The sequence below is a fragment of the Delphinus delphis genome, chromosome 16 (assembly GCF_949987515.2).
Source record: "Delphinus delphis chromosome 16, mDelDel1.2, whole genome shotgun sequence".
NCBI lineage: Eukaryota > Metazoa > Chordata > Mammalia > Artiodactyla > Delphinidae > Delphinus > Delphinus delphis.
This window is the reverse complement of record NC_082698.1, coordinates 45,273,928-45,532,237: the sequence shown is the minus strand read 5'-3', so window position 1 is coordinate 45,532,237 and position 258,310 is coordinate 45,273,928. Positions and strand designations below refer to the sequence as shown.

General features: G+C 41.4%; 3 protein-coding genes and 1 pseudogene across 9 annotated transcripts; 3 read left to right on the top strand and 1 right to left on the bottom strand.

Moving 5' to 3' along the window:
- Window positions 1-860: 860 nt before the first annotated feature.
- On the top strand, window positions 861-72,935 carry ZFAND4 (zinc finger AN1-type containing 4). Of its 3 annotated transcripts, none has more exons than XM_060033676.1 (9): window positions 861-1,232; window positions 40,097-40,172; window positions 41,098-41,165; window positions 45,365-45,551; window positions 53,744-53,891; window positions 64,191-65,366; window positions 65,883-65,937; window positions 71,197-71,314; window positions 72,434-72,935. In XM_060033676.1, exons 1-9 carry the CDS (start codon window positions 1,184-1,186, stop codon window positions 72,567-72,569), a joined length of 2,013 nt encoding a protein of 670 aa, XP_059889659.1. In that variant the 5' UTR covers window positions 861-1,183; the 3' UTR covers window positions 72,570-72,935. The 3 variants fall into 3 exon arrangements, with proteins under 3 accessions (XP_059889659.1, XP_059889656.1, XP_059889657.1); XM_060033673.1 differs by lacking the exon at window positions 861-1,232 and adding an exon at window positions 15,104-15,390; XM_060033674.1 differs by lacking the exon at window positions 861-1,232 and adding an exon at window positions 15,104-15,390 and having other exon boundaries at window positions 71,197-71,318.
- An 11,307-nt stretch (window positions 72,936-84,242) lies between these two features.
- Window positions 84,243-191,188, top strand: MARCHF8 (membrane associated ring-CH-type finger 8). Of its 5 annotated transcripts, XM_060034622.1 has the most exons (9): window positions 84,372-84,879; window positions 131,766-131,945; window positions 170,555-170,605; window positions 184,500-184,521; window positions 185,338-185,404; window positions 185,636-186,481; window positions 187,904-188,084; window positions 190,057-190,204; window positions 190,620-191,188. In XM_060034622.1, the coding sequence occupies exons 2-9, from the start codon at window positions 131,844-131,846 to the stop codon at window positions 190,922-190,924; spliced, it is 1,722 nt and encodes a 573-aa protein (XP_059890605.1). In that variant the 5' UTR covers window positions 84,372-84,879; window positions 131,766-131,843; the 3' UTR covers window positions 190,925-191,188. The 5 variants fall into 5 exon arrangements, with proteins under 5 accessions (XP_059890601.1, XP_059890605.1, XP_059890603.1 ...); XM_060034620.1 differs by lacking the exons at window positions 184,500-184,521; window positions 185,636-186,481 and having other exon boundaries at window positions 185,322-185,404; window positions 190,620-190,935; window positions 191,078-191,183; XM_060034618.1 differs by lacking the exons at window positions 84,372-84,879; window positions 184,500-184,521; window positions 185,636-186,481 and adding an exon at window positions 84,243-84,359 and having other exon boundaries at window positions 185,322-185,404.
- An 8,022-nt stretch (window positions 191,189-199,210) lies between these two features.
- ALOX5 (arachidonate 5-lipoxygenase) lies at window positions 199,211-253,656 on the bottom strand. Its single transcript, XM_060033672.1, has 14 exons — window positions 253,507-253,656; window positions 245,988-246,186; window positions 241,437-241,518; window positions 224,744-224,866; window positions 217,303-217,409; window positions 215,159-215,331; window positions 211,217-211,363; window positions 205,100-205,303; window positions 204,259-204,345; window positions 202,447-202,625; window positions 202,021-202,142; window positions 201,549-201,649; window positions 201,069-201,239; window positions 199,211-199,906 (listed from the first exon to the last, which is right to left on the bottom strand). Exons 1-14 carry the CDS (start codon window positions 253,654-253,656, stop codon window positions 199,727-199,729), a joined length of 2,025 nt encoding a protein of 674 aa, XP_059889655.1. The 3' UTR covers window positions 199,211-199,726.
- Window positions 207,255-207,971, top strand: LOC132439625 (zinc finger MYND domain-containing protein 19 pseudogene; annotated as a pseudogene).
- Window positions 253,657-258,310: the final 4,654 nt, after the last annotated feature.

Below are 258,310 nucleotides of genomic sequence, written 5' to 3'. Positions count from 1 at the left end.
GCCAGGAGGGCTGGAAAATCTGTAAACCTTGGATTTAGAATACCTACAGGAAATGAAGATAAAAAGAAGCAGTGGGGGTCCATGTCAGGCTGGAAGGTTTGTGTTGTCTGTTATGTTGTGCACCTGAGCTCAACAGCTTGGGAATTAGAACTGGAGGGAAAAAAAAGGGTGGCTGGGCATAGCCGACGCTGCGATTTGACAACCCAAGGTACCCACTCAATTTCAACTCTACAATTCTCAGTAAATTGGGTGAGGAATAAATGGATAGGATCTACAGAGCTTGTTTGCTTTCGCCCTTGCTTTCAACCAGGCATGGCAATGTCCCCATGTTTCAGATGAGGTACGTGAGACCAGAAACGTTAGAGGTCAGTAAAGCGCAGGAAGGGTGATTTGTTTAAGCCAGGCCGGCCTGGACCGCACTGGAAGTGCACAGGCTCTGGGAAGGCCATCGACGGGGACTATCCCCGCAGCACGTCGGGCACCTCTAAGAGCGCCTTAATTTGGTGTCAGGGAGGGTGTTGTCCATACTCTCCTTAGGCCACAGGCCAACCCCACCGTTCCCAGAAGCCTGTGCGACTGGTCTCCAGCCCGCCCGCTTCGGCCGGAGTCAGCAGGCCACTGTTAGTAATATAGGATTAACATCCGGGCCTCTCCTAACCAACAACCTCCACCGAACGCAAAAGAAGCACCGGCTCCCGAGCACCCGCAGGCGTCCGGCGGACAGGTCCCGCCCCTGCCCCCGCTGATTGGAGGGCGACGCGAGCACCGGCGAGCGATTGGTACGCGGTGTCACAAAGGGGCGGGGGCGCGGCGACCACTGAGCGTTGCTCTTCGGTTCTTGCCGCGGCGGCGCTCGCGGGGCCGCACCTCCTTACTGGCCTGCGGGTGGGCGAGGGAGTGGACGAGAGCCGGTGAGGGCAAGCGGGCCGGATGGGGAGGGCGCCCAGGGCCGCGGGCCGCTGAGCCGGGCCGCGCTGCCGTCGCTGGCCTCCTGGCCTCGCCCCCTCCGTCGCCGCCGCTGCCCCGATACCGGCGCGGTGGGCCGCCTTCGCGGAGGAGACAGCCTCCACTTTCCGTCCTTCCGCGAGCGCGACGCGGGGTGCCCCGCCCCGTCCGACAGGTGCTGCCCTCCGAGTCGCGGATTCTGACGCGGAGCCTAACCGCTGCCCTCCTGATCTGGCCCATGCGTCTGGGTAGCCGGAGTTTATCCTGGAGGAGCACGGGCTGCGCAGGTGACTCCGTTCTCTTCAAGTGCCTAACACTGAAGGCTCGAGGAGGCGTTGGCTTTGAAGGATTTCACAGTCCCGCTAGGAAATTGATTTCAGAGTTTAGGGTACATGATGTGGTGGATATAATTCTGAAGCTTGTATTTAAAACTTAGGTATATTTCCAGGCTTTAGTAAAAACGGTTCATTAAGAGTCGGTATTTTTAAGGACTGCATAACATGCTGGCTCCCTTTATGTCGGAGGAAGAGTTTAAAAGAAATGCTCTTATATGGCTGTTCTTTACAACAGAGTTTATCGATAAAGCTGATTCCGAGTTACTGAAATTAGTTATTCAGCACTGTTATCGCATTACCTTCTTTAACTTCCCTTTCATCTTTGATGGTTGTGTTTTAAGAACTTTTTCAGAAGGGAGGAGAGAAATGTTTTGGAAATTGATTTAGAAACGTCTTTTGATGCCATTACTTTTTTCCCATGATTTTTTTTAACATCTTTATTGGAGTATAATTGCTTTACAATGGTGTGTTAGTTTCTGCTTTATAACAAAGTGAATCAGCTATACATATACATATATCCCCATATCCCCTCCCTCTTGCGTCTCCCTCCCACCCTCCCTATCCCACCCCTCTAGGTGGTCACAAAGCACCGAGCTGATCTCCCTGTGCTATGCAGCTGCTTCCCACTGCTATCTGTTTTACATTTGGTAGCGTATATATATCCATGCCACTCTCTCACTTCGTCCCAGCTTCCCCTACCCCCTCTCCGTGTCCTCAAGTCCATTCTCTACGTCTGCGTCTTTATTCCTGTCCTGCCCCTAGGATCTTCAGAACCTTTTTTTTTAAAAATTCCATATATATGTTTAGCATACGGTATTTGTTTTTCTTTCTGACTTCACTCTGTATGACAGTCTCTAGGTCCATCCACCTCACTACAAATAACTTAATATTGTTTCTTTTTATGGCTGAGTAATATTCCATTGTATATATGTGCCACATCTTCTTTATCCATTCATCTGTTGATGGACACTTAGGTTGCTTCCATGTCCTGGCTATTGTAAATAGAGCTGCAATGAACATTGTGGTACATGACTTTTTGAATTATGGTTTTCTCAGGGTATATGCCCAGTAGTGGGATTGCTGGGTTGTATGGTAGCTCTGTTTTTAGTTTTTTTAAGTAACCTCCGTACTGTTCTCCATAGTGGCTGTATCAATTTACATTCCCACCAACAGTGCAAGAGGGTTCCCTTTTCTCCACACCCTCTCCAACATTTATTGTTTGTAGATTTTTTGGTGGTGGCCATTCTGACTGGTGTGAGGTGATACCTCATTGTAGTTTTTTTTTTTTTTTTCTTTTTTTTGCGGTACGCGGGCCTCTCACGGTTGTGGCCTCTCCTGTTGCGGAGCACAGGCTCCGGACGCGCAGGCTCAGCGGCCATGGCTCACGGGCCCAGCCGCTCCGCGGCATGTGGGATCTTCCCCCACCGGGACACGAACCTGTGTCCCCTGCATCGGCAGGCGGACTCTCAACCACTGCGCCACCAGGGAAGCCCCTCATTGTAGTTTTGATTTGCATTTCTCTAATGATTAGTGATGTTGAGCATCCTTTCATGTGTTCGTTGGCTATCTGTATATCTTCTTTGGAGAAATGTGTACTTAGGTCTTCTGACCAGTTTTGGATTGGGTTGTTTCTATTTTGATATTGAGCTGCATGAGCTGCTTGGAAATTTTGGAGATTAATCCTTTGTCTGTTGCTTCATTTGCAAATATCTTCTTCCATTCTGAGGGTTGTCTTTTCGTCTTGTTTATGGTTTCCTTTGCTGTGCAAAAGCTTTTAAGTTTCATTAGGTCCCACATGTTTATTTTTGTTTTTATTTCCATTCCTCTAGGAGGTGAGTCAAAAAGGATCTTGCTGTGATTTATGTCATAGAGTGTTCTGCCTGTGTTTTCCTCTAAGAGTTTTATAGTGTCTAGTCTTACATTTAGGTCTTTAATCCATTTTGAGTTTATTTTTGTGTATGGTGTTCTTCAGTGATCTCTTGGTTATTTAACAGTGTATTGTTTAGCCTCCATATGTTTGTATTTTTTAGTTTTTTTCCTGTAGTAGATATCTAGTCTTATAGCATTGTGGTCAGAAAAGATACTTGATACGATTTCAATTTTCTTAAATTTACCAAGGCTGATTTGTGACCCAAGATATGATCTATCCTGGAGAATGTTCCATGAGCACTTGAGAAGAAAGTGTATTCTGTTGTTTTTGGATGGAATGTCCTATAAGTATCAATTAAGTCCATCTTGTATAATGTATCATTTAAAGCTTGTGTTTCCTTATTTATTTTCATTTTGGATGATCTGTCCAGTGGTGGAAGTGGGGTGTTAAAGTCCCCTACTATGATTGTGTTACTGTTGATTTCCCCTTTTATGGCAGTTAACATTTGCCTTATGTATTGGGGTGCTCCTCATCTATGTTGGGTGCATAAATATTTACAATTGTTATATCTTCTTCTTGGATTGATTCCTGATCATTATGTACTGTCCTTCTTTGTCTCTTGTAATAGTCTTTATTTTACAGTCTATTTTGTCTGATATGAGAATTGCTACTCCAGCTTTCTTTTTTTTTTTTTTTGCGGTATGCAGGGCCTCTCACCATTGTGGCCTCTCCCGTTGCGGAGCACAGGCTCTGGACGCGCAGGCTCAGCGGCCATGGCTCACGGGCCGAGCCACTCCGCAGCATGTGGGATCCTCCCAGACCGGGGCACAAACCTGTATCCCCTGCATCGGCAGGCGGACTCTCAACCACTGCACCACCAGGGAAGCCCCTCCAGCTTTCTTTTGATTTCCATTTTCATGGAATATCTTTTTCCATCCACTCACTTTCAGTCTGTATGTGTCCCTAGGTCTGAAGTGGGTCACTTGTAGACAGCATATATAGAGGTCTTGTTTTTGTATCCATTCAGCCAGTCTGTGTCCTTTGGTTGGCGCATTTAATACATTTACATTTAAGGTAGTTATCGATATGTATGTTCCTATTACCATTTTTTAAATTGTTTTGGGTTTGTTATTGTGGGTCTTTTCCTTCTCTTGTGTTTCCTGCCTAGAGAAGTTCCTTTAGCATTTGTTGTAAAGCTCGTTTGGTGGTGCTGAATTCTCTTAGCTTTTGCTTGTCTGTAAAGGTTTTAATTTCTCTGTCGAATCTGAATGAGATTCTTACTGGGTAGAGTAATCTTGGTTGTAGGTTTTTCCCTTTCATCACTTTAAATATGTTCTGCCACTCCCTTCTGGCTTGCAGTTTCTGCTGAAAGATCAGCTGTTAACCTTATGGGGATTCCCTTGTATATTATTTGTTGTTTTTCCCTTGCTGCTTTTAATATTTTTTTGTATTTAATTTTTGATAGTTTGATTAATATGTGTCTTAGTGTGTTTCTCCTTGGCTTTATCCTGTATGGGACTCTCTGTGCTTCCTGGACTTGATTGACTATTCCTTTCCCGTATTAGGGAAGTTTTCAACTATAATCTCTTCAAATATTTTCTCAGTCCCTTTCTTTTTCTCTTCTTCTTCTGAAACCCCTATAATTTGAATGTTGTTGCATTTAATGTTGTCCCAGAGGTCTCTGAGACTGTTCTCAATTCTTTTCATTCTTTTGACTCCATTACTCTTAATAGCTAAGCATGTTTTTTAAATTATTGGTAAAAATTCTGACGTACTTTTTTCTCTGCCTTCTTCTTTCCTCTTCCTCTTCTATTTTTTAGCTGTCCTTGTATCATTTTCCATCCTGTTTTTGAGTCTCCATTGCCCCTCATTTACCAACATCATAGGGTTCCATAATCTGCTCAGTCAAGCATGCTCTAACACAACTTTCATAAGTTGTCCATGGGGCTTCCTTGGTGGCACAGTGGTTAAGAATCTGCCTGCCAATGCAGGGGACATGGGTCGAGCCCTGGTCCAGGAAGATCCCACATGCTGTGGGGCAACTAAGCCTGTGCGCCACAGCTACTGAGCCTGCACTCTAGAGCCCATGAGGCACAACTACTGAAGCCTGTGCGCCTAGAGCCCGTGCTCTGCAACAAGAGAAGCCACCGCAGTGAGAAGCCCGCACACCACAACGAAGAGTAGCCCCAGCTTTCCGCAACTAGAGAAAAACCCGCACGCAGCAACGAAGACCAAACACAGCCAAAAATAAATAAAATAAAATAAATAAATTTATTAAAAAAAAAAAAAGCCCAGGGCTGATTCAGACTTGCCACATCAGTGAGTTCATCCAAGTGTAAAGTGATATGTTTAAAAAAAAAAAAAAAAGGTGTCCACGGACCCCGCCCTTAGTACTGGCTAGGTCTTTGGCCTACTGGAGCTTCCGTTTGCCCCTCTGCTATCATCTAGTCCTCCAGTCTGGCTTAACTAGATTTCCTAGACTTACTTTGCTCTCTGTTACAGTGATTTCTACTGCTGAGGAGAAGTATAATTATTTCCTAGAGGCACACATTTCAGCTTTGAATTTGGTTACCAATCTTGCTTCTTTTTGGATTTTGGAAATTACTGCATTGATTAGGGCCCAAATTTGTGGTGGTGTTCCAGTGCAATTAGTGCTGTTCTAGGTTGCAAGTTTTCTTTACGCCCATAATTACTCTGTACATTCTTGTTGCAGATGAAGGACTTCCAAATCTGTCTTTATGTTACCTTCTCCCACCATTTGTTTATTATATTTGGGGTATTGTTGTGGAAGACTACTGTGGTGAAAAAAATGATCTTTATATCTTATGTCTCTAAATTCCTTGGACAGGCACTGGTCACCCATGTCTTTATTTCTGTAATATTCAGTTCGGCATTCCTGACCCCTGACCTCTGTTGCTAGATCTTTTACTGTGTAGATAGGAGTGCTCTTGGCTTTGGGGGAATGGACACTGATAATTCTGTAGTGCATTCTTATTTGATATAGGATGATAAGTATGTTAAGAATCCACATATTATCCAAAATTGTATTATAAAAGCAGTCATTTCAGTGAGGTAGGAAAAGGGGTTAGGTTCCGTCATTATTCCTACAGACATGTCAATGTATTAAGGATATAAGAGACACAGCCTGAGCAATACAGCCACTTATTTGGCTTTTACTTGAAAGTAGTGGTCTTTTACCACTGTCACCAGCATTATTATTATTATTATTTAATAGATCTTTATCGGAGTATAATTGCTTCACAATACTATGTTAGTTTCTGCTGTACACCAAAGTGAATCAGCCATATGCATGCATATGTCCCCACATCCCCTCCCTCTTGAGCCTCCCTCCCACCCTCCCTGGTCATTGCAAAGCAACGAGCTGATATCCCTGTGCTATGCTGCTGCTTCCCACTAGCTAACTATTTTACATTCGGTAGTGTATATATGTCAATGCTACTCTCACTTCGCCCCAGCTTCCCCCTCCCACCCCATGTCCTTAAGTCCATTCTCTATTTCTACATCTTTATTTCTGCCCTGCAACTAGGTTCATCAGTACCAATTGTTTTCTTTTTTTAGATTCCATATATATGCATTAGCATACGGTATTTGTTTTTCTCTTTCTGATTTACTTCACTCTGTGACAGACTCTAAGTCCATCCACTTTACAACAAATAACTCAGTTTCACTTTTTTATGGCTGAATAATATTCCATTGTATATATGTGCCACATCCTCTTTATCCATTCATCTGTTGATGGACCTTTAGGTTGGTTCCATGTCCTGGCTATTGTAAATAGTGCTGCAGTGAACATTGTGGTACATGTCTCTTTTTTTGCGGTACACGGGCCTCTCACTGTTGTGGCCTCTCCCGTTGCGGAGCACAGGCTCTGGACGCGCAGGCTCAGTGGCCATGGCTCACGTGCCTAGCTGCTCCACGGCATGTGGGATCTTCCCGGACCAGGGCACAAACCCGTGTCCCCTGCATCGGCAGGCAGACTCTCAACCACTGCGCCACCAGGGAAGCCCCATGTCTCTTTTTGAATTATGGTTTTCTCAGAGTATATGCCCAGTAGTCGGATTGCTGGGTCATATGGTAGTTCTATTTTTAGTTTTTTAAGGAAGCTCCATACTGTTTTCCATAGTGGTTGTATACAACCACTATGCGGGATACACACCAACAGTGTGAGAGGGTTCCCTTTTAACCACACCCTTTCCAGCATTTATTGTTTCTAGATTTTTTGATGATGGCCATTCTGACCAGCATGAGGTCATTGTAGTTTTGATTTGCATTTCTCTAATAATTAGTGACATTGAGAATCTTTTCATGTGCCTCTTGACCATCTGTATGTCTTCCTTGGTGAAATGTCTGTTTAGGTCTTCTGTCCATCTTTTAATTGGATTGTTTGTTTTTTTGATATTGAGCTCCATGGGTTGTTTGTATATTTTGGAGATTAATCCTTTGTCTGTTGTTTCATTTGCAAATATTTTCTCTCATTCTGAGGGTTGTCTTTTTGTCTTGTTTATGGTTTCCTTTGCTGTGCAAAAGCTTTTAAGTTTAATTAAGTCCCATTTGTTTGTTTTTATTTCCGTTACTCTAGAAGGTGGGTCAAAAAATATCTTGCTGTGGTTTATGTCAAAGAGTATTTTTCCTATGTTCTCCTGTAAGAGTTTTATAGTGTCTGGTCTTATATTTAGGTCTCTAATCCATTTGGAGTTTATTTTTGTGTATAGTGTTAGGTGGTGTTCTAATTTCATTCTTTTACATGTAGCTGTCCAGTTTTCCCAGCACCACTTATTAAAGAGGCTGTCTTTTCTCCATTGTGTGTTCTTACCTCCTTTGTCGTGAATTTGGTGACCATATGTGAGTGTGTTTATCTCTTGGCATTCTATCCTGTACCATTGATCTATATTTCTGTTTTTGTGCCAGTACCATACTGTCTTGATTACTGTAGCTTTGTAGTTTAGTTTGAAGTCAGGGAGCCTGTTTCCTCCAACCTCATTTTCCTTTCTCAAGATTGCTTTGGCTTTTCAGGGTCTTTTGTGTTTCTATACGAACTGTAAAATTTTTTGTTCTAATTCACCAGCAGTATTATTAGCATATTACTTTGTGTTATTATATTTATTACTCATTATTTTGATAAAAAGTATAACAGCACTCAGAGCAGCTGTGCTGCCAGCAATAGCTTTTCTTCCTATGGTGCCGTATCTTCAGGAACATTAGCAGTCTGCACAATGCAATTCAGGTTCCCTATTTAATTAATTATATTCATTATGCTTAATTATATTAAATATACTCCCTAGTTAATTGATGAATTTTATATATTGGTTTTATATATTGAGCTATGGTGAATTTTTATAACTCAGCATAATTAATATAATTAATATAATTAACTATATTGAGTTATAAAAATTCACTGTAGCAGAAATCCCTGTACGTTATGAGTTGTGTAAATATTGGTGGAGTTAGTTTGGAATGAGTAATGATTCCTATGGGAAACCAACATTTCTCCAAACAAACTTTTATAGCATAACCAAACACTTCTTCATGTCTAAAGCAGGGATAATACCTTACCTATATTACAGGTTTGCTCTAAAACTCAGTTGAGAGGATGAATATTTATTTACTCTTTCATTGAACAAACCTTTAATGAGTACCAATATGTACAAAACACTGTGCTAGGTGATGGGGTGGTAAATCAGATGCCCTTCCCTTAAGGAGCCTACAATTTAGTAGAATAAGGAAGTCATGTAAAAAATGAAATTGATTGTAATGGGTGCCATATATGATGGAGGTCAGGGTGTGAAGGGGAGGAACTGTAAACGGCTTTGTGGAATAGTTTCTATTCGACTTGAGTCTTGAAAGATCACAGGTGCCTGTCAGGTAGCCAAGTGTGGGAATGGTGGTAAGTAGAGGAAAGCAGGAGCAACGATATAGAGACCAGTGTTTTCTGAAGCCGCAGTTACAAATGATTAGAGGATAGAAGTACCAGATATATTGCAGGATGGGATGAGGTATGTGTATAAATAAAATAGGGCTGGAAGGTGAGATGCATGATCTTAGGAGCCTTTCTAAGGAGTCTGAATTCTGTAGACAGTGGGAAGCCATCGTGGGACCTTGAGCTAAGAAATAACATGATCAATTCTACATTTTAAAAAGATAACTGTGCTTCACATCATATGTCATTAGGGAAATGCAAATTAAAACAATGAGATACTATTATATGCCTATTAGAATGGTCAAAATCCAGAACACTGACAACATCAAATGCTGGTGAGGATGTGGAGCAGTAGGAGCTCTTATTCCTTCCTGGTGGGAACGCAATATAGAACAGCCACTTTTGAAGACACTTTGGCAGTTTCTTACAAAACTAAACATACCCTTACTGTAAGATCTAGCAGTTGTACTCACTGGTGTTTACCCCGGTAAGTTGAAAACTTATACGTCTACACAAAAACCTGCACATGGATGTTTATAGTGGCTTTACTCATAAACTATTCTGTGTGATACTATAATGATGGGTACATTACTATACATTTGTGGAAATCAATAGAATTTGCAACACCAAGAATGAACCCTAATGTGAACTATGGCCTTTGAGTGATAATGATGTGTCAATGTAGGTTCATCTGTTGTAACAAATACACCACTCTGGTGTAGGTTGTTGATGGTGGGAGAGGCTGTGCATGTGTGGGGGCAGGGAGTGTGTGGGAACTGTCTGTACTTCTGCCTAATTTTGCAGCGAACCTAAAACTGCTCTAAACAATAGTTTATTTAAAAGGAAAAAAAATTCAGGCTTTAGGCCAACTTAGATTCATTTCCCTCATTTAGTCTGAATTGATGGTTTCACCCCAGTGCATTCTAAAGTCAAATATTAAAAAATTTTAGAACTTTGAGTGACCTTTCCCCCTATTATCTATAGATAATTAAGAGTAAAGTAATTTCTGAACTATGTGATGTGATACCCTAATCCAGTTTTTATTAAACTTTCTTTTTTTAAAAAAGGTAACTGTTGACATCCTAGAGAATGGATCAGAAGAGTGAAGGGCAGGTGTCAAGGATTATAGCTAGGCTATCAAAGTTGCTCAGTTAAGAGCTAATGAAGACCTGAACTAAGTCCTAATCAGTGTGGCTGGAGAAGGTCACAGATTATAGAAATGTTAAGTTGTACTGTTAGGATTAGATACCTTGAGGCTAGCAGAAAAATCTAAAATGATTCCTAGCTTTCTGGCTTAAGTGATTAGGTTAATGGTGGTACCCTTTACCAAGATGGAGACTGTAGGACAAGAAGGAGGTTTGTAGGAAAGATGATTAGTTTTGGACGTGTTGGATTTCAGGTGTCTGTCTTGTATCCAGATTTTACTTGATTTTAAAGATTTATTTATTATTTATTTATTTTGTTTATTTTTGGCTGCATCAGGTCTTAGTTGTGGCACTTGGGATCTTCGTTGAGGCATGTGGGATCTTTTGTTGTGGTGCACGGGCTTCTCTCTAGTTGTGGCATGCGGGTTTTCTCCTCTCCAGTTGTGGCGTGCAGGCTCCAGGGTACATAGGCTCTGTAGTTTGCAGCACGTGGGCTGTAGCTGAGGTGCGTGAGCTCAGTAGTTGTGGTGTGCGGGCTTAGTTGCCCCATGGCATGTGGGATCTTAGTCCCCTGACCAGGGATCGAACCCACGTCCCATGCTTTGTAAGGCAGATTCTTTACCACTGGACCACCAGGCAAGTACCTATTTTTATTTTTTTAAAAATGTTTATTTATTTATTTATGTGGCTGCATCAGGTCTTGGTTGTGGCACGTGAGCTCTTTGTTGTGGCGTGTAGGCTTCTCTCTAGTTGTGGCATGTGGGTTCCAGAGTGTGCGGGCTCAGTAGTTGCGGCACATGGGCTTTCTAGTTGTGGCACGTGGGCTCTAGAGCATGTGGGCTTAGTTGCCCCGTGGTATGTGGGATCTTAGTTCCCCAACCAGGGATTAAACCGGTGTCCCCTGCATTGGAAGGTGGATTCTTTTTTTTTTAAAATAAATTTATTTATTTATTTATTTATTTTTGGCTGCGTTGGGTCTTCGTTGCTGTGCACAGGCTTTCTCTAGTTGTGGCGAGTGGGGGCTACTCTTCGTTGCGGTGCACCGGCTTCTCACTCTGGTGGCTTCTCTTGCTGTGGAGCACGGGCTCTAGGCGTGTGGACTTCAGTAGTTGTGGCATGCGGGCTCAGTAGTTGTGGCTCATGGGCTCTAGAGCGCAGGCTCAGTAGTTGTGGCGCACGGGCTTAGTTGTTCTGCGGCATGTGGGATCTTCCTGGGCCAGGGCTTGAACCCGTGTCCCCTGCATTGGCAGGTGGATTCTTAACCACTACGCCACGAGGGAAGTCCCCTGGAAGGTGGATTCTTAACCACTGGACCACCAGGGAAGTTCCTAGTATCCAGATTTTAGATACCTGTGAAAATCATGTCTATAGAATGGAGATGTAGGTTATTAATCAAACCACAAGTTTTAAAAAATAACTTCTCCTTAATCACATTGTTATGAAAATTGCGGTGACTTCAGTGATATATCCTTTGGCAAAAAAAAGTAAAAAATTTATCACCCATTTTTCTTCTTCATTCCTGCACTGCCCTAGTGTTCACATTCTGTTCACCTAGTCTTACAAATATTCTTCCCCCACTCTGAGGCTTTACCCATTCTGAAATACATTCAAGAGTCTACCTACCTTTAGGGAATACTTCTCAACTTATTTTATGAGGGCAGTATTACCTTGATATCAAACCAGACACTAGATCAATAACTTGTATGGATATAGACACAAAAATCTTCAAAAAATACTAACAAACTAAATCTAGTAACATATATAAATGATTACAGACCATATACAAATGGATTTATCCCACTGATTCAAGGTTGGTTCAATATATCAAAAAGCAGTCAATGTAATACACCATATTAATAGAATATGAGACAAAAACCACATGATCATCTGAGACACTAAAGAAAAGTATTTGACAAAATCTAACACTGTGATTTAAAAAAGACAACTGACACCTAAACTAAGTAGGAATAGAAGGGAACGTTCTCCATCTGATAAAGATTACCTATGAAAACCCCACAGCTAAAATCATAACTCGTGGTGAGAGGCTGAATGATTTTCCCTACAACAGGAAAAAGACAAGAATGTTTGCTCTTACCACTTCTATTCAACCTGTATTGGAGATTCCAGGCAGGGCAATTAGGTAAGAAAAGGAAATAAAGGTCATCTAGATGGGAAAGGAAGAAGTTAAAATTTCTGTTTGTAGTTGACATTATCTTGTATGTAGAAAATCCTAAGGAATCCACTTAGAAAAATACTAGAACTACTGAGTTCAGCAAGGTTGCAGTGAACAAGACCAATATATTAAAATCAATTGTATTTTTATACACTAGCAATGAGCAATCTGACAATGGAACTAAGAACAATTTCATTGATAGTGACATCAAAAAGAACAAAATTCTTAGAAACACGTTTTTAAAATACAAAACGTATAATCTGAAAGCTATAAAACATTGTTGAAAGCAATTAAAGAAGTTATAAATAAACTGAAAGATATTGCATGTTGATGGATTATAAGACTTAATATTGTTAAGATGGTAATACTATCCAAATTAATCTGTAGACTGAACACAGTCCTTATCAAAATCCCAACTGGTGTTTCTGCAAAATACACAAGCTGATCCTATAATTCCTATGGAAATTCAGATGACCCAGAATAGCCAACAATCTTGAAAGAGAAGAACAAGTTAGAAGACTCACACTTCCCGATCTCAAAACTTACTACAAAGCTACAAAGACAGTATGCTACTGGCATAAGGATAGACATATAGATCAATGGAACAGAATTGAGGTTATGGTCAGCTGGTTTTCAACAAGGGTGCCAAGACAATTCAATGAATTTAGAATAGTCTTTCTAACAAATGGTGCTGAGACAACTGGTTATTTGTCTGCAAAAGAATAGATCTGTACCCCTATTGTACAACAACCACAAAAATAAATTCAAAATGGACTATAGACCTAAATGTAAGGGCTACACTATACAATTCTTAGAAAAATATGTACTGGTCAATTGTTATTACCTTGCATTAGGCAAAGCTTTTAAAATATGACACCCAAAGTATAAGCAACAGAAGAAAAATAGTCAAATTGGGCTTCATTAAAATTAAAAACTTTTGTGCTTCAAAGGAAACTATCAAGAAAGTTAAAAGACAACCCATGAAATTGGAGAAAATATTTGTGAATCATATATCCGTTAAACAGCTTGTATCTGGAAAGTGTTAGACATAAATAACTCAATGGACAGGATCTGTATGGACTTTCTGAATAGACATTTCTGTAAAGAATATGTGCAAATGGGTACTAAGCACATAAAAAGATTCTTAACATCATTAGTCATTAAGGCAAATCACAACCACAGTGAGACACTACTTCATACACACTACGATGGCTTTAATCAAAAGACAATAAAATGTATTGGCAAGGATGTGAAGAAATCCAAACCCTTGTTCATTGTTGGTGGGGATGTAAAATGGTTTAGACCACTTTTGAAAACAGTATGGTAGTCCCACAAATTGCTAAACACAGGGTTACCACACAACCCATCAGTTCCACTTCTAGATATATACGGAAGAGAAAGGAAAAAACATGTCTATCACAGACTTGTAATTGAGTGTTCTCATAGCATTATTCATAATAGGCAAAAATTGGAAACAACCCAGAATGCCCATCAACTGATGGCTGGATAAGTAACGTGGTACATCCTTATAATGGACTATTATTCAGAAATAAAAAAGAATGAAGTACTGATACATCTTAGAACATGGATGAACTTTGAAAACATTATGCTAAGTGAAAGAAGCTGGTCACAAAAGTTTACATATTGTATGATTCTATTTATGTGAAATGTCCAGAATAGGCAAAATTTTAAAAACAAAGTAGATTAGTGATTGCCTAGGGCTGAGAGAGACAGAATTTAGGAGTGTGTCTAAAGAATAAGAGGTTCCTTTTAGGTTTGATGAGAATGTTCTAAAAATGATTATGGTGATGGTTGTACAATTTTGTAACCATACTAAAGCCCAGTAAATTTTAGGCTTTAAATGGGTGAATTTTATGGTATATAAATTATATCGCCATAAAGGTACTGAAAAGGTTTACCTACTTCTCCAGAAAGAATATGTATCATTTGTCCTTTTAGTTTAAGTTCAAGCCCCCTCCGCCTTTTCAAAGTTTTCACTGATTAATAGCAATTTATCAATTTGATTATTCCTATTCTCCTAATTATACACTTATAATTTATTTTAGTATTTCTGTTGGTTGTGTTTGCCTTTCATATTCATTAGCCATTGTATGTTTGTGTGTAGAGATTATGTCTAATGTCTGTTACCAGTATTAACCTCATCTCAGTGCTATACTGGTGGACAACCTTTGGAAACCCAAATTCTTATTGATTATTTAGTGAATCCTACTTTTAAGATGGTTACTATTCCTTTTATTCAGTGTGATTCAGATGTACAATGGCTATAACATACTTTGTATGGGTTATAAAATGTAACTTACGTGTTTTAGGAAAGGATGTGCATAAGTTATTCAAAGTTTTGCAAATATATACCTACATGTGGAGTTCATTGGTTTAAATATCATTAACAAAAAAACATATTTGTTGAGCATGTAGTGTAAGTAACTGCTGAGCTCTAGTAAGATAAAGTGTAGCAAATATACCTGTTCTTAATAATCTTACACTCTAATTGGGAGAGTGAGTTCAAAGACAATTGTGTAAAGTTCAGGATTAGGCCTAGTAAGCACTAAAATGAATTCCGGGCTCTCTGGAAGGCTGATATGGGCCAGAGTTGAGAAAATCTTTGTGGAGGAATGAGACTTTCACATAGGCTTGTTAAAAAAACATTATTCTTGTTTTTTAGGTACAAAACTCAAAACATGAACAACGATATATATTACCAATGTTCAAAGCTGATTTGGTTAGAACTGGAATACAGTTGCCTACAACATATTCCAGAGGAATTAGAAAAGTCAAAGTAATGGATAACAGAAAAGATCCTCCATTCTTCAATGAAGATAACATGGGACCATTTTACTACAGACTTCCTTTCTATGATACCATGGAGCTCTTCATTGAAACACTGACTGGAACATGTTTTGAGCTGAGAGTTTCACGCTTTGAAGCTGTTATTTCTGTGAAAGCAAAAATTCGAAGATTGGAAGGTACTAGTCTTTCTTGTTTTGTAGGATATGAGGATTAAATTTGTTCTTCAAGAGTGTATAATAACTTTTTAGCTTTTGTTATGGAGAAATGTCAAACATACATGGAATTAGAAAGAAATGGAGAATGAATCCTTATATACGTCCTACTCAGCTTCAACGGTTATCAATTCATGAACTGTTTTTTCCATTCCTGCATTTCCCCCACTCTGTTCCCTTTCTACCAGATTCTTTTGAATCAAAGCAAATCCCTGGCATTATGTTAATGGTGTGAAATAATATTTTAAAATAGTTTTTCAACAGGTTATGATGATGTGAAGATTCTGCAATAACTACCTTACAGTGATAATTGAATTCCCTTTTATTGACCCTGTTTACTTTTTTAGAGTGCTTTGTGAATTCTTTTTTTTTTTTTTTTTTTTGCGGTACGCGGGCCTTTCACTGTTATGGCCTCTCCCGTTGCGGAGCACAGGCTCCGGACGCGCAGGCGGCTACGACTCACGGGCCCAGCCGCTCCACGGCATGTGGAATCTTCCCGGACTGGGGCACGAACACGCGTCCCCTGCAACGACAGGCGGACTCCCAACCACTGCGCCACCAGGGAAGCCCTACTTTTTCTTTTTTTAATGTGGAGATTTTCTGGGAAGAGTTTTTGGTTTACATTTACATAGATTTGAAGTTTCCTCAGTATAGCAGGGATACTGAATATTGTATAATGTCTCTTTTGTGGTTAGCGTATTTGTGAAAAGTGTTATAAATTACTTTGTGTTAAAATTAGTCTTTTTCTTTGTACTTGGCAGATTTCTGAAATAAGTGGTATTTGCCATTTATAGTTGTTAAAATCCAGTAAAGACTAGAAAATTTTCCATATAACACTAAATGGATCTTTGCTTTTTGAGCCAGCTGGAACTTGCTTGTAATATAAAGGTAGAAACTAGCATGCCCTCCAGCTCAGTTTAAGTTCAGAATTATAGAAGGATGAGGAGGATTGGAATTTTTTATCTTTGTAAAGTCAGGGATCCTGGTATCTGAGTTTCTGAAATTTGGTATTCCTCTAGTAACTAAGTTCTATTGAAGTTAGTGACCAGCTGAGTCCAATGACCACATCAGTACACCCATTAATGGCACATGAAGCTTTTCTGTCCCCAAATGATTTGGTGAAATACAGAGTCAGAATAGTTTATTTTGACTTTTCCTGCTCTTTTATTTATATGATGGTGTAATGATGTCTTTTTAGGAGCGGTAAGATTTAAAAAAAACCCTCTTGTGTTCTAAGTAATCTCTGCATTTTTTCCTGCTTTCAGGCATTTTGAATAATCTCCGTGCAGCAGAAGCACTCTAGAGGGCATCCTGTTTAGTTCTCTTAATGGCAGAAGAGTAGATTTGGGCTTAGGAAAGATTAGGGGCTCATCCCAGGGAAATATTTACTGACAGAGTTGGACCAGAGCCAAGATATAGGCTACTTGTCCCCTGTAGGAGGAGACATAGGGTAAGAGCAATGACTTTGTAGTTATTAGACAGTTGAAACCTAGTTTAGACATTTATAAAACGAATATACTTATTGGGAGATTAAATGAGGTAATATGTAAAATCTCTACAGTCTTTGTCTGCTTGGGCTGTCACAATAAAATAGCATAGACTGGGAGGCTTAAACAACAGAAATTTATTTTCTCACAGTTCCAGAGCCTGAAACTCTGAGATCAGGGTACCAGCATGATTAGATTCTGGTGAGGCTTTCTTCCTGACTTGTAGACAGGTTTGTTTTCACTGTGTCCTCACATGGGCATCTCTTCTTATAAGGGCTTGGATCCAACCATAAGGGCCTTACCCTCATGACCTCATCTAAACCTAATTATCTCCCAAAGGCCCCATCTCCGAATACCATCACTTTGAGGGTTAGGACTTCAAGATATAAATTTTGGGGGGATACAGTTCAGTCCATAGCACTTACCACTAGTGGCCAATAGATCTTAATTCCTGTTCCCATTCCCCATCCTTCTAGCCCTCACCCCTTCTTTCCCTCCTATTCTCTAAACTTTTGTAACTTCTTGCAGCCCGTGGGCAGGGATAGTCACTCTGCTCTTCAGGAGGCTTTAAGAGGGCATCCTTCATGTAAAATTAATTTTAATCCTTTTCTAGGTGATATTTCTATTTCTACCCAGGATGACATTTGAGGATAACATGGTGGGTAAGACTCTCCAAGATAAAAGGATATGGAGTAGGTAGGATAGGAAGGCAGAGGTGACACTGTTCAGTTTAATCCTTCAGGGAAATGGTTGCCCTGCCAGACTGCTTTTCCTTTTGGGCAACTTTTGGGAAGCTGGGAACTAGAGCATAGTGGGAGATAGGAGGGTAGATGGAGGGGACTGCAGAGAAAGGGTTGAAGGAGTGTGCTGGATTAGGAATGATGAGGCTGTAGTACCTACAAGGGGACTTTAAATGGGTCTTGAAGGGACAGGAGCAACTGAAGCCAGACTGCCTGATTTCAGATTACCAACTGAGTAAATTACTTAACCTCTCTTTACCTCAGTTGTGCTAATTTAAAATGGGACTAATAATAGTACCTAGTTCAGAGTTGTCCTCAGGATTAAATGAATTCAATGAAAAGCATTTAGCAGAGCATCTGTGCTCTTTATGAGGGGAAAATGGTTAGTCTGTGGAGATAGTGCAATATGTACCAAAGGATATAAGAGCCATGCCCTTGGGAGGAGATGTAATTTAGTTCTCTTGAGTTTCCAGAGAAGGAAAATTCTTTGGAGCTTATCATTACCTAAAGTAGTGTTCTGCAAAGAAGAGTACATGGTACTCAGAGGATAGGAATTTGGAAAGAAAAAAATGTTCCAAGAAATGTAAGGGATTATTGTCAGCTGGTTTTTTATTGCCGTGGGCAGTGGATTCCCTGTACTTGCCATCAAATCATTGGCATTACCGCTCCCTAATAAAGATTTCTCTTCCGTACATGGGATAGGATTGTTTCCCTGGCCAACTTTATGAGTTGGTGGGACCATGTTAATAGTTCTGGCCAGTGAGCTATGAATGGAAGTCTCCATCAGCCTGGGTCCCTGAGTGACTATAGTGAGCAGAGCCCTCCTGACATGCATTAGACATGTAACTTGAGCAAAAAATAAATCTTTGTCTTAAGCCATTGACGTTTTGGGGATGGTTTGGGGTAAGTTCAATATAACCTACTTTATTTTGCCTGATACAGTATCAACTAGGGATCCATTTTTTTCACTTTATAAATAATTGGCTATATAAATACCACTTATTGAATTAGTCTAGTCTTTTCTCACTAAAGTAATTTCATACCTGTCATGTTTTACATTTTTATATGCACACAACTCTTAATCACCTGATGTGTCCCCCCGTGCCAAAATTATACTGTCTTACTTATTGTAATACAATTTATAAGTTTTGATAGCTGATTGTATCCATACATATTAAGCATTATGTCATCTCGGAGAACTGACCCCTTTATCACTAGGTAATGCCCCTCTTTATCTCGGATATTTTTCCTTGGTCTGTAGCCTGTTCTGTCTGCAATTAATATAGCTACTCTAGCTTTTTTTTTTGATTAGCATTAGCATAATATATCGTTTTCCATCCCTTTACTTCTTTTTCCCTCAGTTTTATTGAGGTATAATTGACAAATAAAATTGTATCCGTCCCTGTACTTTTTTTATATCCAGCTATATTACTATTTATTTTATTTTATTTTATTTTTTTAACATCTTTATTGCAGTATAATTGCTTTACAATGGTGTGTTAGTTTCTGCTTTATAACAAAGTGAATCAGCTATACATATACATATATCCCCATATCTCGTCCCTCTTGCATCTCCCTCCCTCCCACCCTCCCTATCCCACCCCTCTAGGTGGTCACAAAGCACCGAGCTGATCTCCCTGTGCTATGCGGCTGCTTCCCACTAGCTATTGGTTTTACATTTGGTATTATATATATATCCGATGTGGCACATACATACAATGGAATATTACTCAGCCATAAAAAGAAACGAAATTGAGTTATTTGTAGTGAGGTGGATGGACCTAGAGTCTGTCATACAGAGTGAAGTAAGTCAGAAAGAGAAAAGCAAATACCGTATGCTAACACATATATATGGAATCCAAAAAAAAAAAATGGTCATGAAGAACGTAGCGACAGGATGGGAATAAAGACAGGACGGGAATAAAGACGCAGACCTACTAGAGAATAGACTTGAGGACATGGGGAGGGGGAAGGGTAAGCTGGGACAAAGTGAGAGAGTGGCATGGACATATATACATCCCTCTACTTTTAATCTATATATATCTTTATATTTAAAGTGGATTTCTTATAGACAACATGTAGTTGGGTCTTGTTTTTTGATCCACTCTGACAATCTCTGTCTTTTAATTGGTTTATTGAGGCAATTGATGTTTAAAATGATTACTGATATAGTTGAATTAACAACTACCATATCTGTTTCTATTTTCTACTCATTGCCCTTATTCTTTGTTCCTTCTTTAATGCTCTTTCTTTCTTTATGTAGATCTATATCATTTTCCTTTTCTCTGAAGAACTTCATTTCCTGCAAGGCAGTTGTACTAGCAACAAATTATCTCAAATTTTTTTTATCTGAGAAACTCTATTTCTCCTTCACTTTTGAAGGATAATTTCATAGGGTACAGAATTCTAGGTTGGTGGTCTTTTTCTTTCAACATTTTAAATATTTTACTCCACTCTCTTCTTGCTTATAGGATTTTGGATAAGAAGGTTCCTGTAATTATTATCCATATGGTTTTTCCTCTGTCTTCTTTGAAGACTTTCTCTTTGTCTTTGCTTTTCTGCAGTTTGATATAACATGCCTAGGTGTAGATTTTAAAATTTTTATCCTATTTATCCTATTTATCCATCACAATCCTTCTGATGTGCAGCTATCCTATATGGTGTTCTCTGAGCTTCCTAATCTGTGCTTTGGTGTATCTCATTAATTTTGGAAAATTCTGGGTCATTATTACTTAAACTATTTCTTCTGTTCCAATTTTCTCTTTCTTCTAGTATTCCAGTTACACGTTTTGAAAAATTTCAATAGTTCTTTGATGTTCCTTTTTTTAAAAATTCTTTTTTCTCTTTACATTTTGATTTGAGAAGTTCCTGTTGACATTTCTTTCAGTTCACTGATTCTTTCCTTGCCTTACCCAGTCTGCTGATGAGTGAGCCTGTCAAAGGCACATCTTTTTCCATCCCTTTACTTCTTTTTTCCCCAGCTTTATTGAGCTTCCTTTTGCTTATATGTAATACACATGCATTTGAGATTTATTCATATTGTTCCATATATCAATAGTTCATTCCGTTTATGGTTGAGTAGTTTTCCATTGTATGGATATACTACACTTACTCATTCCCAAGTTGAGGACACTTCAGTTTTTGGTGATTTTGAATAAGGCCATTTCAACTTTCATGTACAGTTTTGGTTGGTTTTTTTTTGCGGTACGCGGGCCTCTCACTGTTGTGGCCTCTCCCGTTGCGGAGCACAGGCTCCGGACGCGCAGGCTCAGCGGCCATGGCTCACAGGCCCAGCCGCTCTGCAGCATGTGGGATCTTCCCGGACCGGGGAACGAACCCGCGTCCCCTGCATCGGCAGGCAGACTCTCAACCACTGCGCCACCAGGGAAGCCCTGAGATTGGGTTTTTTTGGTGGATTCTATAGGGTTTTCCATGTTCTTAGATCATGTCATCAGTGAATATAGTTTTACTTCTTCCTTTCCAATCTCAATACTTTTTATTTTTGTTTCTTGCCTAATTGTCCTGACTAGAACCGTCAGTAAAATGTTAAATAGAAATGGTGAAAGTGAACATCCGTGTCTTATTTCTTATCTTAGGGGGACAGCTTTCATCCTTTTACGGTTAGATATGGTGGTTACTGATTGTTGTTTTATAGAGACTGTATACCAGCTTGAGGAAATTTCCTTCAATTCCTATTTGTTCAATGTTTTCTCATGAAATAATTGGATTTTGTCACATGCACTTTCTGTATCTATTGAGATGATCATGTGGTTTGTGTGCACTCCTGGGATGAATCCCACTTGGTCGTGGTAGATAATCCTTCTGATGTGCAGCTAGATTCTGTTTGCTAGTATTTTGTTGAGGATATTTGCAACTATATTCACAAGGGATATTAGTCTGTTGTTTTATTTTCCTGTAATATCTTTGGTGTTTACTAGTAACCCAGTAATACTGCCCTGACAGAAGGAGTTGGTAAGTTTTCTGTCCTCTTTTACTTTTTGTGAGAGTTTGTGAAAGATTATGTTAATCCTTTAAATCAGGGGTCCCCATCCCACGGGCTGCAGACTGATACCAGTCCGCAGCCTGTTAGGAACCAGGCCGCACAGCAAGAGGTGAGCAGCAGGTGAGTGAGCGAACAAAGCTTCATCTTTGTGGACCACCTGGAGGGGTGGGATAGGGAGGGTGGGAGGGAGGGAGACGCAAGAGGGAAGAGATATGGGAACATATGTATATGTATAACTGATTCACTTTGATATAAAGCAGAAACTAACACACCATTGTAAAGCAATTATACCCCAATAAAGATGTAAAAAAAAAAAAAAAAGCTTCATCTGCTGCTTCCGATAGCTCGCATTACCACCTGAACCATCTCCCCGCCCACCGCCCCCCATCCGTGGAAGAATTGTCTTCCATGAAACCCATCCCTGGTGCCAAAAAGGTTGGGGACCAATGCTTTAAATTAAATGTTTGGCAGAATTTAGCATTAATGTCTGGTCCTGAGCTCTTTTTGTTGGATGTTCTTTGATTACTGACTCAATCTCTACTTTTTAGGTTTATTCAGATATTCTGTTTCTTCTTGATTCAGTTTTCATAGTTTGTGAGTTTCTAGGAATTATTCCATTTCATGCAGCTTGTTTAATTTTTGTAAGGTCAGTAGCAATGTGTCCACTTTCATTCTTGATTTTTGTGATTTGAGTCTCCCTTTTCTTAGTCTAGCTAAAGTTTTGTCAATTTTGTTACTTTTTTGAAATTACTGATTTCCTTAGTTTTCTCTATTGTTTATTTTGTTTACTCTACTTTATTATTTCTTTCTCCTCCTTGCTTTGAGTTTAGTTTGGTGTTCTGTTTTAGTTTCTTAAGGTGGAAGTTTAAATTATTGATTTGAGATCTTTTCTTCTTTAATGTAGGTGTTTATAGCTATAAATTATAAATATATTAATATTGTCTTTTGTATTTACCTATGTATTTTTTTTTTACCAATGTTCTTTATTTCTTTGTGTGGATTCAAGGTAGCCTCTAGTGTTCCTTCATTGTAGCCTGAAGGACTCCTTTTAACATTTTTTGTATGACAGGCTGCTAGTGACAAACTCTTTCAATTTTTGTTTGTCTGAATTGTCTTAATTCTTGTCCATTTTTGAAGGTTAATTTCATTATATATAGAATTATTGGTTGACAGGTTTTTTTTTCTTTTGGCACTTTGAATATGTCATCTTTTTGCCTTCTGTCTTCCATGGTTTCCGATTAGGAATCAGCTGTTAATCTTATTGACCATGCCTTTGTTTGAAAAGTAACTCTTCTCTTGCTGCTTTCAAGATTCTCTCTTTGTCTCTGTTTGTCAGTCCCCTGTTCAAAACCTTCCAGTGGCTTCCCATCACAATCAAAGTAAAATCCAAATGCACTACTGTTGCATTTAAAGTTTTTCTTACATGTATCTTTTTTTTTTTTTTTGCGGTACGCAGGCCTCTCACTGTTGTGGCCTCTCCCGTTGCGGAGCACAGGCTCCGGACGCGCAGGCTCAGTGGCCATGGCTCACGGGCCCAGCCGCTCCACGTCATGTGGGATACTCCCGTACCGGGGCACGAACCCGCGTCCCCTGCATCGACAGGCTGACTCTCAACAACTGCACCATCAGGGAAGCCCCCTACATGTATCTTTAACCCTGTTTTATTACTTTCCATTTTAGTAATTCTACTTGAGGCACACCACCTTTTTACTCTTTCTTCAATAAGACCAGCATCTTCCTGCTTGAAGGTATCTCCTCCTCCAGATACAGTTATTGTTCATTCTCTCACTTTATTAAAATTCTCAAAGGGAATTCCCTGGTGTTCTGGTGGTTAGGACTGTGTACTGTTACTGCAGAGGGCCTGGGTTCAATCCCTGGTCAGGGAACTAAAGATCCCACAAGCTGTGTGGCATGGCCAAAAAAAATTCTCACATGTCATTTCCTCATGCCTTTCTTAACCACTCTTATTAAAAATATACTTCCCACTCCTACATGTGCCAGTCGCTCTTTATCTTTACCCTGCTGTACTGGTTTTCATTACATTGAATAACCTGGCATTATATTATAGGTGAATGTATGGATGAATGGTTGGATTTATTAGTAGTATTATTTTTAAGTAAAATCTAAGCATCATGAGGTCGTGGTCTTTTTCTTATTCACCAGTGTATTTTTAACCCAGAGACTAATGTCTGACATAGAATAAGCATTCAAATATTTGAGTGAAGGAAATCCAGAGTGATGTTTAATAGTTCTTAACTGTATCTAACTGAAATATGGTCATCTAGTATAGATTATTTTTCCATTTGAGACATTAAAATATGTAGTCTCTTTGTATATGCCATTCCTTCTCTAGTTTATTCTCATAAAGCTCTTTCTACCATTACTTTTTGCATTTTCTGAAGTGACTACAACCCTACAATGTTTTCAAAAGTACTTTAACGTCTTTGTTTTGACAGTATGTATGTACTACATGTACTTACCACATAATGTTAATCTTAAGAATTAAAGTGGAAATTGGCAATGTTGAGTAGAAATATATGTATTCAGTTTAATAAGAAACCAGGAATGGAAATAATTTTCAGTTTATTGGTTTTCTCAATTTCTTTCTTTTAGATAAGCATTTTAAAAATTAATGAATTTTGTTAGAGCAATTTTCAGATCACAATAAAACTGAACAAAAACTAGAGATTTCCTGTAGACTGCATGCCCTCCACCCTCCCTTGTACAACCTCTCCCACTATCAACATCTCACACTAGAGTGAGGCATTTGTTATAGTTGATGAACCTACATTGGCATACCATTTTCACCTAAAGTCCATAGTTTACATTACATAGTTTACATAATGATATATTTACCATTATAGTACTATAGAAGATAATTTCATTGCCCTAAAAGTTCTCTGTGCTGTCCCTATTCATTCCTCCCTCTTCTCAACCCCTGGAAGCCATATTCTTTTTACTGTCTATTCCATAGTTTTGTATTTTCCAGAATGTCATATAGTTGAAATCATAGAGTATGTAGCCTTTTCAGATTGGCTTCTTCCCATTAGCAATATGCATTTATGTTTCCTCCATGCCTTCTAATGGCTTGATAGTTTATTTCTTTATAACACTGAACACTGCTTAGATCTTTATAACACTCCCATTGTCTTCATGTACCCCAGTTTAATTACCCATTCATCTACTGAAGGACATCTTGGTTGCTTCAAGTTTTGGCGATTATGAATAAAGATGCTATAAACATCCATGTGCAGGTTTTTGTGTGGGCATAAGTTTTCAGCTCTTTTAGGAAAATACCAAGGAGTGTGATTGCTGGATTGTATGGTAAGAGTATGTTTAGTTTTGTACAAAACTGCCAAGGTGACTGTACCATTTTGCATTCCCACCAGCGTTGAATGAGGGTTCCTATTGCTGTACATCCTTGCCAGCATTTGATGATGTCAGTGTTCTGGATTTTGGCCATTCTAATAGGTGTGTAGTGGTATTTCATTGTCATTTTAATTTGCATTTCACTAATGACATATGATGTTGAACATCTTTTCAAATGCTTACTTGTTATCTGTATATCTTCTTGGGTAAAGTGTCTGTTCAGGTCTTTAACCCATTTTTAAATTTTAAGTTGTTTCTTTTCTTATTGTTGTTTGTTTTCTCCCAGTCTGTGGCATGTCTTCTCATTCTCTTGACATTGTCTTTTGCAGAGCAGTAGTGTATAATTTTAATGAAGTCTAGCTTATCGATTATTTCTTTCATGTATCATGCTTTTGGTGTTGTATCTAAAAAGTCATCACCATACCCAAGGTCATCTAGGTTTTTCTGCTTGTTATCATCTAGGAGTTTTATAGTTTTGCATTTTACATTTAGGACTCTGATCCATTTTGAGTTTATTTCTGTGAAGCATATAAGGTCTGAGACCAGATTATTTTTAATTTTTTTTGCATGTGGATGTCCAGTTGTTCCAGCACTATTTGTGGAAAAGACTATCTTTGCTCCATTATATTACCTTCACTCTCTTGTCAAAGATCACTTGACTATATTTTTGTGGGTGTATTTCTGTGCTCTCTATTCTATTGATTATATTTGTTTATTCTTTCATCATTACCACGCTGTCTTGATTGCTGTAACTTTATAGTAAGTCTTGAAGTTGCATAGTGTCAGTCTTCAAACTCTGTTCTTCAGTATTGGAATCACTATTCTGGGTCTTTTGCCTTTCCATATAAACTTTACAATAAGTTTATTGATAGCCACAAAACATGCTAAGATCTTGATGGGATTGTGTTGTATCTACAGATCAAGATGGGAAGAACTGACATCTTGACAATATTGAGTCTTCCAGTCCATGAATGTGGAATCTCTCTCTAGTTATTTGGTTATTATTTGATATCTTTCATTACTATTTTATAGTTTTCCTCATATAGCTCTCATACATATTTATTAGATTCATACCTAAGTTTTAAAATTATATTTGGTGCTAACATAAATGATAATGTATTTTCAATTTCAAATTCCACTTGACCATTGCTGGTATATAAAAAAGTGATAGACTTTAGTATATTAATCTGGTATCCTGCGACCTTGCTATAATCTAATTGCTTATCAGTTCCAGGAGTTTTTTTGTTGACTCTTCTTGGATTTTTCTACATAGACAATCATGTCATATGCAAACAAAGACAGTTTTGTAACTTCTTCCCAATCTGTATACTTTTCATTTCCTTTTCTTGTTTTATTGCATTAGCTAGGACTTCCAGTACAATATTCAAAAGCAGTAGTGAGGGGAGACATCCTTGCCTTGTTACTGATCTTAGCAGGAAATCTTTGAATTTCGAACAATTAAGTATGTAGGGTTTTTGTTTTTGTTTTGGTTTTTTTTTGGTCAAATTGAGGAAGTTCCCCTCTATTCCTAATTTGCTGGGAACTTTTATGAAGAATGAATGTTAGATTTCATCAAATACTTTTTTTGCATCTATTGATGTGATCATGTGATTTTTCTTTTTTAACCTGATGACGTGACGGACTACATTGCCTTGCATACTTGGGATAAATCTAACTTGGTCATGGTGTATAATTCTTTTTATTCATGTTGTTGGATTTTATTTGCTAATATTTTATTGAGAATTTTTTCATCTGTGTTCATGAGATATATTGGTCTGTAGTTTTCTTGTAGTGTCTTTGTCTGGTTTTGGTATTAGGGTAATGTTGGCCTCACAGAATGAGTTAGGAAGTATTCCTCTGCTTTTGTCTTCAGGAATCAATTATAGAAAACTGGTGTAATTTCTTTCTTAAATATTTGGTAGAATTCCCCAGTGAAACAATTTGGCCACAGTGCTTTTTGTTTTGGAAGGTTATAAATTATTGATTCAATTTCTTTAATAGATAAAACCCTATTCAGATTGTCTGTTTCTTGTGTGAGTTGTGGCAGCTTGTGTCTTTAAGGAATTGGTTCATTTCATCTAGATTATCAAATTTGTGGGCATAGGATTGTTCATAGTATTCCTTTATTATACTCAAGCTCAGAGATTCTTTTCTTAGCTGTGTTCAGCCTACTAATGAGCCCACTAAAGGCATTCTTCCTTTCTGTTACAGTATTATTAATCTTTTAGCATTTCCTTTTACTTCTTTCTTAGGATTCCATCTCTCTGCTTACATTGCCCATCTGTTCTTGCATGCTGTCTCCTTTATCCATTAGAGCCCTTATCATATTAATCGACTAATCATAGATTTGTTGTTTTACATTCCTGGTCTGGTAATTCCAACTTTGCTGCCCTATATGAGTCTGGTTCTGATGCTTGCTGTGTCTCTTCAAACTGTTTTTTGCCTCGTAGTATGCCTTGTTATTCTTTCTTGATAGACAGACATGATGTACTTGGTAAAAGGAACTGCTGTTACTAGGCCTTTAGTAATGTGGTGGTGAGGTGTAGAGTAAGGTGGAGGATGGGGAAGCTTTCTGCAGCCTGAAAATTAGGTGAGGTCTCAGTCTTCTATTGAGCCTGTGTCCCTGGTCTGAGAACTTCATCAGTGCTTCTCATCCTTTCCCTCCCCTTTCCTTACTCTTAGGTAGCACAGGATGGCTGGAGAGAGCTGAAGTTAAGTATTGCATATTACCTTTTCTCCATGTGGAATGCTAGAATTAGCGGGAGTTGAGTATTTCCCTTCCCTCATGGGGCTAGAGTGGATTGGACTTAGATATTTCCTTTCCCTCAGGTGAGCTAGGCTCTGATAAAACCCCAGCAGACTAGGTGCTGGTAAAATAGTTTCTCTTGAGGGCAGGCCTTGTTAAGAACAGAATGCTCTAGTATATTTCAAACTCATTACTTCCCCCCCTCCCTCTGCTGGAAACACTAGGGGGTTTTTCTCTGATATTCACTGTGAGAACATGGGCAAACTCCTGGAGGTAAAATTCACAAAGTGTGTGTGTGGGGCCGAATGAGTAGGTTCCCTGGAATTTTTAGCTCTCAGATTTGTCCATACTGAGACTCCTGTAGTTCATCAATTATAGGTTAGGTTTTCCTACCCACTGGTTCCAGGTAGAGGTTTCTGCTCTGGTTTGTTGTGATTTTCTATATTCACTTGTCTGTCTCTCCAATATTGGGGGTAGACTTGTCTGTCTCTCCAATATTGGGGGTAGTGATTTGCCCTGTGACCTCATTTCTTTGATGGATTCAAGAAGAGTTGTTGACTTTTTAGTTTGTTCAGGTTTTACTTGTTAGGATTCAGTGGTGACTTCCAAGCTCCTTACATGCTTACCTGGAGATCAGAAGTTTTGACTATATTTTAGGAGGGTCATTCTTGCTGGTGTGCTGAGGATAGTCAGAGAAAGGGGAAGCAGAGGTAGAGGCTGTTACACAAACACAGGTGAGAAATGTGCTGTGTTGGACTATAGAATTGTAGTTGGAAAGATAAATATTTCTATTTGGATGTTTGGATATCTTAGAGCCAGCAAGACTTGCTGACAGATTGAATGGTAGGGTGTGAGAGAAAGAGAGGTGTTGGGGGTAACTCCTTGGTATTTGACCTGAGCAACTTGGATGAATGGAGTTGCTGTTAATTGTGATGGCTACTTCTGGAGCAGAACCAGGTTTGGAGAGAAGAGATCCAAGGGTGCTCCAAAATTAAGAGGCCAGGAAGTTGAGACCGACCAGCCAAGGAGGTTTAGGGGGAGTGGCCAAAGAGGTAATAACAAAACCAAGAGAATGTGTTAGTCATCTTGTGAATAAAATGTATTCCAGGAGGAGGAAGTGATCAGATGCTGGGTAGGCTGCGTAGGAAAAGAATTGAGAATTGGCCATTGGATTTAGCAAATGGAATTAATTGGTGACTTTGACTGCATGACTAAGTTGGTATCAGCCAGATTTCTACACTGTAAAGTTACTATTTTTATCTTTGTAATTAATATCTTGTGATGTGAGGAGCTACCTTGACACTATGCAAACATCCTATTTTTTCTTATCATTTTGGTCAGTAATTTTAGCACCCGTTGATAGGCTTGTCAGTAACAGTTGTTACCATAGTATTTGACCAATGATGATTTTTCTGTTTCTTTTATATTCTGTCTGCATTTATTGGCACTTTACTATAAGGAAGTACTGTCATTTATTTCTCATTATCCCTTTTCCTAATTAGTTATATCAGAATGGACTCATGAATATTTATTCTATGGGTTATAATCTATTACTATTGTATTGTATTGCTGAGATTGTCCCAAATTTGACTATCAGGAGTACCTTCAAATTGGTTCATATTTCCTTTTGAAATGCCACCATCATTTTTTAGGCATATTTTTGCCTTCCCTGGCACCACAAGATATTCCAGGTTCATCTTGTACTTTCCCTGCCACAGTGTTCACATCAGCTGTTTCTCTAAGGTTACTTTTATTGCCGTGGTATTTAGAAACCAAGATCCAGGTGCTAAGTGTACTCCTTGCTTTTGGGGTGTCATTGCTTCTAGGCTTCATAATGGGCAGAGATAGGGAATATGTGTATTTGCACTCATATACCCACACTTCTGTATCTATCTAAATTGATATATGTTAAAAAGCATGAATTCAAACAGATATCTCCAATTCCAATTTATCATTACAGTGCTCATTTTAGCCTTTTCCTTTCCCTATTTTCCCATTTTCTCGCACAGTGAGAAACTTAGTTCACATTATCCATAGCATATCTACTTATTTGCTCAAACTTATACATATACATAAACTATATACATAAATTAATTTAGAATCACTAACCCATGGATCTCTAAGAAACAAATGTACTAACTAGAGTATAATATTTGTGTGCATTTCTTTTTGTTCTTTGCCTATTGTATAGGCAAAATACTGTTTTCTAAAGTTACCTAGTTTTTTCTTCCCCACACCTTCATTTGTAATATAATTATATTTATGTGTTAGTCTTTATATTCTATTTTGAAGTTTCCCCACATCCTGAATGATTTGTTCATTTGGTGGTAGGGGACGTGAGTTGATGTGAAACATCAACGTGATTCCCAATGTCAGAGCTATATAAACATTTTAGAAGTTGCTACCCTTCATTCCTACTACTTGTTCCCTTTCCCACATTCTTTCTACACCATCCAACCCATCCCCTGTTGGGTAACCAATCTCATTAGTTAATTTTTTTAAATTTATTTATTATTTATTTATTTTTGGCTGCATTGGGTCTTCGTTGCTGCGTGTGGGCTTTCTCTAGTTGCGGCGAATGGGGACTACTCTTTGTTGCGGTGCTCAGGCTTCTCATTGTGGTGGCTTCTCTTTGTTGTGGAGCATGGGCTCTAGGCACACGGGCTTCAGTGGTTTTGGCACGTGGGCTCAGTAGTTGTGGCTTGCTGGCTCTAAAGCTCAGGCTCAGTAATTGTGGCCCACAGGTTTATTTGCTCCACAGCATGTGGGATCTTCCCAGACCAGGACTCGAACCCGTGTCCCCTGCATTGGCAGGTGGATTCTTAACCACTGCGCCACCAGGGAAACCCTCATTAGTTTCTGATTTATCCTCCCTGTTTTTATTTTGCCCAAATGGGCAGATACATGTATATTTTCATATATCCTCTTGTTTCTAATATGAATAGTAGCATACTATATAGTCTTTTGTATTGTGCTTTTTATACTTAATAATATATCCTGGATGTCACTCTAAATCAGTTCATAGAGAACTTTCTCATGCAGTTTTCATATTCTTTTCTTTTCATTTTTATAGTATTCCATTGTGTGAAAAAAATATATCAGTTTACTCAACCACTTTTTTGTATATGGCACTTAGGTTGTTTCCAGTATTTTGCATATTTACATGGTGCAACAGTGGATAACCTTGTGCATATGTATTTTTGTATGTTGTAGACATATCTTCAAGGTGGAGTACTAAAATTGTGATTGCTGGTCCAAAAGGTTTAAGTGCATATGTAGTTTTGTTAGGTACCATCAAATTTCACTTCAGATGGTTGAACTAGTTCGTATTCCCACTGCAACATACGTACACCCATGACCTCCCAACAAAAGTGTTGTAATACTTTAAAATTTTTGCCAATATAATATGGTGTTTTTAATGTATTTATTTATTTGGGTGCATTGGGTCTTCGTTGCTGTGCACGGGCTTTCTCTAGCTGCAGCGAGCAGGGGCTACTCTTCCATGTGGTGCGAGGGCTTCCCATTGCAGTGGCTTCTCTTGTTGTGGAGCACAGGCTGTAGGCGTGAGGACTTCAGTAGTTGTGGCACGTGGCTCAGTAGTTGTGGCTTGCAGGCTCTGAAGCACAGGCTCAGTAGTTGTGGTGCACAGGCTTAGTTGCTCTGCAGCATGTGGGATCGTCCCGGACCAGGGATTGAACCCGTGTCCCCTGCATTGGCAGGCGGATTCTTAACCACTGTGCCACCAGGGAATTCCTAATGTGTTGTTTTAATTTGCTATTTTATTACGAGTGAATTGGAACATTTTATTCATTTGTTTAAGGGCTATTTTTCCATCTTTCTTTTGGAATGCTTGTTCCTGTCTTTTGCTTATTTTTCTATTGGGTTTTTGGTCTTTGTCTCAATTTTTAATAGGTCATTATACGTTAGGGACATTAGTCTTTTGTCTCTGGTATATGTTACATGTATTTTCTCCTGGTTGTCTTTTGACTTTGTCCATAGTGGTTTCTTTCTTATGCAATTAAAATTTTTTTCTCATGTAAAAAAGTTTTTTTAAAAGAAATTTATCAATTTTACTGTCTCTGCATTTTGAGTCATAGTTAGAATAAGCCATTTTTTGCACCAGAGTTAAAGATGAATTCATCCATGTTTTCTTTTAGTACTTAGCTTCATTTTTTCACATTTAGATCTTTAATCCATTTGGAGTTTATTCTTATGTATGGCACTAGGTATGAATCTAATTTTATCTTTTCCCAAGTGACTACCCATTTATTCCTGCACTGTTTATTTTTAAAGTCCATTTTTGGCTCAGTAGTTTGAGATCCCACCTTTATCATCTGTCTATTTCTGGACTTTTTATATGTCAGTATCACACTTTTAATTATAGAGGCTTTAATAGTATGTTTTTCATGTCTGGTAGGGCTAGTACTCATCAATTCTCTTTTTTGGTGTTTTTCTAGCTATTTTTGCATATTTGATTTAACTTTATTGCCTTGTCTCACTCTTTTAAAAAGATTAGTATTTTTAGAGTGATTGCATTGAATTTATAAATTAACATAAGTAGAACAAACATCTTATAAGGTTGAATCATTCTATCCAAAAACAGAGTTGTTTTTTGGTTTTGTTTATCCACTTTTACAGCTTTTAGGATGTTTTAAAATTTTCTTTGTAGAGGTTTGCACCTTCCTTGTTAAGTATATTTCTAAGTACAGTAGTTAATAATATTTAAATATTTATTGTTATTATAAAAGACATTTTCTCTACTGGTATATCCTATAATGGTTTATTGCTTGCTTATTTGAAGGCTATGGGTATTTGTATGTTAATTTTATATACTGCTAATTTACTCCATTGTCTTTCTTTTGGTCTTCTCATAAATTCTCCAGGGTTTTTCAGGTATATTTGTCATATCATCTGCAACAGAGATAGTTTCACTACTTCTTTAACCATTCTTTGGCCTTTAATTGATTTCTCTTGTCTAATTAAATTGACTAATACCTCTCTTACTATGTCAAATAGTGGCAGAGTTGGTGGACATCTTGCCTTGTTCCTGATCTTACTGGATAATGTTTCTAGTATTTCCTCATTAAATAAGATAATGTCTTTAAGACTAGTAGTATTTTAACATATTAAAAGAATATCTCTCAATTCCTATTTTCTTGAGACTTTTAAAATATCATGAATGGATGTTGAATTTTGTCAAAGATTTTCTTAGCACCTATGGAGATTTTTTTTTCCTTAGAGCTGTTAATGTGTTGGATAATAATACTACTAAATACTACTAATAATAGATTTCTTAGTCTTGAACCAATCTACAATCCTGGAATACATTCCTCTTGGTTACAGCAAATTCTGTTCTTGGTGTACTAGAGGATTCTGTTTGCCTGTATTTAGATTTTTATATCAGTTTGAGTGAATGATATTGGTCTGTAGTTTTCGTTTTTTGTAATGTCTTTATTAGGTTTAGGAGTTGATGCTATCCTTACTTCTTTTTAAAAAAAATTTATTTACTTATTTTTGGCTGCATTGGGTGTTCGTTGCTGTGTGCAGGATTTCTCTAGTTGCGGTGCGTGGGCTTCTCATTGCGGTGGCTTCTCTTGTTGCGGAGCACGGGCTGTAGGTGTGCGGGCTTCAGTAGTTGTGGCACGTGGGCTCTAGGTTGCAGGCTCAGTAGTTGTGGTGCACGGGCTTAGTTGCTCTGTGGCATGTGGGATCTACCCGGACCAGGGCTCAAACCCGTGCCCCTGTGTTGGCAGGCAGATTCTTAACCACTGCGCCACCAGGGAAGTCCTATCCTTACTTCTTAAAAGAAATTAGCATATTTTCATTTATTTTAAGAAATTAGGATGTTTTTATTCCTTTCAGTGCTCTGGAAAAATATGTAGATCATAGGGTTTATTTTGCCTTTAAAGGTTTCATAAATTCCTGTAAATCCATTTGGCTTGGTGCTTTTTATTGTGTGTGTGTGTGTGGTGGCGGATTCCTGAACAGCATTCTCTAGTTCTTCTACGGAAATTGATCTGTTCAAGCTTTCTAACTTTCATGGCATCAATTTTGTTAATCTGTTGTTCCTTAGGAAGTTATCCCCTTGCTATTTCTTATTTTTGTATATTTGTGATTCCCTTCCCTTTTTTTCCTTTTAATACGTTTAGCTTGTAGTTTGTCTACTTTGTCAACATTTTTTAAAAACTAGGATTTTGATTTATTAATTGCCTTTATGGTTTTTTTTGATTTTTTAGTAGTCTTTAGTTTTATTGCATTGCAAAGAGTGGTGTTTGTAATATTTCCATTTTATGGAAAGCATTGTTTTCTTTTTGACCTAATATATGATCAGTTTTTGTGTATGTGCCGTGGACCCTTGAGTATGTGTATTATTATCATCTAGGAACAATAAACATGTCTCACTGATTATTTTGTTCAGTTGGCTTATCTTTATGTGTTTTTTCATGCTTGATCTGTCTTGTACTAAAAGGTATATTAACGTCTCTTATTATTGTGTTTTTCTTTATGTCCCTCTGCATCTTCTATAGTTTTTGTTTTATAAAGGTGGTTACTTGTGTTATTTGATACATAAGAATATCCATAACTGTTACATCTTCATTATGAACTTTAACATTAAAAAATATCCCTCATTGTCACATTTGATGCTTTGGGTTGTGAATTCTCCTTTGGTAATCAGGATCGCCACACTCCCTCCTTTTCTGGTTTATTTCACTTAGCATAGTGTCTTCAAGGTTCATTCATGTTGTAGCATGTGGCAGGATTTCCTTCTTTTTTAAGGTTGAATAATACTCCATTATATGTTTATGACACATTTTCTTTATCCATTCATCTGTCAATAAATATTTTAGGTTACTTCAATTTCTTGGCTATTATGAATAAAGCTGTAATGAACATGAACATGCAGATATCTCTTCCAGATCCTGATTTCTTTTGAATAAACACCCAGAAGTAGAATTACTGGATCATATGGTAATTCTATTTTTAATGTTTTGAGGAGACTTCATGCTGTTTTCCATTTTGGCTGCACAGTTTTATATTCCCACCAATAGGGCACAGTGTTCCAATTGCTCTACATCCTCACCAACACTTGTTATTTTCTGAGTTTGATAGTGGACAGCCTCTTGGGTGTGGTATCTTATGGTGGTTTTGATTTGTATTTCCCTGATGATTAGTGATGTTGACCATCTTTTCATATTCTTATTGGTCATCTGTATGTCTTCATTGGAGAAATGTCTATTCAAAAGACATTTAAAAATCAGATTATTTGTTTTCTTTTTGTTGAGTCTGGTCTAATTATTTTGCCTTATAAGTTATTTGATTTTTTTTTTCAGGTAACTGTTGGGGATTTTATCTTTGTCATTGAAATAAAATAGTTTTTTATTACTCAGATATGTCTTGGGCACAATAGTTCTGGGTTAATTTTCCCAGGTACCTAGCGGGTCCTTTCAATGTATAGATTCAGGTCTTCGATTTCTGGAAGTTTTCCAGGATTATATTTCTAAGTATTAGTTCTGTTCCACTATTTTATTTTTTAGGGGCTTTGATAATATGAATATTACTCTTGGCCTGTCTTCCATTTCCGCTACTTTCACTCTAACCCTTCTTACTTCTTTCTTTATGTCATTTTCATACTCTTGCTTGTTTTCCTGGCTTGTCCTTTACTGAGTATGTGGTTGAGTATATTATCTCTTGGTATCTTGCAGTTTATTCTTTATTTTTGTGGTAATTTTTTCTTTTTCCTCCATTTCTTTTCTGAGTTCAGTCAGCAGTCTTTTTCATCCTCCCCCACCTTTTTGGACTTTTTCTGTTCTTAATTTTTGAATTTCTGATTCAGACTGTTGAATACTTCAAATGCTTGAGTATGTTTAACTCTGTTTAGGGTGTGACCTTATAGTTTTCTTTTGCTTCATGGTTATTTTTCTGGGTAAAATTTGCCTTGGTTGATAGGTGTGGGATTTTGTTTTTTAATTTTTACTATTAACTCTCTATGGGTTTGTTATTGTTTTCCTCCTGTTGATTTTTGTGGTGTTCGGGTGTTTTACGGATTCTGTTTAATGGTGCTATGCCAGTTTAGTAATGTCCAGATATTTTCACATATGTTTTCTGTCTGTTTTGTGGTGATGGTGGGGAGTGGGGCAGTCGTGATTCCTCCAATTTTGTTATCTTTTGTCTTGCAGGACTCTTAAGTTTTTACCCCTTGTTCCTTTTCCCCCTGAACACTGAATTACTATGGATGCTCTTCATCTTTCACTTTTTGCCTCCTACAGAAGTTCCTTCAAATTGCTTGGCTTTAGAGTCCATTACTTGTAGTCAGTATTCTGGTCTGAGTTCTTTCTGTAGACTTTTGAGACTTAGAATTGCCTTCTTCCTTGTGATGGTTTTATATTGAACTTGTATACTGCACTACCTTCCCTCTCCAAACTTCTCCAGAGTTTTTCTTGATCAGCCCTGCAGGGACAGGAGCATGAGATTTCCCACGCTAGGATAGAGCAATTGCCCCTTTTTATTCCCAGTTCTTTTGAAGTTCAGACATTCTCTGTCTTCAAGTTATGAGGGCTGAGGGCATAGTTTCTGTGTAGATTCATTTCCCTTCTTACTGTTCTGTATTGTTTTGGGAGGAAATATTGGGAGATGGGAGCTATGGCCCACCATTGTCTTTAATTATCCATCAGTCCTGTCGATTCTGTTTTATTTTCTAAATGTAGATATGAACATGGTCTCAAACATACATGTATCTGTGTGAAAATTCTAAAAAAAGACACAGGAAACATGTTTGAGTCATTATTAGGGTTAGATGAGGTTGTAAGTGCCCTTTGAAGAAGAGACACCCGGGAATTCTTCTTTTTTCTCTGCACACTCATAAAGAAAAAATCATGTGAGCACACAGGAAAATGCTGGTCGTCTATAAGCTAAGAGAAGAGGTCTCAGAATGAAACTGGTGCTTTGATCTTGGATTTACCAGCCTCCAGAACTGTGAAAAAAATAAATTTCTGTTGTTTAAGCCACCCAATCTGTGGTGTTTCTGTTATGGCAGCCCAGGCAGACTAAGATACACCGACAACACACACACACACACACACACACACACACACACACACACACACACACATGTATTTTCGCAAATACACGTACACTCATATATCACTTATCACGGCTTTGTTTGTAGTAGTAAAAAATTGGATAGCTGAAAATATATCTTAGTAGGGGACTGGGTAAATAAATTATGACAAAAACATATATTGGAGCACTGTTCAGTCATTGCATACAATGTATATTTTCATTTATTGATGTGAAAGATGTATACAATATATTAAGTGAAACAGTTTATAAAACAGCTTAAAGTATGTTCCCATTTTATTAAAAAAATAAGTTTTTAAAGGAAGTGTACCCCAAATATTGAAAATAGATTTTACTGGACTTAGGATTACATGTAGTTTTAATTTTCTTTTGTATATTTCTGTGTTGTCTTTTTTCATAAGTTGCTATTTTTATAATAAATATTTGAATTTGTAAAAAGTTTTAAAAACACTGAATAGAAAAATCTGTATGTATGTAATATATCCTTTGGGAAGACATGTTTGTTTAATAGGAATTAATTTTTCTGGATGTAGTTGTAAGAAATAAGCATTGAGGTTTAAAGGCAAAGGACCACTCTTAAATAGGGTTGCCAGATTTCTATTTGCTAAATCTGGCAACCCTATCTTAAAGGAAAGTTGATTTGCTTTGTATATTTGAGATTCCAAAAGTATTCTTGGTAGAAAGAACCCTAGTCTTTTTTATTGTGCAAGTGAGGATGCTAAGGCTCACAGAGGTGATGACTTCCTTAAGGTCATCCAGCAACTCAGGTGGGCATCAGGACCACAGCTCAGTCTTGGATGATTCTTGCCACCCTGTTTTGCCTGTCAACCTTCTGTTGTTTTAGCCTGCTAACTGATTGCTAAGTCTATTAAAAGTGATTACAGGAGTTAATCTAAGCAGTGTTGTTATGTTGTCTTTAATCCAGTTCTAAAGGTTTTTTTTTTAATGCAATAAGACTGTACAATGTTGGTTGAATGTAAATAATGGTATTACCTGCCCAAATTGCTTTATTTAGTTATCCTGGTGAAATCCTGTAATTTTGATTGAAAATATGACCAGAGCATATTAAAATTTTTTAATATTAAAATACTTTTAATGTGAAATAATTTCTAGGTTAAAAGCCTTTCCTTACTGGCATTCTTTTTTAACTGGAAGCAAAAAAAGTGAACTGTTCCCATTTGGGAGATATATGTATATCCACCTCCTCAGCCCATGTGGGCTGTATTCCATGATGATCTTTTGGAACATTTGGTGAACGTTTAGTAGACATTCAGGTCTACTAACAGGCAACACTACTTAAACATACACCTAGACAGCTACTTTTGCCTTATGGAGACTGATTTTCTAGCGACTGATTAGCATAAAGGTTGAGTGCAGTCTCTGGAGTTAGCCTGCTGGGGCTTTACATTTCTAATCCACATACTCTCTGGGTGTCACTTAATCTCTCAGTGCTTCAGTTTTATCATCTGTGAAATAAGCATAATGGTAATGCCTGCTTCACAAGATTATTGTTGTTGCAGTTAAATTATGGTAATACAGGTCAAGCATTTATAATGGTGCCTGGCTTATAATAATAAACACTAACACATATAGCACTTACTGCTATTATTCTAGTCAACTTATTTTATAGTATCACAAGCAAAAGTAATTTGAGAAGGCAGTATGTGAGATATTTGAAAAAGATATTCATCAACATCAGTATCTGTAGCCATTAAATGTTCTATTGAGTAGATAATGCTCACTCTCTGGCTAGTAGTCTTTGGGCATTCAAATGCGCAGTTTGCAAAAAAAAAAAAAAGTTTATGCTGCAGTATGGAATCTGCCTTAACATTCCTTTAACATCACAGAAATGCAAAGAAACTGTCTTGTAGACCATAATTTTCAGTATTGAAAATTGCCCATAATATACTTTTTATTAAAGATTGAATTATTCTTTTGTGTTCAGACTCTGCAAAAAAGTATGTCAATATGCAGTTATGGACTATAATCACATTCAAACATTAGGGTGGGAGGAATTTTCTAATATATTAATGTTTTATGGGAAATTATATTCTGTGCCCTGTTTCAGGATTATTGACCTTTCCATTTGGAAGAATATGAAAGATGCTATCTGAATCACTAAATAAACTCACATATAAACAATCATTATTCCCTGTGGACATGTTATTCTGGGAACAGACTTTTAGAATACAAAATTTTAGGGGCAAATAAGCTAAATTAAATGTTCCATATATTTTAAAATTTAGATTTAATTGACATATTAGTTCTGGGGTACAACATAATGATTTGATATTTGTATATAAAGTTGGCCCTATGTATCCTCTGGTTCTGCATCTGAGGATTTAACCAACTGTAGATCGAAATTGTTGGGGAAAAAAAATCCAGAAAGTTCCAAAAAGCAAAACTTGAATTTGCATCACGCTGGCAAATATTTACATAGTGTTTACTTTGTATTAAGTATTACAAGTAATCTAGAGATGATTTAAAGTATACAGGAGGGTGAGTATAGGTTATGTGCAAATAAATACTATGTCATTTTGTATAAGGTACTTGAGCATCCATGGATTTTGGTATTTGCAGGGGACCTGGAACCAATACCCCTCGGATACCAAGGGACTACTGTATTGCAAAATGATCAATGCAGTAAGTCTAGTTAATAGTCAACATCCATCACCATACATAGTTACAAAATTTTGTTTTCTTATGATGAAAACTTTTAAGATCTACTCTTTTAGCAACTTTCAGATATACAACACAATATTATTAACTATAGTCTCCATGTTGTACATTATATCCCCATGACTTGCTTACTTTATAGCTGGGAGTTTGTACATTTTTAACCCCTTGCACCCATTTTGCTCACCCTCCACTCATAATACACTTTTAATGCTGAATATAACTGAATGAAGGCTGTACTTTGCAGTATTGAGAACTGTCTTCTAGGTGTTAGATCTTAAACTCTTCAGGGCTCATTTCAAAGTATCTTTTTAAAGGACTGCCTAATTTTATACTTTGTTTCAAGGCCAGAGAGTTACTGAAACATACTGTTCTTTTCTAGTGAGTGGATTGGATCATATCTACTTTTAGCCATGCCTTTTACCTATGATTCTGTATAGTTAAACATCTAGCATTCAATTTAGAATTGTGTTTAATTTATTATTATTTCTTTGATAAAATTGATTTGTATCATACTCTTTCCAAAATACTATTGAATTTTTAACCAATTTTTTTATAACCTTCCCCTAAGGTATTCCCATCTGTCAGCAGCACTTAATTTGGAATAACATGGAACTTGAAGATGATTATTGCTTGAATGATTACAAGTGAGTGTAACTGCGTATCAGATATCTTATAGACGCTCAGAATTATGACTCCATATACCAGTGTTTTTCTTCTGAATCCTTGAATCATGTCTCTTCTTCTTCTGAATAGTTTTTATCCCTAGATTTTAGTGTAAATCCTGAACTTTAAGATGTGCTGGCTCAGTACCCATGCTACCTGATCTTTGTCCTCTGATTCTTTGTTTTACCTTTTCATTATTCACACCAAGCTACTTACCCCTGCCTTTTTAGACTTCCTCTTCTTATCTTGCCTTCTTTGCTCCTTTCTTTGAATATCGACTCATTTCCATCTGGCTACCTTCCTTTTCTTTCCATTTTCACAAGGGTACTGGGTAAGAGAGTATTGCTCTTCACCAAGTCTTTCATTTTTCTTAGGCCCTCCTAATGCGATACTAAGTGACACTGTGTGCATCAGTGATTGTAGATACACCATCAGACCTTTTGTCTTTCTCCCTTCTCTCACATAGTTCTTCATTCTTTCCTTAAAAAAAAGGGTCAGAGGCCATGTGGAATAGCTGGGAGCACACTGGGAGTTGGGAGATCTTGTAGATTTGTTATTCTTCTATTGTTTTATTTTATTAAATAGATCTGATATTTCTAACACTTTGGGTCTTGAACAAGCTTCTTTTCTTCTTAGGGCCTGACATGTGAAATGAAGAGGCTAAACCACAGAGGTCCTTTTCATACTTTTATTCATGTCATATTTAAGGCTTATGAGAACTTCTTCATGTTTTCATTATTTATGCAAGTAAATAAGTTAACATTTTATATTTATGCACATTGCTATATCATTTTTATTATCTTTTAGAGAGTAGGCACTGTGATAAACCAGCACATAATTATGTGTATATTTAACACTGAATGTATTTTGATGATTGTGGTTTATTTTTGTGTTAATTATCCACAGCATTTCAGAAGGTTGTACCTTGAAGCTGGTTTTGGCTATGCGTGGTGGACCTATAAATACTAGAAGAGGTAGGCATATGTTAAAATTATGTATATTAAAGCAATTTGACAATAATAATCTTCAAGCCAGGTGGTGTTTTTATAGCCTCAGGTTTTATCCAGGTTCTCTTTCTGCTATTAGGTCTTAGAAGAACCTCGTTGTTTCTCTCAGCATTGTTCTTTTCTTATTTTATTTTTTAAATTTTTATTTTTATTGAAGTATAGTTGATTTACAATGTTGTGTTAGTTTCAGGTTTACAGCAAAGTGATTCAGTTATACATACATATGAATATATATATTTATTTCAGATTCTTTTCCCTTATAGGTTATTACAAAATATTGAGTATAGTTCCCTGTGCTATATAGTAGGTCCTCCTGCATTTTTTGTTTGTTTGTTTTTGCGATACGCGGGCCTCTCACTGTTGTGGCCTCTCCCATTGCGGAGCACAGGTTCCGGACGCGCAGCCTCAACGGCCGTGGCTCATGGGCCCAGCCGCTCCGCAGCATGTGGGATCTTCCTGGACCGGGGCACGAACCCGTGTCCCCTGCATCGGCAGGCGGACTCTCAACCACTGTGCCACCAGGGGAGCCCTAGCATTGTTTTTTAAAGCCTAAATGAGGGGCAGGAGCTCATATTCCAGAAAAATCTCATGATTCCTGATTCAGTCCAAAGAGATTTAAATATAAACCTCACCAGTATAGGGAAGGGCAGTGGGATGGCATAGTACAAGTATTACGTTGTTATCATTGTGTTTAGGTTCATTTTACTGGTCTTGTTGCTTTTTTAATCCACTGCGTCTTCAACTCCTGGGGTAATGATTGCTGTAGGAAATTCCAAAGATACCTCTTAGCCTGGTTTGTGATGCATTTGGCTTTTATAGATATTATCATAGTCCTGTTGAAGCCTTTTTTTCAGAATGTGGGTGGTCTCTGAGAGAGACATTCAGCAAACACATTTTGAACATCTACTAGATGTTCAGTGCAGTATTTCATGGGAGAAGAAGTTCCTGCTTCATCACAGTGTCCACAATAAACATGTGAAGAATTGATGTTACTTCAAGCAGCTGTAAGTGCTGGAGGGAATAGGGTAGCATGACAGTGTCCGTGGAAGTAGGGTAGTAGGAGGACAATTGTGGAAGAGCCCTTGGAGATGATGATGTGAACAGAGACTTGATTAACAAGGAAGTTCTAAGCATGGGAAGAACTGGGCATGTTCACGTTTGTCCCTGATTCAGGTCTATCAGATGGATCCCCACAGAGCAGAGGCATGCTTAGATTTCTCAGAGTAGTCCTGCTCTGTGGGCCTCGTCTGGGGAAGGCCTTTGTATTTGTTTGATCCTTCACTAACCAGAAAATTGAATGTTGAGTACTGATTCCACTCATGGCTTATACTTCTTCCACAAGTCAGATTTCATCTCCATGCTTCATAATTTTGATTAGAAAATAGGGTTATCACCATCTATTTCCTAGCTATTTCAAGAGGATTTTGTGAGATATGGTACTTTGGCTGTTGAACTGTTTTGGATAAGTTAGAAAAAAACAAAGATAATAATGTTAGAGCTGATTAACTAGATTCGGGACTTTCTATTAGTTGGACCTATGAAATTGCCCCACGTAACATTAAATGATGTTTATAGTAGCCATTCTGAGGGTAGTAGAAGAACCCTAGTGTGTTTACTGAGCCGTTATAAGACGCTAATTTAATGACATGTGAATTCCATTGTATTATAGTTTTCAAAGTTTGTTATTTGTGTATAGTATTGTCTTTAAACAGAATGTTTTATCAGACACCTACTTTTCTTACTAGGACTAAAAATATGTTTATGAGGATAAGTACACAGATTCTGAGTTAAAAATACATGTATTTTTTTAACTTAAAACAAAATGAAAGTGGAAGGCATCATTACCCGTCGGTAGTTGAAGCTTTGTAATACTTTTTTCCCTACAACTTCTTGTGCCTCGTTTGTAAATTGAAGAATCAGTACCTAGAACTTGTCTTTTTTTATATTTTAGACTAAGTTCTTAATAATTATGCCTTTATTGAATCAACTTTTAAAATGAAAATGTAGCTGTTGTCTACCTTACATCAATGAAAACTTTGTGAAAAAGAAAAACTGTACCCAGATCTAGAAATTCTCCATAATGTATTTCAGAAACCTTATTTTTTAGCTATTGGGTTGGCCTAAAAGTTCGTTTCACAGAAAAATCCGAACGAACTTTTTGGCCAACCCAATATTTAGTCTTACTTGAAAATTATGGTTTAGAAAATATCTTTATTGTGTGAACTCCAGTAATATTTAGCTTTTAAAATTGTTTTTGAATTAACCATTATCAGAACAACGTGGAAAATACTTTCCTGGGAATTCCCTGGTGGTCCAGTGTTTAGGACTCTGCACTTCGACTGCATCAGGCACAAGTTCCATCCCTGGCCAGGGAACTAAGATCCCGCAAGCTGTGTGGCATGGCCAAAAAGAAAAAAAAAAAAAAAGCTTTCCTTTCTAAAATTAAATTTTATCCTAAACTATATACATAATGCTTTATACCTGATGAAATCTAAATGATTGTTCTATTATGAAAAGGGGTGTTGCATACATACACATAGGTGCATACATATATTCAATGCCAGTGCCTCCCTAAGTAAGGCACACTCTCTTGGTTTAAACAAGACTTTCATGTGGTTTTAGTAATGCTGGTAGCATAGTTTTTGTTTCTTATTAATGTAATTTGGAAAATGTAGCATAAACTTAAAATGGCAAGGACCTGTTTTAAAAATGTCCTTTAATATTTACACATCTTGTGCCTATGAAAGAGCCTATCAAAACATCCAACTATTTTTGTAAAACAAGGTAAATCTTATTATGTTTCTGAAGTTTTTGTGTTTTAGTACTGATGGAATTGAATTTAGGATATGGGAACATCTTCAGTGTTTTTACCTCATTACTTTCAGAGTTTAACATTTATTATTGCTGTAACTTTTTGACAGGTTCAGATAACAGTTCAGCACTGTTATTCTGTTAATAAGTAAGCTACTTGAATGAAAGTTATAGAGTTTGAGAAATTGTTGCCTCTTTTAAGAAAGAACAAATGTTTCTGCAGCTTGACATGAAAACGTCTTTGGGAGCGAACTTTTTTTCCTTCAGCCATTGCTTAGACTCCCTGATCTGAGGTTCAGGGGCGTTTAGAACATTCAGGCTGTGAGCTAGCAGTCTCTTGAGGCTTGTCCCCACCACAGGAGCGGAATCTGTCTGTGGCTGCTATGGATGAGAGTGGGTTGAGGTGATGGCTGTGCAGTGTCATTCAAACCTGACGACAGCGCCAGGCCGCTAGAGCCACGTGCTCTGACTAGACACATAGATACATACCAGGACAAGTGGGGTCCTGGGAGGATGCTTTCAAGAAACAACATACTGATCATTACAGACCTAGCAGTTTTAGCACACTAAGGGACCCCCTTGTGTCCTGGGTTACCGTGTACTTTTTTTTTTTTTGCTGTATGCGGGCCTCTCACTGTTGTGGCCTCTCCCGTTGCGGAGCACAGGCTCCGGACGCGCAGGCTCAGCGGCCATGGCTCACGGGCCCAGCCGCTCCGCGGCATATGGGATCTTCCCAGACCGGGGCACGAACCCATGTCCCCTGCATCAGCAGGCGGACTCTCAACTACTGCGCCACCAGGGAAGCCCTACCGTGTACTTTTAATTGCCTATCTTCACGTCAAGAAACAATTCTAAGAAGAATCAGCCTTTATATAAAACCAGAAAGAAAAAAAGGGATTCACTTCTAATTTCTAACATATGTTCCCCAATTGTGTGTGTGTTTGTTTTTTTAATCTAAAGTAAGTGGAATTTACATTGCTTTTTAATTATTGATTGTTAGAACCAATATTGGAAAATATAGGGAGTGGAAGGTGTAAAGTGAAAATAGTTATAGATAATTATGTCATACAGTCAACAAATATACTCTCCAGTGTCACAGGAAAAACCTCATGTATTTGGTTAAACCCTGCCTTTGTACATAACAACATAATCATTTCATTTCTTTCATATTAATACAACATAGAAAATGCTGTATTAACTAAAAAGACCAGAAACTTATCTGAAGAATGTAATATATATGTATTGTATGCATAGGATTGTTGTTCAAATTCAGCACCTTATATCCTGACAGTGTACCAAGATGCATTAAACTTGATATAAATTGAAAGCTTGTTTATCAATTTTTCCATTTGTAGTTCCTATGGAAGATCCACTTAGGGAGATGGCTGAGTACATGGATTCCAGTCGAGATGAGGTCTGGGAGAAGACCTCCTGCAACAAACAAGTTACATTTCTGGTATACCGAGAAGGAGATCAGTTGAATTTCTTTCGTGTAGTAGACAGGGGAGATGGCACTTTAACACCATTATCTGAATCTTTAAGGTAAATAGGTTTTCATTTGCATGTCTCACTTAGAAAAGGAGAACATTGTATGATACACCCATAAACCTTATGTTTACCTTGTGTTGTCAAAATAGTCTTATGATATTCACAAGACTAACTAAATTTTATTCATTCTCCCCTTTTCCACCACCCCACCTCAATTATATAATTCTGAAATTGTCCTTCGTATGATTGATACGAATAATTTCTAAAACTGAAATTTCTTTATGGAGTAGGATTTTTTGTAAAAAATATTTATTTCTGTCACTTTATGAAAGTCTAAGATGCCTACTAGATTATAGAGTCTTGTTACAATAGTGTGTTATTATACAACTGTGGCATAATAGAAAGGGTTAAGCCTAAAGTTGCTCTTTTTTTCCAAAATTTAACTCTGCTGCTTAAAGATGGATAAATCTCTTTACTTCTCTAGTCTTGTTTTCCTACTGTATAAAAGGAGGAGGGGAAATTCCCTGGCGGTCCAGTGGTTAGGACTCCGCGCTCTCACTGCCAAGGGGCTGGATTCAGTCCCTGGTCGAGAAACTAAGATCCCACAAGCTGCACAGTGAGGGCCCCCCCCCCAAATAAATAAATAAAAAATAACAAGACATATAATCCTTAAAAGAAAAGAGGAAGAGGAGTTGTTATATTCTAAAATCAGAAGGAAACAACTTAAAGGTACTTAGCTAGGCAATAGAACACTTAGTAAATTGGACAAGGTAACCTTCAAGTTTCTGTGCACTCTGCCTTACTATGATTCTTTACCTCCTTTCACTTTAAAACATTTACTGAAAATTTACTGAACTTTTATAGTCAGTCTTTACACTAGGCACTAGGTTATAAAGATTATATTCCTTCCCTTCATGGAGCATGCAATCTGCTATAAATAGTATCTATAATATAATTTTGGCAGTTGTTATAAAAAGACATCAACATCTCTGGAAAAGCAGATAAGAAGGCCTTCATTTTGCCTGAAAGGTGGGGAGTTAGGGACAACCTCTGAGAAAAAGTGACCTTAAAAGAGGAGTAGGACAGGCAGACAAAGGAAGGAAAGGTATTACAGATAACTAAATTTAATTCCACAGCATAAAAACCTAGTTGTAATACCGTTCATACAAAAAGTAACTTGTAGTCTGGAAATCAGTTTCTATGCGTTGGGAGTCTAGGCACGGTTTAGCCAGGTGCTCTGCTCAGGTTCCCACAAAGCTGCAGTCAAGGTGTTGGCAAAGTTGTACTCTTGCCTGGAGGCTTGATTGGGGAAGAGAATCTACTTTTAAGCTCATTCACTTTGCTGGCATAATTCATTTCCTGACAGTCATATGACTGAGGGCCCTGGTTCTTTTACTGGCTATTGGGTAGAAGCTTCCCTCAGTTCTCTTTTGATTAACTCAAAATCAACTGATTTGGGGCCTAATTTACATCTGAAAATCCCTTTACTTTTGCCATATTCTGTTGGATAGAAGCAAGTCATAGGTCATGCCCAAACTCAAGGCTAGGAGAGTATACAGGGAGTGAGCTCCAGGAATTGGGAATCCTGGGGATTCCTTTAGGATTATGCCTCACCTCAGAGTGTTATGTGGAAGAGAGATTATACTCATTCTTTGGGGCCAGAGAGCAGATGTCACAAATGGACGTTGACTGTTGACTCTACGTGTCAGGCTCTGGTTAGCATTGCTAACATGCCTTAAACATATGGGCTAAAAGTAGAGAAGAGGGACCAGTGAGGGCTGCAGCTTTAATCCAGGGTCTCTCACTTAGACCATGAGTAGAATTTCTTTATACCAGTCTCTCCATGTGCTAGTTAGCTGTTGTTTTGGTTTTCTTCCTTAGGAAATCCTCTTTTGGCTCTCCTTTCCTAAGGGAGAAAATCTAAGCTCCGTAGCTTAGCATGGAAGGCCCTTCAAAACCTGTTATCATCATTTTTACAGGTCTCTTTAATTATGCCATGTATTTTTACATCTTTTTTCCTTTGCTTAAAACATCATTTACTCCTTTTACCTCAGTTTTTCCCCAGTCAACTTCTATTTGTGTTTAAGACATAATCCAAATGTTGTTATGGATTTCAGTTAAAATTGTATTATTATTGTTCCTCTTAAGCTATTTTTTATTTTTCTTTTCCTTTCTATTCACTTACCAGAAGGGATAGGGTGGATGAGGAAGCAGAGCAGAAAACCTTTTCTGGTCGTACCTTATCCTGCCTATTCTAGGAGAGGCTTTCTCACTCCACAATAGAGGGCAGCAAACTTTTTCTGTAAAGGGCCAGATAGTAACTATTTTAGGGTTTCCAGGCCAAGAGATACAACTAAGGATATAACAAGAGGAAACAAATTTTCACAAAATTTTTACAGACAAAATTCAAAATATAAGAAGAATAGTGTGTGTGTGTGTGTGTGTGTGTGTGTGTGTGTGTGTGTAATTCAGGTCTACTGACGAGAAGAATGGAATTCTTTTGTGTGGGAGTAATAGTTTAGTTAAGGTGTTGAAAGCTAGTGTTGCCTATCAAATTTGCAGAATCAGTTGTAAAAGTTCACTTGTTAATATTGATCTGGAATGAGATTTTATGTACGTTATCTTTGAAAATTTCATTTCACACAGATAGGTACTTGCCAAATAATGAGAGCAGTCCATGAGCATATGATTTTAATTGAGCATATTCATCACTTGGAAGGCATTTATAGAATTCTGTTAGAGTCTTCCCTTGCTGTTTGCCTTTAGCATTTCATTATGTTGCAGATCAGTCACTTCCAATTGAACATAGGTGGAGCTTCTCAATTGCACATTTAAATAGATTTTGAAATACACAGATTTCATTTAACTTGCAGTGAGGTATGAAAACGCTGCTGGGAGTGTAATTTGAGTTTGGAAAGTATGACTGCTGCAAATTTGTGTGGGAATGGAGATCTTGCTTTGTTTTTAACTTTTGAAAGCATGATATTACATGTGGTTCCAAGTAATGCTAGTTGTCAGTATGACATTACTGCAGTGTAAGTTTCTCATGTAAGTACTGTTTTGGCTTGTAATTTTAGGTGGAATTCACTAAGGAACATTATCAAGTACACAGCACAAACTAATTTCCAAAGGCATTCTGCATTGGATGTTTGCGGTTGCGAGTGGTTCTTCTCATTCAGAAAAATTCAGTGTCAGCCCTGAGCTGAAAAAAATCACAATAAAGCTGCTACTGCCAAGCCATTGAACTAACGGTTAAGTCCATGAGACAAATGAAGTCTACCATTGACACTGTTAGTTCAGTAATACATGATAGATTGAAATATTTACTGCAGGATTACCTGCTGATGAATAACACGATGAGTAACCATAGGTTTTAAACACCTTACATTTCATTAGCTTTGTAAATTTGTCCTAAAAATCTTGTTTTTTCTGTTCCACACATATTTTTGCTTCATCACGTGTAGATTTTTTTTTTTTTTTTGCGTTACGCGGGCCTCTCACTGTTGTGGCCTCTCCCGCTGCGGAGCACAGGCTCCGGACGCGCAGGCTCAGCGGCCATGGCTCACGGGCCCAGCCGCTCCGCGGCATGTGGGATCCTCCCGGACCGGGGCACGAACCCGTGTCCCCTGCATCGGCAGGCGGACTCTCAACGACTGCGCCACCAGGGAAGCCCCCCACTTGTAGATTTTGCTTCAAGTTGTACTGTTAGTGTTTTAGCAATTTCTTTGAAAATATTCTTAAATGTAGTTGTTTCATGCAGACAATACATGGGGGCTAGTTCTTCAGTCACTTCAAATTTGGTTTTGATACCCTGAATAAGCAAAAACAACTGAATAGTATCTAGCTTGTCTTGACTTGTCAAAAGCCAAGGAAAATGACTCCAAATCATTTGCCTGATTTTTAAATTAACTATTGATGTTGCTTCCAGTGTTTTCAACTTTTCTAGAAATTGTTCTTGCCAAAGAAGTAGTCTTTAAACAAGTTTATTTTCTTTGGATACATTTTTTCAACTGCTGTGATCAAAAATGGCTTAATTAATTCACAATTGGTAAACATTTCCTTGTTTGGCTAGTAAATAAGCCACTCGGAAACTTCTTTTGGTTGCACTCTCATTTTCATTTATTTTTGTGAAGAAATTATACTGTGATGAGATATTCCATTTTAAATTTTCTGATTTTTCTGACCATTGCTTTCCTGCAAGTTGGGAATGTTGTGATGAGTCCTTAGTCTGATAATGTCCAAATATGTTGTTTTTCTGTAGCATAGCTATAGTGTCATTGTATAATAAACATCATATTTTGCTATTTAGTTGATAGCAAAATGATCCACTCTCTACTGTGTTTTAAAACTGCAGCATTTGAAGTCCACTCTTCTCTTCATTTTGACATGTTGGGTACATACTGGTAATAAAATGTCATTGTACAGTGATACACATGGTAATCGAAGTGTTGTTGATTATGACTGTGCCACTGTGATTTACAGTGTGCTAAACCACAGTACGAAGCAATGAGAGAGCCACATACAATTTCTTATGCATCTATTCAACTCTGCCATTGTAGTGTAAGAGCAGTATGCAGTGCATGCAATATGTGATCAAGTGAGTGTGGCTGTGTTCCAGCAAAACTTTATTGGACACAAATGTGAATTTCACATAATTTTCACATTATGAAATATTATTATTTTGATTTTTTCAACTATCTAAAAACCATTCTTAGCTTGTGGGCCAATCAAAAATAAGTGGTGGGGGCTTCCCTGGTGGCACAGTGGTTAAGAACCCGCCTGCCAATGCAGGGGACACGGGTTTGAGCCCTGGTCCGGGAAGATTCCACATGCCGTGGAGCAACTAAGCCCATGCGCCACAACTACTGAGCCTGCGCTCTAGAGCCCATGAGCCACAACTACTGAGCCCGTGAGCCACAACTACTGAAGCGTGCATGGCCAGAGCCCGTGCTCTGCAACAAGAGAAGCCACCACAATGAGAAGCCTGCGCACCACAACGAAGAGTAGCCCCCGCTCGCTACAACTAGAGAAAGCCTGTGCACAGCAACAAAGACCCTACTCAGCCAAAAATAAATAAATAAAATAAATAAATTTATTAAGAAAAAAAAGTGATGGACTGAATTTGACCTTGGTCATAGTTTGCTGACTCTTGCTCTAAGAAAAAACAGAATTATTTGATTCATTCTGATACAAAATCTAGTATCAGTCATCATTTTTAGTCTCAAATCTTTTTAGTTAATTGTGCTACCTTACTGCTTTTTTAAGTGGGAAGAAATAAAAAGAAGCATTGCAACACTTAATTAAATGGTAACTTAATCTGTGAAAGTCACATAAGGAGTTGGCTTCAGGGTGAATAATATTCTTGTTAGAAAAAATATTACATTTGCCCATCTCTTATTCTTTTTTTTTTTTTTTTGCGGTACTCGGGCCTCTCACTGTGTGGCCTCTCCCATTGTGGAGCACAGGCTCTGGACACGCAGGCTCAGTGGCCGTGGCTCACGGGCCTAGCCACTTCGCGGTATGTGGGATCTTCCCGGACTGGGGCACAAACCCGTGTCCCCTGCATCGGCAGGTGGACTCTCAACCACTGCGCCACCAGGGAAGCCCCACACCTCTTATTCTTTAATCCTATTATTAGGTTAAAAGATTTAGGAAAAGTTAAATATAGCATTCAAGAAAATATTTAGAATATTTAAAAATAAAGAAAGGTATTCTTGGATTAAGTTTATAAATTGCTGTGTTATCCTGGTCTAGTTACATTTTTCCATTTAGAAAAAAATTGGGATTGGCTTCTAACTGATCCCATGAATCTATGCTTTGTGAGAGGAAACAGAATAATGTGGTATTTTGAAAAAATTAGGTGAATTTTTTTTAAACATATATATTTTTAATGTTTATTTATTTATTTATTTGGTTGCACTGAGTCTTAGTTGCGGCATGGGAACTCTTAGTTGTGGCATGCGTGTGGGATTTAGTTCCCTGACCAGGGATTGAACCTGGGCCCCCTGCATTGGGAGCGCAGAGTCTTAACCACTGTGCCACCAGGGAAGTCCCCGAATTAGGTGAATTTAAAAATGTTTTTTTATCCTCTAAAATGCAGCCCATGAAATATTTATCATGATTGTACTTTTTAACGTACAAATACACACACACACACACACACACACACACACACACACACACACACACACACACACGGGTCTCTATGGGAAAATAGTAAAGGACCAGTTTTTTATGACAGGAAGGTTAAGTCAGAAACCTCTTTTAGTATTCAATATGGATAAATTTAAAATTCCACGGGACATAACAGAGAAGTAGTTGAAGTTAAAGTATTATAAGGTGACCAAGAATAGAATATACTTGAGTCATTCCTTCCAACTCCAAGGGTGAACTGGCAAAAATCTTCACCTCAACCTTCCTTTTCAGGTATAGTTAAGTTCAAGATGAGAGCCTTCACATACTATAAATTCTGTTAATTAATTTGGATACATAAGTATGACTCAGTAAGGTCTACTGTTTGGTGCCTGGGGAAGCAACAGGAAGTAGTATAAAGAATAGATTTTGGAACCAGACAGAGGATTTGAATCTTAGGTGCACCATTTACTAGCTCTCTGGTCTTGAACAAAATCATTTAACCTCTCCCAACTGCAGGTTCCTCATTTATAAAATGGGATATAATATCATCTTATGTAGTTTTTGTGAGGATTAGAAATAATATGCGGAAAGTGCCTGGCAGAGTAGGCATTCAGTAAATGGTAGCAGTGTCAATTTAGTGTTGTGTCCATTGTGTCAATTTTCATATTATACTGGGAATCTATAATAGATCGAAATGATAGTCACGAGTCAAACACTAGGGACTGAATTGGCTATGGAGACCAATTTCCGCCATTCTTCCTCCTGATACCTGTGGCTGCTGTGCAGTGTAATTAACCCATGATTTCAGAATGTCACCAGTTTCACCATGTAAAGTTTAGGAATGGGGCTATCCACTCTCTACTTTACCTTTGTGTGGTGGTAGTATGTCCTTCAGAAGTGTTATGAAATATGCCTTATTAAGGTTATCTTAAATTGTTTCCATTTCTTACAACCATATAGAACAGGAAATCTTACTAATTCTCATACTACTTTAGCATAGATACAGTAAATTGGGCACGGTGACCAGTGCACATGTTTCTTATGCTCAATTGAAAATTTCAGTCATTCTTCAAATATGCTGAGGTTGTGTATGATTTTAATTTTCCCATTACTGAAAAAGCTGAATGAAATTTTAATTATGTTTGTGTTCAGTTCAGCAAACGTTTGTTAAATGTGTGCCAAGCATTGTGCCAGGTGCTAAGACTAGGAAGATGAACACAGCCTAATATATATTTTTTAAATTTAATTTTGGCTGTGTTAGGTCTTCACTGCTGCCTGCGGGCTTTCTCTAGTTGTGGTGAGCAGGGGCTACTCTTCACTGCGGTGCACAGGCTTCTCATTGCAGTGGCTTATCTTGTTGTGGAGCACGGGCTCTAGGAGCATGGGCTTCAGTAGTTGTGGCACGCAGCCTCAGTAGTTGTGGTGCACAGGCTTAGTTGCTCCGCAGCATGTGGGATCTTCCCAGATCAGGGATCGAACCTGTGTCCCCTGCATTGGCAGGCGGATTCTTAACCACTGAGCCATCAGGGAAGTCCCAGGCCTAATATTAATATCTGCTTTCAACTTGCTTACATATGGGGGAATAAGGGGGAAAGATAGACGTATAAGAATAAATATGAGGATAGTATGATAGTGCCATTATATTATGGCATTATATTGTGGCATTATGTAGTCAAAGAGAAGGGGCTCCAAATAATAAATGTTAAGTTATGAATAAATGTTACTGTGATTGATCAGTAATTGGAATGTTTTACATGTTTAATAATTTGTGTCATGACTTGACCAAGGTGTCTTTTTTCATTTTAAAATCTGTGCTATTCTGTCTGGTTACATTTCCAAACATAAAAGATCTTCACTTATGGTATACTGACTTCAGAAAAGCTCAGCTGTACTAGATTTTCAGTAATGCTAGATCATGATATTTATCCCATTTACTTTTTTTCTCATAAGAAATATATTTTTGAAATACATTTGCCTTGAATTTACATTGACAAGATGGATTTATCGTTTTATCATTAGCAACATCTATAGTTTATACTGCATTTAAAATATTTTTAGTCATTGGGCAGGTATACGGTACATTTCAATAGTAATTATTATTTTCTTTGCAGTGGTGGTTCTGTGTATAATTTGCATACTGATGAAGATGAGGAAATTGAGCCTTCTCCTTCTGGGCAACAGATAATTGAAAATTCAATAACTATGAATAAGATGAAACTGCTGAAGGCTAAGATGGAGAACATGAATCTCAGCAAAAAGGTGAAGCTTGGCCAGGTCTTTCTCTAGTATATCCTTGCAGGGCTCACAGCATTGAGTCTGTTGGTAATTGTGGAAAAAAGATTTATAAACTATTATTCATTTCAAGTTTCTGGCCTCAGTTATTTATTGAGATATTAAATGTAGTGAATTGATTTTTTTAGGCCAGCAATGTAGTTAATGTGATAATACTGCACTCAAAATAATTCATGATTTAAAAAAATTTCATAGTTCTAGAGCTAAGAAAGATAATAAAAGATAGCCTAACCTTAATTTTGCAATAGTTACTTTTTAAAATGCTGTTAATATTTACTTATTATGGATATCTCCACTACCTGGATGTTGATAAGGAATGTTTAGCTTTACTAGATACTGTCAGTTTTCTAAAGTAATTGAATGAATTCTGTCCAATAGTGAATGAGAGTTGCAGTTTTCATGCATTCTTACCAGTATTTGATATGGTCCTTCTTTTTTATTTTTGTCGTTCTGGTTGGTGTGTAGTGGCATTACATTATGTTTTTTTTCTTAATAAATAAATAAATAAATTTATTTATTTTTGGCTGCGTTGGGTTTGGGTCTTCGTTGTTGCACGCGGGCTTTCTCTAGTTGTGGCGAGCGGGGGCTACTCGTCATTGAGGTGTGCGGGCTTCTTGTTGCGTGGCTTCTCTTGCTGCGGAGCACGGGCTCTAGGCGTGCAGGCTTCAGTAGTTGTGACGTGCAGGCTCAGTAGTTGTGGCTCGTGGGCTCTAGAGCACAGGCTCAGTAGTTGTGGCGCACGGGCTTAGTTGCTCTGCGGCATGTGGGATCTTCCTGGACCAGGGCTCCAACCCGTGTCCCCTGCGTTGGCAGGCAGATTCTTAACCACTGCGCCACCAGGGAAGCCCTACATTATGGCTTTAATTTGCATTTCTCTGATCAATGAAGTTGAGCACCTTTCATGTATTTATTGGGTATTTGGATATCCTTTTTTGTAAAATGCCTGTTCAGATCTTTGGCCCATTTTTAAAATTGGGCTGTATGTGTTTTGCTTATTGACTTTTTTGGAGATCTTTAATATTCTGGATATGTTTTTTGTCATATATATGTATCACCACTCTATTATTTTGCTTTTCACTCCATTAATAACTTTTTCTTTATTGAAATGTAATATGTACATAAAATAAAATTCACAAGTCTTTAATAGAGCTTGATGAATTTTTACATTTCTATACAGTCATGTAGGTGTAACTCAAATTAAAATAGGTATAACTCAAAATTAAAATTTCTCTCCAGATTTCCTTATAACCTTTCCCATCAATACCTGCCTTTTCCTACTCCCAGAAATAACTACTATTCTTACGTGTGTCACCATGAATTAGTTTTTACTGTTCTTGAGCTTTGTATAAATTATATCATATATAATATACCTTTTTTTGGTCTGGTTTCTTTTGCTCAGCATAATACTTTTGCAGTTCATCCATGTTGTTGCATGTATCATTTCATTCTCTTTTACTGCTGTGTACTAATCCATTGTATGACTATACAGGCATACCTCGGAGATATTGCAGATTCAGTTCCAGACCACCACAGTAAAGCGAATATCGCAATAAAGTGAGTCACACGAATTTTTTTGGTTTCCCAGTGCATATAAAATTTATGTTTACACTATACTGTAGTCCATTAAGTGTGCAATAGCATTATGTCTAAAAAACAATATGCATACCTTAATTAAAAATGCTTTATTGCTAAAAAATGTTAACCATAATCTGAGCCTTCCATGAGTTGTAGTAGTAACATCAAAGATCACTGATCACGGATCACCATACAAATAAAATAATAATGAAAAAGTCTGAAGTATTGCAAGAATTACCAGCATGTGACCCAGAGACCCAAAGTGAGCAAATGCTGTTGGAAAAATGGCATCAATATAGACTTGCTCAACACAGGGTTGCAACAAACTTTCAATTTGTAAAAAATGCGGTTATCTGCAAAGTGCAATAAAATGAGGTATGCCTGTACTTCCTTTCTTCCTTCTTCTTTTGACATTTAGGTTGTTTCTAGTTTTTGGCTTTCATCAACAAAGCTGCTTTGAACATTCTTATACATGACTTTGGTGGACCCATGCACTCTTTTCTTTGGGGCATATAGCTAGGAATAGACTTGTAGAGTCATAGGGTAGGTATATGTGTAGCTTTAATTGTTTTGCTGAACAGTTTTGTGAAGTGTCTGAACCAGTTTACACTCGCATCAGAAACAGGAGAGTTCCCGTTTGTGTCACATCCTCACCAACACTTGACATTGTGCGTCTTTTTTATTTTATCGATTCTGGTGGATGTGTAGTGGTTTTAATTTACATTTCTCTGATGGAGAATAATGTTAAGCTTTTCATATGCTTATTCGCCATTAAGATATTGACTTTTGTACCAACAGTCTTTATATCATGTGAATCACACTGTCTAAATACATCCGTTTTTTTTTTTAAGATACTGACTTTGTCTAGTGCTTGTTCAAATATTTTGCTCATTTTTTAAATTGGGTTGTCTGCCTTTTGCTTACTGATTTGAAGGAATTTTTATATACTATGGATACAAGTTCTTTGACAGATACATGATTTATAGATATTCTAGCAGCTGCTATTTCACTTTCTTATTTTTTTAATGAATAAATATTCTTTATTTTAATGTATTTTAACTTAATAGTATTCCTTTTATGATTACTAGTTTTTATAAACTTTTAATGAAGTTTTTTCCTACCACACGGTTTTGAAGACACGCTCCTGTGTTTTTTATCCAAAAGCCGTATGATTTTTCTTTCTCATTTAGATTTACAATCCATCTGAAAAAAAAAAACCTCACAACTTTAAAAAACATGTATAATGTAAAGTAGGATGAAGACAAGTTTTTTCCAGATGGAGTACAGTTGACCTAACTCTATTAAAAATAAAATCCTTTCCCCACAATCTTAAATGTTTATGTACCTAATAACAGAACATCAAAATGCATGAAGCAAAAGCTACAAAGAGGGGCTTCCCTGGGGGCGCAGTGGTTGAGAGTCCGCCTGCCGATTCAGGGAACACGGGTTCGTGCCCCAGTCCAGGAAGATCCCACATGCCGCGGAGCGGCTGGGCCCGTGAGCCATGGCCGCTGAGCCTGCGCGTCCGGAGCCTGTGCTCCGCAACGGGAGGCCCAAACAGTGAGAGGCCCGCGTACCGCAAAAAAAAAAAAAAAAAAAAAAGCTACAAAGAGAAATAGATAAATTCATAGTTATATTAGATTTCTAATATAACTCGCATTGTCAAAAATTGATAGGAAAGATAGAAAATCAGAAAGGATATAAGAAGACTTGAACAACTGTAAACCTATTTGTCCCTATTGACGTTTAAAGAAAGCTCCACCTAACAACAGCAGAATACACATTCTTTTTAAGTGCACCCAGAGCATTTACTAAGATAAAGTGTATCGTATGCTATCAATCAAGTCCCAATAAGTTTTAAAAGACTCAAATCATACAAAAAATGCTCTCTTCATAGTATGAGTGTGTTTCGTGTTTGGTAATTGCAATCATTGTTGCTTTTGTTGTGGTCATCCATTTACAATGCTTGGTGTCAGTTTATTTATCTCTTGTAAAAATAAAATACAGTGTGTGTGTGTGTGTGTGTGTGTGTGTGTGTGTGTGTGTGTAAAAAAATGCTCTCTTACTACAATGGATAAAATTAGGAGTCAACAAAGATATCTGGAAAATCTAATATTTTGGAAATAACACACTTCTAAGTAACTGATGGGTCGAAGAAGAAATCCAAAGGGAAATTAAAAAGTATTTTACACTGAATAAAATTATTCTAATAATGTGGTGAATTTATTTTTTTTAAATATGAAATCAGTCTTAGAATGAACCATTTTTGGTTGTGGTGAATTTTACTTTTTATGTCTTTAATTAAATTTCCTAATATTTTATTTAGGATTTTTGTTCATCAGAGAAATTGGTCTTTAATTTTCCTTTCTTTTCCAACATACAGCAAGGTTGAAAGAATTTTACAGTGAACACCTGTTTATCCACCACCTAGATTCTATAATTAACATTACTAAATTTTTAATTATAGTAAAATAAATATAACAAAATTTACCATCTTAATAATTTTTAAGTGTACATATGGTTCAGTAGTGTTAAGTACATTCACACTGTTGAGCAACCAATCTCCAGACTTTTTCATCTTGCAAATGGAAACTCTATACTCATTAAACAATTCCCTATTTCTCTACTCCCCCGGCCCCTGGCAACCACAATTCTACTCTCTGTTTTCTATGAATTTGACTTTCTTGAACCTCATATGAGTGAAATCCTACAGTATTTGTCTTTTTGTGACTTATTTCACTTAGCAATGTCCTCAAGGTTCATCCATGTTGTAGCTTATGTCACAATTTCAATACTTTTTAAGGTTGAGTAAATATGTATATACAACATTTTACTTAACCGTGCATCTGTCAATGGAGACATGTGTTGCTTACACCTTTTAGCTATTGTGAATAATGCTGTTATGAACAAGGGTATGCAAATATCTCTTTGAGACCCCACTTTAAATTCTTTCGGAAATTTACCCAGAATTTTAAGATCATATGGTAATTCTATTTTTAATTTTCGGGGGAACTGCCATACTGTTTTCCATAGCTTCCAATTTCATCATATCCTCACCAATACTTGTATTTTTTTGTTGTTTTTTTTGCGGTACGCGGGCCTCTCACCGTTGTGGCCTCTCCCGTTGCGGGGCACAGGCTCCGGACGCGCAGGCTCAGCGGCCATGGCTCACGGGCCCAGCCGCTCCGCGGCATGTGGGATCTTCCCAGACTGGGGCACGAACCCGTGTCCCCTGCATTGGCAGGCGGACTCTCAACCACTGTGCCACCAGGGAAGCCCCTGTTTTTTTTTTTTAATAGTAGTCATCCTAATGGACATGAGGTCATAGTTGTACTTTTGATTTACAGTTTCCTAATAATTAATGATGTTGAGCATCTTTTCATGTTCTAGTTGGCCATTTGTATATCTTCTTTGGAGAAATATCCATTCAAGTGCTTTACCCATTTTTGAATCAGGTTATTGTTTTTGTTGTTGAGGTTTAAGAATTCTTTATATATTCTGGATATTAGCCCTTTATGATATATATGATTTTCAAATATTTTCTCTTATTCTGTGTGTTGCCTTTTTACTCTGATGGTAGTATCCTTTGATACACAGAAGCTTTAAATTTTGACGTAGTCCAGTTTATCTGTTTTCTCTTTTGTTCCCCCTGCTTTTGATGTCATATCCAAGAAACCATTGCCAAATCCAATGTCATGAAGCTTTTCCTCCTGTTTTCGTCTAAGAATTTTATAGTTTTAGGTCTTTGATACATTTTTAAGTTAATTTTTGTATATGGTGCAAGGTAAGGGTCCAACTTCGTTCTTTTGTATGAAGATATCCAATTTTCCCAACTCCATTTGTTGAAGAAATTGTTCATTCCCCATTGAGTAGTCTTGGCATCTTGTTGAAAGTCATTTGACCATATATGTGAGGGTTTATTTCTGGGCTCTCTGTTGTAGTCCATTGGTCAATATGTTTGTCTTTATGTCAGTACCACACTATTTTGATTAGTGTGGTACTGACATAAAGACAGTACCACACCAACAGCTTTGTAATAAGCTTTGCAATAAGTTTTAGCTTTGCAGTAAGTTTTGAAATCAGGAAGTGTGAGACCTGCAACTTTGTTCTTATGTGTCAATATTATTTTGAGTATTTGGGGTCCCTTGAGATCACTTACGAATTTTAGGATGGATTATTCTATTTCTTCAAAAATGCTATTGGGATTTTCACAGGGATTACATTAAATCTTTATATCAGCGTGACTCATGGCTTACTTAGAAGCAAACCTCTAGTTTTCAAACGTGGAATATTAGGTACCTTTTCTTAAGATATAAATTTCTTTATTTGTTTATTTTTGGCTGTGTTCGGTCTTCATTGCTGCCTGCAGGCTTTCTCTAGTTGCGGCGAGCGGGGGTTACTCTTCGCTGCACCACGCGGTCTTCTTATTGCGGTGGCTTCTCTTGTTGCAGAGCACGGGCACTAGACTTGAGGGCTTCAGTAGTTGTGGCCCGTAGGCTCGGTAGTTATAGCTCTCGGGCTCTAGAGCACAGGCTCAGTAGGTGGGGCGCATGGGCTTAGTTGTTCCGCGGCATGTGGGATCTTCCCAGACCAGGGCTTGAACCTGTGTCCCCGGCATTGGCAGGCAGATTCTTAACCACCGCGCCACCAAGGAAGTCCCATTATGTACCTTTTTATTACTGATTTGTAGTTCAATATCACTGTGGTCATGGAACATACTCTAAATGATTTCAAGCCTTTGAAATTAGTTGAGGTTTGACTTGTGACTAAGCATATTAATAAATGCCACTTACACACTTGGAAAGACTGTGTAATCTGTCCATATATATAGTGTTCTGTATATATCAATTAGATAAGTTATTTGTGTTGTTCTGGTTTTCTAATTTTTGTGTGTGTCTGTTTTCCATCAGTTATTCAGAAAAGTGTATTAAATATCTCCCTTTCTGGTAGTGGATTTGTGTGTTTCTCCTTTTAAGAAGTTTATTTTTGCTTTATGTATTTTGAAACTCTGTCAAACTAGATCAAATGATCTAGTACAGATTTTATGATATCCAAGGAATTGTGATATCTTTCTTGTAGTTTATATTATTATAAAAATTATTATTTATTATCATTATAGAAATGTTTTTATTTATGCCTTGTAATGCACTTGTCTTATTAGTATAAGCTACTTTGTTATTAGTATAGCTGAGCTAGCTTTATTTTGGTTTATGTTTCTATTATATTTCCACTCTGTTACTTTCACTCTATGTTCCTATATTTAAGAATTGTCTCTTGTAGTCAGTACATGGTTAGTTTTATTATTTTTTAATCTAAACTGACAAGCTTAAGATTTTCATCTATTACATTTAGTATAATTACCGATACATGTGGATTTTTATCATCTTACTATTTTCTATTTAACCACCTGTTTTATGTTTCTTTTTCTCTCCTTTTTTGTCCTTTTTTAGATTAGTCTATTTTTTGTTATTCAGTTGTTTTTTTTTTTTTTTTTTGCGGTACGCGGGCCTCTCACTGTTGTGGCCTCTCCCGTTGCAGAGCACAGGCTCTGGATGAGCAGGCTCAGCGGCCATGGCTCACGGGCCCAGCCGCTCCGCGGCATGTGGAATCTTCCTGGACTGGGGCACGAACCCGTGTCCCCTGCATTGGCAGGCGGACTCTCAACCACTGCGCCATCAGGGAAGCCCTGTTATTCAGTTTTTATCCTTTACTACTTTGTTAGCAATTTACTATTATACTAGCTTTGTCAAGTGATTACTCTAGAGATTATTTGTACATTCTTGACTACTTATAGTCTAATAAAAATGATTTTTACCACTTTGCTTTTAATGCCAGAATCTTAGAACACTAACTCCATTTATACATCCAAACACCTTTTGTGTCATTGTCATGCATTTTAATTTCACATATATTTTGAGCCCCTCAAATTGTTTTATATTGCTAATATTATTTATATTTACCCATATATTTACCTTTTCTGTTGCTCTTTATTCTTTCCTGCAATTACTTGCTTCCTTTAAAGATTATTTACCTGCCATCTGAATCTTTTAGTATTTCTTTTAATTTAGGTCTCCTGGCAATTAAGTCTCTTAGCTTTTGTCTGAACACTTATTTTACCTTTTTTACTTTGAAAAATGTTCAGTCCTTCAGAAATGTTATACCTGTGAACAACCATGAAAATTTTACCTAGATTCACCAGTTAGCATTTTTCCACATTTGTTTTCTTTCCCTGTTCTTTTACCTGATCCATTTGGGAGTTAGTTGCAGATATAGTAACATTTCCCCCTAAATATTTAATTCAGTATATAACTCCTAAGAACAGAGCCTTCTCCTACATAACCACAATGTAGTTATCACACACATAATTTATCACTGATACACATTACTTCATCCATATTCACATTTCTCCATGTCTCAATAATGTATTTGATAGCATTTTGTTTTATTTTGATTTTTCTTTCTGTTTTCAATCTGGAATCCAATCAAGAATCATGCATTGTTGTATTTAGTTGTAATGTTTTCTTGGTCTGCTTTTATACAGAACTATTTCTTAGCCTTTTTTGGACATTCATGTCAGATATTTTTGAGGTATAGGCCAATTTTGTAGAATATCCTCAGTTTGAGTTTGTCTTATTGCTTCATCATGATTAGATGCAGGTCAAACATTTTTGGCAGGATATTGTGTAGATGACATATTCTTTTCAGTTCAGCTCATCAGGGAGAACTTAATGTCAATTTGTAGTATTTTCATTAATTTTTAAAAGAAATTTTGCATTTTTAGTTGATAGTTTATCCAAGAGTAGTTTGAGTTTGAAAAACTCCTGGCAAGAGAGGCTTTTTAATTTTTTAAAATTTCTCTTTTTATTGCATAGAAATCAGAGAATGTTATTTCCATATCTGCTTAATAGAATTTGATTATTTGTGATCTAATATCACTCTTTATGACTGTCCTGTGTATACTTAAGAAAATGGCTCATTCTCTGTTATCAGGGTAAAAGTTTGATATCTGTCTGAAAGATTTGACATTATTAAATCGTCCTCTATTTCCTTATTTTTTTTTCAGCTTGCTCTCTCTTAGAATGAGAATAGTGATATGTAAAAGTCTGTAATTATTAGTGGGTTTCTGTGTATTTTTCTTTTCATCTCCCATAGTTTTTGCTTTAAGAAGGTGGTTGTGTGATTTAGTGCATAAATATTAATAACTGTTGTATTTTCATTATACTGCTAATTCTAGATGTTATAAAATGTTTCATCTCTGACCTTCAGCTTGAATTTTCCTTGCCTGATATCAGGCCCATAATCCTTGATATCTTATTGTTTTAATTTGCTTTGTGTACTCTTTCTCATGTCTTTTTTTTTATTAACTTTTGATTTACTTTGTTTTAGGAAGATGTTTTATATACAGCATAGAGTTGTTTTTTGCTTTGTGAACCAATTTGAAATTTAAAAAAATATACTACTTAATCACATTCACATTTATTGGTATGACTTTTATATTTGGTCTTTTTTTAAAAAATAAATTTATTTATTTATTTATTTACTTATGGCTGTGTCGGGTCTTCGTTACTGCGTGTGGGCTTCCTCTAGTTGTGGCAAGTGGGTGCTACTCTTCGTTGCGGTGCGCGGGCTTCTCATTGTGGTGTGCGGGCTTCTCATTGCGGTGGCTTCTCTTGTGGAGCACAGGCTCTAGGTGTGTGGGCTTCAGTAGTTGTGGCACGTGGGCTCAGTAGTTGTGGCACGTGGGCTGTAGAGCACAGGCTCAGTAGTTGTGGCTCACGGGCTTCGCTGCTCTGAGGCATGTGGGATCTTCCCAGGCCAGGACTTGAACCCGTGTCCCCTGCATTGGCAGGCAGATTCTTAACCACTGAGCCACCAGGGACGTCCCTATATTTGGTCCTTAATGTCTTATTATTTTGTTATATTTACAGTTTCTTTGTGGCCTGTTTTGTGTGTGTATGGGTATGTGAGTGTGTGCTTTTTGGTACTTCAGAAGGCTTTTATTTTTTATTCTATTGTTTAACTTTATAGTAATATCTTTTATCATGTCCTTATTCTGCCTTTTCCATACTTAATTGTCTTCTCTTTTATTTTTAAAAGATATCTTTTGACTCCTACTTATTAAGTTATAATCAATGAACTTATTTTACTTTCTCTCATCTTTCTTCTTCCATTTTTAATATTTGCATTATTTCTGCTTTTTAAGGTAGTATAACATTTACAAATCATTTTTCTAATCTTGTCCCCACTCTTAGTTTTAGGTCTTTAATTAAATATATTACATGCTTACTATCAGTCTTTTTACTGAAGTTTACCCGTGCTGCTGCTGCTGCTGCTGCTGCTTTTTTTTTTTTGTGGTACGCGGGCCTCTCACTGTTGCGGCCTCTCCCGCTGCGGAGCACAAGCTCCAGACGCGCAGGCTCAGCGGCCACAACTCATGGGCCTAACCGCTCCGCGGCATGTGGAATCTTCCCGGACCGGGGCACGAACCCGTGTCCCCTGCATCGGCAGGCGGACTCTCAACCACTGCGCCACCAGGGAAGCCCCAGATTTTAATCTTTTTAAACATTTTAGATTGAGGTAATCCAAATGCCAGTATGTTAACAGAAGTAACCTTTTCTTCCTTCGTTAATTTTTGTTATGGGCAGAGAAAATGACCGTGTAAAGAATTATATATTCCCTCTTTTCTTTTAGCCTAAGAAACCTGTCAAGGTAAAACCTCGTCCACCTGTGGTTCCTCGACCTTCCAGTAGTTCCACGGGAGCTGCTCGCCACAGATTGTTAAGGGTTCTCCCCCACATTGGGCAGTCTTGTTTACCTTCTTCTGGGAACACATATCTGCCTGACTCAGCCAGCAATGCCATTTCAAGTTTGCCAGCTCTGCCCCCTGCTGATATATCCATATCATCTATCGCTAGTGATTTTATTAAGGAAGACAATAACTGGGAGAGTAACACACAGTCTCATTCCAATAGTGGCTTCAAACTACCACCTCAGATACCCCCTATGGAGTTTGAAAATGACAAAGAGCTTGCTGATTCTGTTCTCCATCTTGGATCATCCCTACCTAGGCAGACAAAAAACTTTTCAGGAAATTTGCCATCTAATAATGAGGATGACACTGTTTTATTTCCAACTTCAGAAGAGTGTGTAACTGAAGAATCGCTTCTACCTGAAGTGGGTTCGTTTGCTTCCTTTACCGAAGGAAATGCTGATGAAAAGAGCAGTGGCTTAGAAGGCACACAGAAGGTAAATCCAGAATTCTCACTCACTAATGGTGATAAAGGGTTGAAAGCTACAGAGCAGCATCTTAAACATGTTGCAAGAGTGTTGAGTGGTGAATCAGTAGAAACTGCAGTTCTTGACCACCGTGAATTAAGTCCTCACAAGAATAGACTCTTATCACCTCTTCACTGTTCTGCACCAATGTCACTACATAACTCTCTGGTGAAACCACAGAGACAGTCCAAATGTTTTGAGTCTGGGAACCTCCAGTCTTCTGCTTCACAAAATGTGCTTCGGTCGCTGGACATTCGAAATATAACTGATTCTTCTTTCTCTAGGACTACTTGCTTTCGAGCTGTTAAAGTCGATTCACCTGGGAAAAGATCTGATATTATTTCTAAAGTTGAGGCTCGGGATATCACAGAAATGGCTAACAAGGCATCCAAAGAGCCTGTTGGTTGTGTAAATAATATAGGTTTTCTTGCTTCGCTGGCCCAGAGCGCAAGCAGAGACAGCTTGCAGAGCACACATGGGGCAGGCAGGCTTCGAACCTCTGGAATTGGGCTGTTTACAAACCTCCAGCATTTTCAGGAAGAAAGCCTTAGGAAAAGTTCTCCCCAGTTAGAACCTACAGAATTTTTTTTAGTAAGTATTTGCCTTTCAATATGTTCTACTAGTTATCCATGTAGTGATTCAACATATAGTTTGTTTTTTGTTTACACATTAAATAAAGAGGCCTAAGGTTGAATTCTTTTCATAACTTTCTCTTAAAATGTTTATCTAGTTTGTAGAAAATTTTTTTGACAGTTGAATTTTAAATAATGTTTTGGTCCTAAATTGAGAACTGTAATTTGAAAGTAGCTTTGTGTAAACAGTTTATCATGTATTTTTAAATACTAAATATTTTTATTAATGTTTTTCCTCAATAAGAACTTTTATTTGAGCCATCGAATTTTACTTTCTTATAGATAAAGAGTAAGTACAATATTGATGGATGGGACAATCAGGTTCCAAGTTAATTTAATTAAAAATAGATTAAATAATTTTAAATGAAAGCTCAGCAGCATTTTTACAATAAAATATAATTATTTCATGTTTGGTGATCTTCCCTTCTATTTTCCATTAACTCACCTCTATAGATGTTTTGTGTTTTAATTGTAGTCTGCCCGTGGTATTGGAATGAATGGAAATAATACAGCAGCAGGGAAAAGAGTAGGTAAGCAACAGATAATTTTGAAAACAATATAAGGCTAATAATCATAGCATTATGCATACTATGAATTTGAATTTTCAAAGAGAAATGAGAACATTCTCTGTGGTATGTACAGAGTAAACTTTCCCTAAACTTTGTTCCACTTAAGAAAATGATTATGAGAACTGACTGTAGGACATATTTGAAGAATCAAACAAAAATTGAAATTGAGGTCTCTGTTGTCTGGGAAAAGATACGGTCTATGCGAAAAGATAAGTTGCATGAAAAATTAACATGTAGTTCGCAACCCTCCCAGTCCCTGGCCACTCTAGAGCCATGCTGGGTGCTGGATGGGTTTTGAGGAAATACCCTAGAAAGGTGTTTCTTAAAGTCATGGTCCAATATCAAGGACAGTAGTAAGAGCTCCATTTGATGAACTGTTTTTTTCTGGATGAAAGAAAGGGACAGTCTCTTTGACTAGGCCTTTCCAAGGCATAGTAGCAGAAATGACTATATTCTTAGCACTCACTTATATCAATAACACCTTAAAGGTGCACTGGCCAGCCATAATTTCCTAAGAAGCCATTACTATCATCATTTTTTGTGTTTTAATACCCAGACTAGAGATGGAAACTCTACCAAAGATGTACCACCTTTGTAGCCCCGAAGTTCTAAAGAATACATTATATATTATGGTTGCCATGTTACTTTCATATCTTTAAAGAGATACCTAGCATTTGTTTCCACTACCCAAGGTTCTAAAGGTATAAGGCCCAAGGTTCTAAAGTCTTAATGTATCCATTTTTAAATTTTTTTATTGTGATAAAACCCACATAACAAAATTTAATATCTTAACCATTTTTAAGTGTACAATTGAATGACATTAAGTAATTAACATTTTTGGCCAACCAACACCACCATACATCTCCAGAACTCTTTTCATCTTGAAAAACAGAAACTCTGTACCCATTAAACATTAACTCCTCATGCCTCCCTCTCCCCAGGCCTTGGCAACCACTGTTCTATTTTCTGTCTCTATAATTTTAACTACTCTAAGTACCTCATATAAGTGAAATCATTCAGTGTTTGTCTTTTCATGCCTGGCTTACTTAGCATAGTGTTCTCAAGGTTCATCTATGTTTTAGCATGTGTCAAAATTCCCATACTTTTTAAAGCTGAATAATATTCCATTGTATGTATATACAACACTCTGCATACCTCTGCATCTATGGATGGAGACTTGTGTTGCTTCCACATTTTACCTGTTGTGAATAATGTTATTACAGACACGAGTATACAAATATCTCTTTGAGACTCTGATTACAATTCTTTTGGGTATATACCCAGAAGTGGAATTGCTGGTTCATATGGTAATTCTATTTTTAATTTTTTGAGGAACTGCCATACTGTTTTCCGTAGTAGCTGTACCATGTCACATTCCCACCAGCAGTGTACAAGGTTTCCAATTTTTCTACATTCTCACCAATACTTGGTATTTTCTGTTTTGTTTTGTTTTGTTTGATAGTGGGCATCCTAACAGGTGTGAGGTAGTATCTTATTGTGGTTTTGATTTGCATTTCCCTGATGATTAGTGAAGTTGAGTATCTCTTAATGTGCTTAACCATTTGCATATCTTCTTTGGAGAAATATGTGTTCAAATCACTTGCCCATTTTTGAATTTGATTGTTTTTTGTTGTTGAGTTTTAGGTGACTCTATATATTGGATGTTAATTCCTTATATATGATTCACAAATATTTTATCCCATTCTGTAGGTTGCCTTTTTACTTTGTTGATAATGTCTTGATGCACAATAGTTTTTAATTTTCATGAAGTTCAATTTGTCTATTTTTTCCTTTGTTGCCTGTGTCTGGTGTTGTGTTCAATAAATTGTTGCCATATCCAGTGACATGACGCTTTTCCCATATATTTTATTTCAGGAGTTTTATAGTTTTAGGCCTTACATTAGGTCTTGCATACATTTGAATTAATGTTTATATATGGTGTAATGTAAGGGCCCAACGTTATTCTTTTCCATGTGGATATCCAGTTTTCGAGGCACCATTTGTTAAAAAGACTGTCCTTTTCCCCATCAAGTGGTCTTGGCACCCTTGTCAAAATCATTTGATTATATATGTGAGGGTTTATTTCTGGGTTCTTAACTGTATTCCATTGATCTGTATGTCTGTCTTTATGCCAGTGCCACAGTTTTGATTATTATAATGTATCTACTTTTAATGTTATAATTATTTTTCTTTGACACCTATTTAAGTCTGTCCAGTCCTAACCCACAGCTCAGCCTCTTGGAAGTTTGTGTTGTACTTGTCGCATCTCTCTCAACTCTAATTCAGCCTACAGTGCTTTCTTCTCTTCTCGCTGCTCCTCTGAAACTGCTATTGCTGAGGTCACCAGAGATCTACATAATTTCAAATCCAGTGGATACTTCTGTATCCTTATCTTACTTGATTGTTATGGCCTTCTTCTTGAAATAGTTTTTTTTTTCTTTTCCTATCTTTCTCCCTTTTTATTTCCTTTTTTATTCTGGGCTATTACATTTTTGTAGATTTTTGGTTTTGTTTGTTTTTGGTTTTTTTAAGCCTCAGTTTTCTTTTTAACTTGTTTTACCAGTCCCTCTGCTTGTCCCCAGGTGTATACTCTTTTGATTGATTTCATTTAGGTCAGTCATCATTTAGGTCAGGTCATCAACTGCTACCTGCAGTGATGATTCTCCAAACTACAGCTATGTAACTTGCTGCTGTTTTCTTTCATTAATAACTGTATCATTCTGAATTACCTAGAAGAGTCTGTGAAAGTTTTGGCATAAGTTTTGTTTAATTGACTTAATCGAGTTCCTCCATTGGTCCTCTTTGCTTTTCACTGTAGGGTCTCCCTTGGAAATCTTATCCATCTTCATAGCTTTAGTTATCATTTTTAGGCAGATGATTACCAAACTTGCATCTTGAACACCATTTAATACTTTGTTTGCTGCCTTATTCTGTTGGGTGAATTTTTATAGATTATTGTGTTAGATCAAATATTAGATCATATTTCCTAAATATTGGTCTAATTAGACCAATTAGACCAATATTTAGGAAATGCCAAACAAGTGAGTTAATCCAAATATCTTTACTCTCGTTCTGAAAAGCAACTGTTCGCAGTGGCATTATTTTATTGACTTTTTCTTTATTCATATGTTCATTACACATTTGAGAGAAGGCTTCAGAGAGGAGCTGGTGATTGATGATATCTTCTTACAGGATGAGTAGAGTTTTACTAGGTTGACAAGGTTACTGGAGCATTTTAGAAGAAGAGATTGCACATGTGAATGGGTCTGGCGCATCATTCAGGGTGGGTATGATGTGGCAAATGACAGAAAATGACTCTGGAAAGTTAGAAAGGTATCATATTGGACATGTGACCTTGAATGTCAATCCATGGAAGTTGAATTTTTCCTGTTGGTAGTAGGGAACCTATATATTAGGGCTGGTTCCTAGCATGGAGTATATGACTAATAATTTTATTTTTCTCTGGTTGGTAGAAGGATATATGGAAACCATTCTCATAGGAGAAGACTGTGGTTATGTTTCTGTGCCACCTTATTTCGGTCACTACTATGTTCTCTGTTTCTGCACATTCACAAGAGTTCTTGAATAAAAAAAAAAAAGCTTGCGAAACATTGAATTAAGCACCCCCAAGCAAAGAAAAACATGAAAATATGACTACACTGAACTAAATTTTCGTCAACAGATTTTTCTTCTACTGTTGTTTAAGGAAGAATATCCTAAGCCTGAATTTCAAAGATAATTGCAATTAGATGAGCTTCAGAGGATATCTGGTAGTATATGCCTTTCCTCTGTGTCCTGTGCAAATGCTTGTCTTATTTTTATTATTTGAGAAGAGGAAAGTATCCCATCACCTTTGTGAAATGTTCTTGATAACTCTAAGTGCACTTGAAGAAGAAAGTGCTTATTAACTTGAGTTGGTGCCTGGCCACCATTAGGAGTCATAAGTTAGTTTCCAGTTTTAGGCAATTTTTTTTTCCAGTTTTGGGCGAGATCTTGGACTGTATTTTAGCCTAGTAATAAAGCATACTTAATTTTATTGGGCTTGTATATCCAGCACCCAGTTTGGGTTGTGGGAAAAGGCATAGTGTCAATTAATTGTAATTCCAACTTTTCGAACCCTTGAAGGATTTTCAGAGACTTTTAGCTGCCAGATAAACCTTAAGCCCAGACCTCTCAAACCTTTTTCAGTAGTAGAGAATAGGTATCATCTCTATTGACACTCTACCATTTTTCTTCTCACTTCTTCCCTTTGTTTCTGCTTTCTTTGTTTGCCTCTTGTTTCTTGGCCTCTGGGTGCCACCACGCACTGTGTACTTACACTGTTAGTGTAACAAGTATGGATAGTGACATTGAGTCTCTCTGCTTATGAGTGGGGTTTGTTGGAATTCTACTCAGTTCTAAAAGCGTTTCACTTAGTATTTAAAGAAATTGATTTAATTCTTTCTCATATAATAGCAGGTGTGCTCTTATTTTTAAGGTAAAAAATCAAGTTGTTACAATAGCCCAGAATTTAGTAAATATTTTCTGAAAAGGTAGTAGTACTGTGAAATCGAGCAGTGTACCCTGAGTCACTATTGATAATATGATATTTTATATAAATATAACATTTAAATTTTTCAGAATGCTTTTTGTATGTGAGAACTGAGTTGACCTTTAAACACTTAGAAACTTAGGGAGAAAAATACATGTCCTGTTATCATAAAAATGAACAAATTGAAGTTTTGAAAGAATAACTTGCTTGTGGTTTGATGAATTTAGTTTCTATGGTATAATTAGGTCTAAAAGACCAGTTTCATGATATTCTTGTGCTCCTTCTTGGTGTGAAAGGACAGGGTGATTATAATACATATTATATTGTTCCTCAGAAGCCTCATAAATATGATTTTGAACCAGATATTCTTCTTGATTCTCTGCCAAAGTTCAGTATACTTTAAATATACTGAGTGTCCTCAGAAATAATTAGAAAGGTGTTGGTATGTAAAAAATATAAGTCCTAAAAATATGTCTTAGTCAGTAGAAACCTACCACATCTTAAAAAATATAACAGTTCTAGTGCATCTTTACTTGCAACTCTGTAAATAATTTTAGATATAAAAAAAGCACTAATTGATTTTTTATGGCTTAGAGGTTTGCTGTGGCAGGAATGTGTTTAATGTTTTAATAGTATTTCACATCTAGAATTTTATGTCTGTATTAATCAAGGTGTGCTTTCTCTAACAGGAGAATGTGCTCATCACCTCCCACCCGTGAAAGCCCCTATTCAAACAAAGAAGAAAACAACAAAGCATTGTTTTCTTTGTGGAAAGAAAACTGGACTGGCTACTAGCTACGAATGCAGGCAGGTTGGCTAGCTGAAAAGCTGGGATGCTTTTTTTGTGGTGACCCAGTGTGGGGATACAATACAAAATGTTCTTTAAATTGCCTATTCATAACATCATTAAGATGATGTTCAAATAGACCCAGCTGAACTCCTTATTGGCTGAAGTAAAGAGCAAGTAGATAGCTTATGTGTTTCCAAAGTCATGAGATCCTCCCCTGCCCTTTAAAGTAGGACATATAAACCAATGGAAGTGTACTTTCTTTGTCTTATGATAGATGGTTTCTCTTTGACTGTGGCTTGGAAGAACCCCTCCTCCAAGATTCTATTTTATTTTATTTATTTATTTGGCCACTCTGAGTGGCATGCAGGATGCAGGATCTTAATTCCCCAACCAGGGATTGAACCCTTGCCCCCTGCAGTGGAAGCGTGGAGTTCTAACCACTGGACCACCAGGGAATTCTCGATTCTATTTTAAATTAAACAAAAAAGGACTAAATTTAACATTAATGTACTATAAATTATGAGTATATGGTACACTTTTCAAAACAGATGAATAATATGTTTATAAAAATAATTAATTTTTTCCTACTCATAATTATTTCTTTCATTAGCATTGCTAATATGCTCCGAGGATGGTGTCTGCCCTTAGGTTGAGGCCAGGCATTAAACAAAGCTGCTGCTTTTTAGAGTGTATTCTGTTCAAATGGAAACAGCTTATCTTGTTGCTAGAAGTACTTTAAAATCCTTTCATGGCATAGTTAGGTTTTACATAATTTAATTTTCTTATGAGACTGAATTTCTCAGAAATTCAGAGTTCTCCCAGGTTTACTAGATATAAGAGGAAGTGGTAGATATATTTATTGCTTTTTGCAGTTTTACTACTTCCTAGAGGTCAACAGCCTGTTTCACTCCAGAAGAGATTCTTTATTATAAAGTCCCATATTCATAGACAATTAACCGGTTCTTTTTTTGGGGTGCTTGTGCTTGTTCATGAGTAGAAGGGAAATGTCAGCCCTGCAATTCTAAAGAGGACTAAAGGGCTCCTGCTGGACTACGTGAAATCAAGCTTTGATCTCCCAGAGAGATGAGGTTCTTGTAGAAATGTGACTATTCACATAAACTTTTTTTGTGCTTTAGATGTGGAAACAACTTCTGTGCATCTCATCGTTATGCAGAAACTCACAGCTGCACCTATGATTACAAGAGTGCAGGGAGGAGATACTTACAGGAGGCAAATCCTGTGGTTAATGCACCAAAACTTCCAAAAATCTAACTCTTGCTCTGCACCTAAATGTTCTGCCCGAGGAATCGTATTACAATGACAGAAGAAATGTTGTTTAGACTGCATTATTTTTGTTCGACTCCAAAAGATTTGCCAAAGCATATAATGCATACTGTTGGAGAATGAGAATGCTACTGTATTTGACATCTTCATTCTTTGGTGAATCAAAAGTTTTAAAAGTAGTTTTAAAAACTTTAAACTATAATGGTTTAGCTTTGTTATTGCATGTCATGTGTTAAGTATTTTATATTTGATACTGCAATTTTACTAGACAAGTCTTCAAAAGATGCACTTTAGGAAGTTAACATTGACTATGTAACCAGCTTCCATGTTGTACAGAAATAAGCCTTCATGTAATGGCTCTACTCAAATCTACAATTTTTTTTGTGGGGGTGGGGTGGGTGGGGATTTAAAACAGATATCCCATACGTGAAAGTTTATTGAGTTTACTGGCAAGTTCCTTTTTATTTCAAGCTTTTTGTAAAAAAAGAACATTTGGTTTTCCAGTGTGGTTTTAACACATATATTTCTTCCATATTCAGACTGACATTCAGATATGTATCCATTCTATAAAACACATCATGTTAATCATAGTATATATTTCTTAAAATACTACTTTTTGAATGGTAGTTTTAAAATGGATGATGTCCCACTTGTTGCCATTAAATACAGAACCCAACTTTTCACTTTTTGAAAAATGGCTATACAGAAAACAAAATCTCACAGCTTGGTTTGTTTTTCTTATGTTGAGTGCTATTACCAGGAGAAATTCAAATAAATATTCAATTTCATTATGATTTTGATTATTCACAATAATTTTTCTTTTATAAATACTTTAAAATAAAACAGTTTAATTAAATAAATCAGTAATTTATTCTACTTGGAAAAAATGACTGTCAGTATAAAAGAACGCTTTTAAGGTGTAAGGGCCCTGCTCCCCAGATGTAGCTAATATACCAGCTTTTGGGAGGCCACTTGCTTTATGGAAGCTTAGTTGAATCTGATGCTGAACCCCAGTAAATAGCTGGCAGGCAACCCAAGTAGACTCTGAAACTCTAGTCCAACCCAAGTGGGATCTGCACTGGTACCAGAAGGCTAATTTAGGTGCTCCACAGGGCCACAGGGCCTCTTTCTCCATGCAAGGCTGAATGAAATGAAGAGTTCCGTTACCCTTCCTCTGCTTCCTAGAAGAGATTAAATGTTGAGTGGAGAAAAATTACTTCAGAGCAAGAAGGAAATACATTTACAAAAGGGAAAGGTGAGAAATTAGTGGAGTAGTGATGCAATTAGGGGTTGATAGCATACTTTTTAAGGGGGGCTATATAGGCTAATGAAAAATATTTCCATCTGTGTTACTCTATTACACGGATAGGCTGCTGAAAAGTGGGCCAAGACGTATTTATTCTATAGATAAATGTGGATGCTTAGGACATGTTTGGTATATGCTTAGTGCACTATGCTTTATAAACCAAGACCATGTAGAAAGAAGTCTTGTTTTAAGTTTACCAAAGATTTTGGTCAAAGTTGAGTCTTTTTTTTCTAATTTCTAAGTCACTGAGAAATAAACCAGTTTAATTCAAGAAATTATATATATATATATATATATTTAAACATCTTTATTGGAGTGTAATTGCTTTACAATGGTGTGTTAGTTTCTGCTGTATAACAAAGGGAATCAGCTATATACATACATATATCCCCTGGGAGCCATTTCTTTATGCCTTAAATTCTTACGGGGAAGTGATCATAATTTTTAGAGACTTCAGATCTATCCTTGCATTGCTAATAATTAGCAGAATGCCTTGCCTATAGGCACTGGTTAAACATTAGTTAAATGAATTAATTTTATTGGACAGCTTACCATGACAAAAAAATTAAGGCATTTATATTGTTTTATATAACTAAACTAACTTTATATAATAAAATCTAGTTTCTGGATTTTTTTAAACAGTAAGCATTTGGTTTTAGCAACACTAAAAGTCTGAAAAATTTTAACTTTTACCTACATGAAATATTTTCAAGTTTAGTGAACTTTAATCATTCTAATATGGGAACTTTAAATACTAAGATGTTTTAAAATTTTATCAGTGTTGTTAACTTGTGGAGGTATTTAATTTTAAAAAGAAGAAGGGAATTAATTTTCTGATATATGTTTCATATGGTTTTATGCCATCATGATAGATAATTCAGTCCTGTATGTAGCAGTGTTTCCCAAATTATGACCGCTATACCACTACTGGAACATGAGATGATTTTAAGTGATACATGGATGAACATTTTTTTTTTTTTTTTTGCGGTACGCAGGCCTCTCACTGCTGTGGTCTCTCCCGTTGTGGAGCACAGGCTCCAGACGCACAGCCTCAGCAGCCATGGCTCACAGGCCCAGCCACTCCGCGGCATGTGGGATCCTCTCAGACCGGGGCACGAACCCGCGTCCCCTGCATCGGCAGGCGGACTCTCAACCACTGCGCCACCAGGGAAGCCCAACATTTTTTAATAATTATATATTGTATCAGAAAAAAAATGTAACTCTAAGTAACTTAAGTTGAAAATAAAATAAATTGATATAGGTTAAAAAAAGCTGATTGAAAATTGCCAAGCAAGGGTACATACAACAAATATCATAAAAGTTGACGTGAATGACTGAAATTTAGGAAAGAAGGTATGATGTTCTCATTTTTCTTTGAAAATTATGTTAAACTTTCAAAGTGATTGATGAAAGTAAATTACATAGTTTTAGAAAAACTATATAAAGATGAAAAATGAAAGTAAAAAGGTCACCGTATACCTCCCCCAATCTCTTTTAATAATTTCTATTTTAGTTTTTCTGGTAGTTACCGTCATAACAGTAGCCAATATAAACATTATTTTTTGATGCCCCATTATTACAGGTAAGGAATTTAGCATGATAACTCATTACTTCAAGACTGTACTTCCCAATTTTTTAGTGCGTTAGTCTGCTCATGCTGCCATAACACAAAATACCACAGACTGGGTGGCTTAAACAGAGAAAACTGTGAGAACAGAAATTAAACAACAGAAATTAATTTTCTCACAGTTCTGGAGGCTTGAAGTCCCAGTTCAAGGGATCCAGCAGGGTGGATTTCTGGTAAGATCTTTCTTCCTGGCTTTCAGAGAGCTGCTCTCTTTCTGTCCTCACATGGTCTTTCCTCAGTGTGCACACACGGAACTTTGATGTCTCTTCTTACAAAGACATTAATACCATGGGATCAGGGCCTCTCTCTAATGACCTCATTTAACCTTAATTACTTCCTTACTCCAAATATAGCCATGCTGGGGGTTAGGGCTTCAACATATGAATTTGGAGGAGACACATATTTAGTCCAAAATGATGTTATTTTTAGTTACAGTAGTTATTTCAAATTCACTCACTCCTCTGCAGTTACCCTAGTCCATGTTACCATAGCTTTCACTTGAGCTATTGCAATAGCTTCCTAACTGGGCTGCTTAAATTAGTTCTATGTCCTTCATAACCCACTGTCTACTCTTAACTGTAGTGTGCTTGCAGAACCAAAAAATTGAGCACATCGATGCTCGCAGTGTATCAGTGACTTCTTGTGTTCTTAGAATAAAGACCCAAATCCTTAACCCTTCTTACTAATAAGGCTCCTGTGGTCTGGTCCCCATCTACTTCTCCAGCCTCATATTGTACTGTTAATCCATGCTTTCTGGGATTTGCCCACACTTTTACTTTTCCCAGCCTGTTTTCCCTTGTTAACACCCACTCTTTATTCAGATGCCAACTCCATCTTTACTTCCTGAAGGAAGCAAACCTCTGTGTAACTGTTGCCCACGTTAAGAAATAAGAAACACTGTCAGTACCCCAGAACTCATTCCTGCCTCCTACCCTTTCCCAATCACTACCACCATCCTTCCATACTGTGATAGTCATTTTCTTGCATTTTTTAATGGTTTTACCATCTAAGCATGTATCCCTGCAGTTTTGCTTTACAAAAACAAAAACCTTTACCTAGTGAAATTGTATGGCATGTATTCTTTTTCTGGCTTTTTTCATTCAGTGTTGATTATGAGACTTATTTGTGTCGCATGTAGTTGTACCTAATTTTTATCGAAGTGTTCTTCTATATGACTGTGCCACAATTTATGTTTCCATTTACCGCTGATGCACATTTGGGTTGTTTCTAGCCTTGAGTATTATATACAATGCTGCTATGAACATTTGTGCACATGTCTCCTGGAGCACATGTATACACATTTCTTTTGGGTCTACACCTAAGAGCACAATTGCTGGATCATGGATGATTATTGTGTTCGTTCAACCTATTAGATGATATCAATGAATTTTCCAAAATGGATTTTACCAGCTTATCTCTACTCATAGCAGTTTGAGAGTCCTCTGTTTCACATCCTTACCAGTACTTACGATCTCTAGTCATTCCAGTGATTGGTTTTTGTTTACTTCTCACATGTTCCTGCTTGTCTCAGCCAGCCTCCCCACCAGCTCCAAGTTACCTTTCTTTACAGCTTTAGGGGTGAGGGGTGGAGTACGATCCCAGCTTTGGAGGGGAGAGGGTCTCCCTTGAATGATATTGAGCCTTGACTTCTGTCTCCCTGGCCCTGTGAGTCATGGTTTGGCGTATACACTTAGTATAGACAGGATTTCAGTGCTCTGCCTACCTCTTTGGATGCATGCTTTCACCTAGATTTCAGCCCAGTGATTCTCAAGACTCTTGCCAGTTCTTTGATTCTTTAAGAATATATACATTTAAAATTTTTGTCCAGCAGTTTCAGCCGGAGGAGTGGCTCAAATAACCTAGTCAGCTTTATTTCTGGAAACTGAAACTTTTAGTTGAATTTTTTCGATTCATTTTCTTGGATTATTTCGCAGTGTTAATCTCTTTCTTTTGTATTACTGATCTTTTTCAAATACTTGATGATTTTGTACATGGCTATGAAGAATGTGACTGCTTAGTGTGGGTAGGGGCCAAGGATAAAAGTGGAAGTATTGCTTAATTTACGTGTGCTTGGTGATTGTGCTTGTCAGGTAATCCTCTTTTGGAAACTCCTTCATTCAAATATTTATTGAGTGCCTCCCACGTGCAAGTAATTAGTTGTTTGGAAAATAGGTGAACTTGACAGGTGGAGTTTACATTGCAATACAGACAGACTTTAAACAACTAACCATGTCATTATTTAATTATAATTTTGATAAATATTATAAAGGAAAAAATGTGGACATATGCAAATATGCAACAGAAGCATCTGATCTAGTCCAGTACTCTTTAAGTTGAAACCTCTCAAAGAGTAACAAGTGATAATTAGCTAGGAAGAGGGGTTAATGATGAGGGAGAGACCTAGGAGAAAAGAAAAGAAAAAAAAAAAACTCATAAAGACTTTTTTCCTAGTTGGGCTTTACCCCTTTATTCAGGAAGGGATGCCCTGATCAGAGACTTTATCCTATATGTAATTGACCAGAACACTATTATAAGGGCACCTAGGAGATCAAAGTTTTAGCTTTTCCATTATAGCAGTTTCAAGCAAGGAAGAAAGAGACTGGAAATGGAGACTGGGTCAGCTACCTACGGTTTCTGTTACAAAAGAATGATTAGATTCCAAAAGGGATGAGAATTTAAGGTTTGCTGGGGGTAGAAGCAAAATATAAAGGACAAAATCCTAATGAAAAGAATTCAGGGACACTAGATCAGCCCCAAAGCTTATATCCAATCTGCTCAAGAAGAGAATCAAACATTTTATTATATACAAAGAAAAAGAAAAAAGAATAAGGTTGAGATTTTAGTCTATATAGTATTTCTTTGTTATAATCACATCCTTAATATATAAACATATTCAGTCTTATTTTTCAAAAACCAATGTTTACCAATAGAAATACTTAAAGTAGACATTTAAAACAAAGACATTAAGGGAAGAAAAGTTCATAAAGGATGGAAGGAGTGCTAATAGACTTAAGTCATAAAAAGAAAAAGTTACAGGTAAGATAAAAAAATAAAGTCCAACACCTTGCTGTAGAGGAAATACCTGAAGTAGAAAGATACAGGCAAATTTTAGTTTACTTTTTAACTTTTAGCTCATTTCTTCTTATTGCTTAATAATATTTAATTCAGGACGTCCCTGGCTGTCCAGTGGTTAAGACTCAGTGCCTGCACTGCAGGGGGGCGCGGGTTTGATCTCTGGTCGGGGAACTAAGATCCCATGTGCTGCGTGGCATGGCCAAAAAAAAAAAATTAATTGTCTGGATATCTTTCATTGCTGTGTCAGCTGAGAGGGTCTAGAAGCAATAACATCCTAGTAGCAAAGAGTACACCTAGCACCCAGATCTTGGTTTCTAATACCAATTGTCTAATAAAGGACAATACCATACTTCCTTAGAGAAATGGCTGATTCTAGGACTGGAACAGGAAATATGACTTCTTGTAGTGCCAGAAAGAAAGGGAGTGCTGAAAAAAGAAAGCCCACACCAAAAACCTACAATAATGATGGGGTATATCAAAGGGACACAGTAGTCAACTGAAAGAGCTCCCAGTAGCCAAACCTGGAACACTGAGCAATAAAATAAAGTAGTATTGGATTATAATTCGAAGTACAAGTATCCATGAGTCTACACTTACATAAACAGTAAATTTTAAAATGATTGAGAAGAGACATATCTCCCATTCAGAAGAATTCTGTAGATAGTCCTCCCTCAAGAAAGTGGGTATAACTCCCCATTCTGTAACTGTGAACTGTGCTTAGTGACTTCCTTCCAATGCGTACAGTGTGGAAAGGGGGAAAGAGTGACTTTACAATGGAGAAACCTGACAAACACTACATCAGCCAGGTGATCAAGGTCAAACATCAACAATGATGCATCATGTTGATAGAATGAACCCTTGATTAGATGTAGTGAGAATGGCACTTTACCTCTGTGATCTTCCTGTCAAAAACCCACAGCCCCTGGGACTTCCCTGGCAGTCTAGTGGTTAAGACTTCGCCTTCCGATGCAGGGGGCGCGGATTTGATCCCTGGTTGGGGGACTAAGATCCCACATGCCACACACTGTGGCCAAAAATTAAAAAAAAGAAAAAAAACTAAGGAAATTTGAATCAAGCATAGACTTTAATATACCATACTAATATAAAGTATTAACAGGGGAAATTGGGTGTGGGATATATGGGAACTCTTGAAAATTTTATGTAAATCAAACTATTCTAAAAAATAGTTTATTAAAAAAACTTAAAAAAAAAATGTCCAAAAAGAAGTGGACTAGACTAGCTAGTATGTGCCTTAACATCCATTGTGGATATAACAGGACAAGTCAACAGTGAAAAACAAGATGAATTTAACATTTTTGTAGACAATAAAATGGGACAAATAGAGAATATATGTTTTCTCAAGTATTTGATTCCTTTGGGGGCAAGAAAATCCATGTAAAATATAAAAAGTAAACATTTTAAACAGTACATTCATAGAAGTATTCTGTTGTAAAATGCTGTCATTAAAGTGTTTAACAATAATGGAAAACTAAAAAATTCTTCACACATATTTAAAAATCCTAGAAAGTATTATTTTATACACCAACTTTCATAAATAGTACTTATTAAAATTTGCACAACACAGTCAAAGCTGTAACTTACCAGAAAATAGTGCTATATTCTTTATTCCAGAAATAAGGTAGAAATGTCTATGTTACAAAGAAAGAGAAAAACTATAACTGATCTAAAACTTGGGAAAAGAACTGAGAGAACCAAAGGAAAAGAGAAAATGGAAATCAGGAAAAGAAAAGAAATGGAATACTGGAAATTGAATAAAATTGCACTTATTCCACAATATTTCAGCCAAATTTATATCAACATTACCTTAAGAAAGAAAAGTAAATTAGTAAAATTAGAAATGAAAAGGGAAGTTTAATTCAGAAGAATCTAAAAAATATTATGGAAAGTTAGCAAAATGAGTAGAGCCCCAGAGATTTTCTTGGAAAAAATTTCATTTAAATACAGTATTCAGTCATTCAATAAGTATTAACTGAGCGTCTACTAGGTGTCAGGCACTATTCTAAATGCTGTGGACATAGTGTTGAACTAAATATCCCTGCTTTCATTATGTGCTTATATTCTAGAGAAGGGAAACAATAAAAATAAACATGCCAGATGGAGTATTGGTGTTAGGATGTATTCGTTTACTAGGGCTGCCATAACAAAGTACCATAGACTGGGTGGCTTAAACAAGTTTATTTTCTAACAGTTCTAGAAAGCTAGAAGTCTGAGATCAAGGAGTTGGCAGGTTGGTTTCCTCTGAGGCCTCTCTCCTTGGCTTGCAGAGAGCTGCCTTCTCCCTGTGTCTTCACATGATCTTCCCTCTATGGGTATCTGTGTCCTAATCTCTCCTTATGAGGACACTGGTCATAATGGATTAGGGCCCACCTGAATGACCTTATTTTACCTTAACTACCTTTTTAAAGGGCCTATCTTCAATACAGTCACATTCTGAGGTACTGGGACTTAGGACTTAAACATATAAATTTTAAAGAGACATAATTCAGACTATAACAGATGTTATGTTACAATGTGGTAACACATTAACCCCCAAAGCTCAGTGGTTTAACACGAAGTTTATTCTTCACCCTTGCAAAATTCAGTGAGCCAGGCAACTTTTCAGGGCAACTGCCTGATAAGGTAACTCAGTGATTCAGTCTGTTTCTGTTGTGTGGTTTGCCAGTGCCACGTGTGGTCTGTGAGATTGCTGCATCAGGGGAAGAGAGAGCTGGAGGGTTGCATGGTGGCTCCAATATGCTCTTGCCTAGAAGTGTAGAAGCACCCTTCTGCTCACAACCCATTGGTCAGAGCTGGGCATATGGCCCTACCTAATTGCAAGAGTTATTGGGGTGGGGAATGGACATTTCATGAGCTGTAAATGTCTCTGCCACAGCTGGTAATAAGTGCTATAACAAAAACCAAGCAGAGTAGGGTGACAGATATGAGTGTTGTTTTAAAAAGGGTGGTCAAATACAGCCACTATGAGAAAGTTAACATTTAAGTAAAGTCACAAAGGCAGTGAAGAAATGGGGGAAAGTGTTCTTTGCCTGAGGTAATGAAGAAATAGCAGAGAAGCCTGCTGGCTGGAGCAAAGCAAGTGAGGGAGATGACAGGAAATAAAGGGCTATGTCATGGAGGACTTTATAGGCAAGAACTTTGGACTTTATTCTGAACTGGGAAAATATTGGGGGTTACTATAATGGGATTTAAGTTTTGAAAAATCATGCTGGTGATCGCATAGAAAAAAGACTGTAGGAGGCAGGATGGAAGTCAGGAAACAGAAAGATGTAGCAGTCGTCCATGTGGGGAATCACCGGGCTGGGGCTGGAACTGGGCTGGGATGTTGCACTCTCTTGGATGATTTTCACCACCACCACCACCCCGCCCCCCACAAAACCACCAGCAACATCTCTCCCCCTCCTCACTCTCAGCTTATTTTATTAAACTATGAATAACTGGAAAAGAAATTCCACCTGCATCAAACAAGTCTACCAAGCTATCGGTATCTGCCTGCTCGCAATCCTTGTTCACCCATTTCTATTAGCGTATAAATATTTAAACAGAGAACCTTAACGCCCACATCTCTTACCTGCTGTTGTCCCATTCCCCTGCTCCTCTTTACAGCAAAAAGAAATACATCTATTTGCTGTCACCATTTACTATCTCTAAAATCAAGCTTGAAAAAAATAAAAAAAATCAAGCTTGTATCCCCACCACTTTGTCTTAATTGCTCTGTTCTCAAGCTCTCAATGATTTGTAAACTGCCAAATCCAAAGGTCAATTTTCATTTTACTCAACTTCTCAGGACCAATGACACATGCATTTTCTTCTCCCGGAAACATTTTCTTCCTTTCGTCTTTAGGACTCCTCTGTTTTGTTTCTCCTCTTACCTCTGGCTGCTCCTAAATTTCCTTTGCTTATCTTCTAATCTCTGAAGTCTAATCTCCATATGACTAGCCTTTGGATCTCTCTTTTATTCCCCAGCAATTGTGCAATTAATGTCCTAGGTCAGAGACTTTCAGTGATTTTCAAACTGTAGGACAGAACCAGTATTCAGTTAAAAAAATCAGTTGAGTTGGGAGCAGAAGTTTTAAAAAACTGAACAGAATAAAGTGGAAGAGAAAGGGAAGGTAAATTTGCTTCTTGAAACTTTTAAGCTATATATTGATCAATACATGTAAATACAGTCAGTATGGAAAATGTATTTTGTATTCTGGGTTGAGGTCAGAAGGTATCAGAGTTAGTGCTCTGTGTGAGCTCATCCAATCCTGTGGCTTTTAATCCACTGACCACTGACCAATCAATTTTTATCTCTGTATGTCTCCCCAGAATTCCAGTGAGTCCTGGCTCACCCTAGCATTGCCTCCAGAGTACTGCCTAACCCACAGATCCTTCTGGATCTACAAAAGTTCTTTGCCACTTCCTACTGAAGGATGGCAGGATTCCACATGCACGGATCAGCCAACTTTCTTTGCTTCCCAGATAAGGAACACCAATGGAGGATACTGTTCCTGACTTCGTGGAACATCTGTTGCCAGAGGCAGCAGAAAAGGTCAACCAGGTTGTGGCAACTGGCCTTGTAACCTATTTTCCATAGTACAAGATGAATATTGCCGAAGATCCATCACTATATTTTGTACTCTTTGTAGTGCTGCATTCCAGGTGTGTTATAGAAATGAAGAGGATATTTGACCTTGTCCTATTGACCTGGAGGATATTTTGAGTCCACTGTTTTGACCCTGTCAATGTGCTCATAGATAGCTAAGTATGCAAAGTGATCGGAAATGTATGGTGGAATGTGATTACCCAATAGATGACACCAGGACAACCTAACAACTGGCATATCTGCAGGTATTTGCTCCCAATTCACTCATGAATTTAGTAAGAAATAATACAAATTATTTATTACACAGCTTATAATGAATATTATGGGAGAAATTGTCAGTGGCTGAGACTTTCTACAAAGTTTGATCTAGGAAAACTACACTTGGTAGAAGTAGTCACTACAAACAAAGTGACAGAGCTATAACCAGGAAAGTTTGATGTGGACAAAAGCTTAATGCCAAATCAAATATTTACTTAGATATGTTTGTATTTACATATACAAAGACTAATCATGGAAATGATAATAAAATATAATTTAAAATAAAAATTGGAAGTCCCATAAGCTCTCTTCACAGCCTTTCTATGATGGGGGGGATGGTAGGCTGTGGACCTTCATTCACATTAGGGAGCAAAAGTAAACAAAAGTGTTCATTAAGGCAAATCAAACCATTATTGCTTATTCCTCTGCTCTCCCTTTGTTTTATAGCTTTGGGTAAAGAAGTATTTTCCATTTTTCTTTTCAAGTTCAACATCATAATGCCGGACCGAATTCCCTCCCCCTTCCAAAACAAGAATGATACATGCGGTTAGGCTCAGGGGTCACTAAAGGACGAAGCCAGTGGTGGGTCTTTCCTCTTCCTCGCCCGGGTTGATCAGGGCGCGCCGGCTGTCGACTCTGCACAGCAGCCCAAGAGCTGGGAGAGCAGAAAGACCGCGCCGACGCCGACGCCCGCCCCCAGATCACCGTCGTCGCTGGGCAACGCCTCTGCCCCACCCCGGTCGAGCACGTGACGTGTGCATCACGTGACAGACCAGTCGGCGTCCTCCCGCGGAGGGTTGTAAACAGGCTTAGCGGTGGCCGAGCTGCAGCCCTGCTGCGTCCGCGTCTCCGGCATGCCCGAGGCGGGCGGGGGTTTCCCCGCCGCGAGCTCAGCGCCCACCTGAGGTAACTCCTGCGGCCTCGGGTCCGGCGTACCCGCGCCGCGCGGAGCCGCCGCTGCTGGCCGCTGTCGAGGCCGGCCGAGCCCCCGGCCCTGGCAGGGGGTGTGGCTGCCCGTTGTGCGGTCCGCGACAGGTGGGCGGGTCGGGGGCGGCCGTCGAGGACCGGGTCTCGCACCGCCCTGGGCCGGGGCCCAGGCGCCTATCCGGCCGAAAGGCGGCAGCGACCCCGGGCCGTGGGCTCTTCCGCCCCGGTTTTCGAGGCTGCCCTTGGGCCGGGCTGAGCCGGGGGCCGCAGGAGCCATCGGGCGCTGAGGGCCCGGGGCTGCCAGCGTGGAGTCCCAGTTGAAGTCCTGCCCCCGACGGGCTGTGAGACCTTGGGCAAGTCAGCCCTCCCCTTGGCCTGAGTTTCCACATCTGTAAAATGAAAGGATGGACTAGGTGATTTCTGAGGATCTTACTCTTCCGACGTGTGTGATCTCGAGAGAGGCCTGTATACATTGGAAGCTGCCAGAGGGAAAGCATAGGTAGATATTTCGTCTTTTAATTGCTGAGTTTCTGTTTGACTTTCAGTTTTTCACCTGACACGATTTGGATTCTTGTTCACTAGGTGAAGTTTTTAATAGAAAACTTAGAGAAAGTCATAATGGTTTATGTTACTTTTTTTTCTCCCCCCAGGCTTTTAAAAATGCAACGGAACCTTTTTTCTTAAAACCTTGTTTGGAAGCCGAATTTGTCAAAATCAGAATCTTTATCTGCTATACTGTCTTCCTCCCCCCTCCCCGGCTCCCATACCCCTGAGAGAACTAGGTTTGGGAGAAAAGGAGGTCCTGTTTTATGTAGTGAGTGAACATAAACAGAATCTGAGGTGATGGTGTGTAGGCAAAAAGATTATCAGGAGGATTTTTTGTTTTTAAGTTAAGAGAAATACATAGTTTCCTCATTTGTTGTTTTTGAAGACTAGAGTTGGTAAGTTTACTAGAACTCACAGTTTGATGTTAAAAGAGGAAAACCATATCCTTTGACAGCTTGTCTGCTTGGTGCTTCTGTGAGGTGTGTGAAAATCAGAGGTCGAATGGACCATGAGTGGAACCCAAGGTGACCTAGTGAAATATGTTTTCTCTTTTGAAAGCAAACTGAGTTCCTTGATGTTTGGTTTAGGTAAGTCACTTCCCTTCTTGGGGTCACAGTTTCTGCTACAAAGTGAGGAAATTGGATTGATTTGGGCTTCCCTTAGGGTTGCCAGATAAAATACAGGACACCCAGTTAAATTTGAATTTTAGTAAACAGTGAATAAGTTTTTAGTATAAAGCGTAGGGCATGCTTTACTAAAAAGTCATTGTTGGGCTTCCCTGGTGGCGCAGTGGTTGAGAGTCCACCTGCCGATGCAGGGAACACGGGTTCGTGCCCCGGTCCGGGAAGATCCTACATGTGGCGGAGCGGCTGGGCCCGTGAGCCATGGCCGCTGAGCCTGTGCTCCGCAACGGGAGAGGCCACAACAGCGAGAGGCCTGCGTACTGAAAACAAAACAAAACAAACAAAAAAAGTCATTGTTTATCCGAAATTTAACTGGGCCGACTGCATTTTTATTTGCTAAATCTGGCAACCCTAGCTCCAACATTTTTGTCTTCTTTAAATTAGTTCCAGAAAGATACTATAGATGCATAGATGGGAGTGAATTCATTAAACCAGTCAAGACCCTTTGTTTGTTATCAGTAGCAGTGTCTAGTTCTTGAAGAACAGCTCTGTTTCACTTTGGTCCCTCCTGCCCCCCCTCCATGTAGCAGATCTTTTTTGCTATAATCACATAATGTTTAGGTTTATACTCTTGGTGGTAAACAATTTAAATAACTGAAAGAAAAAAAAGTTGCCAAAATTTCTAAAAGTACCAAATTTGAGTCATGAAATGGCATATACTATTTTTTTTCTAGAAAAGATACTTCACAATCCTACTTATTCTTTAGTTATCTGATTGACTCAAGACATTTTCTAAAGCAGTGGACTGTTCTGATGGTAAATAATCCTACAGGAAGATCTTAGGCCTTTTGCTTTGGCCACCTGTGAGTATGGAAATGACCAGTGTATGCACTATAAACATTTAGTTTTAACTATTTATCAGTTTTGTCTTTGCTATATTTTGAAGATTTTCAATGTTGAAATTTTTTTCGGGCAGTGTAATTTTTAATTCTTCATTTTTGAGGATTTTTTTAAAAAATTAGGCCTGATTTAGTTTCTTTGCTCAACTCACTCTGAAATCCCTGAATTTTCTAATTCATGGATTCATTTAACAGTCAACAAAAACAAAAAACCTGAGCACTGCCTTTGAGCCAGGCTGATGTGATCAGTGTTGTAGTTTTTCAGGTGCTTATTCTGATAGAGGAGTTAAATCACATGCAATCAGGGAATAATGTGTTGAGGGTCTTGAAGTGATAGAAGTGCTACGGAAACTGACAGGAGGATTAGTGCCCATCTGGTCATTAGATGGAATGGCAGAACTTCACAGAGGGGGTGGTATTTAATCCAGGTCATGGGGTTTAAGGTGGGGTTAGGAAGACAGGCTTAAAGACAGGCGGGAAGATGCAGGAAAGGGCAGGGGAAGCCATCTTCTCAGTTCTACAAAGCATACACTTCGTTGGATTGAAAATAGTTGACAATATTGTTTACATGTAGTTTTTGATTCACTGTGAATGCTAGCCTGAATTCTCTAGTCTTGCTGCTCAGTTCCTACAGGAGACCTTTTCTCTGGGCCATTTGGTTTCTCCAGAGAATCATCTGTTCTCCCCCTGTGTATTAATCTTGCTTTTCAAGGTGTATTCCGTAGACTGTTCGCGTTGGTATCATCTTGGTGCTTGTTAGAGATGTAGAATCTCAGGCCACATCCCAGGTGTGCCTCAGAACAAGATGATTTATATGCACAAGAAATTTTGAAAGCACTGGACTGTGCTGTGCTATGGCAACAGCACAATAGCAACAACAAAATATTTTTGTCATGAAAAGTCTAACACAAGTTGGATGTAACTCCTCCATCTGTAGCTATGCCATCTGGCTTCCAAGATGGCAGTGGAAGAGCTGGAGGATCTCAATGAATGGTTTTAAAGGCCAGGCCTGGAAGTGGCTAACATTACTCTCACCATATTATATTGGTAAGGAATTAGTCACCTTACCTCTAACATAATTGCAAAGGAGGCTGGAAAATGTATTCTTCTAATTTGCCCAGGAACAGGGACCAGTGTAGTGGATAAGTAGCATTGACTCTGCTTCAGTTGGCCATTCTGGTCCCCAGACTGTTTCATTCTCCCTCCCACATGTAGGGCATGCTAACCCCCTGTACAACCAGCCATTGCCTTCAGTTCAAAGTACAGGCATACCTTGGAGATATTGCGGGTTCAGTTCTAGACCAATGCAATAAAGCAAATATTGAGATAAAGCAAGTCACAACTTTTTTTTGGTTTCCCAGTGTACATAAAAGTTATGTTTATGCTATACTGTAATCTGGTAAGTGTGCAGTAACACTATGTCTAAAAAAGACAATGTACATACCTTAATTTAAAAATACTCTACCGTTAAAATGTGCTTATCATCATCTGAGCCCTCAGTGAGTCCTCATCTTTTTCCTGATGGAGGGTCTTGCCTTGATGTTGATGGCTGCTAACTGATCAGGGTGGGGTGAAGGTTGGGGTGGCTGTTGGAATTTCTTAAAGTAAGCCAGCAGTGAAGTTTGCCATATTGATTGATTCTTCCTTCCATGAGCCATTTCTCTGTAGCATGCAGTGCAGTTTGATAAATTTCATGCACAGTAGAACTTCTTTCAAAGTTGGAGTCAGGCCTCTCAAACCTTGCCACTGCTTCATCAACTAAGTGTATGTAACATGTTAAATCCTTTGTTGTCATTTCAGCAGTCTTCAACAGCATCTTCATCAGGAGTAGATTGCATCTCAAGAAACCACTTTCTTTGCTCATCTGTAAAAGCAACTCATCCACTAAAGTTTTATCAAGAGATTTCAGCAATTCAATCACATCTTCAGGCTCTACTTCTAATTCTTGTTCTTTTGCTGTTTCCACCACATCTGCAGTTACTTCTTCCACTGAAGTCTTGAACCCCTTAAGAACTCATCCATAAGGTTGGAATCAACTTCCAAACTACACTTAATTTTGATATTTGGAACTCTTCCCATGAATCATGAATGTTCTTAGTGATATCTAGAATGATGAGATCCTTTCCAGAAGGTTTTCAGTTTTACCCAGCTGTATCAGAGGAATCACTGTCTATGGCAGCTACAGCCTTCTGAGATGTATTTCTTAAATAATAAGACTTGAAAGTCAAAATTACTCCTTGATCCATGAGCTGCAGAATGGATGTGTTAATGGTCATGAAAACACCCATACAATAATCTCATTGTATATCTCACTCAGTGCTCTTGGGTAGCCAAGTGCATTTTCAGTGAGCAGTAATATTTTGAAAGGAATCTTCTTTTCTGGGCATTGGGTCTCAACAGTGGGCTTAAAATATTTAGTGACATGTTGTGAAAAGGTATGCTGTCACCCAGGCTTTGTTGGTCCATTTATAGAGTGCAGGCAGAGTAGACTTAGCATAATTCTTAGGGACCCTAGGAATTTCGTAAATGACCATTGGCTTCAACTTAAAGTCACCAGCTGCATTAGTCCCTAATAAGAGAGTGAGCCTGTCCTTTGAAGTTTTGAAACCAGGCATTGACTTCTCTCTAGCTATGAAAGTCCTAGATGATATCTTCTTCCGATATAACACAGTTTCATCTTCATAGAAAGTCTGTTGTTTAGTATAACAACCTCATTAATCATTTTAGCTAGATCTTTTGGGTAACTTGCTGCAGCTTCTACATCAGCACTTGCTGCTTCCTCTTGCACTTTGATGTTATGGAGACATCTTCTTTCCTTAAACCTCATGAACCAGCCTCTGCTAGATTCAGACTTTTCTTCTACAGCTTCCTGATCTTTCTCAGCCTTTATCAAATTGAAGAGAGTTAGGGCCTTCCTCTGGATTAGGCTTTGGCTTAAGAAAATGTTGTGACTGGTTTGATCTTCTATCTAGACCACTAAAACTTTCTCCATATCAGCAATAAGGATATTTCACTTATCATTCATGTGTTCACTGGAGCGGCATTTTTAATATTCTTCAAGAACTTTTCCTTTGCGTTCATAACTTGGCTAACTGGTGCAAGAGGCCTAGTTTTCAGCCAGTCTTGGCTTTCAACATGCCTTCCTTCTTAAGCTTAATCATTTCTAGCTTTTGATTTAAAGTGAGAGGACTCTTTGTTTCATTTAAACCATCCCTTCTCTTGAGGATTATTAACTGGACTACTTTCACTATTGTGTGTCTCAGGGAATAGGGGGGCTTGAAGAGAGGGAGAGAGACAGGAACAGCTGGTTTGTAGAGCAGTCAGAACATACACAACTTTTATTGATTAAGTTTGCCATCTCACATGGGCATGGTTCATGGCATCTAAAACAATTAAAATAGTAACATCAGAGATTACACTGATCACAGATCACCATAAAAATACAAGAATAGTGAAAAAGTTTGAACTATTTTAAGAATTACCAAAGTGTGACACAGACACACAGAGGACACAGAGTGAGCAAATGCTGTTGGAAAAATGGCGCCGATAGACTTGCTCAATGCAGGGTTGCCACAAACCTTTAATTCGTAAAAAATGCAATATCTGCTAAGTCCCAGTAAAATGAAGAACAATAAAATGAGGTATGCCTGTATGGGATCTTTGAGTGGTGCCAGGCTATCTTATCAGGTCCAGATAAGCCTTTCTTGTTCAAATGAATTAAGAAAACACATTATTTATTACTCTCCTCACCAAAGTATTATAATAAGGGCACAACATGACTAGTAAACAGTAGCATTTGGAAGGTGAAGCATAGACACACAGTATTTACTCTTCTGTAGCAGTTCTTTAATGTTTATGGACAGATATAAAGGAAGGTTCCCTTCCCTGGAAGGGAAGGATGTTTCTTGATTGGACTCTGATTTTGTTCCCTGGGAGAAACACTCACATCCTTTTTTCTCCATGGCTCCAGGGAACATCCTTGGGTTCTTCTTTTTCCATTATTTTGTTTGCTCACACCCTGTGTCCAGAATTGATGCTGGAAGCATGCTGTCCTGGGTATCATGCAGTTTGCCTGTTTGTAGAAGGTTGGACTCCCAGAGGTTGTTTTTTTTTTTTTTTTTTTTTGCGGTACACGGGCCTCTCACTGTTGTGGCCTCTCCCGTTGCAGAGCACAGGCTCCGGACGCGCAGGCTCAGCGGCCATGGCTCATGGGCCCAGCCGCTCCGCGGCATGTGGGATCTTCCCGGACTGGGGCACGAACCCGTGTCCCCGGAATCGGCAGGCGGACTCTCAACCACTGCGCCACCAGGGAAGCCCCCAGAGGTTGTTTTTAAGTCTTGAACAGACATTCTAAATCTGGGCCTGTTGTTTTTCTGCCAATACATTTCCTACAGAAACTTAGCAGACTCTTAATCCATTTGCTTCCAGTCAATTCAAAGTACCAATAACCAAATAAATTTTTGATTTTTGCTAGAAACAGCCAATAATAATCAGCCTACACTGTAAAGTTTCATTTTCCAGTTTTTCCCCATACAGTTTTAAAGTCATCATGTGTGTGATTTGCCTTCTGAGTTACAGCCATCAACAGGTTTTGTAACCATTTTTCTACTGCATAAGGTGGATCATCATCTTTTCCTTCTCTGATATGAAATTCCTCATTGCGTACAGAGTGGTGACTAAGAAAAATGCAACTTGTTGCGGGTTTTGTTATGATAGCATCGCACTTCTGGTAGCGGTTTCTGTTGGAGAGGTGGCCAAGGAACTAGTTGTTTTATTTGTAGAAGTTTCTATTTTTAGCTAGTATTTTACTAGTACTCAAAACCTGAGACCTGAGCTCTTTGGCATCCTATAGGCAAATTAGCTCATTTTGTATATTTATTATTTCACATACTTTTTATTGTGGCTTTCTCCACTTTGCTAAATTAATTAGTATTCCCATATTTTCTGTCTTTAAAAAACAGTTGAAATCTTTTTTGTCTGCTTGGGTGCCGTCTCTCCTCATTTGTGGCCTTGTGATTTATGTCTTTTTTTTTCCTTTTTCTTAAATTTAATTTTTCATTTTGAGATAACTGTAGGTTCATATGCAGTTGTAAGAAATAATGTAGAGGGATCCCATTTAACCTTTATACAGTTTTCTCCAAAGTTAACAGCTTGCAAAATTTTAGTACAATATCACAACTAGGATATTGACATCTTTATAGTTAAGATGCAGAATATGTCTGTCACCACAAGGTTCCCTCATGTTGTTTTTTAAAATAATTAATTAATTAATTTTGGGCTGCGTTGGGTCTTTGTTGCTGCGCGCGGGCTTTCTCTAGTTGCGGCGAATGGGAGCTACTCTTCGTTACGGTGCACGGGCTTCTCATTGCAGTGGCTTCTCTTGTTGCGGAGCAAGGGCTCTAGACTTCAGTAGTTGTGGCATGCGGGCTCAGTAGTTGTGGCTCATGGGCTCCAGAGTGCAGGCTCGGTAGTTGTGGCGCACGGGCTTAGTTGCTCCGCGGCATGTGGGATCTTCCTGGGCCAGGGCTCAAACCCATGTCCCCTGCATTTTGGCAGGCGGATTCTTAACCATTGCGCCACCAGGGAAGTCCCCCTCATGTTGTTCTTTTATAACTACCCCCACTTCTCCCTGCTCCCACTGCCTTCTTAACCCCTGGCAACTGCTAATCTGTTCTCCCATTTCTATAATTTTGTCTTTTCAAGGATATTATATAAATGGAATTATACATTATGTGATCTTTTTGGATTGGCTTTTCTCAGTGAGCATAATTCTCTGGAGATTCATCATTGTTGTTTCATGTCCAAATAGTTCTTTTTTTATTCCTTTTACATTGCTGAATAGTATTCTATGGTATGAATGTACCATAATTTGTTTAATCACTTACCTGCCGAAGGACATCTAGTTGAATAAAGCTATTACAAACATTTGTGTGCATGTTTTCCTGTAACCATATTACTTCATTTCTCTGGTTATAAAACTCCTGGAGTTGCTGGGCTGTGTGATATTCACATGATATGTTTTAGGAAATTGCCCAAGTGTTTTCCAGAGTACCATTTTACATTCCTACCAATATGGAAAGGATGGTTCAATTTCTCCTTATCCTTGCCCACATTTTGCTGTTGGCACCATTTTTAATTTTAGTCATTCTAGTAGATATGTAGTGATAACTTCATTGTGATTTTAATTTGCATTTCCCTAATGGCTAGTAAGGTTGAACATATTTTCATGTGTTTATTAGCCACTTGTATATTCTCTCAGCAAAAGTCTCTTCATGTCTTTTGCCCATTTACTAATTGGAGTTTTGTTGTTGTTGACTTCTAAGAGTTCTTTATATATTTTAGATACTAGTCCTTTGTCAGATATGTGGTTTGCAAATATTTTCTCCCACTCTGTGGCTGATCTTTTTACCCTTTGAAGAACAAAAGTTTTTTATATTTATGAAGTTCAATTTATAAAGTTTTCCAATTGGGAATCAAGGCTTTGGTGTCAAGTTTAAGAACTCTGTCTAACTCTAAATCCTAAAGCTTTTTTTTTTAATGCTTTTTCTCCCCTAAAAGCTTTTAGGTTATACATTTAAGTTCATGAACTATTTTGAGTTAATTTTTGTGTAAGGTGTTGAAACTTTATTTGAGGTTCATTCTTTTCCCCTTATTGCTCTGGCACCATTTGTTTAAAAGTTCTCTTTCCTTCACTGAATTGCTTAATTAAAAGTCATTTTGGCATATTTGTGTGGGTCTATTCATGGGTTCTCTGTTCTTTTCCACTGAATTATATGTCTGTCTCTCTGCCAGTATCACGCAGTCTTGATAGTAGCTCTATAATAAGTCTTGAAATCAGTAGAGTGATTCTTCCCATTCTCTTCTCTTTCGAGTGTTTTAGGGGCTTCCCTGGTGGTGCAGTGGTTGAGAGTCCGCCTGCCGATGCAGGGGACACGGATTCGTGCCCCGGTCCGGGAAGATCCCACATGCCACGGAGCGGCTGGGCCCGTGAGCCATGGCCGCTGAGCCTGCGCGTCCGGAGCCTGTGCTCCGCAACGGGAGAGGCCACGGCAGTGAGAGGCCCGCGTACCGCAAAAAAAAAAAAAAAAAAAGGTTCTTGTCAAAATCTTTTAAAGACTTTTGTAGACATAGACAAGATTATTTTTAAATGCATATGCGAAGAGAAAAGCTAAAACACTTTTTTTTTTTTGTGGTACGTGGGCCTCTCACTGCCGTGGCCTCTCCCGTTGCGGAGCACAGGCTCCGGACGCGCAGGCTCAGCGGCCATGGCTCACGGGCCCAGCCGCTCCGTGGCATGTGGGATCTTCCCGGACCGGGGCACGAATCCGTGTCCCCTGCATCGGCAGGCGGACTCTCAACCACTGCACCACCAGGGAAGCCCCGAGACTTTTTTTTTTTTTTAACCAAGACACAGCAGTGGTGGGGATGAAAGTCCCAGCTACCTACTCAGCCTCCTTTGATAGCGTCCTGATGGGGATGTTGGGATGCTTTGTTACATCTTGGTGAGAGAAGATGTCTAGTCTACCCTTGGTCTTTGCTGGCATGGGTAGGGGTGTGGCCACAGGTTTTTTTCTGTGGTATTTGGCTGGAGTAGGGTGATTGTTGTCTACTTTTTTTTTTTTTTTTTTTGTCTTTCTAGGCTGACCCTTTCCTACTCCTTTGGTTATTAGAAAGAGCAGGCTTTTCTTGGGGCTTTTTTGTTTGTTTGTTTACACTTCTTGGTGTTTCTGGATTTACCAATTCTTCAGCACCAAGTTTGGATTATATGAGGCAAAAAGAAAACCCAGGAAATTGAACACCATGTCTTTCCTTGAATCCTGAGGTCCCTAGCTGGTATGCCTCCTCCTTTCTGCCTTTCAGAGTCTTGTATTATTTTTACTTACAATGTGCAGAGTTTTTACTTGTCCTTAGTGGAAAAATAGGGAAAAGTACATTAACTTCCCAGAAGTGTAAGCTTCTTCTTTCTAAAAAATCCTTTTATTATCATTCTAATAGAGTCTTGGTGGAAGAGGAACTAAACCTAAGTATTCAGTCCACACCTTTATTACTTCTTAATATTTTATTTCATTTGTATGAATTAGGCAGATTGCATATGTTATTTGCTCAGTGCTTGTATTGTTCATGGCACACAATCACGTGGAAGAGCCTTTGGAAATAATTGAGAGCATGAAGCTTTGCTTGGCTAAGGTTTCTCAAAAAGCTCCAAGCCATAATCAGTTCCTTCTGTGTTGCTCCCAGAAAGATTAGTTTGCTTCTTGGTGAATTTCTTTAGGGTAGTTGATGTAGAAGATGATACTTTAATACTGTAAGCTAATTTTTAAGTTTAAATGACCTTTTATTTTATGCCAGGAGGCTACATACTGTAAATCTTTAAATTTAACTTGATTTGTTAAAAATTAATTTAAATATGTTCTCAGGAAAGATATCTTTATATTAGATTATATCAAAGCATTAAAAATTTAAAGAATCACTGAAAGTCTTAAGTTTGTTAATTCAGTTGTGATAGTGTTAGGAATGTTCTAGTGCTTACCCAGATTGCATAGCAGTTAAGGATATGGCTCTGGAGCCAGCTTCAGTGCTTAATGATGACCTTGGGCTGGGTTTCTTCATCCATAAAGTGTGGATGATCACAGTTACACTACTTCATAAAGTGATTGTGATGATGTGAGTTGTTTTTAACTTATTAAAACTAAAAATATTTTTCTATGTTATCATAAAACTTTAAAAATGTCAATTCTATTAGTAACAGCATCTAATACAACTTGAGATTAGACTTAAGAGTTAGGAAACCTGAGTTCCACCCCCAGCTTTCCTGAATAGCTGCTTGACTTTTGCCAAGCAGCCTTGCTTCATCCCTTTCTGCCTTATTTTACTCATTTATAAAAGTACGGTTGAGTTTGAACTGGTTGATCTCTAAGATTCCTTCTCTTTCTTCCATTCATTTTTTGTCTCACTGAATCATAATTGAGCTAGTTATAACACAGTTCATGAGGAGAACACATTTTACAACCAGGAGAAGAAAAAGGATTCGGGTGGGGAGGGCAGGATAATTTTACAGAAACTTTTAAGTGCTGATATATTGAGAATAATTAAGTTTGTTTCACGCAATTCTAATCGAGGGCAAAACTAATGCCTGTGGATGGAAGGGTGGCGCTCTTGGAAAATCATCACTGGATGCTAAAACGTGTGGGTGAATGTTCGATGAGGAACAGGATAAGGTGGCTCATCGAAATGGGCCACCTTAAGTGCTGGATGCTTCCTAACACTGAAAGGACAAAAATCAAGGTCAGACTGACAAATGATAGAGTCAGGTCGAGGTTATTTAATTCTCAGCCAGGGATGGTGCTGGATGACTTCTCTAACTTTCTGGCCTCGCATGGGTAGAAATCATGACATGATGAAGTTGTTAAAATAATCAAGAAAAAACATATTGTAATGTGGCACAGAGGTCACTAACTTTAACTGAATTATAATAATGACAATTCATATAATAAATTCCTTTTTATTTGCAGTTTGTTTTTGGTTGAAGTGCAGACTGAGTACATTTTGTTCTCAGTTTTGAAAATGTTGCTTCTCTTAACTCTTACGTGGTTTTTGATGATTCATGTGGGGAAAGGAGCACTATTACTTTCTTCTTTTTGAATGACCTTTGATTTTTTTTAATGTCTTTGTTGGAGTATAATTGCTTTACAATGTTGTGTTAGTTTCTGCTGTATAACACAGTGAATCAGCTATACATATACATGTATCCCCACATCTCTTCCTCCTGTGTCTGCCTCCCACCCTCCCTATCCCACCCCTCTAGGTGGTCACAAAGCACAGAGCTGATCTCCCTGTGCTATGCAGCTGTTTCCCACTAGCTATCTGTTTTACATTTGGTAGTGTATATATGTCCATGCCACTCTCTCACTTCGTCCCAGCTTACCCTTCCCCCTCCCCGTGTCCTCAAGTCCATTCTCTACGTCTGCATCTTTATTCCTGTCCTGCCCCTAGGATCTTCAGAACCATTTTTATTTTTAGATTCCATATATATGTGTTAGCATACGGTATTTGAATGCTTGCCACTTTTCTTTTAAGCTAAGCTGGGAACTGTGAGTTTGGGTTCTTAGGTCCTTGAGATATGCAGCTAAATTTGTCATCAACTATGTGGGTGCATTGCCAACTTCTCTGGAGATGTTTACCAGTCTGGGCAATTTTGATAGTATTATCTTCTTACAGTTTCTGCTGTGAGGCAGTCTTTGAAGAAATATATGATATGTGGCAGAGCAAGCCGTTGGGGAGAAAAAGGTATTCTTATTACTTTTATTAAATTATAATGTTCTTGTTCCCAGCTCCTGCGGTAGAATTTTGGTCCAAAGGAACAACTATCTCATCCTGCCTTAGCATCTGGTTGAGGAGGGTGTGTGTGTGTGTGTGTGTGTGTGTGTGTGTGTGTGTGTGTGTGTGTGTGTGTGTGTGTGTGTGTGTGTGTGTGTGTGTGTGTTTCCTAAAATACCTCAGGTCTCCTTTACGCACTCTGTGTCCTGGTCTGCAGCGCTGCTGACATTTGTGTGTGGGTAGTTTGTCGTGGGAGCTGTCTGGTGCAGTTTAGAATGTTTAGCAGCTTTCTTGGCCTCTTCACACTAGATGCCAGTAGCCTCCCGACAGTTCTGGCAACAAGAAATACCTCTAAGACATTGCCAAAAGTCCCCTGGGGGGCAAAATCACCCTGGTTGAAAACCACTGACTTACGAATGCCTCTCAGCCAGCCCCCTGCCACAGTTGTGGCCATCCTACTCCCATCTGGTTTCTCCATGTTGCCAGCCTTGGTCACAGCCTCTTCCTCCTAATTGTGCTCTGCTCAGGTAATTAGGTGGAAAGTTGCCAAGTGGAAGGTGGAATCAGTGGGGACTAGGGCTGGAGTCAGGTGTGGCCCTGGGTAGTGGCTGAGCACTGCAACATGCAGATGGGTGTGTTTTTTGGTGGCAGCTAATGATTAGACTTAAAAACAAATGTTCTTTGACATGAAACTGAGCTGACAATGACACCGGTGGTCCTAGCGTACAACACTAATCAGGTATGTGATGTCTTCATGTTGTCTGAAACCTGCCTTGGGAGTCTGGAGTTTCAAAAGAAAGCTCTTTTCTCCTCAATGTTTTTATTTGAAAGAAGCAAAGAAAAGAGAAACTGCATCTTGGTGAACTTCCTTATTCAATTTAGATTTCATTTTTGAGGTGACTTTAGTAGCTAGAGTCAATATTTTTTTTACGTGTACGAAATGAGGTGGAGGAATTTGTAAATATGAAGCATCAAGTGTTTAATGAGTGCATCTGGGGATGGTGCCACGACCTCAAGAAATGCTCAGAGTGCTGAGGGAGTGAGACAAGGTAATTGCAAGTGATACCACCATGTAAGGAATGGTGGCTCTGTCTTGGGTGGGGGCAGGTGGTGAGGGGTGGGCAAGGAGAGATCTCATAGATAAACTCGAGACTGGAACAGGTGTTCACAGTCCTTGTTTTATTCATTTTCAAACAATCAATTTTCATTATTAGTGCTTTTTTCTAGGCTTTACTGATTGTTTTTTATCTAATCAAGGTCATCCTGAATGCCCATTTTTATAAGTTTTATTCTCTTAACATTCATTGCATGACATTTTCCATTTTTAGCAACTCTTAAGGACTGCATGTTATGGTTATATCCCAATTTATTTAACCATTTCCCTGTTGCTTAACATACAGCTTATTTTAAAGAACTTTGCTACTGTAAATATCCTTTGATGAGTAACTTTGGGCATACGTTTGAATCCACAGTTCAGATGATTTCTTTTTTTTTTTTTTTTTTCCTTGCGGTACACGGGCCTCTCACTGTTGTGGCCTCTCCCGTTGCGGAGCACAGGCTCCGGATGTGCAGGGTCAGCGGCCATGGCTCACGGGCCCAGCTGCTCCGCGGCACGTGGGATCTTCCCGGACCGGAGCACGAACCCGTGTCCCCTGCATCGGCAGGCGGACTCCCAACCACTGCGCCACCAGGGAAGCCCCAGATGATTTCTTTAGGACAGTGTCATGAACCTGGGTGAAGTGGTATGGATATTTTTAAAGCTCTTGGCTTATATTGGTGAACTGCATTGCTGAAAGTTCCTAATTAACATTCCCACTAGCAGGGTGTTGAGTGGCCATTTTAGGGCATTCTTGCCAATGTTGAGTGTTTTAAAAAAGAAAATAACTGACTTAACAGGTGGAAGACATCTCATTGTTATCTTCCTTTGCCTGTTTAAATTATTAATGAAGTTTATTTTTTGTTTTTACTGTTTTTCTTTTTCCTTTAAAAGTACATTAGCCTCTTTTGCGAATTGGCTGTACATGTTGTTTTCCCATTAATCTTTTGGGGTGTTACTCCTTTTCTTCTGATTCCTTTATAAAATTTATTTATATGTTGAAGGAAGTGACCTTTTCTGTCGTGTTTGGCGAAACACTGTTCCAATTTTATGATTACGTCTTTTGCTTTATGTGTGACTTTTAATTTTGATATGATTTCAAATTTAGAGAAGGATTGTAAGAGTACAAAGAGTTACCATATATCCTTTACTAAGATTCACCAATTGTTATAAATTTACCCCATTAGCTTTATCACTCTCTCTCTATGCATATATAAATGCATTTTTTTCTGATTCATTTGAGTCTACGTTGTGTATACCCTAAGACCTGGGGCATTCTGCTATATGAGCATAGTAAAATTTAATAATACAGTACTGTTGTCTAACTCACAGTTCATATTGCATTTTCAACAGTTGTCCCTATAATGTCCTTTATTGCTCTTGTGTTTTCTCTGTCCAGTGTCCAATCCAGAATCATGCTGAATTTGGTTGTCATGTTTATTTAGTCTCTTTTGATTTGGAATAGTTCCTCAACCTGTCTTTGTCATTCTTGATATTAACATTTTTGAAGACTGTAGACCAGTTTTTTGGGTTTTTTTTCCTAGAATGTCCCTCAATTTGCATTTGTCTGAAGTTTCCGCATGGTTAGAGTCAGGTTATACATTGTAGATGGAATAACACAAAAGTGATTTTTATTGTTCTCAGTGCAAGACAGTTTAGAGCCACCTGACGTTAGTTTGTTCCAGTATTGGTGATAACTTTGGACCCTTGGAGAGGTTGATATTTGCCAGATTTCTCTACTGCCAAGATACAGATTTTCCCTTTGAAGTTAATAACTATTAACACTATATAAATACCCTGTTCCTCATCGAATATTCACCCACACGTTTTAGCATCCAGTGATGATTTTCCAACTCCATACTTCCTTCTGTATTTATTAGTTGGTGTTCTGCTGTAAAGAAGAGCTCCACACCCGTTTATTTATTTAATTATTTATTTGAATTATTCATAGATCTGTTCTTATTTAGTGGCCTATGATTCATTACTCTAATTATTTTGATAATTGTCCCAGACTTAGTCAGTGTGAATCCTTTCAAGCTGGCTTCTGTCTCCTTTTTATATGTCACCATAATTCTTTGAACATTTTTTTGCTTTCTGGTGCAACAAGGTGCTCTGGGCTCATTTTATGTGCCTCAGCCCTCAAATCAGCTTTTCTCCAGGGAGCCTTGTTCCTGTTAGTGGGGAACAAGATCTGGGTGCATGTTGGGTACAACTAGCGTGTCATTACTTCTACTCCCTTTCTGTGGACAGAGCTAAGATATGTTTGTGTGTGTATGTAAGACACATATGCACATGTACAGATATATCTGCATTTTTTACTTATATATTTTAAAAACTGTGATTTTGTATTGATACTACTAATGTTAATCCAACACCACGGGGAGACATTCTGGTGTCCCTCCTTATGTTGAATTTTGTCATGTGCTTTTGCATCTTGCTTACACACAGGGTGTAAAGGTATTCTCCTATGTTTATTTCTAGGAGTTTTATAGTTTTGGCTTTTAGGTTAAAATTAAGAGGTACAAACTTTCAATTGCGAAATAAATGACTCACAGGTATGAAATATACAGTGTGGGGAATATAATCAATAATTATATAATATCTTTGTGTGGTGACAGATGACAGCTACACTTATCATGGTGATCATTTTGAAATGTATAGAAATATTGAATCACTATGTTGGGTACCAGGAACCAACATAGGGTTGTAGGTCAATTATACTTCAAAAACAAGCTCATAGAAAAACTCATAGAAAACAAACTCATAGAAAAAGAGATGAGATTTGTTGCTATTGGAGGCGGGGGCGGGGGGAAATTGGATGAAGATAGTCAAAAGGTACAAACACTCATGTATAAGATAAATAAGTACTAGGGATGTGATGTACAACATGATAAATACAATTAACACTCCTCTGTGTTATATATGAAAGTTGTTAAGAGAGTAAATCCTAAGAGTTCTCATCACACGGGAAAAATATATTTTTCTATTTCTTTAATGTTGTTATCTGTGTGAGATGGTGGATGTTCACTAAACTTATTGTGGTCATCATTTTATGATGTATGTAAGTCAAATCATTATGTTGTACACCTTAAACTTACACAGTGCTGTATGTCAATTATATCTCAATAAGACTGGAAGGAAAAAATAGATGTGTGTACTGAACTAAACTTTTGAAGCTTACTGTCTCATGAAAATTTGCTGCTTTGAAACTGGCTTGGAAAAATAACATATTAAAAATAAAAGTCAGAGCATGGAACTTTTTCTGTTTTGAAGTCAGAAGACTGTTCTTCAAAATAAATGCATCAGAAAATTTAAAAAAAGATCTATGATCCATCTCAAATTATTTTTTGTTCATGATGTCAGATTAGGGGTTAAAGTTTATCTTTTTTTCTACATGGATATCCAGTTGCTCTAGCACTATTTGTTGAAAAGGATTTCCATTCCTCATTGAATTGCTTTGGTGCCTCTTTTGAAAGTCGGTTGACCATGTAAGTGTGAGTCTATTCCTGGACTCTCTGTTGTGATATGTTTGTCTGTCCTTAGGCCAGGACCATACTTTGATGATTACTGTGGCTTTATAATAAGTCTTGAAGTGTAAGTCCTTCAACTTATTTTTTTTGAAAATTGTTTTGGCTGTTTTAGATCCTTCGCATTTTCCTACACATTTTAGAATCAAATGGCCAATTTCTGCAAAAACATCTGGTAGGAATATGAATAGAATTCTCATTTGGGCAGAATCAACATCTTTATAGTAGAGAATTTTCCAAATTACAAACAAGGTGTATGTCTCTGTGCAGTTAGATATTTAATTTCTCTCAGCAGTGTTTTGTAGGTTTCAGTATATGAGATATGTGTGTCTTTCATTAAGATTATTCATAATTAATCTTCTCTTTGACATTAAGATAAATTTTTAAAATTTCACTTTCATTTTGTTGCTATTATGTAGAAATACATTTGGATTTTGTGAAATGACCTTGCATCCTGCAGCCTTGCTAAATTGACTTAGATTAATCTGGCTAGACTAATTTAGATTTCCTAGAAATTTCTATGTTAGTAATTATGTACTCTGTGAAAAGAAACAGTTTTATACCTTCCTTTCCAATTTTTAGGCCTTATGTTTCTTTTCCTTGCAATATTACACTGGCTAGGACCTTCTGTCCAGTTGTTGAATACGAGTGGTAAGAGTGGGCATTCTTGTCTTGCTGCCAATCAAGTGGGGAGGGCCTCAAGATTTCACTATTAAGTATGTTATTTGCTGTAGATTTGTATGATTGAGGAAATTTCTCTGTTTCTAGTGTGCTGAGGGTTTTTATTTTTTAGGCTCAGAATGGATGTTGATTTTTGGCAAGTGCTTTTGTTGCATCTGTTATTATGTGACATGACACTGACTTTGAGATGTTAATCCAACTTTATATTCCTGGGATAAACCCCACTTGGTCATGATATATTACTCTTTTTTAAGTTGCCAGTTTTTCTGTTAGTTCGCCAAGGATGTTTTCATCTGGGTTCATGAACTATGTTCATGATTTGTAGTTTTTTGTAATTTTTTTTGATTTTGTTTATAGGTTTATGCAGAGCATCTAAAATGAGCTGGGAATTGTTCTCTTCCTTATTGTTTGATAGAATTCACCAGTGAAACCATCTGAGCTTTGAGTTTTCTTTTCCCAGAAGGGTATACTAACCAGTTCAATTTGTTTAATAGATATATGGCTATGCAGGTTTTTTAAATTTCAACTTGTGTCAGTTGTGGAAAGTTGTGTTTCTCTTTTTCCATTCTCTTTACTTTAGACCTGTGTCTTTATATTCAAAGTGTATCTCTTGTAGGGTATGGTTGGGTCTTGGTTTTTGTGTTTTTTGTTTTTCTTTCTCCCCATTCTGACAAGCTCTACTTTTTAATTGGAATATTTAGTCCTTTTATATGTAATATATTGAATACTTACTGATACACAGTTGATTCTCATTATTCATGGATTATATATCTGCAAATTTGCCTACTCACTAAAACTTAATTCTGATCCTAATGTCAGTGCTCACAATGCTCTTAAGGTCATTCATGGACATGCACAGAACAGTGAGATTTTGAGTCATCTAGTATGCAGGCTCCCAACTGAGGTTGAAAAGTCAAACTCTGCCTTCTCGTTTCATTTCTCATACTGTAAACATGTGTCCTTTTTGTGATCTATTCAGTGCCATGTTTTTCACATTTTTGTGCTTTTTTGTGTATTATATCACTGTTTAAAACTACCCCTAAGCATAGTGCTGAGGTGCTGTCTAGTGTTCCTAAGTAAAGAAGGCTGTAATGTGCCTTACATAGAAAATAGGCATGTTATTAGATAAACCTCCTTCAGGCAGGAGTTAAAGTGCTGTTGGTCATGAGTTCAGTGTTAATGGATGGACAAAATATATTTGCTAAATAAGGTGTCTTTAAACAGAAACAAACATAAAACAACGGTATGTATTGATGGTTGACTAAAGTGTTGTGACCAGAGGCTCCCAGGAACCTAACCTTTTATTTCCCCTAGGAGCAATGGTTCTGTATTCACTAATTCCATGCTCGTGGCAACTTTATAGAACATAACTGTGCACATTGAGAACTGGCTGTAGTTAGGTTTAGATCTTTCTTTTTTTCTTTATGTTACTCTTTTATTCCATTACTCTATTGACTTTTATCGTGTTCCATTTAATAACTTTTTTTTAGTGGTTGCATTTGCAATTGCAGCATGCATCCTTAACTTATTTCCAGTCTTTCCTACTCTTAGAGTTAATATTTTACCGATTCTTTTAAAAAAGAAGCACCTTGCAACAATATAATTCCATTCCCATCACGTTCATTGTGCTATTGTTTTCATATATTTTACATAACCCTTCATTGTACCCTAATGTTACACTTCCTGCATTAAACAGCCGGCAATTGTACCCTAATGTTACACTTCCTGCATTAAACAGCCGGCACCTTCTAAAGAAATTGAGGAGAAAATGATAGTTCTTCTTTTACCCGCATATTTTCCATCTCTGGTACCCTTCATTTCTTTTTGTAGATTCTAGTTTTTATCAGGTGTCATTTGCTGGGAATGAATTTCCTTAGTTTTTGTTTATCTGGACATCTTTATTTTGCTTAATTTTTGGAGAATATTTTTGCTGCATATGGAATTCTTTCAGCATTATAGATGTCATTTCATTGCTTTTTGGCTTCTTTTTTCTGACAGAAAGTGGTCATTCATATTGTTGTTACTGTTATTGTTGTCATTGTTATTATTTCTAGGTGCTTTCAAGATTTCTGTCTTCAATTTTGGTTTTCAGCAGTTTATGATGCTCAGGTGCAGTTCTGTTTATATTGATCCTACTTACGGTTCACTGAGTTTCTTGGATTTATAAGTCAGTGTTTTTCATCAGATTTGGGAGGTTTTTGGCTATTGTACCTTCAAATACTTTTTCTGCTCCAATTTCACTCTCTTCCCCATCTATATCTCCAATTATATATATGTTACACTGCTTGGTATTATCTCACAGGTTTGTGAGAGTGTGTTCATTCTTCTACAATCTTTTTTTTCCTCTGTTTTTCAGCCTGGATAATTTATATTGGTCTGTTTTCCAGTTCTCTAACTCTTTCATCATCTCCAATCTACTGTTAAGATCATCCATTAAGTTTTCATTCTTTTCAGTTCTAGGATTTCTGTTTAGTTCTGTTTCATAATTTTCATTCCTCAGTTGAGATTTCCATTCATTAAGACCATGTTTTCTCAACTTTGTCTCACAGTGGGTAACAGATGAAATGGGCCTATTTATTATTATTAGAGCTATTCCTGTTTTCTTTTGATTAATACTTAATATTTTTAATCCTTTCATTTTCAACTTTTTGTGTTATTATTCATTGCATATGTCTTAAGCAGTATATAACTGGAGCTGTTTATATTTTATAAAATAATCTTATAATCTGTCTTTTACTTGGCAATTTTAATTAATTTATGTATATTATGATTATTGATGTATTTGCAGTGATGCCTGTTCATTTTCTTTGTATTTTCTGTTTGTACTTTTCTGTGCCCCTTTTTTCTCTTTTCTTGTTTGTTCTCCTTTAAAGAAAATAAGGTTTTTGCAGTTATTTTTTTCTTATGATGCATTTCCTCTGTATTAATGTGGGAGTTTTTTCATGGTTTATTCTTGAAATACTACCATAGACTTCTTTTTTAATTATTATTTTTTTAATTTTAGTGAGTTTTTTTTTATACAGCAGGTTCTTATTAGTTATCTATTTTATACATATTAGTGTATAGATGTCAATTCCAATCTCCCAATTCATCCCACCCCCCCACCCCACTCCCCACCCCCCACTTCCCCCCTTGGTGTCCATACATTTGTTCTCTACATCTGTGTCTCTGTTTCTGCCTTGCAAACTGGTTCATCTGTACCATTTTTCTAGATTCCACATATATGAATTAATATACGATATTTGTTTTTCTCTTTCTGACTTTCTTCACTCTGTATGACAGTCTCTAGGTCCATCCACGTCTCTACAAATGATCCAATTTTGTTCCTTTTTATGGCTGAGTAATATTCCGTTGTATATATGTACCACATCTTCTTTATCCATTCGTCTGTCAATGGACATTTAGGTTGCTTCCATGACCTGGCTATTGTAAATAGTGCTACAGTGAATATTGGGGTGCATGTGTCTTTTTGAATTATGGTTTTCTCTGGGTATATGCCCAGTAATGGGATTGCTGGGTCATATACCATAGACTTTTAAGTTAACAAAACTGAAAGTTATCAATATCTTAATTGCCCTCCAAGAAATACAAATACTTAAAAATATTTTAACTCTAGTGACCACTCCTCCCTCACTTAAACATTTTGGTTTTTCAGATTTCAATTTTTTTCTTGTTTAAACCCACGAATTGCAAGCTAATATTATTTTTAGCATGAAAATTGTTTGTTTACATTTATTTACTTCCATGTTTACCAGTACTTGTATATCATTTCTTCTGTCATCTCGGATCTCATTTTTGAGATTTTTTTACTTTTCTGTGACATAATTTTTCAGAGTGTCTTTATTGAAAGAATGCTGGCAATAAATTCTCTCTGCTACTTTTTATTCTTTATTTCATCTTCATTCTTAAAGTATAGTTTTGCTGGACATACAATACTAGATGACAGCTACATTTTCTCTGTATTTTGAAGATAATATTCTACTGTCTTCTGGCTTTTGTTGTTACTGGTGAGAATTCTCTAGTCAAATCTAATTGTAATCTGTTCTTTTTCTCTTTGGCTGTTTTGAAATCTTTTCTTTGGCTTTATTTTGCAGTTTACTACAATGCGTCTAGGTGTTCAGTTCTTTTTGTTTATACTAGTTGGTATACATTGTGTTTCTTGAATCTTGATCCAAATTTTTTGTCCATTTTTGAAAATTCTCAGCTCTTATCTCTTCAAATATTGTTTCTGTTATTGGTTATTTCTGCTGATTGTCACTCTTAGAGATATGTTTCTTCGTGTATATGGTAAATTTTGATCTGAGCTTTGTTTTTTTTTTTCAGACTTAATCTGTGAGTGTCCACAGGACCTCAGTTGAAGATGGTTTCCTCATGAGGCCATTTGAATATGAATTCTGCCAGGAAATAGGGTGCACTTTTGTCTTGGATAACATTATCCACTTTTCAGAGTACCAGTACTTAAGTACTCATTACAGGCACATTTTATTCACCTGGCCTTGTGAGGGGAAAGGGGTTCTAGTAATTTCTTGATTGGCTTATCTGTTATCCTCCTGGTTCTAACTTTACCTTCACTCCTCAGTCCTTCTGGAGCTATCCAATGTTGTCAATTCCTCAGCCTTTTGCAGGAGTTCTACAGTGTCATTATCACCCATGCCACTCTCAGTTTTGTGACTAACAGCTGGCTTCCTGTGCTTCCAAATCCTTGAACTTTCATTGTGCTACAGAGTCTTTTTGAGAAGTGTCTTTAACTCTATTTACAACTCCCTTGTTTTATGCAGTGTAGTGTGAATGACAGATACCATGTTCTCCAAGCCACATTGTGTTCTCATGCTCTATGGCTTTCTTTGGATTAAACTCAGGCTGTTGCTTTAGAATGAATCGTGCCCTTCCCCCGTCCCCCCACCTTTTTGAGAGTTCCCAGACTTTTTTGTAAACTGGCCTTTAGCAGGACTGACCCTGCCCGTAACCCCAGTCATGTGCAAAATCTCTCTTATCTTTCTTTCCTGGAGTGGTCCCAGTGCAGGCTCAGCTGGGAGTCATGCTTAGGAAGAATAATGTTGTATGTGAGTGATTTTCAAAGTAGTGATTTACTCAGGGTTCATCTTTCTAAAATAAAACCACCAAAGTTAATTGAAACTATAGTAACAGGCAGAAAAGTATCAGTGATACTTTCTCTTATTTGTTAAACACGTATACTATGGTTATTCTTACTAGATTTATTGCTAAATCATTATTATTATTATTATTTTGTAGGCCTGAATTGGCATATTTAACTAAAAGTCTGTGGAATGAGGCTTGGCACCGTGCTTTCCTAACTACCTGATCTAAGGCATCTGTTAGATTGGCACTGTGTACTTACCAGCGGTCTTGCCATCATTATTATGGGGTGGCCAGAGGAGTGGTAAGCCCCTAATGACTGCAGCCACAAAAGGACTACTGCTTCCGTAGTTGGTGCTGCCTCATTTGACCTCCTTTAGCTGTGGGCCTGCCTCTTCTGGCCCCTCACTCCCATTCAGAGTGACTGTGAAGCCACATTCCAGCCCTGTCCTCTGCACAGAGGCTCATATGGATCTTCTGTTCATAGTCATACTTCTGACCTCTCTCATTTCCTTTAAGGACTTTTTTTTTTTAATCTGCTGTTATTATGCTGGTGATCCATAAAGTTTATTGTGAAAAGAATTATACTTTAAAAGCTGTTGTGGTAGCTAGAGACACATATAGGGTAAAATAGGCAATGGGTAGGAAGTGTTAAGAATAAGCATCTTTTATTTGCTATTGACTTATTTTTTTCTTCCAGTTTTATTGAGATATGATTGACATACAGCACTGTATAAGTTTAAGGTGTACAGCAAAATGATTGACTCACATACATCGTGAAATGATTACTACAGTAAGTTTGGTGAATTTACTGCATTTTTTGTTTAATGGATATAGAGTTTCAGTTTTGCAAATTGAAAACGCTCTGGAGATCTTTTCCCAACAATGTGAATATATTTAACACTACTGAACTGTACATCTAAAAATGGCTAATTTGATAAATTTTGTTACGTGTTTTTTACTACAATAAAAAAAGTGAGCATCTTTTGTGGGATATACATTTAAAAGGTTAAGGGCAGGGTTTTGGATTTTTTTACCTTATTTATTTATACTTGGTTCTATTTTCTCATCCTTTACCACAACTTGAATTAACAGATTAGAGTTATTGGAGGGTTTACTAGAGCAGAGGAGATGAACAGCAAACTGAAATTTATTCATTTAACATTTATTGAGCAGCTCCTATGTAGCAGGCTCTGTGCTTTTAGTTTATAGTTCAGAGAAGTAAGGGGTATGTGCCGCAGAGGAGAGACAAGTGAAAGAGTACAAGTATTGCCACTTATGCTGAAAGAATTGTAGAAGGGGAAAGTTATGCATACCATGAACATTTTGTCAGTAACTTAAAGCATATAGATATACAGTCATTCATCAAATTTTCAAAACCTAACTATGGAATATTTCAGTTATATACAAAAGTAGAGGAATAATATGATGAGCTACTGTTTGTCCATCCCCCAGCTGGACAGCCTCTTTTGTTTCCTTGTATTCCTTCTCCCACTGCATATTTCAAGCAAATTCTAGTTATCATATAATTTTATCTAAATATTTCAGTACTTTCACTGAAAGGTAAGGGCTGTTTTCTTAGAATTGACCATAGAACTGCTGTCACTCCAAAGTTATTTCATACTATTTGTTTTTCAGTTGATTTGTTTGAATCAGGATCTGATCATAGTCCATCCATACATTACATTCAGTTGATGTGTTTTCTTAAAATTATCTTTTAATCTATAGCTTCCCCTTATTTATCTTCTTTGTTCTTGAAATGTGTCTGCTGAATAAATCTTGTCATTTATCTTGTAGAACTGCCCATACTGTGAACTTTGCTGAATGCATCCCAGTGGTGTCATTTAACATGTTCATCCTCCTACCCCACCGTTATTTTTAGAGATTTAAGTTCTTTTTTTCTTTTTTGCAAGTATGTTTCATAAACAGTGGTTTCCAACAGCACATAATGTCTGATTGTTGTTTTTTCTTTGTGATATCAGTGGCCACTTATAATTTGCATTATTTAATTGGGGTTTGCACGATGTTGCTGTTCTAGTTTCATCATTCCCTCTTCATTTATTAGCTTTTAGTTTACTTCCATAGAGAAGTTTCTCTTTATCAACTATTTGGTTACCTGGAGGTACAGTTCATACAGGGAAAACAGGTTAAATGACTGATTCTTTTCCTTTGTTTATAACTCTTGGAAGGACCTTAATATCTCCAAAGATGGCCAAATGATTTTTTTCTTTATTTTTAAAAATATTGTTAGGAACACATGAATTTTACACATCTGATTATTTTTTAATAATCAAAAATTTTTTAAAAATAAATTTATGTATTTATTTATTTTTGGCTGCATTTGGTCTTTGTTGTTGGGTCTTAGTTGCTGCGCACGGGCTTTCTCCAATTGCGGTGAGCGGGGGCTACTCTTCATTGTGGTGCGTGGGTTATTTTTTTTCATTGCGTGGCTTCTCTTGTTGCAGAGCTTGGGCTCTAGGTGCGCAGGCTTCAGAAGTTGTGGCACGTGGGCTCTGTAGTTGTGGCTCACGGGCTCTAGAGCGCAGGCTCAGTAGTTGTGGTGCATGGGCTTAGTTGCTCCGCGGCATGTGGGATCTTCCTGGACCAGGGCTCAAACCTGTGTCCCCTGCATTGGCAGGCAGATTCTCAACCACTGCACCACCAGGGAAGTCCCTCAAGTTGTTTTCTTATGGATGATCAAGTTGTCCCTTCTTTGGCCAGTGAGAGCACCTTCAGGTTGGCTCCTGGGTCCTTTTGATATGAATGCCTTTGATAGCTTCTTGCTTCCTGGTGTGACAAGATGTCCATGCTCATCAACTTGTATATTTCCAGCTGTAGCTCTGGAATAAGCCCTTTCTTCAATGAGCTGTGGTTCCTTTTAATGGGAAGTTGTATTTAGAGACTGCAGTTTGGATACCACAGGTCAGTTGTTGCTTCTAGGCTTTCAGAGAAAGTACTTCATGAGTTTCATACTGATTTTTCAAACTTAAATTTAGAAATAGAGGATTCTACTGAACTTATTTGATTTCATATTTGCTGAAAATCTTGGTCCATAATAATATTGATACTTATTGATAATAAGTAATGGTACTTATTTATCAGTATTATACTAACAATATGATTACTGAAAACCATTTAAGAATTCAAAAACATTTTCTCCCATCCTTTTTATTCTTAGGATAGTTTCTTCTAGGGATGTACTGTGAAATTGTGTTTTACATTATTTGAAATAATTCCTTTTTGCTTGGTTACACCAGCAGTTCAATAAATATTTAGCTTTGTTTCATTCGCTTGTGAATTTCAGGGATTAAAATTTTTTTTTGATTTTGTTGTTGTTGTTAATAATTATGGAAAACACGTAGATGGTCCCAGAGCCAAGTCTGCAGAACAAGGCAGAATCAAAACGTCTAGCTTCGATCCTTGTCCCCTCCGGTCTATGCCTCTCTCTCCCACACTCCATTTGAAATATATAAGCAAGTGTGTGTGCACGAATGCACACATGTACACATTTGTTTTTGCCTCCCAACACCGTCTTAGATGAATGGCAGCACACTGTATATGATTTTCTTTCCTTGCTTTTTACTCCTTCTGCTGTTTCCTGGAGATCACTCACCACAAGTATGTAGAGACATTCTTTATGCCTTTTTGCAGCTATATCATATTCCACTGTGTGAATGTGCTGTAGTTTATTCAACCAGTCCCATATTAATAGACATTTTGGTTGTCTTTAATCTCTTGCTATTACAGATAGTACTGTATTTAATACCTGGTACGTCTGTATTTTTTTTAATTTTGCCACCCTATAGGAGGATTTCAATTTTAATATTATATTAATTTGCACACAGGTGGTAGAATGTAAAAATTTTAGGTTTACTGTTTGTTCTGTGATCCTGAAATCTATTCTTTTTAGTTTTCTTCCTCTAGGTAGCACTTTCCAGTGACAAAAACTATAGTTAGAAAAACATGTTTCAGTCAGTCATCAAAATAGTAACCCAAGGCCTAATTTAAAAGTGATATAAGTGTAAATCAGGAAACAGTTGTTTTTGAAGTTAACTGTCGCTTCTCAGAGATTTTTACCTCATTATAAATCCCTTCTCTTTGAGAAGACACATAACATATCTGAACCAAAGAAATGGACAGGCATCTATTTTCATAGGTATAAGAAAGCCAGCGTGACCTGCAGACACTGAAATAGCTCATCTAATGTTTTCTGAGCACCTATAAATACCAGGCCCCTACAGGGAAACAGGAAATTTTAGAAGTGGACTGATGCTATCCATTCCCTTCCTAAAATATATTAGCTAATGCTCAGAACATACAGAATGGTCTCATTTAGTAAGCGACTCTCAGCAATATGTACATGTCTGCTCCCACCAGCTGAGTTATGAGCATATAAAAAATCTGTTTATACCTGCTAAAGTAACCAGATTAGGCCCAAGATGGAGTCGCTCATGCTAAACCCCATAGCAGGAAACCAAAACTTCACTAAATTTCTGCACTTGACTCTCCCAGAAAAGGAAGGCCTAGGGCAACCAATCAGCATTGCCTGCTCAACACAAGTTACCCTACCTGGCTCCAAGGCTTCCCTTTGCTCCACATAAGGGAAGTAACCTGCTTTAACCGATCAGCAAATGCCCAGTATAGCTTCCTTGTTCCTGCTCACTTTGGTTTATAAAAGTCTCTCGCTTAGTTCATCGGAGCTCCTTTCTGCTAGACGAGGTGCTGCCCAATTTGTGAATCATTGAATGAAAGCCTAATAGATCAGTAAATTGTCTGTGGAAATTTTTCTTTTAACATACCCAAACCTGTTTATGTTGGCTGTACTTGTTATTGCAATTGTATAATTTAATTTAACACTATGTAAACTAATCACAAATGAGCGAAAATGTAGCTGCAAAAATAAGAAGTTACTATTTCCATAAAAAATAAGTTGAATACTTTGGAAATTATCCATACAGGCATATTATTTTCCTTAAAAATTTTTGACAGATTGGTTATAAGTAAAACAATTACAAAAGACCAGGAAAAAACACTCTAAAAGACTATAATTCTGTGCTCAGCTTGCTTCAAAAGTTTCCGAAGTCTCAATCTACTTTAAAGAAATTGAAACTGGAAAATACAGAAGTTACTGTATGGATATAGCTAATACAAGAACAATGATCTAGAACTCCAGTCAGTGGACCCATACTCAAAGAAAAGACTCCAAACTTTGGTCAAAAGACTGGTCTCCTGAATTCCCCACTACCAGCAGAATAATCCATCAGCAGCAGTAATTTTGCATCTGAATGCTTCCTGAATGCAAGTTAATCTACTTAAAATTGAAATCCCCCATAGGGTGGCAAAATTAAAACAAACAAACAAACATACATACCAGGTATTCGATACAGTACTATCTGTAATAACAAGAGACTAAAGACAACTAAAATGTCTATTAATATGGGACTGGTTGAATAAACTACAGCACATTCACACAGTGGAATATGATATAGCTGCAAAAAGGCATAAAGAATGTCTCTATATACTTGGGGTGAATGATCTCCAGGAAGCAACAGGAAGAGTAAAAAGCAAGGAAAGAAAATCATATACAATGTGCTGCCATTCATCTAAGATGGTGTTGGGAGGCAGAAACAAATGTGTACATGTGTGCATTCGTGCACACACTTGCTTATATATTTTAAATGGAGTGTGGGAGAGAGAGGCATAGACTGGAGGGGGCAAGGATCAAAGCTAGATTTTCTGATTGTGCCTTGTTCTGCAGACTTGGCTCTGGGACCATTTTCCTCTGGGGCCAATGTTGCTTTCTTTCTTTCAACTTATGGGTTGTTATGCATTACCATGCAAATCACAGTAATTGGGGCCAAAAGGTTAGGAAACTGGAAGGATTCAAGGTTTAGTCATAAAGAAACACCAGTTAGGGCTTCCCTGGTGGTACAGTGGTTAAGAATCTGCCTGCCATTGCAGGGGACACAGATTCGATCCCTGGTCCCGGAAGATCCCACATGCTGCGGAGCAGCTAAGCCTGTGCGCCACAACTACTGAGCCTGTGCTCTAGAGCCCGTGAGCCACAACTACTGAGCCCACGAGCCACAACTACTGAGCCCACGTGCCACAACTACTGAAGCCCGTGCGCCTAGAGCCTGTGCTCTGCAACAAGAGAAGCCACCGCAACGAAGAGTAGCCCCCGCTCGCTGCAACTGGAGAAGGCCCGCGCGCAGCATCGAAGACCCATTGCAACCAAAAATAAATAAATTAATAAATAAATTAATTATATATTAAAAAAACCACCAGTTAACATTTTAGAAGTATTTCACCCCTGCTCTATACAAAACATTGTAGGGAATACTAAAGAAATATATTATAATCCAGAACACTATAAGGAATGCTAAAAAATATGCAATGGTCCAGAGAGAATTCAGCCTTTTAAGTAGGCCAAGCTTTATACACTGTAGGGAATAATCTATAACTAGATAGTATTTTGTGTTAGGGTTCTCCAAAGAAACAGAAGCAATAGTATATACGTAGGCAGATGGATAGAGAGAGATTTTTATTGATTGATTTTAAGAAGTTGGCTCATGCAATTGTAGAGACTGCTAAGTCCAAAACCTGCAGGGTAGGCTGGCAGGCTGGGGACCCAGAGAAGAGTTGAATCTGGAGTTTGAGACCACAGGTCTGCTGGCAGACACCCTCTTCTTCCAGGGGAGGTCAAGGTTTTTTTTGTTGTTTGTTTGTTTTGTTAAGGCCTTCAGATGATTAGATGAGGCCTACCCACATTATGGAGGGTAATCTCCTTTACACAAAGTCTGCTGATTTAATTGTTAATCATATCTAAAAATATACCTTCACAGAAACCTCTAGAATAATGTTTGACCAAGTATCTGGGTACTGTGGCCTATTCAAGTTGACACATAAAATTAGCCAACACATATACTGAAGGACCGTTTTGTGTATAATTAAATGTCAAACTGTAAAGAATATTGGGTATGTGTTGTGGGTGGTAAGGTAGGGGTGGGGGAGCTTGTTTTGGTGTTTCTTTGCTCACAGAGGAGATAAGCTTTGGGATGTGCTCTGAAGGCCAGGGAGTTTTTGCCCTGGTGTGCAGAGTGTGAACAGCATCCCAAGAGGGGGTGGATCAGAATGAACAAGGGTAGAGTTGACCGTGGCATGGGCAGGGGTCTTCGGGAAGATTTGTCCTGACTGGACAGATACTTCTTGGATGGTGAGGCAAGCCCCTCTCTGGTTTCTCTACTTTACTGCATTAAGTAGAGAAGATGCTTGCTCCAGCCTGGGATGACAGCTGGCTGGTGCAGGGCTGTCTGTACCACCAGCATTGTGTGCTACGTTATAGAGTGTGATATGATGAGAATTCTTGCAGGAAACATTTCAAATAAAATATAGCTGCCTTAGGTTTTTCTGTTATAAAATATGGTCAGAATTCTTTCTTCTGTCAATTTAATGAATTTGCTTCAAAAGATCTATATGTTTCATATGTTTGTGAAGAAACATGAGATCTTCAAATGATGTGAATTGCTGCCAGTAGTAATTCTAGTCTTTAAGCCTTGAAATATTTTTGGATCCATTATTTTGAAGTAGAAATATAGCCCAGTAACTTTTCCCTCCACATTTCAAATTAAAGAACGTAATTGGGACTTCCCTGGTGGCGCAGTGGTTGAGAATCCGCCTGCCAGTGCAGGAGACACAAGTTCGAGCCCTGGTCTGGGAAGGTCTCACATGCCACGGAGCGACTAAGCCTGTGTGCCACAACTACTGAGCCTGCGCTCTAGAGCCCGCGAGCCACAACTACTGAGCCTGTGTGCCACAACTACTGAAGCCCACGCGCCCAGAGCCTGTGCTCTGCAACAAGAGAAGCCACCGCAGTGAGAAGCCCGCACACCGCAACAAAGAGTAGCCCCTGCTCACTGCGACTAGAGAAAGCCCGTGTGCAGCAATGAAGACCCAATGCAGCCAAAAATAAATAAAAAGATAATAAATAAATGTATTTAAAAAGAGAACATTATTTTTAGTTGTAATAGATGTAAAAACACTTTATAATAAAAATTCTACTAATAAAAATAATTATTATCAGAGAGAAAAATAGCAAAAACAATTTATGGTAAATTGGTACATAGTAGCCCCCAGTGAACCACCTCCCCATGCCTCTGCCCCTTTGCAATGTGGGTCTGCTTGTTCCTCCCATCAAATGGTAGAGTCTGTTTCTATACCCTCGGTACTGGGCTTTGCCATGTGGCTTGAACTGGCTAGTGGGGCATCAGCAGACATGATGCAGGCAGAAGCACCATGTGTAGTGGGCCAGCTCTCTTGGTATGCTGCTTCCATTATGTGAAGAAGGCTGTGAGGAAGGCCACGTGGAAAGGGAGGCCCAGCCTTCCTCACCGAGCCCAATCCCCAGCTGACCTGGGCCCAGTGCAGCAGCACGACTAAGTCAGGTAAGAGCAGCAGAAGAGCTGCCCAGTCAACCCATGGAACTGTGAGAAATAGGAAATTGTTGCTGCTTAAGCAGCAAAGTTTGGGATAGTTTGTTACCCAGCAGTGGCAAACAGAAACATCCTGTGACTAATGGCAGGGATTTATCCCTGTAATTCTAATTCTGGCTTTATTACTGAACCCTCAAGGATCCCACAGTCCAGTGAAGGAGGCAAAAATGTAAGCAGGTCACTCCATTACGGTGTGGTGAATGTCCAGGAGGGGAGTCTGGGCTGCTGCAGCCTTGACTTTTCCTCCATCCCCCTTTCCTCATCTGTAAAGATCAGATTTTTCTCTGCAAGACAAGCATTAAAGGGCACGTGGAGGAACTGGAGGAAGTAGACTAGTTCTGTACTTCATTGAAGGTATTTTCCATCTCTTAGGTTCGTGAGACTCGCACTTCCCTTTCTCAGAAGTGAAATGCTGAAAGAACCCCAACAAATCTCCTCTTTTCCTTTTGTTAACTACTAGTGTTTTCAGTATTCTTGTATTTGTCCTGAAGAATGCCCGTGGGTATTCCTCCTTAACTTTCTTCAGGTTCAGAATCTTCTGGAAGATTAAGACATCATAGGCCCTTTTCCTTGTAATCATCCCTGGTTCACCTAATTCACACACATAGTGGAGTGGTTCTGCTGAGGTCTCCCTGAGTCAGTGGAGAAGCCACAGATGACACACACTGTCTGGAGCTGAGTCCCGCCTGCCCCACGTTATCTTCTTACTCACTCGCTCTCAGCCTTGGCCTGCTCCTCTCTTACTCTGCTCCTTGAGATTCTCAATTGCACACAGCAGCCTTCAGTCTGCAGCACTCTCCTCTCTCCTGGCCAAGCACTTACATTTGGCTTAGGACTTCCAGCACCAGGCTCCCTCAGTTTTCCTTAGTGGCCCATTCTCCCACTGGGCAGCATTGTTGGACATACCTGGAGTCCACTCTGTCTCTCTTCTTGGCTCCAGCCTTTGAGGTTGCAGGTTAGAAAATTACCTTGAATAATCTACTGGAGTAGCTTAAAGGCACAGCTTTAGTTTTATATAGTTATAATAGTTTAAGGTTATGTTATTATATATGTAATTTATAATATATAATAGTTTAAGAATATGGACTATAATTTTAAAATGCAATATTTTTCTGTGGCTTGTGATATAAATTTGCAAGTCAACTCGAAATGATAAAGTTAAATATTTGGTATAAGTTGGACCGAGCTATTTCAGGCACATCTTACTGCCTTGAAATATCTAAAATTATTATTTTTGTCAAATTTTTAGCATGTATACCCATTTGGTCAAATGTCCCTCCATGTAGACAAAATTGCAGCAGAAAGCATGTTACTATTTAATACTTCAAATGCGGATTTCGTGTTATTGTTTATATCCATGGTGATCATAATAAATCTTTACCATAACAAAGCCAGCAAGCAACACACCAGGATTTATCTTTTTCTTTCCAACAGCTATGCTACAGTGAAATGAAAAAAAACCTACATATTTTAGATTCACCTTGTAAGTCACCACAGGCTACTATATATTTAGTAAAATATGGCTAAGAAACCTTAGGCAAGTTGCTTAACTTCTCTAAGCCATGTGTGAATTGGAGATAAGACAGTTCCTCTACCCTCTGGAACTGCTGTGAGAATCAAATGAGATAATGCATGTAAAACACTTACGATTTTCAGATGCTTTCATCTGTTGTGTTTTTCCTCCGGCATTACTATTCAGAGATGGTATTTCTGTACTTCTCAGTTTGTTTCTCTTGCTTTATCACTTTTAAACTGTTTATACTTTGGATTTCATTTTCTAGTTATCCTCAGCGTTGCTTATTTGTTATTTTTTATGTAACATTGATCTTACTCTTTATTACCGCTAGTCATACTCTAAAGTATCCTAGGGGATTTTAAAACTAACAGAATCTTTTTTCTGTATCTGAGTAAATTTGTTTAGTCTTTGGGATATGTTTGTGTATTTTATGATTTTTTTCTTCACTTTTGGTAATTGCACACACATATTCTGGTAGTTACTGCTTTATTCTGTTGCATTTAAATTTTTAAATTCATTTTGATATTTTTTTAATAAGCTCATTGTTCTTGTAGCTCATAGTGTTAATAGACCAAGTCAAACAAAGCTTTGTCTCAGACTGTTTTTTAGTGGGTGGCATATGGAGACCTTGTGGTGTTACTCTACCATCTTCCCTAAAATTCTCAGAACTCTGAACTTTAATTTTGGTCTTAATTTCAGTAAAGAGTGGGAGTAGGGTAAGTTTGATACTTTAAGGTTTGTGCCTTGATACCTATTGGTCTAGTGAGGGCAAGACAGTGGCCAGATGTGAGTTGCTTGTGAGAGAGCTTTCTTCCCTGGTTGAGTGAAGGGAAAAGGCTATGAGGTGATACCGTTAGTGTGATAGCATGTTTTATGCCCTTCTTTGACTCTGTAGATATGTCCTTATTAACTTGCTACTTGTTCTTCATTGGATTTTTTTTTTCTTCATTGGATTTTTGACTCAAAGATTGAAGTTACTTATCTGTAACTTATGAAACTTAAGTTTTCCTCTGTCTTAAAAGAGCTTTTATCAGCAATTCTTAACAACTTATAATTGTGGCCTTTTAGAATTATTCTTAAAAATACTTGGATTGCATTTTGAATTCCATTACAATTTTGGACTTAGTCTGATGTGGTCAATCTGCTGCAGATATTTAAAGATCAGTTGTTTCTTCCCATTTGAGATGAATTGTAAAGGGATGAAAAATACCGAATTTTTGTTTGTGTTGTCTAAATTTCCACTATGCTACTTAATCAGCATTTGAGACAGTGAACAGTATTGGTTATAGTTTGAGTTACAAGTGAAATTCCCAGCTAGTTCTGGCTCCTGTCTGAGAAAGATTGGTTCAGTCAGTATTTACTGAATGGATTTTATGTGATTGCATTGGGCTAGAGAGTGCTGATACAGGGTGAGCAAAATGAGATAGGATCTCTGCCTTTAGGGAGCTTACAGCCTAAACGTCATTAATTAAAGAATTAATTTAATTAATGAGAACATCATTAATTAAAGAATTCAATAAGTGTAAAATTCCAATTGTGATAATGGTTAATGAAGTAGAGGTTCTTGATGCTGTAAAGACCAATAAATGTGGGATTTCCTGAGGATGGTCAGATGTTAATTAGATCATGAGGGGCAGGAAGAGCATTGTAGGTAGGGAACAGCATACATGAAGGCCCTGTGGTAGAAGGAGCTGCAAAGTCTTAGGAGACTGAAAGAAGGCCACTGTTGCTAGACTGTAGTGGGAGAGGGTGGTACAAAATGGGGTTGAACAGATAAATAGGGGTCAAACCACATAGGGCCTCTTAGGCTGTGTAGGATGAGCATCTTGAGGAATAATTTAGATACAGTATAATTCACTCATTGTAAGTACACCCTCAGTGAGGTTAGTGAATTTAGAGTTGTGCATCCATTTGATTGCCCCCAGAAGTTCCCTCGTGCATGTTTGCAGTTGATGCCTATTCCTGCCCTAACCCACTGATCTGATTTCTGTCCCTATGAATTTGCCTTTTCAAGAAACATCATGAAAATAGAATCATACAGTTTGTAGTCTTTTGTGTCTGACTCCTTTCACTTTACATAAGGTTTTTGAAGTTGATCCATATTGTAACATTTATCATTGTTTTGTTCTTTTTAATTGCTAAGTAGTATTCCATTGTGTGGAGATGCCACATTTTGTCTATATATTGATGGACATTTGGAACGTTTCCAGTTTTTGGCTGTTATGAATAATGCTACTGTGAACATTCATATACAATACATCCACAGAGGACATATGTCTTTATGTCTCTTGAGTCAGTTCCCAGGAGTGGAATTGCTGGGTTGTATGATAAGTTTATGCTTGACTTACTAAGAAACTGCCAAACTGTTTTCCAAGATTTCCATACCACTTCACATTCTCAAGGGCAGTATATGAGGGCTCCAGTTTCTCTACATCCTATAGTTGATATTGACTGTCTTTTTGATTATAGCTCTTCTAGGGGGGATATAGTATTATCTCATTGTGGTTTTAATTTGCAGATCATTTCATGAGCTTACTAGCTATTTATTTATCCTCTCTGGTGAAATGGCTATTAAAAACTTTTGCCCATCTTTTTTTTTTTTTTTTTTTTGCGGTTTGCGGGCCTCTCACTGTTGTGGCCTCTCCCGTTGTGGAGCACAGGCTCCGGACGTGCAGGCTCAGCGGCCCTGGCTCACGGGCCCAGCCGCTCCGCGGCATGTGGGACCTTCCCGGACCGGGGCATGAACCCGCGTCCCCTGTATCGGCAGGCGGACTCTCAACCACTGCGCCACCAGGGAAGCCCTTGCCCATCTTTAAATTGGGTTGTCTTCTTGAGTTGTAGGAGTTCTTTAGATATTATGGATACAAGTCTTTTATCAGACAGATGATTGTCACATTTTTTTCCCCAGTCCATCTTTTCAGTTTTCTTAATGGTGCCTTTTAAAAGCACAAAAGTCTTAAATTTGATCAAGTCTGATTTATCAGTATTTTCTTTTTGAGTAAAAATGCGCAAAGGTGGTCACTGAAGCCAAAGATGTGGATTAGATAACTCAGGAAAAGGGAACACAGAATGAGAAGAGGAGAGGGTAAACTGGAGCTTTGAGGAATCCTAATATTTACTGTTGTGCGAATGAGTAAATATTTCAAGTCAAATTACATGGGCCCAGAAAATGTCCTTTAGGCTTAACAGCCATGGAGCGTGCTGTTAACCTTACTATACTGAAGCCAGATTGCAATGAGATGAAACGTGCGTGGGAGGTAAAGAAATGTTGAAGGTGAGTGTAGAAGAGCTCGAGGGTATGGAAGAAGAGCTCTGTCTTGCTCTAGAAAAGCAGGATAGATGCGGTTATCCCAGGAGTTGAATGATGAATCAAATGAAGTTTTCTCTGATTCTTTTTCCTCTTTTTCCTCTTTAAAATTTTCGATGAGAGAGGGAATTTCCTTATTCAGCACCTAAATAGTGACCCAGGTATAATGCTACATTTGGAAAATATGTGGTATAGGTATTGCTCCATTTAAGGTCACATGAGTTCCCTGCCTGTTTTCTCTTTATACTTTCTCTCCATTTATTTCTTCTGAATATTTTCAAAATGAAAAAAGTAATAAATGCACATAGCTTTTTGAAAAGTGAAATGGAGGCCCAAACTCTCTCCTCTAAAATTCTTAGGTCAGAAATATTTTAGACTTCAGAAATTTTCAGATTTTAGAAAGGTAGTCTATATATAGTATTTATTAGTGAGTACTCTTCTTGGGGTAATACCTGTAAAACACATTCATATTTCTTCATTGAAGCATAATATTTATACTGAGTTGCATAAGTAGAGACTATAAATAGCTTCCTGTCAGTTCAGGTCAGGTTTTGGCCCCCAGAGAGTTTATATAAGATTAGATCTTTTTTTTTTTTTTTTGGTACACGGGCCTCCCACTGCTGTGGCCTCTCCCCTTGCGGAGTGCAGTCTCAGCGGCCCTGGCTCACAGACCTAGCCGCTCCGCAGCATGTGGGATCTTCCTGGACCGGGGCAAGAACCCGTGTCCCCTGCATTGGCAGGCGGACTCCCAACCACTGCGCCACCAGGGAAGCCCTAAGATTAGCTCTTAATGTTAAATGTAAGTAAAGAAAAGTTAGGGTTTTGTTTTGCTTTGTTTTGGTATTTTTCTGAATTTTAGAACTGTGGGTAGGAGATGGTAGTACCCAAAGTCCTGTAATGAAAACCAGTAGTCCTTTGCTCCACTCCTTCACAGCCCTTGTCCTGTTCCACAGAGGCAGCTAAGTATATGCCATATTTGTATCTTCTGATTGTTGCCTCCATGTTTTCAGATAATATGCTTATACTATTTCTTGACTTACAAATATTAGACATTATTTCTTGACTTCCTTTTATACCCCATCTCTCTTCTCTCCATCCTTCAGATTTGGTTATGTCACAAAGTTGTTTCCACGAAGTTGTTTATATCGTTAAAATGTTTACACCATTATCAGTACTGAAATATTGTTCATTTTAGATACAAATGATTATATTTTCTTTCTACTGTAGTTTTGTTGTTGTTACTTTATGTTTTTACTTGTATGATCATTATTATACTTATCCTTAATTCTTCTAAGGTGTCCATGATATTATCTGTCACTCCATCTTCCCTGTTGAGACTTCTTGTGTTCTGGAGACCTGCCCCTGGAAGTGTTCCATATGTCTGCTCCACTTTGTACCAGTAGTCTTTAGGCCTGCTGTGCAGGTACAATCCTGGAACTTGCACTTTGTGCCTCTCCTAAGTTATAATGATGGTTTTGTGTATTCTGTGTTTTTCTCTTCCTTGATTTAGTCCTTTATTTTGATAGAGTACATCTTCCAAGAATTTCCTTTAGAAGGGTGCATGGGAAATTAATTTTCTGGCTGTACATCTAAGAGGATGTTGATTGACTTGTTTAAAAGGATTTTTTTAAACTTTAGAAAGTTATCTTTATCTCCCCTACGTTTTTTTCTTTTTGTATGTATGTGTTTATGTATGTACGTATGTGTTTATGTATGTATGTATGTGTTACTATACTTTTTTCATTTGGAGCTCTTCTCCTAAGTTTGATCAGTAAATGAGAAAGGCCAAGAACAGTTTGTGGAATGGGGGAGCAGAGGTTGGATTGCATTGAACTGAGTTGTGGAAGCAAGAAAGTGAAGAGCATTGTAGATATAATTTAGAAAGTTTGGTTATAGAGGGAAAGAGAATAGGAGCATTGAAAAAATTTTTACTTTTTTTTAACATCTTTATTGGAGTATAATTGCTTTACATTGTTGTGTTAGTTGCTGCTGTATAACAAAATGAATCAGCTATATGTGTACGTGTATCCGCATATCTCCTCCCTCTTGCGTCTCGCACCCACCCTCCCTATCCCACCCCTCTAGGTGGTCAAAAAGCACCCAGCTGATCTCCCTGTGCTATGTGGCTGCTTCCCACTAGCTATCTATTTTACAATTAGTAGTGTATATATGTCAGTGCTACTCTCTCGCTTCGTCCCAGCTTACCCATCCCCCTACCCGTGTCCTCAAGTCCATTCCCTATGTCTGCGTCTTTATTCCTGTCCTGCCCCTAGGTTCTTCAGAGCCATTTTTTGTTTCTAGATTCCATAGCTATGTGTTAGCATATGGTATTTGTTTTTTTCTTTCTGACTTACTTCACTCTGTACGACAGACTCTAGGTCCATCCACCTCACTACAAATAACTCAATTTCGTTTCTTTTTATGGCTAATATTCCATTGTATACATGTGCCACCTCTTCTTTATCCATTCATCTGTCGTTGGGCATTTAGGTTGGTTCCATGTCCTGGCTATTGTAAATAGTGCTGCAATGAACACTGTGGTACATGACTCTTTTTGAATTATGGTTTTCTCAGGGTATATGCCCAGTGGTGGTATTGCTGGGTCTTATGGTAGTTCTATTTTTATTTTTTAAGGAACCTCCATACTGTTCTCCATAGTGGCTGTATCAATTTACATTCTCACCAACAGTGCAAGAGGGTTCCCTTTTCTCCACACCTTCTCCAGCATTTATTGTTTGTAGATTTTTTGATGGTGGCCATTCTGACTGGTGAGAGGTGATACCTCATTGTCGTTTTGTTTGCATTTCTCTAATGATTAGTGATGTTGAGCATCCTTTCATGTGTTTGTTGGCAATCTGTATATCTCCATTGGAGAAATGTCTATTCAGGTCTTCTGCCCATTTTTGGATTGGGTTGTTTGTTTTTTTGATATTGAGCTGCATGAGATGCTTGTATATTTTGGAGATTAATCCTTTGTCAGTTGCCTCATTTGCAAATATTTTCTCCCATTCTGAGGGTTGTAATCACGACAGTATGGTACTGGCACAAAAACAGAAATATAGATCAATGGAACAGGATAGAAGGCCCAGAGATAAACCCAAGCACATATGATCACCTTATCTTTGATAAAGGAGGCAAGAATATACAGTAAAAACAGCCTCTTCAATAAGTGGTGCTGGGAAAACTGGACAGCTACATGTAAAAGAATGAAATTAGAACACTCCCTAACACCATACACAAAAATAAACTCAAAATGGATTAAAGACCTAAATGTAAGGCCAGACACTATAAAACTCTTAGAGGAAAACATAGGCAGGACACTGTATGACATAAATCACAGCAAGATCCTTTTTGACTCACCTCCTAGAGAAATGGAAATAAAAACAAAAATAAGCAAATGGGACCTAATGAAACTTAAAAGCTTTTGCATAGCAGAGGAAACCATAAACAAGATGAAAAGACAACCCTCAGAATGGGAGAAAATATTTGCAAACAAAGCAACTGACAAAGGATTAATCTCCAAAATGTACAAGCAGCTCATGCAGCTCAATATCAAAAAAACAAACAACCCAATCCAAAAATGGGCAGAAGACCTAAATAGACATTTCTCCAGAGAAGATATACAGATTGCCAACAAACACATGAAAGGATGTTCAACATCACTAATCATTAGAGAAATGCAAATCAAAATTTACTTTTGTTTTTAAATATGGGAGAACCATAATGGACGTTGAAATTCTGTATCAGTGTGAACTTTTATAATTTTTTATAGCAACTAGTGACATAGACTACTTATGCTATGCATTTTCTTGGAAAACTGTTTCTATTCCTTTGTTGATGTGGAGGAGCCTTTAGAAAGGATGGGATGAAAATGTGGCGTAGGAGGGTGGCTGATAGAGTGAGGCCCCTGAATTGTCAGGTGAGGAGGATGGCAAAGAGCCCAGGTACACTGCATAATACAATTTATTTAATACATGAAAGGGTTGGGGGCAGTGGGCAAGTTTATATGATTGGTGATAGGAAATTGAGGGACTTTTATAATAAATATCATGTAAACAGCAAAAGTGCCTGATCTCATGGTCAGATCCACAGGGGCTTCCTTCACACAGGAAATCTGTTGTTAAGAGAGAACAGTCTATTCTCCTCTGCTGGAAAGAAGGCTTTTTCACTTTTGGAACAAGAGGTTTCTTTTATAACCATCATTAGAAGAAAAAAACCATTTGCTAATAGCCCATGTTTATTATTCTTTTCTGAGTTTTGTGAAGGATGATGGTTCTTGATACAGATATGTTTTTGCCATAGCAACAGGGACAGACATACACTGGAAAAAAGCAGTGTAAACAACAGATAGTCTTCTTAACGCTGGGCAGATGCTCAGATTTATTGACCGTGGTCAAGTACTAACCTCCCCTTATCTGCCATGTTATAACGCTATATTCCTAGCACTGCATGTTCTTATCCTCCATTTCTATGGATGTGTAAAGGCCATCCCATTGCAGTTGCATTTTGTGGGAAGTATGCAAACTGGAAGTAGTGTGACATGGAAATAATTAATAAGGCTTACTATGCATAAAATATGAAATAATGAAGTCTCCAAAATCAGTCACTTTGGAATGAAAGTCAGATGTAATAAAACACCATGAAGAAAGGCAAACTATTCCCATGATACAGTATGCTGTTTTTTAAGGAAAAGCACTCTGCAAAAATATTAGAGGAATTCCTGAAAAAAATTTAAAAGGAGCATAAAACAAACACTATAGTGGTTGAAAACATCAGCGTCCTGAGAATGCATCCTCCTACTTTATTCCTGTAGGAAAATTAAGCTTGATTTCTGTGAGGTCTTCAGAAATGTATTCCTCACAGAAAATGAGCCCTTTTATGGTTGTACATGTATTCATTGATAACTTTCTGACTGTTAACCAACCTATGTGGAATGACTTGAGCTTTTAACTTTAACTCTTTAAAAATATATATTTAAACTATAAAAGTGTTGTTACTAAAAGTTTAGGAAATAGAGAAATGAAAAGTCATTCGTATTGCCACATCATTAACCTGCTGTTAACATTTTTTATGAATCTCTCTCCTAGTATCTAACTATGTATTAAATAATGGCAGTGGTAATATGCTTATTTTGCTTTCTGATTTAAATAGAATGCCTCTAAGAGTTTTGCTCTGTGAGTATAATGTTAAGTTTTGGTTGAGATAGGTTTTTTTTTTTTAATATGATAGTTAGGGATTTTCCTTTGCTTTTTCCTAAAAGGTTTTAAAATCCTGTATTGGTGTTAGGTTTTATCATTTGATTATACACCTAATGACATAAATGCTTGATTCTGCAGGTTTTTCTTGGAAACCAGATTCTATTCCTGTGTATTCAGGTGTCACAGTATGCTGGTGACTCCCAGTGTGCACTGTGTACATATGTTGGGTTTCCCACCGGCATATCAAGCTCAGTGTGCCCATGGCCAACCCCTCCTGCATCTCGCAGTCCTCTCTGCATTCCGGTCTTGTGAATGCTAGAAACCAGAGGACGGTTTAGATCCCTCACCAGATTATGTCAGTCCTCCTTTTCAAGTGGTCTCTCTTCTCCCTCCAAGTTCACTGTTCTAGGTCTGGCCTTGGGCATTCAGTGCTGTGTATTACAGCTGGTCTCCTCACTTGTACTGCTTTTTTTCTTTTTGTGTCTGCTAGCTGCTGTTCGTAGGCTTCTCATTTCCTATGTGGAATGTTCTTCTGATAAAAACAAGCTTAACTTAAAGTTGTTTATTTAGAGTGCCAGTCAGGATACTGCAATTCAACAGCTCACAATGGGGAGGAGGAGGGCTCTGCTGGAGCCTGGTACCCTGTGTGCAAGGATGCAGGGAGGCATGCAGACCCAGGGTGGCCGTCTCTCAGGGGGGGCTGCCACTGGCATCTTGTGTCTTCTCCTGGCTGCCTCTTTGTCTTCTGTATTTGTCCCACGCATTGTTGGAATGGGCAGAATCCTTTGCTTATCTTGACCATCTGGAAAGCACATAGAACAGCTTGATTGTTAAGCTACTGGGATGGTCTTCTGGATAGGGCTTTCCTACCTCTCCCCTTAGAGGGATAGCATTGTCAGCCTTGTATCCCCTCTAGCAGAGTCATGCTGCTAGAGGTCCTAAGTAAATGTCAGAAAGGATTTGAGGTCCCAGTTGTATATATCTTGTGTCAGACTGAGGTAGAGAAGGACAGAAAATAGTACTGGAAAGACAAAGCCAACAAACTGGCCTTTGTGAAGCAGTGAGAGGCATCATTGCAGATGCTTGAAAAAGCAGGCTGGAAAATGTGCTGATGCTAAGAACCCTGATATTTGTGTACATGGACATAATCTTATTTGGCTTCACAATAACCCTGTGAACTTAGTAGAGATTATTACCTTTCTGTTTCACAGATGAAGAAACAGAGCCTTTGAAATTCATCAGTTTGCCCAACATCACATAGTTAGTATTTAATAGAGTCATGACTTGAACTTAGGTTTCTGATTGCCAATTTTATGTACTTCATGTTACCTTTCTCAAAACTGGAAGAATGATAGGCTAACAGTGGCCAATCTCCATGTCATCAGGTAAATTACATTAGGGATAGCACAAAGGAAAAATAAAAATTTACCTATCTTAATCCATATTAATTATTTTTATATTTTAAAAACAGCTTTATTGAGATATAATTCACATCCATTACAATCCACTCATTAAAGGGTACAATTCTATGGCTTTTAGTATACTTAAGAGTTATGTAGCCATCACCATTATAAATTTTAGAATATATTCATTGCCCTAAAAAGAAACCCTTTTAGCTATCACTGCCCCCCTCCCCCCAATCCCCACCCCAGCCCTTGGCAATCACTAATCAACTTTTTGTCTCTATAGATTTATCTACTCTGGACATTTCACACAAAATCATACAATATGTGGTCCTTCTTTCATTTTCTGTTTTCAGGTTTTATCTATGTTGTAGCATGTACCCGTATTTCATTTCTTTTCAGCAAAGTTTCTGCTGAAAAATCAGCTGATAGTCTTATGAGGGTTCCCTTGTACATAACTAGTTATTTTTCTCTTGCTGCTTTTAAGATTCTCTCTTTAACTTTCGACATTTTAATTATAATCTGTCTTGGTGTGGATCTCTTGGGTTCATCTTGTTTGGGACACTCTTTGCTTTGTGGACCTGAATGTCTGTTTCCTTCCCCAGGTTAGGGAAGTTTTTAGTCATTATTTCCTCAAATATGTTTTCTGTCCCTTTTCTTCTGGGACCCATATAATGTGGATGTTAGAGCATTTGCTGTTGTCCTACAGGTCCCTTAAACTATCCTCATTTTAAAAAATTATTTTTTTCTTTTTGCAGTTCTGTTTGGAGATTTCCACTACCGTGTCCTCCAGGTCACTCATCTGTTCTTCTGTATCACTTAGCCTGCTGTTGTTGATTCCCACTAGTGTGTTTCTCAGTTCAGTTGTTGTATTCTTCAGCTCTGTGAGTCCTGTTTGGAACTTTCTTATATTTTCTATCTCTTTGTGGAATTTCTCACTGTCTTCCTCCCTTGTTCTCCCAAGTTCAGTGAGCATTTTATGACCATTACTTTGAACTCTTTATCAAGTAAATTACTTATCTCCATTGCATTAAAGTTTTTTTTCTGGGGTTTTATCTCGTTCCTTCATTTAGAATGTGTTCCTCCATTTCCTCATTTTGCTTGACTCTCTGTGTTTCTCTGTATCATGTGAAGCAGCTCTCTTACCCTGTCTTGAAGGGATGGCCCTATGTGGGAAATGAACCTTATTGTTTAACCTTGCCCAGGTTCTTCGTTGTCTCTTGAACTCTCTTTCCACTTGTTTCAGTCTGTGGGGTCCAGAAACACAGTCCTCCTGTCAGCCTGGGCCTGGCGCTCAGTGGATGTCCCCTGTGCGGGCTGTGAATGCCTGTTGGCTTTGGTGGGGTTGTGCGAGTGGAATGGAGGTGTGTGGCTGCTCAAGAGCTGCATCTCTTGGTGCTGTGGCTCGAGCAGGGCTGTTCACACACTGCTTTTAGCAGGTTAGAATGAGAGGGCAAAAATGGTGTCTGCCAGTGCCAGCAAGGTAGAGGGAGCCTGTAAAGATGCCATCTGTCAGCATTCCATCCCTGGAGAGCCCCAGCAGACTTCTGCCCCTTTGGCAGTTGCTGTAAGATTACTAAGTGAATTTCCCTCACAGATGGTCTAAGCTCTTTACAAACTGCTGCTCTTTGTGCGGGGTCCTGGGGCAAATGGTTCTTTACACATGCTATTTAAGAGCAGAGTCTTCATTCCCTGCCATCCTGAGTTACTCCTGAACATAAGCGCTGTTGGTTTTCAAAGCCAGACGTTTTGGGGGCTCTTCTCTCTGTTGCAAGACCCAAAGGTTGTGGTGCCTGGTGTGGGTATAAACCCCTTACTCCTCGGGGAGAAGCTCCATTTATTTGTTTGTCTATTGCTTGATTTGTTGATTGATTTTATTAAGATTTCTTTCAATTGTGGGTCACCATATTGGGAGTGGGGTTTTTGGTGAGAGCATGCCTTTCCTACCTGTCTCGACGAGGCCCTTGTATCCTTTGTTGTGGAGCAGGTGTTTTGGCAGTTCTCAGGTTCTTTTCAGAAGGATTTGTTCCCTGTGTAGCTGTATATTTGTGTGTCTGTGGGAGGAGGTGAGTTCAGGATCTTCCTATGCCACCATCTTAAACCCAGTTTTCTTACCATTCCTTTGTAGTAAGTTTTTAAATCAGGAAGTGTGAGTTCTCCAACTTTGTTCATTTTCAAGATTGTTTTGGGTGTTCTGGGTCCATATGAATTTTAGGATCAGCTTCTCCAATTTCTGCAAAGAAGTCAGAAGGTTTTTGATAGGGATTCCTTTATCTGTAGATCAATTTGGGGAGAATTGCCATCTTAACAGTAGTAAGGCTTCTGATCCATGAACATGTTATATTCATTTCCATACTCTTAAACAACCAGTTTTGTCAGTCCAGTTCTTCTAGATATGGATGTTCATATTAAGTGTGTTGTATTTTGCAAAGTAGCATTAGTGGAATTGAAGTCCTCCTGACTGGATTGTCAGGCATAGTGCAGAAGTTTAACTATTGCTCTTAATTAAACATGACTTGAATTGATAGAAAATGATACTTGGAAATAATGTGAAGAAACTAGTATGAGTAATACCTGCTTTATGATTTTCATATGAACCTTCACATACAAAGTGGTATGGTTTGTTTTGTAGTTTGGTTTTTTAAATTATCATTTTTATCCTAAATATGTCTGACATAGGAGAGGGATTGCTTCAGGCACTTTCAGGTCTAGTACCTGGAGATAGGGGTGCATATCAGAAGAGTAGCTTACATAGCTGTAATGAGGGAGGTCCTTCAAAACTTTGCGATAAAATTTAAAACCCTCTCACATTTGTGTTTCTATGGCATAAATAGTCTTTTCCAGGCTTGTCATGGTCAAGTACCAATGATGTAATGATGATTGTACCAGAAGCACCAAAGGCAGCTATTGGCATGCTATGTGGTAGGGCTCTAGGCATGGTTAGTTTGACTAAGTATTCTAAGAGGCCCCATGGAGTTTGTCACCTCTGACAGAGGACTTTAATGCATTAGTGATGAAAAACGGCTCACTACTGGCTTGTGATCTTCCAGAGAGTGTAAGACAATGCAGCACTAAGTGAGTGCCTCTTGTCTTATTTAAACACATATATTCAGACCATTTGTTTGGGTACAGTGTTCCATCTTGTGTCAGCCTCATCAAAGGCTTGAAATAGAATAGGTGATATTTAATATCTATACATTAATATTTTATTTATTATTGGATATAATGTCTAGATACTAATATTACCTACTCTTGTTTTCCTGTTTTATTACTTATGAATGATCACCCAACTATTATAAAACTAGACTTTTTAAAAACAGGATATTCCTTTAGCTTATTTTCTCCTGTGTGTTGATCCTTTCCGGTTTCTTGTTCCTCCCTGTTGCTTGTTGATCAGAGTCCTGTGGAAGAAATTGGTTTTATGAGTCCTGTTGCTCTTCAGTTTGGTTAGTAACACTGTCAGAGGTGGGATCAGCCACACAAACACCTATCTTTGGTCCAGAGCACAGTTAGGGGAGAGGTGGAACAAATGGCTGCTCGACAGATGTGTACTTAGGGTTGTGAGGCCCTGTTGTTCACCCTCCTTGTCTACTGCCCCACCTCCAATACATGCTTAATAAATGAAAATCCCCAAATTAGAGCTTCATTCTTTTGGATTAAGGCTTCCATCCTGTGTTAAAATTCAAACAGCATGAACTGTTACCTTGTTAAACAGTATGGATAGTTTGGGTAATTTATAATTTAATTGGTTTTGTATACAGAGTTTGATAGATTTCAGTGGGGGCAGAGAGATAGAGAACACACAATTCAATTACTAGGTACTTTAGAGGAATGTAGGAGAAAACCAGAAAAAAAGCAAGGGCTGCCTGGAATCATGAATATAGCTTATTCGGACACTATTATTTTACCTAAGGGCAGCCTTTTATGGCCCCAGGAATGTCTGTGATGACCCTCATCTTCCTTGGAATATTCTTAGAGCAGGGTTAGGAAACTCCAGGCCCGTGGGCCAAATCTAGTCTGCCACCTGTTTTTGTAAGTGAAGTTTTATTGGAACATAACCATTCTTATTCGTTTACAAACTCATTGTGCCTACTTTCTTGTTACATTGGCAAAATTGAGTAGTTGTAACAAATATGGCCCACAATGTATAAAATATTCTGGCTCTTTACGGGAAAAGTTTGCCAATAAACTTGTCTAGAGAGTCTAGACTTTTAGAAGGTTAAGCATGGATCATAGATATCTTAAACTTACTTCAGACTTCTTTAACTTTTAATATTACCATTATGTGGACTCAAGGGCAGTGATCTTAAGGAAGGATCACTACTTATATCAGGATGAATGCTTGTTCAAAAAAAAATGTGTAACTTCAAAAATATTTGTAAAATAAAGGATGACACTGCTATGTTTAAAACCTAAGTAGCCATTGGAAAATTAATATCTGATTATACATGTACCTGTTACACCAGCCTCTTTCAGGTGCTCCCATATTATTACATGAGAAAAATGTTACAGTTCCCGCCATAGGCATTCATCTTCTATCATTTCTGAAGATGAAGTATTTATGTTAGACATTGTAACTTATTTAATTAAATATGAATATAAATATAAAATGCTAATCTCACTGTTGGAAATTTTTAAAGTGTTTTAGCTCAGTTACGTCTTGTCTTCCTTTCTCTCTCTCAGCTTGAAGTCCATGGCCCAAAATGACTCTACCACTGGAGACTTTCTTCCGTAAAGAGGAAGACCACACAGGAGGCTGGGATGAGCATGCCACTGCATCAGATCTCTGCCATTCCATCCCAGGATGCCACCTCTGCTAGAGTCTACAGAAGTAAAACCAAAGAAAAGGAGAGGGAAGAGCAGGTATTGGGGAAATACCTTTCTTAGTTTCATTATTTTTGTTCTTTTCATTAAATACAGTCTAGAATAAGCTCTGACGATCAAGTTTTCTCTAATAATAAATTTAAAAAGCACATGGTGTGAACAGTTTTGCTCAGAAGTTGTCTTTTTGTAGGTTTCTAGGTTTTCAGATTTTGCAATCAACTTATTCTGCCATGATTATATCATGACTTATTTATCTTCATTGGTTAAATATTTCTGCTAAATCACTGAGAAAAAGTTCCTTGGATTCTCAGAATATGATGCAAAGGATGAATTTATTTGAGCAAAAACATATGCCTGCTGCAAGGTTGTCATAGTTAACATCAGAGTCTACCTCTGCTCTCATATGGCTTTTGATTGGGCCTGACAATTAAATATGCATTAGAATCTAATAAGGTCAGTGGTGGAGGAAGTTCAGGACCACCTAATCTCAGCCCAAGGCACCAGGAATGGCTTCCTTGAAAAAATGACATTTACATGGAGACCCCGAACCTGGAATTAGCTAGGAGAAAGAGTGTTCCTGGGACATGCTGAAAGGCCAGAGGTTAGAGCAAGGTGGATTTGAAGATACTAAAATAGAATAACTGGAATATAAAGGTTGAATGGGTAGTGGAAAGATAGGAGGTTGGAAAAGTTATAGGAGTTACCTTAAGGAGTTTCGATTACTTTTGCAAAAGAATGAATGATCAGATTTGTGTTTTTAAATCTTTCATCCAGCCTGCAATTTGGAGGATGAATTGAATGGGTGGCAGGGAGACCAGTCAGAGAATTATTTAATAGCCTACTTAGGCCAGGTTTGACAAACTTTTTCTGTAAAAGGCCAGATAATGAATATTTTAGACATTGTGGGTCAGACAGTCACATCTCTTCAACTCTGCCATTGTAGCATGAAAATGGCCAAAGACAATATATAAATGAATGGACATGACTGTGTTCCAATAAAACTTTATTTACAAAAACAGGAGACAAGTCAGATTTCACCTGTAGGCTGTAGTTTGCTGATATTTGGCCTAGGGAAAAGTTGATGGTGACTTTGTCTAGGATAGGCTTAGTGGGGATAGAGATTTACATTATTAATCCAGTGGGCTTGATGATTGAATGTGGGGAGGGACAGGGAGGAATCAGAGATGACCCCTGTCTTCTTGCCTTTACAGTGTGCTTTACAAACATTTGCTCCTTAGTTCTTAGAGCATTCCTATTTTATAGTTAAACTTAATCTTTGCCCAAGACTCTAAAGAATCCTTGTTAAATCAAGAATTGATGTCTTGTGTGAAGTTGACTCATTATAGGTGATGGGACACCATTCTTTCCATTATTACGTATAGAATAAAGAAAGAATCTATCGTATTTCTTAAAGTACATGGACTATAGAAAATGAAAAGGTGCCAGGTAAATTGAAAAGGTCTCTGTATTCTTAAACTGTATTCTTAGTTTGTGGAGTTTTTTTTCATTGCTTGTATTGTCAGTCTGCACCCTTTCCATTTTCTGAGCTCTTAGAAGTGTGGCCAGCATTGTCTCACTAGGAGTAGTGGTGGGGTAGATGGTTTCAGAATGTCATATTTTCAGTATTTTAGTTTTTTTCAACATGCTGGGGACGGGAAAATATCCCTAAATATCTTTCCCATGTTCTATCAATTTTCATTTGTTAGTCTTCATTTAAGTTTCAGTTAAATTAATAGTCTTTTCTTATAATCCTTCTTAGCCCAAATGGATTTTTAAATACCACAAGTAGAACATTTCCTTGGTCTAGGGTGCTTGCCTGTATTAAGTTGAGGCTGTGAGTTCCTTATTCATTGTAGTGTCGAGTTTGGTTATCAGATGGTGGGAATTTCTTGGTATATATATGAGGGAGCTATACATATTTGTTTGGAATAGATACAGGAAGATGTCCAACATTTTAGCAAGGAAGAGAGATCTCTTTTGTTCTAAAACTCTGTTACAGATTTGTTGTAGGTGGGTATTCAGTAAATACTTATTGAATGATATGATCTATTTGATGCCATTTTTAAGGTTTAAATAAGTAGCATTAACCAGCTGTTTCATGGGATTGGGATTTTGATTGGTATTGGGAAGAAGAACCATCCTGCCCCACCTTCATAGGGGGAATAGTTTGAATACACGATGGCAAGTGTGACAGTTCTGGGAATCATTGTGCCAAGGTGAGGTGGCAGGTAGTGGAAGAGCCACTGAGACAGGAGCTTGAAGAGCCCCCAGAAGAGCTTTGGCAGCAGCTGGCACAGCCTCTGAAAAATGATTTTGTAGGTTTCTAGAGTCTGAAATGTGGTATCAGGATGGGTTTGGAAAGTAAATTTTTGTCCAGTGAAGGCTTTTTTCCTTTATCCAGTTTCCCAGGTGCAGTGAGTTCAAAACAAAATCCTTTGGTACAATTTCTGATCCTCTTGTGCTTGGGAGAGGAGGAGAGGAGGGAAAGAGAAGCTATGCAAAGGCACCCCTTCCTTCCATCCCATCATCCACTGTTCTCAGAACCTGAAAGCTGGCAACCTGAGACAGTCCATTACATGAATAACAATTTTATTCCTTCTGAATCTTGTGAGAAGAGAGGAACATCGCAGTTTACACAGAATCAAATAATGTAACTGTTAACGTGGACACAGTTTTACCTGTTTATCAGATGTGAGATTCTCTCCGTAGCACCCATTGCCCAAGCCCGTATCTACAAGTCTAAGAGTTAATGACTTTTACACAGTAGTCAGTACACTTGATGAATAAATGAATGAGTTCAGTTTTAATGATATGGGGACTGCTGTGGAGGTGAGAGGAATGTTTTGCAATCCATAAAAGGATTTCTTCTGCTGTTGCTTATGAACTGGGTAAATGTTTCTTGAATATTTTTTTTTTTTTAGCGTTTTATAAGTATTGCTCCATTGCCGTTACACTCTGGTCTGCATTTAGAAACCTGATGTTGTGGTTGTTTGCATTCTTTCAAAAGAAACATATTTTTTATAGCTTTTTGCAGAATACTTTCTTCTTATAGTGTGAGGAGTTATTTGGTTAATTCTTGCTGTTCTTGATGGCTTTCTTTGGTTCTTGTGGGGGATTTTTGAGCCTTTAAATCTTCTTTCAATTCTGAAACCTTTTCTTCTACCTTTAATCATGAACTCTAAACTCTGATTCTCTCAAGGATTGCTGCTACAGGTTAAATTTCCATATTCTCTTGGCTATTGTGTATTCTCAGATTCATTCCTCTTAGTTCTGTACTGTGGTCCTTTGGAATTGACCTTTTCCAAATTGCCCTATTTTGCTGACTCAGCACTGCTGATTTTTGCTTCTTTCTCTGTCCAAGAAGGTTCTTAATTGATCTGTTGCTATCTGATTGCATTTTGATTAATTTCTTATCTGGATTTATTCTGTTTTGTGGTTTGATACATCTCTTTACGTTTTTTGAGATTTTTTATTATGTTTTAGTTTGTTTTTAAATAGCTTTATTATGGAATAATTGACATACAGTAAACAATACATATGTAAAGTATACACTTTGATAAGTTGTGAAATATATATATACACATGAAACTATCTCCACAATCAAGATTGTGAACATATCCATCACTCCCAAAAGTTTCCTCATGTCCCTTGTAATCCCTCCCTCCCACCCCTTTCCAACCCTTTCCTCAGGGAATCATTGCTCTGTTTTCTTTCACTATAGATTGGTTTGCATTTTCTAGAGTTTTATAAAGATGGATGTACATATATTATGTACTCTTTTTTGTCTCGCTTTTTTCATAGCTTAGTTCTTTTGCAATTCATCCACATTGTGTGTATCAATAGTTTGTTCCTTTTCTTGCTGAGTAGTACCTATTGTATGGACCTACACAATTTGTTTATCCATTCTCGTGTTGATGGACCTTTGGATTGTTTACAGTTTTTGGCTGTTACAGACAAGGTTGCTGTGTTCACACAACAACAAGCCCTTGTATGGACATATATTTCCTTTCCCTTGGGTAAATACCTAGGAGTGGGACCATATGTTCAGCTTTTTAAGATAGAAACTGCCAAACTGTTTTCCAAAGTGATTCTGTTTTACATTCCTACCAGGAGTATGAGGGTTCCAATTCTTCTAGATCTCCACCAACCCTTGGTATGGGCAGTCTTTTTAATTTTAGCCATCTAATAGGTTATTCTAGTATCTCATTGTGGTTTTAATTTGCATTTCCCTCATGAGTAATGACATTGAGCATCTTTTCATGTGCTTATTTATTGTCTATATGTCTTTTTTCTGTGTTGGACCGTCTGTTCAAATCTTTTGTCCATTTAAAAAAACCACCAATTTGTTTTATTATTGTTGAGTTTTGAGCATTCCCTGTATAGTCTAGACACAAGTCCTTTATCAGATATATGCTTTACAAGTGTTTACTCCAAAGGTTTGGATTGTCTTTTCATGCTTCTGCTGGTGTCTTTTAAAGATGAAAACTTTTTCATTTTGAAGTCAAATTTATCCATTTTTTTCTTGTATGCATTGTACTTTTGGCATTCTGTTAAGAAATCTTGGCCTAACCCAAGGTTACAAATAATATCTTCTATGTTTTTTTCTAGAAGCTTTATAATCTTAGTTTTACATGAACATCTATGATCTGTTTTGAATTAATTTTTATAGATTGTGTGAAATACATATCCAGCATCATTTTCTGTTGTATGAATATCCAGTTGTGCCAGTAACATTTGTTAAATAGATTGTCTTTACTGCATTACCTTAACTCTGTTGCTCATATAGGTGTGTGCTTATTTTTGGAGTCTGTCTTCTGTTCCATTGATCGACTTGCCCATCTTTACAATTAATACCCCACTGTCATGTACATTCTAGCTTTATAATGAGTCTTGAAAATCAGACTTCGGCAAACTTGTTTTGCCTATTTTAGGTTTTTTGCATGTCCACGTGAATTTAAGAATCAGATTGTCAATTTCTGTACAAAAATGTCTACTGGGATTTTTGTTCAGATTGTTGAATCTGTAGTTCAATTTGGGGGAGAACTGACATTTTAACAATATTGAATCTTGACCCATGAACAAGGTATGTCTCCTCTTTAAGTCTTATTTAATTTCTCTCAGCAGTGTTTTATAGATTTTAGTGTATAGGTCTTTACACACCTTTTGTCTGATTTATCCCTAAGTACTTTTTATTTTTGATGCTGTTGTAAATGATATTGTTTTTAAATTTTAATTTCCTCTTGTTCATTGCTAGTACAGAGAAATAAAATTGATTTTTATGTATTGATCTTGTATCTTGCAATTTTGCCAAAGTCACTAGTAGCTTTTTTGTAGAGTCCATTGAATTTTCTGCATAGGCAGTCACGTCATCTGTAAATGAAGATAGTTTTACGTTGCCTTTTTCTATTTGGATGCCTCCCTCCCTCTTTCTTGCTCTAGTGAAAACCTCCAGTACTATCCTGAATAGAAGTGGTGAGAGCACACATCCTTGTGTTTGTGACCTTAGGGGGAAAGCATTCATTCTTTATACACTAAGTATGATATTAGCTATATGTGTTTTGTAGATACTCTTCAACATGTTGAGGAGGTTCCCTACTGTTTCTAGTTTACTGAGAGTTTTGTTCAGTTTTGATACTGGTAACTTGCGTCTTCACTATTTTTTTTCCTGATCTAGCCAGAGGTTTATCAATTTTATTGATCTTCTCAAAGAATTCTTTTGGTTTCATAGATTTTCTCTGTTGTCATTCTGTTTTCTATTTGTTTCATTTCTGCTCTGATATTTCCTTTCCTCTGCTTCCTTTGAGTTTAATTTGCTCCTCTTTTTCTAGCTTTTTAAGGTAGAAGTCAAGGTTATTTATTTATCTTTCTTATTTTCTATCACAGGATTTAGTGATTATAAATTTCCCAAGTTCTGCTTTCATGGCATTCCACAAATTCTGCTGTGTTGAGTTTCATTTTCATTCAGTTCAAAATACTTTCTAATCTCCCTTTTCATTTCTTCTTAGATCCATGGGTTATTTTTAAGTGTGTTATTTAATTTCCAAAATTTCTGGACTTTCCAGAGATCTTGCTTTTATTTATTTCTAATTTAATTCCATTTTGGTCTGAAAACATATTTTGAATAACTTAAATCCTTTTAAATTTACCAAGACTTGTTTCATAGTCCAGAATATGGTCTCTTTTGGTAAATGTTCTGTGTACACTTTAGAAGAATGTGTATCCCACTGTTGTTGGATGGAGTGTTCTATAAATGTCAGTCACATCAAGTTGATTGATAATGGTTTTCAAGTCTGCTAAACCCTCACAGTCTAGTTGTTCTGTTACTAGAAAGAGTGGTAATTAAATTGCTGACTATAATTGTGGATTTGTCTATTTCTCCTTGGAATTATACCAGTTTTGCTACATGTAGTTGATGCTCTGTTATTAGGTGCATAAACATTTAGGATTGTTTGGTCTTCTTGATAAGTTAACCCCCTTATTATTAAGAAATAATTATCTTTATCCCTGGTAATGACATTCTTTGCTCTGAATTCTACTTTGATAATAACTCATTACTGACTGGGGGATTTTTTGCAGAAACTAACGCCTGCAGCCAGTGATTTGTTATGTTAACTGATATTGATTCGTCTCCCGTCAGTAACATTGGGGTAACAAAAGACGTATTAATACATCTCTGGTCAATAATGTGATAATACAGGCACTACAGCTTTCTTTTGATTAGTATTAGTATGGTATCACCTTTTCCATCTTTCCACTTTTAACCTATTTGTGTCTTTATTTAAAGTGCTTTTCATGTAAGCAACATATATGGTTGAGTGATTTTATCCAGTCTGAAAATCTCTCTCTTTATCTGGATGTTTAGACCATTTATATCTAATGAGATTATGGATATGGTTAGGTTAAGTCTTCCTGTTTGTTTTCTGTTCATCCTATCTGTTCTTTGTTTTCCTTTTCATCCCTTTTCTGCTCTTTAAAACATTGAGTGTTTTTTAAGATTTAATTTTCTTCTTTGTTGGTTTATAAGCTGAAACTTTATTTCAGTGTTTTCAGATTTTATTTATTTTATTTTTTTACGGTTTATATTATATATCTTTAACTTGTCACAGTCTGCCTTCAAGTGATACTTTACTACTTCAAAAATACTATAAGAACCTTACTTTCATTTCTTCCCGCCTACACCCCAGTCTTTATGCTACCGTTGTCATACATTTTATTATATATATGTTATAAACCCTAGAATATGATGTTATTTTTAAACACTTTTATTTTTAAGGAGATTAATAAGAAAAATATCTGTTTACACTTATATAATGTAACTACCATTTCTGGTGTTCTTTATATCTTTGAGTAGAGCTGTATTTCCATCTGTCATTTTCCTTCCATGTGAAGGACTTTCTTTAACGTTTCTTCTATTGTGAGTTGGCTGGTAATGACTTCTTTCAGCTTTTTTTTTTTTTCTTCATTTCTTACGTCTGGGGTTTGTTGAGCTTTGTGGGATCCGTGGGTTTACAATTTTCATTGAATTTGAAATATATTTCAGATATTTTTTCTGTCCTCCCTTATTTGGGGACTCTATTACACACATTAACTGGCTTGAAGTTTTCTGATATTATGTTTTTAATTTTTTTTTCTTTCTGTGTTTTATTTTGGATAATTCTAATTGCTGTGTTTTAAGTTCATTAATCTTTTGTTTTTCAGTGTCTGATCTGTCGTTAACTCCACTTAGTGTGTTTTTCATCTCAGACATGGTATAGTTTTAATCTCTACAACTTCAGTTTGGATCCTTTCTTATATCTTCCATGTCTCTATTCAACTTTTTGATCATAAGATCCAAATTGAACTTCTAAAAATTTATTTTAAAATAAAACTGACTTAAGATACCAAGTGATGGGTATCTTTGTAGTATTTTTTTTAATTTAAAAAAAGTTAGCATAGTTGTAGTATCTTGAATATAAAGTCCGTGTTTTTCTTATTCTTCTGTCCCATTACCCCATTATTTGATGTCTTTTCTTATCCCTAGGTCTATTTGAAAATGTGCTTCTGTGCACTATATAGGATTATTAACATGTATTTTTAAAAGTCTAAAAGACAGTTTTGTATCTGGCCATCAAATAGGTGTTTAGAAATGCACATTTCATTTGATAGTATTTGTAAATTACTTTGCATCTCAGAAGAGTGTCCATTTTACCCTGTTATTAACAGGGCTCCAGGCCCACTGTAAGCAACGGCATGATTTTTAATTAGTTTAAGGAGAGAGGTTTAATACAGGGAAGTAGATGCCTACAAAGTATTTGAAGGGCTGGAGGAGTAGGCCTTCACTAGGTTTCCAGGAACAGCCAAGTCCCAGCACTCCTGGACTACTCTGTTGAGGTCAGGAGCTGACACATCAGAAAGTTGCTGTTGATACTTCTGGTGAAAAAAAAGTCACTGTCTTTACCATGGTTTGAAAGCTACCACTGCTGCTACAGACTTTGCTGAATTAGGAAGAGGCTGCTAGCTCTAGAACCGCATCATTTGTGCCGTGATCTCAGCAAGCGAAGTGGATGCTCTGTCTTCTGCTTTTCTCCCTATGTCCCAACTCCAAATCAAGGCCTTGAGTGTGAGTACAACCTAATTATGGATTAATTGGATGAGCGCATAATTCCTAATTATGTCTGGAACCCAAACTGCAAGGTTGTCCAGGAAATACATTTTTAAACTTTCTGCCCTATACCCCTTTAAAATGAAATTGGTGTGGAAACTGAAATATTTGGTCCACATCACAGTATCTCTCGAAGAGGATAAAAAACAAAAAGGTAATTCAGTGATTAGCTTACATTTAAACAGTACACTCTATAGGAAATGAAAGTGGTATTTTCTTTCATGTATTTATAAACAGTTCTGTTTCTGGCCCTGTTGGGCTCACCATCTTGCTTCTGAGGTCAACAAGGGATTTTACCGTATAGCATCAGGATGATGATCATCTGAACACACTATTATATTTGCTATGAAAAGATATGAATGTTGGCAACCAATACTGTACTCATCTTTACCCGACATCTAAAAGATGGCTTCACAATTGTTCAAGTGATAACAGTATTTTGAGGCACACTCACCATACTTTTACCTCTTAATAATAATTCTCTTTTCTCTACTAGATAAATTATTCCCCTTTAAATCATACAAACCTAATATAAGGAACTTGGAGGAAACAATCTGTGTTTTAACAACTCGGAATCTCCAGCGCCATCTAGCCTAACCCCCATTTTAATGCTTGAACTTCTCTGGGTCATCATGGCTCGCCTGTTCTTGGCCCCTTTAGGGCATCTCTCATGGTATTGACCCACCACTTCCAAAGGCAGTCTGTACTTTTTGGGGTTACCAGAGATTTGAGATCCAGTATAAGAACTAACTCTCTGTAGCTTTCTCTTTTTGACAGCCCTACTTTTTTTCTTCTAGTAACTGGCAGTCTTACATTCTGCGGCATAAAAATCCATTGTTTCATGTATTACAAAGTTCAATCTCTCAACATTCTGGTTGTTCTCTTTTAGACCATGCCTAGTTTCTTCCTGGAAGTATGCTTAAATGAAGAGATGAATATACATCTTTAAAATATACCTGTCCCAAATTATTGCCTTTGATTGGGCATCACCCTCCATGAGATCATTTGTATGGCTTCTTGAATCATCTGTGTGCTTTACCTGCAAAAGCCCCATGAGATTAATCTCATACCTAGAAATCAAGATTTCTTTTGTCATCTGTTTACCTTTTCTTGACCCCTGAAGTGGTTTTTTCAAACCTGCTTCCAAGTATATTTTCCCTGTCCAGTAATCAAATCTGTCACTGTAACGTGCTGGGAGCTACTCTAGTTTGCTCAAGTACACATAGGAAGTTACAGTGTGCTTGTAGTTTAAGAACCAAATGTTAGTAATTCTTTTCTAAATGGTTGTTTTCTACCTGGTAAGGCTTGTTTTCTTTGAGAATGAAGAAATAAGATTAGATGTTTTTCTAATGATAAAAAAAAAGAGTGTGCTCTTATCAAACATTAAATACAAGTTGGTCAGGTTGAACTGTTACATTTTCTTGTGCACACATAGATTTTAAAGCTTAAATGTAGATAAAATTATATACACCTTTGAGGTCCTGCCATTTTAAATATTCTTAGTCAAAAGCCAGCAGTATTGGTTCTGGCTATTTTATATATTAGCAGCTTACCTTTCCCAGCCAATTCTCACATAAGTCTTGGACTGGTAACGATTTGCTGTTTACTTATTTAGGGTATGAAAATGGAAGGATGTGCATATTGACTGTAGCTGACCTCTGTGATGTTGGTTTGGGGAGAGTTTGCTAGGTAAGAGTCCACATCATGTAAGTCAAACGAGGAGTCTAGTTTCGATATACGGAGTGAAGCGCTGGCAGTTGGCTTCAGTGTGTTGTGTATAAATCGAGTGAAAATGGCACATGAATATGTTTGTCTTGGTACCACTGCAGAACTCAGTGATTACGGTTTGTTGCCACTCTTCTCTTACAGCTGTCCTGTGAGTTAAATAACTGGGAGGCAGATAATTTTTCAGATTTCCTGTCAGTAAGCCTGTTGAAAATAAGAGAGCCACCCAAATTGGTTTTTAAATGCAGAGGTTTCAAAAAATAATATAGCCATAGCATCCTATAATAGTTGTTAGTGACTTCTATATTTGACATCATGGAGCTGACTCCTTTATTTTACACAAATGGAGAAACAGGCCCAAACAGAAATGCCCTGCCCGTGGACACTTGAATTTGTATATTTTTTCTGTGTTATTCTGTTTCCTCCTTAAAAATTCTTTCACACGAATATAAATATACTCCACACATTTATTCTTTCACTCATTTATACATCAAGCAGGTATTAACACTGTATTACATACTGGAAAGAATCCTGCCCTGAAGGAGCCTATAATCCAGCAGGGAGACAGGAAAGAGCTGTGTCACAGAATGCAGTGAATGCTCTGATGGCAGCCTCCCCAGTGTATTGTAACGGGAACTTTTTTGATCTATGATGTGACTAGATATTGCTTTTGTTTATCTCATTTTTGCTTGGGACTTAGGTGTGCTTTTTCAGTTTTTGAATCTGAGGACCCAGGCCTTTCTTCACTTTTGAAAATTTTCCACCCATTATTTCCTCACATATTGCCTCTCCCCCATTCTCTTCATTCTCTTTCTGGGAATAAAGGTCACTGTGTCTTCTGCCGTGCGTTCTGTCTGCCTCTGTGCACTGCACTCTGGGTTGATTTCTTCAGTGTTCTGTTTCTATTCACTAACGCTCTCCTCAGCCAAGTCTAGATCTGCCATTGAGAGAGTTTAATGTCTACATGTTTTTATTTCATACACTTTTTCCACAATTTCCTGTGTTTGCATTATGTTTTTTATTTTTCATTTATCTCTGTGAACATACAATTCAAGTTTCTTTCCCTTAGTTTCCCCAGTGTACTATGAATTGTGTGCTTATGTATAAAAACAATTCTGTTGTAGTAAATATTACCTAAAACTCTAGATGTGAAAATTCTTCATAGTTTGCAGTAAATACGCTCGATACATCACCCTCTAATAAGTGGAGGTGTGCAGTTGTCCACTAATTAATTATTCCCTTCACATATGGCCATTTTTACAGCATCTAAATAGGTGAAGCCACCACTAAGGATTTGTTTAATTTAACATCGCATATACTTATATCATGTTTATTCTGTTCAAGGCACTGTTCTTCTCAGGGCTTTACAAATATTAATTCATTTGATCCTCATATGAGCACTATGAAGTAGGTACTGTCATTGTCACTCTCCTTTTATAGGTGAGGCACAGAAAAATGGGATGAGTTGCCCAAGGTTCCCTCGTTGGGAGTTGGCCTGTGGTGGAATTGGTATTCAGACCAGCCTCCACATCCATGCTCTTAACTCACTTGTTCTTTGCATGCCACTCAGCCAGCCACTATCTTTTCAAGCCACATGTCCCTCTTAATGAACCTCACCCAGCTCCACTCCCTTTGTGTCTACATTCTTGAAGCACTTAATAAGTCTATACTGAGCCGATTTCAGGTGTTCTTCTGTTTGCTTCCTATGTCTAAATCTTGTGTCTTCATTAATTTATTCATTCTTCAAACAAGTGTGTATTAATCACCCGTTACATGGTGGGTGCCATGTCACGCATTGAGCATAAATGTGGCATTAACACAGAGACACCCTGTGTGCTGCCTAAATCTCTTCCAAACCGTGTGCTTCTGTAAGTCCCCATGCCGCAGCTGTAGTCCAGGACCTCACCATTTCTACTGGTGCAGCAGCCGACATACTGGTCTCCGTGCTTCAGCCTGTCTCTGCCTGCTCTGGGCACTGCTGGAGGAGAAGACGACAGTACACAGTTCAGTGTGCTAAGTGCCATAGTCCAGAGAAGTGCCCCTGATTCAGTCTCGTGGTGGCAGGGAAGGTTTTCTGGAAGAAGAGATGTCAAAGGTGAGTCCTTAAGAAGTAAGAGTTAGATGGAGATAGAGGTGAACAGTGTTCAGGGCAGAGAGAAAGGTACAAGGCCAAAACTCCTAGGGAAGAGAAGAACACATGGCATGTTTGAGGTACTGAGAAAAACTCACTATGCTGGTGGAACTTGAAATGTGCCGCTGGCAGCGAGGTGAGTCCGGAGCGGCCACATCGGTGCTAAGAGCGCTGAGATGTCAGTGCAGGTGTAGAGCTGGAGTTACACAGTTGAAGCTGTTTTAGTTAGGTGACTGTGCAGTTTGGTGAGGGGATTTAGAAAGCTATTGGAATAGGCTGGGTGATGATGGTCTGAACTAAGGAGGTGGTGCTGGGGACGAGAGAAGTGAGCAGATTGCAAGCAAGATGAGCAGGAGGTAGGAACAACGACAGTGCTGGTGGCTGAGGGATTGTGGTGGTCGGCTAGGTGAGGTCTGGCCTAGACTAAAGGTTGACATCATTCACTTTGCCAGAGGTGAGATGGCAGTTTAGGGGAAAGATGGTGAGTTTGGTGGCAGATGTGCAAGTATGAGGTACTTGTGGGGGGTCCAGCTGCAAATATCCAGAATTCAGTTGTGTTTGAATCTCTGTAGGAAAATCTATTGAAGCTAGAGATAGAAATTTTAGAGTTGGTGACATATACACAGTAAAGGATGCCCTAGGAATAGGTAAAATTTTCAGTTGGAATGAATAGCCTGAGGAGAAGTAAGGGTGTGTGATAGGACACCAGGGAAGCAGAGCCACCATGTCGAGTCACTGTCTCACAGACACCTTGTGCTGATAGGTACCTTTGGTGCTTGCTGTATTTCAGAATATGTTATATCTTTCTTCCATGTCACTTTTGCATAGGCGAAAAAGTTTTTCATTCACTTGTCCTTGTGCTGTGTTTGTGCATTTTTTGTGTTTGCTTATGAACTCAATTTACCACATTTCAGAAGCCTGTCTTTTTTAAACATCACGAGACAGGGTCGGGGGTCTGGGGTCGTGGGGAGTGGTGGTGAGAGGAATTGGGAGACTCGGGTTGACACACATACACTATTGATAGTATGTATAAAATAGATAACTAATGAGAACATACTGTATTGCATGGGGAATTCTACTTAGTACACTGTGGTGACCTAAATGGGAAGGAAATCCAAAAAGGAGGGGATATATGCATATGTATAGCTGATTCATTTTGCTGTACAGTAGAAACTAACACAACATTGTAAAGCAACTATACTCCAATAAAAATTAATTAAAAATAAATAAACATCAGGAGACTACTTTTATTTATTTTTTAATTAGTTTATTTTTTAATATAAATCTGATTTTTTTTAATTAATTAATTTATTTAATTTTGGCTGTGTTGGGTCTTCATTTCTGTGCGCGGGCTTTCTCTAGTTGCGGTGAGCAGGGGCCACTATTCATCGCAGTGCGCGGGCCTCTCACTGTTGTGGCCTCTCCTGTTGCGGAGCACAGGCTCCAGATGCGCAGGCTCAGTAGTTGTGGCTCACAGGCTTTGTTGCTCTGCAGCATGTGGGATCTTCCCAGACCAGGGCTCGAACCCGTGTCTCCTGCATTGGCAGGCAGACTCTCAACCACTGCGCCACCAGGGAAGCCCGAGACTACTTTTAGATTCACAGCATCAGGTTATATGTGAATAACTAGTAGTGGTTGCAGTTACAAGAAAGTCCTAATAATATCTTTTGCCTCAGGGCTTTGGTTTTTGAATTAGGCTTAGGCTGATTAAGTATAATGCTTGTATATTACTAGCTGTGTAATTAGCATTTATAAGCAGAGTCACCATCCAAATTGTGAAAGACACGCTCAGGTTATTCATACTGTTCCCTAAGGTTCATCAGTATCTGTTCCCTGAGAGCAAAGGATATTTGAAGAGAAATATCAAATTTCTCTTCAAATTAACTGTGTGAGCCTCTGCTTACCAGCACGGTTCTTGTGGCCACTCAGTGAGCGTCACCATTCTCTTTTCTGGGTCTCAGTGGCCCTCCCATACCAACCCACTGATGGCAGTTGTCATGCTAAATCTAACTCATGGGTAAAGAGACTAGAATCTTTTATCAAGTGAACTTTGAAACTGCCTTTGAAAAAATTATTCCATTAAGTTCAAGGTAATACTGAGAGTTTTTTGAAGAAAATTTGAACTTCGAGCCCCTTACTTTAAAAAATTATTTATTATGAAAAACAGAAAAATTGTGGGGGGACTACTTTAGTTTTAAAGAAACTAAAGAGGCATAACAACCAAATATAATATGTAAACTTTGATGGAACCTGCTAGGAAAAATAGGCAGCTATAAACTATCTTTTTTGAGACAACTGGGAAATCTGAATATTGTCTATATATTAAATGATAATTATAGAATTATGGCTAATTTTCTTAGACGTGAAAATGACACTGTGGCTATATAGGAGAATGTTCTTGTTCTTAGAACATGCATTCAGAAATATGTAGGGATAACGTGTAATGTCTGCAACTTACTTTCAGGTGGTTCAGCCAGAAAAAGAAAAATAACAAGGAAAAGAAAAAAAAATGTGTGTGTGTGTGTGTATCAGAGAAAGAGAGGAAGAAAGCAAATGTGGCAAATTTTATAACAGTTGATGCATCTTGTTGAAGGATATAGGGTATTCATTATACTGTTCTTACAAATTTTCTGTAGATTTTTAAATTTTCAAAATAAAAATTTTGGGAAATAAAAGAATATGCCATTTTCTAACATGAGATAAAGCCAGGGTTGCAGTAAACAATGAGATAAAGCCAGGGTTGCAGTAAACAATGATAAATAGTAAACAGTGGGACTTCCCTGGTGGCGCAGTGGTTGAGAATCCGCCTGCCGATGCAGGGGACATGGGTTCGAGCCCTGGTCCGGGAAGATCCCACATGCCGCGGAGCGGCTGGGCCCGTGTGCCACAGCTGCTGAGCCTGTGCTCTAGAGCCTGTGAGCCACAACTACTGAAGCCCACGCACAACAAGAGAAGCCACCACAATGAGAAGCCCGCGCACGGCAACGAGGAGTGGCCCCCAGTCGCCGCAACTAGAGAAAGCCCACACACAGCAACGAAGACCCAACTCACACAAAAGTAAATAAATAAATTTAAAAAAAAAAAATAATAGTAAACAGTGATAGACAATTAAAAGGCCAGTGGATGAATTATTTAATGAGATGCTTCATAGGTATTCAGCTATTTTAAAATCTGATTCCAAACTTTTTATGATACTTTAGGAGTATGCAGTCATTGGTTGATATTTATGCCCAGTTGTTGAAATAAAGAGTTCTCTTTTTAAATTGTGGTTATTGCTGATCATTCATGTTTCTCATCCATCACATTAGCAGAATATTCAAAATGGAACCTGTGACTAGATTAGGTTTTCTCTGTGTTGTATTTTAGGAGATTTACTTCCTTTGTTTAGGTTTTCATGCTGTCAAATATCTGTACTTTAGGTGTTCTCAGATGTGTGGCTCACTCTGTCTCTTGTTGACCTTTCTTCTGTGATATATTAAAAGAAGAGTCTTCAAACTGGTGTGTCCAAGGCTGGGAGGCCTGTGCAGACTTCCCAAAGGGCACACAAGCATGGGTGGGCTGAAGGGGATTTGTTTTCAGATCCTCTCTTTCTACATATACTTGAGCCTAAAACTACTCCTATGAGTTTTCCACCTGCATCTCTTCTTCTACTCGGAAGAAGAAAGACATACCTCTTAATTTTACTCTGTAGCATTGTCCTAGGAAATAAAAATCTCAGGCCATCAAAGGGACAATTGGAATTACTGGTTTTGGGAATTCTCCTTTTAATAAATAATCAAATTACTGTATACCTGCCTGGTTAGTTTATCTTTTCTTGTCTTATACAAACTGTATTTCTGATGCTTCAGAAGTAGGGTATGTTGGCCTATGATTACATGTTATGAACTCAGATACACCATAGATATAGATTGATGAAAGTGACTTCACCTCTTCCATCCCCCAAAATGCCGTTCTGCAGTGAAGAGCTTTTAAGGGAGAAACCTTTGAGAGCAAAGCAAAGTAAGCTTCAAGTGACAAAAATGGCTTTAAAAGAAAATGTAACTTATTTAACAATAAGCTGAGTTTTTAGCTATTCTCAGTTCTTAGTTGCTAGGATGGGTCACTAGCCATAGAGTAATGCACATTTGGACAGCTGAAGCAGAACTTGTTAGTGAAGCCAGTTGTTTTCTGTGTGACTGGAATATTTTCTTGGACTATGCAGTTTTTCAAGATATTCCAGGTAAAATATGAGGATAAAATTTTTTTTGATCTCTTTCCAATAAAATGTATGTCATTCAACAAAGCAGGTAATATTGAATCATATTATGAAATATTTATTCCAGTTACACTTAATCCTCATAAAATACTTTATATTTTCTACCACCTGTTAATAAAAAATGAAATTATATTCTTGCTGCCAGACTGATTTGTTTTTAGCAGTGTAGTAATTACAGTAGGTTTTTAGGAATTTCACCTTGGTATTTGCTCCACATCCTCTCTTGTGTGGTAGAATGGAATTCATAGCCTACGTAAGTTTTTAGATCATAACAAAAGTACATGATTGAGTTCCCTTGGAAGCCTGGTGATTGGCCCAGGCCTGAATCTTACTTGACACCTAATTTAGACCCTAGTCCTTTTCTGAATCTTAAGTCTGACTTTGCTTTGCCCAAACCACACATATCTTCATTCGTACTTTTTATCCTGGCCAGCACTACTTCAGCATTGATGTTTCCAGCATCGAGGGAACTTTATCTGCTATAAGTTAGATTAAATATACAGTATACTGTGTCAGGTGTTCAAGGATTGCTTAAATGTTTAAAAATGTTATTATTGTGAAACTGTGTTTTTCCTATATTTAAGTAGGTCCACATAAGGTATTTATAAACTCTCTCTCTGATGTATATGTCCAATAATCCTCTCCATTCTCCATTCTCTTCCTCCATGGATGGGTGTTAGTGGGTGGATATGTAAAAAAGAGAAAGAGAAGCTAGCATCTCTGTCTCTGATGTGGCATTTAAAAAATTCTACCATGTAGTTTTTACCTGCTGGTTGGTTTACCTGTTTATATCCCATAATAGACTATCAATTCCTTACTGGTAGGGATGATATTTTCTTCATCAACAGAACTCCCTTGTAGCTTATAGGATGGTGCTATCCATGTTTGAATGAAGACATTCTCAATCTTTCGTGAATGATAATTGTAATTTTTATGCAAATATTTTCATTTTCAGTGCAGGTCAAAAAAGTATAAGATGGTAGTTGGAAAAATCTGGTAAATATTTTCTTGTGTAAACTTCCTGCCAGTATAACTGTTAGCGCTTCCACAGCTGTGGAATTCTCAATGCTTCTGTTATAAAACTGGCACAGTCCCCAGGTCTCTGACAAGTTCAGTGGTTTGAAAGCTAAGTCGTTTTAACTAGAAGCATTGTCGTCTAGAGCAGTGATATGATACTGATAGCTTCAAGAATGCTCTTGAATGTGGCATATAAGGAAGAAGAGGGCTCTAGGTAGAAAACTATGCCAGTGTCTGAGGGCATGGTTTGCGGCTGAGCTGGGATCAGCAGGCCAGGCCAGGCCTGGCATTATTAATGAGATAATGTGGAAAGGTTCTCACAGGGTGTTCCCTTAGGCAACCTGTTAGTAGCTGAGGAAGTCCAGTCCTCCTGAAATGCCCAGATAAGCTTACAGTAAAGGTCAGAGCAAACTGGATATCTCATCCAGAGTATAGGGCAACATTTGAGGGAGCAAGTTTCAAGATTCTGGGAAGCAGGAGTTCATCAGGTCAAGGGTCTTCAGAGCAATGGCAGAGAATTCACCCATCCATGAATGGGTGTTGGCTGCAGGCAGGGTTATTGATACTTTCCTCCTGCAGCTTTAGGGATATGTCATTACAGCTGTCTTAAGAGTTTGAAGGTCTTGGTTGAAATGTCAGTAGTGGGGAAAGTAGACACGTCATCAAGTGCAGACTCTATATTCTGTCTCACTTGGGTCTCTCTTTTCTGCATTTCGTGTGGCACTGTGATCATAGAATCAAAAGTACTCTGGGACAGTCCCAACTTTGATGCAGAGTTTTTATGAAAATTGGAAGGATTTAACTTGACAACCATTGCCTTGCCCTATTTCAGAATTCTTAAGAAAGCTTGGCCCTCCATAATCAAGGCTTCCACCTCATACACCCAAAAGGAATCAGAATTCTTTATGAGACACTTGGAATATGTGTGAGTCCATCACTGTTGTATTAAATGCCAGGGAGGCTACTCTTTGGAGAAATACCTTTACCTGTACACATGTAGGTTTTAAGGTCTTCAAGGGTGGTTCTGTCAGTGGGAATTTTAAACTCAGGGCAGAGAGGTACTTGAAAAGAGGATATGAGTCAAGGAAGAGATGACAGTAGTTGAGAGACAATAAGAACAAACAAAATGATAACTCAAAAATTTTACGTTATAGTTTAAAATATATGAGAAACAGTAGACTGATGCCCAAGGTGATGATTATCTTAAAATTGAAGAATTAGTTTATCACATAGAATTAATGTATTACCTGACAACTCCTTGTGCTTCTTTGATTGTTTGTCATGGAGAAAATGTTGAAAACCCTTGCCTGTTTTATATATTTAAAATGTGTTCATCCAGGCCTTAGCCTACTATGGAGAACATGGAAAATACAGGAAAATGTGAACGAGACTATGTTCCAAAATCTTCCCTTGTAAAGTGTTAGTTTCTTACAACAGTTACAGGCCCTTCTTCCAGAAGTTCTCTTTTTACAGTATACACTCCGTCCTCCGTATCCGTAGGTTCCACATCTGCTAATTCAAGCAGCTTTGGATCAAAAATATTCGAGAAAAAAATTCTGGAAGGTACCCCAAAGCAGAACTTGAATTTGTTGCAACTATTTACATAGCACTTACATTGTATTGGGTATTATAAATAATCTAGAGATGATTTAAGGTATATGGGAAGATGTGCGTAGACTATATGCTAACGCATTTTATATAAGGAACTTGAGCATCTGTGGATTTTGGTATCTGTGGGGGTCCTGGAACCACCCCCGCCCCCCATGGATACCGATGACTACATACATATTATCATTCTTGGAGTAGGGAGTACAAGAAGGCTCTAAAACACAGGGTAGAATTGAACATGTGTACGATACATAAGAAGGAGTTTTGATAACCTGGTTAAATGCTAAGGATTCATAATTCTGCTGCCAACTGACTGATACTCTAGGGAAAATTGGTGTCCCTGGTGTGCCTTGTTCATTGTGAGAAACAGTTTGCCCTCCTTTTAATTTGTTCCTAAAGTCCGATAGTCCCATAGACACCTCAGGGCAAACAATGAGGCTTACAGTAATCAAGATACATTTTTTTGGCCTTTAAAAGATATTTATCTATAACAGAAGTGATATTTAAATCAGGGGTGAAAGGATGGATGAGTTAATAAATAAGGTTGGAACAACTCACTTTCCATGCAGAAAATTAAGATCCCTACTTCACACAAAACACAAAAGCAAGTTTCAAATAGATTAAAGAAAGCTCCAAGTGTAAAAAACCAAATCTTTTAAACTGCTTGAAGAAAATATAGGCAATGTCTTTAGAATCTTGGGTCACAGAAGGTTTCTTTCTTTTTTTTTTTTATACAGCAGGTTCTTATTAGTCATCCATTTTATACACATCAGTGTATACATGTCAATCCCAATCTCCCAGTTCATCACACCACCCCCCCACCCCCCACTGCTTTCCCCCTTGGTGTCCATACGTTTGTTCTGTACATCTGTGTCTCTATTTCTGCCCTGCAAACCGGTTCATCTGTACCATTTTTCTAGGTTCCACATATATGCATTAATATACGATATTTGTTTTTCTCTTTCTGACTTAACTTCACTCTGTATGACAGTCTCTGGATTCATCCATGTATCTACAAATGACCCAATTTCATTCCTTTTTATGGCTGAGTAATATTCCATTGCATATATGTACCACATCTTCTTTACCCATTCGTCTGTCGATGGGCATTTAGGTTGCTTCCATGACCTGGCTATTGTAAATAGCGCAGCAGTGAACATTGCGGGGCATGTGTCTTTTTGAATTATGGTTTTCTCTGGGTATATGCCCAGTAGTGGGATTGCTGGGTCATATGGTAATTCTATTTTTAGTTTTTTAAGGAACCTCCATACTGTTCTCCATAGTGGCTGTATCAATTTACATTCCCACCAACAGTGCAAGAGGGTTCCCTTTCCTCCAGCATTTGTTGTTTGTAGATTTTCTGATGATGCCCATTCTCACTGGTGTGAGGTGATGCCTCATTGTAGTTTTGATTTGCATTTCTCTAATAATCAGTGATGTTGAGCAACTTTTCATGTGCTTCTTTGCCATCTGTATGTCCTCTTTGGAGGAATGTCTACTTAGGTCTTTGCCCATTTTTTGATTGGGTTGTTTGTTTTTTTGATATTGAGCTGCCTGAGCTGTTTATATATTTTGGAGATTAATCCTTTGTCCGTTGATTCGTTTGCAAATATTTTCTCCCATTCTGAGGGTTGTCTTTTCGTCTTGTTTGTAGTTTCCTTTGCTTTGCAAAAGCTTTGAAGTTTCATTAGGTCCCATTTGTTTATTTTTGTTTTTATTTCCATTACTCTAGGAGGTGGATCAAAAAAGATCTTGCTGTGATTTATGTCAAAGAGTGTTCTTCCTGTGTTTTCCTCTAAGAGTTCTATAGTGTCCGGTCTTACATTTAGGTCTCTAATCCATTTTGAGTTTATTTTCGTGTATGGTGTTAGGGAGTGTTCTAATTTCATTCTTTTACATGTAGCTGTCCAGTTTTCCCAGCACCGCTTATTGAAGAGCCTGTCTTTTCTCCATTGTGGGCACTTGGCACAGGCTCTGAAATTCTATGTTGACTTTAAAAACACACATGCTAACATAAAAGCATTTAATACTGTAACTAGATAGTCCAAATGCCATCAGTTAGGATGCTTTCAGCTGCAAGTAACAGAACAACCAACCCAACCTGGATTAAACAATGGTAAGCTTTACCAGCTCATATAAAAGGAAGTCTGTGTAAAAGGGCAGGATGGGCTTCAGAGGTGGTTGATCCAGCATATCAGAGGCCTGTTCAAAGACCTGGGTTCTTTCTGTCTGTCTCCTCTACCATTCATGGGGTTTACTTCATCTCAAGGCAGATTTCCACTGAGGTTGTAGATAGTTGTCAGCATTCCTGTCTGTGCATGACCTTGTGCATGGGAGGAAGAGAAGAAGAGAAGCTTGTTGCTCTCTCTACGGGTGAGAAGGTAATTTCCCAGATGCCTGCAGCAGATCTCACCTCATGAGCCAGAAGTGGGCTCTTGCCAGTCGACCTACTCCAGGAAAAAAGGGTGAGGTGAGCATCCTGAGATGCATGGTAACTCTGGGGAGAGAGGAATAATGAAGAGAATTGGGGCTCTGTTGAGGAGGAAGAAGGGGAAGCAACCAGCAATATTCCCCCTAGTCATTTTGTTTTAATGCTACTCTTTTGATGTCTGTTATGCCATAAGGTTTTTGAGTTAGAACTTTTTTTTATGTGGCCATATGAGATGTCTTTCTTTTTTTCTGAGTAGTGTGATTTCTCTTTTAAGATGGCAGAGTGAAGCCAAATTTCAAAATATCCATCCTTTTAGACTTGAAGATATGAACAGCAAATGGATAAAAGTTAGCAGAAATATACCAACAGCAAATTCAAAGGACACAGCTGATGGTCAGTAAGAGAAATGAAAGTTTCCAAGAATTCAGAGGGTTTGGCTCAGAGTCGTTCTTCACCTGTCACTATGCAGAGGCTCTGTGAGAGAAAAGGATACTGCAAAATCCTTAATGGGTGTGGCAGAAGAGTGGGTGAATACAGGCAGTGCTGTGCTGTAGGAGCACTGGGAATTCCAGGTGACTGGAAACCCTTCCCTGAATGTTTCTCTCATGTGACAAAGAAAAGCATACTAGAGATCATTATTTTGGTACATCCCAGCTGGGAAAGAAGTAGAGAAGAAAGGCAGAATGACAGTAAACCCTGGAGCTGATTATCTTCATCAGTAAACTGGGAGTTAGCAGAACACCTGACAGAAGGCAACCTTGATAAAGGGAGTCTCTGGTGAACAGTAAGTGGAAGAAGCAGCACATAGTGAACCCGGGGTGACAGGGCTACCTTATCTCTTTCATGGGCTAGGTAGGGGTGTGCATTGGATAGTCAGGATTTGAAGGAAACGGAATGATTACAAAGGAACAACCTGGGCTGACTCTTTCTGATGGAAATGAAATATCACAAGGTTTGAGGGAATTACAGAATGTTAGGGAGGAGCAGAATATATCCCTGGGAGAAGAGGCTGCTTGTAACCCTAGCCCCTGTTGAGCTGGATCCCTTTTCCTTTTATCACACTCCTGAACCTCCCTTCCCCCAACACACCTGCACAAAGCTGCTAGAATGCAGCACCAGCTGAGGATGTGGCTGGGAGGGGAAAGTTTCCCCTAGACTACACTGTAACACTGACAGAAGTGCTCCACAGAATATCCTGAGCCACTGAGAAGACACGGCCAGGCCTGTGCACTCACAGCAAGGTGGAGAGGAAGGCACAGTGCCTGCAGAAAAAAGATGCAGTCTGTTCTGGAAGAAATAATAATTTCCCTTCAAAACAGAAGAGTCCTGCACGAGCTATTAAGAAACTGAGTTTCATAGAACATTGGCTCAGAAATGATGATAATAATAAAATAATAAAATAACAGAATGAGGCGGAAAGGGGAAAATATGGGGCCAAGGAGACTCATAGAGAACCAATTTGCAGAATAAACAAATCAGAAGCAGCTAGGAACGGAATAGTCATGGCTGAAAAATTACTGACAGAGCACAGTCTTGAGATATTCAGTGAGTGCAGAAGAAGAAGAAACAAAGATTGAAACAAGTGAAAATGATAGGTGTGGTATTGGACTTCCTGGAGGCGGAGCTGAGCAAGAAGTATGGGCCTTCAGTTTTTTGTTCAAGTTCCTCTTGGAATTAGGTTTTTGGTTGCAGAGAATTGACCACTTTAGACAGCACTCATTTGGAAATGTGTAAGCATTGACAAATGGTGAAAATGAATGTTCATGTTCTTCCTAGAAGAATACCAATGAGATGAAAGATTTATTTATAGCCTGAGATACCAGGAAAATTCCCCTTTGAAGCAATTTGTTTCCTGGCAGTGATACTAAAAGCTCCCTTCCCCCACCACATGATGATTTTCTGTGCTTTGCAGGACCTGGTCTTTTGTTAAATGTAAATACTGACCTGCTGATCTCAGGGCAAGCTGCTTTTCCTATAACCAGAACCCACTTTGTAGGACAGGTTCTATGGAGAAAAAAAATTTTTTTCTTCTGTCAGACATTTATGGTTAATCATTGACATTTTCTACATTAAAAAAAAGTCTCTCAAGTAAGTCTGGGTGATAGGTTAGCATGAAAGAAGAGCAAACAAATCCACTAATGTTTACTTTAGTTGACTAGAAAACTGAACTTTCATTCCTTGCATGTCACCAAGTATGGTTTAGAATCTTTACGTTGTAAATTGCTGTGGGGAGTAGATCATAGAGCAGAAATTGGGTTGCTGGAATGGACTTGTCATGAATTATTCATTCACTACCTAGTTCCTAGGAAATCAGCTGGAGGAAGTAGTTAGTCCAGTTTGATCACAGGAGTGGTATGCTAAGGGCTCTAGCAAGCCCTTACAAGTCCAGCAGCAGCCACGATGTGCTTCTGCTGGCTGCTGTAGGGCAGCAGCTGCCGTGCATTGCAGGCGGAACCAAGGAACATGCTGCTGGGGGAGAGCTGCACTGAGGACTCCCTGATGCTTCTTGCCAGAAAATGAAGCTTCAGGTAGGAGAAGTGCCCTGTTAGCGTGGCCGGATTTCTCATGGATCTTAGGGATGCCATTAGGCCTTATGGAACAAATCTGCATAGAACTGGAGTTGCTCAAGGGTGCCTCACTAGTGAGGTTGCCAGCCAAAGAGCTTAGCAGTTTATTTCCATTTTCAAGGGTGTACTTTGTTTCTAACAAAACCGTTCCTTGAAATTGTGAAAAGTATTCTTGTGCCAAATAAACATTTAAGTCTATAAATTATAGCATATGTTTTAATGATATCTCCTACCCTTGGTGTAAAAAATATCTTTTTTATTGACATAATATTGGTCATATAATTTAAAATCATGGAATTATGAGAGAGACAACTTAGTTTATAATTTGCATGAGCACAGCTGCAGGCTCCATTGTATTTTCTAGAGGAAAGGCACCTTGGTTCTTTCTGCTGGAGCATTCATTTTGGGAAGATCTTTTAGCTTCTCATCAGATGGGAAATGCATAAAAGATGGAACAGTAACAAAGGGTCTTTGTTCTGTTTGTTGGTATTATTTACTGTGTGTACACGCGCACGCGCACTCTCTCTTTCTCTATCTTTCTCAGTAAGCCAGACATGTAATTTCATTTGGCAGGGACATTCTAATGTTGCCATTTGCATGTCTGTCTTATTTTGTATGGATGCTCTCTCTGTTAACTTTGCTGAGGCTATGAGTTGCTCTTGAGCTGGAGGGACAAAAGTAGTAAAGATGAAAAGAGTCAGCCTCAAGGAATCTGGGCCAAATCGGATATACATATTTCATCATGAAATACCATTTATAGTTTTGAAACTCTTAAGTAAACAAACATCCCTTGAACACATACACTCTGAGCTCTGAGACAACCAGTGAAGATCAGCAGTCTCCTTCTGCATCATTTTCTTAAGCTCCACAAGAGAAAGGGATCTTTGTTTTGTTCACTCATCATTCCCAAGGGCCTAGAACAGTACTGGGCACATAGTAGGTGGTTAATAAATATGTTCCCTGAATGAGAATGTTCTGTACTAAAGAAAACAGTCTTCCTGCAAAGGTTATAGTATTTACAGTGTTGCAGTTTCTATGAAAACTTTTACAACAAATGTATTCTGAATTGTATTGGTAAACATTTTTCAGGTAACTTCAAGGAATTATGTATTTCTTGGATATATAAAGAGTTTTAAAGCAGCAGAAATTAAAATCCATTCATTTTACTGTTAAGGTTTTTTAACCTTAACAGGTTAAAACATTCATTTTAAATTAAGTTCATTTAAATTCATTTTAAATCTTTTAACCTTAACAGGTTAAAACATTCATTTTAAATGAATGTTAAACCTTAACATTCATTTTAAATTAAGGTTTTTAAAAAAATCAACAGTGAATACAAAGACCTTTCATTTTTTGGTGTAACTTTATTTCATGTTCAAAAAATGAAAATTACTTAATGGAAAATGTATTTGGAAAAGACTGTATTCATCAATACCTTACTAGGAATATTATCATTCTAATCATGCTATGTTACATGTAACATTTTAAAAAGCATTTATCATTCTATGTCAGAAGGCTTTTAAAACTGTAAACCCATTTATTCATAACTTCTAGGGTAAGTTTAAGACTGCAGTATGTTTGGAGCTGAGTGGAACTAAGCAGGGCAACATATTCCCCATAGATAATATCACATTTGAGAGCCCAGTGGAACCAAAAGGGGTCATCTCTGTTGACTTCTCTCTCCTCCCCGCTCCCACAAAAGCCCACTTTATAAAGGACAAAACTGAAATCCAGAGAACATAGACGAATGGCCCAAGAACAAATGGTTAGCTGTTATGGTTTTACACTTGACCATCTCAAATTTTTTAGTTGCTTGTTACTTTATTATTGCCACATTAAAGCTTAAAAAAATGAAGCAGATAATCACACTATTATAAATTTGGACTGTATTATTTTACTGAAGACAACTATTAGTGCATCTTGCATTACTTTAAATAAATTGTATTAGTTTATTTGTTGAAATACAGTTTTATAAATTGTAGACTTTTCACCGTTTTGTGATGTATTTTTTTTCCTGAGTTAAAATTGTAATGGCTAAATGTGCCCTAAATTTTATTTCAAATTTGGACTTTTTTATCAAATGATATTTTGTTCTATTTTTGTTACTCCTTAAAACTATCTGGGTTTTGCTTTTATTTTTCAGATAGATGTAGATTGTTGCATAATTTTTCTGAGTTCTTTTTACCGACTATATTAGTCTGCTTGGGTTGCCTTAATAAAACCTTACATGTGTGGAGACAGAGAGGTATCTCTCTCCCATCTCAAAGGGATAAGCGAACTGTGGTAAATCCATACAATAGAATGTTACTTAGCTGTGAAAAGGAATGAATTATTGATACATACTGCAGCATCAGCAAACCTTGAAAACATGTTAAGTGAAAGAAACCAGACACAAATGGCCATATTTTGTCTGACTCCGTTTGTATGAAAGACAGAGATAGAAAACAGATGAGTGGTTGCTAGGGGCTTGGAAGAGGGGAATGGGGTTTTGTTTTAGGCTAGTGAAGATGTTCTGGAACTAAAGAGGGATGATGGTTGCTGAACATTTTAAGTATACTAATGTCACTGATTGTGCACTTTAAAATGGTTGAAATGGTAAGTTTTCTGTGTGTTTTACCACAAGAAGAAACAAAAAAGATGAGCTTACAACCAGAGAAGTATTTTTTCAGGAAAAGGTAAAATCATGATTCTCATGAACATATATTAAGGAATTTATTATACTCATGTGATATGAAAGAACTAGCAGATGTTTAACCAGTTCAAAGGAAAAGTCAGAAGAGCACCAATTTATATAAAGGAAATATTGAGAACTGCAAATGGAGACAAAACTGATTTTTCCATGGGAGGGGGGTGGAAGTCAAAAGTCACTCTCAAATAGGACATCACTTACTTATTAAGTACCTACATTGTACAAAGAATTGCACATAGCTCATAGTTTTCCATTGAAACTCAACATTTTCCCCCTATAGTCTCCCTTCTTTTGCTAAAAATCTCATAGAAAAATTATTCTTGATCAAAATTAAGATCCTATTGGATTTGGCCTGATTATTTATATAGGGACAGCAAGAGTGTTAATTTCCCTTATGGGCCTTCTTAAGTTGCTTTGCTGGAAGTTTTTCTAAGGAATATCAGAGTGGATTTTTTAAAGCCTCATTATTTGTGGTCCTAACATTAGGAAGCCAAACCAAGAACTTGCTATCAAATTTCACTTATAGCACCTATAAATTTTCCTAATTTCTTGAGGTCCCCCCAATACTCTGTTTCCTAGGCCTGCCAGGAAGTGGCTTTCCTTACTTGTCTGTAAGGCTGGGAACCTTGTAAGCCAGTTTTTCCAAGAAGGGCTCTGAAAAATACAACCTGAGTTCCTTAAATGTGCCTGGTCGTATCTGATTGAATGAGCACCATCCTTAAATGTGAGCTTAGCTGCAAAATCAGAGTTTCCAATTATGTCCTAGTAAGAAAGAGGACAGATTCTTATTGAACCTATGCAGGTAACTTTATTGCTATGAAGATAAGAATATGCAATAAGAGTTATGAATTCTGGAGGGCTCAGGCAGGGAGAATAAGATATCATTGACGGGTTTCATTTCAGTTTATAAAAGCAGAGTCTACTAAATTATTGTGAGTTAAAGGAAAGAGAAAGAGTTTCCTTATATATTTAGGAAATAGTATCAAGAATGTTTAAAAAAAAAACTAACAATATTCCCTCATCAATTCATTTAACCTTGTTCGATTAGTTCTTATTGCACTGAATCTTGGTAGGAGTTCTGGAAATCATGACTTAGTTCACTGGTATGGTCTCAGAGTTGTTTAAATGATGCCATCAGAAGCCTGTACGCAAAAGTACCTGGTATAGTCCTTTTCCATGGGCCTCTGACACAGCCCTCTAGCCTGTAGCTGATTGCAAGAGCTTTCAAGGAAACATCAGACTAAAATAAACAAACAGAAAATATCTGTAGATGGCAGAAGACTTAAAATGGCTGTGCTTACTCTATTAGTGATCATTTTAAAAATGAAATGTCTTATGAGAGTGTTTATTTCAAGAAACATGTAACTGGCAGGGAAATTTGGCTATTTCTTCGGCATGCAAAACAAGATAATTAAGTCTGTCCCCCCCAGATTTTAGACAAAATAATTATAAACGTAATAAACTCTATATTTAAGGAATGCAATGAACAGTACATCTGATTTATAAAAAATGAATGAGCATAAACTTTACAGAGAAAAAAATCTTCAGATATAATAATCCTTAGACATTAATGTACCATGAATACAACACAAATATATCAGGACTGTCAAGTAAAGAGATTCAGTAAGTCTGAAATAGGTCCTAAACTTTCTGTATATTAATGAAACTCCATAGTAGGTGATGGGAATCCCCAACTGAAAACCATTGGCCAAAAGATGCTAGATTCAAATATTTAAAGTAGTGACCACGTTAACATTTAAAAAAAATAAGAGAAATCATGTCTGATAACAGCTACAGAGTACAGAGCAGCACCAGGACTCTGATAAATAGAAATGTATCATGACAGTGCAGTACTGACAGATCTCTTCTCATTTCCTAACTCTTCCCATGCAGTTCATCAATAGTAACAAATCAAGAAAACCTAGTCAGTCTCACTACCTTTCCTTTTATAGGATGAAAAGATAAACCTTTGTGATTTTTCAGGGCTCCCCTGGGAAATCTCAAAGACAGGTTTAGGAGCAAAAGATATCATGAAATTTTGATTTCATTTTATTTTACATTTAGGATTTGATTTTGTGAAGACAAGAAACCAAAAGTTTTCAGGAGATTTGAACATTTAAAAGAGAAATTGGATCATGGGTACTTGAGAAACAATGACTACTCATTTTAATATTTACTCTAGCTTTTTTTTTATATATAAATTTATTTTTGGCTGCGTTGGGTCTTCGTTGCTGCACATGGGCTTTCTTTTTTTTTTTTTTTTGGTTGCGGCGAGCAAGGGCTACTTTTCCTTGTGGCGCGCAGGCCTTTCATTAAGGTGGCTTCTCTTGTTGCTGAGCACGGACTCTAGGCATGCAGGCTTCAGTAGCTGTGGCTCGCGGGCTCAGTAGGTGTGGCTCGAGGGCTCTAGAGCACAGGCTCAGTAGTTGTGGCGCATGGGCTTAGTTGCTCCGCGGCATGTGGGATCTTCCTGGACCAGGGCTCGAACCCATGTCCCCTGCATTGGCAGGCATTGGATTCTTAACCGCTGAGCCACCAGGGAAGCCCAGTGACTACTCATTTTAAAGTGACAATAAACATTTGAAAAATAAGCATAGAAGGTAACATTATTGTAAAGAATTTAACTCTTTCATAAGTGAGGAACCTTTGTTTTCTCCTTAAATCAAGGACATAATAAAGTTAACATAAAAAGCACAGAAAATTAATCTGATAAAACACAGAGTCTGTTACCTAGGGATATTGTAGAGAAGGTAAAGAATAACTCTACTGAGAATAAAGAGGTTAAAGAATAACCTCTTACTGAGAGAAGACCAATTATCAAGAAAATTTATAATTTTAACAGTTAAAATAAAATTCTAGTTTTGCATCAGCATAATATTTGATACTAAAGGAATTACAAGCTCTTTTATGAAATCTCATTAATTAACCCATCAAGGATGAGCCAGCTTGGGCTAGGGCAAATAAAATTCCCTTTCCTCAAACCTACAACTTTCTTGTTTTGTTCTTCACAAGTTCTTTCTCATTCTGGAATAACCAGCCCTTTTATTTTAGGACAAAACTATTTTTCCCCTTAATAAACCAAAAACCCATCTCATTACTGAACACATAAAGTTGTACCTCTTGTTCACCATTGCTTCTAGTGGTCTCATTCACATGTGTTAGTTTTGACTTTTAACCAAAACAACTTCTGTTACACAGAGGAAACTAGAGGGTGGATAATTGTGAGCTGTCACACACTATCATTTTAGCAGACTAGCAGGGCTAACATCCAGCGTTAATACAACTTTTTATAGCTACACATATTCTTATACAAGTCTTGTAGAGACAAAAATTGAACACGTTTAACAGATTAACAGATTCAAAGATGCAGTCTCTTTGTAGCACATAGAAATATGAAGCAAAAGTATGTAAATTTAAAATTATGCTTACTAATAAATGTTTCAGTATTCTCACTTACAAATATTCTAGGCATCCAAATATAAGTTCATCAGAATAATGATTGAATTTGGTTAAACACAGATTTACATTTTTCATAATCTTAAACATTAGGTAGAGGTAATGGTAGTTTTTTCAATCAGAAAACTTATAAGTTTGGGGGCTTCCCTGGTGGCGCAGCGGTTAAGAGTCCGCCTGCCGATGCAGGGGACACAGGTTCGTGCCCCGGTCCGGGAGGATCCCGCATGCCGCGGAGCGGCTGGGCCCGTGAGCCGTGACCGCTGAGCCTGCGCGTCCGGAGCCTGTGCTCCGCAACGGGAGAGGCCACAACAGTGAGAGGCCCGCGTACCGCAAAAAAAAAAAAAAAAAAAGAAAACTTATAAGTTTGGGGAAAATACCCAGATAGAATAAAAATCTGTGCTTATACTTAACACTGATAAATCAGAAAAGACATAGCTATGTTTATTAAACTATAAATATGAAGCCAGTCTCATTTGCCAAAAGTTTGCCTAAATTATGTTAATCTGATTTCTTAAGACATTTCTGAATTGGTTTCTGTAGGGATGTTTTTATAATCTAGCACACTGAAAGTATTAGAATTTCACCTTCCCTACTTTCTAGGAATTTTAGGAATACTCTATTTATACAAGTACTTACCTATATAAGTCAGCTTCTGGTTCTAGATTCCCTTAATATCAGAGATTTTATAATCTAATAAGATTTATAATCTAATTTAATACCATTCCTAGGTTGAAAATTATTACATCTTCACACAATGAAAGTTAAAGACCTTTCTGAATGACAGACACATAGACATGCAGACACAAAGCTTATAGCTTCAATTCCAAAATTTCAGCCATGGGTCAAGAGTAAACATAAAATTACAAAATTCATTGGTCTGTATCAAAGAGCTGTTTTCTTTCCTGTGGCTATGAGTTCTTAATTGACTTGAGCTCTGAACAGACAAATAGACAAACAGAAAAAACTAACAAATCAGATTATCTATAGTCTTACCCATTAACCCATTTATAGAAATACAGAGGTTATAAAGATGATGAGACCATAAAACCAAATTCCCAATGGAAAATAATTTATCAGAGGTAAACAAATCAAGGCAAATATAGTAGAGAGCCAAAGTTCTCTCCATTCCAAGCAGATCCCAGTTTTCCCTCCCAGGATATTTGAATAGGATAGGATCATGTGGTTTGAATAGGATAGCTCTAAGAGATGGCTCTGACTGTCCTAAAGGAATTAATGTTATCCTGGCCTTCAGCCATTCACTGTGGCAAGGAGTAGGGGCAGAATGTTGCTAGGAAACAGAAATTCCCTCCTAGCTCAGACAGTGGCTAGACCAAAAGACTGGCATTAGTTACCAGCCTATGCCATTGATGAGAAACAAATAAATGGATAGCAACTTAACTGTAACAGAATTTGGCACCAGGACCTGGAGAGTTGCAAGTAACAGACCCTAATGTGGAAATTGACCAAATGGATTTAAGTGGTGATAGATAGGCAATCTCTTGTCAACAGTGATTGTTTTAGGCCAGTCAGCACCCACTCCTAGAGCTGGGAGTGGGAACCAATCCTACTGAAGGGCAAGGCTGGGAAAATCAGGGCAAAGGTGTCTAGTTGAAAGCAAATATTAGGACTTTCTAATATTCCCCTTTTGCAGAAAAGTAAAATATTAAACTTTAGATTTTCTTGTACTTTTATTTCCCAAATTGAGCAATTTGATTATGATATCATGGGCATGGATTTCTTTTAGTTTATCCTTTTTTGAGTTCATTCACCTTCTTTAATCTGTAGGTGTATGTCTTTCTCCAAACTTGGGAAGATTGTAGCAAGTATTTCTCCAAATATTTTTCAGCACTGTAATTCTTCTTTACTTTTTGGATTCTACTGATAGGACTGTTAGACTGTTTTGCTTCACAGATCCCTGAGATCTGTTCATATTTTTTAAAAAATCTTTTTTCCTCTCTGTTGATTAAATTGAATACTTTTTCTATCAAGTTCTTGATTCTTTTATTCTGTCATCTCTCTGCTATTGAGTCCATTTTACTTCAAGAGTGTTGTGATTGCTCGTTTGAGTATATTTATAATGGCTGCTTAAAGTCTCCATCAGATCTCAGCACCTCTATCATCTTGTTATTAGTGTCATCTTGTTACTGGTGTCCCATCCTTTATTTTTAACCTGTTTGTATTTACGTATTTACAGTGTTTTTCTTGTAGGCAGCATGTAGTTATGTCTTGCTTTTTTATTCAGTCTGAAAATCTCTGACTTTTAATTAGGGTGTTTAAACTGTACAGTTCACATACACACACATAAATACATACACCTGTATGTGTATATAGCTAAACTTTTATATTATAACTGTACATTCATAAATAGTTGTAAAAAATGATAGAGAAATCATGTATTCTTACCCCACTCCCTCTTTCTTCTCTTTTTCCTCCTATCAAATGCTTTCTAAGAATTCCTTTTTGTTTTATCTATGGTGTTAATAACTATATATCTTTGTATAGCATTTTCAGTGTTTGCTTATCTTTGGAAGTTTTGATTTGATTGTTTTTTATATCTTAAATCTCTTTAACTTTTTGAACATTTGGAAAACAGCTATAATAGTATTTTGATGTCCTTTTCTGCTGATTCTAACATGTGTACCAGTTTTAATTGACTATTCTCTTCATTAGAGGTCATGTGTGATTCCTTCTTTGCATCTCTGGTATAAATAATTTCTACTGCATACCAAAGTGCAGAGCAAAGCACTTGTATGATTGAGTTGCTGCCTGAACTAGTTACATTTTTTAATGGAATATAATTTTTACTTGAAAGAATAACAGTCAAACTATAGTTATTTTGACTTGGGTATTTGGCAAACATTTTCTCTAAATTGAATTAATGAGCCAGTCTTTCACTTTAAGGAAAGCAAGCAACAGTTTTTGTTGCCAAATTTGAGGTTTCTAAGCAAAAATTAGAATATCAGAAAACTTGTATCCATCACTGTGAGCTTAGTAGCTTTTCAATAATTAAAGATTCTTCTGATGCAATTGATGGTCATATCAATGAGTGTGTGGGTTTTTGATATTGCATAATAAAATATGTCAGTCTTGGAGATTTGCATAATTCAGTGAGCCAATAATCTCTAAATGGCCAAGGTGTGATGTTATAAAGTCAGGCATGGTTAAGAGATTGTTTCAAAGAAAGATGGGGCAGTTGATTTTAATGGAGTATTAAAAGTTCATTGGGCTTCCCTGGTGGCGCAGTGGTTGAGAGTCTGCCTGCCGATGCAGGGGACACGGGTTCGTGCCCCGATCCGGGAAGATCCCACATGCCGCGGAGCGCCTGGGCCCGTGAGCCATGGCCGCCGAGCCTGCGCGTCCGGAGCCTGTGCTCAGCAACGGGAGAGACCACAACAGTGAGAGGCCCGCATACCACACACACACAAAAAAAAGTTCATTAATATCATTTCAGAATCTAAATGCCAGGTAACTGTTGAGTTTTTGTGTAGTACAAAGAATAATATCCAAAATTGTTTCATGGTTATTAAAATACATATTCCTTTTCCAACTACGTAACTGTATAAAGCCAAATAGTCTTCATTTACTTCAGTCAAAACAGCATATCAGAGGAGATTGAATGCACAAGCAGATATGAGAATCCAGCTGTCTTCTATTAATTAGACAATAACAAGATTCATAAAAATGTAAAAACATGCTACTCTGCTCACTTTAGTTGTTTGTTTGGAAAAATAGTTTTTCACAGAAATGTTATTTATTTTAATTTGGTTTATTGTTAATTCTAAATAAATTAAGAGATTCATATTTTTTAAATTGTCCATTTTAATTTCTAATATGGTAAATATCAATAGATACAACTCACATAAACAAAAGGTTTTTGGAGTCCTCGGTAATTTTTTATGTTGTGAAGGAGTCCTGAGACCAAAGGTACTGCTGTTCCTCCTGGCATGGCATATATATTCCAGGGTGGCTGAGGGCAGGAGGAATGCTGGAGAAAGGAATAGCAGTTTCAGGAAAGGAAAATGTTTTCCCAGAAACCCTCAAGGGTAATATCTTTAGAGAGAACTTTCTTAGATATTTACCCTTCGTTGCAAAATAGTGTGAGAAAGTGAGAACTTTTGGTTGGGTCTGCTGCTGCTCAGAATAAAGTTGGAGTTCTGTTGGTGGTGATGGATATTGAGTAGACAGTTACGAATGTCTGTTACACATAAGTTGGTGTGTGTGTGTGTGTAATGACTGGTCATGTTCAGAGTTTCAGGGGGACTCCCACATGAAGTTCTTTTGTTTGACTACTTTATACAGAGTCCCCAAAACTTGCTTAGACACCTCACCTCATTGTCTTCTTGTTAATTCTTGGCTTTTTCCAGGGCATGTTTGGTCTCAGTAGGCTCTGCATCTTGGCTCTACCCGCAAGGTACATTTTACTGGAGTCACATATGGACTTGCAAAATCATTTACAGGACTGATTAAATTGTGAAATGTCCCATATTTTTCAACAGAGCTTCTCTTTATCTTTGTGATTTGGTAACTTTTTACATTAACAAAACTTTCCTTTCTCACACCTTAACTCAGTTTTTTCCAATCTATTTATCAATCTGTTCCCTGACTGACTTATTTGTATTAACTCAATTGTGAGCTCACTGCCATCTTTTGCACAGAAATTTACCTTTTCAGTAGTCATGATTTGCTTTATAAAAAATGAGTCATAGCCTTTATGGATTATTCTGGCCTGGGATTTAGACTCAGACTTGCATCTTAAAGTGTGGCCTGGGGACCAGCAGCATGGGAGTTACCTGGGAGCTTATAAGAAACACAGAATCTCAACCTTCCTCAGACCTAACAATCTGCATTTTAGCAAGTCCGTAAGTAATTCAAGTGCACAAATTTTCAGAAGGACTGGTCTAAGGGAGACAACAAGTGAGAAGAGGGCATGGAGCTGTGTTCTGAGGAGGCTTCTTGTTTAATGTAGACAAAAAGAGTCCATAAAGAGATGTGGAGATGAGAGCCAGACAGGGAGGGAGGTGTATGGTATAGCAGTGTGACATCTCCATGCCCTCTGAGGAAGGGAGGGTGCAGTGAGGCTCTCGTCTCTCCCAGGGTTACAGGATGGTGGGACCCACTGAGCAGTGACGGAACGTATTAGAGACTGTGTGAAGATAATTTGCCAGGGTTTTTATCACTTAGGCATTGAAGCTGAATTTCAGCTTGAACTGGATTGGAACTCTTTTTCTCTTTGTTATGCCTCGTTCCAGTTCTCAACATTGATGTTTGGCAAACTTTCCTTCTTCTCATTGGGAAACTTGACATTCTGACTGTAGGAGAGAATGGTGTCACCCACTCTACCTGATGTAATTTACGTATGTGCTTTTTTTAATGTCATTCACCTTTTCCCTAGATGTACATTCCTCATTGAAACACTGTTTCAAGGCACTTCTGTGGTAATGTTAACATTGGCACAGGCCTAGGAATTAGATTTATTTTTGTCGGTATTCTGTGACTGATAACAGTTGTTTGTATATGGCAGTTGCATAGTAAATAAGTATGGAATGAATGAGAAACTGACTTGAATGAGTCCTGGGATTTGCTTCGTTTCAGTAAGTCCAAATAAGTGTAGCAGTGTTTAAGGAAAAAAAACCCAAAAATATGATCTTTTGAAACTGAATTGTTACTTTCCTACCAAGTAGTGGAGAAGCAATACCAAATATTGACAGCTTTCAGCCTTTAAAACATCTGTATCTTCTGGGGCTGGCTGTTTGATTTTACCAGGTAAAATATTGAATTATTCTAACAAGGAAGACAGAATAAAGGCTTTACATCATTAAATTTATTTCTCAAGTTCATAAAGTAAAGAGCAACCTTTAGATCTCAGTCTGGATTTATAATGTTACCTAGCTTAACAGCTAGGCTTCTCCCTAACTCAGTACCATTCTTTACGGAATAATGAATGTCAGAAGGTCTAGGACGTGAATTATTGCTGCTCAGAACTTTTCTGTAGATTTCCAGACGGTGTTATGGCCATTTCTTGTAAGGTAGCAGGTAATTTGATAGTGATTATAATTGGTTTTCTGTACAAATAATCCAAAGCATATGGTATCTTTGTTTTAATTTAGTAGACTAAATTAAAATTTACTAGTAAATCACCAGCAGATGAGCCTTTAAGTTGGATTCCCAGCAGTGCCTATGTTTGTCCCTAGTACGTTCTTGACTCATGAATGAAACTTGAATGATTATAAATTTACTTTTTCTGTGGACAGAGGGACTCATTTCCCAGAGAGGTAGATTTTGGTGATATATTGCCAACACCTTGAACACACTTTATACTTATTTCTTTTCCTTTATAACTATCTAATTGACGAACTTAAGAAAGACCAAGAAACATTCTGTGAGACTACACACTTAATAGCACTGTCTGTACTGTATTACATTTAAGAGACTTGAACTCCTATTCCTGCTCAGATTTATAAAGTAAGGGAGAATTTAATAAAATTATTCCCAAAATTACACAAACACATTGCTATAAAGACAACATTGCCAAAACACGTGCTGACTGCAGGCTACTTGGGAGGTCTTGAAACACTTCTTCATCATCATTTTAGTCATATCAAGTGTTCAGGAGCCAAGTGTACAGAAGTCAAGGCAGTCTGTGATTTGGTGGATTGAGAGGAAGGAGAAAGTCAAAATTTTCTTGGTGGCCAGCTTTCTTTAAGGAGAGCCTTGGTGGAATGGAATCAGCTGTTCCTCAAAGGAGCTTTTAAATGAGCCACCAGTTCCTTTGTACTTCCTTCTGATCAAAGAATTTTACCTACATCTCAGCCTTCTCTGATCTTCACCATGGTTATTGCATGGCGTGTGAACTGAAAACGAGAATAGATAATTTAAAAAATACACGTTAAGATCATCTCTTCCATTTGTAATAGTTTTTTTATTTAACTCATTTGATTTAGAGCAAGGCTGAGTGGATTCAGGGAAGGTTACTTCATTATTTTTAAAAATCAGATTTACATTTGGAACATTTGCTTTTTTTAGAAGTTTATAGTGTGGAATATTATTGTATTCGTTTGCTAGGGCTACCATAGCGAAGTACCACAGACACAGACTGGATGGTTTAAACAACAGGAATTTATTTCCTCACAGTTCTAGAGGCTAGAAGTCCAAGAACAAGGTGTCAGCAGGTTTTTCCTGTGGACCCTTTTGCTTAATGTGTAGATAGGTGGTATCTTCTCCCTGCATCTTCTGTGTATATCTGTGTCCTAATTTCCTCTTCTTCTAAGGACACCATTCGTATTGGATTAGGGCCCAGCTTTAATGGCCTCATTGTAACATAGTTACAATGTTAAAGATTCCCACCTCCAAATGTAGTGGCATTGTGAGTAATGGGAGTTAGGACTTCAACATATAAATTGGGGATGGGAGGTTAACAATTCAGTCTGTAACAATTGTGTATCAGGGAGGTCAATTTAAAAGCAGAAAGAACAGGTAAAATTACAGGAAGAAATGAAGAGAACATAAATGAAGGCATTGACAATAGAAATGGAGATGGGATTTGAGATTGAGAGACATTAGGGAGGAAGAATTTGTTTTTAAGACTTTGTGACTTGAAGGTGGAGGAGTGTGAGACGGAGGAGGCTAGCAGGACTCTCAGATTTCTCTAACCCAGGAGGACAAACAGGCTTGAGGGAGTAGGTGTGAGCTGTGCAGTATCCCTGCAGAGTACCCAGCACTTTGCAGCCAGACAGCCTGGGTGGGGTCATCTGTCCTGCTTTCCCCTTCCACATCTTATAGCAGCTCCTCATCGCATGGACCACATGGTATACAACTGAACACGCAGCTTCTTGCTTCTGAACCTACACTTGAATGCTTCTTAAGATACTTACTACTGCCGTCTTATTTTTACAGTTAGTTCCAAATTCCTGTTCTTTTCTTGTTAATAAATTCCTTTAGGGCAAGGACTATTGTTTTATTCATCTTTGCCAAATTCTCCAGTATCTCATAGCTGGCCTGGTGCATAATAGTTTGTGCACAGCAAATTGTAGTTGAGGGAATGATTTGTTAGTAGGATTGTTATGTTCAATTACTTGTTCGCCCATTTTAATCAAAGCTTGATACTTAACACCTGTTTGGTTTTTTGCAGCATGAGAAGACTTTGGGACATTCCATGAGTCATTCAAGTAACATTTCTAAGGTAGAGTGCTACTGAAATATGTTATTTTTGTAGCTTGGGGTTTTTATATTCTTATACCTGGCATGTGTTTACACTTTTCTCTTTTAAAGACATAAAGTTATCAGTTCATTACTTTAATCCGCTCTGGGACCATGTGAGGTATATAGCAGTTATATTTTTCTAGTGAGGCAATTCTAGATTTGTGTTGGGGGGAGTGACTGATAGGAGAAAACCCCATTTCTTCCAGTAGAAATTGTTTACTTTCAGGTAAAAGAAATCTCAGAGAGTCACCAGAGAATCTGTCACCTCAATTAGGAATGCATTTGCCTGATGGTAATAAAAAACCAACTCTACTGACTTAAATAACTGTAGATTTCTGTTGTTCTGATGACAAGATGTCTGGAGGTGGATGGTTCAGGGCTGACGCAGTGCTCACAGATGTTGCCGGGGATCTAGGCTCCTTCCGCTTTCTTTGTGCCACCTTCCTTGGCACGTTGTCATCCTCATGTTTGATCTCAAGGTGGGAGCTGGACCTCCAGGCACCCTGGCTGTGGTCTGTCAGCTGAGAGTGACCCTTTTCAACAGGAAGGCAAAAGCTTTCCCAGAAGCGCCCCTCAGCTGCCTGACTTCTGCTTACATCTCACTGGCCAGAACTGGATCATAAGACCCCCGCCAGCTGGAACGTGGCTAGGAAAAGGAGGGCAGAGGGGTGAATCGGCAGCCAACAGCACCTGATACACCTGTGGGGTAGTCACTTGAGTAGCCTGCCGGGAGCACATCAGATGCTAGGGGTGACCCCGGAGCCAGCAGACGGTGTCTCCCATGCCGTGAGCTTGCTCCTATGCACTGCTCATCTCTCAGCCTAGACACGGGCTCTAGCCAACCCGTTGTCCATACAGGTGTGTCTATGAAGGTTCCTTGCAAAGATGGATTTTCTCTCGCATCATGTCTGTGTCAGATCCTGACAGGAAGATCTGAATAGTGTGGCAAAACCTATTCTGCTGTCTCAGGCCTCTTAATTTCTCTAAAATAAACAGTGACATTATATGCCAAATGTTTTTTATTCATATCACTCTATAGTATACTTTTGAATTAAAAGTAGAATGTAGAAAATCCTTTAAGACATTAATCATCTGTTCTTAGGCATACTTGTGATCTAATCATGTCATTCTGCCACTGAATTTTGCATGAAAAGAAAAGTCCACAGTGCTTAGTGTGCCTAAAGGCCATTTACAGAGTGCTTCTTGGTTCATTGCTGACCTGACCTTCCCCCAGACCAGTGGAGGGTAGCTTCAGCCACCTCATATAACTACCTTTCACCAAATACTCTCTGCTGTTCCAACCTCCTTTTCTTTTCTTTTGCTGTTCCTTCAGCCAGGAATGCTGGAGCTATAGAACTGTGTAGTGGTAGATCATTACTGTCTGAGTAAAATGGCCAGTTTTGCCCTACTACTTTTTGAAGGAGCTGTCCAACATATAAGCATAGAGAAAAGTAAGAAGGCATAGATCTAAATGGCCTGTCTGGTTAAGTTGAATTAAACATTTTAAAAGCACACAGTAGCACTCATTGCCTTGCTCCAATGGCTAAGAGCAGTTCTGAAAGATGTTATTATCCTGTGCCTCAGATACATGTTTCTTGTTTGTTTATGGTTTTAGTAAGATTTTATTTGAAGGAAAGTTTCCTACTATAGTTAAAAAAGTTTGTAAACTCATGGCTTACAATGTCTAGAGGAACATTTGTTGGGCTTGTCACAGGCCTGGAGCATGGGCCTTCTGAGTTGCTCTGTGAGGGTGTTAGAGGGTTAGGTGGACAAGGGTTTCTAGCCATGTGACTTTGAGGAAGGATACTCCTCTGAACTTTAATTTCTTGATGAGTAAAATTAGGGTAATTATACAACCTTCAGGCTTGCTCTGAGACTTAGGGATAATGTTGGCAAGGAGCCATGGGACAGCTTCCTGATTGCAATGAGTCAGTAAACTGACTCTTGTCAAACTTGGTTGAACCCTGGTGATCTTAGGTTGATTGGGTCAGGATAGTCCTTGATGGTAGCTATTATTATGTCGTTCCTGTTCAAAGACAGAACCATAGGCAGACTTCGTTTCATTGCATTTCACTTTATTGTACTTTTCAAATATTGCGCTTTTTACAAACTGAAGGTTTGTGGCAACCTTGCATTGAGCAAGCCTGTCGGCACCATTTTTCCAACAGCATTTGCTCTCTTCTTGTCACTGTGTCATGTTTTGGTAATTCACTAAATATTTCAAACTTTTTCATTAGTATTATTATATTTGTTATGGTGATCTGTGATCAGTGATCTTTGATGGTACTATACGACTTGCTGAAGCCTCAGATGATGGTCAGCATTTTTTAACAGTATTTTTAAATTAAGGTATGTACTTTCTTTTTTAGTTATAATGTTACTTCAAAGTTAATGGAGTACAGTATAGTGTAAACATAACTTTTATGTGCACTGGGAAACCAGAAAATTTGTGTGACTGGCTTTATTGCGATACTTGCTTTATTGCAGTGCTCTGGAACTGAACTCACAATATCTCTGAAGTATGCCTGTATATGCTTTAAGATAAATATCACCTGGGGGTGAAAATTAAGAAGTCTAATCAAAACTCTGGCTTTTTTCCTTGTTTCCTTCTTGCACACATTTTTATTGTGTGTTCTCTGTGCCAGGCACTGAGCTCCAGGTGCTAGCATAAAGTGATGAGCAAAACAAACAAGGCCGCTGACATGGAGCTTTCCTGTAGGCAGGGTTGGAATTTTCTGAAAAAGAAGTTTTAGCTCCACACTTCCACACTCTTAGAAACAGGGGTACTGTGAAAGCCTCAAAGCTTTCAGAGCAGAAAGAAGATTTGGGTCTATTGCATTTCCACAGCAGGAGTTCCTGCACACTTAACTGGGATCAAAAGAAAACCTCAGGAGTGGGGAGTCTTGTGTGCTCACACCACTAACTTCCCAGTGATCCCCTCAGCATGAAATTTTGTTGTAAAATGTGAGCCTCCTTAAGTATGTTAGGCATGAACCAGTTAAATGGGGCTGCAGAACAGAGGGCAGGACTGCTGTGCAAGATAACTAGTTTTTTTTGTTTTGTTTTGCGGTACGCGGTCCTCTCACTGTTGTGGCCTCTCCCGTTGCGGAGCACAGGCTCTGGACGCGCAGGCTCAGCGGCCATGGCTCACGGGCCCAGCCGCTTCGCGGCATGTGGGATCTTCCTGGACCGGGGCACAAACCCGTGTCCCCTGCAGCGGCAGGCGGACTCTCAACCACTGCGCCACCAGGGAAGCCCAAGATAACTAGTTTTTGAGAATGCAGTTCTTCCTTGTATTTATAAAATGGGCCTGTTGTTTGAAGCTACTTTTAGGCCAAGATATGTAAAACTCTTATCTTCAGTGTAGCAAACATACTTAAGCAGATGCTTCATACCCTTGAGATGGAAGATACAAAGAAAGTTCAGACCATGGACATGTTTTATGCTACCTGAGATCTCTGCTGTCTTGTCAAGAGACTTTTCCTGCCAGCTCAGCCTCTAGCTGGATTTCAGGCTAGTTTGTGCTCACATTAGTCAGTCACCTGCAGTCTGCATTATGCTCCTGTTAAAAAACTAGTACAAAATGTTCTTTCGATGTGTTGCCTAAACTCTTATTCTATCACCCACCACTGGTCCTGATTCTGCCCTTTGTGAACTAGAGCTCTGACAGACAAGGGGATTTGGGAGGCTGTGTGGTGCAGAGAGGGGAAGGGCTAGAGGTAGGGTCTCTGCTGTAGGAGTGATGTTCAGCCCCTGGCTGACAGGTGGCCTTCACTCCCAGGGTGACTTGGAACACGGGCTGGTGGGGGGAATGCAGCGAGATACTGACACAGCCTTCGGGGGACTTGGATGATCACGGAGGCTGCTCCTGGAAGGCCTGCCATGTTAGGGTGAGATGACGTGACTCCCTGTCCAGGGGTGTTGTACCACCACTGCCCACCACCTGCAAGCTGTCTCATCGCTCGGCATAAAGTATCCTCAGTTGTAACGTATACAAGGAGGCCCAGTGCAGCGTTTAGGAGTATTGCATGAGTTCAGATTTTGTCCAACACTTAACTGTGTGCAAGACATTATGCTTTGAATGCTGAACTAAACAGAGAAGAGAGGAATAAGTAGAGTGCCATAAAATACCCGCAGACAGAATTATTATGAAGGTGAAAGAAAAGGGGCTAAGGTACAGAATTATGAGGGACCGAAGTTAAAAGGGCTGCTCGGAGAAGGTATGGCTGAGGAGGGGATACTTAAAGCAGGACATAAAAGGTAAAAAGGAGCTGGCCAGAATGGGGTTAAACTGTAGTAGAAAACTGGTTTGTCACCTTCTTGGGAAATCCAGTTCTTTAGGTAAAGATGAAAGGCAGGTATTTGCAGCCTTGGTCACTGGGAGTGATGGCTGTCATGGCCACCCAGTTGCAAGGTACCTGTAAACCCTGGGGCTGTGTTGGTTGGGACCATTCCAGTGAGGACCACTGTACTTTGACCTAAAACCCTTTAGAGGAAGGTTAGAATTCCCTGAGGCGGCTTAAACTCACTCTGTCCGAATAGAATTTTTTAAGATAAAAGGAATTGGCCTAGGCCAGGTTCACTGAGGGGGCTGGGCTTTCTTGAGCCTCTGCTGATACCTCTCAAGGGAGCCTTATGTACGGGAAAGGGCAGCACACAGACATGGCGTTAGTTTACTGAGAATGCTGAGGGAAGCATTCTTATTCAACCCGGGGAATTGGATTTGGTCCAGGTGACACAATTTCTTAAACAAGTTCATGATTGGCAGCACTTACCACAGGGAGATGGCAGTGGCAGGCTAGACATCCATCATGAAGCCTGGAGCATGGGTGCCCTCCTCCCTGCAGCCAAGCAGGTTCACTAAGCTCCAGCAGTTGCTGAAGACTGGTACCTGGCAGAATATTTTAGAGCTCTGCATAATTTTATTCAGATACCATGAACATTATGTGCCTGCCTCTGGTTAATCAAGTATTCCTGGGTAGAAGTCAGATTGGACATGTTTAACGAGCACTTAAAATTATTGCTGTTCTGTTGTTTGGCAAGCAAATCTCAATGAATTTGAGCATTGACTCTCCTGGAGCTCTTGAATATTTTCTAGTTAATGTTGCCGTTAGGTAGGAATGAGATACAGCAGAATGTCACATGTCAGATGTAAATACAGCCTTAGGATGGTGGCTTGCTGGCCACACACCTTGGTGTGATTGTCAAGACCAAGGCCTGCTTCTCTCTGTTTCTGAATACAGAGTTAACCAGTGACAGACTTAGGTTACTCAGACCTATGGGTTAAGTATAAGGCGAATGTGCCTTTCTTAATTTATACTGAAGAAAACAACTATCCCAAAGACAAGATACTTATTTTCATGCAGTAGAAACAAGGAGAATGAATTGGTGGAGTTGAATGGCATCAAGTGGTAACAGCCTGCTTCACGTGTGTCATGAGCACCACATAGCTTCACTCTGGGTCCTGATGGAGCTCCATGGTCAGTGTCTTGCTGTTTGGCTCCCCTCTTATAAAGATTGATTGACCGTATTTTCTTTTCTTTTTTTTTAGCCTTCTGACTGGTTACAGTTTAATTTTTGGCTGAAACTCTAGACCAGCAGTTTTCAGTTTGCTTTTGGATCTCCTGGCAGGGAGAGGGAGAAGGTTAAACCCGGTTTCATAATAATACGAAGACATTATTTGCTTTTATTACTCTCATTCTCTCACAGGTGTACAGTGGAATTTCCAGAGACTGAGTGGCATGCAAGATGGCATCTTCTCTCTGACACTAATGGAATGTGTGCTGGTGGTCTTGTGTTTTAAAAACTTCTAATATTTGGTTGATGTAACCCACATAAACATAAGAATGAAGCTCTTTGGGGGCCTCCGTTTTTTTAGCGTGTTAAGGGGTCCTGAGACCAACAAATTTGAGAACCTCTGTTTTAGACATATTAAAAGAGACACAGTTACTCCAGAGTGTCCTTGTTTTATTTAGTCACCAAGTGTTCATTGAACACCTCCTGTGTGCTAGGCACTGTGCAAGGCTGAACAGCAGCAGCTTCTTGGTGAACATATTGTTCCAGTAACATCTTTTTATAAACCTTGACAAGTGCCAGGAAAGAAATGAACAGAGTACAAGGACAATGAATAATAGGAGTGAAAAGCCCTTTTTGAGGAGAAACCTGAGGAACAGCCAGTTGTGCTGGGTGGGGTGTGGCAGCATCCCCAGGAGGAGCAAGAGGTTGTGGAGTGCTCGGTGACCAATGCCGAGTCGCAGAGCAGAGAGGGAGGCTGGGCTTGGGGCGTTGGGGCCAGCAAAGGGGTTTCAAGCAGGTCCCTGAGTATTCTTTTGGATTGTGGGTCGGGGAGGGCGTGTGCTTAAAGAGAGAACTGATTTCATTTGTCACCTAACACATTTGGCTTTAGAGGAAGAGCCTTAACATTAAGTTTGGGGTCATCTTTCTTGTCTCCTGTGTTCCTTGTCAGTCGCATTCTCCCAGGCCAAAGGTTCACCCGCCAGGTGAGCAGCCTGGGCAGAAACTTTTCTCATCCCAGTGAGTGGACAGTGGTTGCCTCTGTTGGAATGGGGGCATTTCATCACAGATATACCTGCAAGTTTACTCTGTAGACCATCAAGCAGTACTGGTCCACCTGGAAGCCTTCTACGCAGTGGACACATTCCAAGAATGGTGTGTGTCACATCTCTGCATCTCTGACTTTATTTGCTCCTCATAGTAGCCCTGTGGATTATTGACCTGATTTTTTTTTTTTTTTTTTTTTTTTTTTTTTTTTTTTTGCGGTACGCAGGCCTCTCACTGCCGTGGCCTCTCCCGTTGCAGAGCACAGGCTCCGGACACGCAGGCTCAGCGGCCATGGCTCACGGGCCCAGCCGCTCCGCGGCATGTGGGATCTTCCCGGACCGGGGCACGAACCCGTGTCCCCTGCATCGGCAGGCGGACTCTCAACCACTGCACCACCAGGGAAGCCCTGACCTGATTTTTAAATGATTAAATTCCTGCTCCAAGTGGTGTGCTCTTGGGAGGTGGTGTGCTTACTGGAGTGACCCAGGAACACACACAGACTGAGGACTTTGGAGTCAAAAACAGTGCTTTTGCTACCACCTCAGAATTTTCTCAAAGAATGATTGGAAATAAAAATGCATTTCAGGGCTTCCCTGGTGGCGCAGTGGTTGAGAGTCCACCTGCCGATGCAGAGGACACGGGTTCGTGCCCTGGTCTGGGAGGATCCCACATGCTGCGGAGCGGCTGGACCCGTGAACCATGGCCGCTGAGCCTGCGCATCTGGAGCCTGTGCTCTGCAATGAGAGAGGCCACAACAGTGAGAGGCCCGCGTACCACAAAAAAAAAAAAAAAAAGGCATTTCAGTTATATTTGAAAAGTTAAATATTTAGGGACTTCCCTGGTGGCGCAGTAGTTAAGAATCCACCTGCCCATACAGGGGACACGGGTTCGAGCCCTGGTCCGGGAGGATCCCACATGCCAGGGAGTAGCTAAGCCCATGCGCCACAACTACTGAGCCTGTGTACCTAGAGCCTGCGCTCCGCAACAAGAGAAGCCACCGCAATGAGAAGCCCATGCAACGCAGCGAAGAGTAGCCCCTGCTCGCCGCAAGTAGAGAAAGCCCACACGCAGCAATGAAGACCCAATGCAACCAAGAAATAAATAACATAAATTTATTTAAAAAAATTTATTTAAAAAAATTAAATATTTAAAAGAAGTCTGTAGCAGTAAAAGGGTCCTTTTGATTACTAAATAACTCAGAAACCCAGCCCTTTCACCATGGTATTTCTGGTGGTTTGGGGGCCTTTATATGGTTACACTTATAGTTTCTGGGAATGTGAAGCCATCTTTGCTCAGAAATCATTGTCTTCAATGTAATTTATTGAAAACAAGTTATGTTTGCAATATTCCCAACAGTAGCTTAAAGACCTGCTTTGTAAGATGAGCCATGAGAAAGTCCCTTCAGCTGTTGTCTTCCCTGTAGCAGTGCTATGACATAGGCCCCTCCTTATGCTGGGGGCATATTATTATTCACATAATTCCAACTCTCTCTAAAAGGGCACCGAAGAAAAGAATTCAGTGTTAGTGCTACTTGCTAGACAAAGCTGAGAGTCATTTATAATGGAAATCATTTTAGAATTCAGTAGTTTTTATTGTACACTCTCCTCCATGAATTCTGTATTGTACGTATTTTATATTGACTTTTTTAGCGGTCAGTTTCAATTATTTGCTATTGTGAAAGCTTGTTCTTGGCCCAGCCCTTCATCAGGAGTCAACATGTGTATATCAGAGCAGCCACAGAACTGGCCTCTCCTCTTTAATTGTAGATCATTTTGGAAGATGAATACAACTGGGTGTTTATTTTTAGAAATCAGATTCTCTCTTAATGAAGCATTTCTTTTCACAGAGGAAATTCTGCACTAAGCAGAAGGTTTGCTGAAACGCAGTCTCAGTCTGTACATTGCAGTGTCTAAACACCAAGTGAGACTCTATTTGGCTTTATTATATGAAGTCAGGCCTGCTGAGCAGCAGTAAGGACCCAATCACTCTCTCTTGGTTTGGGGACAGGAGCGGTAGCATTTAGTAACCTCCTGAGCAGAAAGTAAAGGTAAGCAGAATTTCTAAAATGGCCCCCCAAAGATGTCCCACCCTGATGCCCAGAGCCTGTCACTATGATGAGACATTGCTGATGAGATCATTGTATTAATGGAATCACATGAGCTTTTAAAGACAGAGAGCTTTCTCTGGCTGGTGGCAGAGATTGGAAGCAAGAGTGGACTTGAAGATGGGGAGGGATGGATGGGGAATGCAGGCATCCCCTGGCTGACAACCAGCAAGTAAACAGGTCCTCAGTCCTAAACCTGCTAGGAACTGCCTTCTGCCAGCAACCTGAATGAACGTGGAAGTGCATTCTTCCCCAGAGCCTCCACAAAGAAGGGAGACCCTGAGCAGAGGGTCCTATCACGCTGTCTGTCGCATGATACATTTGTGGTTTTGAGCCACTAAGTTTGTGGTAATTCGTTAACATGGTAATAAAAATCTAATACAGGTGGCAAATGCCATCTTTATAGAGGAAAAACCTCTCTCTTGATAGCTGTCAGAGCCCTTCACTTTCAAAATCTCTGTGCTGACAATGTAACATGCTTTCTTTTTTTTTAAGATTTTTTTTTGATGTGGACTATTTTTAAAGTCTTTATTGAATTTGTTACAATATTGCTTCTGTTTTATGTTTTGGGATTTTTTTGGTGGCGAGGCATGTGGAATCTTAGCTCCCTGACTAGGGATCGAACCCTCAACCCCTGCATTGGAGGAGAAGTCTTAACCACTGGACCACCAGGGAAGTCCCTAACATGCTTTCTTGATTTAGCCATCTTCTTTTTCTTTTACTTATTTTGATATTTTTGTTTGTTACGTTTTTTTGGTAGAAATACAGTAGTGCAATGACTTTCAAATTATGTTGACCATAATTCTTTGTAAGAAATAGTGTTTACATTGAAACTCAGCTCATTGACACACACAACTGAAAGAAAAAATTCCCCCAAAGACTTAATCATCATGTCAGATGCACTTTGACATCTATTCTATTTCATTGTTAAAAATGTAGGTCATGACCCATGAAATCAATTTCTTTACCAGTTTTTCCAGAATTGGAAAATCATTACAGTTGGTTGTGCAGTTTTATGGTACTTCTTAGACTTTCAGTCTCATGTTAGTTTAAAAATAAATTTGTATTTAGGAAATACCTGTTCTTGGTTAAGTGGTATAAGGTTGGAAAGGGTCTTCATGAAAAGTCTGTGTCCCTCCTGCCCGGGGTCCGTGCTCTCCTTCTGTGTTTCACAGGAAACCACTCTTGGGAGCTACTGACAGATAGTCTGCACGTGCCAGCATGCATGGTGTGGCTCTACTCTCTGCCTGCTCCCTCCATATACCCCTTACTGCACATAATGAGCTTTCCCTTCTGCTAATGATTGCCCACGTTCCTTTCTATCATTGTACCAGTATTAACTCAATCAGATACGAGCCCACGGGCAATGAAGTTATGCCAACCCTTTGCTCCCACAAACAGTTTTGTACAAACCTCTTCCTGCATATGTGTGAGGATGAATTCTTAAAAGAGTTGCTGGGACAAAGTGCACGTGCATTTGTAATTCTCAGCAAAATTGCCATCTTAGGAGGGAGGTTTACCAGGTTGCTTTCCCACCAGCGATGTGTAAGCATGCTTGTTACCCCATACTTTTGCCAACATGGGTGTTTGATTTTTTTTAGGTGCTTTGTTGTTGATGATGATGGTATTTCTCATTGGAGCTTTAATTTGTATTTCTTGTTGTGAGAGAGGTCAAGCATCTTCTGATGCTTTAAGAGCCATCTGTATTTCCTTTCCCATTTTTTGATTAAGTCATTGATTTGATAAATCTAATTTGAAGTCCGTTGTAAACACGAGCCCTCATTGCATCTTGCCCTCCTTCTCTAGTCCTTCCTCAAGTTCCTTCTGGCTTAAAAGCAAACAAGCCCAACCAGACCATTTCTTGTGGCCCCATACGTGTTGATGAAGATCAGATGGGCTGATTCACTCTTGTTAGGGAGCAAAATGTTTTAAATGTAGCTTTGCTGGTAAATGAAAAAGGGCCCAGTGGGGTTTTGCAATAGAGGAGGAGGAGGAAGTGGCTGAGAGGGAGGTTGGAAAGTAACGGGTAGTGGAGGGAGCAAGGGAAGGAAGTGAATCAAAAAGCAGGCGGGGAAGGGTAGGGTTATGGAAGGTACAGCTGGTGTCCTGCAGGGAGGAAGTCCCCTCCAGTGTCAAATTGGTAAGTTCCTGCCACAGACTGAGAACTCTGCTTGGTGAGTCTGTTATGGCAGGCCTCCCAATGGCAGTAAGTTCTCTTAAAGGGAAACAGAGGTGGGAGCATGCCAGCTTCTACCAGGGATACATGGAAAGTTTTCTATTCCTTATATGTTTTTGGCAGTCTTGATAAAATCATTTAAAACAGTGGGTTGATAGGAAAGGCAACCATTAAGTGACTTGAGGACAGCAGAACAAACATGTCATTCCTAAGAAATAAAAGCAACTGGAATTTAGGCCTAGACAGAATCCAGAGGTTTGTTTTGACATAATTGATGACAACATCTTAAAAAGAGGGGATTTTTATGAAAATTTTTTTGTAATGAGATTGCTTTACATTCTTTTTCATGACCGGAGGAAGGTCTCTTGTTTGAGAACCAACAAAGAACTTCAGGAACAGAGGGCTTAAGTTTTCTCAACACATATGAATTTTCTCGTTATGAACATTTACTCCTTTTGTCAGTAACTGTGGAGTCCTGTGTGGTCTGATCCTCGTGGAGGGGAGAGAGTGTTCTCTGGCTTTGTGCGGGGGGCATAGAGTCTCTTTTTCCCTTGAGCCAGCACAGCCTCCTGAATGTCACCCTGCCCCCTGCTCTCAGGAGGAGCTGGGGAGCTGTTGGCCCGAGCCGCTGAGAGGGGACTGCCAGCCCCTTGACTTGTCTTGACCTCCCTGGTTGGACCCTGGAACTGTGTTTGCAGCTCTTGGCTTCATTTTGTTGTGCCATTGTTGATCAGGCCAGTCTTTTAAATCCTCCTTGGTAGGTTGACAGATTTTACTCGGCCTGATACCAGCAACAAGTTAAGCTCTTTAAAGTTGCTGTCGCTGTGCTTTGATGATCATTCTGCGTGGGGACTGGTCCTGAACTCTCAGCATGCGCTCCTCTTTAGCTGGTGACAGAAGGAACCTCTACGGGGACTGTGATGGCCCCATGAATCTTGCTCATTTTCTCGCTCTTACGGAGAAAGAGCCGGGATAAGGCATTTGTTGGTTTATATGTATGTAAAACAACAGTAAGTAGATTTTAAAATTTTCCTTGTAACCTCATGATCTAAGAAGAAGGGAGACTTTTGCTCTGTTATTGGGAGGCCTGTTGAGGCTTGGGTATTACCTGCTGAAAGTGTCTCATGATGTTCTTTGTGGGATCAGAGAGGACGAAGTGAGGGCAGGAGCACAGATAGAGGATGCCGAGGCTGTTCCTGTTTCCCAAACAGAGCAGGGGCTTGGGGCTGCCGCCATCCTGCAGGCCTGCCAGTCTGCTGCAAGTACAGACACGACTCTGTGTGAGTCCCCGTGACACACCTGAGACAGGAAACTCATGGGGAAGGGATCACCGATGTCAAGTGTGTGGATAGTCCGGCTGCTTCCTCGATGCAGGTTTTGTTCTGCTCCAAGGCTCTCCCTCCTACCACTGAGCCTTGCCAGCACAGATGTGTGCTAATGTGATCGTTACCCCGGACTTCCCGTTTTCACATGAATTACTTGAGGTTCAGAACGGGAGTGAGAGGCCATTTTGTCTTGGTTTCAGCTTCCCATCTGAGACCTGCCTCCTTTCAAAGACACTGATCCTGGGAGGGCCTCATTCTCCAGATACGACCCTACTTTCCTTTCACAGGGTTTGCCTTCCCTTCAGAATACAGGAAAGTACGCGTGGTTTCAAGAGGCTCCTGTCCTTAGAATGTAACAGGGAGGGAGATAACTAGGTATCGCCCCCGTCTTCTTGGTGAGCAGTGTACTTTTCCCTTGCTCACGTGGGGAGGGCGCTTCCTTCTGTACCTCAGTCCAAGCGACTAAGCTTGACCCAGCAACCTAGAGGACGGAGAGCTGACCTCTTAGCAGTGAGGGACAAGGACGTGAACCTACATTCCTGTCCTCCCTTCCTCCCAGGTCTACTTGGGGAGGCGTGGTGACGACGCTTACTTTTCTACACCATGACCAGCTTGTGGCCTTGCCTACAGGTGCTGAACAGAGCTGCTGGTCACCCTCACAAGTTAAAGAAGGGAGCAGGAAGTTCAAGAAGGCTCCCCATCTCAGAGTGGGGCTAGGGCTGAACATCAGAGAGCAGGCTGACTGTAGGAGCTGGGGACATTAGTGTGGCTCACCTCAGCCTGCCTCCATGCAGCGACTAACAGTAAAGGCCCTGTGTGCTCACCTCAGGAGAATAGACAGAGGAGCCCGTGGTGGCTGCCTGGAGGAGGGCACAGGAGAAAGCAGAGGTAGCTCGTGCAGTGGGAACATAGCAGCATAATATTGAGACCGCCGCCCCCCCCCCACACACACAATTTGTTTTAGAAAGAATCGTGACCAAGTAGTGCAAGGTTATTGGAGGGATGTCATTTTCGTGGCTCCAAATAAACTTTAGATTCTTAAGAAATTGGACCAGCAATGCTTTTATGGAGAATATACGCAATGTTCACGTGCACATTCAGCTAGAAAGTAAATGTGGATTCTTTGGTGACTCAGAAGATGCGCTCATTGAGTAATGCTGCATAATTTTAGCATATACATGTAGCACGATAGCATGTAGCTTCTTGGATCGAGCTTCTTTAGGTTGAGCTGGGTTTACAGTGATGTATCATCCCCATGCTGGGCAGCAAGAGTAGCCGTCCAGTGGACATCTCAGTCAGAGTGCCAGTTCTGTCTGGCTCTTCCCAGGCTGGTGTATTCGCTGGAGAGGCGGCAAGGTGGGGAGAGCTGTCCTGGTGGCTGATGCAAGTCCGTGGTCCCACAGCTGGAGTGCCAGGATGAGAGTACATCCTGGGGTTGGCACTGAGCAAGCGTGGAGCCAGGTGGGCTCTCCAGCATCAAGAAGCAGGGCTGAGGGCCACTGGAGTGGGCCTGGGGAGGGCAGGGAGGAGATGTCAGCTTGCTCTTGATAACAGACCCACAGGACTGTCTTCCCGTGGCCCTTGAGCTGTCCCTCAGGATAACTGTCCTAAGCGGGGAAGAACACACAGGGTGCTGTGAGGGCCGTGGAATCTCAGGAGTCAGTCTTGATGAGGCCTGGCAAGGGCCGCACAGAGGCTGGAGTGCGAGGCTGGGGGACCCTCTAGTAGTGGTCATGCATCCTCAGCCCAGCTGTGCTCCCTGATCCTATTTCTCTCCTCCACTTCTCTTCCCATCGTGGTACTTCCTCACCCTCCCAGACTTCTCTCTAATTTTGGCTTGTTCACGACCCCTCAGAGCCCCTGCTCTATCTCATGGCCCCTTGCTATACTTTCTTCCACATTTACATGTTCTTGATAATTTTTTCCATACACAATCCCAAGATTAGGACTCGGGAGCATTCTGTGCTCAGCCCCCTCCTGGGCCTGGGGTTGAGCCCTGGGTTGGTGGCCCTGTGCTCAGGTAGTCTCCCTTTTGTATAAAGAGCGCTGGCAGGGTAGTGAAGGTTCATGGACCAACTGCCAGGCGGTGAGGGAGGAGTGGCTCTCACATTCTGCCAGCCTCAACGAGGATGATCCCAGGTACCAGGTTAAAGAGTGCTGGGTGGGGGAAGCAGAGCTAGCAGGGAAGGTGCCTCATGTTTCTTTTGCATTTGCGTGTACCTTACGGTGCTTGGTTTCTTGACTTACGTATGGACTAATTAAGTTTAGATGCTTAGAAGATAAATGACCACTGAATATACAGAAGGTTGATGGTGCTGTTCCAGAGTCTCAAATATTTCTTGGCTACACTTTCCCTTCATCTGAGGGATGAAGAGTGCTGCTTGGTTTGTTCTTCCCTTGGCTCGTAGGGACCTAGTACGTGCTATTCACTGAGCAATGGGCAGCGGCAGACCCATTGCCATTCACAAGGAGGTGGTGTTTGCAGTCCCCTGGCTTTTCCTGAAAACTGACTGGAGGTGTGTTGTTGCAGGCTGGGGGCTCTTCAGTGGCATCCGCTCCAGTGTCCGCCTTCTCTCGCACTTCTGTCACGCCCTCCAATCAGGACATCTGCAGGTAATGCTCTGCTTCACATGCTACGGTGGTTCATGTGCATCTCAGGAATGAGCGTTCGTGTCTGCAGGTTCTTGATTCTCCATATGCCTCTGCTCTAAACAATCAACCTGGTTTTATGTGCTGTTTGCTCACCAGGTACCACGCAAGTCTCATTTCTTCACTTTGATGCCTATTTTCTTTTAAAATTGTTTTTACTTTCTGTGCTTTTATTCCACTGTTCTCTGCATGCAGTTCCAGTGCAGTGTTTTCTGAGTGTTGTCACCACAGTCCCGTGCAGTCTGCTGTTGTCTTGAAAGCTCCTCCCTGCCAGAGTTCTCTGACACAAGGGCTCACTGTGACAGTTGTCTGTCAAGACACAGTGCAGGCATCAAAGAGAAATTCCCATGGCTCAGAGTGGGTCCAGGCCTTGAAGCCTGCTAAGAATACCAAAGCCAGAAGAACACTGAAGTTCTCAAAATCCCTGAATGATGTGGGTGAGAAGGCCCCAGATGCTTTGGAAAGTTTTGACTATGCGGAGAGGACTTGCTCTGAAGGGAAACTGATACTCCCTCAAGACCCGTGTCTCAGTATTAACAGGCTCCACCAGAAAGAAAAAAGAACACTGAATCGCAAACCTCTTGGCAGTTCCAAACATTCTTGTGTTTCATCCCTTTCCGCCAATCGTTCAGCGGCCTCAGAGGTGGGAGCCGGCAAGGGGGGCACGCACGTCCTGCTTCTGGACGAGAAGGCAGATGGCGAGGCCGTGTCCAGAAGCCGGCGGCTGCTCCGGTACCTGTTCTCGCTGTCACACGGCTTGAGCACCAGCAGCCTGCACTGGTTCCACGAGCTGGAGAGCTGCACTGCCGGCCCGCACCCTGCCAAGTCCTCCAGCGGGCTGGCTGGGAGCGCGGGCTTCTTCTCCGACGAAACGGGAGATGATGACGTCTTTGAGGACAGCACATCCACAAAACCGAAGAGCAGGGTCCTGCGGGCGCCCCTCTGCTCGGTGGAAAAGGACAGTGACCTGGATGGTCCTTCCCCTCTCTCTGAAAAGGGCCCCCCCATCTCTCCCGTGTCCACGTCAGGGGATGTCTGCAGGTTGGTTTGCCAAGAACCACCATTCTGGCCCTCTCTGCTCCCCACACCTCCGTGGCCTCATCTTGCTTTAATATGTGAAGTTTCAGGAAAATGAATAGGCAGTTGTACACAATTATGGATTAATAGTTTTCTCCAGAATAGATTATTGGTATCATTTGAAAAACCAATTTTTATGCCATGGGTCCCAAGATAGTTTCATAGATGATAAAAGAGGAAGAAGCTACACATATTAAAGGCCAAGCTGACTCTTCTCAACTAAAAATAAGTAGCTTTTGCATAAGGAAAGCGGAAGAAAAAATAGTATCTCCAGTCTTCCAGCTTGATGGTCTAGATATTAAGCATTGGCTTCCCCTCTCGACCTCATTATTACCCCTCGCTCCACCTGCGACACGATGTGCATGGGGAAGGGCTGCTCTTCAGCAGCTCCTTCCTTCCTTTTGACTTGGATGCAGCCACCTCTGCCCAGGTCCTAACACCACTTTTATCTTCCCGGGTGCAGCATCCTTGTCAGGCCTCCAAAAGCTTTCAGAATTCACTTTTGCCGCTACTCTTAGGCCTTCCCCATTCTAACCTTTCCCCAGTGGCCCCTCCTCAGGATCAGCTCTTATCATTTCTTTTAACAATTGGATCAGAAACCCCTCTCACAGAAACAAACAGCCGAGAGCCTGGCCTGGGCCAGAACCCAGTTCCTTTCAGGCCAGGTGTCCCTACCTGCTCTCCAGCTGCTGGAAAAGACCTTTCTGTTTCTCAAAAGTCTGTTAAGTTCCTTGAGGTTAGTAGCTACGTCCTGTTGCATGCACCCTTAGAAATAATGAATGATTTAAATTTCTCACTTATTGCTATGAGTGATCCTGAAAAAAGAAATGAAATTGCAGCATCTTATAATGGTTTTTCAGGTCCAGGAGAAGCACTGTGATTTCTCTGTTACCTCTCTGAGAGAGGACAGAAATATGTAGTTGTGGTGTGTGAAGGTGAGGTCAGTGATTATAGCTAGCAAGCAAAGTTCATCATCTTTTCAAGTCACTGGTATTTTTGAAAGGTAGAGTGCTGGTTTTGTTTTACACAGAAATTTTACCTCTGATTATTTTAATGTCATGTAAGTTCTGGAAGATGTTTCCTTAAATTCGTCTTTTTAGTGAAGTTCTTAAGTTTTACCCAAAATGACTGCTTTGTCATTTTCTTATATCATTTTTTCCTCTCTGTTGCCAAAAGCCACCCAGACTTTCCATGTTGGTGCGGTAAGCTAGAAATTTTTAGTTTGTAGTAATTGTTTTCATTTGTGTTCGTATGTTTTCGTGCTTATAGTCATTTTGTGATGTTTGTTTCGGAACGTTTTCCTTGGGGGGACTGACCTTCCACTGAAGCGTCATCTTCCCTGTTGTGTGGCCCTCCTTGTAATGACTGGCCTTCCTTCTGCCACAGGATCTGTCACTGTGAAGGGGATGACGAGAGCCCTCTGATCACACCCTGCCACTGCACAGGGAGCCTCCACTTTGTGCACCAGACCTGCCTGCAGCAGTGGATCAAGAGCTCCGACACACGCTGCTGTGAGCTGTGCAAGTACGAGTTCATCATGGAGACCAAGCTGAAGCCTCTGAGAAAAGTATGTGCGAGGCCACCCTCGGAAGTACTTTAGCTTCACTGAGACGAGCGCCCAGAAGAGTTAGCACCTGGGACTGGGTGGAGCCCAGGGACTGGGACTGGGTGGAGCCACAGTTGGCTTGAGTTCACTCCTTTAAGAAGTTGGGGCTGGTGTGTACATTCATGTTTTTGGTACTGTTTTCCAAGTCCCTCCTCTCAGGAAGAAGCTCTTTCTGTCCATTCAGTCATATGATGTTTTCTTTTTCCTTAAAACTAAGACTGCCTGCTTGTCTGTATCAGTCATTTGGCCCTTGACCACAGACTGTTTTGTGACATCTTAGTCAGCATTAAACTTTGTATGTATTAACTCTTCAGGCTTTGCCTCTAATTAGGTCCATATAGTGGAGATTAGTATCTCTCTCCAGCACAAAGAACAGCATAACATGGTAAATTTATTTCTGTATACCTGTGACAGGTGTTTCCTAGATGGGAAGTGGGGGCAGATGGGAAAAGAAAGGAACCACAGGCATTACATGCAACACAGCTCTCTTCAGGTCCCATGTCCGTGCTTCCTCTGAAAGGAGCCTCATCCGGTGCTCCCCTCCTGTGTAAACACTGGCCGTTCCATGTGTCTGTGTGCCCAGAATATGGAGAGGCTTTGTTTGGAAGAATAAAAGGTTTGTTCTTATCTCAAAACTCATAAATTGCAAGGGGAATTACATAATCAGGTAACAGCACCAACATGCCGATTCAATGCTAACTTCTATGGTGATCGCTCATATCAGATATTCAGAGAGGGAAGTATTCATTGTGGGTCGGAGCTCTGGGGAAGCAGAGTGGTGGTAGCATCATAGAATGTTTGGTGTTGAAGCAGTTCTTGGAAGATCAGTAGGATTTAGAGGGGAAGTGAAAGGGCTCTAGAGAGGTCAGATTGTCTCTGGAGAAAAGCAGCCACCGCAAAGGTAGGGTGAGCATTTCAGGGGAGTGTGAAAGGCTTGAACTGAATGTGTCTTAGAAAATCAGGGGGACATTTTAGGAGGGAAGCCAGATGAAGATACTGTGTCACACCATAGCAGAAAGAAATCTGGATGCTAGGGAAGGCAGGCGCAAACTACTTAAAAACTGTTTTGTCCCATAAAAGCCTCATTGTTTTTTGGGTGCCTGCTCTATGCTGACTCTTCAAGTGAGTCTTATGGCACTTTGACCAATATAGATAGTCCATGAAGGCTCTACTTTCAGTTTATCCTGCATAGAACCACCTGGAAAGGTTGTGAGCAGGGCTGGCAGAGGATATGCAGTGTTTACACTTGTTCTTTTTCTCTACCTCTATGTGTTTTCTTCTGATTCGGAAACCAGTAAATGAAAAAGAAAATCTGGCTATTTGGAGTAAATTAATGAGCTCCTAGAGGAGATGGGACTGGCACAGACTGCTTGTACCAGGAACTCTTAGCATCGATTTCACAGTGTTGCTGCCAATGTAGCAGAGGACCAAAGAGTGAGCGCCCTCCACCATCACCTTCACGACATAGTGTGACCCATCTGCTAGTGTGTTGTGGTGTCATCAACCCCCTTCTTCCCCTCACTCATGCCAGTCAGCAAGTCACGGAAACTTAAAGTGTGCCACCTGGGTCTTGGGCCAATGTGCTGTTTTCATCAGGACCAAAACCATAAAGTCTTGTATCAAAGCCACTGAATGCCTGCTTCGCCAGAATAAGCAGCCAGGGGATTGCTGGTGGTGGGTCATGGCTCATCTCGATCCCAGCTTCTCTTCATCGCCTAGAAAGTTGGATGTGGACAGAACACCGGTGCCTGGTACCTGGTTGACGCCACATGGTTTAAAGGGAGCGACTCTGAGTGTTTGGGGAAATTCATCTAGCTTGGGAAAGGGGGAGGGAGGAGGGAAGCCAGTCTTAACCATCAGCAAAGCTCTCACCCCATCGTAGCGCTTTACGCCCATGAGCCTGAGCCTCATGCTCTGTGCGTTGTCTTTCCAGTGGGAGAAGCTGCAGATGACAGCCAGCGAGCGCAGGAAGATCATGTGCTCCGTGACGTTCCACATCATTGCCATCACCTGTGTGGTCTGGTCCTTGTACGTGCTCATCGACCGCACTGCTGAGGAGATCAAGCAGGGGCAGGCAACAGGTATGTGCTCAGAACGAAAGGTGCACCCAGGAGATCCTGGATGGCACAGTGGGTCTTAGGATTGGGGTGTTATTCCAGGTTGATTTTCAAGTCAGACCTCAAATGTCTGGGCTTCTGGAAGGAGGCATCAATCATGAGGCACTACGCATCCTTTTTGGATGTTTCTTTTGCTGTGGTGGTAGTTTTTAAAACCCAGTCAGGAGAGATCAAATCATGGAGGGAGAGAATCTCCATGAGTGCCCCCTGGAGGAGCAGGATAAAAGGGAGTGGACATGCTCTTCCACTCCTCCTCCAGCGAAGCAAGATTCGATAAGTTAAGAGTCCATGGTTATGGGAAGTTCAGAAATTGTGTTTTATTTACTTCACATCTTAAATAAGGTCGGCTGATAGGCTAACTGGGTTTTTTCCCTTCCAGGAATCCTAGAGTGGCCCTTTTGGACTAAATTGGTGGTTGTGGCCATCGGCTTTACTGGTGGACTTCTTTTTATGTACGTTCAGTGCAAAGTGTATGTACAATTATGGAAGAGACTCAAGGCTTATAACAGAGTAATCTATGTCCAAAACTGTCCAGATACAAGCAAAAAGAATATTTTTGAAAAATCTGCACTAACAGAGCCCAACTTTGAAAATAAAGATGGACGTGGAATCTGTCATTCCGACACAAACTCTTCTTGTTGCACAGAACCTGAAGACACTGGAGCAGAGATCGTTCACATCTGATGATGTGGAGGGTGTGTAGTTCTCCTGGACATCTGCGAACAGCTGAAGGAAATTGTTTACTGCCAATTGTGTACATTTTCTTATGTCGTTTAATAGCATAGACCGGGCAGGTGACTATTTTTAATGGCTTCTCTTTTTCTAAACCCTCCTTAGTGACTCCCCTGGAAAATCCTCACGTCAGCTGTGCACGGCTGGGTTCTGCTTCCGCCAGCGTGTCTACAGGAAGGGAAGTTGGAAGAGCCCGTAACACCGTGATGGGGCGCTGGCTGGGTTCTGGCCTGTAGTCTTGAGCAGAATGAAAGAATAAGATGCCAAACCTGAGGTTAGAGCAGGAGCTGGTAGCGCCTGGGTCCTGATGCGCCTCTTCCAGTTGGCAGGTCCCCCCACCGACCCTCTGGAGTGGAGTGTTGGGAACATCTAGCCATGAGGAGAGGCTTCCCCCTCACCAAGCAGAGCGCGGGGAGGCCGCCACTGACAGTTCCTGAGCAGACGGGCCGTGGTGCTCTGTGCGTGGTGGTGAGTGATTCACTAAGCAAAGCAAAGCACTTTACAAAAAGAGAATCTGTATTTTGTAATATGTGTGTCCTGTGGGATTGACATTTAAAAGGACGTCTCATTTAGAAACCTTCCCTTCATGACCCTGATTATCTCTTTCACATTATAATAGATCTAAAACCCTTTTTGCCTTATATATGCTAAGAAATGTGACGTCTACTCTGGACACAAGTCCATAAAAGGGACTTGTGACTCTAAAGCAGGACAAACAGGTCTGAGGCTTTTTCATAACACCTTGTGGGAATTAATGGATGCTAAATGGCAATTCGAGCATAATTTCTGTGGTTTTGAGCCTGTTTTGTGACAAGTCTTCATGTCATAGGGCTGCCCTGAATGTTTCTTTTTTTTTGGTCAGCCCGGAAGAAGGGTTCATGAGGTCTAAATGAAAAGAAGCGAGTAATTAGAACAAAACTGAATATTTAAAAACTACTCCTTTAAAGACAAACCTCTCCAGTTTGTGCCGGCTTCACACTGGTGGAGTAGGCATTGCGTCGCCCTGGTCTGGGGCATGCACGCTGCAGGTGCCCCTGGGTGCCTGCCGCTCAGCCCGCCCCTGCTCCTGGCACGTTCTGTGGACCACCGCCCGGGGCAGAGATGCAGACAGGCTGGCTCCGGGGTGAGGGCCAGGAGTGAGCGGCAAACTGCCCTGGTCCACTGTCCCTGCTCCCAGCCACTCCCCTGCCCATTTGTCGCCTTAACTGGACTGAACAGAGAGGATCCTTTAGGGGCCCCTGGCCCTGCTATCAGTCCATTCTGTCATCAGGGATTATCTCCTGTACCATTTTTCATAAAACAAAACCAAAATTACTACCATCAAATGGCCTTTGTCCTTTTAAAAAGGTCTGCTTAAAATTCTGTTTCTGAAGACCAGTTTCATCATGCCAGGCAAATAAGAGTCAACTCCAGGAAAACAGGCCAGGGGAGTCTGCAGTGTAAGTTAGGTCTGCCGGGATGCTTACTCTCCAGGAAGCGCCGCAGATGAGCATCTGGGGGGAGATGCCTGGGGTTCCTGCCCTCCATCCTCTGAGCCTTAGTTGCTTCATCCAGCTGTTAAGAGGAGGAAGCAAACAGAAGATGATTCCTTTGCATTTCAGAGTAGAAGCCCCGTGGTTTGGTTTGTTTTGAAAGCCGGGAGGAGGCGGAAGGATCCTTAAGCTCTGGAGGAGGACTTTGCCCTGCCGTGGCTGCTCTGGTCTGGCAGCTGCTGTCCAGTTGTAGCCCATCCCTGGAAATAGGGCAGCCGGCCCTCTCTGTCTCCCAGGGCACGTCCAGCCCGTGCCTGTGCTCACTGTGCCCCAAAGTGCAATTACCTACACCCCTTCTCAGCCTGGGGACACCAGGCAGCTACAGACTGTCCACTCAGGAGACTCCCAGGTCAGCCCTGCCTGTGCCCCTTAGGAACTGCCTGGGCAAGGCCCCTTGTCCCTCTAACGGCGGATGAGTGGTCAAGGGAAGACTGGGATAGCTTTTTAAGTGGGAATCTTTCCCTTTCCCCCCGGTGGAACCCCTTATGCTGGACTTGAAAAGCACTGAGACTTTCTGCAGAGAGGAGAGTGTGCTTAGGTGGGGCTAGCCCCAGGGCAGCCCACCCAGAGTGCCTGGCGCCCTCCGCGGCAGAGGTGCCTTTATAGCCATGACTGTTGTGTTGCTCCCATGCCCAACTGGACTGTCACGGGAAGCCCTGTCACTTGTTTTTAGGAAGGGCCTAAACACCATCTCGTCACCTCCAGCCAAGCTCCTGAAAGCCTCTGCCTGTGGACAGTCAGCTCCATGTCCTTCTTTTCTCCCCTGGGGTGGCACACAGCTACCCCGTTGCCTTTCTCTTTCCTCGCAGGTCCTGTTGAGCACCTCTGCCCCCCTACTGAGTCCCAGGGCTAATCTCTGCCCCGAAGGGACTAAGGGTGAGTGCGAAGCCCTGCCAAGGTTGGGCTGTGCTGCCATCTAGTGGGAGCTGTGGATCTGCCAGGCATTCCTTTAGTGTCAGCTTGCTCTCTAGTTTCTTTTGGGGGCTTAATTACTCCCCATTTCCTGATCATTCTGTACCTGGCTTTAGTGAGAAGATGACACTTGGATGAACTATATAGAAACGTTGAATGCGCTTGCAGGTCTCAGGGTCAGGGGGGCCGATATTTGTAGGCCAGGTGAGGGGGAGAGGGAAGCAGCCTCAGGGGTGTCACCAGCCAGCCATCTCTGATTTGGCCTCTATTTCCCCTCAAATTATAGTTCAGCTGAAGGGCTTTTGTGCTTGGGTTTATTTTGAGATTTTCCTGAAAATTGTGAAAGACCTCTTCCTACCACAGGCCCCTAATGTCACTTCCTTTTTTACTTCCATCCACTCTTCTCAATCTTATGGGTCCAGTTACAAAACCTGCGGGTGTGCCCTTCCTGGCTACAGACATACGGACCCCAGGCAGCTGGGCCCGTTCAAGAGCCTCCGCTAAGGCCTGCACGGGTCCGAGCTGCCCCCGCTGCCTGGTGGTCGGCTGCAGAGCTGGAGGAGGACTGGGCACGGCAGGGTGTACAGATCCACGACGGTGTGGATGTGGCCTGATGCAGATACACGTTTGAGGTACTCTCCCTCTTGGATCTGATCTGAAATATGCAGCTTCCATCTCTAGTCCAAGGAGAGACTGAAACATAGGGAAGTAAAAGCATTTGTCTTTGTTTTGGAAGTAATTGTGCAACTCATCACCTGTTCAGATGCAGTGTTTGTAGGAGGTTGATTGCTAATAAAGACCAAATTTACACTGGCATGTGTGGTGTAGTTTCTAAAAGGCACTTCACATTTGAACTTTTTCTTAACTTAGAGAATTTCAAGTTATCTAAATGTCTAGTTTTGTATCCCTTTGTGTATGTTCACTGTTCTTCGGCATTACTGCTTGAATAATTCTCTGTATTGCGGGGGGTGGTTGTACTATACACAGGAGTATCTAATTGTAGCAATAAAGCTTTTCTTTAAAAAGGAGTTTTTCCATGAAAGTGTTTTCCTGCAAGGAGGCTGGGAACACTGGCAAGCACTCCAGTGGTCTGGACCCCTTTCCGGGTTCCTCTGGCTTGCACATCAGGAAAGTAAGTCATGCAGACTCGCGTGCAGATTTGGTCTGTCCCTGTGAGGGAGGAAGGATCACTGGCAGTGGGTTCTGGAGGATGTGTGGGCGTGGGAGTGAAAGCTGAAGTCGTTCTCATAGGTGTGCTTGTCTCAGACATCCAGGCTCAAACAACTTGGACTCACCACACTCAAGTTCTCTCAACTTGAGAGAAGCCAGACTCAAGTTCAGGGTGTGCATGGCAGCACGACCACTGGAATGGTACATTGCTTAACTGGCCTTATCTGCTGAAACATATACTGAAGCACAGCCCAGCTGAGTGAGGGAACGGGGCAGGGCCGACGGGGCTGCTGTCGATAGCTTAGCCTGGCTGCATCTCCTGGCTCCTGGCGGGGCTTCCCTGAGTAATGACAGTGCCGTTGATCCTCCAGTCTCGGGACTGCAAACCACTCCCGGGTCTGGGAGTGCCGAGGACGGGCACCTGGCTTCACCTTTGTACACCAGGTGAAAGGAGGGAGGCCAAGGTCGCCCCAGCATACTGCCCTTGGTGAGCCGGGAGAGTCCGTCCACGAGTGCAGGGAGACTGGGGAGCTAAGAAGCAGGAGGGTGCTTTGCCAAGTGTCCTCCTTGCCTGACTTGGGAGAAGAGGTCCCCAGAACTGAGTGGAGCTGTTGAGGCCCCTAGAGGAAGAGGTGCATCTGCTCGGGTGTGGGCTCGCGGGAGGGACAGAGGCCAGCGTGTGCCCCAGCCCTCCCCCGAGACCTCCCTTGAGCTCAAGCGTTCAGTTGGAGGGAGTGGCGAGGAGCATGGAGCTGAAAGAGGAACCTTCTGTAAGAATGCGAAGTGGGGACTGCCCATGAGGAGCCTCTACACTTTGGGGACCCGATGAGTTTGCATTTGGCTGAAGAGACGCCCAGTAAGGTCTTGTTGCCGGCGGGCTTGAAACAGTGCCACCCCCAGGCCTCTCTTCCCTTTGACACCAGCCAAAAAATGACGGGTTGGGGCCGCTGATGGCACAAACCGCTAGGGGTGGTTTGAATCCTCTAGGTCGGAGGGGGGGGGGCCACCACTGCTCGCAGACCAGCCTCCTGTTTCATAAATGTACTTGTAGACGTACAGCCTTGCCCTTCATTGACACTGTATTCAGCTTATTTCCTGCTACAATCGCAGATCGTATGGCCTGCAAAGCCTACAATATTTACATGCCCCTTTACAGAAAAAGTTTGCCAACGCTTGGCCCGTGTGATCAGCGCCCCCTAGAGTTGTTGCTGCACAGCCCACATGGTGTGAGCGGCATAGACGACCCTCTCTAGGGCCTGTCTTTTCTCCCAGCCTCAGAAGTGCAACAGAGAGCAGGAGTCCCACTGCACGTTGGGTCAGGAAAGAGCTGAGAAGGGTAATTCAGGGGGGAGAGAGGGACAGGGATGAGCCAGTTCCTCTGGGCTGGCAGGCCCAGCCTCTGGGCCGTCAGAGAAGCCTCATCGGCCCTGCCTCGCCAGGCTGCCTCCCCCGGAGCTGAAGTGAGAGGAGCGCAGTCCAGGCTCTGCGGGCACGATCTCAGCGTCCCCTCCGCATTAGGTAGGCGTCTGGAGGTCCAGGGGTCCAGGGAGCCAAGCTGGGCTCCACTTTGTTCCCCTTGTCCAGCTTCCACCCTTTCACTGGAGACACACAGTGCCAGGCGCTCGGCAGAGGGGAGCTAGCCCGGCCGTGCTTCCCGGCACTGCTGTGGCACAGTCTGCAGGGGGACCAGGGGGAGATGGGAAAAGGCAACACAGGTGGTTGTGAGAAAGAGTAGCCTTGTTATCCTTATTCTCCTGCGCTTCTGTTGTTAAAATGCCCTATTATGAAGCAGTGATAAGAGTCGCTGGTAGCACTTGGCAGGGGTGCTTTTTATGGATTGGTTGGTTCATACCAACAAAAACTTGGTAACACAAATGTCCCTCCAGATTTTTCTTGCAGAACTTTTCTGTCCCATAAAATCCAGTCACCTGGGAACCCTGGTCCCGGGACTCTTTGCTCAGCCATAGGAGGTGTGTGGTTCCCTGAGGATTGTATAAGTGCCTGTGTCACACTCCTGGGGGGATGCCCATAGCTTTTATCCGATTTTCAAAGTGGTCTGTGCTTCCCCTCCACAGGAACGTCCCTCACCCAACACTAAGAACAGGTACTCCAGTCTGACCCCCATGTATAGCAGGGAAACTGAGGCCCAGGGAGGGCATTGCTCTGAGTCACGGAGACCCCTCTGACTCAGGGCTCTCCTCCCACCCCACCCTCCAGATCTCAGCCAGTTTCTGGGGTGTCTAGGAAGAAATGCAGCCAATTTCCAATTCCCCCACCCCATCTGATTCCACCCTGTGGAGGCCCAGGCCCAAGAGACAGAGTTGGGCTCTCTGGGCTCATCCCACCATTTATGATGGAGGAAGCGAGGGCAGACGTGAAGCTCCTGGGAGCAGGGCTGCCCGCTGGGTTGAATTAGCATCTGCCTGGCCGACTTCTGCCTGTTGGAGTCCTGCCCCCCAGAGGCCTGCTGGCAAAGGCTTCACTGCTTCAGAAGCACTTGTAAATTCTTAAAATGTTGGAGATGAAAGGTACTCTGGTGCGAGATCACCCAGAGGCATCACAGCAGATGACGTGTAAGGCCCTGGTAGGCCCAGCTCTCCTCCAGCTGGTGGCCTCTCAAGGGTTCCTTCTCTTCGCTGAGCTTCAGTTTCCTCACCTGTGGACTGGGGCTGACGCTCCCCACCAAGCCCCTTCAAGGCGAGCTTTAGAGGTCAAGGCAGTGCTCATGAGTCCCCACATTTCCCTTTTTGAAGGGTCCACCCAGGAATGTAAATTGGTGCAGCCACTATGGAAAACAGTGTGGAATTTCCTCAGAAAACTAAAAACAGAGTTGCCATATGATCGAGTAATCCCACTCCTGGGCGTGTACCCAGACAAAACTCTAATGTGGGGCTTCCCTGGTGATGCAGTGGATAAGAATCCGCCTGCCAATGCAGGGGACACAGGTTTGAGCCCTGGTCCAGAAAGATCCCACATGCCGCGGAGCAGCTAAGCCTGTGCGCCACAACTACTGAGCCTGCGCTCTAGAGCCCGCGAACCACACAACTGCTGAAGCCCGCGTGCCTAGAGCCCGTGCTCTGCAACAAGAGAAGCCACCGCAATGAGAAGCCCGTGCGCCACAACAAAGAGTAGCCCCCGCTCGCTGCAACTAGAGAAAGCCCACGCACAGCAACGAAGACCCAATGCAGCCAAAAATAAATAAAAACAAAAAACCAAGAAAATGCCCTCTAATGTGAAAAGATACATACATGCATCCCTATGTTCACAGCATAAATGTGGTGTGTGTGTATAATGCAATATTACTCAGCCATAAAAAAGAATGAAATCTTGCCATTTGCAGCAACATGGTGGGCTTAGAGATTATCACACTAACTGAAGTAAGTCAGAAAGACAAATACCACATGATGTCACTTTTATATGGAATCTAAAAAATGACACGAACTTATCTATGAAACAGAAACAGACTCAGAGACGTAGAGAATGGACTTGTGGTTGCCAAGGGTGGGGGGCGGGAGAGGGATGGATTGCGAGTTTGGGATTAGCAGATGCAAACCATTATATATGGAATGGATAAACAGCAAGGTCCGGCTGTAGAGCACAGGGAGCTATACTCAATATCCTATAATAAACCATAATGGAAAAGAATATGAAAAAATTTGTGTGGGTATATATATATATATATATATATATATGTATGTATAACTGAATCATTTTGCTATACAACAGAAGTTCACAGAACATTGTAAATCAACTCTACTTCAATAAACTTAAAAAAAAAAGTCCACCCAATGTTCCTTGCCCCAGGCTGTACCAGTGCACATGGAGGTAAGAGGGTACTTCAGACCCAGGGATCCTACGGACACACTGCTCCTCACTACTTGGGGTGTCAGGCTGGCGGGGGGAGGATGACCCCTGGGCTAAAATAGAGCCGACCAGATGGCCTAGGGTGGCTGGCCTAGCACATCAGGTGTACACTTTCCTGAAACCCTGTGGATTCCACTGACCCAATTCTGAAGCCAAGGGCTGGGGGCTGGGGCTGGGTGTGTGTGTAGGAGGAGACAGAGGACTGTCATCCCCAAGCTCAGGGCTGGCTCTGCTTCTTGGGCCTGAGGAAAGAAAATGCATTTTTTAAAAAGGCATGTTGCTTTCTCTGCCATAGGAGAAAACAGCCCCCAGCCCCCAAGACGATGCCTGGAATCTGTAGGGTAGGTGCCCAGCTGGGAGGAAAGTATGGGAGCAGCACGGCGGTGACTTATGCCAGCCCTAGGCCACCATTAGGGCACAGAAATAAATACGGCGGGTCCCCTATCCTCCAGGGGCTCTAGTTCCAAGTGTGAGACCACGTGGGAGGATGGAAGAGGTTTGAACAAAGCCCTGGGGGAGAGACGAGCTCTATCTGGGCAACTAGGGTGTCTCCCCAGAGGGGATGAGATCTGGGATGTGTTCTGAAGGAAGAGTAGGAGTTTCTGGGCAAAGAAGAGAGAAAAGCACTCTTTCTCCAGACTGAGGGTTGGGGGGAGGCTTTTGCCTAGACGGGATCATAATGATTATGGCTTTTTGGGGTTGGGGAGGGGATTGAGCTGTTTGGGGTGATTGGAACGTAGCATGTAGAAGGAGACCTGTTTTAAATAAACTTTATTTTTATGAAAACCAGTTCTTAATGCATTCAACAAGAATTTATTTGGGCACCTACTGTATGCAAGAAATTGAACTAAGCATAAATAGAACAGAAAGTAATCATCCCGTGTCCCCAACAAGAGCAAACATCCATCAGTTATGCTGCTCTGTGGGGCTTTCCTGCTGCAGAAGCGCTGAGCTGGGTGGTGGGCAGGAAACTACACAGTCCTCTGTGTAGGAAAGGTCCCTGCAGTGTTTACACACTTCGATCAAAGTATGGGATTCACTAGAGACTGAGGAACAAACAGGAAAATGCACCGAAGCTTAGCTATATCAAGGTCTAACCTGGGGAGCCTTTGGTTTGAAGCCAGGAGCCTGGGGCCTGCGGGCAAATTCCCAGGAATCTGAAGGCCTGCTCTGCAGCCGCCCTGGGAGCCTGCCCTCCTGGGCAGGCTGGAGTCTGGTTGCCGAGCCCAGCCTGGAGCAGCTGGCCGTCCCGGAGTGAGACGGGCTCAGGCGCCACTCAGATGGCCACACTGTTGGGAATCCGGTCTGGGGACAAGTAGTAATACGGCAGCTTCTTCTTCTTATTGCGCTCGGCGATCACGCTGACGATGGTGTCAAGTTTCTTACGGAATCGGGCCATGGCCTCCTTTACAGGTGTCTCGATAAAATGCTCCTCCGGGTACATGCCTAGGAACAGCTGAGGACCCAGACACGACAGAGACACGTTAATCTGCGATGAGGCGATGTAAACTGACAGGCCTTGTCCCACCCCAGAGACCATCCTTTGGGAGGCAAGGCGTGTGCTCATCCCCCAATCTCCACCTCCTGCCACCTGCTGAGAGCGCCCCGAGAATGCTCCTGGGCTGGGACCTTACGGATCAGTGCCCTGCCGCAGGGTATAAGGCTATAAGGACGTGTAAAGGTGCAGGCGGACGTGGAGGTGGGGGGTAGTCCTGGCCGTGGTGGGCATGTGGCCTGGTCCCAAGCAGCACTCCCGCCTTCCCGCCTGAACTCAGGGCAGCAGGGCCACAGGGGCCAGTGCAGGCCTTCTCTCCAGCCCAGGACGGCCACAGCCAGGCTCTGTTGGGGGTGGTATGCCCATTTGCACACCCACACAGATGCCTGCAAATTAAAACTAAGCGTACCTTTTAGAAACAAACTATGGGATTGTTAAAATTGGAAAGTTTCATACCCAGGGCTGGTAGAAGTGGGAGAAATATCCCGTGCTCTTGATGGGGTTTTAGATTTAGTTTGTGGAGGGCAATTCAGTCTCAACATTCTTTGACCAAGAAACTCCTCTACAAGGAACGTACTGGTTCTACGGACACACGTGCCAAGACCCATACATGCAGATGTTAGTGAGGGACCACGACATTAGCAAAGGTCCCAAAGCACCTCAGATGCCAACGAATGCCTGCGGGTCTGGGGCTGGTTCAACTGGCCCGTCATTCTGAGCAGCCATGTGCCGACACCGTGGGGCTGTGTCTACCGAGAGACGGCTTTGGGATTAGCTTCGGTAGGTTGTATGTGCGTGGGAATGTCTCAGAAGATACCCAGGAAACTCTCAGCCCCACCGCTGGGGTGCCGGGGAGAAACCCACATGACGGAGCTTTGTCAATGGCGGGGGTGGGGGGTGCCCTTGTGGGGAGTGTCCCAGTGTCCCCCAGCTCTCCTGCCCCGCCCACGCTGAGCTCCAGCCAGGCTTGGGCCTGAGGGCTTCTTGGGCCCCTCCAGCCTTGCAAGTCAGGATTCCTGGCCAGCAGGGGTCCAGCCTGAGCCCTAAACCACAGAACCCTGGGGTTGAGGAGCGGGTTAAACCTTCTGACTCCCGGAAGGGGCGAGAAGGCCTCCGGTCTCACCTCATTTTCCTGGAACTGGCTCAGCGCCCACACTGCACCCAGATGCCAGCAGGAGCGGCCACGGTCGGGCAGCATGTCCACGATCTGCTCGATGGTGACCACACCCTTGACCTTCGGCGGCGGGGCTCGCATGGTTGGGGGGGCATTGGGGATCCAGGAGTACCAGTCGTACTGTGGGGATGGCCACCGACTCGCGTGGGCACCTCTGCGGCACAGCCTCCGCCCACCTTCGTCTCCTGCGCCTCCTCCCGAGTCCCCTCTCCCGCTCCAGCAAGGCCAGGGCAGGCCCCTCCCTCGGGCTGGCGCCCAGTGCTTAGCACGGAACCAAACCGCACCAGGAACACCGGACTCCTGGCCCCGGGGCTGCCTGGGCTTCGTCCACCCCCGTCTGTCTGGAAGGCGAGGAAGTGGGGCGGTCCGCCCAGGGGCCCTCAGAAGCAGTCAAGGTGGGCTTGGCCACCTCGCCCTGCCCTTGCCCACCTGGCCGAAGTTCACTGCCGCGTGCTGGGCTGAGGCCGTGAAGATTACCACAGTCAGGTACTCGGACAGCTTCTCCTTGGTCTTGATGGACTCGGGGAAGCCTAAGGCAGAGCCATGGGCTGGCTGAGGCCCCGACCCTGGGGAGGGACCCCCGACTGGCAGATACACGCCTCCACCCATACTGCTTCCTGGGTTCCCACACACCAGTGCTGGAGGGCCCGGGCGTGGGCAAGACTCACTGGGAGGGGACAGCCGCTTGGCCCAGTGTTCCTGTTGTTTCTGACCTGGGCTCTCAGGAGACACAGAAAGGCCCTGAGATGTCCCCTTGAGGCATACTGGTGGATAGGGGTCCCCTAGGGGTTCTGGCCCCAGTGCCAGGTGCTAAGGTGGAGGCCACAGGCCAGCACTGCCCAAAGAAAGTCAGGGAAGAGCAGAAGAGAGGGCTGGGGGCGGGGCAGGGGGACATCCCTACCTGAGGCCTTCTTGCCCCGCATGCCGTACATGTAAACGTCCTTCACGAAGTCCTGCAGCTCCTGGTCCCCTTCCACCACCTGGTCGCTCTCGTAGTAGATGTCCACCACCTCGGCTGTGAACCTGGCCCGGGAGGAGAGGCCCGGCTAGGAGTGGGTGGTCCAGCCAGGGTCTGCAGAGCGGTATCCCGGGCCCCACGGCAGAGCCCCCATCGGTGACGCTGTCACTCTTTAACGTCCAGACTCACGTCACATGCTCTTCCACCCCCGCCCCGCCCCAGCATACCCTCGTTCCCCCATCCCTGCCCGGACGATGGAGCCAGGCCCTGGCCCACTTTGCCAGCTGCCCAGCCCCCTGGCCGGGTCCATCAGCGCCCAGGCCCACTCCTCCTGCTGCCCAGAGCAGGTCCCACAGCCACAGCACTCACTCCCTGATGGCCTCCCACACCAGGAGCCCGTCGTCCCGGTAGAAGTAGTAGGGGATGTCTTCTGTGTTGTCCATGCCCCGGGCCTTGATGGCCTCAGGGAAGCACAGGGAGCTGTAGGTCAGGTCCTGCATGGACTTCTGCACCATCTGCACGTGGCCACCGCCCCCTGTGGCGTTGGCCTTGAGCAGGAGGGGAGAGAGCGCCATGAGCCGAGGCTGGTTCCCCGCCTCCAGCCTTCCAGCCCCAAAGCTCAGCATGAGAAACTGTGAAAGGGCAGGAGGATGACCAGGCCTGCCGAGGGCTAACCTAGGTCTCATGAGGTGGGCGGGAGGGACGTGTGACTCGGAGAATGCCAAGGGCAGCCCAGTGAGAGGTTACGGGGAGGAGCCTCTGCCCGATCAAGATGTGAGGGGCTGAAGTGCAGAGACTGGGAGCAGCTACAGGAGGGAGGGGAGAGCTCCCGCCCCGAGCAGCGCAGCAGGGACAGCTGGCAGGGTGGAGCCTGGGCTGGAGCAGCCCTCTGGCCAGGCCTGCCCTTGTCCTGAGCACGGGCTGCCCAGAGCCCGAGCACTGCTCTCTGGGACCTGATCTTTGGGCACAAGACGGGGGCAGGTACCAGCCCCCAGGACCCTCACAACTCCGTTGAGAGCGTCTTGTGTGCCAAGGTGAGGGCTGGGTAGACGCACCAGCTGCTGAGATGCAGGCATACACACACGGTGGCTGAGTGCTCAGGGTACAGAACCTTCAAAGGAGGGCTTGGGTGCTGGGGGCCAGACACTGGTCCACTGTAGGCGTTTGACCCAAGCAGGACCAATAGAGTTGCTCCCTGGTACTTTCTATTTGGTTGGAAGATGATGTCACTGCGTGGGAACATGAGCTTGGAGCTCACTGTGATGAGGTCCTGTTCCCTCTCCCATAGGGGGAAGGCTGTCCGAGAACCCCGTCTGAGAGAGTGAGGCCCACACAGTTTAAAGAGTGGAAGAGTTCCATCCAGTGGCTTGTACCCTGGGGACATTATTCGAGTCCCTGGTCCCTGCGTATGAGGCATCCTGGTGGGCGGGGGTTGCTTGGGGGCTCTGGGCCCAGCACCTGGTGCTGAGAGGGAGGCCACAGGCCAGTGTTGCCCAGCGAGACACGGAGCTGGGAGCTGTGGCTCCCGAACCCGAGTATGTCCAGGCGTGTGAGATGACACAGTTCCTTTACAGCTGCAGCTGGTCTGAGATGGGTTTTGTCATTTTCCACCCAAATGGTGATTCAGCCCTAGTGATCATCTGGCCCGCTCACTAATGGGAGATGAGAAAGCGGGAAAGTTGCAGGTAGGGCTGCCGGGAGGGTCCAGGCGCGGTAAGCCTCCTGGGGGGTCAGAACAGGGGTGGGGTGCTGCCTGAGAGGGTGTGATGGGCAGGGGGGACCTGAGCCCCCGCTGACAGGGCGAGTAGGCTGGGAGCACCGACGGCCTGCAAGGGCAGAGTGTGGGAGGCTGTGCTCAGAATGATGGGCGGCAGAGTGGGAGGGGAGATGCAGGGCCCCAGTGTGTAAGAGGTGGGGAGGCAGGAGGATGGAGAAGGGAGGGAGGAGGTGACGGGGAGACCACGGTGAGGAGGAAGAGCAGGTGGTGCTTGGAAGTGGCTGGGTGGGAGGGGTGGACGTGGGCCAGGGAAGCTGGGAGGCTTCACTTGGAGCACCTGCAGCCTCCCACCCTCCCCAGGCCTCCACCCCAGTGCCTAGGGGGCTGGACCTCAGGTTGGAGTGGAGGCCGCCGAGGTTCTGAGAAGTAGGTGCCTGCCGGGCCGGGCTCTTCGGGGCACCCACCTTGTCAAAGAGGCCGTACTTGCAGATGAGCTGCTCCCGGGCCTTGGTGTTGATGGCGACGGTGAACCGCACGTGTGCCACCAGGAGCTGGGTGGAGGGGCAGGAGGAGACATCAGAGAAGGCCGGTCGGGGGCGCCTGACCAGGTCTGTGCCTCCTCGGGGGTCCTCCGTGGAGGGGCGATGCTACAGGCCTCAGGGAGGGAGTGAAGCTGACATGCTGACCTTCACTGTGGAGCCGCTGCCAGCGGCCTGGGGGATGGGCGCCACTCTAATGTTCTAATGCATAATGGTCGTGATAAAAATGATAACAGTCAACACTTACACAGAGCATAACTGTGTGCTAGGCACTGTTTGAAGCTCTCAAATCTGTCAACTATTTTAACCCTGACAGTAATCCTAGGAGGCAGGCATACTATCTGAACTGTTCTACAGATGGGGAAACGGAGGCACATAGAGGTAACCTGAGCCTGCAGTCACCCCAGCAGTCAGTGCCGGTAGGATTTGGGAACAGAGGAGGGCAGTGACAGTGGGGGCTGCCGCCTGGGATCAGACAGGGTCACACTGAACTCTTCTGCCTCTTCAAAATCTGCACACCTACCCAAGGCGAGCCCAAGCTGGAGTAAGGCCCCAGCCCTGTGTCCTCAGGATCCAGCAGGCTCAGAGCCACTTCCTTCCTTGGGGGTACTTACCCACCTCCCCAGCATCTCTCCAGGGGTCTCTTATGGCCACTCCCAGCCACAGTCCTGTGGGGATGTCAGTACCCCTCTTCCCTCCCTTCTCTCCCCCACCCCCCCATACCTGGATACCCTCTCCCACCAGGTAAGGCAGCAGCTTGCTGTACCTTGAAAATGGGGTGCACAGCAGGCAGCTGGCGGTACAAGGCGATGCCAAAAACCTCAGACACTAGATGTGTGCGCAGAAGGTGGGTGATGGTCTGGTGGATGTGGAAGTCACAGGAACGCACCCAGATTTTGGCCAGAAGCCAGTCAGACTTTGCATCCGAAGGGAGAAAAATGGGGTTCTCATCTCCTGGGACCTGGTTGAGCTGATACATTGGAGAAAATACTGCAGTATTTCGCTCCAGACTGCAGCCGCAGAAGAGCCTGGCCTCTCAGGAAATTCCAGGAGAATCCAAATTTCTTAAACAGTGACTTTTGAATTATGAGAAGATCATGGAGGAGGGCAGAGGCCTAGAGATCGTATTTCCCATCCCAGCTGCATCACTTACTACCTGTGGGACCCTGGGCAATGTAGCCTTTCTGAGCTCTGGCTTTGCCATCTGTAACAAGGGCACAGTGTCTACTCACCTCACAGTTATTAGGAGAAGTGAATGAAAGAGCATGAAGGCATCAGCAAGGAGCAAGCACCGCCATGTGTGAAGGCTGTGGTCTTCCACCTGTTCCCCATCTCCGCTCCTCCCTCCTGGTTCCACCTGCTTCTCTGCTGCTGCTTTTTGGTCTCCCAACTTTCCTTTCCTCTGCTCTCCCCTTAAATGCTGCTGTTCCCTAGGCTCTGTCTTGGTGCTCCTGAGTTCCCTTCTGGCCCAAGATTAGCAACTCCAGTTCCTGGGGCTCTAGGGCCAGCATGATGCAGTGTCCCAAGTCACTGTCTCTTGAACCCAGCCCTGCAGCCAGGTGCCTCCTTAGTAGAGGCTGGCTTGTCTTTCCCTTCCCCGTTTCAACTCCACACTGGGGCAGGGGTGATTTTTTTTTCTAAAATGTAAATCATGTCAGGTCAATCCTGTCTTTAAAAACACCCAGTCACCTCTTCGTGCCAGAAAATAAGGTCGCCAAACTCCGTGATCTGGCCCTGACATATCTACATTATCCAGCCCTTCCTGCCCAAGCCCCTGGTCCCTAGCTTTCTCCATGACAACAGCCCTTGGCATTCCTGGGGCTCTCTCCTAGCGCCTGGTGCAGCCTCGGGACCTGACAGCCCAATGTCATGTGAGCCTGCAAGGTAGTTGCTGTCATGACCCATCTTTCTGAGGAGGACACAGAGCCTGGGAGGGGTGGACACATGGGATGAGAATGAATTGTCCAGAACAGAGGAGGAGAGTGGTGGAGCCGTCATAGGAACTGGGAGCTGGGCCGGGTGTTAGACTCTTGCTGGGAGCAGTGTGGTGGGAACAGGGTGACCCAGGAGAAGAGCTGCCTGAGATGTGGGGGAGCCAGACCAATTTGGGTCCTCAAGGTCATGCTAAGTATTTTGGAAGGTAATTTCCCTGTCTCTCCCTCAAAAACAGAGATGAGGTCCAATAGAAATATAATGCAAGCCACAGGTGGAATTTAAAATTTTCAGGTAGCCCTGTAACCAAGCAGGACCCTATGGGGGTCCTTCCAGGACAGATCCCCTCCATGTCCTCTGCCTGCCTCTTGTCTATAGAAAAACTTTAGCCTCCTAGGCCTTCCCTGAGTTCCAAAGAATAAATTTAATCAGAGAAGTGCGAAAATGCAGAAATAAAGGAAAACAGTCAAGCAAGATAAAATAATATACTTTAGCCATTAAAACAAAGTCAAGGAACTTTAGTTCCTCCTCAAGGGCTATAGATAATATTCTGAGCCATATACTTTGAGCTGATTTGCAGATACTGAAACCCCCAGCAGGTGGAAGAAATTAACTGTATGCTGCCCACAAGCACACAGACCCCAGACCAGTTGGAACCAGAAGGCTGATGCTGACTCCCGATTACCTCACCACCAACCAATCAGAAGAATGTCCATGAGCTGATCACACATCCCACAAACCCGCTCTCACCCTGTCTTTAAAAACCTTTCCCTGAAAGCCATTGGGAAGTTTGGGGCCTTTTGACCACTAGCTGCCTGGACTCCTTGCTTGGGGCCCTGAAATAAATGCTGCATTTTCCTTCACCACAATCTCTGGAAAAGAGCCAGCTGTGCAGCTGCACCAGCCACAGACCTTAACCTGAATGGGAACCTTGTTCCCATCACCAGCGGTGGGAGCTTTTGCTGGGAGAGAGGAGCAGAGGCAGTCAGATGAGGACCAAGTACACACTGATAGATGAGCAGAACATCCCTGCTGGTGGAGGGCTACTCCTTTGAGGCCTGGATGGAAGTAGACGCAGATGGAAATGGTGCTAAGATACTTGTATATGCCCTTGACAAAAACCGAGCAAGAGGGTCAGGAAGGCTCCTTCCTGAGCTGCTGTGGGAGCGATGGGGAGGTGGGGCTGGGGCATCGCTCCCCGTTTCAGGTGATGCATCTCAATGCTGTCACTGTGGACAGTCGCCTGGACAACCTGCAGCTCGTACCGTGGGGTTGGCGGCCCGAAGTCAGAGACCTCGAGCAAGTGAAGGGAGCAAAGCTTATATTGGCTTGCAATTCAGCAGCTTCCCACGGACCCCATAGCGGAGCAGTTCCCCGTCCTGAATGTGACCCGGTACTGTAACACCAACGGGGACGTGGTGCAAGAGGAGGAGACTCCCTGCACCTGCTACGAGCGCCGTTCCCCTCCCTGCGCGATGACCGAGAAGCAGCTCCGGGAGTTCAACATCAGGGGCCGCTGCCAGCTGGCTCACTACTGTGGCTCCCAGGGCCCGCGGAAGGACTGGTGCGCCCACAAGCAGCACTGTCAGGAGAAGCTGCGTCCCTTCCAGCACGAGCTCGAGCCGGAGCCTCGAGCCGCAGAGCAGCAGTGCAGCGCCCGCGCTCTCGGCTTCCAATCTCCCCGGGACTCGGCGGACGCAGGCTGAGAGCCAGACCCGGAGCTGCTGAACGAACCGCTCCCGCAGCTGCGCAGCTGCCGGGGTTCCCCTCACAGCGCACTGCCGCAGCGCCCCCTAGTGCTCACCTAGAGCAGAGACAGCCGGGAGGCGTCCGCCAGGACCCTTCTCATTATCTCTATGTTAATTGTTCGTAAACTCAGGTACAGTTTTTTGAGGCGGAGGACATGGGGGGCGGGGGGGGGGGGGGGGCTGTCGTGGGAAGGCTCCTTAGGGTCCTGCTCAGTAACAGCCACAGTAATAAAAATAAAAACCAACGGGTGAACTTTATGTTAATAATACAATTTTATTCTACCCAATCTCTCTAAAATGTCATTTCAACATGTAAATAATAAAAATTCTATTTTTTTTCTCGTTCTAAGTCTTCGAAATCAGGTGTGTATTTTGCACTTCCAGAGCGCCTTGGTAGGGGCTAACCACATCTCAAGGGCTCTAGAGCCGTGGGTGGCCAGGGGCTCCCACGCTGGACAGACCGGCTCTAGACAGCCCACCCCGGGCCTGCTCACCCAGGACAGAGCAGTGCAAGGAGAGCAGAGTTTGACCTTCACGATATTTTTGTTTGTTTGTGAATGCAATTAGTTGTCAACCTTTAAATATCAGTACTTTCACATAAAAATCTGGATTAATAGGTTTTCTTGGAAAATTAGGAGGTCTGCGAACTCTGAAACCATGTTTTCATAGAACAACACTCCAGCCCCTTTTAACAGTCCCAGCTCTCAGGCTCCCCACTGCCCCACCTCTCCCCTGGCCCCTCCCCTGCTGCCCCCTCAGTCTCGCCCCTCGTACTGTTGTCCTGCCCCACCCCCTGTCACTGCCCTCTTATTGCCCTGACCCCCCCTTCCTCACCCCCCTGCCCCGCCCCTCCCAGTGCTTTGCTATTTTGCACTGACTGCGCGGCCCCACCCACACCTGACTCTGCTGGCAGAGCAGGTAGGATGCCTGCTAGGCTCTGGTGCATGCTCTGTGGCCAAGGAGACCTTCTGCTGCATGCTAGGGGCTATACTTGTACTATCTCATTTATCCCTCACCGTGGCCCTGCAAAGCAGGTATTCCTTGACATTCCCATTTTACATAGGGGGAAACTGAGGCTCAGAGTGGTTTAGCAGCTCTCCCAAGTCACAAACTGGTAAACAGCTGAGCTGGGAAGGGACCCAGTGCTCTGCCTACTCCTTGGCAGTGCCTCTGGCCTTTCTCTCCACTCTCACTGCTTAGTCCAGACCCTCACTTGCTATCATCCGGAACTCTTACACCAGCCTTGCAGGTCACTCCGATTTGGGCCTTCCCTCCCACACATTCTTCCCACCCTCCCCACTCCCCTCCAGGCTGTTAGTGATGCTGTGGAACTCCAGAACGCTTGGTGTTCTGTGTTTAAACTTTGGGAGGGGTGGTGATAAGGATGTAGCCTTTTGTTTCTGATTAGGAAAGATTATATACTTACCGTAAAAAATTCCAATCATTACAGAAGAGCACAAGAAAGAAAGAAAACATTTCATAATCCAGCCTCTTGGCATATATGCATATTTGTGCAATTTTCCACACATTGATTAGCGTTATAATCAAGTCTGTTGCTACTTTCTTTTGCTCACCTGTGCCCCAGCCAGTTCCATCCCAATGTTCCCAACCTGGTGACCTGTGTCCTTCTGCGACTCCCCATGCCCACAAGAGTATCTGGTCACATCTGTGGTGGGCCCTTTCCTTGCATTCAGTTGACATAGAAGAGATCGTATAATCTCTACCCTGTATCTTGCTTTCTGCTGTTAACTCATAGCTGACTCAGGTCAGCTGGGATAGATCTCATTTATTGGTTGTAAAGGTGGCGTAATAGTCCATGGTCTGGACATAAAAGGTCTCTGGAGGACAGGCTGCTTCAGAGGTGCCTGAGAGTGGTGAACAAGGTTCCTAGCTCGGCTTACTTCTCCATCACTTGTCCCTTTACCTTTTGCATCAGTTTCTGAAGCATAGGGCTTCTTTCTGATAGCAGCCTGGGCACTCCTTTGGAGGAGAGGTGCCCCAGAGACTGGGAGACTGGTGAGGCATGAACTTTGGAGCCAGAAGGCCTGGCTCGAGCCTCAGCTCTGCCGCTGACTACCCCTGTGCCTTGGTTTCCTTATCCGCTTAAAATGATCAGTAGCACTAGTGCCTGCCTACTCAGAGGGTTGTAGTGACAGTTACATAAATAAAGGTAGGTCCTGGTCTGAAACCCTGGTGGCCAAATGTTTCAGAATTCATAATTTTTAGGATTTTCGCAGTGTGTCCATTTCATCATGTGACACCTCTCTCCCCCTCCCTGGGTCTGGGGCAACACAACATTTTACACTCAAATATGTTAGTATTTCTGCAGTGAAACGTATGCATTTCATACTAAGTGAGAGAAAGCCTCTTAAATAGCCTCTCCTGTTGGTTCACAGCAAGCTTTGCTGCCAATGAATTTGCTACACATTTTTGGTAAGTCTAAGAGCTTTAGAATTTTTTAGATTTCAGAATCCAAGGGGTTGTGTGTAGGCAAACCCTTGCAATAGCCTTGGCGGTTAACATCTGGCAAAACTAGCTGCTATTACGCCCACGGCACTCAATGCCTGGTTCATGGCTGACTCAAAGTACTGTTTGCTGAGTGCTTGTCTGCCTTCCCCTTAGGGGCCCCTGTGCAGCCTCCCCCGTTCATGGACCCACACCTCATCCTGGCCCGGGTGTGGTTTCCTGCTGCCTGCATACCAGCTCCCACAGTGTTGCAGTGGCCTCCTTCTCCATCATCTCTGGTGGAGACAAGAACCCCGGGGCACATGAAGGGAGCATCTCAGGACGGGAACAGTTCCTGAACTCCATGGTCCCCTCTTGGCAGCCTCAGCTTCCAGCTCAGCTCACAGCCTCACTTGCCTGGGCTCTGCTGGCGTTTTGATTTGGGGCTGGTCACGACGCTGGGGTGGGGAGCCCAGTGTGCTATCCCAAGGCAGGTCCTCCTCAGAACCAGGAAGTTCTCAAGGGTATCTTGGGGAGTGGAGCCCTTTCTGCCCATTGTGGTCAGCCCTCTCCAGGACTGGCAGGAAGCCCTAAGTTCCTGTTTTTCCTGTCTACCTGGAAAAGCCTTCAGCAGGACACTCAAGGCAGAGCTGCCTTCTCCTCCTAGAGCTTTGGTGGTGCCACCCAGGAAATCCTCCCTGAGCCCTGACTGCTGAGGGTAGAGCCGCCCGGGAAGAGAACAGGTCCCCTCAGCCTACCTGGATGGCAATGGGGACAATCTTGTTGGCCAGATTCTTGTACAGCAAGCAGATGGGCGCAGCAAGAAACTGCAGAGTGCAGGGGTCTGTTTTGTTGACATCGATGCCATCCAACAGCTTGAAGTCCACGATGAAGATGTTCCCCAGCTGTAAGAGGCAGGAGGAAATACATGCAAGTCAGTTGCAGCCTGAGATGGACCCAGCAACCAGGCGCAGAGGGAGGGAAAGGGGGCTCTGGCTGCCCTGGCAACTCAGTGGAGCTCAGAAATTTGTAAAGTTCTTGGTCCTCTAACTCAAAGGCTGACTGACATCAGTTTTCACAGGTTGCGGTGGGCTCAGTAAGGTGAAGGAATGGCAGTGGCTCTTCCGCACTTGCTGTACCCGAAGTCTGCCTGACCCTCGTGAAGGATGTTGAAAGATCACCCGGAAGGACACAGTTTAAGAAGAAGAAAGTAGGCAGAGTTTAGATGAAATAAATGAGAGAAGTCAAATGCCAAGAGTGATGCTGCAGGACTCCACTTACAGAGAGTTCAAGCTGGGTAAACTCAGTGTCAGGGTCAGGACCAGGGCCACCCTTGGGAGGAGAGACGGAAAGGGGGCAGGTTCGCAGGTGGAAGGCTCTGAGGGGTGGGGTCTACAAAAGTAGGCGTCCACCGCGTCAGGAGGGGGTCGTCAGGGCCGGGGGAGGTCTTTAGAGGTGGGTCTTCAGGGGTGAGGAGGTCTACAAGGGCGGGGGGGGGGAGTCTGCAAGGGTTGTGTGTGCTCTGTGTCCTGGTCTGAGGCTGGTGGCACAGCGGGGTAAGGTGCAAAGTCATTGGGCTTGCTGCCACTCCTGATTCGTGCCCTTTTCCGTGGATATCATACTTCAATATAAAACAAATATGCACCTGGGATTTGGGGAAGGTAGAAAGCCGCCCACCCCAGACTACACTTGAGTCCCCTAGAGGGAGCTTAAGCTGAGGGCCGCAAGGGCTCCTTTCGCCAGAGCTGGAAGAGTTCGGGTGCAGGACAAGCAGCGCTTCTTCTAAAGCCTTTTGTGTTTTAAGCTAGCAATGGAGGCAGGGGTTGCGGTCCGGCTGGGGAAGGGGGCCGGGTCTACAGCACGGTGGACACTGGTCAACAGGTGCTCAAGTCAGTTGCACGTCCACGACTCTGCCTACAGAGGGCGCGCGGGGGCCACTGTGCAAGCGCTTGAGGGGACCAAGGCACTAGAGAAGCTCAAAGCCTGGCCATCACCTTCCTCCTTTTTTCGGACGCAGAGGACCCTGGCAGTTGTCTGACACCGGTGATGAGCTCCGAGCAGTCTGCTCGAGATGCATTCAGGGCAGGAGTGGGACGGGGTCGGGGAAGGAGGGGATGGTGCCCTCGGCCAGCCAGGGAAGAGGGAAGTGGGGAGAGGCTGCTTCCAGGATAGCAAGTGATGGCCCCTTGGGACACCTTGGCCAGAAGTTGGAGACACTAGTCCCGGTGGGCACAGGGTTGGCTGGGCTTCTGTGATGGGCTGGACAAATGCCTTTCAGAGCGGATGTGGCCATCAGTGACCACTGTGCAGAAGAAATGGCTGCCGATCAAATCTTGAGCGGACCCAGGTTGTTTAACATGATGAATGAAAGGCTAAAGGGAGGCCCTGGGAACCCGGGGGCCTGGGGTTTGGGTCTGCCTATGGGGCATTTCTCTGTTATTCCAGGCCACCTCCTCTCCCTGGGCCTCAGTTTCATCCTGCTGGAAAGTGAGAGCACCAACCCTATCTCTCAGTTGATATTCTAGGTTCTGTAGAAGATGCTGGTGGTCTTGCTTGTCTGGTATTCCTGTCCTCTCCTGTTGGTCGACATAGTCCATTCTCCTGACCATAGCGATTGGTTCAGGGAATTATCCCAAGCTGGACCCATGACACTTGCTGGAAGTGTTGGGAAACAGGGACTTTCTTTCTGGGATTGGGTAATGTTTGCTAAAATGGTGGAAGGTAAGTCTGAAGCTGTTGGTGGTCATCTTTACCTCCACAAAAGGACACCTTCCTAAGGAAAAAAATCCAACAGAGGCAGAGAATTGAGAAATGGAGAAATGATGTCAATGGATTATCTGAACCTTGGACCCAGCTATGCCTGAGCTAGTCGCTTTGCTTCTTCTTTTTAAAAAAATCATTTATTTATTTGGTTGCACCAGGTCTTAGTTGCGGCACGTGGGCTCCTTAGTTGTGGCATGCGAACTCTTAGTTGCGACATGCATGTGGGATCTAGTCCCCTGACCAGGGATCGAACCCGGGCCCCCTGCACTGGGAGCATATTGTCTTATCCACTGTGCCACCAGGGAAGTCCCCTCGCTTTGCTTCTTGCTGTTGCCTCAACCAATGCATTTCTTATGATTTTTGTGACTTGAAACTACAAAATCCTAATATAAAGTCTAAGAACTAAAACACTCTTGAAGAGTTGTGACGATGACTCAAAAACAACAGGGGTAGAATTTCTCTATTCATGTTGCAAAAAAATAATTGCATAGGTAAAGATTAAAAGAAAAAAACTTTGGAGTTTTAGTAGGCCACAAACTTAATGTAGATCATAAGATGCTGCCAAAGAGAAGTAGCAGAAATGACTGTGGGAATTAAGAACCATATTGTAGGGGATGGAGCGACGTATGTGTAAGAGATGGGTGGTGTGTGTGTAAGACTCCAGTCAATGGTGGCTATTGGATTATTGCTTCACCACCCAAACCACAGCTGAGCATCAAGACCATAACTCAAAGGAAAGACGACCACTGTGGTGGCAAGCACTCCTGAGCGGAGGCTGTCCCCCTGCCAGGGCGGCTGGGTGCACAGATGGCTGCTCAGTCCCTTCCAGTTCTAGGATTCTCTGGCTTTTAAGATTCAGTGATTCTCTGATTTGAAGTTTGAAACCAACAGCACTGAATCAATGTTACTACGTCCAGCAATTAAATCTACAGGGGAGAACTGCTGTGTGTGCCTGTCTATGTGGGGACAGGTTGTCACCTGTCCACATGACCAGGTGGGGCAGGAGCCCTGCCTGGGGACTTCAGCTGGGCAGGTGGCCCTCCAGAGTCAGGTGGACAGGGTGTGAGGGCTGGGAGGTCTGTCCACAGACGGCACTGACCATCGCTCTCTTTCTGGGGCCCCATGGTGAGCTGAGCAAGCAAGACAGGGTGACTGGAAACAGCAGAAGGCCGCCTAGACACCTGGGGCAGGTGGCAGGAGGCCTGGTCATCCTGGCTCTAGTGGGAATGGGCCAACTGATGGGAGACTAAGGCCAGTTCCCAGAGCCTCAAGCTCCTGGCATGGAAGGCGGCTGACACTGAGTCCTACCAGAGGAGGAGCTTTGAACCCCTTTCTGTCTCAAGACTACAATAGTCTTGGAACTGGAGAAGGCTGACCCTGCAGACGAGGGCCAGGAGAAGGGCTGGGGAGAGGGTGAGGACAGAAGCAGAAGACCAACACTTCTAATTAGGAAGTCAAAAGTTCCATCAGTTTTCTCCTTTTTTTTTTTTTTTTTTTGATGCAAGGCTTGCTTTTTTCTCCAGTTTCTTTACCTTTGCAAGGCGGGTAACAATTGATAGTCCTGTGTGTAAAGCATCTCTCACAATGCCTGGCCCACAACAGGCCCTTAGTTAGAGGGAGCTCTTTTAATCGTGATATTGATATTGAAAATATTGATATTATGCTCTAAGACCTGCACATCACGGGGAAATATCCCTCTCAATTCCTCCACCCATGCTGGACAAGACAGTTTTCATAAATGCTCAGGAAAAGGAAGAGGTCACTTCACTGAGGGCAGTCGATCTTGCCATCAGCCAGACAGATGAGCCTGGAGGTAGCAGCCTGGGGGCCAGCGAGCAATGGCCAGCAGGAAGTGGTTTCTGCCCAACAGAGTATGACCTGGCCACCTGAGCTGAGCCTCTGGCCCGGGCCACCGTCTCCAGCCAACCAGGTTCTACCTCAACCTCCTGCTCCAAGGTGAGCTGCCGCTCCAGGCTGCACTCCACCATCTCTGTGGTAACCGGGAGATTCTCTGGCAGCTTCACGCAGCGCTGGATCAACACAGGGTTGCAGCCGTTCAGGAACTGGTAGCCAAACATTAAGTCTTCTTGCCAGTGATTCATAACCTGCTCTATGGAGGAGAGAATCGGAGCTCAGCCTGAGTTCTGAGCCGGGCTGAGGTCTTCCTGATGCTAGCGGAGGGCCAGAGTCCTTGCTGGGTCCCCTCTCCCAGGCACTCAGTGGACAGCCCACCATGCCCAACTGCTTGACCACTAGGTCAGGCCATGACACCACCCCATCCTCCCTGAGCTGGCCCTTAGTGGCTCAGAAGGTTCCTGGGGAACCCCTTTCTCAAGCACAAAAACAAAAATAGACAAATGGGATTGCATCAAACTAAAAAGCTTTCTGCACAGCAAAGGAAACAATCAACAGAGTGAAAAGACAACCTACAGAATCGGAGAAAATCTGTGCGAACCATATATCTGATAAAAGTTTAATCTTCAAAATATATAAGGAACTCCTACAACTCAATAGCAAAAACACCAATAACCCGATTAAAAAATGGACAAAGGAGTTTTTGTTTGTTTGTTTTTGCGGTACGCGGGCCTCTCACTGTTGGGGCCTCTCCCGTTGCGGAGCACAGGCTCCGGACGCGCAGGCTCAGCGGCCATGGCTCACGGGTGCAGCCGCTCCGCGGCATGTGGGATCTTCCCGGACCGGGGCACGAACCCGTGTCCCCTGCAGTGGCAGGCGGACTCTCAACCACTGCGCCACCAGGGAAACCCTGGACAAAGGATTTGAACAGACATTTCTCTGAAGACGACATACAGATGGCCAGCAGGTATAGGAAAGAATGCTCAACATCACTAGTCACCAGTGAAAGGCAAATCAAAACCACAGTGAGATAGCACCTCACACCTGTCAGGATTCTATTATTAAAAAAAAAAGGCAAGTGTTGGTGAGGCCATGGAGAAGTTGGAGCCCTTGTGCACAGTTGATGGGAATTCAGGATGCACAGCTGCTATGGAAAACAGTGTGGAGTTTCCTCGAAAAGTTAAAAATAGAACTGCCACATGATCCAGCAATCCCACTTCTGGGTATTTATCCCAAAGAATTGAAATCAGGATCTTGAAAAGATATCTGCACCCTCATGTTCCTTGCAGCACAATTCATAACAGGCAAGATGTGGAAACCACCTAAATGCTCATCTACAGAGGGATGAATAAAGAAAATGTGGTATATACACACAATGGAATACTATTCAGCCTTAAAAAAGATGGACATTCACAATATATGACAGCATGGGTGAACCTGGAGGACATGATGCTAAGTGAAATAACCCAGTCACAGAACGACAAGTACTGCATGGTTCCACTTATATGAAGCATCTGAATTAGTCCAGCTCAACAGAATCAAAGAGCAGCACAGTGTGGTGGTTGCTAGGGAGGGGTTGTGGGGAGTTACTAATCCATGGCGTGAAGTTTCAGTTAAGATGAGTATGTTCTAGAGGTCTGTTGTACAACACTGTACCTATAGAAAAAGAAAAGAAAAAAAAAACCCAGGTCCTTGTGCCCAGGAAGCAGGGGCCCTAGGATGAGGGAGAAGGAGGGGAGCGGGGGGCACCCTGGGGAGGAGTTTGTGAAGGCAGTTTCCCCCCTTGCTTGTCTCCTTAATGTCTCTAATCTTTCTGTTGCTGTGTGGTCCTTCCTGTGCCATCCCTGGCAGTTATGATGCTACTGTTCTACCAAATACATCCTAGTCCAAAGGAACCCACTGTTGCTTTCACGTAAATGCTTAAAAAACAAGCTAACTCCTGCCTTTTCTCTGTTCAGAAGCATAAATGATTGATTTATTTAAAGAAAAAGTGTTGATATTTATGAGACTTTCGATGGTGAAATGAGGTTGAGGGCGCTCAACACTGGACATCCAAGGAGGAGAAACCTCTGGCCATGAGGGTGATGCCCAGGGGAGCGTACTGTGTGGGTGCAGGCAGTGCTGGCCTGGGGCACAGGGAGGCCTCGTGCTGGAGTGGGTGGAGCAGCCCTTTCCCACGCCCAGGCAAGGCTCCCCAGCACCATAAGAGCCCCCAAAGCACACTCACCAGAAATGGTGTTGCTGATCCTGAGGAAGATTTTCTCAAAGTCCGCGAAGTCGCTCCAAGAAGACTGGAACATGTGCATGAAGCGGTTGATGAACAGGTTCTCCATCCTGCAGACCGAGACACGGCGGCGCCCCTGCACGCTCTGGCCTCACCTGCCCCCTGCCAAGCCCCTCCGCACCCTGGTCTCATGGGGCCTCTAGGGGACTTGAACCCAGGGCAGCTCCAAGGGGGCAGCTGATTGGCCTTGTGGAAACCAGGACAGAAACTGGCACCCACGCCCATGCTCTTCCTTCTGCGTTTCCCCTAAGAAAGAGACCAGTCGCCTGTCCTCGACAGCAGTCTACAGTGCTCTCTTCCCATTCACACGGGCTCTGGTCTGTGCCTTCATTCATTCATTCATCAGACTTTTTGCTGCCCCAAATTGATGCAAGCTTCCAGGGACAGAGCACCGTTATCTCCTATGTAGCTGCTCTCCCGAGTCTCCTGGATTTGGGGGGATAAGCAGTTTAGTGGAATTTAACCCTCATTTACTTTCTGCCTAACCTTGGCTCTTTGCCTTGTGCTGAGGAGTCCATATGCAAGGCCAGAGAGGGCAGCTGAGATGGATGCAGGTCAGCACAGAGTGTTAAGGGCCTGGCCGAAGATCCCAGCTCCATCTCTTCCCAGCCATATGGCCTTGGGCAAATCCCTAACCTTCTGTGCCTCAGTTTCCTCATCCATGAAACGGGTACAATAACTGTCCCTGCCTCACAGGGTTGACATGATATATAGAAAGCATTGATTTGTAAAATGAGTTCAACAAATATTAGCGACTAGTACCATGATTATCACTTACTGTTAATATTAACGTCTGCAGCCTTAAACTGTGGTGTTCTGGAGGGACCAGTGGACAAGTTCACAATCCAGGCTACGGCACAGAACTTTGCCCTCTCCCTCCTGGGGTCCTTCTGCTTAATTCATTCATCCCTTTCTTCCTTCACACTCAGTTCACCTAAGAATCTTTGCGTCTGGCTCCTCTTTACTTCCTCTCCTCTCTGCCCTCCTTAAGTGCTCTCACCCAGGGCACTGTGTGTCACATCCTAGTGGCTGTACCTAAAGAGTCAGCTCTAAACTCCCCGATCTCGCTGAAGCATCTGACAACCAACCCCTTTTTCCTTGACACTAAAATGCTGACCCCCATGGACTTCATCCCTGCTTCAAACCCCCATGGTCCTGCACCGCCCACCCCCAGCAGTAAAGGCTGGGATCCTTGCCCAACTCTCTGCGTTGGCAGCCTCAGCTCCACTTCCCTACACAGGCCCCCACTCTGGTCCTCCTGGATCACGGAGTTCTCACCGCCCTGAAAGCCATCCCCTCCACTCCTCCAATCAGCGTGGTGAACTCCTATGCATCCTTCAAGACCCAGGTTGGGCCTCTCTCTTAGAAAGCTTTTTTCTGATGCTGCATCCTCAGAGCTTCCTCCCTGCCTCAAGTTTTCCCAGTGCTCTTTTCCAAAGGAATATCTACCACATACTATCGTGATGAGCTGTCCATAGCTTGGTCTCCACTAGACTGTGAGCTTCTTGGAGCTGGGACCAAGGGACCACTTTTGATTCATCTCAGGCCCCCACCCCCAGGAGCTCAATTTGCATTTGTCAAAGGACAAGCAGCAGGTAGCCTCCTCTGGGCCAGCTCCCGTGGGAATGGAAGAAGCCCAGAAGAGCCAGCAAACAGGCAGTAACAGAGCCTGAGAAGGTAGCTCCCTGGCCAGTCTCCTTCCTTGGGCTCAGGAATGAGGACAAAGTCCTCGCAAGCATCCAGAATGGAGATACTAGATACTAGGTCTACACTGTGCTAGCCCGCACCGCAGAGGCACTGCCTACGTGAGTTCGTTTAAATCTCATAACAATTCTAGCAGTTAGGCAGCACCAACCTCATTTTATAGGAAGGAAATGGGTCAAAAAAACTTAAATAACTCTCCCAAGATGGCGCAGCTAGAGTCAGAAACAATCGCTGCTCTCCAGGCTCTAAATAAGGTGACCTTTTGCTTTTAAAGGGTAATTAGAGATGAGTTGATACTTGTTGCTATACTTTGAATAGATTAATAGGTTTTCTTCCCCCAGGAAAGCAAAGTATAACCTTGCTACCCCGAGTGTGGTTGGTGGGCCAGCAGCATCAGCACCCCCAGGATGGCATTAGAAATGCAGATTCTCAGGCCCCACCTCAGCCTTCCCTAATCAGAAACTCTAGGGGTGGGTCTCTAAGTCCAGATTTTAACAGGCCCTCCAGGGGATTCTGATGCAAACTATAACTTGAGAACCATTGCTGGAAAGGTTGCAATGTTTTCCAAATTAATTTAACTTTAAAGCAAACCCTTTTTAAAGGAAACATTACTTTATGATTTGTGTTAACTTATACCTTTATTTTATGATCCATTTTTAACAAAAAACTGCTACTTTAGCAAATATAAGTAAAAATTTCCAGGTCTAACTTTTAGGTGGGAATTTTTTTCCCCCTACATTTTCCCCAACAAATTTATTTTCCAATGGGACACATCTCTGATTCTGTAACAGAATTCAGCATAGGTAGGTAGGGTTGATATACAGACATACAGGGATCGGTTAGAACTAGGAGGAGATGACTTTAACGATTACCAAGGAGATCCAAGGATTTGGGTAGCATTCGTGAAGTTAAAGGGGAGAATCCTATTTTCTGAGTGCTTTGGTGATGTGCAGCCAACTTGTTTCTGAGCTGGGGTGACAGTAGGAGGGTGTGGGGACTTTTTCCCGCAAAACTCCTGGCTTTGGCTTCCAAAGTCAAGAGAACAAGTTCCCTCGGCTTCCCTGCTCCCGTGCCATCATCTCTCCCTCTCTCGCTCTCACCCCAGCCCTCCTCATGGGCAAGGAAGCCCATCTTTTCTCTCTAGCTTCCTGCTCTTCATCTTGCGGCCTGCTCTTTCCTTCTCTATGCCGCCAGCTCCTTTCAAAGAGCTACCATACATGTAATTTTGTCTGACTTCACGCAAGCAGCGGGTGACTGGTCTGTGGGGCTGGAGCAGGGGTGGGAAGACTTATTGCCTTCGGACCACACTCTTCTCCCTGTCCCCAAACAAAGCCTCTATCTGGCCCTCGACCCCCTCTCCCCCGTCCCTTGCATGGCTCCCAACCTTGCTTGGCCTCAATGCTCCCTGAAGCCTCTCTGCTTAGCCCCGGGCCTACCCATCCCACTCTACCCTTGGTCTCACTATCGGAGGCCGGACAGGGCTCTGAACGTCAACATGCCCCCTGACTGCACTCATCTTCCTCTTCACCACTTCTTGTCCAGCTTTCCTTTCTGATGACCACCCCACTCTGCCTATAAGCCAGATGCACAGTGTCAAGGGTGCCTTGGGTTCTCCCCTCGGCCTCTCCCCATTTTGACCTGAATTTCAACTGGATCCCGGGACATCCACACCACATCCTGAAGTCCTCCCTACTCCCCTGTTCCCTGTCTTTGTTTTTCCCCACTGCTGGGCTCGCTCATCTGACCCTCAAAGGCTGCCAGGTCCACCTTCTGCAATGTGGCTCTGATTTCCCTCACCTCTCCCTGTTTCTCATCCAACACTGCAAATCCAGACCCCAAGGAGAAGGACGCTCCTCCAAGGAGCTGCCCCCCCCACCCCGATCTCATCTGATGAGAAATGTCCGGTGGGTGAGGACCCAAGCACCCTGGTCTGGTCATCTCTCCCGAACTCAGTCACATTTCTGCACTGTTCTCCTCTACTGGGAAGGAAGCTCTCTTTCTCAATTTCCTTTGAAGAGAACATTCCCTTACCAGTCCCACCAACCTCCTGCACTCAGAGCTCCAGGCTGCAAACAGTGAGTGGTGATTAAACAGATAAGCTGCTCCTCCTTTGACGACAACATGAAATTTCACCCCCCACGTGGTTCTGTGAGGAGGCCCAGCCACACCCAGCCTTTACATGTGATGCTCCCTCTGCCAGAGCGTCCGAGTCCTGCTTCTTCAGGCTCCCAACCGTCTGGTTAGCTGCAAGGCCAGGCTAGGTGTCCTGCTGTGAAGCCTTCCTGGACCCCATAATGAGATAACACCAAACAGAGGAAGGGTCCCTCTATGAGCCCTTGAGGGCAGAGGTCGATCTGAGGGAGCAAGTGCTCAGCAGGTGATGCTGGAGAAGTGGGTCCTGGCTGGCCTGACCTCATTACTGGGAATGAATGAAGACTAATGCTGTCTTTAGGGAGAACCTTCTCTGTGCAGGGTTGACATATGTGGTTCCTTAATATTCTCACAACAGCCTGGAGTGGGAGCTATGGTCTCATTTTTTAGATGAAGACACCAAGTCTTAAAGAAGTTCACCAGCTTCCTTAGGCTCACCTTCCACTGGCCCAGAGCCCTCTCCCATGAATCCCTCATCTCCCGGGGTGGGGTCCCTCTGACCTGCTTCCCTGAGGCCCAGTCCCCTTGACTCATCCTCCTCAAATGCAGAGGCTGTGTCTCTTCTCTCCTTCTTAGGACCGCATGGTCCTTGGTTCACTGTGCCAACAGAGCTGGTGCTCAGCTGACCACCCCAGCTGGGCTGTGCCAGGTGGGGCTGAGGGCCCATCTCAGGATTTCTTTGCTCTGGTCCTGCCAAATAGTTTGCAGCTCAAGGGGCCAAGTAACATGGAAGATGTAGAGAAAGATGGGCTATGGTATTGCTGGAGAGCTGGTGGCCTGTGTGGCCCATACTGGGGAGCACAGGGGAGGAAGCCTCCCTCAGACCTGGGGCCTCTAGGAGCTTCTGGGAGAAGGGGCACCTTATTCCAGTCCTGAAAAATGATGAGTTGGACTTGGCCAGGCAAAGAAGGGAAAAAGGGCATTTGAGGCAGAGAAAACAGCGAGGCAAAGACAAGGGGACACGAAGACCCCCAGCTCTGGACACACATGGCTGGGGTGTCCTGCGCATCTGGGGGCAAGAGAGAAGGCTGGGCAGAGACCCCTGTGGTTGGGGTAATCACTGAAGGATTTTAGGTAGGCGAGTCAAAGAATTATATTTGCTTTGTAGAAGGAGCCGCCAACAAACTATACATGTACTTGAGAATGAACTTCCAATTTCTGTGTGGGATGGAGCCTGGGGAAGCAGGTAGAAGAATGTTCCTGAACATTCTGGGGAGACATGGCAGAGCTGAGAAAGGAGGACATGCCCACAGACCCAGGGGATGGACATGATCCCACATTCACCTGGATGGAGGGTGAGGCCAAGGGAGGCATCAAGGCCAGTGGTTTCAATCCTGGTTGCACATTAGAATCCCCCAAAGAGCTTTTAAAATATACTCATGCCTGTGCTGCAGATGCTGGCATAACAGCCTGGCTGCAGTGAGGTGGCACGGAGTCTTAATATTAAATGCACAGTCAGGACCGAGAACCACTGATCTAGGATGCTGTTGGCTATGATGGGGATACGTGAGAAGGAAAAGGTAAGTGTGTGATTGTGTGTGTGTGTGTGTGTGTGTGTGTGTGTGTGTGTGAAGTGAGGGCCTGTGAGGTGGTCACAAAGGCCACACTCAATTCATTTTGAAAGGGTTTACTGAGCACCTATCCTGTGGCAGCTGCTGTGCTGGGATCCTGAGATAAAAGATGACAATGACCTAAGGAACACTGAGCAGACATAAGAAAGGCACAGCCTGGCTTTCACTCCACCATCCCTCCATCCACCATCCACTATCCATCCCTCCACTCACCATCCATCCATCCATCCATCCATCCATCCATCCACTCCCCCACCATTACTTAGCAGAGGTGGCACTACTCCCCAAAGCAGTATCACCTCCTCTGACCTTGCTGCCTCTCTATCATTATCGTTTTCTCTCCAAACTGCCCCTTTTACAAGGGCCTTCTGTCCTTCTTGTATCATCCTGGTCTGGACTCTGCTCTCCTAAAGCCACATGCCTTTGACTCAATAATGCTAACCCCTGGGTAGGAAATGAGACATATGATTGCCCTGATGTTTCCAGGGAGCCAGGTGTTGGGTACTGCTGCGTTACTAATCTAGTGGTTTGGTGTTAATTTTTCTCTCCATTTGATCTCAATAGTAGCAGGGAAGAAAATCCCCAGTTTTGAACCCCAATAGACCTGAATTCAAATCCTGGTTTTGCCAATTCCTGCTGAAACGACCTTAGGCAAATTCCTTGGCCTGGACCTGGCAGAGCCTCAGTTTACTTACCTGGAGATGGTTAAAAACAGTACCTATTTCCTGGGGTTGCTGTGAAGGTTAAAACAGACGATTCTATACAGAAAGCACCCACACCTACAGCCTGGCACTTAGCAGAGGCTTATTAAGTGTCAGGCCCTTATTACTTCCTCCCTCCCACGGAGATGCAGCCGCAGGGAGACAAATGCATCCCAGTCTCTGTGATGTGAGGGGATTCCCTGCGGAGTCTGATTGTGAGGCTGTGTGTGTGTGTGTGTGTGTGTGTAGGGTTTTTCTCAAATGCCCCAAAGAGGAAGGCCTGAGTGTGTGGCCTCCCACCCTTTCTTTACAGAAGCAACCAAATGAGGCAACTTCTTGAGTGGAGCAGCTATGCAGCTAAGCAAATGCCACCACAGAAGCTAACTGGGTTAGTGCTTCTCCACCTGTCTGCCTCCTGGTTATGCCAACCCAAGGCCAGCGCCCACCCTGGGAGACTCTCACCCTGAGAGGGGTGCTGGGCACCGGGAGGTGCTGAATCTCCTCAGGGCCATCCAAGGCTTGGTCAGGTTGCATGACCACGGGTTTAGGGTTTTCCAAATTTGCATGATTGTGAGAATTCCCTAAAGTATCAGAGGACAGATTCAAATGCCCCTCCACTAGCCCTGAGGTAGGGCTGGGGCTCCGTGTTGGTAATGAGCACCCAGGGGGTCTTTGAAAACCGTATAATAATTCAGCCGCCAAGAAGGAGCGCAGGACTCGGATCTCTGCTGTTTATTAGCAGGGGCTACTGGGCAGGGTATTGTACTTCCTTATTCCACGTATTCCTCAACTGCAGAATGGGGATAAGATCTGTGCCTGCCTCGTGGGGTTGTAGTGAAAGACGAACGGGGATGCAGGTAAGTGATCAGCACAGGCGTGTTGGTCATTATGACTGCAATGCCCTACCAGCTGGGTGACATCCTGGACACTGTTTACCCTTGAACTAGCCCAAGGGGAGATGAGCTGTGGATGGGGATGGGGCACTCCAAGTAAAGACCTCCACTCCGGCTGAAAGCAGCTGTTTGGTGTCTGGAGTCCTACAGTCTGTACATTTGTTTAGATACAGGTTTCCCTGTGATTTGATTGTGCATTAAGGATCCATGCTATTGCCAAGATACAGTCAAACGACTGGGGAAGAGTTGCTCGGCTGAGCTGATCCCCCAGCCCAAGGCCACCACAAGGGGAGGAATGAGGGTTCCATCTCCGGCCCCAGCCGCTGGAGGGCTGCCCAGCATCCTCGAGTTCTTGAACACTTACGCTTTAGAGTAGTTCAGAACAAAGTCTACTCCCTTCTCACTATCGAACTGGATATCTCTGGGTAAATCCTTGTGGCATTTGGCATCGATACTCAAGGGGAAGCCAGGGTTCCACTCCATCCATCTGAGCGTGAAAAGGAAGGAGAAGAAAACTGGGTTAAATGTCTGGCTTTTGGGTTGGGCCCTCAGGCTGAAGGCTGCCTGTGTGGTCTGAGGATGTGCCCATAAGGTCACCATGCTTTAGCTGAGCGTGTGCCTGGCGAGGTACTGGGATGCCTCCCAAGGTCTGGTGTCCCCCCACCTTGCTGTGCCCTGGGTCTCAAAGTGGGAAGCCTGAGGTTCCCTAAACCTGAAGCTGGGATTACAGCAGAGGGGTGGTGAATGGTAGGTGCACACCAGTGTGTACAGAGAGCATCAGAAGACCTCATTTATTTGAGGTGACATTCAAGGGCGATGTCTCCCCAGCACAGAGCTGCCATGCTGGCCCCTGGAGGTGGAAGTGGTTAAGGTTGCCCCATCACACTTGACCTAGACATCCAACATCCTACCAGCTTGGTCATCACCCCTGTATTGTGTGTGGTGGTCAAGGGAAAAAAGGGGACAGCGGTCATGCCTTCCCAAAGGGGGCATGAGTCAACAGGGAGGTTGGGTGAGGACCTCCAGGCACAGACTGATGCCAATAGCAGATTCAGAGATTGTTATAATCAAAACAGCTCCCCGGGACTTCCCTGGTGGCACAGTGGTTAAGAATCAGAGCAACTCAGAGCAACTAAGCCCATGCACCGCAACTACTGAGCCTGCGCTCTAGAGTCTGCGAGACACAACTACTGAGCCCACGTGTCACAACTACTGAAGCCTGCATGCCTAGAGTCTGTGCTCCACAACAAGAGAAGCCACCACAATGGAGAAGCCTGCACACCTCAAAGAAGAGTAGCCCCCGCTTGCCGCAACTAGAGAAAGCACGCACGCAGCAAAGAAGACCCAATGCAGCCAAAAATAAATAAATAAAATAGATAAATTAAAAAAAAACAAAAATAACCAGCTCCCCTCAAAGACAGGCCGTGCACTCTACCCCACCAAAATTTTTAGAGCCTGGTGTCCTTAAAATTTATCCTGTAGTATTGGGTATTTAAGTTTGTTTTTTTAAATTTTACTTTTCTTTTTGTTTATTGAAAAAACGAACCAAACCAAACCAAACCAAACGAAAAATCTGTTAGTTTGTTTTAGGGTGGGGAGAATGATCTTTTATTTATTTAAATGATCTTACATTTGTTTAAAAACCAAAATTTACATTCTGGGATTTCAGCTTTTCCATTTGTATTCCTTTTTTTTTTTTTTTTTTTTTGCGGTATGCGGGCCTCTCACTGCTGTGGCCTCTCCCGTTGCGGAGCACAGGCTCCGGACGCGCAGGCTCAGCGACCATGGCTCACGGGCCCAGCCGCTCCGCAGTATGTGGGATCTTCCCAGACCGGGGCACGAACCCGTGTCCCCTGCATCGGCAGGCGGACTCTCAACCACCGCACCACCAGGGAAGCCTGTATTCCTTTTTAATCTAATCTCTCTTATAAGAGGGAAGTAAAACACTGAGAGTTCAGGTCATTAAAAAGTCTTAGGACATGGAAGCAACCTGAATGTACAACAACAGAGGAATGGATAAAGAAGATGTGGTCCATACATACAACGGAATATTACTCAGCCATAAAAAGAACAAAATAGTGCCATTTGCAGCAATATGGATGGACCTAGAGATCGTCACACTGAGTGAATGAGTCAGACACAGAAAGACAAATAACATATGATGGCGCTTATATGTGGAATCTAAAAAAAGGTACAAATGAACTTATTTACAAACAGAAGTAGAGTCACAGATATAGAAAACAAACTTATGGTTACCAGGGGATGGGGGGAGGGATAAGTTGGGAGATTGGGATCGACATACACACACTATTATATATAAAATATATAACTAATAAGAACCTGCTGTATAGCACAGGGTACTCTACTCAGTACTCTGTACTGGCCTATTTGGGAAAAGAATCTAAAAAAAAAGGAGTGGATATAGGTATATGTATAACTGATTCACTTTGCTGTACACCTGAGACTAACACAACATTGTAAATCAACTATACTCTGATAATTATTTTTTAAAAGTCTTAAGGCCCTTTAATATCATCTTGTACTTTTATTGTCACAAAAATTCCACAATGTTTTTTGAGGTATCCTGTTGGCCCAGCAAGCCTCTCATTAGTATCATTAGAGGTGAACAGGAACTGGATATGATCACTCATATGATCACTCCAAATGCATTTTGAAAAGCGTTTTCTGTTGTATAGAACCTACATTTCTTACTGTTAGTTTACTAACAACATTCTCTTTTCCTAGACATTAAAAAAACCTTCTATTTTTGTTGTCTGTATTAACACCAATGCCGGATTAACATTAACCAGGGTAAAAATGTGGATGAATGCACAAATGTCAATTAATTTATTGACTTTTTTCCCTTTGTTTTAGAAAATGATTTAAGGTGTCTCCAATATATGTGTAAAATTGAGGCAGTCATCTGGTAGCCCCACTGGTATTAACTGCCGATTACTTAATTACTGTTGGTCAAATCAATTTAAATATTCCTAACCATCTTTTCCTAGCCACTGGGAAGTAGGGCTCTAATTAATTTGAAGAGCTGAGTAGAGCTGGATTTCTTCAGTATGGAAGCACTGAACCCCATGAGGAGAGACGGGCCAGCAAATACATTCACGTTTTCTTAAGGGTAGAGTTTACTTGGAGCACATTTCAAGACCCCACCTTCCTGCTGACCCCCAGCCTCCAAAGTGCCCCACCTCAGGAGGTCAGGAGACAATGGCCTCTCACTGCATGGAGACAGCACAGTTTGCCAGCTAGTTTACTACTGGCGCCTGAAACCAACACCTATGTTCCTTCCACTGCAGGCACTGTTGCCTGAGAGGCCTGACAGGCTGATCTGCACAGGGGCCAAAGGCCTCATACTCACAGATAAATAGGCAAAGAAAAAAATCATACTCCATTGGAAAGACCAAATTGAACAACCAGGCAGAAGGAAGGAAGGAAGAAGCAGAAAAGACATTTAATTTTAAAAAGAGAGAGAGAGAGAGAATTCTTAAGGAGATGCAATTACAATCTAAAAAGACTTTCTGCAACCACAAGACATGATTTCAGAATTGAATATTCCATAGAAAAATGGAAAAAAAGAGTAATAGTCACTGTGAGATCTGATTGGTCTCCTGGAAGACAAAATCTGTTCATTCAGTAACTAATTATTGAGTGCCTGTTATGTGCCAGACACTGCTCTGTGACAAATGGAAGGAAATGCAACACAAATACACAAAGAAGTGGAAGTCATGGAAGAAAACACAGGAGACATGAAAACCAGATATAGAAGATTTGATGCGCAGAGAGAGTTCCAGAGGAGAGACAGGGATACATGGAGAAGTAAAAACCAAAGAAATAGGAGAAAAACTTCCTTAAGCTGAAGGGACCTCAATTTTCTGAGTAAATCCTAGGCAGAAAAAAAAAAGAAAGAAAAAAAAGACATTCCTAGGGCTTCCCTGGTGGCGCAGTGGTTGAGAGTCCGCCTGCCGATGCAGGGGACACGGGTTTGTGCCCCGGTCCGGGAAGATCCCACATGCCGCGGAGTGGCTGGGCCCGTGAGCCATGGCCGATGAGCCTGCGCGTCTGGAGCCTGTGCTCCGCAACGGGAGAGGCCACAACAGTGAGAGGCCCGCGTACCAACAAAAAAAAAAAAAAAAAAAAAAAAGACATTCCTAGATATATACTGATTAAATTGTAAAATGTGAAAGAGGAGAATGCTGTGGAGACGGAGCGGGGATTGAGAAAGGGAAAGAGAGAGAGGAGAGATGGTTCCACAAACTCACAAGCTTCTGGGAAAAGGAAAATAACGAAACTATCACTAGGTTTCTCATTTGCCATACTGAAAATGGGGAGATAGTGTAAGGTGTTTACAGACTTTTTTACATAATCATTTAAGCCTCATATCAAGTATGGACTCAGACATTATATTACCTGCATATATTACGCACCCTTTCATATATTAATTGAACAAGTTCAGCCAAACAAAAATGACATTAGAATGAACCAAGAAGTTCCTAAATATAGTAAAGAGTGTTTATTAGAAAACAATAGCAAATATATTGAACAAATAAAAATATCAAAGGCATTTTCTCAAAAATCAAGACCCAGAAAGGATGTTCATCCTTGCTACTGTTACTTTGTTTTGGCAATAAGAAAAAATTATCAGTGACATAATAATGTAAACTAAGAGACAAAAGTATCATCATTTACATAATACGATCAAATAACTGGGCAACTAAAAAGACTCACTTAAAAATAGAGACAATATTAGGCTTCCCTGGTGGCGCGGTGGTTTGGAATCCGCCTGCCAATGCAGGGGACATGGGTTCGAGCCCTGGTCTGGGAGCATCCCACATGCCGTGGAACAGCTGGGCCCGTGCACCACAACTACTGAGGCTGCGCTCTAGAGCCCGCGTGCCACAACTACTGAAGCCTGTGCACCTAGAGCCCATGCTCCGCAACAAGAGAAGCCCCCGCACCGCAACGAGGAGTAGCCCCTGCTCGCCACAACTAGAGAAAGCCCGCGCACAGCAACCAAGACCCAACACAGCCATAAATAAATAAACAAATAAATTTATTTTAAAAAAAAGGAGACAATAAAATAATTTAGTAAGGTGTCAATACAAAGTAAATATTAAATAATGAGTAGTTATCTTTATCCCAGCAATGTTCATTGGCAAACAGAAAAACACCCTACTTAGAATGGCAAAAGCTATAGTTTCCTTTGGTATAAAGTGACCAGAAAGGTGAAAGAACTTCATGAAGAAAAAGTAGAAATTCTATTGAAGGACATCACACAAGATCTAAATGGGTGGAAACATGCAACATTATTAAAATGTCACTACAGGACACACGTGTCATTCAAAGCAATTCTCATCATGAAAAACTTTAAAAAGAACAGTAAGATAACATAACGCCTATTCACATTTACTAGAAAGTTCTGGTAACCAAAAGATGGCACTGGGCCATGGAGTAGGAAAACAGACCCAAGAAAATATGTGGATATAATACAAAACTAGCTAATATTTATCCAGTGCTTTTTATGTGTCAAATACTAGTCTATGTGTTTTCATGGTGTAACCTATTTAATTCTTTCCAAAATCCTTAGGAAGTGGTACTATTATTTCCCCCATTTTACAGATGGGGGAATTGAGGCACAAAGAGATTACACAATTTTCACAGGACAGAGTGTGGCAGTTAAGTGGGAGCTGAGCCCAACACCGGCTGCAGAGCCCATGCACGGGGTCACCACGCCAGCTCCATGCGCTGTGGGTGTCATCCCAAAGCAGCAGGAAGAAACATTATGTAATAAATGATCCCAGGGACATTTGACCCCCACTTCACATCATGTATAAAAATACACAGCCGATGAATTAAAAGACTGAAGTTAAAAATAAAATTATAAAAATATTAGACAAAAATATGAGAATTTATGTAACACTGGGGTGGGGAGGGCCTTCTTAAGCAAAGCAGGAAACTCAAAAGTTACAAAGAAAAACAATATATATATTAAGAAAATAAAAAGCTAAAACCTGTGACAAAAGTAACTGAAGACAAATGATACACACTATACATATAACAAAGGGATACAATCTTAATATATAAAGAGCTGCTTTCGATTAATAATAAACCCACAGGAAAATAAAGCACATAAATAGGCAATGCAGAGGCTAAAGCCATCAGTGGTCAGGGTATGCAGATTAAGACAGCAGCGGCTCTTAAGGATTCCTGGATTGTTAAAAATTTAAAAGATTGATGTTATCAGGTATTAGTGAACGTATGGGTAATAGTATATTTTTACATACTTTTGGTGGGATTGAAAATTACTGTAAAGTTTTGGGAAGGGAATTTGGTCATTCTTTTTTTTCTTTAAACATCTTTATTGGAGTATAATTGCTTTACAATGGTGCATTAGTTTCTGCTTTATAACAAAGTGAACCAGCTATACATATACATATATCCCCATATCTCTTCCCTCTTACGTCTCCCTCCCTCTCACCCTCCCTATCCCGCCCCTCTAGGTGGACACAAAGCACCAAGCTGATATCCCTGTGCTACGCAGTTGCTTCCCACTAGCTATCTATCTTACATTTGGTAGTGTATGTATGTCCATGCCACTCTCTCACTTCGTCCCAGCTTACCCTTCCCCCTCCCCATTTCCTCAACTCCGTTCTCTACATCTGCGTCTTTATTCCTGTCCTGCCCCTAGGCTCTTCAGAACCATTTTTTATATTTTTTAGATTCTATATATATGTGTTAGCATACAGTATTTGTTTTTCTCTTTCTGACTTACTTCACTCTGTATGACAGTCTCTAGGTCCATCCACCTCACCACAAATAACTCAATTTCATTTCTTTCTATGGCTCAGTAATATTCCATTGTATATATGTGCCACACCTTCTTTATCCATTCATCTGTCGATGGACACTTAGGTTGCTTCCATATGCTATTGTAAATAGAGCTGCAATGAACATTGTGGTACATGACTTTTTGAATTATGGTTTTCTCAGGGTATATGCCCAGTAGTGGGATTGCTGGGTCATACGGTAGTTCTATTTTTAGTTTTTTAAGGAACCTCCATACTGTTCTCCATAGTGGCTGTATCAATTTACATTCCCACCAACAGTGCAAGAGGGTTCCCTTTTCTCCACACCCTCTCCAGCATTTATTGTTTGTAGATTTTTTGATGATGGCCATTCTGACTGGTGTGAGGTGATAACTCACTGTAGCTTTGATTTGCATTTCTCTAATGATTAATGATGTTGAGCATTCTTTCATGTGTTTGTTGGCAATCTGTATATCTTCTTTGGAGAAATGTCTATTTAGGTCTTCTGCCCATTTTTGGATTGGGTTGTTTGTTTTTTTGATATTGAGCTGCATGAGCTGTTTGTATATTTTGCAGATTAATCCTTTGTCAGTTGCTTCATTTGCAAATATTTTCTCCCATTCTGAGGGTTGTCTTTTCGTCTTGTTTATGGTTTCCCTTGCTGTGCAAATGCTTTTAAGTTTCATAGGTCCCATTTGTTTTTATTTCCATTTCTCTGGGAGGTGGGTCAAAAAGGATCTTGCTGTGATTTATGTCATACAGTGTCCTGCCTATGTTTTCCTCTAAGAGTTTTATAGTGTCTGGCCTTACGTTTAGGTCTTTAATCCATTTTGAGTTTATTTTTGTGTATAGTGTTAGGGAGTGTTCTAATTTCATTCTTTTACATGTAGCTGCCCAGTTTTCCCAGCACCACTTATTGAAGAGGCTGAATTGTATTGTATACAATTGAAGAATTGTATATTCTTGTCTCCTTTATCAAAGATAAGGTGACCATATGTGTGGGTTTAACTCTGGGCTTTCTATCCTGTTCCATTGATCTATATTTCTGTTTTTGTGCCAGCACCATACTGTCTTGATTATTGTAGCTTTGTAATATAGTCTAAAGTCAGGGAGCCTGATTCCTCCAGCTCCGTTTTTCTTTCTCAAGATTGCTTTAGCTATTCAGTGTCTTTTGTGTTTCCATACAGATTGTGAAATTTTTTGTTCTAGTTCTGTGAAAAATGCCTTTGGTGGTTTGATGTGATTGCACTGACTCTGTAGATTGCTTTGGGTAATATAGGCATTTTCACAATGTTGATTCTTCCAATCCAAGAACATGGTATATCTCTCCATCTGTTTGTATCATCTTTAATTTCTTTCATCAGTATCTTATAGTTTTCTGCATACAGGTCTTTTGTCTCCCTAGGTAGGTTTATTCCTACGTATTTTATTCTTTTTGTTGCAATGGTAAATGGGAGTGTTTCCTTAATTTCTCTTTCAGATTTTTCATCATTAGGGTATAGGAATGCCAGAGATTTCGGTGCATTAATTTTGTATCCTGCTACTTTACCAGATTCATTGATTAGCTCCAGTGGTTTTCTAGTAGCATCTTTAGGATCCTCTATGTATATAGTATCATGTCATCTGCAAACAGTGACAGTTTTACTTCTTCTTTTCTTATTTGGATTCCTTTTATTTCTTTTTCTTCTCTGATTGCTGTGGCTAAAACTTCCAAAACTCTGTTGAATAACAGTGGTGAGAGTGGGCAACCTTGTCTTGTACCTGATCTTAGTGGAAATGGTTTCAGTTTTTCACCATTGAGAATGATGTTGGCTGTGGGTTTGTCATATATGGCCTTTATTATGTTGAGGTAAGTTCCCTCTATGTCTACTTTCTGGAGTGTTTTTATCATAAATGGGTGTTGAATTTTGTTGAAAGCTTTTTCTGCATCTATTGAGATGATCATATGGTTTTTCTCCTTCAATTTGTTAATATGGTGTATCACATTAATTGATTTGCATATATTGAAGAATCCTTGCATTCCTGGGATAAACCCCTCCTGATCTTGTTGTGTGATCCTTTTCATGTGCTGTTGGATTCTGTTTTCTAGTATTTTGTTGAGGATTTTTGCATCTATGTTCATCAGGCACTGAAACCAAATCAATATACAAATGGAAAACAAGCTGAATGTCCATCAATAGGAGAATGGTTGAATAAGTTATGGTACCTTCACATAAGGCAAGAAATGTGTGGCAGTTTAAGGACAAGGGAAACAATGAGATACTATTGCACACACATTGGATTGAGAAGGATGCAAATGTCTCAAAGTGCAAAGTGGGTCAGTGATGTAGGGAAACAGCAACTCAGGAACAGCTCTTAGGGTGAAAATTGGCAGAATCCCTTTGGAAAACAGTCAGCAATATTTAGAAAACTTAACACGTGGTCTGCAAACTTTGGTGTCTACTCCTAGGGATGTTCCCTAGAAAAACTCATTCAGGAGAGCACCAAGAGACAAGACATATGTGGAAGCTTATTGTGGTGTGGCTTGCAACAGCCAGAAATTAAAGACCACCCACACGTCCACCAGCAGGGAAGTGGGTGAACACAGTGGTTTACTTACATGGTGGTGCACTACACAGAAGCTAAAATGAATGGATGACACCTATCTGTGTCAACTGGCTGCTCTTTAAAACAGAATGACCACAAAAAAAAGCAAGTCACAGAATGATTAAATGATGTAGATTAGATGAAAACACATTCTGCTGCGTGTGTGTGTGTGTGTGTGTGTCTGTGTGTGTCTGTGTGTGTATGTGTGTGTACCACGCAGGTATATGCAGTCATAGTGAGAGAACATGGATGCTGGGTTATGACCTGTGTGGGATTCTCCATGTCCCTGCCTGGCTGATTGAGTGACGAGAGCCAGCTGGACTTGCCAGCTTTTGACATACTGGAGATTATTCTTAGTTGTTACTTCCAAACTCTAATCTGGAAGCCTGTGAGTTCATATGAAAGAGGAACTATAAGAATATGCAGATGGTGCAAAATTCAGTGTTTCCTGAACGGAAGCAGAGGAGGAGGTCTGAAAAGGACAGATGAGTAGAAGGAGGAAGAAACGATGATTAGATCTAAGAAAGGGGCAGACTATCTCACCAGAAAACCTTCTGCCCCATTCCCTAGACCCTGCCAGAGCCCCGTCTCTGTAAAACCAACACACCACTGAATCTACCTCTCCCTGGGGAAGGGGTGTATCTCAAAGGGTGCTGCATGGAGCAATCGTTCTGCACGATGTTAAAAGTCGTATGTCAAATTCTCTTGGGACACACTGGGTTTTAAAAAAAAAAGAGGGCTTCCCTCGTGGTGCAGTGGTTGAGAGTCCGCCTGCCGATGTAGGGGACACGGGTTTGTGCCCCGGTCCGGGAAGATGCCACATGCCGCGGAGCGGCTAGGCCCGTGAGCCATGGCCGCTGAGCCTGTGCATCCGGAGCCTGTGCTCCGCAACGGGAGAGGCCACAACAGTGAGAGGCCTGTGTACCGCAAAAAAAAAAAAAAAAAAATTAACCAGGGTCCATTACTCCAGAACTTCTCAGAATCCTCGATGCTTATGTGCATTGTGAACCTCTAGAAGGGGGATGTGATAAACAGTTTCCCAAACTTTTTTTACCATGGGACCCTCTTCTGGGGAGAAAGTTTTGGGACCAGTTGCTCCAGTGCACACTTTGGAAAATACTAGGCTAAGACAAAATGCCTGTAAGACTGATTTATTAGTCATTAACTGAATTAGTGTGGAACTGATAAGATTTGCTGTCCACTCTCTTAACAGGACACAAACTAGCCTGATTCTCTGGAAGCTGGTTAACTCGCCACAGTCTAGGACTCCCTCCTTCCACAAGGCCAGAAGCACGTGGAGTGCTCACTGTAGGGGCTTTCCCTGGGTGGTTTAAGTGGGGAGGGAAGCTGTGGAAGGGGCATATGAACGCCAGCCCTTTAGGATGGGAATGGGCGGTGCATAGCTCTTGGACAATGCCTTGTGCACTGCACCAACTACAAAAGTCTCAAAACACATCATATGGTGCCTGAGCTGAGAGGCTTACTCACAAATATTCTACAACAAATTGCAAATTCATAGACCCTTAACATTATGCACTGCATTAGCAGATTATTCTTCCATACCTGGCACTAAAAATCATAAAAATTTCATTAAAAATTTTATTTTGGAAAAGAATATATAAATATATGGATGCATGTGTATATATGCACTCACACACTCACATATGCATAAAAATGCACAAGACATCTGTATAAGCAACATCCAGATCGAGAATCAGAACATTGCTAGTAGCCTCCACACCCACTGCCCACTCAACCTCCCCGATCACCTTGATTTTGTGATAATCGGTTCCGGCTATTGTTTATTGTTCCACTGCTATACAACTTTGCCTAAGCAATATAATTTCAAACCTCATGGACTGGCTGGACATGTGTCTGGTTTCTATTCTTTAGCGCTGTGTTAGTGAGGTTTGTTCATGTTGCTGTGGGTACCAACAGTTCACTGCTCTTCCTTGCAGCGTAGAGTTATCACAATTTATTTATTTGTTCTACTTCTGATGGACATTGGGTGGTTTCCATTTTTTTGGCTCTCATAAATAATACTGTTGTGACCATCTGTGTACATGTATCCAGGTGCACCTGCACACCTGGATTTAGATCCAGGAGTAGAATTTCTGAGTCAAAGATTATAATGTAGCTTCAATTTCACCAAATATTGCAAAACTGTGTTCTACAGAGGTTGTTTCAATTTATATCCCTGTCAGCAGTGTATGAGTCTTCCCATCCCTTCATACCTTCTTCAACACTTGGGTATTGTCAAGTTGTTTCAGTTTTGCCCGTGTGTGTGTGTGTGTGTGTGCAGCAGTAGTAGCAGTAGCTCATTGTGATCTTACTTTTGATTCCTCTGATAACAAATGAGGTTGAGCACCTTTTCGTAAACTTGCTGCTTATATTTTGTGCAGTGACTGCAGTGTCCATTTTTCTACTGAATTGACAATGCTCTTCTTGTAGATTTGTAGGGGTTCTTGGTACATGATAAATAATAATTCTTGTCCATCACTCTGTGAACTTTCTCCTCACTCTCTTTGTGGTGTCTTGTAGTGAACAGAAGTTCCTCACTTTGAGATAGGTGAGTTTATTCTTTTCCTCTATGGTTAGTACATTTTGAGGCTTGTTTGAAAAATCTTTTTTCCTTGAGGTCATGAAGAAGAATCTTCTATAGTTTAAAAGTTTTATAGTTTTGCCTTTAACATTTAAGTCTATTCAACCCAACAATGAGTTTTCTGAATGATATGATGTAGAGTCCAATTTCTTCTCCTTTTTCTCTTCCTCCACTTTTCTCTCTCTGTTCTGTATGGGTTCCCAATAGTCCCACACTACTCATTGTCAGAGCCTCTGTAATATATCAAGTATCCATGTGTGTATTGCCCTGTTTCTCATTTTCCATTCTGTTTCATGGAAATGTAAGTTTTTGAAGGAACGGGGGATAGAGCTAAAGATAATTTTGAGACTGAGGCAATCAGTGGCCTCAGTGGGGATTTCTCAACCACTGGACAGCAGTGGGTCCATGAAAGGGGGAAAGAATAAGGGGCTAAGAGAAAAGAGATGTCTTTACAAATTAGAAAAGTTAAAAAAATAGAGGATACCACCCAGCTACAGCAAGGATTAGTGAAATAGGTATCTACACACTGATCATGAAAAATGGTTAAAGATTTTTGAAGAGAAATTTGTCTATATATACTAATAACTTCTACTATTTGACTTAGTAATTTCATTTCTGGGTATCTATCCTGAGGAAATACTTAATAATACACACAAAAAGGAAAGATTTTCACATTGTTTATAAGAATAAAAAATTAAAAACCTCCTAAATGTCCAGTCAGGTTGGTGTTTAAGTAAAGTATGGTACATCCATACAATGAAATATTATATAAAAACTAGAATCATGTTTGTGATGAGATTTTTTAAATATGGGGAAATGATTCTGCTATACTTCTAAGGGAAAAAAAGGAGGCTGTCAAGTCATGTATACAATATAATCCCAAAGAAATAAAAGTGAAAATGGATGGATTACAGGTATTTTTCCTGCTTCTACATTATTCTGCTTCTACATTATTCCCCTTCTCTTGCTTTACTGGATGAAAAAAAAAAACAAAACCTGACATATTACATATTCCTTGTAAGAATTTGAACTATAGAGGAAGATGTGAAAAGTGTAACAGTCATCACTCTCCAAAATCACCCCCCCCAACCCCCGCCCCTGCCCAGTTAACCATGCTGACTGTTCCTTCCCTTGGAAGGAGTCTCAAACTCAAATGTCTCCAGGGGCCAAAGTAGGAAATGAAAGAAGCCTTGATATAAATGATAGACTGGTGTTGGACTGGGGAAACCTAGAGAATGAGCCCTGTTTACTCAGAATTCCACAATGACCCATTAAACACATTTATAGGCTGGATACAGTCCACTGACCACCACTTTCCAGATGTGCACTCTTGCTCATGTATTATTTTTAAAAACAGTTATATTGAGATATAATTTACATACCATTAAATTCATCCCTCAAAAGTATCCAATTATGAGGTTTGTAGCATATTTACAGAGTTGAGCAACCATCACCATAATCTAATTTTGGAATATGTTCACCCCAAAAGAAACTTTGTACCCATTAATGGTCATTCCCCATGTCCCACCCCCAACTTTCAGCTCTAGGCAGCTACTAATCTACTAATGTGTGTCCATAGACTTGCCTCTTCTGGACATTTCATATAAATAGAATCATACACCATGTGGCCTTTTGTATATGACCTTTTCATTTATTATAATGTTTTTGAGGATTATCTATAGTTTAGCATGTATCCATAGTTCAATGCCAAATAATATTCCGTTGCATGGATATACAGCATTTTATTTATCCATTCATCAATTAACAGAATTTAGGCTGTTTCTACTTTGGGGGTATTATGGATAGTGTTATTATAAATATTTGTGTATAAGTTTTTTTGTGTGTGTAGATATATGATTTCATTAGTTTTGTGTAAGTAACTAGAGGTAGAAGTGCTAAACTGTTTTCCAAAGTGGCTGCTTCATTTTACATTGCACTAGCAATATATGAGGGCTCGAGTTTTTCCACATGCTTCATAGCACTTCTTATTATCTGTCTTTTTAATTCCAACCATCCTAGTGTGTGTGAAGTGGTATCTCATTGTGCTTTCAATTTGCATTTTCTTGATGACTAATAGTTTTGAGCATCTTTGCATGTGCTTATTGGCCATTTATATATTTGCTCTGGAGAAGTGTTTATTCATTCCTCTTTATGGCCAAAATATATTCCATTATATAGATATACCACTGACATTCATCAGTTCATGAACATTTGGGTTGTATTCACCTTTTGGCTATTATGGATAATGCTATAAATATTCATGCACAGGTATATTTGTGTGAACATAAGTTTTCATTTCTCCTGGGTATATGCTTAGGTATGGAATTGCTGGATCATATGGTTACTCTGTGTTTAATAGATTGAGGAACTATCAGACTGTTTTCCAAAGCAGCTGTTACATTTTACATTCCCACCAGCAGTGTATGAGGGTTCTGACTTCTCCACATCCTCACGTTGTTATTGTTTGACTTTTTGATTCTAGCCATCCTCGTGAGTGTGAAGTGGTATCTCACTGTGGTGCTGATCTGCATTTCCATGATGAATAATGATGTCAAGCATCTTTTCATGTACTTATTGGTCATTTGTATATTTTCCTTGTAAAAATATCAATTCAGGTCCTTGCCGATTTTTAAATTGGATTATTTATCTTTTATCATTAAGTTGTAAGAGTTCTTTATGTACTGGATCCAAGTCCCATATCAGATACATGATTTGCAAATATTTTTTCCCATTCTGTGGGTTGTTCTTTCACTTTCTTGGTGGTGTCCTTGAAGCATAGAAGTTTTAAAATTTGATGACATCGACTTATCTGTATTTCTTTTGTTGCTTATGCTTTCATGGTCATATATAAAAATCCTTTGCCAAATTCAGGGTCATGAAGATTTATCCATGTTTTCTTCAAAGTTTTATAGTTTTAGCTCTTACATTTAGGTGTTTGATCCATTTTAACTTAATTTACGTATGTGGTGTGAGGTAAGGGTTCAACTTCATTCTTTTGCACGTGGCTATTCAGTTGTCCCAACACCATTTGTGGAAAAGACTTCTTTCCCCATTGAATGGTCGTGTTGCCTCTGTTGAAAACTAATTGACCATAAGTGTAAGGGCTTAGTTCTGGGCTCTCAATTCTATTTCATTGATCTATACGTCTATCCTTATGTGAATACTACATTGTCTTGACTATTGCAGTGGTGTAGTACTTGGGATATTGAGAAGTGTGAATCATCCAACTTTGTTTACTTTTTTTTCAAGATTGTTTTGACTACTCTGGGTTCCTTGCATTTCCATATGAATTTTAGAATCAGCTTGTCAATTTCTGCAAAAAAGTCAGCAGGGATTTTGATAGTGATTGTGTTGAATTTGTACATTGCTTTGGGGAGTATTGCCATTTAAACGATGTAAGTCCTTTGGTCCATGAACATAAGATGTCTTTCATCTTATTTAGCTCTTCTTTAATTAATTTCAACAGTATTTTGTAGTTTTCATTGTGTAAGTCTTAAACTTCTTTTGTTAAATTTATTCATAAATATTTTATTCCTTTTGATGCTATTGTAAATGGAACTGTTTTCTTATTTTCATTTTAAATTATTGATTGCTCACAAATAGAAAACAACTGAATTTTGCATATTGGTCTTGTATGCTGCAATATTGCTTGTTTTCAGTTCCAATGATTTTTTTTGTGACTTCCTTAGGATTTTCTACACACAAGGCCATGTCCTCTGTGAATAGCAATGGTTTTACTTATTGTTCTCCAATACGGATGTTTTTTCTTCCTTCTTGTCTAATTGCCCTGGCTAGAACCTCCAGTACAATGTTGAGTAGAAGTGGCAAAAGCTGATATACTTATCTTGTTCCTGGATCTTAGGAGGAAGGCATGCAGTCTTTTCCCATTAAGTATGATGTTAACTGTGAACTTTTTGTAGATGCACTTTATCAGGTTGAGGAAGTTCCCTTCAGTTCCTATTTTTTGAGTGTTTTTTAAAATTTTTGTCCAATGCTTTCTTGTGTGTCTATTAAGATGATCATGTATTGTTTTTGACCATGTATTTTTTGTTCTTTCTTCATATGGTGTATTACATTAATTGATTTTTGGATGTTAAACCAACCTTGCATACTTGGAATCAATTCCACCTCTTCATATTGTATAATGTCTTTTATGTGCTGCTGGATTTTGTTTGCTGATATTTTGTTGAAAATATTTGTATCTATATTCATAAAAGATATTGATGTGTAGTTTTCTTATGGCGTCTGCTTTGGGTATAATACTGGCCTCATACAATGAGTTGAGACAAGTTCTCTCCTTTTCTATTTTTTGGAAGAGTTTATGCAGGGTTGGTATTAATTTTTTAAATGTTTGCTATAAGTCACCAGTGAAGCCATATGGGCCTGGGCTTTCCTTTGTAGGAAGTTTTAAAATTACTTAGTAGGAAGTTTTAAAATTAATTTAAAGTTAGTATTCACTCTCTTTTCTTGTGATCAGTCTATTCATTTGATTTGTTCTTGAGTCAGCTTTGGCAGTTTCTGTCTAAGGAATTTGTCCTTTTCATCTAAGTTATTTAATTGGTTGGTATACAATTGTTCATGCTATTCCCTTTCATTCGTTTTAATTTCTGTGAGGTTGGTATTGATGTTCCCTCTCTTATTTCTAATTTTAATAAATTGAGTCTTCTCTTTTTTCTTAGTCTGTTAGCTAAAGATTTGTCAATTTTCTTGTAGATTATATATCACATTTATAACTAAATTATTATAAGAAGACATAAAAAGTGAAGGGTAATTCCTACAATGGGAGTGGGAGAACATCAAGGTGAATTCAAGCCTTTACTGTCCCATTCCTCCTAAATGCCAATACGGTTGATCCCAAGTTTTTCATAACTCTTTCACCATCTCTGCCTGGAGTGGTGGTAAGGTGGAACTTGGGTATTGAGAAGCACTGAAGGGATCTGGTCCCTTGGTTATCACGTACCAGCAATGATGGGCCATAAACTGTGGGCAGGGTTATGCCCCCGAGATAGAAGACACCATGGCCCCAAGCCATTTGGTCTGATGTCATAACTCACCGATACTCTTTTTGCCGTGTTTCCAGTTCTTTACGTCTGTGCTGCTTGAGAATGTGAATTTGGTCATCACAGGCCAACTTCGCTGTGAGAAAAGGACATGGGTGAGAAGAGCCTAGGGAAGCACATTAACAACATCCAGTTTTCAGGTTTCCCTCAGACACCCTTCCTGAGCCAAGTGCTTTATGTGTATCGTCTCATTTAAGCCTCGGAACACTCCCTCATTTTATAGCAAAGAAATGGGGGCTTGGGGAGGTTGAATAGATTTGCTCTTGAACTTTACCCAAGGTCACAACCTAATTAGTGGATTTTCAACACAAGACTCAAATCCCATGCTGTTAGCTAACTCTCTTTATAAAAGACAAATCCAGTTCCTCCTCCTCCTGTCTGCTCACTCAGCAAGCCTGGGGGCTCTGAACCTCGGGGTTCTGAGAATCACATCCAGATACATAAGCTAGGCTTGGTTCTGATCGTGACTTACAGGAAGGCAGACCAATGATTCTCTGGCAGGCAGTGTGCCCATCTCTGGCCTGCCTGTGGATTTCCACCTGGGGGCTCCCAGGACACTGCCTTTGCCAAGAATCGTGGGGCCCCTGGTGCAGAGCTCCTCTTCCACTTCAGAGGAGAGGCATTCCGTGATCTTTGGTGGATCTCTTCAAACCACTTCAGGGCAGTTCATTCCTGCATTTCTCATGCAGAGCAGAAATGGCAGCCACTGCGGGTTTCCATGTTGCCTGAGAGAATAGCAGGGACTCATGGCTCTTGTGTTTCTAAGTCCAATTGGTTGCTTCCTGGAGAAATGTGTGACTTAAGATTCAATACACAGACGCTGACACTGTCCAGTTTCCTGTGGTGGCTACACAGAGGAATGAGAATGGAGCTTATTCTAAAACAGCCTGTCATGTCCTAGAGTGTGGGCTTTAGAAGAGATGTTCTTGGGTTTGGGTTTGGACTAGGGCTGTGTCACTTACAGCTGTGTGACCTTGAGCAAGCTACCTTAGCTTCTTCCCATGTAAAATGGAGATAATAACGCTTATTTCTAGGGCCATGGTGGGGATTTAGTGAGAGGCTGCAGCAAATCACTCCTTACAGTGCTTAGGACCAGTAAGTGCCCAGTAAATGGGAGCCACGGTTATCACTGTTGTCCTTATAATTATCATGGACCTGAGCGTCCTCTTCCTCCCTCTAAGCCAGACTTCAAAGGTGTCTCATCTTTCATTTCAGGAGTGGGCAGGTGGCTAAGGGCACGGTTGGTCACACTTCTCAGGGCCTTTAGAGCAGGAGAGGTCAGATCGAGATTACCCTTTATACTATTATTTAGGGTAAAATCAGTGAACACAGTCAATGGAACCCCGACTGGCAGGATTCCAGAGCATCTCCTGGAAAGGGGGCCTCTGCAGTGAAGAGCTTCTCCAGCTCTCTGTGGAGAAGAACCGGCTTTTTAAAACTTCCATTCCATCACAGACTGACATTTTTGTAAATAAGTGGGGAGGCTCTAGGCCATTGAAGGCAAGGTGAGTATTAAATGTAACAACAGCTGTCACTGGCACATTCATCATCTCTTATCCACCCTTAAAGAACCTGCCTATTTCTCAGGCACCTTGCTCTGAGGAGCTGTATCTCTTTAGCTTTACTGTATGAATAAGTCAGAGAACGTGTAAAATTGCAACCTACCAAGTTTCAAATGGCATATAGCATCCTTCTTCCTGGCCCCACTGACTAACAGAACTTCTGGGAACAAGGCAGGTGACAAAGCCTGGACTGACTACAGCAGAGCTCAGGGGGACAGATTCCAAAAGACTGATATGAGTCTTTCACATAGATGCTTGGAATCCCTGGGACCACAGTGACCCACTGATCTTCCTCTTTGGGCCCCAGTGCCAAGCCTGGGACTGGAGCTGCCTCAGGCAGAGGTGCAATGGGCCAGAGAGCTCTGTGAGGCTCAGAACTGTTGGGTGCTGGTGTGCAATGAGGTGAGAACAGAGGTTGAGTGTACAGGTTTACAAACTTAGAGTAACTTGCTAAAATACTTCTGACTGTTGCATCTGATAATAAAAACAGGGCTTGTATTTTGAATGGCTTTGGTTTGCTTTTTATTTCATTTTTCTAGTAGTTAGTTTTTATTGTATTTTACAAAAATGTCAGTCACCACAGAGAGAGCCCTCTGACTTCTATGGTCACCCCAAGTGCAGTGGTGAAATATTAGATTCCAGAGGTTTCTATGTGGTGAGTGATTGAATCGCTTGTGGGCTGGGCCCCCTCATTTACAGGTTGCCCAAAGGGTTGGTTGTCGTGCCATGTGGTGGACCAAAGATGGCCACAAATTCTTTGACGTTCCTTTCATTGAGAGGAGGTCTATGTTCCCCTTGAGTCTGGGTGGGCTCTGTGACTGCTTGGACCAATAGAAAGTGGTAGAAGTTACACTGGGCCAATTTCCAGGGCCAGGCTTGAAGAAACTGGCAGCTTCTACTTTCTGTCTCTTGCTTTTGGAAGCCAGCCACCACAAAAAGAAGTGCAACTACCCTGAGACCACAAAGCTGTGAGAAGCCCAGGCTCTACGGGGAAGCCTTAAAAATGAGATGCCACGTGGAGAGGGAGAGACCACGGAGCCCTGAAGCACACGAGAGGAGAACCATCTTAGAAGCGAATCCTCTAGCCCTTCCCCTCTCAGCGGATGCCCCATGGCTCACAGAGGGACCACCCAGCTGAGCCTTTCCCAAATTCCTGACCCCTAAGATCATGAGCAAAATGAAATGGTTGTTTCAAGCCACTAAGAGTGCTACCCAGCAACTGATAAGTGGAACATACTGGGTGGCTCCCATGTGCCCCTCCAGATCCACCCTTCACCTGTCCTGTCCCTGAAGGTCCCTGATCAATGCATCAGTGGGCTTCACGTTCGGTTCAGCCACTGGAAACCCTGACCAGAGACTGGAGGGTACGGGACAGTGAGGAGAGGACACTTCTTCCCCAGCCTCTCTCTGTAGGGTCTCTCCAGGCTGTCTGCATCTCTGCTGAGGACCAGAGCTCCTCCCAAGGCAGCTCTGGCTCCAGGACACTTCCCTTTTCGGTTATTCTCACATTCTTTCCCTTCCCCGACCCCACCAGGACTAGGAGTTCTAATGGCCCTGCACGCTGGCCTACACCTTCTAAATATCCCAACTGGACAGTGCCGTATGCTTTTTTGTTGGAAAGAGATTCGGGGTCCGTGGGAAGAAGGACTACACATCTGAGACCGTGGGTAGGAGCGGGGCAGGAGGGAGATGTGGAGCTCGTGTTTCTACAGTCCTGGTAAATGAGAAGTGCCCTGTCTGCAGCCTTTCCCATACTGGCCACCTTAAGACACAGTGACTTTTGTGATCTTCCCTGCCATGAAGACAGGGGATAAAAATCCTTCCTGCCCCAATTATTTAGTTCAGAAAAAATCTTGGAATTTTGTTTCTTTTTTTTTTTGAATTTTGTTTCTTAAGTTAAATTCCATGTCAGAAGCAATGGGATGTGGCCTGGTAGTTTTAAGAACACCAGGTAGAGAAGACTTTTTCCTCCTGTGTCTTGGTTTTCTTAGCTAAAATAGAGAGGGTACTAATCATTCTCATCTTACCTACCCTGCCAAAGTTCTGTGAAGAGCAAATGAACTAGTGATAGGAAATGTGTTGTCAGCTAGGAGGTGTTAACCGGTGGCACTGGAAGAAGCAGCTGTCCCCCTCCTCATTATTCTAGTGGATGCACTAGATCATTTCAGGTTTCGAGAGTGAGCACGCTGAAGGGTCATGACTAAGGTAAGGCAGGATTTTGCCAAGGCATGGATTTGACTCACACACGCTAAGAGGCTGGTGTGCAAGGGGGGCGTCATTCAGAGGGAAAGAGGCCTTAGCTGACCCCCGCCATCTGCTCCTCTCTCCTCCTCCTCCAGCCAGGCCAGCTGCGTGTCTCTTACCAAGAATGGCCTCCCGAGGAAGTACCAGATTGGGGTTTGCACATTTGAGGGTCTTGCTTAAGAGGGTATATTTTAGGTTCTTTTCTCTTTCAGCAAAAAGTGGGACTTCATGTTTAATGACTGGTGACCGTCGAACACCAGGCCTGCCCACAGTTCCTCTGAGCTGGCACTCAGGCACTCCTGGTCAACCCCTTCCTTTTCCTGGCCTGCATGGGGTCCCTGGAGCCCAAGCCCTACTGTGACCTCACAGAGAGGAGAGCTGAGAACTCAGCTGAAGAACTGCCCATCCAGGGGCACGTCCCAGGGGTATGTGTTACTAGGGACCCCAGTTACCCTCTGGCAAAAAGTGGGTCATAATCTTCTCCTGGAGGATTTTATAGCAGAGAGGGGACATGGCTGGATGGAGCCTGGGGCCTGTCACTTCCCCCTCTGAACCTGGGGCTTGTTAGTACCTAGAGGAAGGTCACACCTCCTACAGGTGCATCGAGGCACGAAGCAGGTGCTCAACCACGGAGAGCATGGTTATTATTCCCATGGATACAGTTCTTCGAGGAAGGAGGGCCTGCAGACTCTCTCATTCCCCAGAAGCCCAGGGAGTGGAAGGGGCCTAAGCCGCTCACCTCGTCCATCTCTCAGGACAATTTCGCTCTCGCCTGAGATCCAGCGGTAGCAGGGGAACTCAATGTAATCCCCGCAGGGCGTCTTCAGCGTGATGTACTTCAGGTACCAGTCGTCATGGAGCCAGTACTTGCGCTTCTCGATTCTGATCAGCTGGATGTCGCCCAGTTCGTCATCAACTACAACATTGTAAGAATCAACCTGAGAAGGAGAAAAGGCAAGTCAGACCCTCTGGGAGCTCCTGAGCCTTTGAATCACCCTCAATCCATGTAGCTGAGATGTCTGCCAAATGCCTGTCCTTGGCACGGCTCTGCTGCACCCTGGGTGACAGAGATGGCCAATTCCCCAGCTCTACCCTTAGGAGATGGAAGTCTAGCAAGCAAGGGATGGCGCTGCTCAGAGAGAGACATTCTGCTGTCTGCGCACAGCCCAGTGCCAGGCCAGGCTCGTTGAGGGCCTCTGCAGCTGCCCCCACTCACAACAAGGGCAGCAAGGCTGCTGGCCCTGCTACCTTACAGGGCTAGATGGACAAACTGGCCCTCGCACACAAGGGCAGTCCTTTACAGCTTGCAAAGGGCTTGCTGACGTTGCTATAGATCCCACAACAACTTTGGGAGGGGTGGGGAGTTATGACCTGTGTCTCAGATGAAGACAGTGAGGTTCAGTAAGCCCCACTTCTACTACTAATTGGCAGAGCTGGAATTCCAATCCAGGTCTTTCCATATCTCTCTCATTCTCAGTGGGGCAAATAACTGAGTGCAAACGGGGAGGCTCAGATAAAAGTGAAGTCACACAGTTCAAGCTGTCCTGGGGCCTCTGCAGTTCACGGAGCCACAGTGATGCCAAGAGAATCAGATAAGCAGTTTCCACTATATCCAAGGCACAGTGGTGGATTGAGGCTGGCCTTGCTACCTCAGGCCACGTGCAGCACTGCTCCCCGGGCTGCTGCCAGGCTCCTGACCCCAGGAGACGGGCTGGCACAGTGGCAGTGCAGGGCAGCCGCTCCATGGCTGCTGCATGATCTGCGTAGGTGCAGCTCTGGATGGCAGATGGGAAGGAAGGATGGGGGCTCAAGCTTTGCATCGGGCGTTCCAAAGACCAGAATGTTTGGGGAGCCCCAGACTCAATGCCCTCTGAGGCACTTTCTAAGCCAGATTTCACCCATCTTTGAATTTTTTCCTCGGTGGCAGGCTTGGAGTTCTCAGTGTGATGGTGAAGTAAGTGGAGGGGAAGGGTGTTCATCTTGCACATGACCCCATGCATGCCCATTTCCATCCTTCTCCCTCCAAATGCCACTGGGAGGACTTCTTAAAGGGAGTGGGAAGTTGAACATTTTCAGCAAAGCCCTTGGCTCTGAGCACAGTGAGCAGCTCGCATGTCCTGGCTGCCTCAGATGCCAGATGCTTGTGGTCAGAAAGGGAAGTCTCTTCCTAGTGCCCGGTGGTCTGGGCCTGGGTCCTCAGTTAGAAACACTTTCTGGGGACAGAGGAGCCAGCCTGTGGGCTGGGTCCCTAACAGGTGTGCCAGCACATCTGTCCTGCCCATCCTGCAGGTCAAAGAACCCTCCTGCCCCACAGCGTGGCCCCTGGGATACCAGGGGCCACAGGTGAGGTCACAGAGAGCATTGCCCCCCAGGGCCTGTGGGACCTCAGGCAGAGGGGCCTGTCTGTACCACAGGGCGCCGATCCGTGGGGAGAAGGCGGTAGGCCCCGGATAGAGTTGGGAGAGGAGTCCCAGTGAGGGGCTGGATGACCTAAGGAGCTGGGAGGAGGGAGAGGAAAGGAAGGACACAGCTCTTGTTGGGTGGCTTCCCAGGGGTGGGGAGAGAAGGGAGGCCCCTGAGTTGAGGCATCAGTGGGCCAGGGCAGGAAGGTTTTGATGGAGCAAGGGGCCCAACGTCCACCTGGAGAAGCAGAGTGGGGACTGGTGGCTTAAGACTGGACGTTTGCAGGCCCCACCCCATTCGAAGTCCCACCTGCCACGAGTATCTGCAGAGACCGTGGCCCTCTTGCGGGGTCAAGACAGAGATTCCCACCGAGGACTGGAGGGAGGGCAGTGAGGGGCAGAGGGCGAGGTGAGCCCTAGTGTCAGGGCAGCTCAGAAAGCCTCAGGGGCCTTGAGTTCACATCCCAGCTCCAAAGTAACTGACCATGGGCCAGGGCAAACTTACACTCTCTGAGGCTATGTTTCTTCATCTATCAAGGGGAGATCACGCTTAGCTTGCAGGACCATTGAGAAATCCAAATGACATGATGCCTGAGTGGGCTCCTTTCTCCAGAGGCACAGGCCACCAGCTGCTGTGTGTATCAGAACCACCTGGTCCTCCCTCCTTGACTCCTAGGGCGTCAGCAAGTCCCACACTGCCTGCGAGCGGCTCTGAGCTAGCATGGGCCCCTGCGCTGAGGTCCATGCTTGACTACATGTGCCACATTGAGTAGCCAGAAGTAGAGACGGGAGGAAGACATTGAGCCCATGAGCAGAAACAACTTGGCTCAAAACCTGAAGGGAATTCCCGTGAGGATGGAGAAGGGGTCTTGAGGCCGAGTGAGAACCGGAGGCATTTTTGTTGCTGGCAGTGCAGGCCGAGCAAAGGGAAGTCAGCGTGGGTTGAGGCCTGGGCCTGGGCTCGGGTTGGCTGCTCCAAGGGAAGTGGCTTTCCTGTGGCTCCGAGGGGCTACAGGAGGCTGCAGGCGTCTGGGAGGCTGAGGCGAAGGGGGAGAGGATGGCCATCTAAAGTAACAGGCGCCATAAGCATCTGAGGTGGGCGACTCTCATGGCAGGGAGGAGCCTTGGATCACAAAGGGAAGGGAGATGGGGCCCAGGGAGTCTCTCCAGGGCGATTCTCAGAGGGAGGGCCAGATGTCCAACTGAGGGTGGGGACTGATAAGGAAGAGACGGAGTAGCTTCTCTGAGAGAAGGGAGAGCAGGCTCACCCTGGGCACACCTATGGTGCAGTCACAGGAGAATGGGCCCTCCAGGTCACCCTTTCCCAATGACCCACAGGCACCTGGCAGAGGGCCCTGGAGTTTCACCCGGATGAAATCACTGGACAGACCTACAGGGACTCAGTAGGCCATCTGACAGGGTCTTGCAATGCGAGAGGACTGCCAGTCTGGCTTGTCTCTGGCTGGCCGTGGCTTCAGGCCCGGTGCTACAGGAGGTGAACCAGGGCCTGAGTTCAGTGCCACCTAACTCAGGCAGTCTCAGGGACAAAGTCCGATGACACTGACACTGGCATCCAAGGGCGCCACTGCTGGAGAGTCACAGGGGATAGAGAGGGGCCTCCAGGAAGATCTCAGGGTCCTGTGTGTCAAACAGCAAAGTCAGGTCTTTGGAAGATACAAAGAGCTACAGGGTGTGACAACCTTCCTTCCTCCTCTCCCTGGGCCAGTATGCTGGGTGGATACTGTGTGTGTTGACTAATTTGCCTTGACACGTTAATATCACATGTCCATTCTGAACAGTGTACAGTATCAACTATGGATGGCACGGAGCATAACAGGCCCTCAAAAAATACAGTACATGTACATGGCCGAGTGGATGGTTATCTCATTGTACAGTTGGAAACTGAGGCTCAGAGAGGTCAGGCAGCTACCATGCTAGGGAGTAACTGGTGGCCCCACGATTAGAACCCACACCTGTGTGATGGCCTAACCTGGGTTCCTCTCACTGTTTCCCATGGCCACATTGTGGGAAAAGCCTTGGCCTGGGAGCCAGGTGACCTGGCTTTGAGCCCTGGTTCAAGCCCTCCATGGAGTATGAAGGGGCAATGTGGGGTGGGGTGGAGGACAAGGAAAAGCTTCCTACAAGGTGGCATTTGAGGCAGCTCTTGGGAGTTGGTAAGATTTCAGAGGTGAGTTGAGTGGAGAAGAAGGGGAATGGGTAGGGCATTCTGAATGTAGAGAAAGGAGGTGGGGAATTCGCATGTGAGAGGAGGAGGCTGGAGCATGGAGTTCTCGGGGCAGAGGTGGTGGGTGCAGTGGTCAGACACTGGAAAGAGACATGGAGCCTGGGAAACGTGATATTCACCAGTCCTTTCTCAGAATGGCCAGTTTGCTGATTTCACCCGTTGCTCTCAATCCTCTTATTGGATACACAGCTTTAAGGCTTTTGAATATTTCAGCAAATTGTTAGCTGGCCAGTTTTTTGCTTGATCTTTTCTTTTTAATTAATTAATTTATTTATTTTTGGCTGAGTTGGGTCTTCATTGCTCCGCACGGGCTTTCTCTAGTTGTGGCGAGCAGGGGCTACTCTTCGTTGTGGTGTGCGGGCTTCTTATTGTGGTGGCTTCTCTTGTTGCAGAGCAAGGGCTCTAGGTGCACAGGCTTCAGTAGTTGTGGCATGTGGGCTCAGGAGTTGTAGCGCACGGGCTTAGCTGCTCCGTGGCATGTGGGATCTTCCTGGACCAGGGCTCGAACCGTGTCCCCTGCATTGGCAGGTGGATTCTTAACCACTGCACCACCAGGGAAATCCTGCTTGATCTTTATATCAGCATTTAAAGAAAGGTTTCATTTGTTTCTGCCCCAGATCCCTGCTAGAGCAAGGACAGAGAAGAGTCATGATGTGGTCCAGCCTGGACTGCCTGTCCTGGAGGGGGCTAGTGAGGGGCTGGTGGGTGGTGGGGGGGGCTGTGGAGTAGAGACAGAGGGAGATGATTAAGGGGTGGACAAGGGAGAGGCTGGGGCAGAGAGAGGGAGAAAAGGGGCAGTGGTTAGGGAGGCTGAGGGAGCAAAGAATGGGGGAGCTGGGGGAATCTAGGAGACAGCAGAAGGGAGAAATTGGAGCAGTAAGCAAGAGAGAAATGAGGGACATGGGGAATTTTGGGGAATAGGGAGCAGAGGAAGGAAGAGAAGGAGGAAGAAGAGGCAGAATGTAGGGAAGAGATGGGACAGAGAGGGAAGGTGGGGGATAGTGAGATTGAGTGTCAGAAGGAAATATTTACTCTTCAGTACTATATTACCATTTCTGAGAAGGCGGTATTCTAGAATACATTCTTCATGAATATATTGTAAGAATATTCACAGAAAATATTTAAGAAGTATAGTTGTAAGATTCGTTCACACGTACTGAGTACATTCAAGGGTGATATACTAAGGATCACCCTATTGCCTTTCGCTTTCCTAAAAGTGCTGCCAGGGAATGAAAAAGGGTCAGGTAAGATTTCCCAGAAATCTTTGGATCTGTGAAAGTTATCCCATCGGGCCTTGAATTACTTTAAATCGACAGAGCCAAAGAAACAAATCAATTTGCTAAATTTGGGCTACGTCTCTGGGCTATGTGGGTCCACCGCCTGGGCTTTCCCAGCAGATGGCGTGACGCTTGACAGGACAATCTCACCTGCGAAGGACCCCAATTCCCAATCCTGTCCTGAATCACTTGGCAGAACTCTGATGAGAATAACCAGGGATTTGTGACTCAATTTATTGAGAAAAAAATCAGTCCCATCCATTATAGGACTGAATTTTGCATGGGAGAATGCGGTATTGACCTGCCAATGAGCTGGAAATGACTGAATTGGTTGCCCAGAAAAAGTCTTTATTGTTGTTACTGTAACTGTTATTATCTATAATGATTGTAACACTTTTCGGGTAAAATGGGTTAGCCTTATCGTCTCTGCAAGTATTTCCTCTAAGATTTCTCCTTCACCTTTACCCAAATGGGACGGATTGTCCTTAAGAGACATTGGCTGGAGATTGAGGAAGTAGATCTGGGCTGTGCAAGACCAAGTGTGGAGTAACTTTGCATAAGCAGAAGCTTTCTCAAAAGATGAGTTTTTTCAAAGAGCCTTTTGGAGCCAGCGATTCCCCTGCAGTGCCCCTCCTGACCTGCCCCCTCTCACCACAATGGAAATGTGACATGCAAATCTCTCCTGAAATTTGCTGCTGGGACTCTCACTGAAGTGTTTAATCATAATGTCATTTGAATGAATTCTCAGGGTGGGGAAATAATGAACAGAGGGATGCTTGCACCCCTCTTCTAACGACCCTTTTATGGTCACACCGCCGTACCTCCCGTCTGAGAAGCCACACCCGGCTGCTTATGCTGCACACTGATGTGTGTCGTATGTGGAGGAGAACGGACCCACTGTGGACCACTTATAAAGGCAGAGAAGTCTGTAACCTGTTCTCCTCCCATAAGTGTTGGGGGAATCCATGAAATAATGGAAATAATTATTTCTGATGGTGCTTCAGAATGGCCGAGGGTGTCATTATCCCAAATGGATGACTCATTAGCCCTCCTGCACCACCATCCTCTGGGCCAGTTCCCTGGTTGGGGAAACCAAACAATAGGAGGTAGTTCTTATACTCAACACCTAACTCTTCTAGAAGGGTACTCTAGCCACATTAATATGACGAACTTGGCTAAGTGTCAGATGGGCTTATAGCGAGGTTCTGAGGCTCCTGGGTAGGAATCAAGCTCACTTTGAGTTTGGAATCTGGAAAAGGAGTGGGCTATTATTTGCTTACTTTAGGCTCTGCAGACCTAAAACACGCTTCATGAATATTATCCAAGAAGTATTTGGTTGAACCATATCAAATTGCCAGTTTTGTCAAAAATAGTCAACTATGAGCAATTCCTTATGGTTCAACCAAATAATGAAGAGATAAAAAAGACAGCTTTGTGAAATCTAAGTCCTTTTGGTCCAGTTCAGAAGCTGGGGGTGGCAGAAGGGAACAGATATTTCCTGGGCACCTGTAGTGTGTTGGAGCTGTCACTTCATGAGCACTTAAGTAATGAGCACTTAATAAGCCCAGTGGACTGGGCACATCACACCAAACACTTGGCGAGGATCGCCACCTGCTGTGCTGCTCACAGAGAAAGCTACAGGCTGGAATTCACGCCAGGTCAGCATGGGGAGCCCACTTCTGAATGAATCCTCACACAGCGCCTGGCATCACAGACTAGACGTGCAGTCAACACGCTCCCTTTGCTCCCTGAACTCGCAGGCTCCAGGGTCTCTGGTGAGGAGGGGAGAGGGGAAGCCCTCCTCCCTCTTGCTCTTCTGAGCCCTCACACTCAGGGTGGGAGTGCTCCCTGGTGTACACACTGCTGGGAGCCAGCGACGACCTCCAGGTTTGCAAAAGGCTTCTCCTGGCCTGGGTCTCTCGTTCTTTCCCTCTGCATTCCTCTGGGGACCTCTCCTGAGAATGTGAGCTGCCCAGGTGTGGAGACATAAGCTAGTGCCACTCTGGGCCACCGGCTCGAACTCCTAGACCAGCCTGAAGCCAACCCTTGTACTTTACATTTGGGGAAACTGAGGCCCAGAGAGGGGGCAGAGTGAGCTAGTGGTCAGGGCCGGATGGAACTCAGGCCTCTGGACCCCCAGCCCTGCGCGTTCTCCCCACAGCTGAGGTGCCACCTGTGGAGTCCTAGGAAATGGGGCACAAGTAATGGTGGTCACAGCGCTTGCCCAGTTAAGTGGCCTCTCAGAGCCGCTCGCCCCCGAACTTGGGTCCCAGCCGCCCCGACGTCCGCACCCTGTCCCGGCCACCCCAGCCCGTCAGGGCCGGGCGTCCTCACCGCGCCGCGCTCAAAGTCGTTGTAGAAGGGCTTGTCCAGCAAGTGCTTCTCGCTGCAGCCCGCGGAGCCCACGAGGCTGAGGTAGATGTAGTCGTCGGTGCCCGCGAACCACTGGCTGCCGGTGGCCACGGTGACGGTGTAGGACGGCATGGTGGCGCGCAGCGAGGACCGCGCGGCGCGGGCGCAGCGAGCATTGAGAGCCTTGGCCCGCCGGTACGCCGGTCTCCGCCCCCCGCCCACCCCGCGCGGTAGCTTCCTGCCTCTGAGCGTCCGGGGCCCCTGCCGCCCCCCTCCTCCTCCTGCCCGCCCTGCCCCCGGCCCCGCCCTCCCGGAGCTCTGACCTCGCCGGACCCGCCTCGGACTCGGTAAGCGCGCCCGTTCCTGCACCTCACCTCCTACACTTGGCCTCTGTTTTGGCAGTCAGGGGACTGGGGCCACCTCAGCTGCTATCCCCTCCTCCCTCCCTCTATTCATTCTCTCACTCAGTTTCTCTTCACCCTTCCCTCCTGCCTCGGCTTCCCTCACTGCCAGGCCCTTGTGAGGCATTAGGGTTGGACTCCAGGGATGCCTGGAAAACCAGACACAGTTCCTGCTCTCACCAAGTCCCCAGGGTTAGAGGGAGGCCGCGCGACTGGGGCACTTAGCCATGCTGTGATTACTGAGAGCAGGGGTGCTCTGGGAGTCTACAGAGGGAAGAGGAGCCCACCTGGGGAGTCAGGAAAGCTTTTGGAGGGGTGACACCTGAGCTGGTACTGTGGAGCGCAGAGACTTCCGTGGGCATTGGCTTCTTCCACAGACTTGGCTGAACGTCACTCTGTGCCGGGTGCAGTTGGGCACTGAGGTGAGTCAGGTGCCAGCCACACTTAGGCCTGGAGATTGTCAGTGTGTAGTGGGAGGAGGGCAGCCAGAGAGAGGGAGGCCAGGATAAGAAAACCCGAATCTGGACACCTAAGGGGTTGTCTGGAGGAGGTTGATGCGCTCGGAGGCGAGGGGTTGCAGAACTCGGGGGCAGGGAGGCTGGGCGTGTAATGGGAAAGGGGGTAGACTTGTTTGGAGATGGCTTCTGGGAATAGAACCATGGCTGGAAGTTCTAGGGAAGAAGATGTGGACTCCACAGCAAGGATGTTCCATGAGTTAGAGGTGGTACTTGGAAAACCCGCTGCCTGGCAGAGTAATTGGTTGGCTATCATTTACTTTTAATTAATTAATATTTTAATTTATTTAAAAATTTTTTATCGGCTTTCTAACTGATGATGGGCGAGGCTTGGAAGGCATGGTAGTAAAAGGCTTTGGACACTAGAAGGAAGCTTCGTGCGGGTGGTAAGCTTTCCAACTGCTGTGACCTGATCTCAGAAGTCTTCTGTATTCCCCTACACGTCCTCTGTACCCAGCTTCAGAACTGGGTCTGACTGTGGTACACATTCAGTAATGAGTTGAACTGAATTTAAAAATAAGTTCATTCCACGTGAGGTGGTGGGTACATGAAGTCACCTGTTCTGCACACTCACTTTTGGGGACGGGCAAAGAGGCAGGCTCAAGGCAGTCTCCCCATTACTGGGAGCCTGGGCTCCATCTGGTGGCAAGTCCCGCTTTCTCCTCTGCCTGACGGGACCACCACTCTGGACAGAGAGAGAGTGAGTACTTGCCATTCTCTACAGGTGGGAGATGAGGGCAGATTTCAGTGGGACTGGCTTTATTTATCAAAGGACAAACACCAGAGGGATTCTCTGGGAATCAAACTGTAGGACATGAAAGACTCGGGCTACAGCTGAGATAGGGTGGATGAAGATAGCACAAAAGTGGGATCCAACCCCTGCCACGCAAAATATATGTTCCAGGAAACCCTGGAGAAGGTGTGAAGGATGGCTATGGAATTGTCCTTCAAATCTAAGAATAATAGGGCTATTGTTTTGCTAAAAAAAGGAAATACAACATATTTTTTGATGAAAGTAATGAACTATCTTTTTTAGAAAATAAAGTTTGATACACAAATAAAACTCATAACAATATGCAGAAAAAACAATTAGTAAACATTTACTAATTACATTAGACATTTTTACATTTAGAGCACATTGTAAGTGCAATTTCCTGTTTTATTTCCATTTTCTTTAATATTATAACATATTTTCCTATATAATTTCACGTTTTAAGTATTTCATTGACTGTGTAATATTTAATTGTATGGATATACCACCATTTCCTTAATTAGTCCACTATTCTTGGGCATTTAGGTTGAGGGCATAAATAATGCCATAGTACATATTTTGTGCTTAAAACATTAAAAATATTTTTCTTAATATAGGGACTTAGAAATGGGCCAAAGCGTACGAACATTTTAAGACCTTTTTAACGTTATTAAGCTACTTCCCCAAGCACTGAGTTAATTTATACTCATGCCATTTACTCTCATGCAGAACACGGAATGTTTGTTTCATAGAAACTTTGCCACCTTGGGATAGTTTCCAAAATATCTCCAACTTGTTCTCACTGCTCTGCCCTGGCTCAGGCTTTCAACACCTCCCGTATGGACTGTAGTGACTGCTTCCTACCTAATCTCTTTACCTCTAGTCTAACTCCCATCCCCCCACCAGTTCCCCAATTCTCTAGCTAGAATTATTTCTCTTTAACATAGGTGGGATCATCTACTGCCTTAAAGTCCATCATTGCATGCTTTTCATTCTTTCTTTCCTCCATTCCTCCCTCCATCCCTCCCCGTCTCCCTTCCTTCCTTCCTTCCCTCCTTGTTACAGCTTTATTGAGATGTAATTAGCATGCCATACAATTCACTCATTTAAAGCATACAAGTCAGTGGTGTTTAGCAATATTCAGAGAGCTCTGAGACCATCACCACAATCAATTTCAGAATATTTTCATCATTCCATTAGTAGTCACTTCCCATTGCCCTCGTCATCTTTCCAGTCAGGGTAAACACACCTATTTTCTGCTTTATAGATTTGCCTATTCTGGACATTTCATATGAGTGGAATCATACAATATGTGCCATTTTGTGACAGACTTCTTTCACTTAGTATCATTTTCCCCCCCAGATTCATCCACATTGCAGCAAGTATCAGTACTTTATTCCTTTTTGTTGCTGAATAATAATCAATTTTATGGATACACCACATTGTGCTCATCCATTCATCAGATGATGGAAGTTTGAGTTGGGACTATAATGAATAATGATGTTATGAATATTCATGTATAAACTTTTGTGTATACATATGTTTTCAGTTCTTTCGGGGAGATAACTAGGAGGAGAATTGCTGGATCATATGGTAACTCTATGTTTTTAGCATTTTGAGGAAATGTCATATTGTTTTCCAAAGTGGCTGTACCATTTTACATTTTTATCAGCAATATATGATTCCATTTTATCCATATCCTCGCCAACACATTATACTCTTTGTGAAGGGGTATCTCATTGTGGTTTTGATTTGCACTTTTCTAATGATGTTGAGTATCTTATCTCATGCTATTGGCCAATAATATATCTTCTTTTGAGAAATGTATATTCAGATCTTTGACCCATTAAAAATTTTAGCTTATTTATCTTTTCATTATTTTTTATTTATTTATTTATTTTTTACATCTTTATTGGAGTATAATTGCTTTACAATGGTATGCTAGTTTCAGCTTCACAACAAAATGTGAAGTTTTCAACTATAATCTCTTCAAATATTTTCTCAGTCCCTTTCTTTTTCTCTTCTTCTTCTGGAACCCCTATAATTCGAATGTTGGTGCATTTATGTTGTCCCAGAGGTCTCTGAGACTGTCCTCAGTTCTTTTCATTCTTTTTTCTTTATTCTGCTCTGCAGTAGTTATTTCCACTATTTTATCTTCCAGGTCACTTATCCATTCTTGTGCCTCAGTTATTCTACTATTGATCCCATCTAGAGTATTTTTCATTTCATTTATTGTGTTGTTCATCATTGTTTGTTTCATCTTTAGTTCTTCTAGGTCCTTGTTAAATGTTTCTTGCATTTTGTCTATTCTGTTTCCAAGATTTTGGATCATCTTTACTATCATTATTCTGAATTCTTTTTCAGGTAGACTGCCTATTTCCTCCTCATTTGTTAGGTCTGGTGGGTTTTTATCTTGCTCCTTCATCTGCTGTGTGTTTTTCTGTCTTTTCATTTTGCTTATCTTACTGTGTTTGGGGTCTCCTTTTTGCAGGCTGAAGGTTCATAGTTCCTGTTGTTTTTAGTGTCTGTCCCCAGTGGCTAAGGTTGGTTCAGTGGGTTGTGTAGGCTTCCTGGTGGAGGGTACTAGTGCCTGTGTTCTGGTGGATGAGGCTGGATCTTGTCTTTCTGGTGGGCAGGTCCACGTCTGGTGGTGTGTTTTGGGGTGTCTGTAGACTTATTATGATTTTGGGCAGCCTCTCTGCTAATGGGTGGGGTTGTGTTCCTGTCTTGCTAGTTGTTTGGCATAGCACTGTAGCTTGCCGGTCGTTGAGTGAAGCTGGGTGCTGGCGTTGAGATGGAGATCTCTGGGAGATTTTCGCCGTTTGATATTATGTGCAGCTGGGAGGCCTCTTGTGGACCAGTGTCCTGAAGTTGGCTCTCCCACCTCAGAGGCACAGCACTAACTCCTGGCTGCAGCACCAAGAGCCTTTCATCCACACGGCTCCTTAATTTGGGATGATTCGTTGTCTATTCATGTATTCCACAGATGCAGGGTTCATCAAGTTGATTGTGGAGCTTTAATCCGCTGCTTCTGAGGCTGCTGGGAGAGATTTCCCTTTCTCTTCTTTGTTCTCACAGCTTCCAGGGGCTCAGCTTTGGATTTGGCCCCGCCTGTGCGT

Excerpts from the sequence above, each read along its gene's own strand:
- ZFAND4 (XM_060033673.1), top strand. The coding sequence starts at position 15,129 with ATGTTCAAAGCTGATTTGGTTAGAACTGGAATACAGTTGCCTACAACA. Across the intron at positions 41,166-45,364 it reads ACCTATAAATACTAGAAGAG|TTCCTATGGAAGATCCACTT; the intron begins GTAGGCATATGT and ends TTCCATTTGTAG. Across the intron at positions 65,367-65,882 it reads AACCTACAGAATTTTTTTTA|TCTGCCCGTGGTATTGGAAT; the intron begins GTAAGTATTTGC and ends TTTTAATTGTAG.
- MARCHF8 (XM_060034622.1), top strand. The coding sequence starts at position 131,844 with ATGAGCATGCCACTGCATCAGATCTCTGCCATTCCATCCCAGGATGCC. Across the intron at positions 185,405-185,635 it reads TCCAATCAGGACATCTGCAG|TTCCAGTGCAGTGTTTTCTG; the intron begins GTAATGCTCTGC and ends CTCTGCATGCAG. Across the intron at positions 188,085-190,056 it reads AGCTGAAGCCTCTGAGAAAA|TGGGAGAAGCTGCAGATGAC; the intron begins GTATGTGCGAGG and ends TTGTCTTTCCAG.
- ALOX5 (XM_060033672.1), bottom strand. The coding sequence starts at position 253,656 with ATGCCGTCCTACACCGTCACCGTGGCCACCGGCAGCCAGTGGTTCGCG. Across the intron at positions 217,410-224,743 it reads GTTCTGAACTACTCTAAAGC|GATGGAGAACCTGTTCATCA; the intron begins GTAAGTGTTCAA and ends CTCGGTCTGCAG. Across the intron at positions 202,143-202,446 it reads GTGTGGGAGGCCATCAGGGA|GTTCACAGCCGAGGTGGTGG; the intron begins GTGAGTGCTGTG and ends CTCCCGGGCCAG.